Below are 251,060 nucleotides of genomic sequence, written 5' to 3'. Positions count from 1 at the left end.
CATTTTTTTTTTAGTATTTGTTTTGTTTTTTCTTGGTTGCTGGTGAGGAAACAATGAAGCTGAGGGCACCTGTTTCCTCCTGGGTCTTAATAGTCCACTCTACCAGCCAATAACACGTGTGCGAGCCCGCTGGTGCTTCCTGGAGGGGCTGCAGACTCCTGCTGAACTCTCCCACCCTCTGTCATCCCTGCTTCCTGCTCCCTGATGAGTTGTGGCTAGCTGGCCTTATTGTCCACACTCGGCGGACAAACATTGGAAGCTTGAAGGGACTTTCCAACCTTCAACCCCCTCCTCCCCTACGACATGCAGCTTTTTCCCTTCATTCATACCTTTGCAGGGTTCTCCTTCTCATATGACTTCATCTGAAGGCTGTCAGATAAGAGGATGGAACAAATCTGAGGAAGTGAATATGAAATGGGAAATATGTGAAGATTATTTCATGAAGTGAGCATTAGTGAGCACAGTTTGAACATTTCAGGAAGCTACCGCAGTTATGAGTATGATGCTGCCCTAATTTGGAGAAGCATTTCCTTCCCCGAGGAACATAAAGCGCAAACCAACTACGATCGACACCCAAGGTTTCTACTGCGTTTGGAAAGAAATTTACTCCTGCAAGCAGCAGATAGAAATCAGAATCAGAACACGTCATTAATCCCTGAGGAAATTATGTGATCACAATTGTTCCAAGACAGAAAAGTAACTAACTAAACTGAATTAAATAATACAATATAGTATAAAGTTTCAAAATCTAACCACATAGCTCTACTAGATACAAAAAGCTCTAATTGTAAATACATTTAAATATATAAAAAGTATACATTTATTCAACAAAATAAAAACTACAGCTATGACTAATTCCCAGAAATCTTGAGAAATTATAGACGTATGAGGTTGCAGGGAAAACTGATCTATCAGTGAGAGTCAGAGAGTGTTTATCATATGTTACACAACTTGTCCTGCTATTGTGAAATACAATCCTGCAAAAGGCCTGTTGAGCAAGTTTGTGACGAACCGCATATTTATTGGGAAATACATAAGCTAACAGAGACAATAAACGAAGTAGAGCTCAGAAAGTGGACACTGGAGCAAAGACCACGGGAGATTAGTAGAAACTGCAACGTTTGGGTGCTATTTCTCATTTCTGTTGTAACTCCTTAGAGATTAAGTAAAACTAAAGTCTCCTGTTTGGGTTTCTATAATGCACAGTTTTTATGACTTACACAAAACTGACAATAATTGAAGTAGCTTAAATTCTTTATTATTATCTTATTAATCTGTGAGGCTTTAAATATCTTGTACACATAGTTCAACCCCAGATATCAAATCACATGGCAGCAACTTAGTGCATTGACGCATGTAGACTTGATCAGAACGACCTGCTGAAGCTGAAACTGTGGATCAGAATGAAGAAGAAAGATGATTTAAGCTGCTTTGAATGGGGCGTGGTTTTGGTGCCAGGCAAGTTGGTATTTCAGGAACTGCGGAGCTGCTGGGATTTTCCCACAGAGAACGGTCTGAAAAAGAGAAAACAGGTTAGCAGCAGGGTTGTGGTGAAGAATGTGTGAAGATATGCAGAGTAGCTCTGAATGCACAACATTGCTGTCATATCAGCATGAACCAAAATCTCTGAGGAATGTTTCCAGCACATCCACCAACACTTTAAAATAAATTTGGGAAAGAACAAAAGTCCCCTTAAAGACATAATACGTATTTCTGTTCTGACAACTTCATAATAGTTTCTATTCTGGTTACATTAGTCTTTGAGCAATGTTTTTGAAGTGTCGCAGGAGGAAAAGCAGAGTTATAATGTTAATGATGACAACTCAGCTGTTCCAGGAAAAGGCAACAGATATAAATATATTTTGTGACACAGAATTTAAAGCCAGCATTAATCATCATAGACTGATGCATTTACACAAGAAAAGACTGATCAGGAATAATATTGGTACCAAAAACTGGATGTTTACTGGTAGAGCTGGTCAGTGACTTGAAGCCTTTTCTGAGCTCTTGATTTTTAAACTTGGCTTTACCTCCCTCTACTGTCTGCACACCTGAACACTCACAGGGCAGATACTACACTATCAAACTGGAAATATTGAATACACAAGGCACATTGTATTTTTTTTCTTTCATATTCTGCACCCTGCTCACAGGATCGTTACCTGAGGATTGCTCTACAAAGGCGCAGTCTCTACTTTTCTGTCATTTTTATGAATTTTCAAAAACCCCTAATTTATTTAATCGAGCCACAAAAATATCAAAATTATCACTCATTGTGTCAGCTGGCAGCCGCCATCAGAGGTATTTTAAAGCAAATAATATATAAATGCTCGTGATCACATTTTTAAAAAGAAACCAATAAAACAAAGTATGGGCGGTCACTCAAACAAGGTCAGAATATTTTTGGGAATCAAATAAGATTCAAATATGATCCACAGCAGGATGATTTACAATGTGTTCATGTGTCCTCGCATGACTCTGGTTACATTCAGTGTGCTGCAACCTTAAAATTAAGATAATCTATTAATTCAGATAGTTATTGAAAAACAATCATATTCTCCAACATCTGTGGGACAAAGACATTAGACTGTAAGTGAGGACATCCAATAATAACAGAAGTCGTTTTAAATGAAAAATAGGTAATAAAAATAATAAAAAACAAATTATTATTATTATATTCATAATGAGGAGTCAGTTCAAAAACAATAGACAACAATATAATTATAGTCTTACAATTATTGGGGAAAATGATTATATTTTATATGTTTGTGAGTGAAAAAGGGCGAGATGCTTTCAGTTTCTTTTTGTTGGACAGCCATCAGTGATGCTCTGTTATGATACTTCTGCTGATTTGGTTAGGACTGCACTATTTTAATATTTAAATCCAGACCTCTCCATAAAGCCTTCTCTTTGTTTGTTATTACTTCCCGATTTACTTGAACACTTCCACGACAGACATCGGCCAAGGATAGAACCACTAACCAGATGTAAGTTTAAAATTTGTAATTCATTACATTGAATGGAGTGTGCTTATTATTTGGTGACCAGTGGATTTCCCAGTATAGCTTGGTTTTAGTCAAAGTCCGAGTCGCCGTTTGCCTTTGTTATGTATTTTTTATGATTGTAGCCTTAATAAACAGCTTGCTTTTGTTAAGTTTAGTCTCCCAACGTCTGCATTTGGGTCCTCTCTTCAAAATGTGATCTGCGTCCCACAGAACAATTGTGGGATCCAACCCAACCTTTCTGTACAGAACTGCAAAATGATCACACAGCATCTCATCAATGACCTAAACAGAGCTGTCGCTTCAAATGATAATCAGACAAATTTAAAGTAGAGCATCCAGACCAGACTAGGAACCGCTTTTTGGTGACTTGTGAGGTATTTAGTAATAAATGGGTCATTTTATACATACTGTCTGGTTTTTCTTGGTTCCTGGGTAGCACTTAATACACTTCCAGGTTAAACGTTATACAGTATAGGCTCAACTGATGAGGGTTTCATTCATGATTAGATGTTGCTATTTCTTAAAAACCTTGTATTTGTTGGATAAATGTGACAAGTTAATGGCAAAAGCAACAACAGACTGATAAAAGCTTCATGAATTAACAATGTGAGACCAGCGTCACTGTACACAATTAGAGATATGAAGAACAAACACTATGATATTAAAGAGAAGCTAAAAATAATAAACTCTATGCATCATAAAATATTCTAAGTACCGAATGTGTTTCAGATCATTTACCAGCTGTTGTATTGAGGGTTTAATTTTCTTAACCTGAGTCTAAGGTAAGATTTTCTCAATTAGAGATGTGGTTTATCAGATTAATTCAACAGATCATTTTATTTGAATGTTAAAAGAACTAAAACGTGTTTTCATACAGTTCCTCGAGAAACACATCCAAACACAGTATCAAACAAAACAGTGACTTCCAGCATTTTAAGTGCAAGTTCTATATGAATGTCATTTCTCTACACACACACTAAAACGACACGTTTTACATTCAAAATGTTGTCATCTTTTTACTGTGTATTAAAGAAAATATGTTTTCATTATGTGGCAGATTAAAGATGCGGTGGAGTCTGTTTCTGCTTCTGATGGGTAAGTGGAAATTCTCCGCACTGCTTCCTCAGTTTTATTCTGCTAACATGTTTGTATTTTTCCGGTTTACATCCTGCTCTGATGTTTGCTGTTGTTATTATTTATTGCTGTAATTCTGTTTCTGTATTATCTTTGCTTTTTCATTTGATCTCCATCAATTCAATTGTTTCTTTTTGTTATGAATAATCCTTTTTATTTCAATCTCATGTCTTTGTTTACTGTGAACATTATTTTTATTGTATCCAAACACTAAAGTCTTATAGTCGCACACATTTGTCTTTCATTGACAAGGTCACTGAGCTCAGAGTCACACTTGTGTTGTAGACTGTTTATCTGTGAACCAGTGAGTTTGATTTGATAATGCAGCATTATTGCTAATATTTTACTGCTTTTAGGTCAGTGTTTCGTCTCCACCTGTTACCTGTATGAGTACCACTTTATTAGAGAAGACAAAACCTGGGAAGAAGCACAGAAATACTGCAGAGAGAATTATGCAGACCTGGCCAGCGTGTTTGACATGGCAGACATGGCGAGACTGCGTGAATCCAAAGAGTATGAAGGTAAAGCCTGGATTGGACTGTTCAGCAACCCAGGAAAAGAAAACAGGATGTGGCATTGGTCTCTGCCAGGGGTGAACTACACTGAACATGAAACCAGATGGGGAGCTTCTGAACCAGATGATCAAAAGGAAAATGAGAACTGTGTGAAGACAAGAGAAAACTGGGCAGATGTCACATGTGACCAAACTATGTGGTTCATCTGCTACGATGGTGAGAATATGTGGATAATAGTCTGATTTGATAATATAACTGAACTGAAAGAGAAATGGAGAGAAAGCATGTTTGAGGAATCATACAAATTATGTGTCTTTCTGTATTTCTTCAAATGTTTGTGGTGATGGAAATTTTGTTTTGTTTTGATGTTTTTCCTTAACAGGAAAGAAGAGAGACGGTAAATCCATCCATTTGATTAAAGAGCCCAAGAACTGGAGACAGGCTCAGAACTACTGCAGAGATCACTACACTGACCTGGCCAGTGGACTCGATCAGGTGGATGGGCAAGAATTTAAGATCCTGAATAAGTCCGAGAGCTCTCTGATGAATGTGTGGATCGGCCTGTTCAGAGACACCTGGAGGTGGTCAGATGGAAGTAATTTCTCTTTCAGGCACTGGGATATGGAGTCATTTAATGATGGACAAAACAGGAAATGTGCTGTGACTCTGTTAAACAGATCAGGAAAATGGAGCTCTGATGAATGCAACAATAAAAATCCTTTCTTCTGTTATGGTGGTGAGTTTCTACTAAGATTAATCTGATTTATTTTCCCCTGTAATAGGAGCATCACTAGACTTAGAAGATCCAAGGAATTGTCTGTAGAGCTCTGAGACAGGCTTGTGTTGAGGCACAGAAACATTTCTGCAGCACTGAAGGTCCCAATAAGCTCAGAGATCTGTAAATGGAAGAAGTTTGAAACCACCAGGACTTTCCTAGAGCTGCCACCTCGCCAGTTAGAGAGTTTGAGGTAGAAAAGCCTTAGTCAAGGAGTGATGGTCACTCTGACAGAGCTCCAGCATTGCTCTGTGGAGCGAGAATCTTCCAGAAGAACAATCATTTCTGAAGCCCTCCAACAATCAGGCCTGTTTAGTAGAGTGAGCAGACTGAAGCCACTCCTCAGTTTACCAAAATGCACCTGAAGGATGCTCAGACCATGGGAAATAAAATTCTCTGGTCTGATGAAACAAAGATTGAACTCTTAACTCTGAATGCCAAGCATCACGTCCGGAGGAAACCAGGTACCACTCATCACCGGACCAATACCATCCTTACAGTGAAGCATGGTGGTGGCAGCATCATGCTCTGGGGATGTTTATCAGCAGCAGTGACCGGGAGACAAGTCAGAGTCGAGGGAAAGATGAATGCAATGTGCAGAGACATCCTTGATGATAAGCTGCTCCAGAGTGCACCGGACATTAGATCCACATTAGGTTCATTTTATACAGGACAAGCCCCCAAGCACACGGCCAAGATAAAAACAAGTGGCTGCAGAACCACTGTGAAGGTCCTCAAGTGACCAGCAAGAGCCAAAGTTTGAACCTGATTCTCTGGAGAGATCTGAAAATGGCTGTGCACCATCCAACCTGATGGAGCTTCAGAGGTTGTGCAATGAATGGGAGAAACTGCCCTAAAATAGATATGCCAAGCTTGTAGCATCATACTCAGGAAGGCTTGAAGCTTCAAGTGTTGACAAAGATACTTCAACAAAGTGTAAATACTTACATACTGTACATGCCATATTTTTGCTTTTGATTTGCAGGAATTTCAACAATCTTTTCCCCACTTTTTCATTTTGGGGTATCATGTGCAGAACTTTGAAGTGAACAAGAAATTTAATCTATTTTGGAATAAGACTGTAACAGGACAAAATGTGGAACTGTGAATGCTTTCCAAATGCACTGTACACACTTACAATAATTAAGTATACAGCTAAAGGAAGTGAAAAACTACAATGTTTTATTGTGTACTGTCTGTATTCAAGGTAAAGTGGAACATAAGCTGCTGTTAACCAGACTTAACTGAAGTTTGATTGTTTCTGACAGATAAATTGATTCTGATCAATGAAAACAAGACCTGGGAGGAAGCCTTGGATTACTGCAGACTGCACCACACTGACCTGGTCTCCATCACTAACCCTCACCAACAGAGATGGGTGGAGAGGAGAGCCAAGAATGCCAGCAGTCCTTACATATGGGTGGGACTGCGCTACACCTGCGTGCTGGATCTGTGGTTCTGGATCAGTGACAAAGCAGTCTGCTACGAGAACTGGGCTGATAATGGAAAGATTGAGGAGTGTGGTAGGTGTGCAGCTATGGAAAGAGGAGGACGGTATCAGTGGGTCAGTCAAAGAGAACATGAGAAATATAACTTTATTTGTTCTACAGAGTAAGTTTTAAACCTCTCTGACTCACTGCAGGTTAATTACTGCAGCAGAAATAATTTGCTTTTATGATTTTTATCAAGCACTGAATGTAGAAAGATGAAAAAACAATAATAATATTGCAGTGAGTCACCCCTGTGTCTTATATTAAGAACCAAAATATGGATTAGGGGAGAAGAGACTGTATCCAACATTACAAAAGCTATATGAAAAGGGTGATTACAGTTTTTGTTTTAGGGTCTCGTGTGTGTTATTTACACAGAAAATCACAGCATGTGGTGTTAGCATATTAGCAATGAAAGCCGAGAGGAGGAACTGACATCATGTCCAGTTTCAACCAAGACGATTAACATCTATGATAAATGTTTAACCTGCTGTTTAATTTAAGTTATATCCAAGTGTGTTTGTATGATGATTAAAAGTCGCTTTTTAGAGATAAGTGGTCCTCATAGCCATGTTATAATCATTTGTTTAAAGTAAACCTCAGTCTTAACCATCTGCAGCAGTAATATTGATCCATATAACACTGATGACACTTTTACTTTTAAGGATTTTATGTATACCTTGCCAATAATAAAGTTTTATGTGTATTCAGCTGTTTTCGTTGTATTTTATTGCTTCGATTGCTAAAGGAATGGCTGTTAAAATAAATCCTCCAACATGTGTCATTGTCAGCTATTAGTAAATATTTAACTACACATGTAATACAGTTTTATTATTCTTTAACCCTGGAAGGAGTTAGTCAGTACACTGTGTTTTCATGCGTTCCAGTTTGTCTCGTTAAAGAGTGCAGGAAGAGTTTTTTCCTTGCTGAAAAGTTGCGTCACACCCCTGAAGTAAAACATAATGTTCATATAAGTTGGGTGAAGAACAAAGGAATGTTTCTGAAAGAGATAATATCATTCAGTTTAAATAATAGCTAAATAACTTCTATAACCTCTTTGCTACATTCAGCGCTTCAGAGCAATGTTTTTAATGCTTTTACTTGTCATGGGAGGAAAAGCAGAGCCAGACTGATGCATTCAAACAAGAAAAGATTGCTCAGGAATAACACTGCTGCCGAAAACAGGAATTTAAGGTCTTTACTGGCAGAGCTGGAGCTGTGCGTGAGCAAAATAAGAAACCCACCTGAAGCCTTTTCTGAGCCCTGATAAGTTTTTCACTTGGCTTTGACTCCCTCTGCTGTCTGCACATCTCAACACTCACAGGGCTCTTACTGTTTGTTTGTTTTAACCGCAAACAGAAAGAGACTTTTTTTAAAAATAAAATGACTGACAAAGTGCTGATAGCGGTGGAGTTACATTAAATAAGAGAAACAACAAACTTTATGACACCCTTGATGCTAAAAAAAACACTGTAGGACACTGTTAGATAACCTCCTCCCTTTAGATGAAACCATAATTTCAAAAAATCAGGTTGTCTTTGTCTAATATTAACATTTGGTTGATGATCTGAAACATGTAACAAATATGCACAAAACTAAGAAATCAGGAAAGGAGAAAACACTTTTTACAGCACTGTATTTCCTTCAGCAACAGTCTGAGAGAGCAGCATGCACAGCATACAGCTCCTGTGCTTATGTGAGCACATGGTTTAAAATCCAATTCACTTCACAACATGTCGTAACAAGTTGCACTGTATCTTTTCCCTTTCATATACTGCACCTTGATCCTCAGGATGTTTACCTGAGGCATTACAAATGGGCAGTCTGTATTTCTGCCATTTTTTAGATATTTTAGTCTGTTTTTCTGAATATAAAGCAAAAACACTAAAAATACGTTCTCTTTTATCCTTTCACTCTCTCATATTCCCACCTTCATTACATTTATTGTCAGTTTATTATGAACCTCTAATGGTTTTTATCCTTAATTCATTCATTTAATGAAAAAAATTACCACTCGTATGTCAGCTGACAGAGATGTTTAAGGCATAGCTCCCCTAGATAGGTTACAACCTGCTTAACAAGTACTATTAAAGAACAGGAGGAACTAATAAGAAAATGCTTGTGATCACTTTTCAAAAAATATACATATGTGAGGTCATTTTGCAGACGACTGGAGTTCGTGGGAAGTTTTCTGAGCGTATGGCTCATTTGCTCACATGTTTATCTTGTAATCATTTCAGAGAAATTTGCATTCAAAATGTAAATATGATCCACACTGGGAGGATTTATAACGTTACATGTACAGTGAAAAATGTGTTCATATGAAAATTAAGATAATCTCTTAATGATAGTTATTGAAAAACAGTCATATTCTCCAACGTGTGTGGGAAAGTTCAGAGACATAGGACTGTAAGTGACGACATCCAATAATAACAAAAGTGAATTTAAATGAAAAATAAGTAATAAAAAGCTAATTATCCACAGATTCAGGTCTTATTTTATCAGCAGTGTTTCAGTGTTTACATGCAAAAGTAAGGAAATTGTAAAGCGACATCAAGATAAAACACTCAGGTAAAGAACAAGCTCACAATACAAGTATAAATATTTCCATAATTTCAATATTTCTGCATATAAACGATCCAAACCATCATCAGCTTTTTCATTGGTAAAGTATATGATGAGAAGTCAGTTCAAAAACAAGAGACAACAACAAAATTATACAGTTTTACAATCATTGAGGAAAAAGCTATAAGCTACAACACGTAACAGAATACTGCTTTCATACGTGTAAAAAACTCCCTCGTCTTTATCTTTCTGAAAGCAGCAGCAGTATTTTAATATATAAATTCCGATCTTTGCATAATGAGCTCTCTGTGTTTGCTTTTATTTCAGTGTTTATTTGAACCCTTCGAGGAAAGAGGCCAAATTAGACAAAGGACCAAAAGACTAACCAGATGTAAGTTTGAAATCTGTAATTCATTGCATGTTTTGTGTTTGTTTATGTTTATATATATTTATATATTTTCAAAATCAATTTCTAAGATATGCAGCAGACTGGATTTAAAAGAAAAGCACCTTTAAACCGAAGAATCAGCCTTAATATAATATCAGTTATGTTAAGCAGACTCTTTCATGCATGCAGACTACCAGAGAAAACAGATCTGGCAGCTCCTGACCTCAACAATAAGACACCTCTGTATTAGTACAGCATGGAGTATTTTTACAACAGTGATAAAGCCTAATTCTATGTTTTGATGTATACATGAGTGATGTAAAACATTTAAACTCTGGCTGCCTGCTCGTGTCTGCATTTGGGTCCAGCTGAACTTCCAATCTGTACACCCAGATTATAATGATGATTATAACCAGACCATCTATGAAATGAAACATGATTTCATTATCTAATGAAATATTTATTTAATCCGGCAGATTAAAGATGCAGTGGAGTCTCTTTCTGCTGATTCTGATGGGTAAGTGGAAAATTCTGATTGAGTTTCCCTATAGAGATGATATTTCTCTACCTGGTGTGTGTTTTGTTGAATCCTACAAACTTACTGTGTTTTTTGTAATGGCTTGTCTTCTTACTTCTTCTGTCTTTTCTTTGTTTTTCCATTTGATTTTCATCTATTTGTTTTATCTGCACACATTTGTCTTTCATTGACAAGGTCACTGAGCTCAGAGTCACACTTGTGTTGTAGACTGTTTATCTGTGAACCAGTGAGTTTGATTTGATAATGCAGCATTATTGCTAATATTTTACTGCTTTTAGGTCAGTGTTTCGTCTCCACCTGTTACCTGTATGAGTACCACTTTATTAGAGAAGACAAAACCTGGGAAGAAGCACAGAAATACTGCAGAGAGAATTATGCAGACCTGGCCAGCGTGTTTGACATGGCAGACATGGCGAGACTGCGTGAATCCAAAGAGTATGAAGGTAAAGCCTGGATTGGACTGTTCAGCAACCCAGGAAAAGAAAACAGGATGTGGCATTGGTCTCTGCCAGGGGTGAACTACACTGAACATGAAACCAGATGGGGATCTTCTGAACCAGATGATCAAAAGGAAAATGAGAACTGTGTGAAGACAAGAGAAAACTGGGCAGATGTCACATGTGACCAAACTATGTGGTTCATCTGCTACGATGGTGAGAATATGTGGATAATAGTCTGATTTGATAATACAACTGAACTGAAAGAGAAATGGAGAGAAAGCATGTTTGAGGAATCATACAAATTATGTGTCTTTCTGTATTTCTTCAAAATGTTTGTGGTGATGGAAATTTTGTTTTGTTTTGATGTTTTGCTTAACAGAAAAGAAGAGAGACGGTAAATCCATCCATTTGATTGAGGAGAAGATAACCTGGACAAAGGCTCAGAAGTACTGCAGAGATCACTACACTGACCTGGCCAGTGGACTCGATCAGGTGGATGGGCAAGAATTTAAGATCCTGAATAAGTCCGAGAGCTCTCTGATGAATGTGTGGATCGGCCTGTTCAGAGACACCTGGAGGTGGTCAGATGGAAGTAATTTCTCTTTCAGGCACTGGGATATGGAGTCATTTAATGATGGACAAAACAGGAAATGTGCTGTGACTCTGTTAAACAGATCAGGAAAATGGAGCTCTGATGAATGCAACAAAAAAAAATTATTTCTTCTGTTATGGTGGTGAGTTTCTACTAAGATTAATCTGATTTATTTTCCCTGTAATAGGAGCATCATTAGAAGATCCAAGGAATTGTCTGTAGAGCTCTGAGACAGGCTTGTGTTGAGAGGCACAGAAACATTTCTGCAGCACTGAAGGTCCCAATAAGCTCAGAGATCTTAAATGGAAGAAGTTTGAAACCACCAGGACTTTCCTAGAGCTGCCACCTCGCCAGTTAGAGAGTTTGAGGTAGAAAAGCCTTAGTCAAGGAGTGATGGTCACTCTGACAGAGCTCCAGCATTGCTCTGTGGAGAGAGGAGAATCTTCCAGAAGAACAATCATTTCTGAAGCCCTCCAACAATCAGGCCTGTTTAGTAGAGTGAGCTAGTGATGGTAAATTTGATTCTTTTTGAATAAGCTGCTCCAGAGTGCACCGGACATTAGATCCACATTAGGTTCATTTTATACAGGACAAGCCCCCAAGCACACGGCCAAGATAAAAACAAGTGGCTGCAGAACCACTGTGAAGGTCCTCAAGTGACCAGCAAGAGCCAAAGTTTGAACCTGATTCTCTGGAGAAATCTGAAAATGGCTGTGCACCATCCAACCTGATGGAGCTTCAGAGGTTGTGCAATGAATGGGAGAAACTGCCCTAAAATAGATATGCCAAGCTTGTAGCATCATACTCAGGAAGGCTTGAAGCTTCAAGTGTTGACAAAGATACTTCAACAAAGTGTAAATACTTACATACTGTACATGCCATATTTTTGCTTTTGATTTGCAGGAATTTCAACAATCTTTTCCCCACTTTTTCATTTTGGGGTATCATGTGCAGAACTTTGAAGTGAACAAGAAATTTAATCTATTTTGGAATAAGACTGTAACAGGACAAAATGTGGAACTGTGAATGCTTTCCAAATGCACTGTACACACTTACAATAATTAAGTATACAGCTAAAGGAAGTGAAAAACTACAATGTTTTATTGTGTACTGTCTGTATTCAAGGTAAAGTGGAACATAAGCTGCTGTTAACCAGACTTAACTGAAGTTTGATTGTTTCTGACAGATAAATTGATTCTGATCAATGAAAACAAGACCTGGGAGGAAGCCTTGGATTACTGCAGACTGCACCACACTGACCTGGTCTCCATCACTAACCCTCACCAACAGAGATGGGTGGAGAGGAGAGCCAAGAATGCCAGCAGTCCTTACATATGGGTGGGACTGCGCTACACCTGCGTGCTGGATCTGTGGTTCTGGATCAGTGACAAAGCAGTCTGCTACGAGAACTGGGCTGATAATGGAAAGATTGAGGAGTGTGATAGGTGTGCAGCTATGGAAAGAGGAGGACGGTATCAGTGGGTCAGTCAAAGAGAACATGAGAAATATAACTTTATTTGTTCTACAGAGTAAGTTTTAAACCTCTCTGACTCACTGCAGGTTAATTACTGCAGCAGAAATAATTTGCTTTTATGATTTTTATCAAGCACTTAAGAGATTAAAGATTAAAAATATCTATGTCATAAGTATGATTGAAAATGATGATTTAAAACTTACCATGTCATAAACATTTTTTTCTGGATGTGCTCTATTATTCTAGAGAGAATATAGTGTGTTAAAAAAAAAGCTCAGTCTTAACCATCTGCAGCAGTTAAATTGATCCTTATAACAGAAGAAATACTTTTACTTTTATCATTTTATCTATAAATTTCTAATAATAAAGTATTATGTGTATTCAGGTGTTTTCATCGTGTTGTTTCTTTTGCAAAAGGAATGGTTCTCAAATAATATCCTTCAACACTCATCATTGTCAGGTAATAGTTGATATTTAACCTAAAATAAAATAAAAATTAACAGTTATTTAATCAGGAAGGAATGTGGACAGGTGAGTGACGAAGTGTTTCTCCCACTGAAAAAGCTACATGCAGATGCAGATGAACAGAATCAGCTTTTTGGATTTAAGGTCATTTATGTGAGTTTGCCTGTGAGTCAGAAATAAATCAAATCTGGTCAGTTGTAATTTTTGAACCTTGTTGTTGCTTCCCTTTAGTGTCTGTATCCTGAACACCTACAAGGCAGATAACCGTTAAACCTGTTTCACTCTACACTGTCTACATACTTTTACCGGCTCATCTGATTGGTTGATAACACACTATAGAGAATCTCTGGTCCTTAACAGCCCATGGTTTCAAGTCTAAGCCACTGGATTACCTACAGTGGGGCAAAAAAGTATTTAGTCAGCCACCGATTGTGCAAGTTCCCCCACTTAAAATGATGACAGAGGTCAGTAATTTGCACCAGAGGTACACTTCAACTGTGAGAGACAGAATGTGAAAAAAAAACTCCATGAATTCACATGGTAGGATTTGTAAAGAATTTATTCGTAAATCAGGGTGGAAAATAAGTATTTGGTCACCTCAAACAAGGAAAATCTCTGGCTCTCACAGACCTGTAACGTCTTCTGTAAGAAGCTTTTCTGTCCCCCACTCGTTACCTGTATGAATGGCACCTGTTTGAACTCATCATCTGTATAAAAGACACCTGTCCACAGCCTCAAACAGTCAGACTCCAAACTCCGCCATGGCCAAGACCAAAGAGCTTTCGAAGGACACCAGGAAAAGTATTGTAGACCTGCACCAGACTGGGAAGAGTGAATCTACAATAGGCAAGCAGCTTGGTGTGAAAAAATCAACTGTGGGAGCAATCATCAGAAAATGGAAGACATACAAGACCACTGATAATCTCCCTCGATCTGGGGCTCCACGCAAGATCTCATCCCGTGGGGTCAAAATGATCATGAGAACGGTGAGCAAAGATCCCAGAACCACACGGGGGGACCTGGTGAATGACCTGCAGAGAGCTGGGACCAAAGTAACAAAGGTCACCATCAGTAACACACTACAACGGCAGGGAATCAAATCCCGCAGTGCCAGACGTGTTCTGCTGCTGAAGCCAGTGCATGTCCAGGCCCGTCTGAAGTTTGCCAGAGAGCACATGGATGATACAGCAGAGGATTGGGAGAATGTCATGTGGTCAGATGAAACCAAAGTAGAACTTTTTGGTATAAACTCAACTCGTCGTGTTTGGAGGAAGAAGAATACTGAGTTGCATCCCAAGAACACCATACCTACTGTGAAGCATGGGGGTGGAAACATCATGCTATGGGGCTGTTTTTCTGCCAAGGGGACAGGACGACTGATCCGTGTTAAGGACAGAATGAATGGGGCTATGTATCGTGAGATTTTGAGCCAAAACCTCCTTCCATCAGTGAGAACTTTGAAGATGAAACGAGGCTGGGTCTTCCAACATGACAATGACCCAAAACACACCGCCCGGGCAACAAAGGAGTGGCTCCGTAAGAAGCATTTGAAAGTCCTGGAGTGGCCTAGCCAGTCTCCAGACCTCAACCCCATAGAAAATCTGTGGCGGGAGTTGAAAGTCCGTGTTGCTCGGCGACAGCCCCAAAACATCACTGCTCTCGAGAAGATCTGCATGGAGGAATGGGCCAAAATACCAGCTACTGTGTGTGCAAACCTGGTAAAGACCTATAGTAAACGTTTGACCTCTGTTATTGCCAACAAAGGTTATGTTACAAAGTATTGAGTTGTATTTTTGTTATTGACCAAATACTTATTTTCCACCCTGATTTACGAATAAATTCTTTACAAATCCTACCATGTGGATTCATGGATTTTTTTTTTTCACATTCTGTCTCTCACAGTTGAAGTGTACCTCTGGTGCAAATTACTGACCTCTGTCATCATTTTAGGTGGGGGAACTTGCACACTCGGTGGCTGACTAAATACTTTTTTGCCCCACTGTATTTTGTTTTGGGGTTTGTTTGTTTTTTTTGCTTCTTTCTTGAAGTTGTGCATCTTCCAGGTTCTTAAAATCTCATCATCAACAAGCAGCTCTGAAAGGATATTAATCTAGATAATGACAGGAGAATAAAATTAGTCTTTAGTGCCCTACTGGGAAGTTTATTTAACTATTGTAGGAAAAAATTTAGCTCAAAAACTTTTGGATTTTTATAAAATCTGAAGTGGTCTGAAATTCCACTTCACTTAAAAAGACACAACGCATCTTATATTTATGTAAACCTAGTGATAAGACTTGTTTTTTCAGATAAGATTCATCTTGTTTTCATGGCAGTATGCGCGTGAGGACTGCGCACGCGCACCGGTTGTAAGTTTCCTGAGTGTACTCGTGGGTGGACTACAGAGCCTTATTGTGTAATTTAACTGTTTACAAAAGTGAAACTGGAGACCGTGGACCACGAGGTGGTCCGGGGAAAAGAATGCACCGGGGGTGAGTTGTGTCGCCGTGAGCAGCGCAGTGAGGCTTTGCTCAGCTGTTTACAGTTAATCGGTCAGCCGGCTTTTTCACTCTCACTCCGCTAGAAAAGGTGAAGTTCTCACAGTGAACGCTGTCATACCTCTGCTCACGCGCACACGTTAATAATGACGTCACTTGAGACCTCTGACTTGCGCTTGAAACACATTTTCAAATAGTTTAGCTGGAAAACATGAAAAGCAGTTATTTTTGTGTCGCCTCGGACAGCCAGTGCGCACGCGCCAAATGCGTCGACGTCAAGTGCATGTGATAATGATTGGGGAGAAGGCACGTGCACAATGTCCACCGCGCGGTCGTCCACCTGTTCGAGTGTAGCCGGCAAAACATTTAGCTTTCGTTTGAAGTTTGTGTGAAATGTATCTCCGAGTCTGTGAATCAGCCTTTAAAATAACCAGTTAGTGTTAGTCACCACAGGCAACTCGGACAGACATGGACTTCTTTCTTTATAGGAAATAAACCCAGCTTCATTACAGCGAGCTGTCGGGGTTATCTGCGTTAACAGAACCCTCGTACAAGCTGCTGACAACTTTGTAGGCTGTAGGAAACGAATGGTGGACATAGCAGCTGGTCCTGTTTAAGTGTCTGCTGTCCCCCTTTTATCTAACTCTGCCGGACTGCTTCTTCTTCTGCAGGTAAAACTCAAAGTGTACATTTTGTTATGGTGAAGCAGACAAGCAGTGGGTCAAAGTTGTATTTGTTGAGAATGACATTTTACTTTTAGTTTCATGATGGCTTTAAGTCTTAAGTCTTTGAGCTCATGTGTGTTAGCAGCAAATTCCTGTGATTCCTTCTGCTGAGCAGTGAGTAACATTAGGTTATGGGTGGATTTGGTGGTTTAACTTTCTGATGCTTTGACTCATTTGTAACTTATTGCTCGGATGTTGCTCAGCCGGACAGTCTGCACTATTATTGTCTGACTCCAGTATGGTGTGTTATAATTACATGCATGCAAGGAAAAGCCATAACATACATATTTATACATAAGGTAAATATTTGTAAGGTAAGACTCCAGCACCTGTGTTACCTGGGGCAGTCAAGAGAAGGTATTTGAGGAGCACCAGCCTCAAAGAGATGAGACTGGTGGTGAGAGGCCAGCTCAGCAATATGAATGAGCTCGAATCCATTGGTACAAATTCCAGCACGATAAATCTACGAGTAAGATGGAGAGGGGATTGCAGTCAGGGATGAAACTCTGGATGAAACTCATAATCTTCTCTTTAATGTTTTTCTTTCTTAATCACATTAAATTGATGGATATACACATCAAAACCTTAAATCTAATCAACATAGACATATTTACATATTTACTCATCAACATACACCACCAAACAATTCACAATATAACATATACCCTTGCAAACATTTATGGACCCAACAATGTGGACCTATCCTTGTTTCATAGCTTTTTCTCTTTTATTAAGATAATTGTTTATAAATGACTCGACAATTACTACAATAGATGGATATCTTAATACACTTTTCACCCCTAAAATATATTCATATTCCAATAGCAACTCCAGATTCTGACATTCAACATATATAATAAACCATTATATGAACTCTTACGGACTTGATGATAGTTGGAGAATAAATAATCCCACATCTAGACAGTAAACCCCTCGTTTATAAAACCCCCCCCCCCCCCCCCCCCACCCATCAATCCAGGAACGTGATCATTGTGTGGAAGGTATTAACCCACAAAAAACACAATTTATCATTAAACAGCTTAAATACGACAGCTTCCAATATAGCAGTAAAGAAGGAGTCAGCATAAATGTGAAAATTAAACTGGAGAACCATTTCAGAATCCCCAAGACATCAACAACGTTTTCAAATCCTTCTATAATCAGTTATATAAACTAGATCCTAATCCAAACCAAAATTATATAGAACACTTCTCAAAAGAAAAGGATCGTTCTAATTTCTCCACTGAACAAGCTAATATAACAAGCTTTTATTATGACAACAAAAGAACAGGGCAGACATGTCAGTGATGGCCGATATGGGTGCTTCTGAGTTGGGGGGTGATTGGGATGTGCCCTGGGATATCAGCTCCCTACATGCCTTTTGTTGGCTTGCTCTGGGGCTGACAGTTTAAAGGGGATTCAAAAGGAAATCACAATTTAATAAAATTGCCCCTCCCCTTAATTCATGTATTTTTACTACTTATAGTAGTGTCATTACGAGGTATAATTATTATTTTATGTTATTATTATTATTATTATTATTATTATTATTATTATCATCATCATCATCATCATAGACAATATTGCATTTCAGGGCATTTTTTTTATTTGTTTATTTTTGTTATTTCTTTAGCATATATAGTTTATATAGTTTTCATGACTATGAAATTATTTCATGTACCTTTTTTTTTTAATCAACACATACTTTACTGTGCATAGTTAACGGAGTACACTGGACTCAGTTTAATAATATTTTCACACAGTTTGCTTATCTTTTTGTCTGTTGACCTGTCCTTACTGGTCTTGTTTACCTCACACAAAAAAAGGATGACTGCTCCCCAAGGTTACTTGCTTCAAAAGTGTCTCAGGTGCCTAAAGACAGACCATGATGAGGAACATAGAAGCTCAAGCTCCCGCATGAAGTGCGAAAGGGCGTAAAGGATGGCACAGAGGCTCTTATCGTGTCAGCACAAGTGTCCCTAAACACCAAATCCACAGTGGGAGAAGTCTGCCACAGCTGACAGGGCCCAAGCTGCAGACTGCCACGGTGAGAGAAACCACTAAAGCTGGTTGAGAACAGCAGGGCTCCTGTGGGACTGACAGTTCCAGGCAGACGAGCAGCTGCCGGTAAACCAACCATATAACCATAGCGGTGTGTGACAAGGAACAGAAAACCACAGTTGTGATAGCCTGGCAATCCCCAGTGGACGGCAACATCAAGAAGAAAGAGCACATAAGGCAAGGCAAGTTTATTTATATAGCACAATTCAACAACAAGGTGATTCAAAGTGCTTTACAGAGACATTAAAAAACAAAAACAAATAAAAAGCATGATTTAAAATTGATTTAAAAAAAACAGTAGTTTAGGTCTGCATCCATCACTACACCCAAAGTTCTCACCTGGTTTGTGGTTTTTAGGTGTATAGATTGAAGTTCTCTGGTGACCTGTAATCGTTTTTCTTTGGCGCCAAAGACTATTACCTCAGTTTTGTTTTTGTTTAGCTGGAGAAAATTGTGGCACAACCAGTCATTAATTTCCTCAATGCATTTACCAAGAGCCTGTACAGGGCCTTGGTCTCCTGGTGACATTGTGATATATACTTGTGTGTCATCTGCATAGCTATGATAGTTTATGTTGTTCTTTATAATCTGTATCAGTGGGAGCATCTAAATGTTAAACAGAAGGGGTCCCAAGATGGAACCTTGGGGAACTCCACATGTGATACTTGTCTGCTCAGTTACCTATTGATACAAAGTATTTCCTGTTTTCTACGTATGTTTTGAACCAGTTTAGTACAGTTCCTGAAAGACCTGCCCAGTTCTCCAGTCGTTTGAGTAATATGTTGTGGTCAACTGTATCAAATGCTGCACTGAGATCCAGTAAAACTAAGACTGACATTTTTCCACTGTCTGTATTCAGACATATGTCATTAAACACTTTGGTCAGAGAGGTTTCAGTGCTGTGGTTCTGTCTAAAACCTGACTGGAAGGCATCGTAGCAGTTGTTCTGTTTTAAGAAGTAACTGAGCTGTTGAGAAACTGCTTTTTCAATGATCTTACTTAAAAATGGGAGATTTGAGATCGGCCTGTAGTTGTTCATTTGTGTCTTGTCAAGATTGTCCTTTTTCAGTATAGGTTTGATTACAGCAGTTTTTAGTGGTTTTGGAAACACACCTGATAATAAAGAAAAGTTGACGATCTGTAACAGGTCTGACTCTAAAGTCTTTGAGACCTTTTTGAAAAAACTTGTTGGCAGGACATCTAAACAGCAAGAGGAGGAGTTCAGTAAAACAAAGGGCTGAAGAAACAGTTGGAGCAGATGTGGAAGGTAAAGTTGAAAAGGGTCCTAGTGATAATGGGAGCATTAGGAGCTGTAACCCAGAGTTGCAGCAGATTCCAGGAACAACATCTCGGCGTCAGAGCTCCATGTGGAAGAGTGCAGTCTTGGGGTGTGAAGGAGATTTTGCATATATATGTGTGAGCTGATGACTCACGTGGAAGAGGAAGTAGTTTTCAGGGAGATAAATGGCTGACAGCTGAACAGAAACCAGAAAAACGAAAGTGAAAATGTGGGAAATAACACATCATAGAAAGTCATTAACAGCATCACAATGGCTGTAGTGGCTCACAAGCTTTTCTTCATAAAGTTAAAGAGATACTGATACTTTACAGATATGTATTTACCCTTTTTAATACTCTGCAAGTTACCTTTTTATTCATTGTGTTTGACACTGCATCCATAGTGTGATGATTGTTTACAATACTTGTCACTAATCATGAATAAAAGCCTCTGTTTAACTTGTATGTAAATCTGGGTCAAAAGACTGTGCAGAATGAGTATTACCCATTTTATGACTTTTTATAGCTGTGAATGTTTAACGAGTATGACCCAGATTGAGGTCAGCTGATAAGTCAAAGTCAAACAAAACATCGTAATTTATGGTTAGAATAAATAAACAGAGCTGCTTTGTAAATCATTCATAATTTATAAAGAGATGCAACACCGTTAAACTCTGAGTTATGTTGACACACTCAGACTTGCACCATGTTCCCCTCTGGCAGTGAAATATGATTTATCATTGATCAAAACCAGTGAGCGTGTAAATATTTGATCAGAGCTGATGTATGAACACTTCAGCGGTTACTGTCACCTCTCACCTATATTTTCTTGTCAAATGAAGACCTGCAGCTGAGTCACACATGCATGGGTCAACCAGACCATTTATTGGCCTGTGGGAAGTTAATCAATTATGGCTTTTGAGAATCACAGACAGGATCTGAGACTTGTTCTGCACTCATTCATTGTTCTCCTCACCTGCATTTCAGATAACTCTCCTTTGGAAATGACCAACATAAAGTCCAAATCGCAGAGCCAGAGCGATGAGGCCGAGGGCCCGGATGGAGGCTGGGGCTGGGTGCTGGTTGTCGCCATGTTTGTCAGCTCGAGCCTCGTGTTCGGCCTGATGCGGAGCCTGGGCATCTTCTTTGTGGAGTTCGTTCAGTACTTCGAGGAGAGCGCCCAGGCCATCTCCTGGATCTCGTCCACCGGCCTGGCAGCTCAGCAGTTCTTCAGTGAGTCATTGATGTTTGTGGAAGTGTGAGTGTGCAGTTTGTAGTATTACAGGTGACAACTGTACAGTAATTATTTTTCTTTCTTAATGCATTAAAACACTTATGGTGAGACTAAAGGGTAAATACAGACTACTACAGGATGCATATGTGACCCTGTTTGGATTAAGGTCTTTCAACCTTAAATCTTCTAAAGGGGGGAAAAGGTTGATATAGTTATAAATAAATGATGTAAATGTGTTTGCTTGTTCTGCAGGTCCACTGGCCGCTGCACTGTGTAATGCTTACAATCCCAGAGTGGTGGTGATGACGGGAGGCTTTCTGGCCGGGCTCGGCCTCACACTTGCCTCGCAGTCCACCTGTCTCGTACACCTCTACCTCACGATGGGAGTAATTTCAGGTAACGTGTATTAGAGTCTTAAACCACCAGTTTTAGCCCGCTTTAGCTCCTGTTTTTTGGCACATCCAGTGAAAAGCATCGGTACACAGCTGTAGCACTTTCAACTTTAACTTACAGTTAGGGTTAGCTGGGTGTCACAATGTTACGGTAAAAATGTTAAAAATACTTAATTCAGTGCCAGCAGTCATAATTAAACTCACTTTTTAAAGAAAGATGACTTCTGCACATCGTGCAGAAACAAGATTCCGTTCAGTTCAGTTCTGCTTTATTTATACAGCACCAAGTCACAACAACGGTTATCCCAAGGTGCTTTATTTTGAATGTAAAGACCCTACAACAATACAGAGAAAACCCCAACAATTAGATGATCCCCTATGAGCAAGCACTTGGCGACAGTAGGAAGGAAAAAAAACCCTTAAAAAGGAAGAAACCTCCCACAGAACGAGGCTCAAGGAGGGACACCCATCTGCTTTGCTTTTCTGGGCGTGAGGGGAGGGAGGCGGAACAAAACCATGCTGTGGAAGAGAGCCAGAGATTAATAATAATTCACAAAAAGACAAAATACAAGTCAGAATGACTCAGACACAGGTAAATGTTCAAAATGAACACGCTGCACTGCTGAACTCATTTCAAGCCGTGTGACAAAAAGCACAAAACTGCATCTGAGACGTGACATCACAGACGAGCAGCAGGTGTATTTCAGGCGTGAGTCACTCACACAGGTGCAACTACACTCTTGTTACGCTGCAGAGTGTAGTTGTTTTCAGTTATTGCTGCTTCTATGCATGCCATGAGCTAACTGTCCCCCCTCACTACACCGTCACCAACAGATCTGCTTTAAGTTTGGTGCGTCAAGATGTTTTGTACACACACCGTGTACTGCATACATCAGTGGTATTATTTTGTACTATTTACCTTGTGCACTTTGCCAGTGTTCTTCTACTCGTGTTGTGGTGTTCACGCTCATTTGATATGATAGTGCATCCACCCAGTTTCCCGTACTCATCAGAGGAAGAGCGCAAAAAATTGATTTTTGTTTTCCAAGTCAGGTGATGGGTCAGAGAAACATTTTTATTTCACATTTACAATATGTTAAGTTGTGTCTCCCATCTGCGGAGCCTGAGGTTGTCTTACAGCTTTGTAACATTTACTGACCGAAAGTAGGATTTTCTTTTCTTTTTCTTTTTTTTTTCCAGGGTTTAAAGAGGGTTTTAACAGTTAACCGATTAACTCATAAAGTAGTGAACTGCTCGCTTGCCTCTCATGGTGTACTTTGCTCGCTTTGTGCTCCAGGTTTTGGATGGGGGATGGTCTTCACTCCCATGGTGGCCACAGTCATGGCTAATTTCACTCGCCGGCGTGCCCTGGCTCTGGGACTGGGGTTCTCCAGCATCGGCCTCTCCTCCTTCGCTTTCAACCCGCTCTTTCAGCTGCTGGTGGAGACGTACGCCTGGCGAGGGGCCCTGCTGATCCTGGGGGCTCTCAGCCTCAACATTGTACCCTGCGGGGCGCTGATCCGTCCGCAGCGGCGCTCTAAAGCACCGGCAAAGGTAGAACAGAAGGAGGAGCAAGGCAGTGGTCTGGTTTAAGTAAAAATGTCTCTCTCAGAGAGGAATATCATAATGTTCTCTGTCATAACCATCAGGACAGAAGAGTAAAGTTTCTTGCTCACTGACTTTGGAGCGATATGTAAAGATAAAGCTCAGACTTTCCTTGTTTCCTCTCCTGCAGGTGGATTCAGAGACAAAGTCATGTGCGTCCATGCTGCGGCGCATCGCCTCTTACCTGGAGCTGTCCCTGCTGACTGAGAGGCCCTATCTCACTTACACTTTGGGCGTTACTCTGTTTAACGTCGGCTACTTCGTGCCTTACTTCCACCTGGTGGCCCACAGTCGCCAAGTTGGCTTCTCAGAGTACCAAGCTGCCTTCGTTATGTCAGCTGCAGGTGCTTCGGACATTTTGGGGCGCGTAGTGTCGGGCTGGTTCTCCGACCTGGGCCACTTTCGGGTTGTTCATTTACTGACCTTGTGGACAGGCCTAGCAGGAGTGTTTATCATGCTGCTGCCAGTGAGCTCCATGTCTGGCTCCTACGCCGCTCTGATGGTGATCAGCCTGCTTTATGGCTTCTGCTCTGGGGCTTTGACCTCCGTTGTTTTTGCAGTGGTGCCCATGATTGTGGGCGTGGAGCGCACGATGGGGGCACTCGGACTGCTGCAGCTCATCGAGAGTGGTGCTGGACTTCTGGGGACTCCTTTGTCAGGTAGGTGTGCGTTAAAGCTGCTGAGATAAAGCCAGCTTATAACAAAAATGACTCCATTGTAGCTTTAGTTTGAAAAGAATCTATCTAAAGTGACCTAAATCAGCCCAAAATACAACACACTGAATGTGGTGCTGTCATAAGCTTGGATAACTGCTCTTATAAAAGGCAGACACCTTGTCTGCACACCTGCTACTTTTTAGATCACTTTGTGGCATTTTACTGTTAACCTCAAACCTGTGCAGAGAGCAAAAATCAAGTTTTGTGAAGCCGATCCGACTTTCACTTTTAAAAATCATCACTGGACGTGCGAGCTGCGTCACCTCAGTTTTTGGTTAGTGTCACCAGAATCATTCTTTCTCCACATTCAACCCAAAGCAGAAAGCTTTGACAATAAAAAATGAGCTGTCAGTAACTGATTGACCTGTTTCTGTTTTATGTTAATTTCAAAGCATGTAAAAAAGAGTTTAACACAAAAATGAACCCTTTTACAGATCAAATGTCTGATCTTAGGTTTCCTGCCACATTTTTTCCACTTTAACTGTCTGCACTGTTAGAGGTCACTGGATTCAAGGCAGAAAAATGAATGAGCTGTTCAGAAGCTCTTATTTTACCCTACAAGGCTTCTTTTTTACTAGTATTCAATGATTAAACGTGTGATTTTGCAGAGCTTTATCAGGGCTTCATATTTTTTTAAACACTGCAGTGTTTTCCTTTAATCGACATGAGGCCGATATTGTGCACTTCAGTTTATCCCTCAGTCTTTCATCATCTCATTCTCAGTTTTACGGTTTCTTACATTTCAAGTAATATCCAGGTTTTCTTTCAGGATTCCTGAAGGACGTCACAGGAAACTACATCGCCTCCTTCATGGTGGCCGGCTCCTTCCTCGTCCTCGGTATGCTGACCATGACCACCCTGCCTCGCTTTTTCTCCTGTACTGATCCACCGCCTCCTCAAAGACGTTCCCTCGATGCCAAAGAGAAAGTTTTGGATTTAGAGCTGGAGCAGATGAATAGTTCGCCCTCTGACAAAAAACACACAGTGGAGTCGAATGATCCAGCAAACCCAAAACTGTGTTAGTAGATAGAGCCTTGCACATTCTGAGCACACAATCAAATTGCATCCTGTTGCACACCTCCGTGAGCAACGATGTATTCATGTCATACCTCAGAGACTCAGTGAAAGATGAAGCTTCCTGTGAAACTCGTAGCAGCTGTAAGGGAGCGGCGAGCTCCTCCCTCTGTTACAAATACGAACCTCAGTTTAACGCTGGAGCCAGAACCTTCTGCCTTAAAGAAAACTGGACATTTTTTAAATAATTCACGTGACTGTTTTTGACATGTGACATGCAAAGTGAGGTGCTGTTGTTTTTTAATTAATCAATTTTTATTATTATTTTTTTGTTCATGTGAACATGAAACCTGAGTCTGACTTTTCTGCCGAAGACTGGCCAGGATCTTTTATATTTGCACACACATTCTTTGAATGTGGCACAGCTCGAAAATTAAGCAAATGCTTGATCATCACAGCTCAGTTGAGTAACAACTCAGTTAAACTTCAGGGACGTCGGTCCGTGCTGTCAAGAAGCATCCATGAGTCCATTTCACCTGCTTTAATACAAATGAAATCATGCTCTCATTTTCCCTCCTGACCTGCTCATGTCATTGTTGGTAGAACGAGTGTGCAACTGCAGCCAGTTCAGCTTCCACAGGTTTGCAGAGTCCCCCAGCACAGTCTGAAGGGAGATACCAGGAGACAGGCTGTTACTTGAGGAGAGCTGAAGGCGAGCACTGCCAGAGCTACAAAAATGACCTAATGTATGATAAGGACCGAAGCAAAAAGCAACACTAGAGAAAAGTCAGGAGGGAGCGAGCAGTGGTCCTTTTTTTTTTTTTTTTTTTTTTTTTTTTTTAATGGGGTTGTTTCCTCTGCAGAGCATCTGTCGTCACTTTGGTTTACGTTAGAGCAGGTGAAGGGATTCAGTGGTTTCTCCTTCCTCTGGACAAATAGATACACCTGAACTTTACCTGAATTCGTGTTAGACACCGATGGTCGAGTGCTCTCCTCATTTATTATTTTGGTGTAGATACCCTCCATAAAGTGAGTCACTTTTTTAAATTTTGCACCATCAATTCATACACTTTTACTAGCTTGGCATGACAGGACTAATGTGTGAAACGTTAGCTCTCTGACCTGATCTGCACGTGACAATGTTTTAATTCGGAGAAGCCCAGTGAATTGAGCTTAAAACCAGTGGCACACTGGTTTTGGTCGAGTTACTGACAGGTCCTGTGAAAGCTTTTTCAAGGTTATTATAGTTAATTAATACTAAACCTATGCATGGCAAAAACTTGCATCACTTCAGTCTGAGAAGCAGCCTCCACATTAAGGCTGGAGTCTAAAAATTATTCTGAAACTGATTTTGAAAAAACTAAAATAACATTTTTAAACAAGAAATTAAACAAAATAAATTTCAGCTCGTTGAATAGGATATGAAACTAATGTAAAAACGCTACAATACATGTGTTTTTTGGACTTTTTATATTCTTAACCCTGTCGTGCCAAGTGTATCACACATGAGCTGATGTATGAGTTTGTAACACTTCTATATCGTTGTCATCATCAACATTAAAAGCTTAATTAAATTGCACAGTAGATTTTTAACCTATAAGATGCAAAAAAATCCCAAATGTAGCAACTATAGTACAAATTTTGTATTTAATTAAAGCGTTTCGTAAGGTTCAATAAGCTCTCGATTTTCAAAAAAATATAAGAATTTTCTAGCGATTACTTTGTGGTTTAAGCTTTAAAGGGTTACATTTTTAAAGTTCTTCAGACATACAATATCTCACAATCATATGTGAGCCTCTGCTGGCTCAAAGATGAGGTAAACCACAGTGTCAGCTGGTCTGGGTAAAAGAATTTGTACTTTAGATGCTGACTGGTTATGATGCTTCAAATTTAAAGGCGTGTTAAACACACATACACGCTCCAAAATTAGGAGAACAAATTTAACGACTGCAGTGGCTGTTTTTCAGGTCTACGCTGATGGTGATTTACTGCTGCCTGCAAATGCCTGATTTATGGTTGTAATCTGTTGAAGCGGATGTTTGGATATAAAAACCGCAGCATGTCCTGTCCTGTTAACACTGACTTATTATGAGCTCGGCTAAATGAGCTACTCGTGGCGACTCTGAACCTCAGGAATTCCTCTTCCCACCGCTGCGTTTTGTTGCACAGCAGGAACACAAGACTGTGTTTTCCTGATGACACCGTCGCCTTTTTTCCTCGAGCACTTTGTACTTTGCTGACCGTAAACTAGAGCAGGCTTTGTAAACCAGACGTGTTTGGTTTGGAGAGCAGCTGAATGGTTGCCATGTTTGAAAGAAGAGCATGACTGGATCACTGTGACCTGCTGATCATTAGCACACTTACTTACTTTAAAGGTGTTGCAATGCAAAAAGCAGGTGGTCTGTGCTGAACAGCTTCTTCTTAGTGTTCTTCCTCAACTGTCTGTGACTCTGGAGTAAATTTACCTTGTCAGTTACCTGCAAACTGTCAGTTACCTGCAAACTGTCAGTGATTGTCTTCTTTATTATTATTTTTTAAAGCAAACGTATTTTCTTTCAGTTTATTTCAGTCTTTTCCTTATCAGACAGATCTTCACAGAGATTGTTTTCATCTAAAACGGCTGCAGGATGATGCTGCCCTCTGCTGGGCTTTTGACAGAGATACAAACCGTATTCATCTTCTTTAACCACCTAAGACCTGAACTCTTCCACAGCATGCATTTTTAATTTCTCTTTGATATTTGGGCTGATTGGGACCTGATGAATGTAAAAACAAAGAATTACCAGATTTTTTTTTTAACCTAATTTTTGTTTCTAAGAAAAATGAGAGCCGCATATGAGGATATTTGTTTAAAATTTCGATAGAACAGTAGCAGTATAATGTCCTTGTAAGTGGATATCAGGCCCTTGTAGAGCAACATTTAGTATTTTGGTCTAAATAACCCAAAATGTGATGTCCACATATGTGGACGCCAGGTCCTAGGAGGTTAAAGGGAACCTCTTATGCTTTTCTTTATTTTCTCTCATATACTGTCACAATGTTGTGCTTATATTAAAGATGGCTGCGTACTCGCTGCTAGTGCTGGGTCTGACTCCATTCTTCTCTCATTTATTCTTCTGTCCCATCACATCCCAAAGGCCCTGTACTGGATTGAGATCAGGTGAGTGTGGAGGATATTTGAGTAAATGATGCTCTGCTTGTACAAAGGGGCCCAAGAAAATATCCCCCACATTATTACACCACCGGCTTGACCATTTTTTTTTGTGGATAGATCCATGCTTTCATGCTGCTAACACCACATTCTGACCCTGCCATCTGAACAATCTGTTCAGATTGACAACTGTTTCCGATCTTTTATTGTCCAGTTTTAGTGAGTCAGCTTCCTGTTCTTACTTGACGCGAGTGATATTTGATGTGGTCTTCTGCTGCCTCTGCTTCAGTTTTGGAAATGGTTTTCTGCATACTTTGGTTTTAACACGTTTATTTGAGCTACTGTTGCATTTCTATCAGCTTAAACCAGTCTGGCCATTCTCTTCTGACCTCAAATATCAACAAGACGTTTTCCACCAGAGAACTGCTGCTCACTGGATATTTCATCATTTTTTCCAGACCATTCTCTGTAAACCCTACAGATGGTCGTGTGGGGAAATCCCAGCAGATCAGTAGTTTCTGAAATGCTCTGACCAACAACCATAACACATTCAGTCACTTCAATCCTCTTCATTCTGATGCTCAGTTTGAACTTCAGCAGGTCACCTTTACCCTGTTTTACATCCTTAAATGCACTGAGATGCTGCCATATGATTGGCTGACTAGATATTTGTGCTAATAAGCAGTTGATCAGGTATACCTACTTAAGTGGCTGGTTACTGTCTATACACACTTCAGACTGCTCTATACACTCTGTTGCAGGCATGTTTTTTTTTTCTACTCTTGGTTTAATACAGTGGTTCTTAACCTGGGTTCGATCCAACCCTAGGGGTTCGGCAGAGCCTCCGCCGTGACATGCACGGCTCATTTTGTGCACCAGTAAAAAACATGAGTGTCTTGAATTTGAAAAAAATCATATTTTATTTTTCACTAAAGAGGGGTTCAGTGACTGCACATATGAAACTGGTGGGGTTCGGTACCTCCAACAAGGTTAAGAACCCCTGGTTTAATACAATGTCAGAGAAAGCAGACATACCCAATACTGATGCTCTTAAGCACAGCAGCTCCATCTGTGAGCACCACCAGTGGAGCTACATGCTCTTGTGTTTGCCAATCAGAAGAAAGCTGGATGAAACAAAGGTGGAGATAATATGGCTCGTTTCAGAGAACGTGAGACCCAAGACAAAATTAGTAAGGATAATGAGTTTTGGAAAGTTGTGCAAAGCACCTCTAATAGGATGACGAGTTCTTTAAAATAAGAACTTATTACTGCTTCAGTTCAAAAAGTTAAAACTGAAATACACTGAAACACGAGTTTGAATTTTTCTTTTATTTGATCTGAATACAAATTGAATGTACCTCACATAATTTAGACAAAACATGAACACAAAGTCCCAAATTTAAAAATCTGCAAATACTCCAGTTCATCGCAAGACGGTAGAAATAAAATGCAACTTCTAACAACAATTTCCTACAAACATTTTTTGTTTTGTTTCATGTAATGAGTCAGTAGAAATCGCAAAACCTAAAACAACAGCCTCGTTTCGCTTACAAAAAGAAGGAAAAAAGAAATAAAAAAACTGATTTACTGGTTTTAATAAGAAAACTTTTGGCAGAGTAATGGTGCTACCCTCTGCTACAGACACCTCACGCTGGTCTCATAAAGCTGTTGCAGTGTTTCCACTTGGACACGATTGTTCTGCTCTGACGTGCTCGCACAAAGAATTCACTGTTCCGTTCGTTCCCTCTGAAGTCAACACCAGCTGAGCTGTGACCGAACACGTGGCAGGTAGCCAGCGAGAGAGAGAGAGCGAGTGCATCTGCATGCCTGAAAGATGAATCTTTTCTATATGTGCCTGAAAGTATGTGGTGCTGCACTGTGGAATGAGGAGGTGGAGAGGCAGCTGGTTAAGACTTCGGGTCAGCACTGCGGCGTTTGAGCTTCTCCGGGTTGTTCGAGGCCATGTGGGAAAAGTCTCTGAAAATGTCCTGGTAGGTTTCATCACCTGAAAAAGACCAGAGAAGACGTGAGCCTCAAAAGCTTTTGGAAATATTGAAAAGCTTAAAGAACCCACATTAATGCCGCCCTTGCTTTCTGAAAGCACCCGTACTTTAATGTGCCGCAGCCATCGTTTCATCAAAAGCTACACCGTTAATTGCACACCAACTATTTCCTGGACACGTTTAGAGCTGTAGCCCTAAAGCAAGACACATGCAACTGAACACATAAACACACGTAATGGCATGCACATGCACTTTACCTCTTAGTTTGCTGTAGGTGGCGCACACTGCACAAGCAGTTGAGACCAGCCGGACGTCTCAGAGGGCAGAAGGCAAAGGCACACGAGTGCATACAACACAGACAACAACAACAGACAAAGCACAGCACGTCAAATACTGACCAGCAGTTCTTTCAAGCAGACAAACACAACTTGTTTTTCTTGTCCTTTTTCCTTCTCTCCCCAATTCCCGCATGACTAAAAACCGGACACAGGAGACTAAAGTATAAAGTTATCAAGAAGCCCTTAAACGGACCCAGAAGACAACCACGAAGGAATGGTCTTTGCAGCTTGAAAAAGAGCCAAATGGCACAAAAAACGCGAACAAAACCCACTGTTAACCTCAAGCTCGAGGGGCTGCGGCAGAGCGCTCAGTTAAGCACAAAAGAGGTCAAATCCAACAGTGTCGAAGCTTAAACTGAGTCACCGTTCACAGAACAGCGGGAGAAAATTGTCCTTGAGAACCAAAACCCAACCCTGAATTTAGCTTACATAAACTGGAATAAGAAACACAGTCACAAATACACAAATCAGCACACTGTACAGACAGAAAATATCCTAAATACACTGAAAATTGGCCTGACCCAGGTCTACTCTATACACAGCTTCTTTAAGCTCGCTTAAAGAACGGTTTAGTATTGAAGACGCCCACATGTAGGTCTGTGTTGACATAGTGTTCGGATGCTTTGTGGGTTTCAAAGTGCAGCATGATGTGCATTTACAATTCAAAGTGCGTGTGACCACCTCATGAGAACCACCCGTCGTACCCTCTGTTCCAGCCTATCTTCTCTCACAGGATTCTTAAAAAAATCTAAGTTGAAGCTTGTTTTTTTCTTTTTCATCTATAAACTCATGCACGGTAAGGCATGCTTGATTTTAAAAATATATATGTTTTAGCCCAGTTTGTCATTTTGAATCCCCATAGCCCATCCACTTATATGGTTCTTTATAGCCTGGAGACTCTTTCTAGTATTGGCCAGCCCACCTCCAGTCCCGCCCACTCCACCCCCTGATCCCTGCCCCTCTGAATGACCTGGTTGGCCGAACGCTCCATCCATCTCCCGCATCTCCTTGTTCATTTTGGCAATCCGCAACCTGAAAGACAGAAGATCGATTAAGCGAACCCGCAGCTGCTAACGTGGCTCACGTGTTTTCTTTCGAGTCAAACACTTACAAAGTGACGATGTCTGCATTGGCGTTATCCACGGCGATAGTTATCGGGTCCTTCTGGTTCTTGTCTCGGGCGTTGTAGTCAGCCCCTCGCTTCAAAAACAGACAAACCAACCTGAGAAACGGAGAAGAGAGAGCACATGAGAGACTTTAGCCTGGAAATCTATACTATATCCAAGCATTTCCAAGGACCCGAGCATTTAAGGAACTCAAGTGAAGGGACTGGAGTTTAAACTGACTTTCCCAACCAAAGCTTCTGGAGTTTAGTGTAGTTTCTCTTCTCATTTTCTATCTCTACAGATCCACTTTCATATCCAATCAACATTAAACTCATGTCACAGTAAAAACCACAGCGTCACAGTACTCTTCTCAGGAATATCTTACAGGAAATGGACAAATCTGCATGTATGTGTTTCCAAGCCCTAAGGCGTGTGCAAGAGAACCAATAAAAAAATAAAGTTAAAACAATAAAAACAAACAGAATTATCAAACTCTAGATAATTGTCAAACAATCAGTTTCCCCTTGTAGCCTCCCTTTATGCTGGCTTTCTTTCTGATTGGCTGCCCCTCTGAGAGATGACCGCATTGGGGATGTCCACTCATGATGTTTGGAGCAGTCTGAAGCCTGAACCTCAGGGATCACACAATAGCTTTCTAATGCACAGAGTCATTAGTTCATGCTTTTGATGGAAAGCACAACAGGGACTATTAGTTCATGGGTTTATTTCTGTATTAGATTCACGTGGGTTCAATTCTTGGAACTATGAGTTCTGAACAGTTGAGAAGAAGTGTTGTCACGAATGTATCTGAATCATGTTATTTCTTGAATTTCAATGTATTATTAGAAACAAATAAAAAGATACTTAAAGGTAAGGAAACAATGAATTATACTGTATTATGTATTATAAAGTGTTACCGAAAATGCTGCAAAAATGGGAAAAAAAAGCTACAGTTTTGAGACTATTTCATCAATTATGTCCAACTAACTCGTCGCTCTTAAGAATAAACGTTTATGTTTCATTGTGACTCATTTTCCACTTTACTCACCACCGGCAGGTATTGTTGGCATAATGAGTCACACCAGCCTTGTTATTAGTTTAAATATATCATCAAGTTTGGACATTCTGAATCCTTGACCTTGTTTTTTTGGTAATATTTGACGTCTGTTAACGTCCCCTTGTTGTAGACAGTTGTTTACATCCTGGTGCTTTTGACCCTTACTCTTGATTTATGGTCGCTCTTTTTGAGTAGGTGTCTGCCTACAGAGAGAAGTATTCAACCTACGCAAACGGTTTACTCCTCCAAAAACCCAACGGCACGCAGCTTTACTGTGAGTAGGTCAAATGCTGTTTGGTGGAGAAGCTGACTAGAAAAGGGAAGGATGCAACAGTGGAGTTCACTGGGAACACGAGAAGTGCGAATTAAGATGAAAGCTAAAAAATCCAGAGTAAAGGCACAGGCGGTGGCCGCAGTGGGCACTTTTGATTGTTTTGATCGGTTTCACTTCAGCTTATTGTAAAACTTCGCTCCTCTTCGCGGATGGCTGACAGGTCAACAACAGCACATGCAACAGCGGCCCGCAGACTGATTGTACCGCATTATTTGGGCGTTAGCTCCATCCAGCAACAGACGCTGTCTGCAGGTGGATGGTAGTCTGTAGCTGCCAAGTGTCTGCGAATGGAGAACCATGACGAGGCCCTTAAACTTCACCCACAAAGGACAATAAGAGACTACAGAAAGTCACTGATACTTGACAACTTCAAAAAACTACGGACACACAAAAAAAAACTGCTGGCAGGGTGGAGTTGGAGGTAAACATCCAGGGCTAAACTTTTCTCAATTTCTAGCTAGTCTTAGTTTATGATCTTACCTCCCCATTGCTGTCTTCCAGGCCCACGGTGTTAGACTTTTTGTCTCTGTTTAACATTTACATGTAAACCATACCCCCCACTGATTGTTCCCTGCTGTCCTCTTGTTTATTATTATAAATGTTATGTTATGATTTCCCAGTGGTTCAGAGTCATCTTACCGCCTCAGGCCCCCCCTCTGGGTTGGTAATCTCACCATACTTTGGTAAACACACCCTCACAGGAAAACTGGATCTGAAGGCACGTCTTCAACACCAGACATCGAGGAAAAACGACAAAACGCACTCTTATGGTGAAGACTTGTCAGCCACCCGCCTTAAATCTACCCCGCTCTACCACCTTTTATACTCTAAATGGGACAATCATTTACAGAAGGAACATCATGTTGTGTTAAATAAGACTTGAAACCACCAACTGAGCCCATAAACCCATTAGGAAACTCTTTACTGGAATCATGAGCGGTCGAGACATTTTCTCATCGACTTCTACTCAGACTGCAACTGGTGGAGTTGCCCCCTGCTGGCAACTGGAGGGACTGCAGGTTTAAAGTCAGGTTTACGTCTTTCTACCAGTCCTCACATTTTTTACCCATGAAAGCATCCTGCTTCACTGTGTTTTCTTAGTCCAATAACCAGTGTCTGTTTTCAGATTCTGTTATCTTGGTATGAAGCTATTTTTTTTCACTGAAACAGGGCCGTGTCACAGTATCTGTGTTTGTCTTACCCCGTGTGGCCCAGGATGGTGGCGTGGTGCAGCGGTCCCCTGCCATTGCTGTCCGCCTGGTTAACGTTGGCGCCGTTTTGCAGCAGGAACTCGCAGGCTGCCAGGGCGTTCTGACCGAAACAGGAGAACGCGTGAGCTCAAACACCCTCTGAACCAATTGCACCGTGTGTCACACAGTGTGAGTAAAAGGCAGCTTAAGGATAAAAACGCCACAGTATCCTAATCGTTTAACACACATTTGCATGCAAATGTGCTTATGGCAGTTAAGAGATACTTTATTTTTAGTGGGAAGGGTATTTTGACCAGAGAAAGTAGAAACCCATTGACTACTACATGACAGTGACTATTTCGGGACCTGTTTCAAAGATAAGCCGTACCATCCCGCTTTTGTTCTCTACAAATGTTTAGCTGTACTCAAGCAAGACTGGTGTCCACAAATGGGACAACAGAGAGATTTCGTTATCACCTCCATCCATTTCCATGAGATCTAGAGGTCACAGAACTCGTAAAGATTCAAACTCTAATGATCGACTGAGCGTCCTTCTCACCACTGAGACAGCCTGTATCAGCGGCGTGCTCGACTCATCGTTCACGTTGACCCAGTTGACATCGGCTCCGTGGGCCAACGCGTCGGCCATGACGGGGAAGTTCTGCAGGGCTGCCGAGCGGTACAGCAGCGCCCCGGGGTGGAGGTGGCTGAGATCCTCCTCCTCCTCTTCCTCTTCATTATCTGAAAGATTTAACAGATGTAATGTTATGTGATTCTTCTCAAAAGCTGTACAAGCTCTTTTTTGGTGGATCTGTGTTTTGTTGAGGTCTTATCTCACCTCTGTGGAAGCCTGAATTGTTCTTCTGGACAAGGTCACTGGGGCTTAACCCTAAAGAGAGAACAACAGTCGTGATTACTGATACAGCTGACCAGGCCCTTAGCGTTATCGAAGTACGCCTTCCTGTTTGACAACAGGGGCGACTCGCTGCTTTACCTGTGACCCGAGGCAGAGTGGCTCTGTTCGGTTTGGGCTTGAGCGGCGGTCTCTGCGCGATCTGTGTGGCCGCTCGGTTTCTCCTGCCGCTGGATCGCCTCAGCGGGGGGTTCCTGCCAGTCTCAGGCAGCTTATGGATAAACTTCTTTTCAACATACTTTGATCGAATCCACGACTCCTTGTCTCCTCTGAGGATCAGAAAGTATCAGAAAATGAGAAAGAATAAGCGCGAGCGATGGAGGATACGCTTCTCTTACATCGAGGTAGAGTTAAAACAGAAGAAGGCCACGTGCAGGGCCGTGTCCATCAGTGTGTTTCTGGCTGTTCTTAAGCTCAGTTTCACTTCTCTACTTGAAGGTTTGAGACAGGAATTTAAGTTTTTTAATTTAAGTTTCTGAGGCACTGATTAAGTAATGCATTTATTTAAAATTGGGGATGTTTGTGTGCCTACTTTCTGAAGCAAAGTTAGTTTTTAGGCCTTTACAGACTCAAAGTTGACCACTGATTGGTATAATGTAACTATGCACACAACTAGCATTGTTAGAATTACAGGACAAGACACATGAGCAATAATCTTACAGAAGCAACTGTTGCCATCAGTCTGAGAAAGCTTATAAGGCCATATACAAATAATTCGAACTCCATCGTTTTACAGTGAGCAAGACGACACACAAGTGTAAGTGTAGGCTCAGATCAGACTTTCACAATCCAGAGCAACTGGGCAGCATGCTGGAACTAACACCTCATACCAACCGTGAAGCACGGTGGAGGAGGGGTGACGATTTGGGCTTATTTTGCAGCCACAGGTCATGGGAACCTCGCGGTCACTGAGTCAACTATGAACACATCTACACACCAAAGTATGCAAGTTTTTGAAGTATTCTAGAGTTAAATGGCATCTCTCTGATAGCTAAATATAAAATTGGTTCATGCAACATGACAATGATCTCAAGCACAGCACAAAATCTGCAACAGAATGAAGAAAAAAAAAGATTAAAGATGTTGCAAAGGCCCTGTCAGAGTCCAGACCTCAACCTGACTCAAAAGCTGAGGTAGGACCTTTAGAGAGCTGTGAATAAATAAATGCCCACAAACCTCAAAGAACTAAAGCAACGCTGTGAAGAAGAGTTGGTCAAAATTCCTCTATAGTGATGTGAGAGACTGATAAAGCCACACAGGAAACGATAACTTTAAGTTATTACTGAATCTACGAGCTGCTGAATCATGGGGTGTAATTAGTTTAACACGGTGAAATATTTCATGGGTTTCATTTTATAACTTAGTAAAGCCTGGATCACTCTTATTACGTCCTGATACCCAAACCTTTAGAGTTAAAAGAGGCTGTACTTCCCTTTGACCGTATCTGAAGCTTGCAGCCTCACTACAAGTTTCCGGAAAACACTTTAGTTAGAGAGTTAACCATCTGTTTCATGTACATGCTGCAGTTCCTGTCTGTCGTGACAAAACGCAGACGAGAGGAAGCAAAAGAAGAAGAAAAAAGGTCTGAGATGGGTCGTAGGCTGCTGATAAAGTTAACCATAAACTACAAAGATCTCCATGGAGAGCACCTTTTTATATTCAGCATATAAATAAACATGCTCGGTGAAGCAGTGGCGTCAGTCCACTCCCACTCAGACCTGTAGCGAGTTAGTGATCAGTCAATGTAAAAATACAGCGTGCGCAAGCAGAACTGTTAGTAATGTTAATGTGGCAGCAGAAGGAGATGAAGAGCGCGTTCCTGTTTGTTTTTCTTTCCAGCTGCATCAACACCGATGTTCCATGAACCACTTAAAGAATGACGCTTGAACAGAGAGGGGATTGCAATAGATGCATGCAATATTCTCCCATCTGGAGGAGTCGTCTGAATTGCAAACAGGCAAACGCATAAAATAAAATACCAACACGATTAATGAAAGAATTGATTTAATTCAGTTGCAGCTGATTTGTTTTGCCTTTGGTATCAACCAACTATCATTAGCTCCTGACATCTATGGTCTACTTCCTCTACTGCTAATATTTACCCAATCGTCAGTCTTGTTTTGGCAATATAATCATCGCCTAGCTGCAAACTTAGAGGAGGAACACCAGTAATTTTCTACTGCAGCTCCAGAGTTAAGAAACACAAAGTAGCTACTTTCAGCTGCTCCCTTGTCACAAGTGTTCGCCACAGCAGGGAGGTCCACATGTTTGATTCGGGCACATTCGTGTCTCGGCCTGAATCCTAATCTGGGACATTTGTTTGATAAGCTGTAAACCACTCCACTGCGCTCAAAACTGAAGCACGAAAAGGCAGAAATAACTTGATTTTGACAGAAACCTTAGACATGTCCTGCTATACGCTCACACTTTTAACACTCGGTGGCATCCCCGTCCAATCAAGCAGAAACTCAGAGGCTTGAAACTGAAGCCAAACTACCAAAAAACATGCCTGACCGCAATTGACTAAAAAAAGTAAATGGATCTCTACAAAAATCTGAGTTTTACAGCAGAGATAAATGTGTTACTTAAAACAGTCTAAAGTGCATTTCGAAGTTGATGCCAACTGTACAGGGTGATTATTTCACAATTCTCCTGTTTACACTAAATTAACTATTTGAATTGTACCTATGGGTACAGGTGCGTACCACCGATTCTGCTTCAGCTAATCTGAGCCACTGAACTGGACGTCTCAACTATGTTTGTGGTATTTGTGCCTTTAAGACCTTTTTTAAATCAATAATCTGTCAAAAGTCTGTCCAGGAGGAATGTTCTCTAGTTTTTGAATGAAATGTTAATATTTTATTTTCATGCCAGCGCTAATTTACATAAATCTGTGTCTGTGCATGCTTCTGAGATGAACCGACCTCTTGTCATAAGACAGGTGGAATAGGTACCTGTTATATATACTCTATCGATGCACTGCATTAAGCTAGTTAGCAGTAGCGGATAACTTAGCACTCTAGCACTCTTCCAAATCTGGTCACTCTGGGCTCCAAAAAAACAAGATAGCAACAGGCAATGATGCTAAAATGAAACCATTAAAGCAGGTGTTTGTAAACCTGTTTTTTGTGCCATCTTTTATATACAGTCTATGTTTCTGATGCATTTTCTCTTGCACACGTCATGAAGTCTCCCAAAGCATGATAGCCAACAAGAATAACTGTCGGACTACACAGCGCTCCTTCAGGACTACAGAGGATATTAAATATTATTTTTTAATACCTAAGGAGACTTCCTGTCACACATCTGCACGTGGAAAAACCAGCTGAATGCACGTTGGACTGGATTGATTATGCGTACCTGGGACTGGAGGGATTGGGCTTCTTGATGGTGATCTCATCAATCCGAGCTTCATAGATCCTGTTGATAACTGTGTTCCCCAACTCACACATCAACTAAAGGCAGCAGGGAAACAAGAACAAATAAACCAGATTAAGTACTAATTTCTTTCTAATTTTTTTTATTTTGTTTTGGCTTATATAAAGAAAACGGTTGCATAATCCATTGCGCAATCATAATTTTCTCTGGAACTTTTTCACAATAGGCCACAGGGAGGTGGAGCCGCTGCAGCTTTAAAATTTTAAATTACCTTAATAAGCTCGGGCTCCCAGGAGTCGAGGGTGAGGGAGCGCACTTTGGAGAAATGGACTCCAAGGCTCCTGCCAGGGAAGGAAACCATTAAAGCGCACAGTGGAAGCCAAATGTGTGTGTGTGTGTGTGTGTGTGTGTACCTGTGTATTCCTGAGCAGACAATACAAAGTGTGATGCCCAGGTTGATGGAGGCCCAGTCAGGACCCGGCTCTCCGCAGTCGCAGCACTGCCTGTTCCCCGGGATTGCCTGAACCTCCTCCAGTGCTTTGCAGCCCTCGTTGTCCTGATCCACGCCTCCTCCACCTCCTCCTCCTCCCAGGCTGCTTGTAGACACCGAGCTGCAGCGCTGTCTCTGATAACAGAGACACATGGGAATGGCGAGCATTTAACTCCCACTGGAAAGTGCACGTTGAAGATAATGTGTGTGTGTGTGGTGTATGTGTTCTCACTGGGCTGAGCGTGTCCTCTCGGCGCTCCTGAAAGGCTGAGGCGATGCTGTTTTGGACGGCGCTGATCCATGCTTGCTGCTGCCTTTCTGAGTCTGCCTGCAACAAACAGCACCTACGCACACAAAGTCACACAACAGTGACCATTTAACACTCGAGAAGCAAGAAACTAACACCTCGGCAGTCTGCAGGACGCTTTCACACACATGTGACGCTAATGCGACTTCACCACCATTACTGGAACAGACACGCGCAGGTGTGCATGAAGTGAACTCACTTTGATGGGGAAACCACTTCAAAGCAAAAACGCCTCTCATTTTCAATGCTGGGTTTGACTGTGCAAAGACGCAAGTCCTCCACCACGACTGTAGGCTGGTCCTAAAAGATGGACAAACCGTGATGGTCAGGTTGCATACGTGCAAATTCGTCTTTCGAATGTGCTCGTGACCCTAAGCGAAATTTACCTTGAATTTCTTCTGATACACCAGCTGATTCTTCTGAATTGAAAACCAGCGCCTGAGGTGGAGAAAGAGTTTAGCCTTTTAGCTGTTTTCATTCACTGCCGGGCAAGCAAACGCACGGTGGACATCGGATTTATCACAGTGAGGTTCATGAGAGGAAAAGCACACAGCAAAGTTGTACCTGCTCCAGGTCTTGAAGGCGTTGCTGGCCCTCTTGTACAGATAGCCCTCCATCACGATCCCATTAGCTGCGTCACCATTAAAGTCCATAATGGAGTCATCATAAGACATGTCCTTGAAATATTTAAGAAATTAAAATCACATTGTGTCATCTGCTTCAAGGCCTTTTTTTTTCTCCCCACAGCTTTAATTGTGTTTACAAAAAGTGATGTAATACAGAAGTAATTGGTGCGGTCCAGATCTGGCGTACCATGTGGAATGATTATTCTTTGGGTTGTCCCCCCTGTTTGCAATATCTGGGCCAAAAGTTATCAATAGCGATGCTGCATTTCATCCGAGAATGATGCAAATAAAGCAACCATGCTGTAATCGATGCCATTCAAATGTGGGCTACTTTTAGGCTGACATCCAGGCCTCACCTGACCCAGTAAGTTGCATCTTTGCTCATGTTAGATTTGTTATATTTGCACCAAAATGCTTTAGTCTCACAGTACATCAGTTTGTCGGGGCCAGAAAAAGCCCATCAGCACTGAATCCTTTCCACAAGATGCCAAAGTCCCTGGTGGGCTCCAATGAGCAGAGCGTATTTTACTGAAATACACATCTGTCTGCACAATCAGGAGCTTAGCAACCAAGCCTAGCATACAGGTACCTCCTAGTCCCCTTGAGGTTTTTATCTTTTTATCTATATTACATGTTATTATGTTGCCTAGCAACCACCTACCAACTGTCTAAAATGACTAACTTGTTGGATTTATGCATCTCTATTAAATCATTGCGTCATTTTAACTTCACAACATTAACATCTCATTTTTATTGTTGCAACTTTCATTATGCATCATATACTGTCATGTCATCGTGTTGTCTAGCAACCACCTAACAAGAGATTAAAATCACAGATGAAAACACAGCTACATCGTGTAAAAACGAACGTGACAGCACCAGAAATGCCGTCTTCGTTATTCCACTGTCTCCGTCTTGTTAAAACCTAATGCCTACATTACCCATGATGCTCCTTTCGGTTGTGAACGTTTGTAACTGCGTTACCTTTTTCTTGATTGCTGCGTGTCTTTGCTCCATGTCCCTCTTTTCTCTGGCACAGTCGAGGACAAACTGTTTGTGCTGTCAAAACACAACACGACACAGCGTTTATTAAACCTGGATTCATATTTTTACACTTTCAGCTCGCTGTCCAGCTCTACCAGGTTAAACACACACTGAAAGGACAGTGGTTCGATCACCATCCCCTCCTGTCACTGTGCTGAAATACCCTTGGGAAAGATAGTGAACCAAACACTTTATAACTGAATGTTAGAAACTGTTTATGCGTAGAAAGCGAGCAGCGAGATGCTTTAAAAGCACCAGCCTATTTACCAGTCAAACTGAGATTATTCAGAACATCAACATTTTTACGAGCCTTCAGATTTGCAACACTTTTATTCAGGTCGCTAAACTAGTACAAAACCCCCACACCAACTATTTTTCAGCATCTCTCACCGATCACTTTATCTTTTCCTTTATTTCATAAGAACATTGCAAATTTTAAAAAATAAAGCGCAAAACAGTTTGTGAGGACCGTTTAAAACTGTAAAACCTGCATAGTCTTTCCATTTAATGTTACGAAGGAGAGTTTTCTCCTTTCATTTTCATCTCCGACACATTTAGTTCTTTCAGAAACTCGGAGAGATCGGCAGCTTCGCGGTGGGTTATCACTCCTGCGCACTCTTGTGCAAACAGGAACTAGGAAGTGCTGAACTTCTGCCGTGTATCCTGCGCCAAACCAGAAAACAACATGGGTGGTCTCTCCTGCACAGAGCCTGCTTAGAGCATCACCCTCTCCCTATTTCACTCTCTCCTCTGCTCTTGCTCGTTCTCATCATTTCTTGTTCAAACAGGAAACGCTTTTCTGTGGTTTGATCCGGTCAGTGAACGTGTTCACAATTTACTTCCTGTTTGAAACTCTTTTTATTTGATCAAAAACACTTAGCAGCAATGCTGCCTCTGCTCAAGGTTGACGGTGCAGAAAAGATTTTACAGTTTCCTCTGCAAAGGAGCAGGAAGGGGCGCACGCGCACACAGACATGTGAAATATTTCCTGTTGTTGCTCACTTTTTCCTGTCACGATGAAAGTGTGATGTCACCTTGTGACTCCACTGCCCCTCCCCAAAAAGATGCCAGTTCCTAGTTGGACAGAGTTAACCCAAACAGCATTTTGGCCAAAAGCATCATACCATGACGCCCGTGGTCCACAAACACGATTGTTTCATTCAAAATGTTTTAGCAACATCTTGTGTATCCCTAAGCCAGAACAAACATTTGTAATCCATTTCCTGCCTCATAAATCATCTGCGAGGCTTTTCTGGGTGTTTCAGGTCTACGTTGTTCACCAGCTTTTGGTTGGCTTCTCTCTTTTTAGCATGCAGACAATGTACAATGCAGCAGTTTATCACCACTAACTAATCAACTCAAGCAGCAACACTTTGTCTATACATGTGGTCCGATCATGCTTACTGTGAGCGTCCCTAGAAAAAACTCATTCTAATGCAAGAAAAACACTGTGCAATAAGTTTACAGCAATTAGTCTTTGGCTCAGGATAAAGACTCAAACTGAGAAACTGCTAATGTGGCTGTGTCCACTTTTTTGTTTAAGGAAAACATTTTTCAGAGATGAAATTAACACGTTGACAGCCTAGGCCAAAAGCACTTTTTGTCTATAAAGCTTATTTCCTCCTTCAACAACTGTAGAGTAGGTTAAGATTTAATACAATACTGAAGTTATATCCTTAAAATTGTGTAACTTTACAAGACCAAACATGGTCACTTCTGGTCTAAAAAGACCAACGAGTGCATCAGGAGTGGCTGTTTCCATCTTTTACATACAGTCTATGGGGGCAGACTTTGTTACCTATTTTAAGGGTGGCTCTTTGGTGCCCTGGCAGGGCCTCTGTGTGTGTGTGAGTGTGTGTGTTGCTTGCTCTTGGCAGCTGACTCCAGTTTAGCCAGAGAGAGGAGTGCTCCAAGAGCTCAGTGCAGAGGAGGCGGTTCTGTTTGGCTCCTTTAACCCTTCTTTGGTTACTCTTTTGTTTAGTTACCAGCTTCTAGTTTTGTTGTGTTTTTAACTCATCATTTGTTGTTATTCCCTTGAACTTCTTAGAAAGAAACACACACACAGCAGGATTACAAGTAAGGTTTCTATTCTACACATTCACAAGTATGAACGCATTTTTCTCACATTGAGGATATCTTCTTCCTGTCCTACTGCTACTTATTTATGACTCATGCACAGACGGTTTCAGTCACAAAATGTCATTTTAACCGAAACAGAGATGTAACAAAACAGAAATAGTTACCTCTTCATTCAGCTTTTGTCGATACTCGTCCAGTTCTGACAGAGACTGGTGACCCTGCAGGAAGAACTGGGCTTGGGCATCCATCAGCGACAACATCTGACAGGAAGCAACACAAAGCCAGTGAGAAACGTCTGAAGATAGAGTATGCATTTAAAAATGGACACATACAGGTAAAAAAACCAACTCACTGCCAGCAGAATATCTGTCTTCTTCTTGGCCTCAATGACATTAATCTGAAAAAAAGAAAAAGCAGGAAGCAATGGTTAGAGAGACTTCCATATTTTCATGACCAAAACAGATTCTGCCCAGCCAGAAGCCACAACCACAAGACTGGACGGAAGCCCTGAGGCAGGCCTGTTATCATCCAAAGCAAAAGTATGACCACTGTGCTGCTGCTGCAGGCTGTTGTTCCAACCTAGCAGTCTGAGTTAAAGTGAAGCCTGTGTGAGCCTCTCTGCACTCATCTTTCCTCACCTCCAGCACGTAGTCCAAAGCCTCAGACCTGAAGGCCTTGCGCGCGTTGAGCAGGGCGTTACTCGCCTCGTCCACCTCGTGCTGCTTCCCGCGTGGAGCCTGAGCGTTCCTTGACAGCGACCCCTCCAGGGCTTCGCTGCTCTTTTCAAACTCTTTTCGTCTGTCCTTAAAACGACGAACATCTCTGCAGAACAGGAGACGAAGGTAAGAAGGGGGAAAAAAGTATTATGCTGTGCAAAAATCTTGAGCCATCACTTTTCTCTGTACATATTTCCTGCAAATGTTCTAGTAATTTTGTATTACAGTGCTCTTGAGCAACAGTTCTCCATGCTTTCTTAATGTCTTTCAAAAATTATTCTGGTGGCTTTTCCGCTCCTTTACAGCCCAGTCCCTGTACCTGACACTTCCTCATTCATTAAGCCCCTTGACACAAACCTATGAGTCATTCAAGCAATAAAACTGCACCTAACTCAAGGGATGAACCAGTGTTCAGACAAATTGGCAAAGAAACAACTTTAAATGGTATCTTTAGACACTTTGTTGTTAGCAGCTTGTCACAAAACAAATCATTTGTTTAATTGATTCTATCTAACGCCATTTGTAAAACACAGTGGAGACTGTCATGGTTTGGCACTGCATTCTGTTGTGTTGCATCAAAATTGATGCAATTAAGCACACAGAATATCCCATCAGATTTTTATCCACCATGCAACAACATCTGGAAAGCATCTGCTTGACAACAGCTTTATTTTTCAGCATGACAATAATCCCAGACACTTTGCCAATGCAATAAATGGACACCTGGATAGAAAAAACACACACTATGGAGCACTATCAGTCATGGATTAGCCTCCCCAGAGCCCCGACCTCAACACTACTGAAGCAGTGTGGGATCATCTAAAGGTGGAAACATCATGTCCTTCAAGAAGTCTGGAGAACTATTCATGAAGACTTCTCACAGAAATGGAAAGAAAGCTGCCTCATAGAGGGAGGTAAAGTAAGCAGTATCCACATTACCAGATCAGTTTTTATGCAAAAGCAGAAAGCAAGTTATTGGATGCTGCTAAGTCACATGCACATGATATAAAACATTTTTTAATCACCGGCAAATTTATTGTTCTTTCTTTCTTACTTTTTTACCATAGCTTTTGTGCAATACTGTTTACCACGTGACGCTATCGCAAATACCTCTCTTATCTAATCTACCAAGTTATTTCCACTAATGGGAGCAGACCACAAGACAAACTATGAGGAGAAGCAGAACGATTATGACAGGCACACATGAAGGGGAATGACTGTATCTAAGGAAAATGTACGTATGTATGAAGTGTATGCTGGTGGGAAAGAAACTCAGAAATTAAAGCCTTAGATCGAACACACAGGTGGGGCCACCGTAGCGGCTCACTCACTCTTTCACAAAGCTTTGCAGCTTCGCCCTCACTGACTTCTGCGTGGTCTCAATCACTTCCTAAAAGGAGACAAAGACAAACATATTAAATGTCAAATGTAATATGTTCAGCGGCGTGCTGCAGCCGTACTTGACCACATACTGCAGCTGATAAGCATCGGCACTGAAAAGGAGAAGTCAGAGGCCGTGAATAACAAACTCACCCCCTGTGCCTCAAAAATGACATTCAGCTTTTTGGAAAATTTCTCCAAGCAGTCCTGCAGAGCACAAATCTTAGATTAGACTCTGAAACTTATCAAGTCAATAATGCATTTTAATGTTTTCATTCATCGATTCATAACCGCCATCTTTATTTACAGCTTCCGGGCACTTTGAGAACCCAGTGTGCTCTGCTCACCGCCATCATCTTGTCCCCGGAGCATTGGTGTCCGAGCTCCCGGAGGCCATTCACGAAGCTCTTGCTGGTCTGACAGTAGGCTTTGCCAGCCTCCAGCATGGCCTGGCACTGTTTCACTAGCTGGATGACACAAATAAGCAACACAAAGATTAAATGATCTCCTGAACAATGTAACAGCAGGCAACAAACGTCAGTTTAACATAATCTGCATTCATGCTGAGTATAACCTTGTTCACAGATTTTAATTCTGGTTGTTCAGTAGCTGTACTGGAGACCTGAGAGAATAAGTATAAAACATGCCGGAAGTGTTTCAAACCTTCATTCTATCTAAAGGCCACCAGGTGGCGATAGCTGTGGTTGCAGCTGCAAAAAGACTTGTGGTCCTATAAAATTGTATGCAGAAAGCAGCTTGACGTCTGTAAATAGTTTCCTGCTAAGTGTATGAGCTCAGTCGTATATTTTGAGTCATACTGAAGAAAGAGCGGTCGACCACTTCGTGTAAGCACTATGTTTGTTTCTCTTTTAACTCCATTTTGGTCTCCACCACCATACGAGGACTATATGAGGCTCTTTTATCTGTTAAAGTTAGCTTTTTTCTTCTTCTTCTGTTGCTAGCTTATAGCTAATTTGGCTAGCTGGCTAAATAATAAACAGCAATGTTGTTTTTGTCTTATTTTTGCTGAAACAGCTTCTTGATAGTCTGCTCCTGGAAAATACGAGAGGCTGTTTCTGCCACTGGAAAAATAAATTTGCCATCTATGAGTCAAAAATTCAGGTTATTATCTAAATTTTGACTTACAGACTAAAATTTCCGAGGAAGTTGAAATTTTGAGATAGCTGCCTGAAATTTTGACTCTAGCTAACTTGAAACTCAAAATCAGCTCTTTCTGGTAAAAAATAAAAATAAAAAAGATAAAAATTTCATTGGTGGAAACAAACAGCACTGATGGAAGGACTGAGACTGAAACAGCACAAACTGCGTCATGCCAGGAAAACTTGCTTTAAAGCTATTTAGAGGCCAGGAAAGTGGAGGATCTCTATGTGTTGATGTATGCTTTTTAAATAAAAGTACGTAGTAAGTAAATACATTAATTTTTTAATTAAAGGTCAAATATAAACTGAGCTTCTGCCTTGGAAAGATAAGGCCTGTACCCAGTGTCCACCCTCACAGTCGTTTCCACTTTTTTGTTGATTAGATCTTTCCTCTGGCCTCTGTGAGGACCCTTTGAAGTTCAAAAACAAGAAATTGCATACAGATTATATTTTCTGACCCATTAAAAGCTCCATTTATCAAGCAATAAAACCCACCGCTGATCACTTCAGCGTGATCTGCTAACTTACAGCTTGAAGCTTTAGGTGGTTTTCAAGCCAATTCAGTGACTTTATGACTTTCCTCTTAAGTGCTGCTTGTGACCACAAGCGTTCAGCAAAAAGGACTTAAACCCTGTGGGAGCTCCTCTCTTCCCCAGCGTGTTCAACAGCTGACCTTTATTACATCTGCAAATATCTAATTCAATGCAATAATTTAAAAGACGTGTTCGGAGAAATCTTTAGTTTTATTAGCGTCACATTTAAACCACCAGTGACATCTGAGGAGGCACGTCGCAGTGACAAAACCTAACCTGTAATGGATGTTTGGGGGGTAAAACATTAATAATAAATCCCTGCACCAAGACATGTCAGTGACTCATTATGTAAGCACACACATCACCTGAGCGTAGATATGACTGCAGTGGCATCATAGGACACGCTGTCTGACCTTTTTGTGCAAATCTCAGTCAATTTATCTGCATTTCTCTGAGCAAAAGCACCTCTGAACACAGCGAAGACGTGAAGCTGAAACCACACGCTTCAGTCCTGAACTCAACGAACTTCTAAAATTGTTGGAAAAAAAAAAAAAAAAAAAAAGCGTAGTGGCTAATTTGCATACAAAACACACAGATTACACATCTCTCTACACTGCTACAGATCACAAATGAGCTCCATGCAGCATTAAATCCACACTTCACTTACATAATGAATACTTACAATCAGACCTTTATATAGAATATTAAGTTTGATTTGTACTCCAGCAACGTTTAACTCTAAACACCCTCCTTTTTGAGACTGTGGTATCACTCGTACAGTAGATTATCTGCTGACTTCTTCTGATCTAGTCAGATAACTGAAAAATATAGCGTGCAGTGTCTGTCAAAGAAGAAGAACTTTGTCCCAAAATCCTTTTGGGATGTGGCTCAGACCTGTCGCAGCCTGTGAAATGGCACCGGGACAGAAAAAAAAAAACATGTGCTACTTCCTTAAACCTAATCTCGTGGAAAACATCTCATGCATGCAGGGAAAGGCTTCTTTCTGTTTCACCTGCTCAACTGAAATCAGTCACATTCATGACACTTTACAGGCAAAGTGAGTGTGTTTGTTTTTTTGTTTTTGTATTTAAAAATGGTAAAATATAACATGTGGGAACCTGAGCTCGCAGAATAACTAACAACATAGTAGTAAGTCACTTTGATTTGTGCTTATTCCGTATCATCGGGGAACAGAAACGCAGCATGTGACTGACGTCTATCAGATGAATAGATCTGAAACTGTAGATTTTTACAGCGTGAGCACGCAACAGGGAATATAGGTCGGCACGGCGAAGCAGAACGAAGTGCAGTTCTCTCTGAAGCAGGACAATATGATGGGGAAGCAGCACCTGCAGGCACTTCCTGCTCGCCGTCAGGTGAAAAAAAGCTCCAACCACCAACGCCCACCGCTGACTTCGCTGCCACTGTCCATCGACATGTGATGCCTCGTCTCCGTTTGTGCGCTTGTGTGTTTGTGTGTGAAGTGGAGCGGTGACATTTCAAAAACATCTGGAAGTGTCTTACCTTCTCCAACCGTGTCTCGAGTTCACTCACGTCATTCTGGACGTCTTCGATCTCAGCTCTGGAAAAGAGAAAATTCCAGTTAAAGGTCAGGGGTCATGGATTTTTCAATATAAGGCGTGAAAACCCTTCATTTTAAAGTCATTTATCAGCTCTATCCTCTCAAAAACTGCTTTTTCTCTTTTTTGCACAATTATAAACTAGAATAAAGAATAAAACTAGAATAAAACACAAACTTTCTGATGTTTTACAGACTAAATATTTCATTTCTTTACACATTTCTGCAAACATCACTCCACCTGCCCTGTGATTGGCTGGGTTAGCCACCACCACCCCTCCCCCTCCTGCAAACCCTGATCTAAAAAAGCAGTTAAGAAAATGAATGGATGGATTCTTGCACATTTTACTGCTTAACATTAAAACATAACCACTGCAATATGATGCGCTTCTGTGGTGCAAGCTCGATACCTTCATGGACAGCTTTATTTCTCCATTTCTTATTTGCTCTGCACGCTTACAAACCAAATAATTCATGCTTAACATTTTTATTCTTGTGCTTTATTTCCACTGAGACGATGCATATGACTCGTCAGCATTTCCATGCCTTTAAAAGCAGTGGATGTCAACGTGTCACCGTCACACTGCGCAGGAACAGTCGGAATCGCACAACAGGAAAGAGTATTTTTTTGTTGTCTTAATATTGTGCAGCTAGAGCCTCATCACGCTGACAGAGTTACTCCACATATTTCACGGCCGCCACTATTTCAGGCCCCGGGCATCTTGTTTTACACTCATTTAGCTGTAATTAAGCATGAAGCGTTGGGTATTTTTAGAATCTCTGTGACCTTCGGCAGGGTTTGAAGTGCATTCCTGTGGGTTTGAATGGAGCTTAGGGGACGCTCCAGCCATCAGACGTTTATGTAGGCCCACATGACTGCAAAGAAAACCTCCAGTGTGCGTGTAATTGATTACGTTTTGTTTTCTGGGTTCAGGATGTGGACTCGAAGATCTCTGAGACAAAAGCTCCTCAGAGATCCTCTTCAGGGCTGGTCTTTTTAAGAGCCGCCTTCTTTTTCTTGTTTTTTTTGTCGTGACACTTTCTTTCGATCTCTTTCTGCCTGTCGTGTCTTCTCATACCAAAAGCTAAACCATGTGGTTTCCGCTGCCTTCCACCAACAGTACAGAGATACAGAGAGAAACAGAGAGACAGAGAAAGAAAAAAAAAAAAAAGAGGCGCGTCTGAGTGGGGAGAGGAGAGGAGGCCCGGGACAGACAGTAACTGTTTGTGTTTGTTAGTGCGGCGAGGTTTGAATCAAAGTCTGAGGTCATGTGCTCTTGAAACACGACCAAATGACATGTCAAGCCAGGAGAGAAGGGAAGAAAAGGGTTGTTTTTTTTTAAAAAAGAAAGAAAAAGGGTCTAAAGGAGAGAGGCCACTGTGGAGGAGAGTGAAGGAGCCCTTGATTAAGAAGAAGCACATCCTTTTTATCTTCTTCATGTCTCCTTGCAAGAGAGACGGAGGCTAAGAAAGCAAATTAAGACAGAGCTTAAGCTGAGTTTCCGCCGTGGTTCTCCCCACAGAAAACACGCTTCCTGTCTCCTGTTGATCACCTCAGCACATCTCGCTTCACTTCCTGTCGCCCTCCCACCCCGCTGTTACCTAGTAACCAGAAGGTACCACATTTGAGTGTCTGTCCCAAGGTGTCAGAGCACTTTATTTCCCCTCATTTGTTTTTTGGCCCTCTGTATTGTCCATCCATCTTCCCGTGTATGTGTGTGCGATTATGTGTATTTGATGACTGCAGCACCTCCTCCTCCCTCCTTCACCCTGCTCGCAGCCTGACACGAGACCTCACCACGTCTGCTGCCACAAGTCAAACTTTCCACTGCTGTGTGAGCCCCATAAATTCAAGATGGGCGAGAGAGAAAGACTGAGGTATGCCAAATCAGGCTGAGGCAGCCACTGTGACTCAGGCGAGCTGCCACAAACTGTCAAGGCACACCCAAAGTTGTGCCAAGCTCTCTCTTGAGCCACTTGCAAAAGCAACTCAGAAACACTTCCCTTTCGATTGCACCAGATGTGCTGATGTTGAAAGGAAACTGATCGCACTCCGCTTTGCTGACACGCAGCAGGGGCTGCAGTGACCCGGCCTGAATTAAGATTTCGATTCTCTGAAAAATGAGTGTGATCTCTCTGAGAGTGGAGGTGGGTTGATCTCGACAACTATCAGGAAGAGGAAGCATCAAAGCTGCAACTGAAGTTTGGAAAACCAAGCCACTAGTGATAGCACTGCTGATATTTTCCACTGGAAGGAGTTTCGTGGCGATGTTTGAATGTCCGTGGCTAGTACAGGTTTTCTGTGGTCTCGGTGAGACGTGGGAAAGCACCTCAGAGCAGCAGATCAGCCCCCCACGGCCCTGCAGGCCTGCACAATGTCCTCATAGCTTTCAGTGACTTTTGACCCGAGCAGCTCAAACTCTCTGACAGAAGAGTGAACAGCAACACCGGCAAATGCATAAATGTTTTATTAGGGAAACATGAATCAGCCTTTAATCCATAATCTCCTGCTGGAGCTGGAGCAAAGCCAGCTGTTCACTGGTGACATCAGCATGACTAACAAAGGTACAGGTGAAACTCTTACCTGAAGCGCGGGGAGTCCTTCAAACCCTCCTCAAAGTCCAGCTTCACCGTCATCCTTTGCGTTGACACCAACCCTCGTGACACTTCGTGTATTTATGTGACTCCTGGCTTTCAGCTGGAGGTGCCCGGCAGCCTGGCAAAGACAAAAACTAACTCTTTCCCCCCCCACTCGTTTTAACGCTCCACATCGGCAGCCCGGATCATTGTTCTCGCTGCTGGGTGTTTTCGCTCTCGTGTAGAACTTGTTTTCCTCTCCGGGTTTCTTTCTTTTTCGCCCGAACTGTTGCACATTCGCGTCGGAAGAGAACTTGTCAGCACTGAATGAACTGAGGGGATGTTAGTCGCGTCATTACCATCTTATGCGGCAGATTTTTTTTAAAAAGGCACAGTCCGGCGCAGAAGATGCGCAAAGCCACGGGAGGAGTTCCAGCAGAGGGCCAGAGTGTCCTTATGGATCCCAGAGGATTTCAAATAAAATCCGATGGCAGCGTGAATCAGGACTCCCCGGGGGTGCCGAGTCTAGTACTCTGCCTGTCTCTCTGCCTCTCTCTCTGTCTCAGAAGAGGTCCACCCCCCATGTCACGTCCCACTATTTCCGGGTTTGTTACTCATGGCAAACTGTGGTTTTGAAGTAGGAAGCTGCACATAATAAGAGGCATACACTGCCAAGTTGCATCATATGAAAAAAACGCCGATCTGAAGGATTTACAATGTGACACTAACGTTTAACATCCACACCGGCTACAGCAGGCCGTGTCGTGACTTTTCACCCCCCTCACTTAGTTTCTCCCTTTGTTGTTTGTGTGTTCTACTTTTCAGTTACAGTACAACAGTGAGCTTCACATGCAGTTAGACTGGGTGTGTATTCTTGTCTGACAACCTTGTCTGTTATGGTTTTTGCTGAGGTGTAAAGAAACTCCCCCATAGCCACCCACTGCCAACAGATCCACTGTGGAAGTTCATTCATGCCAAGAAAATAATGAACCTATTAATAGCAATGGAAAAGTGATTCCACGAATGGAAGAACAAGAGGTTTGACATTCTGTGTTTAAATATGTGGCGTTGTTTTGATTTTTAATGTGTCTAAATGGCTTTAATAAAACTATTTTAAAAAATGTGCGCACATTTTCTACATAAATCCAAAGTGCCTTTCTTTTTTACCCTTTGCCCACAGCCAATAGTGTGTAACTACAGGAAATATTAGGTTAGAAATGTAGTCCACTAGTTGCTATACCACAACACCGATGTAAGGCCAAAAATAAAACTGATAACGTTTTGCTAGGAATATTGTTTCACCCTAGTGACAGATCCAAATCAAACAGAGAGATTCATTATTCATAGGGAAGCAGGAGAAATATCATTATAAGAATAAGGGCACCAGGTTAGCTGCTAACCTGGTTCCCTTATTGCAGGGGTTGCTCATGTGCTGACAAACTTCAAACTACAGCAGAGTCAATGTACAAAGTTTGCAATGACAGACGAGGTGAGCGTAGTCACAGCACGTGCACTTGTCAGCAGAGATTTTACATTACAATGCACTACACATGTGCCTGAACTTCAAAGAAGTATAACAGGAATGACTACTCCGCCATCGCCAGCTATAACTGAGTATAGCCGAGTGATAAGTGGCAAATAGTTTGATTCTGTTTAAACAAGCCTAATGACAACAATGAACAGCACTCAACAAAAACGAGGCGTTAACCTTCTGGGAATGAAAAAAGAAAGAAGAACAAGAGCAAGAGGAGTGAGAAAAAAGTCAGCACATAATAACAACTGAATATAACACTAAATAATTCATGTGAAATGAACTGTGGAGGACAAAACCTTAAATAACCAAAATGTCCAAAATCAAATTCTGCTTAGGACCCAGTGATACCTCTGGCTGACTCTGCTCAGGCATACAGTACACTTGTCTCTCAGTTGTCATACAACATATGACATACAGTGCAAAACAGTGCAACCCAGAAAAGGTGGAAAAACTGTTAAGATACAAAATAAAAATTGAGATATCATTCAGAAAATGATAGAATATAAAGATTACAGCAACAAAAATCTAAATACAATGCAATTAGCATGATAAAAGTAAAAACAGAAGTTAAAATATGTGAAATGTCAGACTTCCAAGGTGAAAATTGTTAGTATTTCAGCTCAACATCATGAAATACAAAGAAAATCCGTGACTTCCTGGGTCAAAAGGAGGCAACTAAAGACTCGATTATACTCAGCTGTGGACAGTTAGACAACTAATGACTGTTCCTGTTATACTTTATGAAGTCTGCCGCCTGGTTGCAGGGACAGTTGCTACATTGTCATGTAAATTCTCCTTGGATAAGTCTGCACAATCCCAAAAATCAGGCAGGTATGTGGATGTACACAGGACCATCTGATGATGAGCTTTACCTCACTGGTACCCAAGTGGACGTTATCGGACTTGTACAATCCCTGCTTAAATAAAAAAAAAAAAACATGCAACCTACTCACTAAAGACCTCGATAGTACTTCAAAAGAATGGCTAACTCAAAAAAACACGAGTAAGTACTGTACAGCTGACTGAGGCTTTCTATGTTAGAATGATAGTAGAAAATAAAGAGTAAATCATCATCGCTTATTATCTAACACGTTCAAGTTACAATGCAAAAACATAAAAAGTATAACTTTTTACATTTTTGTCCCGGCAGAGTTGGGCTTCCATACATTTCACAAACCAGCACAACAAACTATTGGCCAACATTAAATAACCAATCTTGGCTTCGTTATCATTCCCACAAACTTGTGTAGTCAGGTTTGTAGTCAGACAGTATAAAGCCTGTGGTGGACTACTTTGCGTGGAGGTGTAATTACAGTGGCTCAGAGGACTCTTCTGTCTACCTCCATCATACCACCGTGTCGAAATGCACAAAAATACTCTATTTATCTATCCGATCCTGTGTGTGGCTCCCCCTGCTGATCAGAAACAATCATTGCAGGCTCGCCTATCTCATCAGACAACAACATAACTGTACTGATGTTTTTCTTTCTTCCTTTGCTTTCACGTCACTGTTCTTTTCCCCTTATTCCCTAAAAATCTGGGTGTCGGAAGATCACAGCAGAGTGACGCCTTCGGTGTCCAGACTGTTACTGTTTCAGTGGGAAATGATGTGATTCTCACATGTATTTTCTCAGGCGACACGGAAAGGGCGTAGTTAGGTATGCTGTTGCCAAGTTGCTTCATCAAAATAAACAGTGAAGTGATTTCAGAAGTGTACCAGCCTTAACGTTTCAAAGTAGGGCCTTCACCAAAATTCCCATGCCAAAGATGTGTATATATATATATATATATATATATATATATATATATATATATATATATATATATATATATATATATATATATATATATATATGTGTGTGTGTGTGTGTGTGTGTGTGTGTGTGTGTGTGTGTGTGTGTGTGTGTGTGTGTGTGAAACGTATAAAGACGGGGACAGAAAACCGCATGTGTTTTACACAACTGCCAACTATAAAGGATTAAATAGTAATTTTAGCTTCTCAACTTAACGTATCTAAGCCCTTAAAAACATCCTGCCCCCCTTCCAGAGCGGGCAGCAGAAGCAAAGTGCAAGTCCTGCGCCAGTAAAGGGGGGCGTGTGCGTAAATAGCGCACACTGATAGCGCGGCACAGACGGCACGTAGCGACAGACGGTCGCTTCGGAAGGAGAAATAAAACCGTTTTGTGCGAAGTAAACTTGGCGACTCGACAGGTTCTTGTTTGTCTTTGACAGGAGATCCCCTCAGCATCTCTCCAAGAGCCAAACCAGTCAGAATAAACAGGGTCACATCCGGCAGGATTTTCAAAGTAAAGCACGAAACGAGACTCCTGAAAAGAAAGCGTGCTAGGAGCACACTCTTTGTTGGAGGGCTTTATTCTATAGTGGCTATTTATAATAAAGTAAAAATGTATGTGTATATTAGTTGATAAAACACAAATAAGATATAACCAACTTAAATAAAAGGCAAAACTGCAGTCGCCACCAAGTTGTAGAAATTGTAGTAATCTTTAATTATCTATTTTTTTGCCAGGCCCTTCTCATAGCTACACAAAGCATTTAGGCCAATGTGGATAGTTCATTGCCAAGGTGTAAATACAGATGATCATATTGATGCATCACATGATTTTCTGTAATGTTCTCTAATTACAGGTCTTCATACATGGGGTGGGTCAACATTTGGCACTTTTAAGCTCTGTTAAAAACTGCAAATCTACTTTAACCCATCTCCAAGTGAGACAGAATTAGTATGATATGGGATATATCATAGTCTCAATAGTAAATCTGTACCAATTTAATCCCTGTACACTAACAGAAGCCATGATTGATATGCTGGATGTTTTATTTTCTGTTGATTCGCTGGAGAAACCATAGAAAGTAGGTCATATCCTCCTGAGATCGAGCCTATTCATTAGGTTCTCTGTAGCGGACAAAATAAGATAAACTGAAACATACTTTCCCCCCCGGTTCTCAGGAAAACATTACCATGTGTGTAAAACCATTTATAGCATATGAAAGATCTGCTCTGAGTCACTTTTTTCATATTTGACTGATTTCATAAGGAATGACCCAGCTGCTATTTTCCAAACCAATAAACAGGTGTTACCTTTAAAAGTAAGATCAGGCTTGAAAGGAAACTTTGAATATATCACACGATCCTTATGACATTTTAATGATTTTTATTTCTCAGCGTCTTTATGGCAGACTAAGAGTAATACAGCTGATTCACTGTGACCCACAGAATAACTGGAAAATACCTTGACCTACAAAACAGTTGATGAGATAACCAAGTGGTTATGCTGGAACGATTTTTTTTTAAAGAAACAGGCAACCAAAAAGTAAAAATGTCACAGTCGCTCTCGAGAGTCCCTTGTCAATCGCTTTTATTTTGAAAGGTAACCCGAGCTGCTTCCGCTATGCTGCAGGTGGGTCGCTCAGGGCTTGACGCGCCTTTAGTCCGTGCAGCCTTGCGTTTGGGGTGAAGCCGCATAAAAGCGTTTCCATAATGCGGGCGTGAGGTGCTCCTTGGAGTAAACGGAGGGGATCCGGGAGGAGGACCGCGGAGTGTTAACCGGGGAGGGGGGGAAGCCTGCGTGACAGGCGGCGACCAGAATAATTTAAAAAAAAATGTCGAACCGTAAGCACCGGGACAACCAAGAGATCTGCGCCCGCAAGGTCCGGGAGCTGGCCCAGTCTGGAGTAAACAAACACTGCTTCGAGTGCAACCAGCCCGGGGTGACTTACACCGACATCACCGTGGGCAGCTTCGTCTGCACGTCGTGCTCCGGAATGCTGTGAGTGCAAACCCCGCCGCCCCATCCGGGGGTGGGGAGGGGTGTGTGGCGGGTTTATTTACTGCACATTTAGCATCAGTGTGAGGGGCAGCCAGATACTGATAGAGTAAAAGTACCAGGCCTTAGATTACGCCGTGCACCACCCAGCCACGGACAAATGTGTATCATTTGGTTCCCCTCTCCTGACGTTAACAGGGGTTGTTGGTGCTATGCAACAGCCGAGGATGTGTGCACACATTAATTTACGCAGTGTCTACCTCTCTCTGTCTCTCTCCCTCTCTTTCTCTCGTGCGTGTCTCCCAACAGCTTGATAACCGACAGACCGCTAGCTGGTCATTTTCCAGCTCTGAGTTACGTTTCATTTCGTCATGGTGCAGGTTTGACACCACCTCTCTCTCTCTTCTCTCTCTCTTTCTCTAGGCTCCTTTTCAATGTGGGCGTGTGTGAGTGAGTGAGAGAGAGAGAGTGTGTGTGCGCCTGTGTGCTGTCACACTTTGTTTTGCATGTTCAGCCTAGTCCCGGGCACTCCTCTTCAGGAAGACGGTTTCGGCACTCAGTGTGCGTCATTGCGCAATCTTGCACATGTACAACAGTGTCCCACTTTATGTCCCCAGCATGAAGAAAATAGGAGCTTCTGGAAGACATGTGTCTCTCTCTGTCACGATTGTGTGCGTGTATGTGTGTGTGTGTGTGTGTGTATGTTGTCTTCTCCACAACAAATCTGTCCTTTGATTCACGGTCACGTGTCAGATATATTTCCTTTCCCACCTGCTCCATCCCCTTTGTGCTGTCTTTAGAGGTGAGGGCTGACTGCAAATCTTCCCATTTCTCTCCTTTATTTGACTCATCCATCTCTCCTCTGTGTCCCAGGAGAGGCCTCAACCCTCCCCACAGAGTCAAGTCCATCTCCATGACAACTTTCTCCCAACAGGAAGTAGAATTCCTCCAAAACCATGGCAATGAGGTGAGTGAAGTCCCAGCTGGGGGCCCGATGCATCGTGTTTGCTTCACTTTAGAAAACTTCGAGGAAAAAAAAAAGAAAGACGTGCAGCTGAATGTGATTTCTTCCTGTTGTTGACACTGCGGAGTCGTCCGAGGACATCAGCTACCATTTCCTTTTTTTTCCTCTTCTTTGGTCCAAATTCAAGGTTAAAACTGTCTGTTTGTGGTTCTGATATGGAATGTGAAACGCCCCTTGAGACTACCAGTCCAACCAGTCTTTGTGGCAGTGCCTTTTTTTTTTATTTTCTTGGACGAGGAGGAGGGGGGGCGAATACTAGTGCCAACCTCATACTGTGCCAAGAAACAAAAGGATGGGGCACTTTATGTCCCACAAAACCACGATCTATTTCCTTTCTGTGTGTGTGTGTTTTTTTTAAAACCAGGGTTTAAACTCTGAACAGACCCCATTTTAACCAAAAGTCAAACAAAAGCACCCTATCAAAATCTCTTCCTTTATTTACCTTTATTTAACTAGCAGGGTTTGGTGACATCAGAACCCTCTCACAACAGAGACCCAGCCAAATAAAACATCCAAATATTTATGTAAATGCAAAGAAAAACAACCGTGTCTCTTACCTAGAGCTGGGCGATAGAACGATAACGATATGTATCGCGATATAACTTTTACTCGATAGAGAAATTAAGCTATCGCGATAGACTTCGCCGCTCTTGTCCTCTTAAAATAAAAAAAAAATTAAAAAAAAGGTCAGCCAATCCAAACTAAGTAGCGCAGAGCCGAACCAATCACAGCCGCAGCGTCACGTCGCGTGACTTGTTACGTACAGCACAAGTGCCAAGCCGCACGTGTGTTTGTTTGGGAAGCAGGCAGTGGGTAATAATAATAATAATAATAATAATAATAATAGATTGGATTTATATAGCGCTTTTCAAGGCACCCAAAGCGCTTTACAATGCCACTATTCATTCACTCTCACATTCATACACTGGTGGAGGCAAGCTACGGTTGTAGCCACAGCTGCCCTGGGTAATGGAGCCAGCGTGTAATGGAGGAAATGAGTGTGCCGACTAGAAAAATCTACCGAGCGTGACCGAAGAGAAAACAGATGACGGTTCCAATGCCGGAGAGATTGTCGAACGGAAGAGCCATAGAAGTTCCGTAGTTTGAAGGTATTTCGGCTATTTCAAGTCTGACAAAAAACAGAGTAGCGTGCACTGTACATTGTGCCGAAAGCAAGTCTGGAAATACAATAAACTGGTGCATGCGTCACACTGTGCGCCACGTTATTGTTTCGGTGAAATGAATTTCTACAATACTGTTAATTCTACTCTCTGCAGTGTTTAAATGCTTACATATACACACAGTTACTGTCCCTCCACACATACGACTCGGTTCTGCTTCTATGCCCCAGCTTTGTTTACTTTTTCCCACCGAGGCTTCTAGACTTCTGATTGGCCAACATTTCTGCACGGTTAGGAATCTAGCGCCACCTGCTGCTTTGGCATGTTCATAGCAGCGTTTTCCTTCATTTCTGCCTTTATGTGTGGACGGGATTATTTTTTAAAACGAAAACGGAAAATCTCCGTTTTCAAAAATACCCGTGTACGTGTGGACGTAGCCTCAGTCTCTGACTGGAAGCGCTAATTCGTCATTCGGCTGTTGTCAGACTAAAGTAACTGTTAAAACTGTTTGAAAAGCTCAGCTATACAACAAGGAGAGATTGAGAATTTCCTTTTAGTTCTCAGTTTATTTGATACTGACAAAAGTTAGTTTTGTCTGTTCTTCTGTAAAACAAAATAAGATTTATTTTTAGAATTAATATTTTGTTTCTAAGTGGAATTGACAATTTAGTCTGTTTTTGTTTGTTCTGTTTTGAAACTTAAACGCTTTAGCGGCTGCCTTTTGTGTAGTTTGCAATATTTGCCTTTATTTATCTGAAAAAGTCTCATGTTCCTTAAGTACATCTACCCTGTTGAACTTATTATGGGAAATAAATATTTAAATAAAAACAAGCTGCTGATTATTTCACATTTTACTTGTGAGCAACGGCACATTTAAATCTTACAAATATAGTTATTTGGCTTATATCGTGATAGATATCGTTATCGCCTGAAATGAAAAAAACATATCGTGATATGAAAAAATCTCATATCGCCCAGCTCTACTCTTACCAAACGTTCTGTGTGATGTTTTTTTTTTTTTTAAATAAACTAAACAATTAATATGAGAATACTTGAAATTATATGTTTCTGGAAAGTGCTTCATATCCGTGGTGCGTCATAAGAAAATGCTGTTTTCTGCACGTCCGTCGGGACCCGCAGCTACGTTAAAAAGCGGCCGTTTGCAGGATTGTAACTGATAACAGTTGGAGCTGAGGCAGAGGATGGTACAGAGGTGAACTTGCCGTTTACTCAGTGTTTGTTTATGCCAAGAGTGTTGAACTTATTTGAGTGTTTGGGCTACAGTTAGATCCAAAAGTGGGCCGTACCTGTACAGCCTTTTTATAATAACATATAAAAAGCACTTCCCCCTTTATCTGACCTGAGTGTGTTGGAACTAAACATTCTTTTTTTTTTTTTTTAATAACTTTATGATTTTAACTTTGTGATTCAAGAGCTGGACAAATACCTTGTCCAGCTCTTGAAATCCTTTTAAATTTTTAAATGTTTCTACTCTCGTGTAACAATTCTGGGAATAGCGCATCATTAGCAGCAGTGCATTTTATTGAAATACTGGAAGTATTAATGATATCGCTCTGTTTTCTTTGTAGAAACCTGGAAAATTGACCAGTGGTGCAGATCAGCAGGCTATTTTAGGATTCATTTTATGCAGCTTAGCTATTTTTGTCAGTACTGAGTGATATCTCTTATTACTTATTATTTAACAAAGCCTGACATTATCTTCTAGAGTTTAAATGAAGGCTTCAAATCGGTTCGTCTTGGTCCAGAAAAACCTAGAAATTCGATATAAAAAGAAATAAAACCCTCACGTCATCAAAATGAAGTTTTGATATATTTTCCAACTTCCATATTAATATAATACCAATCAGTCCAGCTGGTTGAGCTACAATTACTTCAACTTAGATTATTATGGTAATTATTGTTTATTTCTGTAGTTTGAAAACTTAATTACCAAGTTAATTAAACCTCATTTTGGTGCTGAAATGTGATTGGATTGCATAAGCCCCCCCCCTCACAGCATCCACTTCAGGAGCCACTGGTTCAGGCAGCTCTCTCTGCTGAGCATATACCAGTAAGTGGTAAAGAGTTTGAGGCTATCAGCACAAGTGCTTATCAGTTTTTATTAGCTTGTTGTTGGCCGGGGTCTGTGAGTCAAGTGTAATGTGCAGAGAAGCATAGGTGTGCATCGTCCAGCTTTTCCTTTCTCATCATCCTCTGAAGAGTGATCCGGTCAGTCATGATTCGCTGCCAGTAATATTTGCTGCACTCTTGCACCGGAGATGAGTCACTGATGAGAAAATCTGTGTGTATATCTGAGAGACTCTCTGAGATTAAATGTCAAACAAAAACCAGGGATTGCTCTCATTTTCTACTCAGGGAATCGGAAACTCACTAACCCTCTTTTTGTTTTTGATGGATCAGTCCCAAGCAGCGTGGTTTTAATGTGACTTCTTGGAAATGTGTGTCTTCAGGTGGGCAGAAGGACGTGGCTGTGCGTGTTTGACCCAAAGAATGACGGCTGCTCCGACATGAAGGACTCACAGAAGTTCAAAGAGTTCCTTCAAGATAAATATGAGAAGAAAAAATGGTGAGAGCTTGGCCTCCGCCTGCATATAACCAAATTATAATATATACTGATGGAAGCAGAGAAAAGCATCTTAATTTTTATTCAGTTCATTTATTTATTTTAAATCAATTTTTATGTAGAAAATTCGGTTTAAAAAAGCCCAGCAAATGTTCAAGTTTGCATGTTAATAGTTAAAAGCCTTTAAAATAACAAAATAAAACCTTTTACAGTAAGAATGTTTATTATTTACAATATTTTTTAATTAGCACCATTATTGAGTAAATATGTTAGTCTGTTTAAAATAGAGCAGCTTAAAAACAGCAAATGTTAGCATGCTAATATTTCAAACTAAAGTAGCAAACTTGCTAATTAGCAGAGTGCTGTACTTCCTGCTGTTAAAGGGTAATATGAGTAAAAATAAAAACCCTTTCAGTATTGTACATATGTACAAATACAAATGGCTATAAAAAGAAAATGAATTAGAATGATTATTTTGAGCATGATAGCATGCTGACGTTAGCATTTAGCTCAGTTTTTATTGTGTTACAGAGCTGCTAGCATTTGGCTGTTCTGCTTGTGCAATAAACATATTTAAAAGTGTAACTGTAAAAAGAGTCATTTTGAGAGGTTAAAAGGGAACGCAAAGTAAAATGAAAACAATAGCTAATTAGGGTTGTGTTAAAGTTAGGCTTTCCATGTTTGAATAAGAGATATTTGCTCAGAAAAATTAGCTGAAGGCTAATAGCTGCTTATTTTCAAGCTTAGAGAATGCTCTCAATCTTCTTGTTTAGCAAATGAATGACCAGATGTCAAGCTTTAATTGTGTTGCTAATGAGACTGGTTAGTTACACTGCATCATTTGTGTTTCGCAGGCATTTTTCCAAAAGTAAGAACCGGAGAGATATGGAGGGTCCTTGGAGTCCAGGGGTTCAGGCTATGCCCCCTTCTCATGGTCCCTTAGCGAGCCAGGGTCTATCCCATAACATGCCTCCAAATGCCAGAGCCACGAGACCACTGGTAAGAGGCTAAAGGTGTGGTAGTTGTCTGTGAAACGGGTGGAGGTAAAGTGAGGGGAGTGAAAGTGAGAAGACGAGGGTGGTATACGTGTGTGGTTTTAAATAAATAAATAAAAAGAGGAAGGGAAAGTAGAGGAGATTTTCAAAGGGTATCGAAAAAAGGATAGAAAGTGAAGAAATGACCTGAATTCGCCGCGGCACAGAGACAAAGACTGATGGTTCGGACAGTCGGAGGGCCAGGTAGCCTCGGCTTCAAAGCCTCTGCTTATGAATTATTGAGAAAGGATGAAAGAGACTCACTTCCTCTGGCTTTGTGTCTCTCTTTCTACCCTCCATCTGCTTCTCTTCTGTCTCCTTCGATCTCTCATCCTCCAGTCTCAGTCCCAGCTGCCGTCTTGGGATCGAGCCCCCGCCATCTCTCCCGCCGACATGCGGACAGACGCGTTCACGGCTCGGCCGTCGCGCTCCCAAAGCTTTAGAGACCCCCCTCTGAAAGGTGAGAGGAAGATTTGTTTGTGGCATCGTCATGTGCTTATCTCTTCTTTTAAAATTGTTTTTAATGCATCTTTTGTTTCTTTCCTACGAAGATCCCACCCTGTGTGGGATAGAAAGACAGCGACCAGGCTCTTTGTCGTCAACACTGGGAGGTCAGAACCACGGTCCCTCATTCCCCGCCCTTCCACGGCCTTCAGGTGTGCCCTCCGCCCACTGGATGCTTTGTGCCACTGTTAGTAGTAAACTTATGAAGGCTTTCACAAGTTTACTACTAATGTGTCTCCTACCAGCTGTGTAGTAAAGTGCCACAGTGTTTGTTGTATTTGGGAAGCTAGTTCCTCCTCTTATGTGATCTTAGGAAAGATTCCTGGTTAAAAAATAGACACTGTGCTTTCTCTGTTCTATTCCTGACGCCTCTAGCAAGAACATTTGGCAGTGCATCGTTCACGGTGTAAAGATCATTGAATATTTTCGCTGATTCTCACTGATGTCGCTCTCCGCTCATCAGAGCCGGCGAGTGGCAGATTCATGCGACGCCAGTGGCACTCACTTGTTTCTCCTTATCTCCCCTCCTCTTTTCTCCTCTGTCTTCTCCCTCTCTTCTCCAACCATGTAGCCAGTAGCTCGTTCAAAAACCACTTCACTTTAGGTAAGATGCATCTCCGGCCGATGCTTTTGAGTGTGTGCGTGTGCGCTCGTGTGAATGCTGAAATCAATAAGCTCTTCCAATGCTGTATCATTCATAATAGATGGCCAATCTGCGGGGCGCGGCGGTGCTTAGCGAGCATCACATGCATGTGAGTTGGGGTTTGTTTCAGAGCGGCCTGAGGGGAGAGGCGACGCAGCACTCTGTATTCATTTAGCCAGCGAGTCGTGGCTGGCCAGTGTCACATACTGCAATTGGGGTCAATGTTTTTCTTCATCACTCAGGTTTCCCACTTCAAAGCCCAGATCTGAAGCCTAGGAGTGTCAAGGACACACACACACACACACACACACACTGTTCCCTCCCTCAGAGGAAAAAGAACAAGTTTAAAGTGGGGCTATTTTTAGGCCGGAGCTGCTGCTGCTGCCCCCGTCAGCAGAGGGCCGCTGATATTTCGCACCACGTTGGCGTTGAAGCACTTCAGAACTATGTAGGGCACAGCTGTAATCGCGCCATACACATTTAACACCCACAACAATATGCTAGGGAGTTCAGGTATGCTCTCAAAGACGGAAAAACATGCAGATACCAGCAGATAAGCTGCATCAGGTCCATTCTGCTCTGGTGTTTGTGTCTTCATGGAGACCATGTTGGATTTTAACTTCTGATCCCATGCTCATAGCTAACTGGCTGATCCAGACTCTGATATTTTGCTACAAACACTGATGTTAAACGTCATTTCCTGTCTTTGTTAACTTCTAACAATTGCATCTAAGAAGTTTCTGGCTTGCTGCTTTCCTGTGGTGTTTTTTTTTTTTTTTTAATCCCTAAACACGATGAGTGTGTGTGCTTTATTTAGTACAGTCTAAGCTAATGCTGCTATTTCTACACCTCATAGCATGAGGATCTTTACATGGCGTGAGATAATTTTCTTCTATATGTAGTGAATGGGCTGTGTTATGTGAGAGTTACTTGCGAATTATTGTATGTTATTTGAATTTGATGCTTCAGGTTCGAACAATCACATTTTAAACATCTACTTGTTAGTACATACTAATCTGCGATCTCTCTTTCAGGTCGGACAGTGTCGACCTCGGGGGCTACGGGCCCCTTCAGGGCCTTCCCCAAGTCTCTGAGCGTGGACTTTGGAGGTCTGAACCATCCCCAACCACAGCCTCTGCCTCAGTCTCTGTCCCAGCCGCAGCAGCAGCCTCAGCAACAGCAGCCTGTTGGCATAGGTCAGACGACACCGCCGGTCAGCAGCGGCAGTGCCCAGGATAGGTACGCTGCCGTGTCACAGCTGGACAGCGTCTTCTCTGAAACAACATCGGTCACAGGTACGATGTTTTTATCAGTCGAAGCTTTAATACTTTTTGTATCAGTGTAGTTCAGAGGCTTTTGCATAGTTGCATTTATTTCACAGCTTTTTGTATTTGTGTAAGGTGTGCACATAGACTGTATATAAAAGACGACGATAGCTGTTCTTGTTTTTTCTTTTTTTCTTTTTTAAATCTTAACTTTAGCTTTGCCTTGTTTTATTGCAACCACAGGTGACCATACAGAGACAGGAAGCTGGAGTGTTAAGTTCTAACATGAGACTAGCAAGCGTTTCACACACGGAGACAGGATGTGCAAATTAGTCTTAAGTGACACCAAGTAATAAATATTAGAATATGACTCACCGAAACTGTTGCACACACTTCCTGTAAGGGATGTGAGTGCAGTTGACTACACAGGAAGGTGTATTTGCATCATAAATGCTCTAAAGGGACCAAAACCACAAAGATGTTTGAGAGTTACTGTGACTATAATTAGCTAAAGACTGGCAGACAGGTAGTTGGCTAGCCTACGTCCAGGTTTTACTCAAAGTGACCTCACCCCTTGATGACGAGTAACCTTAATTTGTTTGTGGGCAGGGTATGATAAAACAAAAATTCCCACCATGTGTAATAGTGTGTGTGTGTGTGGGGGGGGGATTGGCCGTAGAAACTGAAAAGGTTTCTGTACCAAAGTTGGGGATTTTAATGGATTGAATCGGGTTTGGAGCCTCGAGTGGCCATTAGAGGAACTGCACCATCGGCTTCGTATTTTCGACTCGGTCTCTCCACTTGATTGTGGATTGAGTTTTACCAAAAAGTGCTGGTCCTCCAGGCCCCCCACTCAAAAATCTTCACTGTGCTGTCAAACACAGATTAAAAAAAAAAATTAACTCAAGAAAACGAATCCAATTTTATAAACTGAAGAACTTTCTTTTTTTCCAGTCTCATTAATCCTCTCACAACCTCTCTGACTAATCAGGAGGAGGGACTAAACTCCCTGCCTGAACAGAGAATAATTAAACCTTGCTTCAGCTTGACCTGATTACTTTTTCCCCATTGTTTCAGTAGCACTCTGGCTTCAATAAAGACCCGAGCACATCTTCCAGCACTGTGTAACAGATAGTTTGATTTGAGGGCTTCGCGTGTGCAGATTGTCGCAGTCAGCTCAGCTTGGTTGCATAACATCCTTACTCCAAATGCCAAGGCTTTTAGCAGCTGAATTATGCTCATTGTGTTTGCTCCAGATCGTGCACAGCGTGATTCAAAGGACCTTGTTGATAGGTTTTGGAATCAGCTGTGTTTGCGTTATAACTAAGCCGGCTGCTTTAATGCACAGCATTCGTGTGAGAGGCCTGCTAAGCTCTGCTGCTTTCCAGCGTCATCGCTGCCTCCCCTGCTTGGCAGAGTAGGGAGGTTATTGATTTTCTGCCTCGGCTCACTTTTGATTCATATCAAGCTGAACATGAAGATGATATTTTATTCAGGGCGTTTGTAATTCTTTTGTTCTGTGATGACTTGCATGCACGGGATCAGCAGTTTGGACTGTTTTAAAGGTTTTTGCTCACATATCAAGATCATAGCACTGCTCGAGCTCGTAAACCGGGGCTCATGTTGGGCCTGACGTTGTGTTTGGTTGTGTTGTGATGCCTGTGGAAATGCTTGTTTGCAGCTCCACCTGGCGGCCCACCGCAGTACAGCGCCATCTTCGGCAGCAGGCTCTCATCCAGCTCAACTCCTGCCAGGTAGAGGAAAAAAAGCAGCCTTGTCAAATCAGCTTTTGTTAAACATGGCAGATTTTTAACTTTTCTTCTTGTGGAGCTGTTTAAAGGTCAAATTCTGATCGATCCTCCTTCCCCCCCCCCTCTTTTCTTCTACTTCTCCCCAGCTCCCCTGGTGTCGATACCGTCTCCAGCTCCCAAAGTTTTGCAAGTAGGTGCCGAGTGCGAACTGCATCGATTGCTGCTGTTAACCTGCACTATTTACATTCAGTTCCCTCCTCTTCAAAAACAGTCCAGCACTCCAGATTAGACTGTGAAAATCAGAGCAGTGTTGCCTTGAATAGGCAGGAATGTAACCCGTTAACCCCCGGGCAGAACACTGAATTATCTCCCTGTCTCTCTCCCCCCAACCCGTGTGTCTCAGATTTCCCCAACCCATTCAGCTCCAGCTCCGCTTCCCAGCAGCCCGTCGCCCTCTCCCCCAGTAACCCCTTCAGTAACGCCTCAGGAGGTAAGCCCCATGCTCACTCTTTCTGAAACTTCCTGCTGCAACTTTTTAAGATGTTAGAGCAGCTTGAGCTGGTTAGATAACCACCGCTGTGGTGGAGGCAAAGAAATAATTACCACATGAAAAAATATATGTAGGGTTGAAACCCTTTTTACCTTCAGAGCCGCTTTAGTTCTTTGTTCTTCGATGACATCGCACAGCACATCCATGATGTGAATCTCTTGTTCCACCTGTTGAATGTGGAGGCCATTGGAGTGCGGTGAACTCATCGCTATGTTTAAGAAACCAATGTTTGAGCTTTGTGACATGATGTGTTATATGAAGATGTGTACACTGTGGTCATAAAGGGATGGACATGGTCAGCAACAACAATCAGGCTGGCTGTGGTATTTAAATGATGCTCAGTTGGTACTAAAACACTAAAAGTGTGCCAAGAAAACATCCCGCACACCATTACACCACCAGCAGCCTGAGCCATTGATACAAGGCATGCTTGATTCATGCTTTCATGTTATTTATACCAAATTCTGACTCCATCTCTGCCATCTGCAGCGGTTATCAATACTCATCAGACCAGGCAACATTTTTTCTCATCTTCTGTTATCTAATTTTAATGAGCCCACGGGAATTGTGTCTTCTGTTGCGATAGCAGTGACATGCGGTGTTGTCTTCTGCAGCTGTAGCTCATCTGCTTCAAGTTTGGAGTGGATGCTCTTCTGCATACCTCCCTTTTAACGACTGGGTAATTTGACTTATTGTTGCCTTCCTATTAGCTCGTAGCAGTCTGAGAACGGCTGCTCACTGGATAGTTCCTCTTTTTCAGATTATTCTCTGTAAACCCTACAGATGGTTGTGTGTGAAGATCGCAGTAGATCAGCAGTTTCTGAAATACTCAGGCCAACCAGTCTGCTGTCAACAACCGTGCCAAATTAGGCATGCAGACGTGTTCATCTTGAACTGTAGATATTCTCCTCGATCACATTTTTCCTGATATATTTATTTCCTCTCTCAGGCTGTCCTATGGATTTGTCAGGAGGCAGCGCACCTACACTTGTGTTCAAACTTTTGTCTTTTAGCTTGACTCTACATGACTTAAATGACATGTGAATGCCTAAACTTAAAAACAGGAAATCACAGCCTGTTATAAAACACTGATCCCTCTGCTCTGTGTATAGGTTACATATTTCAAGCATTTAGTTCCTGCTTACAGAGTCTGAATGTACCTTTTGTGCTTATTTAAAAGTTAAAAACGCTCCTGTGTTTTCCCTCTGCTCGGCCCATTAACGGGTAACATTTAGTCTCCAGATCAGCTGCGTGAGCTGGGCCTTTATTTCTTTTCCTGTAGGGCAGTGAAAACGACGCGTAGAGCTGCTACACTGAAGTGTATGTTGTGTACACACTAAACGGTTGATTACACAAGCTCGCTCACAGCTACCTGCTTTCACAGCCACTGAGGCTTCATGCTAGCAACGTTACTTTTTACTCGGGTCACTGACTTCACCCACCAAAGGCAGATATGTAAGAGGAAAGGCTCAGCGTGGAGCTGAAATCTCAGTTAAGCTTCTCTGGTGCATTAACCACAACGTGGATAAACGAATGCTCAGCGATGCTGTGATGTTTCATGATGCAAATAAACAACCTGGCGTTTGTTTCCTTTCAGCTTTAGACCCTCGCAGCTCTGGGCTTTCCATCGGCTCCACCTCAATTATTCAACAGTATCATGTATTCATGTATGCAGTTATACTCTTGACTGGTCGCAGGGCTCATTACTGCTTTATGTTTCCTGTAGGCTCTCTGTGTAAGGTACAGACACGGGGAAACAGTCTTTTACTGTCAGTCTGAGAGCAGCTGACAGATGTGTTCTGCATGGATTAATGATCTGTGTCTAATTTCGCCGCATGTGTGGGTGTTTCGCTTCTCCAGGTGACTCCAGTGCGTTTGTCACCTCGCCCACCTCCGTTTTTCCTCCGTCCGGTGCTTTCCCAGCGGCTGCTACCCAGAATGCATTTCCTCATGAGTCATCCACCAATCAGGAAGCAAATGGTGAGATTCGTTGCCTCTTATTTGTCCTCCTGTTTGATGTTTTTTTTTGTTTGTTTGTTTGTTTTCTTGGATTATAAGTCAAGTTTTTAATTATTATTAATATTTTTATTTACATAATCTTCTTTTAATAACTCAAAATAGACCAAAAATGAAAAGTCTGGTCATTATTTAGTAAAAACAAAACAAAAACATGTATTTGTTGGATTTTGTTGCTCTATTAAGGATTCGCTACTTATCTGTTTTATATTGCTAAAAACTAATATCTTCTAATAATTTAAAAGGACATTTAACAAAATATCTTATTTTTATGCATCAGTTGTGTAAATGAAAAGGTGAGACATTAAAGTTGTAGAAAATAAAATGTTTTTTCCAAATTAGGAAGACCTAACTTCATTACTGCACTGCATACTAGTCCCCCTGGGCCCCAAAAAATGTAAAAAGTTTTAAAAAGTTTTTTTTTTATACTCATCAAATCACATTGAGTCATCAGAGATTGATAATTAAAAAAATTTTAAATCACACTTTTAATCTTATCTATCTTATCTTATCTTAATCAAAAGTCATGTCAAAATGCCAAACAATCTCTTTCCTCTTTATAAAGTCAGTTAGACTCTAAGTAGCTGTAATAGTTGTGAGGTCGACCACAGTGCAGAGACCACACAGAGACGTCCTGTAGTTCCTCCTTCACCTGATCTATGACTTCTAATATTCGGTTTACCCTTGGTGGTCTTCCTGGTGCCACCCTGCCCATTTAAGCACTTCGTCTGCCCAGTTAACTGAGCTACAGATGCTCAGTCGTGCTGGGTAGGAAACGAAGAGACGCTGGGTGTACTGGGAGATGACATGGATGAGGATGAGCAGGTGGTGGGCTTAACAAGGGACGACAGAGATGGGAGGTAGAAGAAGATAAGGTGCTGTGGTAGTTGGTTTTTATGTGAATACAAACCATATTACTTTATTACCTCCTGAAGCGCGAGCATCAAGTTAAGGGCCACACTGAGAAAAGAGACCCAGACATTTACAATTATTGATGTGATTTATTTTAAGACATCTCCTCCTCACGTGCAACCAGCCCTCAAAAAGAAAAGAAGGTTATAATGCCTTCTGATCACAGTTGTATCACGCAGCCAACTCACAGCAGCTTGATCATGATATCTCCTGATAGCGCGAGAGATTCAACGAACCATGTCCTGATGTAAAAGCGAGCCGTGTTGTCGTTCTTCCACATGTGTCTGTGGGCCTGCGTCACAGGCCTGAACATGACGATCTCACAGTTTTGTAGATTTTGGATGGTGGTGTCTACCTTTACCGTACAGCACATAAAAATGAAACTTAACTGGACTTTTAGATTGAGTTTAGAAGAGACATGACTCTGTTTCCATATCTCTGCCTGTGTGTGCATTCACACATCACCATACCTGCTGAAAACATAGTAAATGCATGCACAAGCTTCTCTTTACACCAGTGCAGATCACAGATGCGGCCACGCCAAAATCTACGAATTACAGCTTGATGTTTGACACCTGTCCTTATTATATATAGGACCTTACAATATAAAGCATTGTTGTTGTGATTTGGTGCTATATAAGGCTTCAAGTGAAAATTGGGGGGGGGGGGGGGGGGGGAAGGGGGGGGAACCATACTTTGATCCATATGTTGGTTATTAAAACGAGGCCCAAATGGAAAGCTCCCACTGCAGCGGGGACTGCTCGTCTTTCCTGAGACGCGCTGTGGCGTCCACTAGCAGCAGTCCAGGAATACCAAAATGACCCACCCAGTTTAGAGCTGCAGGTTTCTGGTTTCATGCCACACCATTTTCCTGTATCATGTATATCTGTGTGTGTGTGTGTGTTTTGCAGGTTTTGCCTCCTTCCCCACGTCTGACTTTCAGTCCAAAGTCCCTCGGCCCATGTCGGTGAACCCTTTCACGGTGAGTATCCCTCCACGAAGTGCACTCTGGGGGCGCTAATTGGTAGTTCTCGCCAGTTTTCAGTGAATTGCGATGGCATACTAAGTAAGCCGGGCTGCTGTTCTCACCCTGCCTCTCTTGTCTTTGCAGGGGAATGTTTACCCCAGTCGGGGGACGTCAAAAAATCCTTTCATCTGACCCCCCGTTTCCCCACCCCTTCCCTCTCTCTCTGGGAACTGAAGGAGGAGCTGCTGCCATTTCAATGCCTCTGGAGTATTTTCACCCCCCACCCACCCCCCTCAGGGGAGGGTCGCGCATCCACGCCGCCCTCCCTCCCCTATCTGTCTTTGTTTACGTGTTTGTGGAGAGGAAAAACAGAAAAACAAACAAAAATGCGCGAATGCAGTTCACAAAATCCCTGTCTGTATGTGCAAGAGTGTCGGCCTGCTGTGTTTGTGCCACGTGACGTACGTCAAAAGGTGTTTGTGTGCCAATAGACGCCACCTCAGGGCTCTGTGGGAGTCACGACGCCTCTACGACTTTTCTTTTTTGCTGAGACGCACTCACCTATATTACACACACACATGTGTTGCTGCTGCTATTTGCTTTCATCTCCTGCTTAGAAGTGTAAAAAAAAAGGAATGAGAGATATAAAAAAAATTCCCTCGGCCCGTGAGTAAGTACGTCAGCGCTGTCTCCGGCTTTAAAACTTTTGAGTCTCGGAGAAGCCAGCTGAGACTCTGACCCTGCATCACGAGCATCCACAGATGGTTTTAACAGCCTTAACAGCCTCCTGATGCATGTGAATCGGTGTCCGAAGATAAGACGGGCTTGTCTCTGTGGGGTGTGAGCGCGGGTGCGTGTTTGCATTCGTCATTGTTGCTGTTTTTTCTTTCTTTTCTTTTTTGTTTTGTTTTTGTTGTTGTCAGGTTTCCTTGCAAAGGATGAGCTACGTTTTCCACTCTCAGGCTGCATGCGCTTAGAGGGCTAAAAAGGAGCTACTGAATGTAAAAGCAACGTCAGAGTAACTTAAATGTGTATAAAGATCTTCATCGCTTCATGTACCGGACCAAAACCTTTATTCTGCTTTTTTTCCCCCTTTGGTTGACATGAAGTTTAATTCTCTTATTTTGCCAAAAATAAAAGAAGAGATTCATGTAAGAGCGTATTTGTAACTACAAGTATTCATGTTCATAAAACCAGTTTGTTGCTTCTTAAAACAGTGTGTGGTGGTATTTTTGTGACAAGCGTGGTTCTGACACGCACATGCGGCTGTGTGGAGCATTTCAAACAGCAGGGGGCGTGAGGCATCCAGTTTTCTTCTCTGACCTCATGCGCAAGGTTACTTTTGGATGCATGTTGCATAACTACATACATACTGCATAAGCGTGCAGCACAAATATAGAAGCCCTTTAGAGCCGCTAGAATGACTACAATGGGACCCCTTTGCAATATTTATTGGAATATTAAATCCAGTGTGAATCCAAATCTACATCATGCCCACTAAGTAAGCTCTGCTACATTCCCTTTTTTTGGGGGGGTGACTGCACGCACAGGGCAGACGAGAGTGGGGAGAAATGGCGAGTGGAAATGGTCCATCTATCGAATTATATCAGCTTAATCGGGACTCAGTAGCAGGAATATAAATCACTATGTTCCCTAAGGTTTTATGAGGTACTGTGACCCTTGATTTTCTTTACAGTCATGCGACCTTCTGCAGTGTTAATCAGTATGCCCCCCCCCCTCTCTGTCCTGAATGCACAGTGCTGCAAACATGCGTCAGTGTGTTCACATTTCAGCAGAAAGGGGGATTTTTAAGGACGGACTCGTGGAAGCGCCAAGACTGAAATCCTAGCTTTGGAAGGGATGCTGCCTTCAGGTGCCGTGGGAGATATTGAGCGTTAGTTGAGTGCGCATGAAGGCGTTAACATTTTGTTTATAGGAACACACAAAAACTGAATGGAGAAACAGGAAAAAACAAAACATCACTTAATCAATTTGTAAGTCAGCTGTAACAGGGGGACCAAGGGAGGGGTGTCAAACATAAGGCCCAGGGACCATAATTGGCCCGCTAGAGACTACAGTGGGGCCCACTATACATCACTGAAAAATGTGAAGGAGGACATAGCTTTTGGACTTTAACTGTACTTTAACAAGTTTCACAGTTTTTCCCACTGATAAAGATCTCCCCCGTGACTATTTAAATTACACCAACGTAATAAATTACATGACAGAAACCTTCCTGTTTTTTTTGTTTTGTTTTGTTGTTTTATGAAGAGTCAACAGTAGTAGTAAACTGGAAAAACTTGTGTGGTTTAACAAAATCTCTCTGTTTTAAAATCGCTGGACAGAACTACTGCAACTTTTAAAATGACTTTTTGTGTCACTTTTTTTTTTTTTTGAGTAAGCGTTTGCTGTTATGGAGAAAAACTGAGATGTACTGATACTAGAACTAAGACATCTTAGGGATGAAAAGTGCAGTTAAACGTCTTTCAGTGAGTTTCACTGCTCCAAGAGTTTGACATCCCTGATCTAAAGTGTCACAAGACATTCTTAAGAAAGGGGAACTGGGAGAAAAGGCTGAGATGTGCCAAATTACACACTAAAAAACCCCTAAAAATCAGTGGCAACCAGTTTTATAGAGTAATGAACTTTGTTTTGGGTCAAATCATTGTCAGAAAGTATAGAGGAGGTTAGGACAGAGCTACAACAGTGAGTGTCTACAGCCATCTGTAAACACACTGCTGTCATGGTTTGGGTCTGTGTTTCTGAAAGCAGGGTCAGATATTGTTCGTTAGACTAAAACAGTACAAACTGTGTTTTTGCTTTGTGTACTTTATTTCCATTTATTTGTGTACATTCAAATAAGTCGTTGCACTTTTCCCTCTTTTTCTTGGCAAAAATAATAATAATTTAATACAGGGAGTGCAGAATTATTAGGCAAATGAGTATTTTGTCCACATCATCCTCTTCATGCATGTTGTCTTACTCCAAGCTGTATAGGCTCGAAAGCCTACTACCAATTAAGCATATTAGGTGATGTGCATCTCTGTAATGAGAAGGGGTGTGGTCTAATGACATCAACACCCTATATCAGGTGTGCATAATTATTAGGCAACGCCCTTTCCTTTGGCAAAATGGGTCAAAAGAAGGACTTGACAGGCTCAGAAAAGTCAAAAATAGTGAGATATCTTGCAGAGGGATGCAGCAGTCTCAAAATTGCAAAGCTTCTGAAGCGTGATCATCGAACAATCAAGCGTTTCATTCAAAATAGTCAACAGGGTCGCAAGAAGCGTGTGGAAAAACCAAGGCGCCAAATAACTGCCCATGAACTGAGAAAAGTCAAGCGTGCAGCTGCCAAGATGCCACTTGCCACCAGTTTGGCCATATTTCAGAGCTGCAACATCACTGGAGTGCCCAAAAGCACAAGGTGTGCAATACTCAGAGACATGGCCGAGGTAAGAAAGGCTGAAAGACGACCACCACTGAACAAGGCACACAAGCTGAAACGTCAAGACTGGGCCAAGAAATATCTCAAGACTGGTTTTTCTAAGGTTTTACGGACTGATGAAATGAGAGTGAGTCTTGATGGGCCAGATGGATGGGCCCGTGGCTGGATTGGTAAAGGGCAGAGAGCTCCAGTCCGACTCAGACGCCAGCAAGGTGGAGGTGGAGTACTGGTTTGGGCTGGTATCATCAAAGATGAGCTTGTGGGGCCTTTTCGGGTTGAGGATGGAGTCAAGCTCAACTCCCAGTCCTACTGCCAGTTTCTGGAAGACAACTTCTTCAAGCAGTGGTACAGGAAGAAGTCTGCATCCTTCAAGAAAAACGTGATTTCCATGCAGGACAATGCTCCATCACACGCGTCCAAGTACTCCACAGCGTGGCTGGCAAGAAAGGGTATAAAAGAAGAAAAACTAATGACATGGCCACCTTGTTCACCTGATCTGAACCCCATTGAGAACCTGTGGTCCATCATCAAATGTGAGATTTACAAGGAGGGAAAACAGTACACCTCTCTGAACAGTGTCTGGGAGGCTGTGGTTGCTGCTGCACGCAATGTTGATGGTGAACAGATCAAAACACGGACAGAATCCATGGATGGCAGGCTTTTGAGTGTCCTTGCAAAGAAAGGTGGCTATATTGGTCGCTGATTTGTTTTTGTTTTGTTTTTGAATGTCAGAAATGTATATTTGTGAATGTGGAGATGTTATACTGGTTTCACTGGTAAAAATAAATAATTGAAATGGGTATATATTTGTTTTTTGTTAAGTGGCCTAATAATTATGCACAGTAATAGTCACCTGCACACACAGATATCCCCCTAAAATAGCTCAAACTAAAAACAAACTAAAAACGACTTCCAAAAACATTCAGCTTTGATATTAATGAGTTTTTTGGGTTCATTGAGAACATGGTTGTTGGTCAATAATAAAATTATTCCTCAAAAATACAACTTGCCTAATAATTCTGCACTCCCTGTAGTGATTCGGAAATTGCACTTTTTTTTTTTTTAAACCAGCACTCAGATGGTCGGTGATTTTAGTTGAGCATGAAGTGCTGAGTGTTGTTACATCATTTTGTTCTCAATGATGACCTCTGTATTGGTAAAGATTTTCAATTTGAATGTTTCACTGTTTAATTTAAGTGTTTCCTTCATTTTTTGAGCAGCATATATAAAGAAATAGCTCCAAGTCTTAATGGCCAATGAATTGTCCATTCATAAAACAGCCTTGTTAATAAGAACAGTTGGAGAGAATTATAATATTTATTGTGCGTTACAGTTTGGTTTCCTCTGTACTTAAATGAAGCACCATTTACAAAGGACCCAGTAAGTCTGAAAGTTTGGCTGAAGCCTACTTAAGTCTTTAATTGCACAAGAATTAGCGACTGTATTATTGAAGGGAAGAATGGCCCTTCAATGGCCCCCAATCTTGATGAAACTGCAGCTGTTTTAAGAAGATTGTGCTGCTTAAGTCAAATGTCGACATGTTAGACCGGTCATGTTATCTGATCTGGAGCCAACGTCTTGTTTTTTATCTTTGTGCTGACATGGTGTGTTCTTAAAAAACAAATGTGTTTCACAAACGTGACGCAACCAAGCACAAAAACCAGGCCCCTGGGGCGGAGGAGGCCTAGATGACTTCAGTTTGTTTACACTGGGCAAAAAAACCACTTAACATAAAAGTTATAAACTGCATGTGATTGAGTGAAATAATTATTTATTCAACTGAGTAAAACCAAGTAAAACATGACGTAGGTCTTGGTGGAGAAACCCTTGTTGGTAAGCACAGCAGTAAGTCATTTCCTGATTTGCACAGAGCTCAGTATTTTGGCCCACTCGTCTTTTTACAGAAACTCTAAGTCCTTCTGGTTTTGTGGCTGACGCTTGGCAACTTGAACGTTGAGATTCCTCCACAGATTTTCTGTAGGACTGAGATGTGGCGACTGGCTTGGTTACTCTATGAACTTAATGTTCTTCTTCTTTAACTGCTCCTTTGTTCTCTTTTTTCTCATCCAACATTTTACAGCACACGGCTCTGTCCATTTGACCCTCAGTGTGGGGAAGTCGTCCTCTACCCTTAGCAGAAAAACAGCCCAGACCATAATGTTTCCACCTCCGTGCCTGAATGTTCTTTGGTTCACACTCAGCATTTTTCTTCCTCCAAACATCTCAGGTTGAGTTGATACCAAAGAGCTGACCACAGCACCTTCTCCCAGGCCTTCTCTGAATCATTTATATGTTTGTTGGCAAATTTAAGATGGGGCTGTACACATGCCTTCTTGACCATGCATTTTGAGATAAGTGTCAACCATAGAATTAATTTGTGTTATACATGTTAATAATTAGAGCTATCTATTCTATTATTATCTATTAGAACTATTTGGTTATATTTGATAACTTTGTAATATATTTTATTATTTAATTTAGGTTAGTTATTCTTCTTACTGCTTGGAGCAACTGTTACCTCACGGATTAATAAAGTATTCTGATTCTGAAGGTTCTCGCTGATGGTCTTGCAGGTCTACAGTCTTGCCCCTAATGTCCTTTGACAGCTCTTTGGTCTGTCCCGAGAGAGTCCTTAAATCGGGCTCTAGCTCACTTAGGGGGCTTGGTGGTGGTGTGTGAGAGGGGGAAGAGGTGGAGCTCTGCTATCAGAGCTGTGATGAAGTCCTTGAACGCATCGCGATCAAAAGTACCAGCAGAGCGCTGAGTGACAGTCCTGCTCCACGGTAGCTGCTCCGCGCCAGAGAAACCAGAGCAGAGCCGAGCGAGGCAGGGGTGGGGGGACACGCACAGAGACCGCGTGCAGCAGGATGGGCTCCGCGCACTGCGATGTGCAGTAATTGGGATTAAACCTACCGGACGGCGCTTGGAAACACTCACAGCAGCAGCAGTAGTAATAGTAGTAGTAGTAGTAGTGGAGAGCAGGGGGAGCTCCGCCGCATGTGCTCCTCTGTGTGCGCCTGAAAGAACTTGTTTTGCTCCGTGCGCTGGGCAAAAATCGACCCCCTCCTCCTCCAGAGAAAGAAGCGACTCGGCGGTCATAAACAAACACGGGTTCAGATTTAAGCTCCGGGACTCGCAGTTGCAGCAACCCCAAACCGACCTCTGACTCTCCTCTCACATGCCAGCGCCGGTGTGGGGGAGAGAGGCAGAGGAGAGGAGCCGGGGGATGTTTGGATCAGCTCGCTGAACTCGCACAAACACCGACGAGGAAAACAAGAAGAAGTCGCGCTGGTTTTTCACGTGGGGGTTTAAAATAAAGAGAGAGGAGGAGAGAGCTCGGGGGGTGTCATGGAGAGCCAAGCGGGCGAGCAGTACAGCCACGAGGACGTGCGGAAGAGCGGCTACCTCCGCAAGCACAAGTCCATGCACCGGCGGTACTTCGTGCTCCGCGCCGCCTCGGAGCGCGGTCCGGCCCGCCTGGAGTACTACGAGAGCGAGAAGAAATTCCGGGGCAAGGCCCCCGTCCCGAAGAAAGTGGTGGCGCTGGAGACCTGCTTCAACATTAACAAGCGGGCCGACTCCAAAAACAAGCATATGATCGTGCTGTACACCCGGGCAGAGAGCTTCGCCGTGGCCGCGGAGAACGAGGCGGACCAGGACGAGTGGTACCAGGCCATGGTGGAGCTGCAGTGCAGGAGTAAGAGAAGCACATTTGCACACAAACACGCACGCTTTCCTGCATGTACACACACACACACACACACACACACACACACACACACACACACACACACACACACACACACACACACACACACACACACACAAATATATGTGTGTGCGTATATATGTATACACACACACACACACACACACACACACACACACACACACACACTCTGGTGTGTTTGGGGCTTTGCACGAGAGGAGAAACGTGGCAATGCGTGCAGAGCAGCGCGAAAGGAGCGCACTGTGGACCGGGACGTGTTTTATTACACAGTTTAAGGATTCTTCCCAAGCCCTCACAGACTGCAGTGTCAAGACGACACAGTTGTCCTTTCATTGCTCGTTTCAGGCCGGTTGAGGTTCATGTGTCCACCTTTTAAAGCCTCTGACCGTGGTTTGCGTAAACGTGCGCCTCTGAGCCGCGCGGTGGGGTTTGTATCCTCCAGCACTTCTTACCACGCTGGTGTCAGGCTAAGAGTTTGTTCCTTGTTGTCCAGCACACTTCTTTCGGGAGGGGGAGGGTGTCAATGAGTAGGCCTCAGCTGAGTACGAGTTTGGCCTCCCTGTCCCGAGTTTACTGCTCAAACACACCCTGCCCTCTTGTTTACTCTGCTCTGCTTTTCTGCTGACACTGCTCTGTATTACATCAGGCATTGATCTCAGAGCAGGAGGAACACGTCCCCAAAAACCCGTCGGAGAGAGAAGTGCATTAGTATCCGACTGCTAAGTCATTAAACTTTGAAATCCATCTTCTGATTTGATGGGTAACGAGTGAGCAGCCCTGATGTGTCCCATCCAGCTGCAGTAGGTTTGTCCCAAATGGCCTCAAGTACCCCAGGGGGTGAAAAAAAAAAACAGTAATCCCTGTGGGTTTTTCTCAAGTCTTGTCTATCAGCTGCTGTGTAAACACAGCTGTTACAGCTACAGCGGTGACTGCTGTGTAAACACAGCTGTTACAGCTACAGCGGTGAGCACAGCAACTCCAGATCACCTGTTCAGCCTTCCTGGCTCTGAGAGAGCAGATAGGCAACCAGGGACACATGACGCAATCGTGGATGATAAGAGTTCAAGGTGCTTCTCCTTGCACAGGACCTGCTGCTGGGTAACACAAATCAGCTGATTAATGTAGGGGCTGGGGGAGAGCACAGAAATAAATGAGGACAAACTTTGTGATAGTCCACTTTTTATTTGGAGCCAGAGGAGTTTTATAATGTCAAATATCTGCAGGTGTAAGCCGCTGCTTATTACGGGGAAGGTGACTGGACGTGCACTCCTCCTGTCTAGCATCTAACATTTAATCCAATCTACAGGTGCTCGCGTGGTCACATGTACAGAAAATCCCATTTCATGGCCGTCCTCTAAGAAATCCAAAGTGTCCCGACGAGCCTCTGGCTCGAGCATCCTCACGAACAGCCTTTGAAATGACTGATCCCTCGGTGGCTGCTTGTCTCCTTCCTTTGTTTTCCCAGAGTGCTGGGTTTCTTGTGTAAAGTAAAGGCTGCGGCTGGCTGCAGAGTAAACTCCAACGCTCTTGTGGTATGTGCTGCAGCCTATACACAGTTTCTACTCTTCTAGAAAAAAAATGAGGCCACACGCGCGCGCGCGCGCGCACGTGCACACGTGCACATATGCATGCATGATCCAGGCGTTTACTGAGATGTTGCTGCATGCAACTCTGTAAGGATTCTCGGCCTGCTTTGATATGTGCACCCCATGCACAGTTTCAAATCTCGCTCGCGCCTCCATGCTCTACAGCCTCGCCTACCCACAGTGACGACCCCCCCCCCCCCCCCTCCCCCAGGCTGGGATTATTCTCCCAGCCTGGATGGAGAAAAGTTGAAGCTGAAGCTGAGCCAAAAGATGCTGCACTATCTGCCTCACTAGTTTCCACAGAACCACGCCCTCGGTGTGATACCTGTGTAGTTCCACATATCCCCTCTGCAAAGCAGCCGGCTGCAAAGGCTGGAGTTTGCAGCGTGCGTGCAGTGAAAGCACGAATAAAACCGCGGATGTCCTTGCTGTTGTACAGTTTCTGCTTCCTCTCCAGGCCTGGGAAAACTACCTAAAGCCGTCCAGGAACAGTTCAATATTGCGCACATGGCTGGTGGTAATTAAACACAAGCCAGCTGCCACGCTGGGCAGGATCCCACTTATTTATTCAGCTGATTCCAGTAAGACCCTTTCAGGCAGCGCGTACAGTATTAGGCTTCAGGGCAGCTATTTGCCCAACTATTAGGAGGCAGTCGAGTGTGTAAAGGTTTAACCTCGATGAAACGGAGCGGAGGCGCGACCTTCAGTCGCCGTGCGCCGGGCAGAACGCGGCACCTTGGGAGCTGTAGTCGGCCTCGGTAAACACTATGATAAAGTCCAAGATTCGTAGCGATCAGCACCGAACAAGAGAGACACACCATCTACAAACACACACACACGTTTAAATGTGCCAACATAAACAGAGATTAAAGCAGACTGACTGACAGTTTCTGATTTAGTCCTGATTCTGAAACGCAGAAGATCAGTCGGAAACATTCGGAGCAGGGAGGATCTGTTCCTGCCTGCAGCATCCGCAGAGAAGCAGTTTGCTTAATTTATGTTTCATATGAGACTAAATGTGTTTGATGGGCCCTTTGGCCATTTGATAGACTTCACTTTATGTCTGTGGAGGACAGAAACTGCCAATGTATCGGATCAAAAAGTGCATATTTAAAAAAAATTAAATAAACATATGATATAAATGAATTAAAAAGAAATAGCAGCATAAATAAACCCTGAAAATGAATAACAAATAAAATAATTGGATGATTATTACAAAGATAAATTAATATAAGGAGAAAATAAGTGTCACACTGTATTAACTAATGAATAATATTCATTTTGACTATTAGTTGAGTATTTAACGGCAAAATATGTCAAATCGTTTTTTTAATGACTCAATAAATGAGTCATTTAAATAATTTACTTAATCACTTTTGATCTTTTTGGTCCCCTTATTATAAGTTCTGGTTGTCTTTTATTCTGTGTTTTCTCTTATTAACCATTTATTTTTGAACTCAGTCCAAGAATTCAGCAGGTGTTTCCTACTTTCTGTAAGTCACGCTGTAGGTTTGAGGAGAACTTGTGTTTTTGAGTGAACCGTCCTTTGTGACGTCCCTCTGAGTCGGAATTAGAAGTCAAATCTCCCCGTCAGGCTGTTTTTATCTCGGAGTGTCGTTCAGCTGCCCCGGCCTCAAAGATCTGGATCTCGCCGCTGGTTCGCTGAGCCGACCGATTAAATGTTAAGCCGTGCTTAAACACTGCTCATCTCCCTAATTAGGTGGTAATTATTGTCTCGAGGGTTGGCCGACGTTTGCACAGTAGAGGCTGTGTGCCAATTGAACTTTTTTCCGTCTCTTTCTTTTCTTAAAAACCCTCAAAACAAAACACATTTTTCCTGCAGAAGTGAAGCTTAACTACAGCTCTCTGTTAGAACCTCAGCCCCGGTTGGAGCGTGCTGAGCTGCCACAGAGTATTTCTCCTGCGTAACGACTAGATGCACAGTAACCCTTTGTAACTTCTTTAACTCGGTGAGCTGCAGCCTGACCGGATCTGGTTTGTAGCGATGCTGCAGCTTGTAAAACGTCATGGATGTGAGTCAGAGTCGGCCTTGAGCAATCTGCTTTGTGTCCGCTGGCCAGCTTGGAGCTGAGCTCTCTTTGACTGACAGTAAAGCGAGGCCAGCAGCAACAGCACCCGTTTAATCAATAAGTGCCGATGTGTGGAGCGTGTGTGGCTTTAAATGCATAGGAACCTTTTATAGCAGGCCTCACTGATTAATGTTGCTCGATAGTATCCCATTAACATTGTTATATTGGGGGTCAGGAAGTTCATGGGTTGATATTCATCATGCACATGGGGGATGCTTTAGAAACAGAGGTAGTAAACAAAAACCTTAATTAGTGCCATGCTGTTCCCAGTGGCGTGTCCAGCGGGGTGGCCTGGGGGGGCACAGGCCACCCCCCCAACCAGACTGGCCACCCCAGGTGCCACCCCAAAGACAAAACAATAAAATTCAATCAAATATCAAATGTCCGATTATGTGTTCACGGTGAAGCTCAGATATCCGAGTGTACGTGAATGCAGCATCGCTTCTGCGCTATGTGCATCACGTTAGCAAAGGTAGGAGAGCCAAGCGCGAAAGACGGCACTGCAGGAAACAATTTTTCGGTGAAAGAAAATGAGGACAGAATAAATGTCCCGGTAAGTAATATTAAGTTTGTTGAGTTTAGTAAACTTCGGTGAAATTAGAATACCAAGGAAAAAATAACACTTAAAGAATTATTGCAGCCGTCGAATATTTCAGACAGTATGCTACTGAGGGGAGCTAACATAAGAGTTATGAGTTATAAGATATAATCTAAGTCGTAACATTGCTGTATGGAGCTGCAGATTTGGTTGCAGGTTAACATAGCTGGACTGGCCATCGGGCATACCGGCATATGCCCGGTGACTTATTTATTTATTTTTTTTGTAATGGCATGAACAATGAGAGGTGGTGGATTGGCCAGATGCAGGTCGATGTGTAAAAAATAACTCAGTTGTTTGGTGGTGGCTATGGCGGGGCTTCCACAGAGGCCAGCAGGTGGATGAGGGAAAGGGGAGGCAGGAGGAGAGCCCCGAAGCAGCCGCCAGTCCGAGTGTCAGGTGAACTGAACTTCAGGTAAGAAGTTATGACCTGCAGTCTATCTGGGTCAGATATAAACTAAGTTTAGGTGGAGTTTATTTTCGTTGTGCTGACTTTTTACCCTCAGTTGCAATAACTCGTACTGCGTTCTAGCCAGCTTGATGGAGTTTTTAGGTGGGTGGATGCTATGATGTTACTGATAGTGAACTTTATTTTATTCATAAGGTTAGTTAGTAGAGTTGCCAACGGCTCCTTAAAAAAATGGAATGGTCCCTCATTCAGAGAAAATATTACGCGTTTGGTATTGAGCTGAGAAGAGACGCAGTTTGTCCCGAACTTTAGCTAGAATGGAAAAAAGACAAAGCTGGAGTTATTCTGTCGTTACGCTGCACAGCTGCCTCTTCTTCTCTCATTCTCTCCCCCTGCCTCTCCTGTTGCTGCTTCAATCATGAAACTGATCAATGATCAGCTGATCGGCTTTTCTCTCTTGTTTGTTTATCGCCCACTTTGCGCCAGAAAGAGGAAACCAGTGGATGTCGCGCTAAACAACAGCAGCACGTTTAAGCTTGATCAGCTGTTGTTAGAATTTATTTAATATTAATTTCTAGTATCAGCTGATGTTTGCTGGAGCCACAGCTGTAAAGCTGCTGGTCATGATGTCGGTTTGGATATGTGGTGAGAGGGAAACATGAGGATGAAACCAGGAGATGTCCTTACTGAATCATCAGAGCTGTGATGGAGAAACAGGTTTACCTTTTAGGTGACATGAATGAGTTGAAGTTATGAGCTGTTTCTGAGAGACAAATAACACCAGGATCCTTTTCTAAGTAGCTGACAGCTGGTAACTGTGCAGCGGCGGGTCTAGCAAAGTTATGCCAGGGGGCAGGTAGGGCATTAACAGGGAAAGGGGGGCACAAAGAAATACTTTTCTTTCTTATTCTCATTTAAAATATCTAGCTTTTATTAAATAATTATCTAAATCTTACAACCAAAGTTTTTATCTGATGTAAAATGTATAGAAATCATACATATACCAACAAGACTGTGTACATCACTGTCACAACAGTGTTTGTTTTCATTCAAAGGCTTTATGGCTTTAACACCTGGTGGGTCGGTCTGTAGTCAAAATGCCCGATTTTCTGTCCCAGTCCAGCCCTGCAGGTTAATACTGGCAGTGTCACCATGCCAGCTGACTGTATTTCATCATCAGCCAGTGTTGCTCTTGATCAATATTACCAAAGTTTACCATAAGGCAGCATAGAAAGTATTTACTTGCTTTCAGGTTTTATTCAAATGTTAGTCTTTTCAGTTGTTTCTCCACTTTTTTCCTGTTTCAAAATCAAACACCAGTTTGTGAGAAGATTATCTTCTTTTTTAACAGGCAGATAAAGTTTTGCATTGGAACTGGCTAATTTGTCAATTGTTTGTTACAAATGTTCGTATTTTAATATTCAAAAATGTTTTTGCTCAAAACATATGTGCACTATATGTCAGTAAAAATACTATGCAAATATTGATGTCCTTGAATGCTGAGTAAACACTGACAAAGCACTGATTGTATCTCTTGTACTTTATCAACGCAGTATCTAAAAACTTTGCACCGTAGTGGTTAAAATCTCATTCTAATAAGAGTTAAAAGCGCATTCGGTTATTAGGTTTATAGGATTATTGAATTATGGTTAACGGTTGGTAGAATCTGCCAATTACATCTGCCACCCTTCTCCAAATCTGTGCCCCTACCTGGCCCCCCCAACAAAAATTTTCTAGACACGCCACTGGCTGTTCCTGTAGTAATGTATACATGCAGCAGCAGTGAATGGATCACAGTGAACCCGCCCTGTGCCAGTGCTTGTTATAAAAAAAATGTACAAAAAAACATACAAAAACTAAAGCAGCATTTGGGTGTGAGTCATATGACAAGCCTTTCCTTTCATTATACCTTATCTGTGTATGAGGTATAACTTTGACCACAGGCATCAACACTTGGATCGTGAATCGTGAGTAAACTCTGTTATCCCGATTCTTTTTTGGTCTTGTTACAGCTTTGAGGGCGCGCTCAGATCGAGCGGGTTCGAGATAAAGCTAGAGAAGCGCAGGAGGGATGGGAAGGACGCTGAAGCTGGAGGAAAAGAGGGAGACAAGGAGGAGGTTCATGGATGTAGTGAAGGAGGACATGCAGAGGGTTGGTGTGACAGAGGATGGTAGGGATAGAGGGAGATGGATGGAGATGAGCCACTGTGGCGACGCCTAAAACTAGCAGCGGAAAGAAGATGGTAAAAGCTTTTTATAGATTAGAATGCTTTAACCAGGCGGTTACCACCACACCTTCCTGTAGCTAATCAGCATAAGCAACACGAGCAGCACTGATAAGTCTACGATTACAAATGCAGGTTGCAGAAGCTTTTAGTCAGTGTTTTTTGACGAGCTGCTGTTACCATATTCCTCCTCCTGATGTTTTCAGAGCATTGGTCTGCGCTTTTATTTCTAAAATACAAGTTATCCACTTTGGAAATGTTAAAAAAAGACAAAAAACCCAACAACAAAACAAAGCAAACAAACAAAAATAAAACCCCAAACCCATTGTGTATTGTTAAAAATTCCTTCCGCACAGTCTCAGTCTGTGCGACACAAAGTTTAGTAACCCAGAGCCTCGCTGACCAATAAAGTCCGAGGCGGATGCCAGCTTGGTGGGTTTCTTGCAGCTTTCTTGCGTGTCCCGGAACGGCGAACCTTAAATGCGTCACCGATAATTTCAGGCAGCCATGCATGTACGTCTGTGCGCACTCCCGTCTAACCGAGACCACATGTGAAACTAGCTCCGGGCGGATGCTGGTGTTGCCCCCCAAGTGTGGGCCTAGAGAGATGGGTGGGGTGAGGAGGGTTGGGCAGGAGGGGGATTGCAGATGCTTGAAATGGATGAAGATCGAGGAAGTGGAGAGGTTAGAAAAGAGGAAAACGGGTACACATGGCAGCCAGAGATTAGACCAACTGTTTTCACTGCCGGGTGGCTCTCGTCTCTCACAAATACGTGCGGGGATAAAATGTACACAGCTGTCTCCCATCTATCTGAGCTGGTACACTGGTAAGTGAGCGTGGGTGGATCTGGGCGGCACGGTAGCTGAGATGGTGGGGGTTTTACCCTCACCAGTCTCTGTGCAGTCTTTTGTGGCCCTACAGCACAGCGTGCTAGGGCAGTGAGGTCAGAAATTTGAAATAGGACCCAATGAAAGCCAGCCAGCTAATTTCCCCTGATTTACAGGCGGCATTAGCTAACTAAGAAGTTTTAGCTGCAAATTCAAGCATTTTTTTGTAGATGGTCACTGCTTGATTGTATCTGGACTTCTGCATTTCTGCAGCCAAGTCCCCAGGATTTTGGGGGGTAACCACGACAGTGATGAGCCCGCCACTCAGTGAGGTGCTGTCAAGGGATCTAGCGGCCTTTGAGGCTAAATATGGCACCTCCTTCACCCCTTCACAACCCCCGTAGCACAAAAGGCTATAGGAAAGCAAGCTTCCCCTCAGTGCCAACAACTCGTAATTGAAATTGCAGTTGAGTAAATTAGCTTGGATTACGGCCTCTTTATGGTCAACCTGTGATCTCGAGGGAGCCAGCTCAAGCGTAGCAAATAAATCGGCGTGAATAGGCGCCAGTGTTGCCCGCGCAGGCTCCCGCTCTCCAGACTTCAGGCTTCCAGTGTGTGCTCACCGCGGACGTGGACTAAACAAGTGAATAAGGCAGTGTATGTTATCTTCACCTCAAACTGCGAATAAATATGCACGGACTCCCAGACCCGATGCATGATCTGTGAAAGTTGGGACAAGGTTGTCAGAGTGTGTGTGTGTGTGTTGCCCATATTCAACCAGCAGATTTCACGCGGATGGTTCATTACCTCCAGGTGCTTTCATGTGCATCCGGCTTAGGTCCTTAGATTATCTCCAACTCTGTGTGCGTGTTTTTCTGAGGGTTCATTATGTAGTATAGGGGCGTTGTGCTGCACGGAAGCTGACTGACTGATAAACTCTCCATGCCCCGCTTTCTTTCCGACAAACACCAAACAGCCATAAAGATACTCGAGAGGAAAGCCGAGGGGGGCGATTCATACTTTATACAGCACTGTGTAAGATCAGGCCCTGAGCTCTGTAATGCTTCATAGGTGTGAATCCACCTGCAAATCTGTAGAAATCTAGGAAAAAAAACTTTGAAAATACTTTAAGGGTTTTTATTTTTTTGAGGGTTGTCGATTAGAGTACACAGCCAGAGCGGCCTTGAGATAAAAGGTGTTTGTGTAAGTGCTGTTGAGGGCACAGCTGAGGTTTAAGGCTTTGCTTTATTCAAAACAAACAACACGCTCACACTCTCCTCGAGACATTTTAAATGGGTTCTTGAAAAGAAAAAGATACTCTTTAAGGATCGTGCTGCACTGCAATCTGAGTCACTCTCAGAGAGCAGGGGGAAAAAAAGAATTTTGAAATAAGCCTGTAATTAGATTCTTTTAGGCAAAGCAATCCCGAAATAAACTTTGAATAACGCACCTTTTTTTAAACCCCCTTTCTTAATGACACTTTTATATCTCCTTGCAATCTCCTGTAGTCCCTCATTCCATAGGTCCCCGCTGAAAAGTCCCAAAACCGTCTCTTCCTGTTGTAAATCTAAATCGAGGAAGCAAAAAGGACTTCTTGCACAGAGGTCCTCGCGCTCATTCACACACATGGAGAGAAAAGCAGCACATGAAAACAGCCGTGCATGGCCTTGAGTGAGTCATCTAATATAGGGGGAGTGCCACAAACTCGCGCGCGCGCGCGCGCACGCACACACACACGCACACGCACACGCACACGCACACACACGCACACACACACACACAGCCGTGAAGCCGCAGCTTCACTGGCTTTCAACAAAACATCTATTCTAGGTCTCTTTCAAGTCGTGAGCGATCCTCCAATTTTGGGTAAGAAGAGTGGACGGAGACGCGGCGAGACACGTCAGACCTCTCCCTCTTGTGCAATCGCATGTAAAGCTGTTTTGGGATTGGGATCTGGAAAAACAGTTTGCATAACAGAAGCTCAGTTACGTGATGTTCGCTGTGCATGCTGAGGGTCCCGGTCTACATGTGGTTGTCATTTTAGGATTGTTTTTTGTTGTTGTTGGTTTTTCTTTTCAACCAGCAGATGCTTGGGGAAACAGAATGAAGCGTCCATAGAAAACCTACTTTGGGCTGTTCCTCATTCAAATGAGGTCGCCACAGCGGGCTGCTCCACATGTTTGATTTGTCAGGTTTTTTTCCCCTTTCTTTACACCAGATGTGCAATGTGACAAAACCCCAAAGGGGTTTGTGTCTCCTCTTGGAATTGAACTAGGGAATCTGTGTAAAACATGGTCATTCTTCTGTTGGAAATTTGAACTTCGAAGGTGGAACAGACAGATTTTTACCTCAGAAAGTCGGAGAAGTCATCAGCCCCGAGATTGTGTACGTAAACATTAGTGAAACTGTAAAACTTGTAATCTGGGGATAAAAAAAAAAAAAAAAAATCAACACAGCATAGAATCACTTTGTTTTGCATGGTGATATATTGATCCGGGGACATCAAATGCAGATTTTTTTTAATTAGGTGCATATAAACGCTCTGGGGGTTCATTGTCTGTACCATCCTTCTGATATAATGTTAGCAAAGCAAGCTTACATTAAATTGGCTAAACTGAAAAACTGTCCAACAGTGGACAAACACAGCTTGACAAAGGTGCTTCCTTATTCCGAGCAAGCTAATAGCTCAGTCGCATCAGTAAAAAAAAAAAAGGATAACAACCTCCTTCATCGCCAAAAAATAAAAATTAAAAAGTGATTGTAATGAATTTTTTCACATTCTATAACCGATTGCAACTTTTGACTAAATGCTTGCCCAGACTTGCGGGTGTTTCACACTCACAACCATGGAGGCAACCTTTCTGCAGACAGTTGCCATCTTACTTGGACTGACTGCAATATCTCTCAGAGAGATTGTTAAAGGTTTGTCTGTGAAGGTTCTCAGTCATCCAGGTCATCGTAGTCAAAGGAGCTTGCAAAAAAAAGCGTCTGGACTTCTTTAAGTTGCTTGAAGAATGGTGGGGAGTCCCAGACACCATTTGACCTTATAGAACTGAAGAAGCTTCTCGGATGAGAGGTGAAACGTCTTCAAGCAACTTAAAGAACTCCAGACGCTTTTCTTTGAAAGCTCCTTTGACTGTTGAAGGTTTGCAGATAATTTCTGTCTAATTTATAAATGCAGACATATCAGCCTGAATGAGTCCATGTCAATGAGCACAACTCGAGAAGAGTTGACTCAACTTGCTGTGAGCTGAATGTATTCAGGTTATGTTCCTGTAAGTTAAATGTGAATTTCTGTATATGTAGACAGAAGCCGACATGTGAACATCGATTTCTCAAAGTTAATTGTTGCATTATCAGAAACGGGCTGCATTGAATTGCCAGTATGACCTTTTTGCAACAAAAAATAACTGGAGTGAGATAATTTTATGTCTTTAAATAAAACAAGATAATGTTTAACTTTGAAGATGTGATTTGCACTTGTAACGTTGGGTTGCGTTTAGTGGTTGAGAGGAGGCGGCAAAACACTTAGCAGGGTAGCCAAAAGAATACACACTCACGCTGGCGTTGGGAATTCCACAGTGTGTTCTTTAATATACCTTCTCTTCATCAACCATATAAGCCCGGTTGAACGGCTGCAGCTTAACAAACATAGCGCACAGTGTTCGTACAACCCATAACGTTGCAAACAAAGGTGTCTGGAGAGGTAAAACATAAAATACGTCCCTCCTCATGCACTAGCGTGTAAGCACATGTTCACACCATCACAGAGAGAGAGAGCAGAGAGACCAGTGGCACACACTGATGACACCATCAACCCTCGACTTGGGTGTCTTAAAGGGACACCACACCATAGTGGCTGTTACACACTATTAAAAAAGTGATAAATTACAATGTATATTATTGCAATACTTGTAATATCATATTGTGGGTAAAGTATTGTGATAATATTGCGTTGTTGGATCAAAACTATAGCTTAAGGCAGTGATTACCACCAATAAGCACTCTGTGGGCTCTTATACAGTTGCTAGAGGTACATGAATCAAAATCAAAAGCTAATGGATAATCAGTTGGAATTGACAGTAAAATAAGTGCACAAATCAACACTAATCCTTTGTGCAGAAAAATAGTTGGGTTAAAGAGCTTTTTTTTTTTTTTTTTTTTTTTTCAGTCATGAGGCTTCTTCTATATTTTAGCACCAGCACTGGCCATTAAACAGAAATTTGTGTATAACAGGTTGTTAAACAGAGACTCACCACTAAATGCAGCTTTTACTGAAGCTGAAGTTGTGTTTGTTCCTTCCAGCTGCTTCAGTTTGAAGCTTCTCAGGATCCACAGGTGCATCTCCACAGGAAGAGAGTTATGTGCATTAATTAAATCGTGTGGCTCAACAGCTGCGACTTGGTGAACTGATCGTAATTATCAAAATTCCTAACTTGGAGAGAAGATCGGTCAGGACTCCTTAATTAATTCTTGCTTGTGCTTATTGAAATCAAAAATATTTTGCTTTGTCTGCGTAAAATCTTGCAGTTTGCAGTATTATATCAATATGGTGCCTCTTTGACCATTAACGTTTAATATATATGTTATATATTTTATCTAAAATTCTGACTTAAAAAGTCCAAAATGATTAACTTAAGATGAAGCTAACAGCTAAAAATACATTTGGCTAAACAAATTGTTAGCTAAACATCGTGGGTAAATGGCTAAAAATTCTAGCTAGCTAAAATTGATAAATTAGAAGAACTGTGTAAATACGACTAACTGATAGTGAACTAAAAGTAAATCAGACGATAAAATGATTCTACTGAACAAATTTGAACATTGGCTTTGTTGGAACATCAGCAGATATATGTATATAATATATAGCAAACCAGTGGTTTCAATGAGATAACCCTTTTAAAAATAGAACTTTCCTTATTTCAATACGTCGTCTCCTTCAGTATGCCAGATGTGGTAGGCTAATAAGGCAGGTGCTTAAGCTCACTATAAATGCACAAAGACCATCCTGTTCCATTCAAGGGAACAGGTTCTGATGTTGAGGTCTGTTTCTTTAGCCTTGTCATTAGTTTGATTGAGTCTGTGTCATAGATGGTTATCATGCTCAGACATATCCAAACTGGCAACATAACAGAGGTATCTCAGAAATGTGGGACATGTGAAAATAAGTTTCAGGAACTTTTTAGGGTGGTTCCCTGGAGAAGAATACGAAATCCACCCTAAACATGATTCACATAATGTTGTTCCTATAATCCGTACTAGTCAACAGATGTGATGTCTTTTGTGTGTGGATATAAATGAGCTTAGATGTACAGTGGGGCAAAAAAGTATTTAGTCAGCCACCGATTGTGCAAGTTCCCCCACTTAAAATGATGACAGAGGTCAGTAATTTGCACCAGAGGTACACTTCAACTGTGAGAGACAGAATGTGAAAAAAAAATCCATGAATTCACATGGTAGGATTTGTAAAGAATTTATCCGTAAATCAGGGTGGAAAATAAGTATTTGGTCACCTCAAACATGGAAAATCTCTGGCTCCCACAGACCTGTTACGTCTTCTGTAAGACGCTTTTCTGTCCCCCACTCGTTACCTGTATGAATGGCACCTGTTTGAACTCATCATCTGTATAAAAGACACCTGTCCACAGCCTCAAACAGTCAGACTCCAAACTCCGCCATGGCCAAGACCAAAGAGCTCTCGAAGGACACCAGGAACAGGATTGTAGACCTGCACCAGACTGGGAAGAGTGAATCTACAATAGGCAAGCAGCTTGGTGTGAAAAAATCAACTGTGGGAGCAATCATCAGAAAATGGAAGACATACAAGACCACTGATAATCTCCCACGATCTGGGGCTCCACGCAAGATCTCATCCCGTGGGGTCAAAATGATCATGAGAACGGTGAGCAAAGATCCCAGAACCACACGGGGGGACCTGGTGAATGACCTGCAGAGAGCTGGGACCAAAGTAACAAAGGTCACCATCAGTAACACACTACAACGGCAGGGAATCAAATCCCGCAGTGCCAGACGTGTTCCGCTGCTGAAGCCAGTGCATGTCCAGGCCCGTCTGAAGTTTGCCAGAGAGCACATGGATGATACAGCAGAGGATTGGGAGAATGTCATGTGGTCAGATGAAACCAAAGTAGAACTTTTTGGTATAAATTCAACTCGTCGTGTTTGGAGGACGAAGAATACTGAGTTGCATCCCAAGAACACCATACCTACTGTGAAGCATGGGGGTGGAAACATCATGCTATGGGGCTGTTTTTCTGCTAAGGGGACAGGACGACTGATCCGTGTTAAGGACAGAATGAATGGGGCCATGTATCGTGAGATTTTGAGCCAAAACCTCCTTCCATCAGTGAGAACTTTGAAGATGAAACGAGGCTGGGTCTTCCAACATGACAATGATCCAAAACACACCGCCCGGGCAACAAAGGAGTGGCTCCGTAAGAAGCATTTGAAAGTCCTGGAGTGGCCTAGCCAGTCTCCAGACCTCAACCCCATAGAAAATCTGTGGTGGGAGTTGAAAGTCCGTGTTGCTCGGCGACAGCCCCAAAACATCACTGCTCTCGAGAAGATCTGCATGGAGGAATGGGCCAAAATACCAGCTACTGTGTGTGCAAACCTGGTAAAGACCTATAGTAAACGTTTGACCTCTGTTATTGCCAACAAAGGTTATGTTACAAAGTATTGAGTTGTATTTTTGTTATTGACCAAATACTTATTTGCCACCCTGATTTACGAATAAATTCTTTACAAATCCTACCATGTGAATTCATGGATTTTTTTTTCACATTCTGTCTCTCACAGTTGACGTGTACCTCTGGTGCAAATTACTGACCTCTGTCATCATTTTAGGTGGGGGAACTTGCCCAATCGGTGGCTGACTAAATACTTTTTTGCCCCACTGTAAATCTGTCATATATTCAAAGGTAGTGTCACTAGCCGCTAACAATGATTTGCAGTACAACGTAGTATTAAGGTACTTTCCTGGGATAATAGTCAGACAAATATTAGGTGGTTAGATAAGTCCCATGCCTTTGTTTGGCCCCTACTAACTTAGGATCAGATATCACTTTGGGCCGTTTTCTCTTGTGTTTTGGCTTCAGTAGGCCTCTGGTATCTGACTACAGCACACTTAACACAAAGGGTGAATGTGCTGCCTGTGCTGCTGCTTAAAGAAACTTCAATTTATTAGTTTACAAAGCCAGTTTTTATTGTCAGTTCCGCTTGAGAAAATAGCTGTTAAGGGCGTGCCGTTAGGATTCCTGCCAGTGATTTGCATTGTTTGTTTTGGAGAAGCATTTCTTATTAAGCATTTTCCAAGTCGCTTCTCTTAAGGTTTTCCACAGAGCTGTTATTTTTCCCTTTCCATATTCATCATTCTTATGTTCAGCTTCAGTTGTCAAGAGTTAAATTTTCCCACACTGGTAGTATGTGTGCCTCTGTGTGTGTGTCAGGATGCCTGTGTAGCTGATAAATGAGACCACAGGCATGGAGCCTGCAGGTACAATGATCCGGTCTCACAAGCCAGTGCGTGCCCAGTTTATACTTGGATCTGTTTTAGAAATATATGGAAAGCTCGGCCACAGCACAGCTTACATAATAAAGACAGCTTGCCCTCAACTAACAGGCATATAATAGAGATTTTATCAGTTGTTTCTTTTATTTGCAGGTGCATCAAAGTCATGTCAGTCCTTTGTTGCAACAGCTGTACTTCCCAGTGCTCTTCATAAATCCTCACTTTAATAGTTTAATCTCTTATTTTTCTCTGTTTTCATCCCAGTAACCTTTTAATCTCACTCTGTCCCCGTTCTGTCCCTCTAGGTAAGAATCCTAATGACGGCAGCGGTGCAGGAGACTATGGAGTGCCTAATCCTGGGCCAGCATTCAAAGAGGTATGGCAGGTAAAGGTATGGCCCAAAGGCCTGGGTCAGGCCAAGAACCTGGTTGGCATCTACCGCCTTTGCCTGACCGACAAGACGGTGAACTTTGTGAAGCTCAACTCTGATGCTGCCGCCGTGGTGCTGCAGCTGATGAACGTGAGACGCTGCGGCCATTCAGAAAACTTCTTCTTCGTTGAGGTGGGACGCTCTGCAGTGACAGGCCCAGGCGAGTTCTGGATGCAGGTGAGCCTGTAATCTACAGTTCTGTTCATGTTGATGGTTATTTTCATTCTCCAATCCTACTCATATCTTAAAAGCCCGCAATCAGCAGAGTGAAAGAAATGTCAAAGTTTTGTCAGAGGCTTCATGGGTTTGAAAAAGGAGATTAAACAGAGTTTCCATGACAATCTAAGATTTAAATACAGGGCACTTTGTCTTTAAGATGTTAGTGGTTTAATGTGCAGTAGTTTTTAACTTTGAATACATTATGTGAATATAAAATCAATCATATTGTGATTTCATTCCCTTTATCAGATGCTTTTTGCCTCTTGTCCTAGGTGGATGATTCAGTAGTCGCCCAAAACATGCATGAAACCTTGCTAGAGGCCATGAAGGCGTTGAGTGAGGAGTTCCGCCAGCGCAGCAAGTCTCAGTCCAACTCTGGCCCTGGAGGAGGTGCTACTGCTTCTAACCCCATCAGTGTTCCCTCACGCCGCCACCACCCAAACCCTCCTCCTAGCCAGGTTGGCTTCACCCGCCGGCCCCGAACCGAGCCCCCTGGAGGAACTAACAGTGGAGCACCCATCAACTGTGCCAATGCTTCTCCCACGCCAAGGCATAGCTTCCCGAGGTCTCGCACTGCAAGTGATGGGGGGAAAGGGGAGGATGGGATAACAGGTGCCACACCGATCCATGGGGTGAACTCCAGCCCCTCCACCAATGGCTCTTGCTCTAACACCCCAATCCTCAGATCAAAATCAGCTCGTTCAGCACCCACCACAACTGCTAAAACTCCTTTAGGGTTGATGCGCTCTATCTCGACCCCAGCTCCTTCCCCAGCTCCAAGTCTGTCCTCTAGTTCTGGTCATGGCTCAGAGTTTGGAGGCTTAACGTCTTGTGCTGGTGCTCCGGGGTCTGGAGCCTATAGTCGTATTCCCTCTCATCGAGCCTCTGTCTCCGGCTCACCCAGTGACTACGGCTCCTCAGACGAGTATGGTTCAAGTCCTGGAGATCACACGCTCCTACCTTCTCCTAGCCTCCCTGGAAGCTCTGTTGGCAGTGTCAGTAGTCAGTCCCTCAGTGAAGATGGGGCCAACTATATCCTAATGGGCCAACGTAGTAGCAGTGGTGGTGGCAACAGTAATCAAGGAAGTGGCTCCCAGCAAACACCAGGAACACCAACCTCTGGCTCTGAAACTAAAAGAGTTCTACGCCGCTCCTCCAGCCGAGAATGTGAAGCTGAACGCAGGCTGCTGAGCAAGCGGGCCTCCTTACCTCCTATGGCCCTGGAAAGGCTGGCTCCACGTCAGCGCAGAGCTGAGGAGCCAGCAGATGACGATTCGGCCGATTACGCTATCATGTCAAGAAGCACGAGCCGAGAGTCTTTTACTTCCACCTGCTCTTCTACACAGAAGGAATCTGCCATGAGTGCTGGGTCGGCAGGGGGAGGAGGCGGGTACTTGGATGTGGCAGGAGAGTTTAAAGCTGAAGGCACTGGAGGAGCAGGTGGTAGCGTAGATTTAGGCGTGGACAATGGGTACATGTCAATGCTACCTGGAGTTACTCAGCCTCCGACGTCCCTTTCCCAGTCACTGGCCGTTTTGGTCCCCGACTCAGACTCCAAACCTGCTGATGATTACATGGCCATGACTCCTAACAACAGCGTGTCGCCTCCACAGCAGATTCGACCTCCACCAAATTCTGATGGCTATATGATAATGTCCCCTAATAGCAGCTGTTCCCCTGACCAGCGTGGAGGTCTCTCCGGTGGGGCTTGGGTGGGCAGTGGCAGTGCAGACAGCAGGCCAGGCAGTGACTATATGAACATGTCTCCAATTAGTGCACGTTCTGTAAACGGCAGTCCCCCACCTCCTGAGCACTCATCACATTTGGAGACCAGTCCACAGCAACATGGTCCCAAGATGGTGTACTCTTACTATTCCCTACCCAGGTCTTATAAACATAGCCCCTCTACCGGACACTTTGATGATGGTCCTGGACGAGGAAGAAGGCCCAATGGGAGTTCTAGGAGGGGAATGGGTGGCGGTAAACCTATTAGAGGGCTTCAGGAGCAAGCAGCAGTTGGTAATGCAGTAGTTGGACGCCACCTGTCTCTCTCATCTTCCTCGTACTCCTCCAGCTCAGCCAGCAGTGAAAGTCTGGGTGAGAGCGACGAGCGAACTACTCAGGCTTTGAGTAACGTGACTGGGGGAACTCAGTCCAAGCATGGGAGTAAGCAGCAGCAGAGAAGAGGCTCTGGTGGGTTGTCCAACCAGGGTAGCTATACTAGAAGCAGACCTGTTAGCCTGTTTGTTGACGTATCCAAAGCGAACACTCTTCCTAGAGTTCGTGAGAACCCTTTGCCACCAGAACCTAAGAGCCCTGGGGAGTATGTAAGCATTGAATTCAAGGGGGAGAAGGGCAATCCGACTGGGATAGGATTAGGTCGTGGTAGGGGTCTAAGGCATGGATTATCGCTGCCTCATGGCTCCAGCAGCCAGCAGCCTCAACAGAAGCCATCTTCTTCCTTTGGAAACTTTATACCCCTTTCCCGTAGCCCATCTGCCCCGATCACTCCACCAGCTGCCTCTGAGTACGTCAACATGGACCTGGGCCCTTCTCCATTGCCCTCACCCCTCTCTCTTACCCCGCTGGTTTTCCCCTCTTTCCATACCCCTCCCACACCCCCAACGCTTGCTCATGCCCCTAAACCCTGTAATGAGGATAATACTGAACCTCATGAAGATGAGGTTGAAGTGGCAGAGGCCCTACTTAGGAAAAACAGAGAAAGCGTTCCATCAGTGACGAAATCCGAGTCTCCTACATCATGTGGAGACTACACAGAGATGGCCTTCAGTTTGAATAACAACCCTGTCCCCCGGTCATCATCTAGCGTCTCCCCAAAAGGCCCATCTCCCACCAGGGATGATACATCTGTGCTGCCACGGGGTCTAGACTTTCCCCTATCCAAAACAGGACCCAACCCAGACCAGGGAGCTAAAGTTATCCGGGCCGACCCCCAAGGACGCAGACGGCACTGCTCAGAAACCTTCCTTGCCTCAACTTCCCTCTCCACCTCTACCTCGACTTCTTCCTCAACTGCTTCCCTCTTTCCTGAACACCAGTCTGTAGCCCGCCGGCTGGGCTTTGAAAGCATGCTGTGGGGCAATGGTGTTGTGACTGAATCTCCCACTCAGTTCCCCCTTCCTGGACAGCAATCTCTTCCCACAAATGCTCAGACTTCATCTGCAGAGCAAGGCCTTAACTACATAGACTTGGATTTGGCCAACAAGGAGAGCCCCCACGTGGGACTGGATGGGCCCTCTGGCAACCAGGCCCCATCTCGCCTCTTCTCTGGACTGGGTTCTGGTTCTGGGGTGGGGGCGGCAGGTGCATCAGTCGGCAGCAGCGGGAGTGGCAGCTCCAGCCTGAACACGTACGCCAGCATTGACTTCTACAAATCAGAGGAGCTGCGGACGCACCAAAATGGAAGCAAGGAGGGAACTGGTAAGAATTGTTATTTTTTTCCCCCCTTCATGTCTTTGTCTTCATACAGACTCTGTGATCTCTATGTCACCGCTATGCTCATAGGTTTTCTATCTCTCTTTCTTTTCCTGCAATCACATGGCTCAGAATGAAAAAGAATATGCTTTCAAGATAATCCAATAGAGCACAGCCTCCCTATCCATCGATGTTTGTATTCAAACTTTACCTGGCGCCAGATTGAAATGTAGAGACTTGTTTATTTGTGTGACTGTCTGCATAATCTGCAGTAAGAGCCAAAGCTTAGCTGTTCTGACAAATCATGAATTGATTTACCTCTCTGAGCTTTGGTGTACAGAAACTCTTCACCTGATATGATTAGATAAAGTGTTAAAGGTCAGACAGACTCCTGAAATATCAGTAAATATCGAAGTTGTGGAAATTGCTATTGATCTGAGGCTTCTTGAATATTGTCCATGCATACTCAGTGCTGCTTTTCCCTATTGGGAGTTTAAAAGCAGAACTGGGATCCGTTTTTAATACGTTTATGACAAACATCAGAATCATTCTGCTCTGATTGAGCCATTGTTTGTTGAGGAGAAGAGCTGTCTGAGACATCTCGCTGCAGTCCCACTCTTAGCAAAGGAAACCATTCACAATTGCCACTGAAGCATTCTGCTTTAAGTTCAATAAAGATTAACTTTGACCCTGTTTTCTGTTGACCTGTCAAATTAAAATGCTCCATTATGACACTTGAGGAGATTGCTGTGAGAGAAAGAAATTTTGAATTATAATTCTTTTTTTTTTTATCATCTTCTTCTTTTTTTTTGCACTTCTAGAGCTCTAAAACGTATGTAGGAAAGTATGCAAAGACTTGAAAGAAGTTCCAGGTTTGTAGATTTGGCCCTGAAAGCATTGCGTGCTGTGATTTGTGCATTACTTAATCTAAGCTGAAAACTTTGAATGTTTAGTTGAGCCCACTGCAGAGTTAACAAAAATGTTTTATGATGAGTGTTTTCCTGTAATCACATGCACTTTATGTGTAGAGTTCCTGATGCATTTAAAGTCAGCATTTTTTTTTCTCTGCACATTCAATGAGGTCATCGAGGCTGGATAATGGATTTTCATTGTATTTACATTTTCTCCTCCTGTGTGGAGCAATTTTCTAGCTGTGGGGGACCACCGTGGCTAAACAATGCCTTAACTAACTCCCTTTGAGGCATTTTCCTCATAGAAAAACATTCCCTTTGAACCTCTGTCTGCACTAAATTGGCCCGTTAAGCAACGGACGCCTGCAGTTTAAGCAGATAGAGCAGCATTTAAATGGAGATGGGGGGAATTTATATGCATCAGTAAAACACTCAGTAGTCTTGCTTAAGCTTCCACAGTGGGTCTCTTGTGATGCATGCATCCTGCCAAGGATTATGAAGCCCTGTTTGCTTCCACGTGATTTGCACCATGGGCCGTGCTGGACCGAAATCCTCTCTGGGATTTTTTCATTTTTTTGTTGTTGTTTTTTGTGGTAAACGTTGGAATCAATGAAGAATTTGAGGCATTAGCAGAAATTCATCATGGGATCCTTCAATGAGCGTGGCTCAACAGTTGGGTTTCATTCCACGGATGGAAATGAACCACCGGCTTGTGTCCATACCTCACTGCGTTAGTTTTATTTGGAGACGTGAGGCCGTCTCTGTGGAAGATGCATGAGTTTTCTGTGTATTTTACATCGAGATGCTAGCATGCTACCGCAGAAGGACCATATGGGCTCTGGCTGCTGAGAACATCAGCGGTGCAGCGTTTGGGGCGGGAGGGGGGGGAATGTTACACATTGGCTGTGAATGTTGAGATGGGACCAGTCCTCACTCACACAGCTCTCAAATGCCTCTGTACAGTGTTCCTCCTCCTTTCATCCCTCCCCCTCTTTCCTCCTGCTCCAATAAATGATCCTTTTGTTCGAGTGTTTTTGCCGCGGTGGGCTGGCAGGCCCCAGCAGGACCAAAACCCCAAGACTACTGGACTCTCCTGAAACTTTTTTTCTCATGTACTCTGTAATTTGCGCCCTCCAACTTACTTTTTTTTTCTTATTTTACTCTTTATTCCTGCATTCATCTTTCCTCTGGACAGCTTGTATTCATCACATCTACTGCTTGTCCTCGCTCCTCTTCTTGCCTGATGGATTTTTGAAATTCCTTCCCTCCCTTCTGTTCACTACATGCACTATTGTTCAACAATTTTTTTTTTCTTTTGCTGAAGACGTCCTTTGTCTTTCTGCCTCCCCACTCACACTGTGTTTCAGCACAGTCCTTTAAGAGCAGGCACGTTTGGAAAACGCATCTTTAGCTGAGATGTTGTTGTTTTGCAGCAGCAATGCGAGAAAGAAACGCAGACATGGAGAGATGGTACATAACGTCCAATCTGTCGGCTTCTACACAGAAAAATACAGTTTTGAAAGGATTAATTATCTTGTCTGTGTCAATCCAGTATGTGTGTGTGTGTGTTTTAAGGAGTTCAGGTCTGCTGTAATTACAGGGCTTTTTTTCCAGCAGGCACCAGCTTGTATAGGAAGAGACTGTATATGTCTCAGGGGTGCGTTCTTTTGGCTCTGAGGGGCAAAGGCTAAAATTGAACATCCGTAGTGGGACGAGAGCCAGAAACACTCCTTTTGGACTCCAGTTATGCAATAAGTAGCGTTTAAAAATAACCCGTCACGGTTGGGGAAACGAGGAAAAGGCAGACTGAGCTACTTCAAACCCAGTTCGTCTTTTAGAATAACAACACAAAAAATGAATCAGTTGCAACAAATTTGGGTGAATTTTATGGAGACAGTTTGAGCGTCTGTGCTGCGTTTTACAGATGCTGAGCCGGTGTCGTGCTGATTTATTTATTTATTATTTTCTTTTTTGTCCCGTGTGATGGAGGAGTTTGGTGACCTTCAGCAGAACTGAGTGAAACATTAGCTTATGAAGTGGAGAGGATGTTTTTTTTCTTTTGGGGACAAATTAAATCAGTGATCGCTTGCAGCATTTTCTCCAGGAAAACCATGTGAACTAATTTTATTATCTTTTTCCTCAGAGGCCAATTATTTTATTTCTTCACCATCTGGAGGGGGATCTCTGTTCCAGTCCCAAAATAACCTGTAGCTCCTAAAATTGCTTCCCAAAATGTGCTCCATAAGGATGCCTTATAGGAATTTTCAACCAAAGATATCGGTAGTATTCAGTTAAGCCTAGATGCGATTGGTAAGTTGAGGTATACAAAGCCTGCCACGCTCTGATTTAGTCACTAGGTATTCTCCTCATCTTACCCTGAACTCTGAATGAAGTTATTGGCATGAAGTTTGACTCTTTGGAGAGGCAGCTTATTATTTTAATTCATTATTTATTTGCCACTACCTTCCTCAGTGCGTGGTAAAGTAAAACATTTGTAAAGAAAAAACTGTTAATGGTGTTATTTTGTAACTTTAAGAAAGTGTGCATACGTTAATGGACGATGATGTCAGAGACGTTTCTTAGATTCATGATAAACTGAGTTTGCTGCTATAGATTCATGGTGCACTTTCACATATATTAATATGTGTGACTGACAGTTGCAAAGACTTCATGGTTCTCAGCTGATATCCAAAAACTTATGTTAACTAATTACAGTCAGCCAAATTAATCAGCCTCATGATATATGAACTACAGGTGTACGTGTTTCTCTTTCATACCAGTGTGTTTCTCTTGTGTTGGATGCACTCTGTGGGGCGATGCTGTTGGTCATTGGCAATGTCACAATGAGGGACGATGGGGGAACTGGACTACGGAGCAAATCGCCCAACCCTAGCATGCACCTCCTTTCACAGATGATGTGCACAGTACACATTGTGGTGTTATTACAAATGGTGAAACTTAATTTTACTGCAGTATTTCCAGTGGTTTGAGAATGTATTTCTGGTGGTGGATGGTTTGGCTAAAGGATTTACAGATGTTTCCTTAATGCTTCACTAGCAGGCTTTGTGTAGCAGAAAGCATCTTGAATATTAGAACTACTCATCCAAACCACATCGTGCACACATACAGAGATTCCTTGATTTAGAGACATCGCAGAGATGAACTTCTCACCTTTAACCTGTGATTACATACTACATAATTTTGTAATGTCAGCACTTGTTTGGAAACAGCTATGTTGCAATATGCAACTTGTGATTGGGCTGATTACATTATAAATATATGCACTGAATATCTTAAAATATATCTAAAAGTGGTTTGTCTTGTGTTTTAGTTGCTGTTTTACTTTTTACCACGTTGCTGAATTTTTGTAGATCCCAGAGAATTCAATTTATGACTATTGCGCCATTATTACCAATGAATGATGGCGGAAACTAATTATCCTAAGGTGTTATCGAATTATACAAGTGTTTATTTAGCACTGCTCTTTAAGCAGCCGAATGATGCTCCGATCTATAGCAAACCTCACGTTTGTAAATTCCTCACAGTTTTCCAGAGTGCGACAGGCTCGTCTCGCTGTGCATGTAATCCAAACCAGCGCCAGGTTAGACTGACAGCACTAGTGGTGTTATGTAAAACAGACCCACGTGGCTGGGACACGACCCCCGGAGAGGGTGAAGCTCAGGGCATGGAGTGTACGTATGCATTTGTGCTCCAAGTTGTTTATCAGTTGTGATTTCTGTTTGTGCTGGAGGCAGACCGAGCTCCAGCCTGCTCCGAAGAGTTAGTCTCGGAGCGCAGTGACACACAACTCGGCTCATATTTATGCAGAGCGTAACTGCACACAGATGTGCAGCAGGACAAAACATGTGGTGGCTGAATCCAAGCATGATATGTGACTGCAATTCTTAGCAGTTCATCAGGATGGTGTTAAGAATTTGAGCGCTACCGGTGTTATTTGCTGTTAAAATGGTATGTACTGTATCTATTTAGTGTTAGAGCCTTCTGGTTCGAGGGAGACCAGCAGCAATACCATTACTTACAGCAATTTCATAATCCCAGATTTATGTACCCCTTAGCCTCCCAGATTCTCCTCTCTGGTATTCATCTGTTGTACAGTTGGCTGTACGGATGACAAACACGACTAGGTGGGAGGTGCACCCCTGCATCTTGTGATTACATAATGCATAATATGCTGGAAATTAGCTTGAATTTTGCACACTGCAAATTAAATGTTCCTTCTGTAACCCAGGTCCCACGTAGCTATGGTAAAGCTAGAGTATATAGTACAATGAGACTGGGCCTGGGTTCGTAGTGCTACTAATAATGATACCTGATACCCTCTAATTTGCTATAATAAGGACCACCACAACTGTATTTTACACAAATTAAATCCCTCACCGGGTATTTATTTAGACAAAAAGAAATGAATAAAATAAACAGTTACTCTTATAAAATGAATTGAATTAAAATAAACAAACAAAATTACTGTAAAAGTGACTACGTGGGTTTTCAATGAAAGATTTATCAAAACAAAATACCTCTTTCTTAGGTGCCAACTGTTATTTCAGTTACAACAGCTCACACCTTTAAAATGGATGAATTTCAACCTTTGATAATAACTTTGATTAACTACACACTTACTCAATTTAAACCAAATTTGTAACAGTGGGCCCACACACACACACACACGCACTTTAACCTGTCCACACTACACCTGTAGCACGGTGCTTGTTGCAGGCCTGATTCGAAGTTCGGGTGCGGTGAGGCCTAAAACTGATGGCCGCTTCACTCAAACTGAGCCATAAACAAAATACGTGCACTTTAGTTCCAGTTAGTACTCATGAGTCCAATGAGTTTGTTAGTGGGGCAATCAGAAACGGGCAGTTAGTTCACCAGTAGTGAAGACAGTCAGGGGTAAGAAAACAGTCAGGGGCGAGGAAACAGCCAGGGGTGAGAAAACAGCAGGGTCCATCCGGGCAGAAACCTCTCTCTCCTTTCAGAGCGTCCCTCGGCTTCTAAACATATTTAAACACTTGAGCTACAATACCAAATGCTATCACATAACGATTTAGCATTAGCATGCTTTGACTGAAAATCACAGAGCTAAACATACAGCATGGCATCACAGCACATAACGCGGTAAGCTGCGCTAATTAGCAAGCCGCTAGTTAGCATCACATATCACGCTATTTTATCACTATAACGAATAGTTACAGTACAAATGTCAAGGCACACAGTCTCATTTACCTCTTGCAGATCACAAATAAGTAATATCAGGACCACGGGTAGTCGACCTCAACGATACACTTAGATGCAAAATCCACACCACGTTTGCCTTACGACATCTCTCTCTTCAGACTTAGCTTCTGTGTCCGCTCCCACAGATTCACACAAACATTACCACTCGTCCCGCCCCCATAGCAGAGAAGAGTGACATTGACTGGCTCGTCAGCACAACAACCAATGACAATACAATATTGAGATAACTGACACTAGATGGGTAAATAAACTTAGGTTACACCCCAACATATTTATTGTGCACAGAAAATGAACTCTAAATCATGAAACCCTTATATTTATTGGACTCTTAACTGTAAATGAAATACATTTGTACCCAAGCATATGATTTTTAAACCTTTTATCAACTATTTATATTTTAACCATTTCTTATAACAGTAGACTTTTTCTTTTATACTGCAAGCCCGAATAATTGCAGACAGGGCTACACTTCATTAGGCTAATTCCAGAATAATGCAACTGATTTGCCCCCCGGGAGGACATCTAGAAAAAAAAAGCATTGTAGTTGCACAAGAACATCTGAGAGGTTTAGTTCTGTGGGGTTTTGTGAAATATATTATTCCTCCCACGGTTATTTAGATTTTTTCGATAACTTCTGGATTTGAGAGGTTTGTTTTGTTTTTGTTTAAGTCAAGGTTGTGTCCTCTGAAGTCCAGTGTGCATTGGTTGGGTGGTCCGTTCAGGGAGTTACTAAACTCACACCGCACATAGCAACAAGCCTCCTCTGTTTGGGTTTTGGGGGAGGGTTGAAGGTTGTGCATGCGTGTGTGTGCGTCCCGCTGCACGCGTGTTTGTCGGAGAACTCCCTCCACCTCCCCCACTGACTTCAGTCATATTATGATGTCATCTGTGTGCATCGCCATGGTCCAGTCGGGTGAATCCAAAAGCTTGAGGGGTAATTTAGGTTGATTACTAACACATATACTCCCACATAGCTTTGTGAGCACACCTACTTATTATGCAGAAATGCAGAATTCACTACACTGCGGTAATGGTTAGCGACAGTCAGCCGTGTGAGCCTGAAAGTATAAAATCTCCAGACTAGCAACAGTACCCCTTATTTCTCTTAAAAATCTGCCCCTAGGCCTTTGGTATTATTCATACATTGTTAAAAACACTGCTTACAGTACGTAACTTAAGCTGAGAGAAGACTGCAGACAAACTGGGATCAGGTTACGGAAAGCCACGCTGCGACAAATTACTGCACATGCAGTGCTGTGCATGCATAGGTGTATTCTCACCTTGGGTCATGTAGTAGTCAGTAGGTTCAACATAAGAACGAAGAATAAGAGAATCTTAAGTGAAATTAAGATGATGTTACTGATTGGGCGGGGCAGCAAATCCAGACATTTGATTCTGAATGCGTGTGGATCATGTATCCAGATGTTTGCTCCACAGTGAACACAAAGCTTACAGTTTGTATGTTGCCAGAGGCACACACACAGACCAATTTTATTAAAGGTTATTAAAGAGACTCGTTAAAAATCACGGTCTGATGAAGGATCTGAAGTTGTGTTTCTTGCTTCCAGCTGTTTGTAGAAGTCTTTCTGGTTAGTTCATTAAATATATACAACTTTATAGAGATCCCTAGAGAAGCAGGAAGCACCGATTTGATATTTAATAATAATAATAATAATGGATACTTTATTGATCCCCATGGGGAAATTACTTGTTTTTCCTCTGCATTTGACCCATTCACTCAGTGAAGCAGTGGGCAGCCCACTAAGCAGGCGCCCGGGGAGCAGTGTGTAGGGACGGTACCTTGCTCAGGGGTACCTCAGGGTAGCCGTTAAGTGGATTCGAACCGCCGACCTTCCGATCATGGGGCGACCACTTTACCTACTGAGCTATCCCATTTAGATGGGATATCGGTGGGATCTTTTTGCATTTGTATGTTTTTTTTGTTTTGTTTTGTTTTGTTTTGTCATTAAACTGATCAAATTAGTTTTCATGGCTCTTGGCTTTTGTCTCTCTCTTTAAACCAAGACTGATGTTGCCTTACACATGAAAGAGTCATTAGAGTTAATAATTCAACCTTGGTGTTGGACTGGTGTTCAGTATTGACAGATACCCCTAATTCAAGCCAGGTCAAGTCAGTGTTATTTATATAGCACTAAAGCAAAACAACAGTTACCTCAATGCGTTTAATATTATAAGTTGAAGACAGAGAAAACCCCAACAATCAGACGACCCCCTATGAGCAAGCATTTGGCAATAGTGGGAAGGAAAAACTCCCTTTTAACAAGGGGAACTAGGCTTACGGAGAGACAGCCATCTGCCATCACCAGCTGGGGTTTAAGCCAAGGTATCTGTTTCATATTGGAACCAGTAAAAGCTGGATCAGTGCATCCCGACTCAAAAAGAGCATTAACTCAACACCTATTAGGTTTAAATCCTAATCTTGTGTAAGGGGTCAGAAGCCCCAATATTGGAGTACGTTCAGTGATCAATTACGCTATCTCATCAGATTAAATCAGTATTTTACCTGATATAAAGTAGTATAAATTAAGCGGTGTTACGTAAGTAAAAAAAAAAATAGCTGCTGACTTTTGCCTTCATGGGGAGTGGTGGTTGGACTTTCCATTTTCGGTGTGTGTGTGTGTGTGCGTTGTTTCAGATGTTGCCCGCTGTCCTCCCCGTCACAAACTAATCTTCCACTGAGTGTGGTGTGAGGGAGAAGAGGAAATGGGAGGATTTGGTTCTGCAGAATGAATACAGACTAAATCTCTGGTGTATGTGTTGGACATTGTGCATGTGTGTGTCACCGTGCAGCCTCTCCGCACACATGTTGAACCTTCAGAAACCCTAAACTGAATCAGCGAGCGCAGTATTTGCAGCACAGTTCAATCACGAGGTGACTTGGACTGTAAATTCTGCTTTTGAGCAGATTGTTTTCTTATTTGTGGATTGCATACATCTCTCCTACATATCTGCTTTCATACTATTTCTGTTTGCTAAGTTTTGACAGACATCAAAAAGCCCTTTCATAAAGTGCTGTTGACTCTCAAATGCGAAAGCCTGAAACGCCGGCAAGCGTGGAGAATCAATGAGGACGGTTTTCAGGGTGTTTTTAGAGCAATGGTGATTAATCTGGGAGACTCATGAGCGATAATAAGTTAATTTACTTGGATCAAGATAAGAAAAATGGACTTTACACACTGAATACTGCCTGAATAGAGAGCAGGTGTTTGTTGCTATGGTGCTCAAGTGTAAAGAAAATTAATTAATTAATTGCTCGACTCTTTTTCACTCCCTCGTTGCCAACATATTATCACACAGCTGGTTTTGTTTTCAGTAACTCCTCTTGCCGAGGCCTTAACCAGGCTGTGGTGCACACATTCATGCCTGGATCCTGCTTGGTGCGATCTTGCTGATGGAGGTGAAAAAATGACGCGTGGGTTATAAATGAGTGTGACTTTGACAGTATAGTATCACGAGGTCAGAGCGAGAGCTGCAGACCTGAGTGGCTTCATTCTTGAGCTCATCACATGAAGCTGAAGTGGGACAGATCACCTGATGGGACACAATGTGTGTTTCCGTGTGTGTGTGTGGGACTAATTCCAGTAATTCCACACGTCCTGCCGGGCTCGTATCTCATTTCCGGCCCTTAATGTAATGGACACATCCTTCACTACGCTTCATGTATCGCTTACGTTCTCTAGTACACACACTGGCGAGTACTTTGTCAACTGATCCAACTGCAACACGACAGTAAAAGTTAAACACACTTTGATGTGAATCACGCAGTAGTAAGTAAGGTTAGCAAAGGTCGACGAGGTACTCAGAAAGTCATCTGACTGCTAAGGGCAGTATTTTGAAAACATGTCTGTCATGCGTGACCTGCAGTTTGGAGATTATCAGCCAATGCAATCGGTAGCCAGTCAGGTTGGTTATCAAGGTGCATCTGTTTTTTGTTTTTGTACAGTTTTGAATCTTAAAGGAAAGCTTTAAAGAAGTTTCCTTACTGGAAATACTGGGCAGCAAATTCACAGAGTGTTTAATAATAAACAGGTGAGGGTTAAATTTGACTTTGATCGGGGGATATTTCGCAAAATTTCAGCAGGATGGTAGCCACACCCTGAAGCATTTTTCTCTTATTTGTTTAATGTGTTAGTGCAGGATAAGCATTAGGTCTCATTGGGGCCTAAAGACTGATCGCCGAGCCCCTGGCAACCTCTGTTTTCTAGGGAAAATGTGTATTTCTCAGCGGTTTGGCTATCGCTCAGCGAATAGTAGATGAGTGTTTGGCTTCTTCCATGCAAGTTGTGCATGCGGCAACCACTGTGTGACCAATTTTACCAATCTTTTAGCAGCCACTCGCCAATCAATTCTAGGCGTACACATTTTTCTCCGATGACCAGCGGCTGCCAGGGTTTTTCAAACTTCTTTGTGTTATTGAGACCAAAGGAGTCTGTTTTTCAGGTCATGGGTTAAGGAATGGTCTCAAAAGCCCAGTCTTAGTCCAGCCCTTACACCCTCTCCCCACACACCTTCAGTCTGTTTCAGCGAGATGAGATGATGTGCGCTAAAAGGATGTGAGAAGAGCATCGTGGCAATAAAGATGCACAAAGGAGCAGCAAGCGAACTGTTGTTCAGCAACACTTTGAATAATGAAGTGTTGGCACTAGAAGTAACTTAATGAGACCTGCAGAGGTTTGAAGTGCGTGAGCATTTTCTATTCGGTTCCATTCATTATTTGTATATAGCGCCATATCACAACAGCAGTCATGTCAGGTTTAAAGAGACTCTGAATAATATGACAAAATATAAAGGTCTGCAATCCTGCGTCCTTTGGCTATATGAAATGCTAAAAATTCTAAATAAATGAATTTTAGTTCTCACAGGAGTGGCTTTTTTCATTTTCTTCACTAATGAATCTCTTTATTTCTCTCATCCACAAAATGACTCAGCTTGGGCTTAAATCATTTACTCTAGAGCCCCTTGACAGGACCTTAATTGTGCTGCTTTTTGTTCTGCGTGTGTGTTACTGGTGAGCTGCCCAGCCTTCGAATGATAATTAGGTAGTAAAACGTTGGCTAATGGCTCCGCACTCTGGTCATGTTTTGACTAACTAGTACCTTATTCACATGGATTCGGCACACAAGAACACAGAGGCAGCAGAGTGAATTGTATTGGCAGCCTGGTCAGTCAAAGAGGCGCCGCTGGACAGAGTAAGTGTGTGTGTGTGTGCGCGATTTGAGGCTTTCCACTGTTGAAGCTGTCACAGGATTTGATAGAGGAGCATATGATTGCTACACCTGCACTTGCTTGCTTTTCACTTTTCACCACTTTAGTTACATTAAAAAGTCTCAGTTTGTTTGGTTTACACACACATGCTTGAAACGACACACTTATCTCACTCAGACACACACACAGACACACACACAGACAGACGTCTCACCTCCTTATAGGAAAGGCTCAAAGCAGATCATCCAAGCCAATCACCTTTCAGGAAGCAGGGATCAGCCAAAATCTCCTCAATTAATAACCTTCAGTGACCTGACTGTGATCTACCACAAACACACGCACACGTACGCACAGACATGCGCGCACTTACACGCACACACTCTCTCTTTTGTCGGTACTGTTTTTGCTCATTCTCTTCTCGAACAAAGCCCCTCGGCCCACCATTCCTACCTCCTCCGCGCTCCAGACTTCTTTCTTCTTCTGCTCTTCCTGTCTTTTCTCTTTCTTGCAGAGCGGGCTCTTTGTTTTGCGCTCTCCTTTTATTTTCACACCAGACTTTTATTTTTCTTTCTCACAGTCGTGTTCCTCTGGGGCGTACGAGCCGTGTTTGCGTACAAGGTGCTTGAACAAATGAAATAAATCACCTATGACTGTGACCCGAGCCATCCGTCAGATATAAAACAAAGTGCGTGATTAAATTTATTTAGATCAGAGCGATGGACTCAGTTAACTTGCAGAGCATAAATCTTGTCCAACTCCGACTCTTTTTTTTCTTTTTCTTTTTTTTCTTGAAGTTGCCTTCAACTTAATGTGAGGACTGTGTTTGAATGTTGCATATTATGTGTGTGCATCATCAGAAACCTCCCTGGCTGATAAATGAAGCAAGCAGAGAAGTTCCCCAACCTATAAAGTGGCCACTTGAGGCTGGCGCCAAAAGTGCATCAATCCCCCCTCAGACGCGTCTGTTTAAAGTCTTTCACTTCGGTGGAAATCACCATGTTTATAGCCAGCTACAAAAATTAGGTCTCCCTATATTACAGTGATGGCGATTTTTGCACTATCAATTACTACTAATGCTCTGCTGGGTTCAGGAATCCTTTTAACCTTTTTTTTAATATTTATTTTTAAATGTATGTGTATATATATGTAAGTTTTATGTCCTGGTAATCACTAAAATTTGAATTTATTATTAAACTACAATATCCACTGTTGCATTGAGATATTTTAAGATGCCATTTATCCCAGATTTGGCAATTTCTTTTTTTTTTTCTTTAAAAAGAAATGTTTCAAATCCCATTTGTTTTTGTTCAATTGGAGATATTTTACGCTATCAGACATTCTGGCTAATTGCTTTTATTTTACTTTATTGCATTTAGGTAGAAACAAATCAAAATAAAGTATATCTTATCTTAACCTAGATGATGCTTCGAGATAACTACCCCCTAAAGTACTATGATGGATAGCTGCGTACATAAATTGACAAAAATGTGATTTACTGCTTTGTAAACTGTGTGGTTCAAGTAGTATCCTAGTACTGCGGGGCGATTAAAGGTTTAGTTTGTTTATTAAGATTTGAACTGGTTCATGACTGAAGTTGTAAGAAGATGCTATGTTATGGGGATTTACTCCTATCCCTCGTATCTGTCTGGTTGTTATTTCAGGCAAAATGGCACAACACCAAGCGTAGTTATCTGACCAAATAAAGCACTCCTTGTGTCTCTTCCAAGTGACTCCTTGGTTTGTTTTACGGCTTTTTGCTGCACTTTGTGCGTCCTGCACGTCTGTTGTGCTCTGCCGCATCCCAGAATGCAAAGCATGCCTGGCCCAAACTTGCAGGGCACACCTGGTAATTCGGGTTGGATCACATTTAATGGTGAACAAACCGCTCTGCAGGTGGAATCGCCAGATGTGAACGCAGTAATCGCATCTGCACCTCTGGAAGGAGGTAGAGCTATGATTACCACACCAATGGGGGGGAATTGAGACAATTTAATCGATATAAAAGCTAACGTGTGAAAACACTCAAGCGCCTCGTTCCGTCTTAATGCAGTCTAACCTTCGGTAACACGTGTGCAGTAGCTTGGCGGTTGTTCTAAGAAATCCAGAGGAGGACAAAATGTCAAATTTCTACCCAGCAGTTGTTGAGATGCATCACTCTGAAGACAGCTCTCCTTTATTGGAAAACATGTGGTTTTAAGTTACAATTTAAAAAGTGACAGGACATAAAGCTCTGGAAATTTGCCTGAAGCGGGTTTTGCTGTTTTTGATCTTATAGCGACAAATTATACATTAGTCCTGTGATGATCTGTGTGTGTCTGGCTGTGTGTGTGTGTGTGTGTGTGTGTGTGTGTGTGTGTGTGCGTGTGCATGTGTGTGTGTGTTTGCGTGTTTTCTGGGCAGTGTGCCAGTTCCGTGTATGAGCATGATCCCGGCTACAGAGCGCCAATTGTGCGCTGTGGTATGGGATGTATGCTGGGCTCGGAGCGCGTCAGGCGCTGCCTAAAAGAACGGAGCTGCCACCCACCAACCCACTGGGGTTACTGAGTGCAGAAGAGGAGGAGGAGGAGAAGGAGGGAGTGTTTCCCTCCGTTCACACACACTCATTCTTGTTTGCCCCCCTCCCTCCTAATACACTCTCCCAGGAAAGCTTCCCCTGGTGCTCTATTTGAGTTTTTGTGTGGCGTTTCGGCATTCTTCTCACTCTCTGTGTGTTTCCCTGTCTCTCTTATTTTCTCCGTCTGTCTGCTCTGCCATATAAATGTCTTTTCTCCCCTGCGCGTACACATCTCTCTTCTAGCACAGGGAATTGTGTTGATGTCAACACCTCCACAATGTATCTCCCCGTGTCGCCTCTATGATCTGTATGTGTCTGACTGTGTGTGTGTGTTTGTGTGTGTGTGTGTGTGTGTGTTTTGTTGGACTTGGGGCCGCGGCGTTGCTCAGCTGCTACTTCTCTAACTGGGTTTGTCTGTAAAGAGCTTAGTGCCGGTGGGCGCTGGAGAGCACTAAGCTGATTACCCTCTACTAACGAGCCACTTCTCACATGGAGACCATGATTGTGCTCCTGTCTGGTTGTATTACTGTTTATTTACGTCGCCGTGTGCGATTTCAGTGCATGTTTGTGTGTTTGTTGTGGGTCGAGCTGTACCGAGGCCCGGACGGATTAGGGGATGAAGGTTCAGAGGGATGAGAGGAGGTTAAAGTGCATGGCAGGTCAGCTGAAGTGCTCACGGTGAAAACGGAGAGAGTTTAGTCTCATGCAGAGAAGGTCAAGTTATTCTCAGAGGAGACCGATTTACAGTCTTTTTTTACTCCCTCACTTGCTTGGGCTTTGACTGGGATGTTTGAATTGGACCCAACTGAGCCGTTTTCCACTAAGTGACTGTTAATCTGTCTGGACAGTGCAGTTAATACAATCTCAGAGTGCCAGGCCTCTACCTTCAAATAGCACTTCGCACTACCACTTGAATTTGCTATGCGCTTGTATTGTTTGTGGTATTGTTGTGGTATTAATGGTATATTGTTCACGGTCTCTGCACAGTTGCACGATGGCTGAGTGCCACCTGCCCACGCCACATGTAAAGTTTCATTGGTCAGCAAGTCAAATGTGAACATTTGAGAACTAACCCTGAAAAATACTTGCAGTGAAGTTCTTCTGGAGTCTATAAAAGAGAGGGGAAATTTGCAGGTGTACATTAACCATGCAGTTTAAGCAGCTTTTATAGAGTTTGCTGATTCTGCAGTGATTGTGCCCGAGTGACCACTGCAGATAAAGATAATCTAAGTAGTGCCTTAAAATAAAGCAAGTTAAAAAAAACAACAACAAAAAAATCACTGTGGTTTTTCGAAATATTTTAATATTCTTTAAATTAATTTAGTTTTTACAGTTTTGCCAGGAGTGAAAAGTTTTGAAAAGTGAAACATGCCTCTAATGGCCAGTAGGGGGCAACAGCTCTGGTTGTTAATAAGGGAATCAGATTGTATAGAAATCTCTAGGAAAACATTTCTATTACGACCTCAGTAAACACCTTCCTGATTAATTTATAGTCTCAACAACTAGTTTCAAGTATTATTAAATAGAAAATTCATTGTGTAACTCATGATCCTGAGTCAAAAGAAGGGAAAGCAGGCTATGCTTTAAGGGTCGCCCGTTCTCATTGACAACTTGCTATCAGAAAGCCTCAGTCACACTTGCGTACAGACTGGTTGGCAACTGTTTGTCAACCACTGGTCACTAGGGAAATATGTCATTGTGTCCTAAAAATGTGTTGGCAAGTGGTTTCTTGAGTTTGCTGGCTCCTTTCAGGTGAAGTTGGTTGCAAAGAAGGTGCTGCACCGACTACCTCCTTGGGATTGCTTTGATGGCAAAGAAGTTGCCACGGTTACCTGTACTTCGCATTGAAGATGCCAATTTGTCTGCAACTACTTGCTAACCAACCACAGAGTGCTAATGAAAGGAAATGAAAAAATCAGAAATGGTGAACCGTCACCTTCAGAGTAAAACCTGTGGCTCGCCACTGCGGCCAACACATTTCAAAAGATAACCAGTCTCAATTTCCACTTTGTGCTGGACTTTTCACGGTTCCGAAACTACTTCTATCCAAACTACCCGTGACCGTGGCGATCTGCTAACGACCAACAACAGCAGTCCTGAACAACTGGAAGGAGGTTTTCAGTGCAGCACCGTATACCTCTTTGCAATAAATTTCAGCTAGTAACAGTGATCCAATTTCAGCAGCTACTTGCAACTGATCAGGGAATATCATCATGTCATGTCTAGTTTCAATAAACCACAATCAAAGAGCTCAAATCCTACACTGAAATTCTTTGAATCAGTTTGCATTGTCTTGGTTGCTGCTTGAGTAGATCTTGCAAACAAAATCCAAATCCTCACTTCAAAGTCATCTTGGACACAGCATATGACCTTCGTAAAATCAGCCCATAAAATCATCTGTCACAAGGTAAATTTAGATGTCTCAGAGGGAGTAAAGTTGACAGGAGAAATATGTTTCAACTACTAATAAGGGTGAGCAAAACAATAAGAGAGCACGAGGTCTTGAAACAGCTGACTTTTGCATCAAGTAAAAAGCAGAAATTTGCGTGCAGCTGGTCACAGTTCAGCGTTCGAGTGCGAGATGTTTCTAGTTTATGACGCCAAACACCGGAAACCCAGATGCAGTTGCTTCCTTTTTCCCTAAAGTTAGCAAACTGTGTTTTCTTTGAGAGGAAACTGGTATTATGCGTAATGCTGCAGTTTGTTGCATTACACAAAGAAGAGTGGGGTGGGGGGGGGGGACTCATGGGTACACTACTGAGCAATGCTTGAGCACCATAAAAACAGTAGGAGGCATCTAATTATTCATAAAACCATATAAAAAGGGAAGGAAAATATGAGTTAAAAAAGTGAAAATGTAGTTTATTGTTGATAGCTGAAGCTTCTTATACTTGCCACACAAAACCGTGAAGTGCAAACAATGAATTGAGGATCTTGGTATGAGTTAAGCCAGCCTTTCAACATCATATAGGTTGCTCAACCCTGACTGCCTATAGGGGAGCCTATAGCCTTGAATTGCGTAATCGAGTTCAACGAACTCTGTTCAGGAAACCAAGCTGCCAAAGGGCTCGGTCTCTGATGTCACCTCAGAGAAACGATATTTCCCAGTGTTAACATATGGCTGTACCCCCCAGCTGTTCCCCGTACACACACAAATGTACACTTCCTCTAACTGCGACTGTGCAGGAAGATGAAGTAAACTCCACACGCAGGCCCCTGAGCTGATCGCTTTCCCGAGATCTTTAAAGTTTTCTTTATGGTAACAGCAAGGAGGAACAAACAGTACTTCGACCTGCCTTATGTAACTCCTCGGTGCAGACCGAGCGAAGGAGCAGATTTGTTTGCTTATCGCTGCCATTATTGGCTTGAGAGCGGTCGTTAACCTTTAGAGAGCAGCCTCACCTCGACGTCACCTCGTCGTCAGCACCATAACTGGGCCTTGGTGGTAGAACTAACAGCTTCCTGTGCTTTGCAGGGTTTTTTTCCCATTAAATTGCCCAAATTACTGCTGGGAACAGAACGTGTGTGTGTGTGTTTATAGAGGCAGTTAAGCATATGGGTTCTCTGACTGTAGTTAAGTTTATTCTTTTCATTTGAAGTCAAGTTTTGCCTTGTTGTGAACCTGAACCCTCAACTCACTCAATCAAAAGCTGATTAATTAACATATGTTCAGGATGTATTAGAGGTTCTGGTTCTTTTGTCTTGTAACTTTGAAAATGTGCTTTTTTAGCATGTGGTTAAACACATCACATACTATATCTTACTGCCAGCAACCCGTTAAAAAGGAAGCTGAAGCATTGATAAACGCGTGTGCATTCCAATCATTGCATGTTGGATCGTGAAAACAAAAGTTCCTCTGAGGCCAAGGGGTACTATTACTAGAGAGTCATACATGCTTTAGTGGTATGCAGCTAAATCTAAAGCTTGAGAAGTCGACTGTGACTTGTCACAGTGGTAACTAGGCAGGTTTAGTGAACTGTCAGTTGTCAACTTAAGTAAAATAGTATTTATTTGCTTTTTATCTTAAATAATTGGTGTTAAAATATTAGTATTTTTTTTATTTTTAGAAAACGTCTCAACACCAATATAAAGCATTAAAACCATATACATTGTACAATGTAGATCCTTCTTGCCAGAGTAGCTCTGACCTTTTGGGACATTTTAAATTGGGAGTGGGAGTGGATCGTTTGGATCCCATGATTTGCAGGGTGAGGCCTCCGAGGATTCTTTCTGTCGTCACCCTGTGAGGTCAGCAGTCACTGATACCATCATCACAGCAGCTACATGGTTACGCTGAGCTCTAATTTACCCACGCACCCAGACGCTTCCTTGTTGAAGGTGTTGGTTATATGTGGAGATGATGATGTTGTACTATAGTAAGGCAGATTATATTTAGCATGAATCTAATATTAATAATATGAATTTGTATTAGTAATAATACAAATTTATTGCATTAATGGTCTTGCTTAGCAGGCTTATCTGACCATAATCAGTCCCTGAGGTCATCATCCACCAGCTGGGCAATCTGTGCTTGTTTAGGCACATCTCACTGCTGCTCAATCAGATTGTGAACTGGGAGGTTTGGTTCTGAGTCGACCCCCTGACCTCTTTCTTGTGTTCCTCAGACCATGCTTGAGTGATCGTTGCAATGTGACAGGACATGCAATGAGTTATGTGCATGCAGCAACCTGTAAGTGGGTGATGCGTGTCAAAGTGACAGTCAGTATTTGGTTCATTGGTGTATCTCTGGAGACAGTCTTGGATAGTTAAAAAGAAGGAAACTGCACGGGGATTAAAGGCCGGTATAGCCGGTATGTTGGCTGCTTTGCATGGCTTTAAGGCAGCACGCTCGTGTCTCGAGACGTGCACGATGCTCAGAAATGACACCGAAAACTGCAGCTTGCACTGTCGGATGCGACATTGGTTTCACTGCTTGGCGCCGTCCCAACAGTGGGTGAACGGCGAGCATTACAGCACCATAACACTGAATCGGCGACGGATGATGCAAATGGTGAGCTCTAGAGCTTCCATCAAAACCCAAATTATTAGTGTTGTTGGGATGAAAATGCCACGTTCGTTTGAGTTTAGCCAGCCTGAAGTCATGATGTTTACCTGGATTTGTTTTCTTGCCACTCAAGCGGCATGTGCTGTGTGCCCTTTGGTGTGCCAGATTTAAATGATGTGGAAACCGCACCCATCCGGCACAAGCTGGCACTGCATCAGTTGGTATTTGGCATTTGAGATTTCAGATCGTCTCCACACATGCTGATACCTCTCCACCGTGTTTGGATTCAAGCCTTGTAAGTGCTCCTGCCTGTGTGTGTATGTGGGTTTGAGTGGTTTGTGAAACTTGAGTGCTTTTGTCTTGAAGACTGCTTCTGTCAGTCTGATAAAGACCATCTATGGAATCTACAATTAAACTGCGCACAGACGCACACTCACACAGAGCTGTTAACACAATGTTCTTCCCCACCGCGGGCGTCACAGCACCCAACCGGAGCAGTTAAAGCCTCGATTTGGCAGCGGAGAGGAAATGAAAGGCGCTTAACTCTCCTGTTTACTCATTAGTCATACCTGGCCGAGAACAAACAAGTGCACGTGGAAAGTGATGGATGTTGAGGAGAGAGGAGCGGATGGGGGTGGGAAGGAAGGGATGTGCGCAGTGTTTACTGTTGATGTTCTTGTTGAATTTCATTTGCCATTAATGAAACTGTTTGTATTCATTACCAGTTGTCAGCCAGGAGAGCCGAAAGAAACATGACGCAAGCTTTTTCGCCCCCTTTACACGTGTGCGTCGTACATGGCTGGTCGACGATGTCTACTGATGTGTAAAGCACGCTCGTCATCAGCGATTGTGTATGCTCGTTGCGAGGCAGTTCGCTGTGAGCTGATGACGCTGATGGCTTTTCTTTTTTCCCTTTTTTGGGGCGGGGGGAGTTAGGCAGAATATGAATGTGAATCACCACCAACTGTTCAAAACAAGACAGGGACACACACACAGAGGTGGTGGTCGGCCATGCGTCATGACGCAGCTCATTCACATAACATGAGGGCTGAATATCCACGACAATCTTACTTTGTACAGGTGTGAGGGAGTGTAGCTCTAAGTCAGAGGAATGCAAACATACCTTCCATTGATTGAAAAACCTGCTTCATTGTGGCAAAAACGAGGCGTGTACTGAGGTTAGATTGTTTAACATGATCACTCGTCTTCTATTTATTCATCAAATAAGGAACTTTAAATAGAAACCGCAGACACGAGCGTTACCAACACCTCAAAGTAGCCAGTCCCCTCTGACAGCATCATTAAAATGTCAGTTATCTCGAAGTCGACATTCATATCAACCTTAGATCCTTCAGCACAGCGTCGATCCCAGAAACCCAAAGTCTGTCAGCCCAGCGGCTCGTGGTAGGGACAATTGGAAGGGAAGCGTAAATCCACTTTGGACATGGGAATTTGGGAATTGGAGAGCAGGTAATAAGAAGCTACTCCCTGCATCAGCTAGGATTAAACAATCACCGTATCCCAAAAGGTTGATTCTGTTCATCTGGATGTAGCATTTTCAGAGGGAGGATCGTTTCATCACTTATCCAAGTGACTTCTAAGTGCACAATAACTAAAACCAGCCCACTGAATGGTAGGGTGGGCTGGTTTCAGTCATTGTGCAAATGTACTGTTTATAAGATTGGGGAAACGGGCAGTCAGCTGACACTGAAGAAATCACTTGGATGAGTGACGAAACATTTCTCTCACTGAAAACGCTACGTCCAGATGAACAGAATCAACCTTTTCGGATCTACTTACCTGGATGATTGAGCATCACCGTGTCCGTTGTATGGCTGACTGGTAAGAACAGTATATTTGTTGGACTATGACTCCCAGAGTGCATCTGCCAGTGACCACTGCAAACTTTAAAAGGACTTTTCTTTTTAAGTGTTGATTTCAGTGCATGGTAAACAATGAGGAGGTGGAAGGCAGCTGGAGGTCGAGCGGGTGTTTTTTCTTGCACGTGTCTGTAATGTTGTTGTTTTTTTTTATACTTGTCTGAAGTCAAACAAAATCCCATCAATCCCCGAGGCAGTGCTCCATGTTGGTTGAATTTACATACTCAGAACAGGACATTCAAACAAGCTCTGTGAATGCAGTGCACTGTGTGGTACATTGTACAGGGAGTGCAGAATCATTAGGCAAGTTGTATTTTTGAGGAATAATTTTATTATTGACCAACAACCATGTTCTCAATGAACCCAAAAAACTCATTAATATCAAAGCTGAATGTTTTTGGAAGTCGTTTTTAGTTTGTTTTTAGTTTGAGCTATTTTAGGGGGGTATCGGTGTGTGCAGGTGACTATTACTGTGCATAATTATTAGGCAACTTAACAAAAAACAAATATATACCCATTTCAATTTTTTTTTTTTTACCAGTGAAACCAATATAACATCTCCACATTCACAAATATACATTTCTGACATTCAAAAACAAAACAAAAACAAATCAGCGACCAATACAGCCACCTTTCTTTGCAAGGACACTCAAAAGCCTGCCATCCATGGATTCTGTCCGTGTTTTGATCTGTTCACCATCAACATTGCGTGCAGCAGCAACCACAGCCTCCCAGACACTGTTCAGAGAGGTGTACTGTTTTCCCTCCTTGTAAATCTCACATTTGATGATGGACCACAGGTTCTCAATGGGGTTCAGATCAGGTGAACAAGGTGGCCATGTCATTAGTTTTTCTTCTTTTATACCCTTTCTTGCCAGCCACGCTGTGGAGTACTTGGACGCGTGTGATGGAGCATTGTCCTGCATGAAAATCATGTTTTTCTTGAAGGATGCAGACTTCTTCCTGTACCACTGCTTGAAGAAGGTGTCTTCCAGAAACTGGCAGTAGGACTGGGAGTTGAGCTTGACTCCATCCTCAACCCGAAAAGGCCCCACAAGCTCATCTTTGATGATACCAGCCCAAACCAGTACTCCACCTCCACCTTGCTGGCGTCTGAGTCGGACTGGAGCTCTCTGCCCTTTACCAATCCAGCCACGGGCCCATCCATCTGGCCCATCAAGACTCACTCTCATTTCATCAGTCCATAAAACCTTAGAAAAACCAGTCTTGAGATATTTCTTGGCCCAGTCTTGATGTTTCAGCTTGTGTGTCTTGTTCAGTGGTGGTCGTCTTTCAGCCTTTCTTACCTTGGCCATGTCTCTGAGTATTGCACACCTTGTGCTTTTGGGCACTCCAGTGATGTTGCAGCTCTGAAATATGGCCAAACTGGTGGCAAGTGGCATCTTGGCAGCTGCACGCTTGACTTTTCTCAGTTCATGGGCAGTTATTTTGCGCCTTGGTTTTTCCACACACTTCTTGCGACCCTGTTGACTATTTTGAATGAAACGCTTGATTGTTCGATGATCACGCTTCAGAAGCTTTGCAATTTTGAGACTGCTGCATCCCTCTGCAAGATATCTCACTATTTTTGACTTTTCTGAGCCTGTCAAGTCCTTCTTTTGACCCATTTTGCCAAAGGAAAGGACGTTGCCTAATAATTATGCACACCTGATATAGGGTGTTGATGTCATTAGACCACACCCCTTCTCATTACAGAGATGCACATCACCTAATATGCTTAATTGGTAGCAGGCTTTCGAGCCTATACAGCTTGGAGTAAGACAACATGCATGAAGATGATGATGTGGACAAAATACTCATTTGCCTAATAATTCTGCACTCCCTGTATATAAATTAGAGATGGACCGATCCGATATTACGTATCGGTATCGGTCCGATACTGACCTAAATTACTGGATCGGATATCGGAGAAAAATAAAAAATGTAATCCGATCCATTAAATATCACGAAAGCACCTCACAAAACTTGCAACACGCCGTAACTCACCTCAGAACGTTAGCACGTCGGAGCAGTATGCATCACATGATAGAGCGGCTGTGGCGTGCGGGACCTGTCGGTGGTCTGGATAGCATTTGGAGCTTCGCTAGCAACCCGGCATTTCATCTCCGACAAAGTTATCCCCGAGAGAAGTAAAGCAAGTGTGTAAGTCCATCTCTGAATGTTTGTAAAGCATTCCTGCGTTAAGCTTAACAAGCGATATATGGAGTGACTTCCTCCTCTTGCTGCTACTTCAATCATGAAACTGCTTAACGATCAGCTGATCGGCTTTTCTGTCGTGAGTCTCTCTTGTTTGTTTTTGGCCCACTTTGCACCAGAAAGAGGAAACCAGCGGTTGAACAGCAGCAGCACGTTTAAGCTTGATCAGCTGCTGTTAGAATTTATTTAATATTACTTTCTACTCGAGGATCTTTTTCTACGTAGCTGACGCTGGTAACTGTGCAGGGGCGGATCTAGCAAAGTTTAGCCAGGGGGGCCGATAGGGCATGAACAGGGAAAAGGGGCACAAAGACATACTTTTCTTTCTTATTCTCATTTAAAATGTCTAGCTTTTAATAAATAATTATCTGACACCCAAAGTTTTAATTTGATGTAAAATGAATAGAAGTCAATTACTGTATATAGTGACTATTAAGTCTAATATACCCTAGTAAGCTATAGTACTTTTTCCTTTGGGAAGGTACCATCTGTGCAGTCTGCAATTTTGTTGAAGAAAGATGTTGAATCTATTTAATATTTTAATATATTGAAAAAAATAATTGATTTCTGTGCATTTTTTTTTCACACTGCATCAAATTAAGGTTGATTACGTCGATTAAGCATCATGAGGTGGAGCGTGAGGGGTGGTTCCCTATTTTTTATTTATTTATTTTTGTTGTTGCTGGGAGTTGGAACCCTATTAGTTAGGCTGCTTAATATTTACGCTAAGTACTCTTTAAAATACCAGAATAGGGAGGATGGTGTAGGTTTAAGTTTATTAGATTGATCAGTATTGCTGAACTATGAAATATTTTTTTTTGCATACAGGTATAACAGAATAGCTTTAGTGTAGTTGTTGTTTTAAACTTGAGTATGAACTTATACAAAATGCAGCAAGATATTTAAAAAACAGTTTTGTTGATTAAAAAACACTATATCGGATTCATATCGGTATCGGCAGATATCCAAAGTTATGATATCGGTATCGGTATCGGACATAAAAAAGTGGTATCGTGCCATCTCTAATATAAATAGTAAAAACACAGCCGTGTCTCTTATTTTTATTCATGTAGTTTTTTATGAACTGTGTTTCTTATCCAGTTAGTGGCCATAATAATGGGCCAGGCCAGCCGCCACAGCTGCATGGCTGCCCAACTCTCCAAAACACACACAGACATATAATCACATACTCATTTCATACTCCTGCTCCAGCTCATTGCAGCTCATTGATTCAGAGCTTACTCCATCTCCTGTTATTGTGTCACTCGTATCCATGTCAACGTTTCGCTCGCTCCTCTCTAGCTTCTCTCCTTTTCTTGTTTCAACCTGCGTGCAACCGTCCAAACACGTCCAAGCATGTGAGGCGACTGGTGCAGTGGATTTGCATGTTTGATCTCAGGAAAGCGTTTTGCAAACCAAGCTGGCGTGATTGGAGTGGTCTGTAGGGACTTGTGGTTTAATTTTGAGCTGCGCACGAGTCCTGTCATTTCATTTCTGCCATCAATCAAATTTGGCAAAAACTGCCAGCGTTCGACTTGCATGAATCGACTACTTTGGTGGCCTTGCAAGCCAACAAACGAGTGCCCAAACATATTATCACCTTATAACTTCCTTTAGGGCTAATTTGTTAGCATGCGGTTGCTCATTTACACATCCAGCAGACACAGAGTGACATTCACTTCGGTCAGCTGTTGAATATTAGTCTAGTACAAGTCCTTTTAATTCTGTTTTGATCTCCAGTCCTTAGCAAGTGCAGGGAATGGCTCGGGATGAGTGTAGCTCATGCTGAGGAGGTGCTTCGAACTACACTGAACAAAAATATAAACGCAACACTTTTGTTTTTGCTCCCATTCCCCATGGGATGGACGTAGAGACCTAAAATTCATTCCAGATACACAATATAACCATCCCTCCCAAACAGTGGTCACAAATCAGTCCAAATGTGTGGTAGTGGGCACATCTGCTATATTGAGATAATCCATCCCACCTCACAGGTGTGCCACATCAGGATGCTGATCTGACATCATGAGTAGTGCACAGGTGTACCTCAGACTGCCCACAACAAAAGGCCACCCTGGAATGTGCAGTTCTTTGCGCTATTGGGGGTCTGGGGACCCAGAACCGGTCAGTATCTGGTGTGACCACCATTTGCCTCATGCAGTGCAACACATCGTCGCATGGAGTCTATCAGATTGTCAATTGTGGCCTGTGGAATGTTGGTCCACTCCACTTCAATGGCTGTGCGAGGTTGTTGGATATTCGTGGGAACTGGTACACGCTGTCGTATACGCCGGTCAAGCACATCCCGAACATGCTCAATGGGTGACATGTCCGGTGAGTATGCTGGCCATGCAAGAACTGGGACATTCTCAGCTGCCATCTGCCCTGAACAATGTGAACCATGATTCATCCGTGAAGCGCACACCTCTCCAACGTGCCAGATGCCATCGAATGTGAGCATTTGCCCACACAAGTCTGTTACGGCGACGAGCTGGAGTCAGGTCAAGACCCCGATGAGGACGACGGGCATGCAGTTGAGCGTCCCTGAGACGGTTTCTGACAGTTTGTGCAGAAATTGTTTGGTTGTGCAAACCAATTGTTCCAGCAGCTGTCTGGGTGGCTGGTCTCAGACGATCTTGGAGGTGAACCTGCTGGATGTGGAGGTCCTGGGCTGGTGTGGTTACACGAGGTCTGCGGTTGTGAGGCCGGTTGGATGTGCTGCCATATTCTCGGAAACGCCTGTGGAGACGGCTTATGGTTGAGAAATGAACATTCAATGCACGGGCGACAGATCTGGTTGACATTCCTGCTGTCAGCATGCCAATTGCACGCTCCCTCATTGCTTGTGGCATCTGTGGCATTTTGCTGTGAGACAAAACTGCACATTCCAGGGTGGCCTTTTGTTGTGGGCAGTCTGAGGTACACCTGTGCACTACTCATGATGTCAGATCAGCATCCTGATGTGGCACACCTGTGAGGTGGGATGGATTATCTCAATATAGCTGATGTGCCCACTACCACACATTTGGACTGATTTGTGACCACTGTTTGGGAGGGATGGTTATATTGTGTATCTGGAATGAATTTTAGGTCTCTACGTCCATCCCATGGGGAATGGGAGCAAAAACAAAAGTGTTGCGTTTATATTTTTGTTCAGTGTATAATGGGGAGCAGGTAGGGCAGAAGGAGAGGAGGCGTTTCCTCTTGTGGAGATGAGGCGATGGCAAGTGTCAGTAGTGGAGAGTCCAGAAGGTTCTTAGATAAATATTTGCTGTGCATGTTGGCCAAGTCTGCTGTCTACCCACACAGTGGCGTGTCTAGAAAATTTTTGTTGGGGGGGCCAGGTAGGGGCACAGATTTGGAGAAGGGTGGCAGATGTAATTGGCAGATTCTACCAACCGTTAACCATAATTCAATAATCCTATAAACCTAATAACCGAATGCGCTTTTAACTCTTATTAGAATGAGATTTTAACCACTACGGTGCAAAGTTTTTAGATACTGCGTTGATAAAGTACAAGAGATACAATCAGTGCTTTGTCAGTGCTTACTCAGCATTCAAGGACATCAATATTTGCATAGTATTTTTACTGACATATAGTGCACATATGTTTTGAGCAAAAACATTTTTGAATATTAAAATACGAACATTTGTAACAAACAATTGACAAATTAGCCAGTTCCAATGTAAAACTTTATCTGCCTGTTAAAAAAGAAGATAATCTTCTCACAAACTGGTGTTTGATTTTGAAACAGGAAAAAAGTGGAGAAACAACTGAAAAGACTAACATTTGAATAAAACCTGAAAGCAAGTAAATACTTTCTATGCTGCCTTATCGTAAACTTTGGTAATATTGATAAAGAACAACACTGGCTGACGATGAAATACAGTCAGCTGGCATGGTGACACTGCCAGTATTAACCTGCAGGGCTGGACTGGGACAGAAAATCGGGCATTTTGACTACAGACCGGCCCACCAGGTGTTAAAGCCATAAAGACTTTGAATGAAAACAAACGCTGTTGTGACAGTGATATACACAGTCTTGTTGGTATATGTATGATTTCTATACATTTTACATCAGATAAAAACTTTGGTTGTAAGATTTAGATAATTATTTAATAAAAGCTAGATATTTTAAATGAGAATAAGAAAGAAAAGTATTTCTTTGTGCCCCCCTTTCCCTGTTAATGCCCTACCTGCCCCCTGGCAAAACTTTGCTAGACCCGCCGCTGCACAGTTACCAGTTGTCAGCTACTTAGAAAAGGATCCTGGTGTTATTTGTCTCTCAGAAACAGTTCATAACTTCAACTCATTCATGTCACCTAAAAGGTAAACCTGTTTCTCCATCACCTGTTCAGCTCTGATGGTTCAGTAAGGACATCTCCTGGTTTCATCTTCATGTTTCCCTCTCACCACATATCCAAACCGACATCATGACCAGCAGCTTTACAGCTGTGGCTCCAGCAAACATCAGCTGATACTAGAAATTAATATTAAATAAATTCTAACAACAGCTGATCAAGTTTAAACGTGCTGCTGTTGTTTAGCGCAATATCTGCTGGTTTCCTCTTTCTGGCGCAAAGTGGGCGATAAACAAACAAGAGAGAAAAGCCGATCAGCTGATCATTGATCAGTTTCATGATTGAAGTAGCAACAGGAGAGGGAGGGGGAGAGAATGAGAGAAGAAGAGGCAGCTGTGCAGCGTAAACACACAGAATAAATCCAGCTTTGTCTTTTTTTCATTATAGCTAAAGTTCGGGACAAACTGCGTCTCTTCTCAGCTCAATACCAAACGCGTAATATTTTCTCTGAATGAGGGACCATTCCATTTTTTTAAGGAGCCGTTGGCAACTCTACTAACCTTATGAATAAAATAAAGTTCACTATCAGTAACATCATAGCATCCACCCACCTAAAAACTCCATCAAGCTGGCTAGAACGCAGTACGAGTTATTGCAACTGAGGGTAAAAAGTCAGCACAACGAAAATAAACTGCACCTAAACTTGGTTTATATCTGACCCAGATAGACTGCAGGTCATAACTTCTTACCTGAAGTTCAGTTCACCTGACACTCGGACTGGCGGCTGCTTCGGGTCTCTCCTCCTGCCTCCCCTTCCCTCATCCACCTGCTGGCCTCTGTGGAAGCCCCGCCATAGCCACCACCAAACAACTGAGTTATTTTTTACACATCGACCTGCATCTGGCCAATCCACCACCTCTCATTGTTCATGCCATTACAAAAAAAATAAATAAATAAGTCACCGGGCATATGCCCGGTATGCCCGATGGCCAGTCCAGCTATGTTAACCTGCAACCAAATCTGCAGCTCCATACAGCAATGTTACGACTTAGATTATATCTTATAACTCATAACTCTTATGTTAGCTGCCCTCAGTAGCATACTGTCTGAAATATTCGACGGCTGCAATAATTCTTTAAGTGTTATTTTTTTCCTTGGTATTCTAATTTCACCGAAGTTTACTAAACTCAACAAACTTAATATTACTTACCGGGACATTTATTCTGTCCTCATTTTCTTTCACCGAAAAATTGTTTCCTGCAGTGCCGTCTTTCGCGCTTGGCTCTCCTACCTTTGCTAACGTGATGCACATAGCGCAGAAGCGATGCTGCATTCACGTACACTCGGATATCTGAGCTTCACCGTGAACACATAATCGGACATTTGATATTTGATTGAATTTTATTGTTTTGTCTTTGGGGTGGCACCTGGGGTGGCCAGTCTGGTTGGGGGGGTGGCCTGTGCCCCCCCAGGCCACCCCGCTGGACACGCCACTGTACCCACAGTCTCTCTCACACACACACACACACACACACATACACACACACACACACACACACACACACACACACACACACACCTACGCTCTCACGTGCATGCCTGCACATTCGATCACACTCGTCCTCGGTGTTTGCACACGCATATATATGCAGTCACACAGAGCTGCACTTCTTTCAATAAAGCTGCACATAGTAACTTAAAACCAGCAGAGCTGTTGCTGTATGAAGCGGCAGAGGCGTCTCTATTAATAATTACACAATTCATCATCAGATTGGAGCAGAGGCCAGGAGCTGTCATGAACACACACAGACACACACGGAGGCACTGTGAAACACAGATTGGCATCAGTTTCCAAACACACGGGACACGATTTCCAAACTGAACTCCAGATTCCACACCGTCAACCCCTTTTTTTTGTCATTTTAATGATCCAAAGGTTCATGAGTTCTTCTCTGGGTCCTCTGTCACAGCAGAGCACTCCTATGAGGTGATGAAGACCTATAGAGGAACTGACCGAGATGGCACCGGGAAGTGAAGGCTTTAATTGAGAGTCATCTCAACTATAGCAAACCTTTCTTTCTTTTTTTTATTGTTTATACAATCTCTTTTTCTTTTTTTTTACAACATTTTTGCAATTAATAATAACTCAAGCCAGCTGCAATAGAAGAGTCAGTATATCTTGAGGGTGGAACATTTTGTAAATACCACACTGACATGTTGGCACCTGAGCTGATATGGCAAATTTATTAGGAAAAGGCCACTGTTTATTAAAATAAAAGCAGGCACAGCCTGCAGCAGCTAAGTGGTTACACTGATTATAAAACATTAAAGTTGCAGAATGGAAAACCAGAACAATTAGCTTCTGTACTTACTCCTGTAACAACAGGAAAGTGGGGCTACAATTTTAACACAGGCTCAACAGAACTGGACAACAGAAGATTGGAGAAACGATGCCCGGTCTGAGTCTCGATTTCTGCTGCGACATTCAGATGATGGTATCCAAATTTAGTGCAAAACAAAACTGAAAGCATGGATCCATCCTGCCTTGTATCAACGGTTCAGGCTGCTGCTGGTGTGATGGTATGGGGGATATTTTCTTGGCAAACTTTGTGTCCCTTAGTAACACCTGACCATCATTTAAGCACCACAGCCAGCCTGAGTATTGTTGCAGACTTTTACAGCTATCATGTCAATATGGACCAAAATCTCCAAAGATGTGTCCAGCACCTTGTTGAATCTTTGACATAAAGGATTAAAGACCCGAGTAAAGTGGCCGCTGAGAGTATTCGTGTTAATGCATTTCCCTATATTTCTGCTCCAGATGCACATGTGGGCTGTGGGATGAACATTAACATTATCATGTTCATGTTTGCAGCACTTTTGGTTCAACTACCAGCCTTAGTCGGCTTTACAATGAATTTCTTGATCCAGATCGGTGCTGGTGTGATGTGAAGACTAATAAAGAAGATTTCCTTCCTTTTACATCTTCTTCACTGATGTGCCAAAAAAACACTTTGGCTGAATTTTGCTGTTCTGTCACAGCGAAGCAAGAAAAGACACAAATGTCTCAGCAGCAGCTCGGCGGCTTTACTTCAAGATGGTGCAACAGCTTCTTGTGTTTCACTTCGTTTGTCCGTCCACACACAGCTGTTCGCTGGCATTCTGGGAAAGGCCTTACACGGAAGAGAGGATCCCACCTGCTCATGTTATCACTCTGTATATCACTTCACTCAGGATGCCACCGTCATGTGTGTGCATACGTGTGTGTGTGTCAATGCTCAGTGGGGCCATCGGCATTAGTAGAAAGTGGCAGAACTGGTGGAGCGGCACGACACAAAGACGGAGAGAAATCGCCGGTCTGAATCAGCAGACAGTGACTGTGTGTGCGTATGTGTGTGAGTGAGAGTGGGAGAATGAATGAGATAACGTCCACAAAAACCCTTTGGTCCCGTTGGCTTTCGCTGTGTCTGCGCTCTCCAGGGACAGGACGTCCCATGTCAGATTTCACTACGGTTGCCAGTTTCTGTTACACAGTTTAAACGCTGCATTTGGAGCAACGGCAGGAAGTTTCTGCTCAAACTGGGTTCGAGTTTCTCTGCAGTGGTTGTTTTTTCTTTCTATTTTTTTTTTTTAAAGTCACTCATTTCAACAGTTAGGAAAATCCTCGGATGCCCTGAGGGGAATCCGACGTTTGGACCTACAGTGGGATCATCTGGTTACAACACACTGATGTCTGCAGCATGAGCTGTTTGGAAAAATTAATACACTTTTTTAAAAGTTGGTCAAAGGTTAAGAAGCAACTCGCACAGGCCCGGACTGGTTTGTTGTTGCAATAAAAAGACTAATTGTGACCTTTGGTGGTTATTTCTATTTATGGGTAAACTACATGGAGGCAGCGTCTTTTTGTGTCTTCATGCACCACTCTGTGTTTAGTCAATAGTTATTATTATTCCCTGGCTCTCATCCACAGTGTGCCTTTTGTGTTGTCTCCCTCCCATCACCACCATCCAGTCTTGACTTCCCCTCCCTGATCCTGGTTCAGAGGTTTCTTCCTTTTAAAAAGGAGTTTGTCCTTCTCACTGTCGCCAAATGCATGCTCAAAGATTGTTGTTTGATCGTTGGGGTTTTCTCTGTATTATTATAGGGTCTTCATCTTACAATATAGGGGGCCTTGAGGCGACTGTTGTGATTTTGTGCTGTGTAAATGAAATTGAATTGAAATTTGTTTACTAATTAACAGCAAACAATCTCCAGAGGTCAAGATAACATGTTTAGATGCAATTTTTCTGTCCAAACCCAGCAATAATCAATGTATAATGACTTGAAATAGGCAAAAAGTGGCACAGTGGTTAGCACCATCACTTCACAGAAAGATGGGCCCAGGTTTGAATCCCCTCACCTCCCCATGATTGCTGGGATAGACTTTAGACTGTGACCCTGTGATGGATGGATGGCCTGAGAAAGAGTGTCTCAAACTTAACTGACAGAAGCGTAAGCAGATGTGTCCAGTTCTTAGTGACTGACTTGTCTTTACTGCTCTGGTGCTGAGATACAAGATGCATTTAATAAGATGGTGATGATTTGTTGTATTTTTTTTTAGCTTTTTGGCGTTGTCCATTCATTGCAGGAGTTGCTGTTATTTTCTCTCTCTTTATACTTTATTAACGTCTGGGTTTCTGCAGATCACTGAGCGTCTAGATCAGGAAGAAAGCAGCTAGTAATCAGCTTTACTTGTTGACACTGATAAGGTTTAAGCCACCCTGTGAAACAGACGCTTGTGTATTCTCACTAAAGCGTTTGGGCTGCACATAGGCAGCCACTGACTCTGTAGACCTGATTTCCTCGGGCATCTCCTTCCTTAGTTTTTGGGCTGTGAATGCTGACACGGGCTTATATGTGACTAAAAGATCAGGGAGGTCGTACACCAGAGGCTATGAAGAGCTTTAAAAGCCAGAAGTGAGATCTCAAAATTCAGAATCGTACAGGGAACGAGTTCAAGGTGTGATCTCGAGGCTGAGTGCAAAGTTCAGAAGCTCACTGTCGTTTGTTTGAGGCAGGTGTTGAAATAGCGAAGGTGTGACGTGATGAAACAGAAGATTTTTGTCCCAGTATATTTCTCAGGTGATGAGAAAGCTGTAGTGTGCAAAGGCCAGCATGTTGGCCTGGCAGCATAACAAACTACTTGTTCGGATATTGTTCAAGGATGAGCTAAAAATACTCGGATGCGAAGCGGCACATGGGACAGGACAGTGGATGTTCTTCTCCCCCTGACTCTGCAGTGCTGCTCTGTCTCTGTCCATCTCTTCCTGTCCCCACACATTCCTGTGCTGTAACACGCCCACTCAGGCTTTCCCACTGCGCTGCTGCATAATGGAAAGTCTCTGGAGCCTTATACAGGCCTGTCTCTGAACCTCACAGAATATAGGAACAAATTACCACCTTTAATAAGCATTTAGCTTTTAATACCATTTAAAGAGTGCTATAGCTTTTCGCACTCATCTCATAACCTTTTTTGTGTATATATACCTTACCCTCTCGCACACCTGGTTAAATAGCTACAGCAGCTATGCTACGAGCTGCTGGAGGCGTGATTGACGGCGGCAGAGCTACAGAAGGGGCAGGCATGAAAATGCAATAAGCGTCAACTCGTCTTTCAGCACCACGCAGTCTGCTCGCCGCTGTCAGCTGCACGGATGTAACGCATGGAAATTTACAGCTGAGCATAAAAGGAAAATGTTGTATTCAAATGAAGAGATGTCTTCAGGTGATAAAAAGCTTTGATTAAAGATGGATGGTTAGCGCCTTAATTCTCATTATTTCAAAGGTGGTTAAGCATCGCGTGGAGGTGCTCGTTCTGGAGCATACTGATTTCAAATCGTGTTTTGGTGAACACGAGATGCTGTCTTAGTCTCAGAAGAGTTTTTCCCAGGAAAACCTTCCCACTCTGTTTGTACCGAACAGCATGTGCAGAAAATGTAACGTTTTGTGCTGTAACTCAATCAGCCACAACATTAAAACCATTTAATGGGGATGTTACTTAAAACTCCTACATGAGCGTTTTTGCAGGCCATGTGCAACCGCCTCATAAACAGCAGCAACTTCCCCATTGGGATAAGCCCCCCCCCCGCTGCACTGCAAAAAATGCAGCAGAACAGCTTCACAAAAACCATAAATTTCTCAAGGAATTGCTCAGGGCACCACAGTCTCCTAGCTAGGGCCACTCCTAAAGAGAGTTTTAATGACGTGGCCTACTGGTGACCATCTTATTGTACTCACCTGACTTACTGAGTTTATGCAGACTATTAAATACGATGGGGACGGGCTTGAGATCTGATTCTGGATGTAATCAGGAGATAAAGAATTATTTTTGCCTTTCTACAAATCTCTTCAACCTATTTTCTGGTTGTTGGCAACAGCTCAAAGGATTCAGTCAAAAACTGGTGTGAGTACTCCACCAGAAATATCTGTCGACTGTTTCCTGTAGACTCCAAAACGGCTGTGCACATGTCTGTCACATGTGTGATTCAAACACTACTTTACACTAGTGTTTGAATTACTCTTTGATGTTTAACTCGGCTACTTGTTCTTTACCTGAACAGCTCTCATATATTGTGTGTCCTCATATGGGTACTTTGTATTTTGCCTTTTCGGCACCATATACCTGTACAGTGGTGACTTTATTGTCTTTTGCTGTCAAATAAACCCCATTTCAAGACATACTTTTAAAAAAGGATGACTTTCTGTTCAAAGATGATGCTTAGTTTTTATACTTATCAGGTCTAAGTGATTCCAAATATCTCAGAAAACTGAAATATACAAGAGCTCAGTTCAGATGAGGTTAAAATGTGGCTGTTTGAAACCGGTTTTAACGCCTTTGCATTTTCTCGTTTTGACTTCAAAGAAAGGAGGAGGAAATTAGTGTTCTTAGTGTACGGAGGCCCAAAAATGCCAGAATAACAAGTTATTGAACAAAACAATTAGTATTAGGATTTAAATCAAATGAAAAATTTGGGGGAAAAAATCTAGCCAATAATTTTTAATTTATTTTAAGAAATGACAAAAACTGACAGCGGAAGAAATGAGCTTTTTCCAAAGGATGGCTGGCATCTACCTTGGAGAAGGGGTGAGGAGCTCAGCCATCTGAGAGGGGTTTGGAGTAGAGGCACTGGAAACCTGGCCTGGCCAATGGTACAGTAATGTTTGGTTTGTGATTTTAATCAATTATTAGGCGGTTGCAAGGCATGTGATTAGATAAGAACCTGTAGCAGCCTAAAATATTTGGGCGTGATGAGTTTGGTTGCTCAACTCCTGATTGAACAAGGAGTTCAAGAACAGACAGAACATTTGTGTATTGTAGTAAATGTTTTTGTTTCTGTATTTCTTTCTACATTTCTACTGTAGGTATTTTTTTATTTTCCAATTCGGGCACTGTTGGTCTTCCGTATAACTCTTCCATTTGTTCTTTTCTGTGCAAAAATGACCACAGTGTGCTTGCATTGAATGTTTAAAATGGCAACTGTAGTATCTTTAGCAGTTCTTGTAAGACGAGCTGGTTGCAGCTGCCACCCACAATGAAGAAGCCATTTTCAGATTTTTTTATGTATTTATATTTTCCCACACCCACCTCTGAAGCCCCCACGAGCCAAGCATTAGATGCTCAGAGGAAGATTTTGGTTGCAGTATTACTTTTACCAAACCGTCATCCACATGCGCGCCAAATTCATGACTAACAAATAAGTACGGTGAAATCAGACGCTGTGGTCAGAGTGCAAACATTAAATCCTTATAACTGACAGACTTTCTGGCGTCGCTGGAAGAAATAAAATGAGGTGACACGGGAGCTGTCCTGTCGGTTCAGCCTGCCAGTTTTCGTCTATCCGTGTATACGCAGCTGTCTTTGACGCTGGATCCCGGCTCATGTTGCGCCGTTTCGCCTCTTAGCTGCTCGCCTTGCCTGCAGGATAGATGATTTAATGGAATCAAGTATAATAACAGTGCAGAAGGATTTCGGGAGCTCAAGTCGCTGGCTTGAAAAATTGCATCCATCGTGGAAAAACCCTCAAGAGATTCTCTCATTTGAAAAGACTTTAATGATCTCCAGAAGAATATTCTTGGCTTTTTGCAATGTGTAGGTCAAAGGTCGTGGCTTCTTGGCTACTTTTGGAGTTGCAAGGAATTTGCTGTCTTGCACAAAGAGATCGCAGCACGCTCGAGGCATTCAGTAAGAACGGATTTGTACATTTTCTGCTCTGCGACCTATGAGATGCTCACAGAAGGATGAGATGCAGTGACGAGCATTGATGCTTTCTGGTGATTTTACATTCATCTGTTCCTGTGTGAAGTTCATAGATCCATCTAGTGCACATGTGTCTTGCTCTCATGAAGACGGTGACACTGACAATGCTCTTTTTGTACAGTCTGTTTTTCAACCAGCGCCACTTTCCATTGATTGTAAACACATGATGGACTCTAGCGCGGGTCTGGCCAATTTCCTTTAGCATAAAATATGATTTAAACCAAACCAAGTGACCAGTGCACTCAGTGACTCACATCACGTTGCTGGGAGCAGCCTCCGTGTCTTGTGGGAGCCGGGGCGGCATGAAAATGACAGACTGACACAGTCGATTTACGACAGGAGAACAGGGTGGCTTTCAATTTTAGCCAGCCCTCGATTGAGACATCACATAGACCCAGACTCTCCTAATTACACACACACTTTCTGACACACAGGCGGCTAGAGAACAGTTATTGGCTAGACACTGTACTCCGGAGGCAGATAGCCTTGTCTAACCTCTTGATTTAAACAGTCTGGGAGAATAGTGAAAGAGAGCCACACACACTCACACAATCGCCACCGTGGTCATTATCCTATTGATTAGCCAACAGATGGAGAAACGATGCTAGGAAGTGGATGAGATCGATTAACACGTCCAAGGCGACGGCATGGGGCAGCCTGGGGAAAATAAGATATCTGATTAGTGTGACCAGGAGAGGAAGCACTGCACATGTAGCCGCGTATAAAAGGCTGTATGTGTAGACAGCTGTTTCACATTTTTTTTCCTGTATAATTTGCCACGTCTGTGCAGAGGAAAGGTCGTTATTAAGTGAATGTCATCTGCGCAATTACAGCATCTCCCAGAGTTTGCATGTGTGTATCCATGGCAGAGCTGCAGCACTAACAAGAACGTGTAGCGACACCCTGCTCTGGATTCTCATGCCGGATAGCTCGGTTATGTTGCTGCTTTTCGAGCTGCTCCGCTCTGATTTAGGCCGTCACGGCTTGGCTGGCTGGTGGGCACCGTCTGTGCTGAGGCACGCTAAATATAGCTCACTGCACCAGGAAGAAGACAAGCTGGGGGGAAGACAGAGAGAGGGAGGGGGTGTAAATACAGAGTACCCTCAATTGCAATTAGAGAGTCAAGCAAGGCTGGGAATTTTTTAATTTTTTTTAATTTTAAGAAAAGAGACTGGGAACTCTCTCTGAGCCTGTCCTCTTTACTAGCCTTGTGCTTTGGTTATTTTGGCACTCGGCGGCTTAAGTGCCTTCAGTGTGAGTCACCACATTTGACTGAACCAGTTTAGAGGGCACTTACTGACCTTTATGGTCGTCATAATTGTGCTTCCAGTACAAGGTGCAGGAGCTGTGGTTCGCATCTTGCATTCATTGTTTATTTACAACACACAAGACCTTTAAAGCAGTTAGCCTGTACTCGGTTGTTATCTACTCCACAATACAACAACCTGACATCTGGTTTGAAGGTCCATACACACCACGGGAAAACTGAAATCTTGAAGGAATAATTGCACATCTAACCGAGTTATATGTGTCTAATGCAATCAATGTCAGACTGCACAACATCAGTCCGGAGGCCTGTCAGACTGCGCAGTGTTGAGTCAGCCAGTGTTTTCTGATTCTTTTCATCCTGCATCCTGACTGGTTGGTCCATTTTCTCCACTGAGGTTTCAGAAAACCCTCAGAGTTTTAAGCCTTGAACCAAGCTAACCTGCTAAGAGGTGAATCGTGACCATAAAGAGATTGGATCTCCATCAAAAAATAACAAAAGAAGAAAAAGATAAGATTGTGTACATAAATACTTTTAACAATGGAGGAACTACTTATCCTTGACCTGTATCCCAGTGGAAGCTGTTCACTTAATAATAATAATAATACATTTTATTTGAGGGCGCCTTTGAAAAACCCAAGGTCACCTTACAAAAGAACAAAATTAATAAAAGAAGCAATAGTCATAAAATACAATAAGTTAAAATTGCAATGTGCAAACTTGCACATCACTTTGCATCTTAAGGCCGGTCACATACTGATAATCCAGGCTCCAGTTGCCTAGGTAACACAAGTTACCAGTTTACTTCCAGGTCACATGTCAATTATATTTTTACTCTCATTGGTAGTTACTTCAGCTACTCTCCTGTAAGTTGAGCAAAGCTCGTCTTTGTTCCCGTGTCACCGGCAGCTATGTCATTTGAAGTTGCAAAAACTCATTCAGTTTCTATCGTCTCCAGGCCACCACATCACTGCAAATTGCTAACTAAAGATCCAGCTTTAATTGTCATTTGAATGATTACTATCTTAAAACTTTATTCAGCTTAAATATTTCAGATGCAACATACAAATCTGAGGCCATGGTCCTCAGCTGGAAAAGGGTGGAGTACTCACTCCTGGTCAGGGACGAGTTCCTGCCCCAACTGGAGGAGTTTAAGCATCTTGGGGTCTTGTTCACGAGTGATGGGAAAAGGGAGCGGGAGATCAACAGACGGATTGGTTCTATGGCTGCATGATGCGGATGCTGTACCGGTCCGTCGTGGCGAAGAGCTTGTGCGTAAAAGCGAACCTCTCAATTTACCAGTCAATCTGCGTCCCTACCCTCACCTATCGTCACAAGCTTTGGGTATTGACCGAAAGAGCGAGATTGCAGGTACCGGCGGCAGAAATGGGCTTCCTTCGAAGGGTGGCTGACGTCTCCTTTAGAGATAGGTTGAGGAGTTTGGCCATCCGCGAGGGGCTCGGAGTAGAGCCGCTGCTCCGCCACACCAAAAGGAGCCAGCTGAGGTGGTTCTGGCATCTGATAAGGATGACTCCTGGGCGAGGTGTTCTGGGCATGCCCCTCCGGGAGGAGGCCCCTGGGGCAGACCCAGGACACGCCCCCCCTAACAGATCACAAACCTGGATGACATAAGACACACCCACACAATACACAGACCTGCTAGAGCTGCAGTGTTCCTGATACGTGGCGTCAGTGCTAAGCGCTGTGGTGCCATTCTTCTCGAGCCGTATACCAATTTCTTTTGCACCAGTGGTACCATTTGTAGTAGTAAATGGATAGAGGGTGCAGACTCCCCCTTGTATAAAAACAATTTTAGCTCACTTCTGCACTGCAATCATCGCTGTACACTGACTACTAAAGCTGTGACCAGGGTAACCTAACATGACACGGCACAGAGGACCCAAGACTGACAGATGGCTCTGGATGTCATGTGATTCTGCTGCTGTCTCTACTGTGGAGCAGAATTATGCAGCTAATCCTTCCAACGGCGCAAAAAAAAAGAAAAAAAAGAAAAAGAAGCCATGACTACTTTTCAGACTTGACATTTTGAATAACTGCAGCAGTGACATTTTCCCACATACCTGTGTGCTCACATTTGGGGCATGTGCTCAGGAAAATGCAACATGGGATCTAGAACTCTGTTTTCCCACGTACGGGCTTGTGCGCACACACACACTCTCACACACACAGTTGCCTGTAGCCATAGGTGTCCTCACTTTCTCCCTCCCTGCTGTTCCCTTTATCTCCTTCTTCCTGTCTGAGTCTTTCTTCCAGCCCGTTTAGCCGCACTACGTATTCAAGTTGTTCGTTTTAGGGTCAGCGTGTTTCAGAACTGATATCACACATTACATATTAACCAGATAAGGTGGAGACACTTTGTTTACATAACATTTCTTTCATCTTCTTCATATCTGAGGTGTGTTTATACGATTTGTAATCAAACCTCTCTTCTCTGGCTTTTCTTCTAGAGTGCTGATGTCGGTGAATCGTCCCTGGGGAAAACAAAGGCTCCGCCTCTTCATTTTGTGGCAACCTATCGCATCGAGAGAGCAGCTGGATCGGACACGGTCCTCAAGCACTTTGTCAGAGACTGATGGAAAACTTCTTTTCTTTTTTTTTTCCTCTTCGCTTTCATCTAGTTGGTTGTGGAAACCAACAGGGATGTGTGCCAAATGACATTCTTAAAAAGCTATTTGCTGCTCTCATTCCTTGAGTGAAACCCGTCAGAGGAGGGTACAAAAATGGAGAACAGTGTTTTCTTTTTCTTTTCTTTTTTCCTAATTGGAAGAGCTCCAATTATAAAGAATACAACGGTTGATGAAAAAGAAAAATGTGTGGAATTGTACATCTGCTCAAAAAGTGCCTCATTTTCAGATTGTAGCCATTTTCCAGAGAATTTCAGTGAAGCTTTGTGGGGTGTTTTTTGTTGTTTTTCTTTCCAAGCTTGATTTAATGTAGTTCTAAAAACAAAAGTGGGGAGCACTGGTGTGAGCTTTTACTGCATTCATGTCATAAAGTATGGAAAGTTTGAAGGTTTGCTGTGTGTGCACAGCGATCGTCAGCTTTGTGATTAGAGTTGCTCGTATGTGGCTGAAAAACATTATAGACACTATGTCTTTAGGTTTCAGTTCATATTCCTTGATGTGAGTCTTCCAAGATGGGTAAAATCAAGAAAAACATGTTGACAGTCCTAACTGGAATGTTGAAATAAAATGAAACAGGGGGGGAGATTGTACACAATAAATATGACATGAACGCAGAAATTTCACTAAGTCCTCAGAGCCACAAGCCTAGAGACCAGTCGGCAACCTCCTGGCAACTTCTGGTTGCTAGGGAAAAAGTTAGTATTCCCCAGCGAATTGTTGCTAGAGGAAATCACTGCACCAAAAACTGCACCTTCTTGTCATTGCTGTGGTTGCCAGCAGGTTGCTGCAGTCACTTGTAGTTTGCAAGGAAGATGCAGACTTGTCTGCAAACACTCACCGCTTACTCTCCCAAGCAAACCATAAACCAACACGTTTCAAAAGTTGCAACCTGTTTTGAAGGCAAACAGTTCTCCATTTCCAATTTTTTCTTACAGTTTCACAGTTGCTTGGTGAAGAGATGGAAAGTGTTAGCGGACAGCATTTCTTCTTGCAGCCTCTAGCAAGCAAAGCAATCACAATGTTTTTGATGCAGCAATAAAAACACCTTTTTGTGACCAATTTCAGAGTCGTGTAATACCCATTTTTCCTTAGAAAACGGTGGTTGCAATGGGGTTACTAACTAGTCTCCAACCATTTGAGTATGGAGCTTTTGCAATCAGTTTCACAGCAACTGCCAGCAGCCTCTAGCAATGACTCACAACTGGTTGAGGAATAAATATTTTAACCTAGCAACCAGTAGCTGCTAAATGGTTGCTAGCAAGCCACTAGGTTTGTCTGACTGAGACCTAAAGTACTAGCAATCTGCTAGCCTTCCTTTCTACTGTGAGAAATACTAGCATAGCTGCTGTTAGCGTACTGTTAAATATTATGCGTCGATTTTACTCTTCAAAATTCAAATTTTTCTGCTCCTGATATCTTCTTCACTGCATACTTTCGCTGTTCGGTGAGCCATAAGTATTGAGCGCACAGGCCTCAAACAAAAGACACTTGTAGCAGGGAGTACAGTTGCCTGCTAGCTAGTTAAAACCAGCTAGATCAGATTAACATATTAGCATTGTGCCAGGGCGTAAATTCGCCGTCCTGCTGACCACAGCTCAGGGTTAGACCCCCCCCTCCCCAAATATACTGCTAAGCAATCCCATTAGAGCTACTGGCTCCAGACACTTGTGTCTCACTTAATCCCCTTCATCTCAGGATGCTAAATAGCATACAGTGCACACAGCTGAGGACAGAGGCCCTATCAATAGCCATGCTGATGCTAGCTTTGTAGCCGTCAGCACACTGCTTTTTAGCAGCTGAGCAGGGATCAGTTCTCATTTCATCGGTATGAAAAAAACTGCAGTTTGTTCACCAAACATTTTAAGAGGTGTTTTCACTTTGCTTTGGCCCCAAGTCCTTCTTTTCTGTCTAGGCTCTTGCTTCAATCTCTGCTATGCATTAGAACTTAAGTGCCTGTCTGTCATATCTCTCTCTTAGCAACTAGCACTAATATAGATATCCTATCAGAGTATACTGACTATTTTTGTCTCTTATTGTTTTTGGGTCTCTTTTGGCTGTACAGTTCTCATGAAAAAACTTTTTCTGTTTGTGCGGTGTGGCAGCGATCTATCCGATGACTTGACTGATAGCCGTGGCTTTGAGCCCATAAGCGTTGGACCTTAATGGAGGACTAAATCGCAGCAGTGCCAAAACACAAAAAATCGCGGCTGTTCTCCTCTGGTGACCTTGAGCTCTCAAGTCTGGACACATTGCTTTGTTTTTGTTTTGGGGGGATGAAAAAATGTTAAAAAATGTAACCTTTTATGTTCTCCCTCCCCTGGTGTTTTCTTTAGCAGCGAGGGGAAAACCGTGACATATCTCACCTCGCTGTCTGCTCATTGTGAAGATTTGCGTATGCTTTAACCTTGAATTTGTGTGTGACTCTGACTGGAGGGTTTAAACAAAATACAAGTGCACGAAGAGGAAGAAAAGGCCGCCGCACAGAAACAGCAGCAAGAAGGAGAAAAATAATAAATAACTTAACGTCTAATTACACATGTATGTGTGTAGCTGCAAATTTGGACTCGCGTGTTTGCCCGCCTGCCTCGGGATGCTCGTGAACTTTTTCCCTCTGGTCACATGACTTTTAAGGTTGACAGCGTAACAATTGAGCTTTTTTGATTGGTAGGAAACTGCGGGTAATAAAGGATAGTCATTCAGAATTGAGAGGGGGGAGGAATAAGAATGAAAAACAGACTCATGAACACATGAATCTCACGTGTTTACCCACCCCAGACTCGCAGGCAAACACGCGATAATGAGTAGAAAAGCTTCTAATGGTATTTTTGGAGATGTTCTCATAATGTAACTCAGCAGTTTTCAGCCAAAACGCAAATGCTTGATGGTACTTTGGAGTTTAGAAAGAGCGCACAAACACAGTTGCTTTCAATCCTGTCGTTATTATCCTGCCATTAAGAGCCCCCCATCCCTCAAGCTCTGAGCATCTGATGATTTTATTCTTTTTTTTGTTTTATTTTTGCTTCATAATGAACGTTTTTACCTTGTCAAACTGCCCGCAGCCTGGACAACTTCGGCTGCCCGTGGCGACGTACTCGATTGTCACACCCACATATCATGAACTGAACTCCTTCTGGGAGACGCTCAGGCAGTTTTAAGGTCGGCTGTATGATTTCATTCATTGCATTGTTAGCGGATGTAGATGTGTTCATTAAATGTGCAGGAAGGTGCTGCTGCTGCTGTTCTGAATTGTATGTATTCCTCCTGTTCCCCCCGAGGGATGGTACTGAATGGGGAATATTGTGAGATTTGCAATTGATGTAGACAGTTTTACTTCTATTGCTTGAGGAAAAACAAAATCTGACTAGAAAGGATTAAAAAAAAGTCAAACAACAAAAGGACTAAAAGGACTTGTGGTTTCTTTTGTGTCTGAGACTGGCTGCTGGGTTTTTGATTGATGTAATGGGGATGATTTGGTAAAAAGAAAAGAAAGAAAAAATGACAGAAAAACAACGGAGCTACTGAGCTGCGAGCGGAAGACGCTTTAATTTACAGTCTGAAGCAAGTGTGAACATCTGCGAGAAATGCCACAGACGCAGACGGGCTCATGCGCCTCTCACACTTTGTGAGTCACACACGCTCGATGAGGCTGCGACCACAGCGCAGATGTCACGCTGTTTTGTGGAAAGGAAAATGGCCTGGTCGTTTTTCAAAGGCGTCTTAGTCACATTCGCCACTTCCATTGATAAGATCGTCGACTGGATTTTTTGGCCGCTCTCCGGTGGAGTTAATCACTCGTCTGACCGGGAATTTAACCAACACCGTGTTCGCTCAAAGGCCTCCCTCTGCCTCATTCAATGCGACCCTCTCACTCAGCACTTGGGTTTATTATTAAATAAGCTTTCCTCTGCCCGATAAATCCGTGCTCCCGTGTGGGATCTTGTATCGTCTTCGTCCACAGATGGATGAGTAACTAAACCCAGCCCAGGTGTGATTGCGGGCTGGCAGAAGGAATTAATAGAAATGAGAGCGCCCAGAGACCAGACGTGCACCTGCACACGCTCTCACTTCCCTTTATGAATAAAAATTAAGGCTAGTTTAGACAACCATAAGCCCCCAAAGATTAAAATAAGGCACTAAAACCACACCTGAGGATACTGAAACCTACACTGCTGCTTTTTTCTGACACTTTAGTTCTCTTTGGCGCTAGTTCACTTTTTGTGTAAATGCGTCTTGGAAAATACAGCTGAAAACAGAAGTGTCAGCCAACTGTGACAACTGTAGGCAAGACGAGTGAAACTCGGTGTTTGATTATGAAGAGCTAAAATTGTTTGATTACACGTCTAATATCAGAGACATGTTAATATAAGACAAAGAAGTCCCCCCCCCCCGACGCCGCCAAAACAGAAACGACCGAAAACAAACCGATCATTGACAACTTTAGTGTAGTATTAATGTGTGTGTGTTTGTCTGTGTTATTTGCAAGAAAAGCTGTAAAAGTGGGCGAGTGTGGCTCAAGAGTTGGCAGTTCGTCTTGTAATCGTCCTTGGGTAAGACACTTCACCCGTTGCCTACTGCCTCTGGTGGTCAGAGGGCCCGGTGGCGCCAGTGTCCGGCAGCCTCGCCTGTCAGTGCGCCCCAGGGTGGCTGTGGCTACAATGTAGCTTGCCATCATCAGTGTGTGAACGTGTGTGTGAATGGGTGGATGACTAAATGTAGTGTAAAGCGCTTTGGGGTCCTTAGGGACTAAGTAAAGCGCTATACGAATACAGGCCATTTAAAAATGTAAAAATACGGTTAAAAGTCCCAAATTTATGCCCTCCTTCATATTTTTTCATCCAGCATGCCGGCCTGATTCTGGCCCCCAGGCCTAACATTTGACACCCAGGGTCTACACAAGTTTACACAAGCAGGAGCCAGGATAATGAATCCATAAACAAGATGTGTCCAGTGCATACACACATATTTACAAAATGAATGGTAAGAAAGTGCGAACATGGTCAAGTGCATCCCCTATATCATTATGAAGGGGGCGTTTAGTTATGTGAAGCAGAACTTTGCATCCTCAACTGAATTTTTAATTTATTTTTGTAATTAATTCTTAAAGTTTGTACCTCAAAATTTTACTTAATAAATTTAAGTAATTCTGACTTATGGATGGAAAAAAAGAGGAAAAATCTGTGGCGTGAACTAGCTTCCATACATTTGTGCTGCAAAGTTGGGAATTTTAACAGGTAGCCGTAGGGGCATGACTAATTCTTCACACCATTTATACTCAAAAATCAGAAATCTCAACTTCTGAGTCAGCCTATTCCACCAGAACATCCCATCAAGTCAGATTTCCAAATCAGAAAGTTGAGGCACCCCCGCTAACCCTGACTTAACCATCCAAGATGGTGGAAGTGCAGGACAAAAGTGTTAAAACTGTAAAACTTGTAATCTGTGCTCCAATTGTTTGTGCATTTGTGATTTGCTAAATGTTGAGTACTGATTCGGGCTCGATCCGTGAACATGCCGTAGCCTCATTTTTGGATGCAATAAACAAGACATTGAGCTGAGCTGTATGAGTGTGGGTCAGAAAATTTTAATCTTCAAAAAGAATTGCTGTCAAGAGCATGCCAAAGCAACAGGTGGCGCTATGAACATAACTATTTAGAAATGTTGGCCCATAAAAAGCCAACTAATAACAACACGGTGTACAGTCACATCAGAAAAGCAGATAAAGGTGCACGCCTAGGATGTTTTCCTTGTCCACATTTAAATGCAGATCATCTTGACCCTGGAAGGACACTTTTAGAAGCTTCTTCTGTAGTGTGGCCTGAAAGGCCGAAACACATCAGAAATGCGACATTTACCAAAATAGTCTAGTACATTATAGTTTCAGTCATTTCTCTGGTCCTATTCAGTGCTTAGGCAAGCAATGCTCCTGATTTACTGAGTGACCTTAAACACTGTCACAAAGAATGTCCCTGTTTCTATAGAAATCCACAATCAGTGAACTAAAAATGAAGAAGCAAACCATCTTTGTGATGCACTCTGAGGCCCTCACAGCAGATAAACTCATTCAAATTAATCTCATTACAGTTAAATAAGACAAGGCGGAAATGCAGAGCATCATAAGGAGAGAATGGACACAGCGGCCATCTGGTAGTAGTGGCGACAGCCAGCGATGATGCCAGGCTCGGCTACGGTGACAGCATCCCTGGCGAAGACAAACGACTGAAAGAGAGCAGAAGACGGATGGTGGATGGGAGCCAAAGCAAGAGGACACAAAGTTCAGTCATAGGGAGGTGCGCTGGCCATGAGCCAGCGGGTGGACCTGATGTGTCTGACTGCCAATAATCTCGTTATTGTATATGTGTTCATCATACTGTATCTGTGTTGCAGTTACACAAACACACCTACATGCACAAATACATACACAGTGGCACAAATACACTCTATAACCCTGCTTGTATAAACATTAGGAATACCTGCAGAGTATCGTGTGAACAAATTCAGTTAAATAACCACAGGAGTCCCTATGTGGAACATCACATGAGCTTTATGTCTGGAGTTCCCAGCGGTGTCAGATTTTTCACAGAGTACATAAATCCTTTAAAGTGCTCGAGAAAAATGCTACGGTGAGCTTCCACAGTGATAGCAGATATGATCGACACCACAGAGGGGAAAAAAAGCTACTTAATGGTGCAATTTTTGAGTGCAAGAGTCTATTTTGAACCTCAATATGCACTATATTTATATTATTTTATATGGGTTTCCATGGCCGAGCAGCTGCATCCAAGCATTACATCACCAAGTGCAACGCAAAGTGTCGGATGCAGTGGCGTAAAGTACGCCACCACTGGACTCTACAGCAGTGGAGACGTGTTGTTTACAGTGACGAATCACGCTTCTCTATTTGGTAATCCAGCAGATTGGGGATGGACTCTTCTTGTTCCAGAATGGATGCACATCAATGCACCAAAGAAAGGACCATAATGGCATGGACCAGCAAGTTTGGTGTGGAAGACATTGACTGGCCTGCACAGAGTCCTGACCTCATCCTGACAGAACACCTTTGGTTTGAATTAGAGCAGAAACTGTGAGCCAGACCTTCTCATCCAACATCAGTATCTGACCTCACAAATGCGTTTCTGGGAGAACGATCAAAAATTTCCATAAACATTCCTCCAGGTCAACATAATATTAAACCCTATGGACTAAAAACAGGAAGCGTGAAGGGGTGAGGGACAAGCAAATACTTTTGGCAATATAGTGTATGCTCAGTTTGATTGAAGCTAGGATTTGGAAACTTCAGTTTGTTGCAGGTTAACAATTCCTTCAGTTTAAGTCCTCAAAAATGATGTAACTGCACATTAATGATCCCATGCACTAAGCATGCAAGCAAAGAGTGCTTGCATGATGTACTAGACTACAGTCTGCTTCTGTAAAATCAAGGCTGTTGTAGTTAGTGTTATAACGAATCAAGGAATGGTATGAAATCTGATGTTCAATATATGAAAGAATGCTAAAAGCTCCGTCGAGTGTGTGTGTGAAAATCATTTCCTAAAATAGTTTGATTTCCAGTCTGCTTTAAAGCATCAACACATCTGCTGAGCGCAGTAAAAACAGGTCTTAAAGCTGCAGAAAGAAAACAGATGCATAAATCTCCCGTCAGATGTACGTCTTGGGCCCTTTGATGAGGCTAAGCGATCTATTTTTATAGGTTTACATCACTAGTCTCTGGCCTTGCACATCATGTACACTTTGTACCACTAAATGCTGGCAACAATACAGGAAGTCTTCCGGTCTTTATGACTTCCTCCATGGTGCGGTCCACAGGAAGCTCGATGAATGTAGGGCATGGATGAAGCTTTTGTTCCAGAAGCACATGTGGGAACGGTGATGTGGGCACTACTCCATGCTTCAAGAGTGATTCCTCAACATTATTCACACTTATTCTATTGCAGTACTGTGCAAAAGTCTTGAGCCATCCCTCGTTTCTTTATATTCTGCTTCCAAGGAGGTAGATTTTCATGTGGTTTTTTAAAGTGCTCTCAAGCAAAACATCTGAAGGCTTTTCTGAAATCCTTTCCAATGTTGTTTTTCTTTGGACATTGGCTGCTTTTTCACTCATTTTCCATCCAATTTGCTCCAATTTCTTTTATTGAATCTGTCCAAACGTATCAGAAGGGGGGGGGGGGAGGGGGGGGAGCGCTTCCTTAAGAAATAGGAAAAAAAGAAAAACAGCATGACCTGACGCGGGACCTGAGATATTCGTCTTGCACCTCTGTTGATCTGTTCAGGCTCTCATTCTTGCAGAAAGGAAACAGAGAAACGGTGAAGGTATGCCAGATTACACAGGAACTGGACTGACAATAAGTGGCAACAGGAAGTGATGAGTCCAAGTTTGAAATTTTGGGTTCAGCCTAATTTTTCAGCACGACGGTGATCCCAAAATATCCCAGTGCACACGATGCCAATACCTGGGTAGCAAAAACACACAGTGGAAAACTATCAGTCATGGATTGGTCTGGACCTCAAGATTATTGAAGCAGTGTGGGATCAGCACGATAGAGAACAGAACAAAAGGCAGAAACATCCAAAGAAGAGCTTTGAATGTCCTTCAAGAAGCCTTTCTAACTATTCCTGAACACTACTTAAGGATATGTCAAGAAAGCTTGACTAAGAAAGGACTTTTCATGAGAGGTTAGAAACAGCTATGCTCTTTTTTCCTTATTCCCCCTTACAGTTAGCCACATTAAACCATAAATAAGCCAATAAAACCTTTGACTACAGCCAGATGCAAGATGCTTCTCTTAATCCTACAACGTTCCTGTATTTGTCTCCATGTATATATGAGCCTTAGGGCAAAGTTAATCACTGCAGACTCAGTAAAGTAAGTTTACACACAGTCATGGTATCCATGTGTGTGGGTCCATCCACTACATGACATCTGAAGCCATCTGAGCCACAAACACCACAGCCGACGCAACCATTTTCTAATGTATTTCCAGTTCCTTTTCCTCACCGCCCCCTCTTTCACATAGTGTACATAGCCAAACAAAAAGCCTTTCTCTGTCTTTCCCTCCCTCCCCTTCCTACTCCCGACACCACCCAGCTCTCACTCTCCCTCTCAGCCGACTCGTGAGAGACTGTTTGCTGTGATTATGGATTTGTCTGGGTTATAGGATGCGTATGAAATTAGCTCTGTCACTCAGGAGCTGGCTGGCTGGACTAAAAATGGGGAGGTGGAAACTGTAAAAAACAATAAGTGCCACATGGAGGGAGTGAGTGAGGGGAAACGAGGGGAAGAAGAAGAAAGGAGGAGGGAAGTAAGGAGGGGCTGCGAGGCCTCAGTGCTTTATTTTCTTTGAAAGCTCCCTGAAAACCACAGACACATGGTACAGAATTCCCCTCACAGTAGAAGTGGGAGGGAGGGCCAGCCTTTGCAAGAAAACACCACACACACACACACACACACACACACACACACACACACACACACACACACACACACACACACACACACACACACACACTGATAGAGAATATTTTAGGCGAGCATAGAAACTTGGAATTGTGTGAACTCGACACACAACACTCAGCTAACACAAAAGGCAGCACAGAAAGAGGGTGACTTTGAAGGAGCCGGCAGGCCCACGCCTTTACATGCCAGCACATGGAAACCTCATAACATCAAACATCATATCACCTTAATACCTCTCAGTCCCACTTTCCACGGGTATTGGTAGAGAGTTGGAGGGGGGGTGTTAATCCAATATACAATGTGTTTAACTTTGACTGGCAGGTCCCCTCCAAATAAAAAAAACCCTCCCACTTTCTCATGGCTTTGGGGCCTCTTCCAGGGTGTAGATGGAGGACAAGTGTAGAACTGGAATTTAAGTGGAGTACTGAGAGAAGGTGAAGGGTCAGGTGTGAATGGACTTGTGAGGAGCTGTGATCTGGGTTTAGTGTCGGCACAGCATCCCCGAAAACTGAACGCTTGATTGTCTGATCGATAAAGGAAAGGAATGGATTTAAAATGATTACTATCTGTTGCAATGATGATAGAAAATTGATCTTTGTGAATTCATTTTACTTAAAAGTCATGTAGTGGGCCAACAGCAGACCCCCAGGATGAGAAGTGCAAAGCCTCTTGACTTTATCACATTAGATAATACAGTGGATGAGCCACGCCATCTAGTGGAACATCTGTGCTCTTGCTTCAAAACCAGATCAGGTCACTCAATGTGTGCTATCCGTAAATTCAGCTAAAACTGACAAGACACAGAAGAGTAGCAACAGAGTGATAACTACATCCTTGTGATTGAAACTAACTAAATGTGTACTACATCTGCATTCCCTTTACGGTTTAATTCGAGACAAATAGGGTAAATAATGGAGCGTTTTAATGAATTACTCTGTGTAAACTTATGAGATCGGTTGATGGAGTTCAAAGAAGCCCCACTTGGGCAAAGGAGGATCAAGTTTTCCATCTCAGAGACCGGCATGCTGAAAGCGTGAATGTAAGCTCAAAAACAGGAGATGGAAAATCTGTGTCAGCACGCTGAACAGCCACTGCCTGCATGAAAATGAGGACACAAGGAATACAATCCATTTATAAAAAGCCTCAACAATGACCTTGCTCTGTTTTCCCTCTTTCTATTTGACATTATAGAACGCAAATCATTTGCCAAACGACTCAAAACCAACGCTCAAAAAGCCACATTTCACGTCTTCTCGGTCAGAGCTGGAGTAATTCAGTGAAAAGGCTGCGTTATCATACATTCCCAGCACGCTGAGTTTTCCACATCATCCAGAATTCCAGTAAAGCACTCTGCTAGTCATCACAAATTACTGGTTTAAACAATACTGAAACAAAGAACAGAAACGCAGGAGAGCTGATGCAGCATTAGGAAAATATGTTAAAGCCATTCAGTTCATTTAAATATCTAGACAGGAAATTATACATCAGTAATACCAGGAACAGACTACAGAGCTTTTCTGAACAGACTATTTTTTTCTTTATTATTTAAACTAGAGCAACATGCTTTTGGCATCATTCATAATGTGGATAATAAATATTGCAACATCAGCATACTGCAATCCAGTGGGATCTGGGTGAGTGCTAAACTCCTGCACCTCATGCACTACACCTATCAGTTTAACTGTAGGCACAAAGATGGCTTTATTAGCTTTAGTAACCAGGGAGAAATGTAATGGGTCACATGCCGTCACAATTCACAGGTTATTGGTAATGTGTGAAGTGCACAAAGAAAGTGATTAGTTTTCTTGTCTTTTCTTGGCTGACTGTATTGGACAAGCTAGTGAAAATTGCAATCCACTGAGAAGTCAGGGAGGTTCACGAACATTCATATTCAGGACAAATGAATCTCATTCAAGTCTAAATGAATGTGTTTGAGTTCCGGAGGATTATGAGTGCATGGTCAGTGGTAATCATGGCCATAAAAAGCATGAAAATATGTAATTTCACTGATCATGTTACTGATGTTAGCATAACAGTAATAGGAAGGCCAAAACCACAGCTTCCTGATGTGGGGGTCAACCAATAGGATCACTCCATCTATGATCATGAACATTTAACAGGGGTGGGCAAAACATTTTCCCAAAGAGCCACCATTAGGGCCTGATTGTAGCAATTACTATGATCAGTAACTGTTTATAATACAGAGATTAAATTCATATTGAGCAGAAGTTTAGCTTATTGGTTGGGTCATCCACAACAGTCCCCCATGTGGCCCCTTGGGAAAATTGTGCCAACCACTGCAGGATCCAAGTGGTAACATGGATAGCAATGCAATATTTCAAACTACCTCATCATTTGGTATTTCTTCATCATTTTGTGTAAAATGTATCATCATGAAGAGTCTTTTGTTAGACTTTGCTGAATGGTTTGAACTGAATGTTTTTCAGTACATCAGGAGCAAGAACTATGGTGAAGTTGTAAGTAGTGTGCATGGAGGTTATGCAGTGGAAAAAACAAAAGTTCTTGTAAAAGACAAATGTGAGCTTGATACATTACGTGATCATTATTTGCAGCTCATCCATCCTTTGCTGGAGGAGCTAAAATACTATCTAGAACATTTTAAGCCAAAAGGTATTTCTAGCTTTATACTTAAACCTGCTTTGTTAGCATTAAGTATCAAAGCTAACTGGTTTTAGGTTTAAGACTAATTGGTCAAATTGTGCTTTTGTTAGCTAAACCTGACCCATTAGCTTTTGTTCTTTGGCTAAGCGGTTCTTGTTCCTAAAGCTAACAAAGTGGGTGTGTATGGGAACATCTTACACATTAGTCTTTGAGCCTACAAGTCAGGTTTAGCCACAAAACCTACTTTGTTAGCTGGCACTGGGCTTACTTAGCCTAGGAAGAAAAGCTAATTGGTTATATTTAGAAACAAAGAATACTTTGTTAGCTTCAACTATGAAGGCTACTTAATCTTTCACGTTTCCTAGGCCTTGCTTTTTGCAACTTTAGTAAAGTCCCAGGCTTTTAAAGTATTGGAAATGCTAGCCTAATTATAAAAATTACCAGGATGCTCAATACCACCTCCTCACTACATGAAAAGGTGAGGACAGATGTTTGAAATATTCTCATGAGATCTCATAATTTCACCAAACTACAGAGACCTTTTATGTAATTAGACACTGAGGTGTTTTCAGAGGGAAGACAGTTTCTGGTTGCAATGACGGTGCATATTTCACATTTTTGAAGCTAAATTAAGGGTATTTTCTGTTATCGTCCTAATATTACATCTACTATTACAGTTACATTACTATTAAGGGTCTTTATAGTGTTTATCCTTAAAACTCTGCAGATCACTGTCCAGTTAGTCCTCTTTGTTGCTGGGTACTTATAACCTAAAACAATAAATTATAACAAAACAAACAACAAAAGTAAATTATGAGCCTTTTAATTTGTATGGTGCAGCACATACAGAGGAGCATCACAGCAGATATACAGACAAGAAACAGAACTGCTCATCTCAACGATGCTCTTTCTGCCAGCAGACAAAGATTTGCACAGCTGCTCATCACAAATCTAGCATTTAAACATCTGCACATTTTAGTCAATTGGCTCTTTATGCTCCATTTCCAAGGTGAGAAGACCGATCAGCCCGTTGCACGCATAAATCCAGTTTAAATCTTCAGCAGGCGCGAAGAATGTAAACAAAAGGAAACAGACTGTCACTGTTTAAAGCTGGTATCAGGAGCTATAAACTTCACTAACAAAAGTACCCTTGAATGTAAACACGGTTTAATCAGCCATTTATAGCTCAGCCCTTGTAATAGTATATCCATCAGCTCAGTCATGTTGTTTAGAAATGTTTGTTGGCACAAAAACACTGTCATGTGTACTTTTCCAGCTTTTATTGGAACTGTTCCAGCATTTTTATTGTTTTTTTTATCTGGGTGAGGCAGGTTCACTGACTTAAAGGAAACATTTTCAGTAGAAGTTCGTAGGTACTCCATCTCTAGCAAATCTTTTGTAAATGCCTGACTTCCTACTACACTTAATAAAACTTCAGAGCCACCGCTTTCCTCATTATCTGGAAAAAAAAATCTGTTTTTTTCCATTCATAATCGGCTTTTTCGCTTTTATCCGCCTTGTTTTTCTCTGTGCCGCTGAAATCTCCCATCTCATTATCAGTATTTTCCTCAGAGTTCTTGGTCATGTTTTTCCACTGTACTCATCATCATCATCAGAGTTTAAATTCGAACGGTTCATCGCTTTCTTTTGCTCGGTCGTAGCTGTCACGTTTGGAAAATGATCCATATCAGTTGGCCTGTCAGGAGATTCTGTTGTTTCCATGACACCACTGAACGAAGCACTTCCAAGAACATCGGTGTAAGTGACGGCTTTAACTTCGGCGGGGCGCTTGGGCAGCCTGACTATGGCCACAGTGTGATTGGTGAATGTAGAATCGCCGAGCTTTTTGCTGTTTCTGTGTCTTGCCTTCGCGTGTTTGGCTCTCACGGAGCGGCTGGTGGAGGTGTGGAGCAGGGTTGCCTTCATCTCAGCAGGTTTGCTTTGGTTGGGTGTCCTTAGCTCTGATTTTTGCTTTGATGCAAAAGTGAGGCGCCCCGCTGACCTCAAATGAGCGGAGGAGACTATGTAAGATGCTGATGCTGGATCTTGCATCGGGTGTTGCCACCATATTTTGTTGCGAGCCTGTGCTGTCGTGTTTTTTAAGGACTTGAATCTCTGGAAAGTGTAGGGTCTGCTGCTGTTTTTACCAGGTAAGACTAATACAGAATCCTCTGCTGTCTTTAAATATGGTTTAAGGTCAACACTGCTCAACTCCTTTGGAGTCCATGTTGATGTATTGCTGCTGCCTGGCTCAGTTTGATTGGAAATTTTGAAGCTTCTCGGTTCTGAGGTCTGTCGACGTCCGACTTTAATACCATCAAGATCCTGCTGGAGTCTGGCAGATTTGTCCGGTCCTTGAACTGAAGGTTTGGCTCCCTCGAGTGGTCGAGAGTCGGATCTTTTTGGAGCTTTTGTTATTTTGTAGGTTCTGAATTGTCTGTAGTTGAGGTTTCTGTCCACACCAGGGTCACTTTTAGGTGTCATTACTTGCATAAACCCTGATACAAACAGCGTGGGTGTTGTGACTGGGATTAAGGTGCTGGGTGAAGGTGAAGAATAAACTACAGGGTTTTTCTCCAACATTACCGGTGGTGTTGTAGTAATAGCAGATCCTCCTCTTTGGCCAAAACTGTACCTTTGGAGCAGAGCAGGGTAAAAATTTGACATTTTAAACTTATAATGTTTCATGTTCTCAAAGCTGTGCTGTTTGGAGTTTGGCTGTTCTTTAAAGGTGAGAGCGCGTGGCTTCTTTACAGCTTGCCACACAGGAGTTTTAAACTCTTTGAAGCCAAAGATACTTTGTGTGCCCCCTCCTGGTTTTTGGATTGGCACCAAATCTCTTGTAGTTGCATTGACTTTGCTGACTGAAAGAGGTTCCTCACTTCTGGTGGCATACCCGTGTGTGGAATAAATGTGAGGTGAAGGGGAAAAACTTGCCATATTCTTCGTTTTTACTGGAGCAAGATGGAGATCGGAAGATTGTTCTGTGATGTGAGGAGGAAGAACTAAGCTGGAGATGGGTCTTTTTAAATCTTTGTGCATCTGTTCATCATTCTGAGCCGCACTAGTATGATGATATGGCAGATTGGAAGTAATTTGCTTGGTTGTATCTTTTGTGTTATAATACCTGGATCCAAATCTGCTGGCAGCAGGTACATCAGAGGGCCTTTGATTATCTGACGTAATGAAAGCATTGCTTTGTCCACTTAAAGCCTCTCGTCCATCTCCCACAACTCTATTAACTGAGGTCTCAGGGCCCTTGAAAAGATACGCTTGCATCTTTTTGTGTCTTTGTGTCTGACCGTTGCTCATTGAGTCTCGCCCATGGGGGGAATCTGTGATGGATGATGTCAGTTTTTCTGCGCTTGGGTTTGTGTTAATAATGGGGGTGTTTGCGCCATTGCTGATTGATGTTGCGTGAGGAGCCAGATGACTTGTAGAGCTGAGAAAATTGCTTGATTGACTCCCTCTCCATGTACTCTGTGCCCCAACTGCTGGAGATTCATTTGTCTCTTTATAGTCACTGTAACGCCCCCTTGGTGTTTCCCAATAACCACTCGTCTGGGATGAAGAAAGAGAAAAAGAAAATGGGTTTCCAGGAGATTTATCTTCATCCGTCCTTGAAGAATCAGTCTTTGCAACTTGTCCTCTGCTGTAAGGTTTTGGAATATATTTCAGGTCCCAAATTTTTGAAAAACTCAAGCTTTGGTGACTGCCAGCTTTTTCTGTAGGTGGTTTTCTAATAATCATTGACTGGGAATCATGAAAATTTCCAATTAGGGCTTCTTTCTGAGTGAGCGTGGGGTCATTCCCTTTGGACCTCCATCTCTCTACGCTTTGCCCTCCGTGCTGGGGAGAGGATCTGCTAGTTAAAAAGCTGCTTGCCGGCCTCGCTCCATCTGTTCTATGGCCTCTCTGCACTTTTATTATTCTCACTCGAGACTGCCTGCTTGCTGGGCTGTTTTGACCGTCACTGTAAATACCTTGTGTAACCTGTAAAGGTTTTGATTGCTGATCAATGATTGACGGAGTCCCTCTATAATTTCCACGCGTCTTAGTTTCGTCATCAGTTCCAGTGTGAAGTCCAGTTTCTGTTGACAGCAGACCAGTAGAGGCGGGACGATGTTGCCTATACGGAGTGTAAAGTTGTCTCCAGGCGTTGTACGTCGCTCCATTGTGCTTCTGAGTTGCTGTGTAACTGGCTGAAAGTGAAAACAGATAGAAAATTATAAACTAAAATATTTTACATATCATATAGCCTGGCAATTGGATGACTGACAACTCTAGCAGGTTTAAAGCCCGTGTTATGTCTTCTTGAAAGAGGTCTGATGACCTACATGATTGCCAAAGTTTCACATAATGACGACATTGTATCTACAAGTAATCCCTTTGGAAGCTCTGGTTTCAGGCTGCTGTCGATTCTCAGTTTCAAGCTTTCCCCCCTCATTACACTGTTAAAATTTCAGGCAAACACCCAGATATTCAAGGAATTACAACTGGTACGAAACAACAAAGTTTTATTGTATGCTGATGATATCCTACCCTCTCTTTTAATGCTAGCAAGGAAAGCCATGGTGAAGTGGATTGGCAAGGATCATCACTACATTTCTATGTGGAAATCTCAGAGGTTGTGAATCTGGAAAAGCAGCATCTCATCTCTTTGACATAGTTTCTTTTTTTGCTTTCGTTTGTTTACTTATATTTAAAAATGTAATAAAAAGAACAGTGTTATGCAAACTTTTCACCCCATGTACCAAAAATGAGAGCTTCACAGGATATTAAACTGAATACATTTTATATAACCTTAGTTTTATATAGAACCAATTTGATTTAACTGACATCTTAACTACGACACTTACAGCAAGTTATTATTTTCTAGAGGAGTCTAAGTCACGGTGACCTGTTAAAATCTTTGCTCTGGAAACAGTCAAACATCCACAGGAAGAACAATCTAAACACAACAGAACTGAAACACTGAACACAACACCGCAGAATTAAAGATGGGAAGCTAAGCAGTCTTGTTACTGCAAATGTTTTTTCATAATTATTAAATGAATCATGTTTGCGCCACTATATTTAATAAATAAACATTAGCTAAATCCACCGATTCAAATTAAATTGTTTGGCGTTTATAGAGTTTGTGCCGGTGAGATCATCTGCTGCTATGCTATCATCTGCTATTCAACCCTTCTGTTTGCAAGAGGAATCAAGTCAGAAGAAAGTTAGTCTTTAGAGGGTGCTCAGCTTCAGAAAGTGGATGAACTTGGCAGTCTGCACCATGGTCCTGTGACTTGTGAGTCATGCAAAATTCTCTGGCATCTTAGATTAAAAACAGATTCCTGACTGTAACACTTGTATTTCATAATCTTCCCTTATATGATGTAAGATCACTGTTACTGAAGATGAAATGTTTATTTTCTTCCCTCACGCCAGATGGCTGCCCCCCCACCCCTGTCTGAAAACCCCAACAATCTTCTCTCTACTATTGCAGGATTTTTACTTTTGCAATTTAAAGTGACTTGAGGGGACAGTTGTTGTTGATACTTTATAAATTTAAAAAATGGAATCAAATTGATCTTATTAAAATAAGATCCTTATCTAAATGACCTGGAAACTGTTTGTGACATCCCTGATAAAAGTGCGTTCTGCCATCATTAACACCATCAGCTTTGTTGAAATAAATACTATGACTCTCCAGCTAACACATGCACAGCAAAACCCCACAACAGCCATTAGGATGAGCATGCTTGGGCTCACCTCTCGCAGAATCTGGGCACACAATAAACAGCACGATGGCTGCACAGATCGGCACAAACACAAGGACTCTGGAGAGATAAAAATTACACCCAAATGTAGATAGATAGAACTGAACTGTCGTCACAAATAATTGCTAGTGCTTTTCAGATGTTTTATCTGCATGTGCAAAAAACCCCCACAAAATACTGTGTACCGTTTACCTCAGGTGAGGAGCAAAGTTGCTGAACATGATCAGCAACTTTTTTCCAGGTTTATACGACTAGTAAAAGCTGCAGCAGCGCCGTTAGTCGGTATCTTTTACTTGAACCATGTAGGGGATCTTGCAGCTCTGCTGGTGCTTGTCAGTCTGATTGGAGGCAATACAGTTCACCTGGCCTCAGGTGACCAACTTCCTGGAGCTATGAGCAAAGGGCTATTTGTTGTTTTTCTGACTTCAGTGAATTTTATGTAAAACATTAACTTTCCTTTTTTGTCTACACTCCTCTTTCCTTTGAAAGGCCGTACATTTCCCCTTCAATTTACTTATCAGCTTTTAATTATGACAATAATAAATTCAAACTTTGTTGTTTTTTATCAAAAGGCAAATCACTAAAAATCCACAGAAAGCTTCAAACTGTGTTTTTAAAAAAATGTGTTTATTTTTTTTAAATATTAAATACTTTCATAAAAACAAATAAAAACAAACAATAAATATCAAAACAGTTGCATCTGTACATAAGTGGGGCTGAAAAGGCTGCTTTGGCATCACATTTGGCTACACAGCGGCCAAACAAGGAATCAAAACATTCACAGTGTCCACATGGCTTTATCATCATCGCCATCAAGTCCATTTTAAGATGATTCGTCACTCATACTGCATTACTCTGGGGCCATATGGGCTGCTCAAAACATGTGGCAGGACATCATGGCGAGGGCCCTCAGGTCTTCACTGGTCATACAGTCTTCTGAAAGAAAGAGAGAGCACATTAGAAAACAATGAACAACTTAATTCAATGGAAACCTCCCTAAAGTTAAAGAATGTTGTTATTGAATGGATACACATGCCAGTTCTTACAAAAGGTACCGAAGAAAGTGTGATCAAACCAAACTATAGTGTGACTAAGTTTGCATCTCTTTACAGCACTAATCATTTACTTAAAATAAAAAGTTGGCTATTATTTTCCTTTTAGTTCCTATAGCAGTTGGATTATTCATGTGAAGTTTTTTTCCTTAAGATTTCAGAATAAAATCACTAAATGGACACAAACTTGAGATTTTTAGATGATATTTTGACAGTCTGGTTTCGCTGATACATAATCGAGGATAAATCTGCCAGTGAAAGTATCATAAACCACAATCAGGGTCTCTCTTACCTTCTCTTCTCTGCTGGCCCTTGCCGTTTATCGCCTGCCAAACTTTCTTCAAAGACCGCCGGAGTCTCCCGCCTCCTGTGCCCGCGGAAGACTCGCTCTCCTCGGCTGGAGTCTCGGGAGCTGTCGCTTCCTCCTCGTCCCCTTGAACCTGATCGTCCACGTCGGGCTCGTTGAGGAGTCCCGCAGCCGTCAGCCGCTCCAGTGCGCTCTCGTCCACCCTCAGCTCGGCTCGGATCTTCCCATGATCGGAGATGGATGTGATGTGTCGGCACAGCGGGCATACGATCAACCTGCCAGCCCCCAGATGCGCATCTCCGGGTCCCAGGGGCCTGGACAGGGCCAAGAGGCAGCTCTCGCAGAAGCTGTGCTTGCACTGGAGCTCCCGGGGACACCGCCGACCCGCGTTGTAGGTCTGGTAACAAACCCCGCACTCGAGTTCCTCTGCGCACATGTCGTTTTCTGATGCTGGCGTTTCGTCCTTAAAGTTTGAATGAACCAGAAGGCGAGTCGCTCTCAGCTTTATTCAAACTGCACCGAGAGAGGCGGGGCGTGGACGTCCTGTCGGAAACCTAACCTTTCAGAACCAACTAAACACGGCCGATGAGTCACAAGCCCCACGTGATGTAACGATACTGCTGACAATGACGCCATGAGAAGTGGTTCCAAAACACACAGACACCCACACCCAGCTACAGTAACACAGTAACAAGTGTGTATCTACACAGAATATCCACATTAAACATACAGAGTTTGTTTTCATTCCTCCTTGTCTCTCACACACTCCTCTATCACTGTGCAGTACATGACAGGCAGGAGGGCAAGATACAACAAGTCAAGCTGTGTAGACATTTCTAATAGTCCCAGGAAGTTATCTTCAGAGATCAGAGAAATGTCTTTCACATATCAGACTAGGCTTTTCCTTCTTATCTAGTTGTGTATGTGTGTATATGCGTGGGTGACGTCGGCTCTTCCCTCTCCACAGTAATCCCCCAAATAAAACTCCTATCAGATAATCCAGCCCTAACTCCTTTCATGGTGATTTCCGCTGTGCCACAGTCTCGGCCAAAAATCACAAAGCCAGAACCTCTCCTGTTCTCTCCGTTTGTGTGTTTCCTGTGTGAGTTGTAGAGTCTTTTGTTCTCTCTGTTCTTTTTACGCCTTCCCACTTTTTCCCCCTGCATTGATCTTACTGTACAGGGTATAATTATGTAAAGCACCAGGTCTCTTTCTTAATACTCAAAGGAAAATGGGATCATATCCTGTGAAGTATTTCGTTTTTGTTTTTTTTAGAAAAGGGGTGTTTGGGTTTTTTGTAATGGGTATATACATGAACCACTTTTCACCTGTTTAACTACAGACACACAGAACTTATACTGAAATGTTACGACTAATGTTTCAAGTCAACAAACCTAACCAGGAGTGAAGCTCACTGATGCAAATATCCAATTAGTCAGTCACATCGCAGCAACTCGATATATGTAGGCATACGCCTGCCATGTAAACTGGAGCTGCCAGGGATCGAACCACCTGCCTTCTGAATAGTAGGCCTGGTCTACCTCCTGATCTACAACCAGACAGATATAAAGGCAAAATGGGCTCTAACTGGTTTGCTCATGCCTACTTGAGAAGTAGGGCGTGTGTCAATAATTTTAAGGGCTTTCTGAATCTTGCACAACCAACCTTTAAACACAGCATGTGTGATACAAACAAACTACGCCAACGCCAACGAACACAAGGGACAGACCTCAGGTGGGTTACATGTCGGTTTCACTTGCTGTTTACGCTTCAGTACAAGTTTACAGTTTTATTTGTCATATGCAGGAAACAGCAGCACACACTTTATTCCCGGTAAGCAAAGCTAAGTGAACAGGTACCTTCCAAGTAATATAACAATAAACTAAATAGTAGGTCAGATCACTTAGATCAACATGGGTGTGTAAAATGAGTGAAAAAACACTTTAAGATCAACAGTTTAGGAAAATCATATCGAAAAATCTTAAGTCACAAGTTAAACTGTCTACTGTGAAAATTCTCCACCTGAGCTGTTTCAGGTTTCTGAGCTGGTCAGCAGGATCTCAGTAATGCTAAAGAGAAAGGAACCAGCCGTCAATTAAAAACCAGTGATGGTCTTTGCATGGAGCCTGCATCTCACGTGTTTATATCGCTGTATTAATTACAAAGGTGTAAAAACTATACACCTTCCAAACCGATACCAAAGTTTCTCTGTATGTGAGGAAACCTCTATGATGATCAGTTTCTCCATTTGAAGAGCATGAGAGGTGGCCACTGAATGAATCAAGGAATCTGAGCATGTATGCTATGTATAAACTGCAAGGATGTTTAATAATTTCAGCCTAAGCCCTACTTTCTATTTTAAAATCCCAACATGCTGACTGTGTGGAAGCATAATAACATGATACGCAAGCGGAGTAGTGCAAGTCATGATCGAGAGACACCAATCTGTCATTTTCTGTCTTTTGTGTCCTGGTTACCTTTACATCACTGAGGGTTTAATTACTGCTCAGCGAGCCACACAGGTGCCTCACTGGGGACCAGACGGATAAAATCAGGTGAGACTGAGCGAAAACAAAAGGTTGCCAGTCAGCTGAGCTCAGACATTATAAACTCGCCTGATTAATGTGCACCGTAACGAGAACAGATCTGTACCGACATGAGAGGAACTGCGTGTGCCTGTGAAGAAGAAGGCGCCGGTGTTGTAGGTGGGAAACAAAGGTTCCTTGGATGAGTGGGAAGCGGAGCGCAGTGGGTAAGTGACTCTCTGATCTCTTTTACGTTTGTGATGATGGAGCGCTGTGTGTTACTCTGTGTACAGTCCCAGCAGGCCCGCTCGCCTAGAAAAGAGTTCACTTAAGTATGCATAGCTGTCTTCCACAGGTCGCTTTCATTCACTAAAATGCTTAGTTTGGCTCTAAAAGTCGACTTTCTGTTCTCATTGCATGAATGTGCTGATGACTTATTGAAGAAAGGCTTTCAGGTTGCCATGGACCGATTCAAAGGGGACCCGGTGTGCTAAGCAACAGTCCCCCACTGAGTGTGTGTGGCTTACCTCGTCATTGTCCCGTGCGAGACACAAATATAGAAAAGCAAAGCGCCAGTAAAGCTACACAATTCTACTGATTCCTTTCATAAATCACAGATCAAATGACATCAACAAATGTTACAGACTGTCAGTGTGTCTGACCAAAAGGTTTTACGCCTTAAAGTAAAGTATTGTGTATTTCCTTGTATCGTTTTTATGGTATATACAGTGCCGTGGGAAAGTCTTGACTGTGCCATGATTGCTTTACATTTTGATACCAAGGAGCCAGAGTTCTTGTAATTTTTAAAGTTGACTTGAGCAGTATTTCTCCACAATTTCCAAAGGTCATGTTCAGTCCAGTCCTTATACCTGACCATTTCCAGAGGAGTGGTTTTGTATTAACCTCTTAACACTCACCTGTGAACCACTCAAGTCTAAAACGTATCTAACTCGAGGGATGAACGGTTTTTGTGTCTACACATAACAGAAAACTTAAAACATAAAATGGCGTGGTTTTTGTGAGTGAGTCTCAAAGACCTATCAGCCCAAAGCTTTGCGTCCTTCAGGGACGATCTGATTTCCTCGTGTCAGCATTGTTCCCACATCATCATAATTAATGTTGTTCCAGGTTCAACATTGCAAGTGACCAATCACCTTCTTGTGACGTCATTCCTTTGCGACTTCGAAATACCCGCCTTCGAGTATTTCGAAATACAAGTGAAGAAGCGAAAAACCACATGCTGACACGAGGAAATCAGATCGTCCATATTTCAGCATGGTGTGCAGTGTGTCCTCAAAAAATCTGAGGAAACTGGGCAAAAGAAGAAGCAGCAGGTCTAAAAAAAACTATCTACAGCAGATGCTGTTCAAACCTTCTGTGTATTACAAACAACCAATTACAAGAAAGTTGCCTTAAAGAGAGAGGCACTAAAAATGGGTTGTTTTTGTCACAGGATGAACAGCGGGGCTGCACTTAAGTATAAGAAAAAAAGCATTATTTAAAATATAAATTATGCAAAGCTACTGTAGTAGAATCCAAGAATCAGAAACTGTGGAAATGAGCATAACAGTTTCCCTGAATTTGACTTCTGGCAGCAGCTTCTCATTGCAGACAACCTTATCAATCTTCACATCTAATGACAGGAAAGCAAAGCAGGGCATTTCCCAAAAAGTCTTCTTCCCATAAAGATTTTATTTGACTCTAACACAGCCACGGTGTTAAAATGCTGGGCTGCTGTGTCAATTCAACACACCTTTTGAAAAGAGTCTTTGTGTTAGAGATCCACTTAGTTGATTTAAAATTACACTTCCATGAAGTAGAAGAAAGCCGGTAAAAGCCAGCCCAACAAAAACGCTGGGTCTTACATCACCCTGAGTTCAGTATGACATCACTCAGTAAATAAATAATGACTTCTGGCTCGGTACATGCAATCTGTTTGCAACACAAACCGCTTCCCCTAAGTGCCTCCAAATACAGTAATTTTGATACCAACATTTCTTATGTTTTCTTAATTTAAAAAAAACCCAGCTGCTTTGAATGACTGAAGTGGAACAAGCCTGAGCTGGGAAAAGACGACGTGCTCTGACAAACACACACACCCACAAATGGAGAAATCTTAGAGTGACTGATTACTTCCTTTCCCGACTATTTTGTATATTTTTCTCTGACTGTGTGTGTGTGTCTGTGCTATCTAGCACGCACTCAAGGGCAAAGGTGATTGTGAGTAAGTGAGGGGGGTGGTGGATGGTGGATGTGTGAGCGGTTAAACGGATGAATGCTATGACTCATGGGCCGTGGAATCTGTTCATGAAAGTTAAAGAAACAAAGGATCTTTGGGGGAGCAGATCCTGATGTTTCTGTCTCACGGAAAGTCGACATGAAGTTTATGTTGATCATGTTTTCTCTCTACAGAGTTTAACATCTTTAGCTAAAAACTCATCCCCGACTTGCCTCTCGCCAGTTCTTCTACATCCACCCACTCCCACACCATGTCAGGGCATGTTGCCCCAGTGCCGCAGAAGGAGGATCCCGCTGCTGCTTCCGTGCCCAGCCGTGGCTCCGGTCCAGGGGAACCCATGGATGTGGAATGCCCCATCTGCTACCAGGAGTACAACTGCTACAACAAATGCCCCCGGATGTTGGAGTGTCTCCACGTTTTTTGCACTGAGTGCCTCCAGAGGATCCAGCTCTGCCCCCCTGACGCCCACAGCCCACAAGCCATTCCTTGCCCTCTCTGCCGCCATCTGACCCCACTGGAAACCGGGGATGCCCTCACCTTACCCTGCAACTCCCGCATCCTGTCCAGGCTGCCCCCCGGGGCCTTCCACCTGCCCATGACTGTGACCTCGCGGATGGCTACAGTCACCCAGAGAGTGGTGCTCTCCATGGAGGGCAACAGCAACAGGGACACCCGCTTCATCATCTTACCCACCGTCAGCCTGCGGGTGCAGCAGATGCACCCCGAAACCCCTTATGGCACAGCGCCTGGCCTGGTGGGCGAAGAGGAGATCATACAGCAGAGCAGGAAGACGCTGTTTTGTGTACAGATCCTGGCTGTCATCTTCTGGGTGCTGTTTGTGATCACTTGTGTGTTCGGGGTGGTGTTTGGGCCACATTTCCTGAACAGGAAATTTTAGAGTTACAGAAATTGTTTGCCAGTCTTTTTCTATTAACATGCTTTTTTAAGTGTACTTAGCATTCACCCTGTAATCAAATTAAGTTTTTACTTATTAGAGCTGCTCCTTTATTCAAAAGGGGTTGCTCCAGAAGACAGCTCTGCATATGGGATTTGGTAGAATTTTTTTGTGTTACAGTGGATACCAGAGGTGTGGACTCGAGTCACATGACTTGGACTCGAGTCAGACTCGAGTCATTAATTTTATGACTTTAGACTTGACTTGAAAAAATGTTCTAAGACTTGTGACTTGACTTGGACTTTTACACCAATGACTTGGGACTTGAATTGGACTTGAACCGGTTTACTTGAAAAGACTTGATATTTTACCCCAAATATAAAATTTAACATGCATATTATATAGAGATTGAAAATGTGACGTCATTCACGGGTAGAACCGCAAAGGATTATGGGAACTCGTGGCAAGCGGTACTAGCGCACGCAGGCTTTCAATTGAAATCAGTTATACAGCGATAAAAAGAAACACAAAAATGTCAAGAAGCCGTTGTATTATTAACTGCAATAGCCGGTCGCATGACAGCCACGAGAAGCTGACGGGTAAAGAGATCGGTTGTTATCGGATTACGTCGTTGAAGAGAAATTGTTCGAGCCATGTTTCCGAAGTAACAAAGACGCGACGGATGGCCTGGATTGCAGCCATTCAAAGATCAAATATAACGTCCCAGAACACTCCAGCTCACAGGTTAGTCTGCTCCAAGCATTTACACGAAGGTCAGTGTTTTTTAGTAGTTAATACGTCATTTTCATAACATAATTGGTGATATAGGTTACAAGCAAGTCTGGCGCTGAACAGAAATTGTCGCGCTATGCTCCTTTATTTATTGTGCATAAATAGTGAATTGTCCTGACACAATATTGCGTTTCGCTTCTGTTATTATGGTACATTAACAAAAACATATACTTTTATTCACAGGATAAAACAGTTGTTTTGTATCACTAATTGCCCAGTGCGATTACAGCATACAATATTGTTGTCACTGCTGCATTTCTGTGATGGGTACCAGAAATTATTTCCACTACTAATTAATTACCGTTGAGCTCAAAGGTCCTATTAATAAACGGTTAAGGAATGTGTATTTATGACGACGATTTGTGAGACTGGTAAACTTATGATACGTACGATGGTCTTTACTTTCTACACGGTGCATTTCAAGGTCCTGTACCCATCCGTCGGTAAACTGTACCTGGGCTTGTTGCAGTGACCGGAAGTTACTAAACTTCATGAGTGTATGCACTCACTCCAAGAACCGTATGATTATAAATATGCATATAAATATGCTAAGATGAGATAGCTGACTTCATCTAACTAGCAAATGTTGTCCAGGCTACGTTGGTGATACAGTTTTTTTTAATGTGTATGATATTTTTGTCATGCGATTTTAAAGCTGGTCCTACAACCGCATCCAAGAATAACATGCAGCTTATCTCAGAACTGTCGGTGAAAATTATTCTTGGAGCTAGGTTTAATTGAGCTGCATTTTAAAGAGGTGCAATTTCACAATTTGTGTATATTTTCTAAGTTCACTATTTTGTCATGTGTTGAGAAAAACACAGATTTTAAAATTACATGGTCTAATATTTACATTTAGCATAACTGCAACATTATTTTTTCTTTTTTTTTTTTAAAGACTCGAAAGGACTTGAAATTCAAAGTTTCAGACTTGTGACTTGACTCGGACTTTTACACCAGTGACTTGAGACTCGACTCTGACTTGCCTGACATTACTTGAGACTTGACTTGAGACTTGAGGATAAAGACTTGAGACTTACTTGAGACTTGCAAAACAATGACTTGGTCCCACCTCTGGTGGATACCCTTCCTGACACAACTCCAAAGGAGTTTGTGTCTCCTCCTGATCTTGAACTGGTGACCGTTCACATTCAAACTACTACACTAGAGTCCAATCCTTAAATGTGTCCTTACTGAATGCCTTAAGTACAGATTTTTAATCAGTGATAGCTTGATAAAGCGTGCCCCCTAGTGGTTAATAGGGAAACAACCAAACCCTAAGGTTTCTTTAATCGTTCTCATCATGCTTATTATGTTTGATAATATCATTTTGCAGCGGCTGACTCTGCTGCCAAAGAATAAATTAAATGAGGTCCTCAGTCCTTAAATCAGTCCTTTACTTTGTGCAGGGTGTGCACATGTTTGGAAATCAGTGAAAGTGGCCTAACTTTAATAATCTACTTGAGAACGCACATGTATTTATTTCATCAGTGTGCACTCATTTCTCTCACCTGTGATGTAAACTACAGCAAACGTAATTGAGCATACAAAAGTTTGAACTGTACCTCACACAGAAACTTCAGTACACAGTTATAACTGTTTTTCTTGGATGAACACATCTGCCCCATTATGGAGAATAACTTTCATGGTAAGTGATATGATTTCTCTGTGCTTAATATGTTGGTATTATGTTTTGTGAAGTTGTAATTATTAAAGGAAGGAAAATGAAGTATTGAAGGAGGGCATGTAGAGGGTTGGTGGGACAGAGGAGGAGATAGCTGCAAGAAGATGATTAGCAATGAATAAAAACATGAGTACACATGAGTTTCTTTTTAACCTGTGGCTAGACAAACATTGTGCTGATATTAATTATTAATTTCTAGTTTTAGGTCATTTGAAACATGAAATATGCACTGTGTTAATAAAAAGCTCACCCTAAGCACTGTATTCTTCTGTTTGACATTGCCACCCAATTAAACATGCAGTTTGTCCCATTAGTGCCTTTTGTCACCCAGTGTCCAGGTTTCAGTTCATTTCAAGGGTACCTGTGGCTCAGGTGTGGGTCAGCAACGAATCAGAGGGTCAAAAAACAGAGCAATTACCAATAAGTGATTTTAGATATTTTCCAAAAAGTTATTTTAAATTTTAAACTATTATAAATGACTTATTGGCCTATAATTCCCCCCCCCCCCCCCCCCCCCAAAAAAAAAAAAAAAGTCAAAGATGTCTCTCATGAATGATGTCATGGCATTTTGACTCAGAAAGAACATTCCTGTCACTAAAAGGCTAAAATAAGCTGCAGTCAGTTTTTGGCAGAGTTACTGTTATATAGCTTTTATTTATCCGGATGCAAAGTCTCATTGACATTAAAAATGTCATTTTCAAGATCACAATTCTATAAAGATAGTTCTTGTGGCCAAAAAGGTCTGGATTCATTATAATGTAGACACAATAACGCAGATTCATGAAGACACTTGCAAAATAGGTAATTTCTTTATTTTATATATAAAGGTACTGAAACCTTCGTTACCCTTTTGCATCCATCGCAGTGGTGTTAATGTTAGAGAAAATGGTGCTTATGGACATATAAAAGCACTTTATGAATGTGTGTGACTGGGTGAATAAAGGCTCGCAGTAAGAAAGCCTTTTGAGTGTTTAACCTGAGTAGATAGGCGCTATTTAAGCACCAGTCCATTTATCATTTACAGTCTTGAAGTTTAATGCTCCATACTATTTAACCAACTGATGGAAATAAAAGCTCATTATTAAAATGTTAGACTAAAAAACAAAAAAAGTATTAAAAGAAATATTCAGAAAAATATATGAACGTGAACAGGCTGTGAATATATAGTATAAAATACCATTAGAGACGCTTTATTTATGTATGTAAGAATACTAATACTACAAGGTCGGGGGGGGGGGGGGGGTGTCTGGTTCGGAAGGGTACGTAAAAAAAAGAAAAGAAGGGGGTACGTCTTTACGTCACACGCCGCGTTGGCTCGCAACAAGTGGTGAAAAGTTTTCAGACCCCCCCTCCCCTGTATGTTTTTGTTGGGGGAAAAGTTGTTGGGAGTTAGGTCGTGTGAATGTAGCTTCCCCGTATTTTTTTTCCCTCGCCTCTCGGTAACAGTGGGAATGCGAGTTTTTACTCCAGGGAAGTCGAGCTTCGAGCAGGGTTTTTCCTCCCTACGTCCTCCGGCTCGGACCGAAAATCTCGGTGGCCCTCATCGTTTCACCTCTGCCGTCTCGTTAGCCACCTAAGCTAGCTCCGCCGCCAGCTAACTGCCCCACAAAGTTATCGCTACCTCGTCTCACGGTGTGTGTATTTCTTTCGGAAACTTCCAGGTCGGCAGGAAAAGAAGAAGAAAAAAGAAACCGCAAACGTAGAGATGGCGGAAACCAAAATAATTTATCATATCGACGAGGAGGAGACGCCGTATTTGGTGAAGATTCCCATCGCTGCCGAAAATATCACTTTGCTGGATTTTAAACAGGTCCTGAACAAGCCAAACTACAAGTTCTTCTTCAAGTCTATGGACCAAGACTTCGGGTGAGCTCCAGTGATTTCTTTCCTTCCCCTCTCTCTGTCTCTAGTAGAAGGAGAGCTGTGAGCTTTGCATGCAAAATAAGGAGATCCATCATGCAAACGTGAATGTAGGCACAGAAATTTTGGAAAGCAGCCCCCCTTTTGTTGTGCTTGGATTTTCTGATCGGAGGAGTGACTTCCCAGAGCTAACGTGCGTACATAGTTGTGGGAGAAAATGCTGTTTGTATCTCTAAAACCACTCTATCCCATCTTGTGAGCAGTTGTGGTATATTTGTCGCTGGGGGTAACTTATGGTTCGAGGGAGGGTGAACATGCATGAAGCCAGCCTGTCTGGACCCCAGTCCCCCAAGCCCGGCCTTAATCAGAAAGTTGTAATGAGTGGTGATGAATATTCAAATACCAGAGGTAGCTGTGTCGGCTGGGACTTTTCTCAGAAAACATCATCATTACAATGGGAGGCATTCCCTGCCCCTGCTGCTTTTCTTTGCCCTAATCCTCATGCCTCCCTCCCTCCTTCAGTCCATCATCTGCTGAAATCCTCGCCTTTTCTTTCTTTCGGGTTTTGTCTCCCCTCTTTAACACTATGGCCTCCCAGCCATCCGTTCATTCCCCCAATTCCACACACACACAGACACACACAAAACCTAAACTTCCTTAGAAAGAGCCGTCTCCTCGCCTCTATCAATTCAATCTTGCTGTGTGTTTTCGCGCAGAGGAATGCATGTTTGTGGTTTATTCACACAGCGAGAGACCCTTAGGGTTTCTGTTAAATACATTGTAGTCTTGGATGAAGATTTGGTCTGGGCTATTTGCCTCTTTTACTCCGTTTGGATGGCACCAGGGAGCCTGTGCCAAGCCAGCCCTAATATCAACCCGGAGATGAGGTGGATTTTTTGGCTTTTCACTGGGCTTTGACAAAGCTGGTGGGCCACTATTAGCTGTCAACAGAAGCAACATCAATATCAGATCTGTTTAAAAATACTGTACATCTGGTCTAACCAGTGCCTGTAACCCCCCCCCCCCCCCCCCCCCCCCCCAAAAAAAAATAAAAATAAATAAATAAAGATTGGAAGTTGCAGTTTACCTAATGTAGTCGAGCTGTTTACATCATAGCGTTGAGCCTGGACAGTATATAAAAGATGGATAGTTTTGGGATGGATGGGCATGATTTTCAATTCTGAAAAGTGAAGCTAATGTGGAAGTACCTTGTAATAAACAGTAGGGGGCGACTCTTCTGGTTGTGAAAATAAGTCTGCTTGCATAGAAGTGAACAAAGTGATGTCACTCCAGAATTAGAGTGTTTAGTGGGAACGTTGTAAAAGTGAGGAAAAACAGGATTTGTTTTGCTTTTGATTAAGGTAGAGCCAGTGGTGTAGCACTAGTAATGCAGTATAGTGTTTGTTTTTCTGCACTTAAAAACAACGCTGCAGCACATTCGTGGCTGGAGCCTGGCCTGTGCTCTGCGTATGGCTTATTCAGTGAATCACAAATGCACAGAAGTTGTAGTTTTTATACTCTTTACCATTACCAGTACCATTTTGGATAGTAACCTCGGGGTTTATGGGACTGCTTCGTTTTTCTAAGTAGGAAATTCAAGTTGAGGGGTACGTTCCAGTTAAACATTCCAGCTGAGAACTCGGATATCTGGACTTTCATACAAATCTCTAACACAGCATTATGGTGGGGCTTTCTTGTGTTTGGCAACCTGCTGTTGTATGAGTGAGCTCAGATTTAAAAGTCTGAATTCTGCTTCTGCAGCAAATCTAGTAATGTAGAGCCCAAGCAAGTGCCAAACACTGTCGTCTGCATTTATACCCGTAGGAGCTGCACAGACGACGATGTGTACTTACATTTCTAGGGAGATGTGTGGCAGGTTATGGCATAGGTTTTTAGACTAGTATGAACACAATGATGGCCATGTTTGGCCTACGTATTTGAAACCCATATTTAGGATTTGGGATCCATCACCTAAGCATACCATACTATAGCATCTTTCTTTTTTTTTTATAAAACAGTTTAAAAGAACTAAAACGAACACAAAGTGGTGTACATTGGAACTAAATGATAAAAATACACAAGATTGAACTAAAAATCAATTAAATACGTCAAATAAATACAAGAAAAAGAGACTTCACCATTAAGGTGATGCTTTCAAATATCTTCCATATATATATATACTAATATAATCACTTACTGTTTATTACATGTAACATGAAGAAAACATGTTACTTGATACTCTGCTCACTGACTGTTTATTTTCTATTGAATTTCCTTTCAAAAGCACCACAAACTGACGCTACCAACATGAAGTTTGAAACTTTAACAAAAAGGAAACTTTCCAGACTTTTTGGAGGTCTGTTGTATTAGTTTTAGTCTAATGTCCCAAAGAGTGCGTGTGTGTGTGTGTGTGTGTGCAGCTGTCATGTGCACAGTAAGATAATTGGCGAGCTTTTCAATCAGCGTGTCGGTTTATTATGTTACCTTTACTAGACTTTGTAAGTTAACTGTCAGATTAAGAGCTTGTCCCTGTGTAACTGGGTAACACATGATTATGTTTAGACCCCGTGTGCTTGTGTGTGAGTACTAAATGTTAAACGTCTCAAACAAGCCACCCTCTGGAAACTCTCAAAGACTGTATGGCCTGTCTTTAAGTTAAATTGCACTGTCTGGCATCATGCTCTCTCATTTGAATATCTCCAACTGAGTTCAGATGAAAAATTTCAAACATAGCTCTGAGTCAGCTGTCCAATCAAAGCAGGGACTTTTTCTCCCCCTCTCTTCCCCCTGCTCTCTCTTAACCAGGAGAGGAGTGTGTAATAGTGTGTGTTTTCATTTGTCCTGGGTTGAGGCCAGCTGTCGAGGAGATCTGTGTGTGTGGCAGAGCAGGCCAGGGCTGGTGCTAGGAACCTGGACCTGGACAGGGGCCATTTGCTGGGTGTCTATGGGGAGAAGAAAGGGAGAGAAGGAACAGGGTGGTGTTCACTTAGAGTCACTGGATATTCTGCTGTATACATGTGCGCTGAGAAGGGATCAGGGAGCTGTTTGAGTAAGATTAATTGTTAGAACAGCAATGCCGTGTTGAGAGTGAGGAATTTAAGGGTAGCAAGGGACTTGAAGAATGGTAGTCGGCAGGGAAAAGTTTAAGTTAATCCAACAGGACTCTGCATATTTCAGAGTTGTTTATGCATTGTATTCGAGGCATTTCAGTATGTGAGTGAAATGACTTTCGACTGTGGTCTCTTGTTTGTTTGGGGGACAGAGGAATGACGACAATCTTACTCTCTGCAGACAATTTGTGCATCTGTCCATCTGCCGTCTAGGTGCAGATTTGTGCTGAAAAAGCGTAATGGATAGGAAGAAAAAATATTGTTAGCTACATCAGTAGCCACATAGACAGGGCTCTCAAAACCTGCAGCAGATCCTCAATAGTGCCCACTACAATCCGGCTGTATGCTAGCATGCACCCACAAAACCAGCTCTCAACAGCTGCTTACAAAAGCCCAGTGGAACCTGACCAAGTCTCACACACTTAAGAGGAGGTACGCTGGCATGTGAAGCTGGAAAAAGGAGACTTTTGGAGACGCTTGAACAGCCAAGTGTCCTCTATGTAGCACTTACGCCCAGCTCGGTCTCTTGGAACTACTGTAGCTGAAGCCAAATGTTTGCCTCTCTGTAAACATGGAAGTCTTAGATGGAGGAGGGGAAAACTGCCAGACGGATGTGTTGTCTTTAAAGAATTTAGACCATGTTGGCTATTAATGTTAAGTAGCTGCTGTTATCTGTAATGGCTTTGCATGCAGATTTAGTTGACCGGGTTGTGTAATTCACAAGTAGGCTCAATGTGTTTTAGCTCATTGTGGTAAAAGAAGAAATTCCACAGTGTCTGTGAAGCAGTTTTGTGATGTTTGTTGTTAGTGTGCTGATTCATGGCTCCATGACTTGGGTGGTATTTTGGAAATAAGATTAGAAGCAGGATCCCAGTGATAAGCTTGTACTTATACTGGTGTGGAGTTTACTTTTAATGGGGGCTAACTGAAGCTAAATTAGTTAAATGTTGCTTTAATATTCATTTAAACCTCTTACAATACTGCTACATTACATTTAGATCAACTTGATATACATTCAAGGAATCTGAGGGCAGGAAGGAGACTGACTGTTTTGGCTCTCCTTTGTGTACAACTAAGATATTAGCAAAATGACACCACGCCAACACTGTGGAAGTCGCATTCGCACTTTAAGAATAAGTGCAATTTTGTTAATACAATAGTCCGAAAGAACAAGAAAGGTGATGGATTTGTGCCAGAGGAAGTAACAGAGGCTCATCAGCTTTACTGTAAAGATCATCCTCCCCTAATAGCCTATTCAGTAAGGAGCCAGTATAATTCAGTTCAGGTTTAGTTATATAGTCCCAGTTCACAACAGCAGTCGCTCAAAGATACTTGCAGGGTTATTGCAGGATTAAGATGGTACATTGTTACAGAGAGAACCCCAACAATTAGATAAGCCCTGGTGTGTGACTACAAATGCTAAAAAAGCCAGTCCTAGGCAAGGTTTCCTCTACCTCTGCTGACTGAATCCAAAACATTTTTAATACAATTTCTGTGCCCTTGTTTCGTTTCATTTCATTTCAGAGATATTTTTGAGACTCTCGACTGGGTCACACTAGTTTCTTTCTTCTGCTGTCGTCACACTTCAGGGGTGTTTTTTGCCAGCCCCTAGTTTGGTAGTGTTGGTGAGATACTTGGATGTGTTATACAATCAATTCCCTATTATAATCAAAAACATGCAAATTATTTTATCCTTAAACCAAGTTTTTCTTATATAAAGGAATTTTTTGTACCTCCCAGAGAGGTTCTGTTCAACCATGAGTTGAACCCCTTCTTATCTCTATTGCCTTTACTCTTCATAGCAAGTAATCTGACTGGCCTATGTAGCCACCCACCAAAAACACAAAACAAAAGCCTTTAAACTCATTATCCTTTTTGTTTCATTAGAAAATGTTCCTCAGGTTTGGCCGAATGCGATCCTCCTCCCAGCCGTCCAGTTTTTCAGTGAAATCAGTTTTAATATGAGTGTGATCGACTGCAGCTGCATTGATGTGGCTGTAAGCTGATGATTTACCCAGATGGGTTTTGAGTTAACCCTGGCACTTTGATTTGGTGCAGCTGTGTTGTTGTCACGGGCTCATATATTTCATGTAATGTGTCGGTAATGTAAACTGTTTAATTCCCCTCCGCACTTTCACTTTTTCCATCTATGACTTAATGTCGTTTTCAGCCCTCTTTTCTCCACTGCAGTGTACCATACAGATCACACTTATCATGATGTCAGAAAACCAGAACCGTTCAAACCTACTGAACCTCCCTGTGTGTCTCTGTTCTTCAGGGTGGTGAAGGAAGAGATTTCAGACGACAGTGCCAAGTTGCCATGTTTCAACGGCAGAGTGGTGTCATGGGTAAGAGATGATAAACTTGCTGTTTATTTTCTTTTTAAAGCAGGAGTGGAAGCTATACACATTTCCCTGCTAACCTTTCTTTTTCCATCATTTCCTCTTGAGGCTTGTCTGAAAATGTCAAGACTTAACTTTAATCTCAAGAATAAGCCTACATCATGTTTAGCCAGAGGGTGTTTGCAAAAACCACCTCTTCTTTTTCCTGTGTCTTCCTTCAGACCTCCCTCAGACCAACAGTCTTGTCTAACCAGCAGCAGTAAAATGAAGTAATTAGATTTCAGATTTTTAGCCATTAACTTTGCACAATTATATGTCATCAGAGAGTTTGCACATCTGGTCCTGGCTTGCTCTTTGGTGAAACGTTTGGAAACTTGGAACAGGAAAAAAACTGAACCAGAGTAACTGTCCACCCAGGTAAAACAGGAGGGAGCAGATTCAGCAGAAGTATGGGGAAAATTGTTCTTGGAGCTTTATCAACAGTCTGAGTCACTGGTAGTTTTGCTAGACTGTTACTCTCAGACTTCAATAAATCTTTTGTCACTTGAGAATTTTCTTACACTGAGCGCCTTGAACCGACTGTTTCTTTGCATGACATTTCCCTTTTAAACATTTAAAAGAGATTTGTCAAATGAAAGCGTGCACATTTTAACCTGGAGACAGACATGATGTCCATGTTTGCAGTAAGGCTGATGCACTTTTTCCATTTTTCTGAGAGAGGGTCCCTACAAATATTTTCCATATCATAGTTATGCTTCCATTCAGCTTGAGAGGGGTCCTTTTTGTACCATTTGTTTTACCCCGTTATGTGTTTTAACACCGAGGGCAGTAGAGATAAAGCTCTTATCTGCTTTATATTCATAGGTGTTTTTGTGTTGTTTCCTCTGCTATTTGTGTAAATTGAAAGTTTACAAAATTTCCATCCATCCACCTTCTGCCTCTTATCTGGGTCCAGGTTGTGGGACAGTAGTCTAAGCTGAAATGTCTAGACTTCCCTGTCTCCCTGACGTTTATTCTAGCTCTTTCAAGGGGGACAACGCAGGCAGTTTCAGGCCTGGGTCTAATCCGGGGCCTGCTCCCACTAACACATGCCCAAAACACTTCACCAAGAAGCATCCAGGAGGCATCCTAGTCAGATGCCTGAACAATCTCAACTGGGTCCTTTTTGTGTGGAGCATTAGCAGCTGCAGTTTGAGCGCCTCCTTAACTACCAACTCCACAGTCTATCTTTAAGGCTGGGCCAAGCCACCCTTTGGAGGAAGCTCACTTCCTTCTCCTTGTATCTGCCATCTCGTAGTTTCAGTGGATACCCACAGCTTAGGGCCGTAGGTCAGAGTAGGAACGTAGATCGACTGGTAGAGCAGCGGCTTTGCTTTCAAGCTAACTCTTACTTCACCACAACAGACTGATATAGCATCACTGCTGACACCACACCAGTATACCAGTCTCATGCTCCACTCACACCTCAGTGACCCTTTAAATTACCCCACTTGGGGCATCCCACCCCTTTCCAGCTGAGAACTGTGACCTCAGACTTGGAGGTCCTTATTGTCAAAGCACAAACTAAATGCCTATTATTAAATTTACGCATTTACATCAATGTCAGCAAAAACTCAATACTATAAACAAGATGCTATATTAAACTGGCTCTCATTAAAAAGATAGTTCATTATTTTCTTTGCCAGGTAATTGTCAAATCTGGCCGGGGTGGCTGCAAGTCCTTATAAAGCTTTTATCTTAAATACGTATTTGCTAATAAACAACCTTAAAAGTTTTAAATGGTCTTAAATTCATTTTAAATGTGTCTTAAATTTTTTTTTAGTCAACTCGCAGCTAAAATGTTGACCAGCAACATTAAAATTTTCACTCTGTCTACACATTGATATCCTACAATGTGACTGCATTGTCAAGCTGAGCTATTTTGGAACAACTGGACCCCCGATTTAGAAGGCGATATTAGCAGGAAAGCATGCATCACAGTTGTTTACATGCAGCAATGCATGACTTGGCCATGTGCAAACACATAGAATAGTATTAGGCGAGAAAGTCAGGTTGAAATTCTGTAGCCGCACGGAATTTAACATATGCAAACATTTAAATGAGCATATCGAGATAGAAAAGGCGTTTTTAAGTTTGCCAAACAAATTCACAAAGGAAGCAAATGTTTCTCTGATTGTGTTAACTGATACTCGAGCCGAGCTGCACGCAGCGTGGCTTGTTAGCAGTTATAGCACAGCGAGTTGCCAGGTACAGCTTTCATACTTTCCATTTCTCTTGTAGAAGACCCAGTTGTTGTACTCCACCCTGCGGGTTGCATTTAAAAGGAGACAAAACACTGAGACTTGGCCCAGATAAGAAGGACAGGGGCTGGAGCATCTGTTAAGTGCATAAGAACTCAAAGAGAGGGAGAACAAAGCTCAGACACCAGAGGGACTGATATGCGATCTGCACAGAGAGATGGATGAAGGGATCCCAGAAGATGAGTGTTTCACAGTTACGTAGCCATTAATGGAGAGCAAAAAGCAGGGAGTGACTGGATAAAGTGGGCGAACGTCTCTGTGCACATGCTTGTGGACATTTGGTTGAGTTATTTTGACAGGAAATACAAAGCATGTTTATATGAAGTCACTGAATGCACCAAACTTCCCAAACTCTGGAGCTCATATGAAGTTTATAATAAGAAACGTTATGTGTGGGCTCTGCAGTGATGTAAGAAGGCCTGGACTCCGCTCTCTGTGTTTCTATGGTCCATGTAATTGGAAGCTATATGCCATTCATCCTAATTGTTGATGTGTGATACCTCTCTCTCCCCTTGTATGTGTGTGTGTGGACACTTTTGTTGTATAATGAAGAGAGACAGGTTAAGTGTAGGATAGCGTTTCAGTTTGCCCTTGAGACCTTCGTCTGAAAAGAGTACAGTGTTTGTATGTGAAAGTAATTGACATAGTACCCGTTTTTCCTCCCTCTGCCCTCCACCTCCTTCCTTCTCGTCCTTTCATTCCTCTTCTTTTTTTTCACCCTCTCGTCTCTCTGCCCTCTCTTACTTTGTGCCAGTTTCTCACCACTCCACATACTTGCCTACTTTTTTCCTAATACTTTCCATCCTGCTTCCCTCGACCTTTACCTCAGATTCTTTCCTCTCTTTATTATTTTTTTGTGTTGTCTCTAAATCTTTTATTTTGCTTCCTTTTATATATCAGTTGGTATCTTCAGACACTCCAGCAGCAGAGCCTCCAGTGGCAGTGGTCCCCCCTGTGGAAACAACTGCCCAGCCTTTGCCCCCTCCGCCACCCCTTCCTCCCCCACCTGCAGAGAGGACCGGGGGCATCGGGGACTCCAGACCACCATCTTTCCAGTAAGCAACACACACACACACACACACACACACACACACACACACACACACACACACACGTGAATCATGAATCATTTACTGTGTATTTAAAGTGAGGGAAATGATTATTTGATCCCCTGCTGAAGTTTGCAAGCTTGCTCACTTATCAGGAAATGAACAGTTTCAAATTTTAAGGTAGTTTAAGGTAACATCAGCGAACAATCCTGAAAAAAACACTGCATAAAAGTTTTAAACTGATTTGCATGTCACTGTCATGAAATTAGTATTTGATCAACAAGTAAAACTTAGTACTTGGTGGAGAAACTCTTGTTAGCAAGCACAGCTGTAAGATGTTTCTTGTAGTTGGTCACCAGGTTTGCACAAATCTTTAAATCCTTTCTTAGCTGCCCCATGGCAGCTCAAAACTTCAGCTTCCTCCACAGAGTTTGTATAAGTCTGAGGTTTGAAGACTGGCTAGGCCACTTCATGATTTCCTGCTTCATCTGTAGCTGCTCCTTTGTTGCCTTGGTGATTTTTTTGGTCATGCTAGAACATCCATCCATGACCCGTTTTCGGCGTTCTGGCTGAGAGAAGGAGGTTCTCGTCCGTGATTGTATATTACATGTCTTGTTCATTGACATCCTCGATGCAGTGAAGTCATCCTGTCCCCTTAGCAGAAAAACAGCCCCAATAATGGTTCCAACTCCTGAACTGCAGGGATGTGCTCAGCATTTTCCTCCTTTCAAACACAGTTGGTTGAGATGATGTCAAAGAGCTAGATTTGAATTTTACAGTGTTTATTTATCGGATAAAATAAGTTAAATGTCACTGTTATTATTGTCCGGCTGGAAACAGCGGAGGTGTCCAAATTCAGAGGCTGGGTCCACCTGAGGACCCGGCCTTCGTGGTCTAAGTGGGTCGGGTAGACCGGAAATGAGCGACCGTGAAATTGGACGGTCTAGCCTTCAGAACTACGTCACGAGCTCTCTCGGTGGAGTGAAACTCTGCCGTCTGCTCCTTGCTATCTAAAATATAACCGGACGCTGGCGTACATTTTCGACCATCTCACACTTCAGTTTAATCAGTTTTCTGTCTGACGTTTATTCAGCTGTGTGAAAACCGCCGGAGGAACCCTCCCGAGAGATTAATAAAGTTTTGTTTAATCTAATCTAATAATTTTAATCTCAGCCAAACCGATTTACTCACGAACAAATAAAACACTGAAAAAGCCAAACAATAACATGTTTAAGTTATTTAAGTGACTTATATATCATGTTTATCCTGAGTAGTGAAAGACCGCGGGGGTTTATAAACGATGTGCCGGGAGTTTGCTGTTCTCGTCAGCTCAAGTTTACACAGCTACATTCTCGCCTGAAAATATGTTGAAAGTTTATTTTGTGACCCAGAAAGAATAATTAGAGTAGTATTAAAACTAAGTAACTGCAGTAGTAGTAGCCATTGTTGGAAACTGGAATTGCCTGGGCCTATCTGGGGTATGGTTTTTAAATTTTGTTGTCCGGGTGGAAAATCGGGAGATTTTCGGCAGGGGCACTGAAATTCTGAAAGACATGCAGTTTGTGGGGATAGGTTAATTGGATAATCCAAATTGCCACTAGGTGTGAATGTGCGAGTGAATGTGAGTGTGAATGGTTGTCTGTCCTTGTGTGTTAGCCCTGCGACAGACTGGCGACCTGTCCAGGGAGTACTCCGCCTCTCGCCCTATGACAGCTGGGATTGGCTCCAGCACCCCCCGCGACCCTGAAAAGGATAAGCGGTAGCGAATGGATGGATGGATGGCACTGAAATTCGGGATTCTCACAGAAAAATCAGGAAGGGTGGCATGTATGGATGTTGTGTGCGCTGCAGGATTTCATTGCATTGTGCTCAAGTGTGTTACCAGTGTTGTTCTTAGCGACTGTGATCCCAACTGTCTTCAGGTCATTAACAAGCTGATCTCATGTAGTTTTGGGATGATCCACCACTTTTCACCCATTGTACTTGAAGACTTGCAACACACACCTGTGCTCCTCCTATAGTTTTAATTAGAAACTGTATATTTACCTGAATATCTCACACTCTCAGAGTATCAGGTTTACGCACGAATATGTGAGCTCATTTGAAACTGATCTTAGCTGGGACCGCCCTTGTTATTGACACAAGGAAAAGCTTTCAATCCCTGAGTAGACAGATCTGATTGAAGTGTTCCCTCACACAGTTTGAGTATGTTTTTGCCATATTCAAGAACTTCCAGTGTGCTTTGAAATGTTGTGAAATGTGGTCTAGTTGGTTTGGATAGTTGGGGTTACTGCAGAAAACTGTAACATCACATTAAGTTGATATGACAAATGTGTCAACAAACAGTTTCCTAGTGATTATTCTTGTTTAACACTGTTTTGGAAAGATCTGCTAATCGCAGTGAACCAACTGGTTTCTCACTTTGTTTGCTGTCAGTTCCTGGGCAGGTATTCAACGCTGGGTTTACCAGAACCTGCATTGAGACAGAGGCTACCAAAAACATTAGTTTTGAGCTGAAAAAGCAAAACGAAGAAGTGAATGAAGCTTAAAAACTGTCAAGCTAATACAAGTCTTTAGAGCAAGAATGAGATCTCATCTTACATATAGTCATTTCATTTTTTAAGACAAACAAACAAAAACATCCATGCGCGCGCACACACGTGTGTGATTAGGACAGCTTTTAAAAAAGCAAAAAACCAGTATAAATTTCAAAATAACTATTTATTATTTATTTGTATTATATTATGTCATATTGTACAGCTTGTACATACATGTACGAAGAAGGTTAAAGTGGGACTTCACAGGTGGGCAAGCTGTAAGATCAGGTGTAGCAAAAATGTGTATCAGTGTGGGCCAAAAAATCAGAAGTGGTTGCACACTGTTTTGTATTGGGATATCCAGTAGATCTTTGCATTATTGTACATAAATCATAGGTCAGCTGTGATGAACTGCTACTCTGATATTCACTGCTCTTTGTGGATCGAGCCAATTGAACTCAACAGGATATAAACAGATGATTCAATAGCTGTAGGGATGATTTCTAACACCTGGGCAGTATAAAGCTAATCAAAAAGGTAGAATTCAGTGAGTGAATCTAATCAGCGTCACCAGCTTAGATATACATCGATGTTTGCTGCCTTTCATGTAATCTAATATTGATATTGATATGACCAATCCAACATTACTGAAAACTATAGTTATAACCATAGTCCATCCTTTATCTTTATAAAAAACCAAGTATATCTGCACACTGCTTTTTCACAAGTCATTAGTAAGGAAGTAAAGAAGAAAAAGTAAATTAGTTATTTGTTTCCATAATATGTTTGGAGCTAGACCGACACCTTACTGCTCATACGTGACAATCTTCAAATGAAAGGGTCTCTGGTACCAAAGAAAAGGTTCAGTTTAACCAGCTGTTTTTATGACTGGGTGGTGTCCGGGGTACTGGATGCTGATGTATTATCAGTGTAGATATAACACCAAGCTATGAGAAACTGATTTTGGGGGAAAGTTCTTTGTTTTTTTTGTATGTTAAAAAACAATCAACCAGCCATTTAATTGTGGGTCTCATGAATCCAGTGTTAGTTGTGCTTTTAAGTTTTTATAGTGTGGACAGTGGGTCTGAATCTTAAAAGCAAACTAATTATCATTCAGTCTGATTGTGGTTGTGTTGATGTACACACAGCTTACAAAAATGAAGAAATCCATGTGAGTGGTAGAAAAAATGAAAAGCTTACTGTGTGATGTCAATAAAATTACAGTAGCTCTAATGCACAGTGACCATGCCGTGCTTTGTGTCTTCATGTGTCTTAAACTTTTTGATCATTGTAGGAAAATGTGCTAATATTGGACCAGCAAAGAGATTGTGCTGTTCTATAGCCTTCACTGCAATAAGAGACAATGTAATACATAGCAGATGTCATGTCCAAGGCCTGATTAAAGTGACACGTACCTGACCGACAACTTTAATGTAAGCAACATTAAGCACATAATGCTAAAAGTATGTATTAAAATGTTGGTTTGGTGTTTAAAAGGGAACAGTTGTACGTGTGTTCAGCTCTATATTTGTATTCTTAGACTCACAGAGTAGTCTGACAGCATCTAAGGAGCCTATACTGGGCCTTGGTCCTTCTCAGGACACTTATTTGGACAATTACCAAGTTGTTTTTAAATAGCGTGATATAAATATGTAAATGTTCTGTAAATGTGACAGAAAATAAGGAAAAGAGTGAGTAGTTCTGTTTAACTGAAGAATAGTCTAGAGTTTGACTAAAGAAATGGACTGATATCAGCTGATTCTAGTTTATTACTGATAAGGATGTCTCTTGGGAGATAATAGCAAAATGTCTGCAAAGATGGCAATGAGATCATTTAGAAAAAAGGCCTCTTTTGAAGTTTGTCCAGCAGAAACACTGACAGGCTTTTCTTTTGACTGTTCAAATGTCCTCCTGAAAATATTACAGTTCTCTAAATAGCAAATTGGCACTTATTTTCTTTATTTATTTGTATGATAATTAATAAATAATATAAATACTTGTATTATGTGTCAGATTCAGTTAAGCCCATTTTCATTCAGAGGAAGCTGTTAGAAATTAGGACGAAAAAATAAAGCATAGATATTCGTATACAGCAGCAGGCAATACTGCTTTAAAAGAACAGGTAAATTAAGGAAGGGCATGTACTTTCTAGCCTACTATAATTGCAAAAATGCATAACATAAAAAACGTATGTAGTTAGAAATGCCTTTTATGTTGTAAACACTGATTAGTGCAAATCCAGTGTTGAAATCCAGTCGTGCTCTAATTCCATCTGTAATTGTGCTTGTTTTTACAGTCCCAATGCAACAGGCAGCGTGGAGACTTTGGACGACCAGACTGAAACGGAGTCTGTAGTTTCTTTCAGGAGAGAGAGGCCTCGGCACAGAGAGAGCATGGAACAACACGGTGAGACACTCGTGCACACGAAAACAATCCTTTTAATACTGCCTCCTATCAAGATTTGGCACGTCTATATCTCCCAGACACTCAATACAAGTTGATATAATCAGAGAGTTGCTGAGGAGTGAGGAATGTTTGGGATCTATAGGGAAACCCTGACTTGCACAAACATGAAAAATCATGTTGATTATTTTCCTGTTGTCTTTGGGGACTCTCGTGCGGCATCTCAGGCCCTCGTATGAACGGCCAGAGTCGTCTGGAGCGCCACCTGGCAGGATACGAGAGCTCTAGCACGGTGATGAGCAGCGAGTTAGAAACGACCAGCTTCTGCGACTCTGAGGACGATGACACGATGAGCAGGTGAGAAAGCGATAAATGTCGTATGTATCCAGTAGGTGATGGAACAGGCTAATGCGAGAGAAGCTGTCCCTTAAATTTGTGTTGACCTCCTTAAGAACCAAGCCTGTTAAAGGTTTATGAGATATTTCTCTCTCTTGACCTTTCACCTTTTGTTGAACAGGTTCAGCAGTGCCACAGAGCAGAGCACAGCTTCGAGGCTTCTTAAGCGACATCGTCGACGGAGGAAACAGCGTCCCCCACGTCTGGAGAGGGTGTGTGCGCACGATTTACTTTGTGCAAACAGATTAAATATTTTGGTCACGTCAGTGTCTGTAGTGTAATGTTGTCATTTCCTGCTCCAGGCCTCCTCCTTCAGCAGTGTTACAGATTCCACGATGTCTCTGAACATCATCACCGTCACTCTAAACATGGGTCTGTACTCTCCTCATGCACCTCATGAACCTTTAAACTTATATCTCAGATTCATTTTTCTTACCTAATGTTCACCTCGTCTTAACATTATTGTGATTTCTCAACCGTACAGAAAAGTACAACTTCCTGGGTATCAGCATAGTGGGTCAGAGCAACGAAAGGGGGGATGGAGGCATCTACATTGGCTCCATCATGAAGGGAGGAGCTGTGGCTGCTGATGGACGCATTGAACCTGGTGACATGCTGCTGCAGGTGAGGAGGAATGATGGCTTTTTCCTATATAAATGACGATGTCTTGATTTATTTAGTTTTTTAAATTACTGCTCGGACAGCTGGTTTATCCAGGAAATACCAGTGTGGTTGTTTGGTTTTGAGATCTGCTGGGTCTCATTTCAGGAGCTTTTCTAGTGGGTGATCCAGTCCAGATCAGTGCTTGTTCACTTCAGTTGTAATTCATTCCTTGTCTACATGAACACATCTGTTTCTCTCTAAACCTAAACAAAGGAAGTATTTATGCGTATGAATGCAACTGGTTTTTATTTTATTTTTTTGTTCCGATCAAGAAGCTAGAACTGGGAAATTACTGACATTTTTCTGTTGAAAAGACTTTGATTAATCAGCTACCAAAACAGTTGGTTGTTATTCTTCATCATCAGCATCAATAAATAATTCATCTCCACTTATGAGTCTAAATAAACCTTTTTCTTATGCCTCATTATCCCCTCTCCTCCTAGGTGAATGACATCAATTTTGAAAATATGAGTAACGACGATGCAGTGCGGGTCCTGAGGGAGATTGTACACAAGCCAGGGTATGTTGTTTTTTTTTTTTCCATCTGACTTTTTAGATGATATCAAATGTTTTCAGGTTTTGTCTTGTCAACAGGTAGTAAGCTTTTGTTGTTATCAGGGATGGGTGGTATAGTCTCAAAATTATATCATGATATTTAGAGAAGCTATAATGATATTTCTGAGAATATAGGAAAAGTTTACTGAACAGCATTTTATTGATGCTTGCAGTTTTATTAAGGCAGCAGCATTTAGAAGTGTAAGTAAATAAAGGGGATTTTCCTTCTTGTCCTTCTGTGATGTTATATCTTGGGTTGGGCTTTAATCCAGCTTCTTAAAGTCCTGTTTCAGTAACTTTGATCCATCATTTGCTCTTCTTGTCTTATGATGTGTAGCTAGTGAGCGCTCCAGTGACGCTGTGTGGAGATTTGTTTAAATCGCACGTCGCTGCTAGTATCTCCTTCTTCGTAGCCTTGTGTTTTTTCCTCAAGTGGTGAAAGGTGTTCGTTCTCTCCACCTTCAGTTTTCTTGCATATTTTGCAAAGTACTGTGCTTTGGGAGGTTGTAGAAGTATCTGTCTTTTTTTGTTTTGTTTTATTAATAAATGATCATTGGAGGCTGACACACAGCTCTCACTCTCAGACATGCCCTGCCTTGTCTTGTTGCCATGTGACGTTTTTGTATCGGGTAAATCTTCACCCCAGTATTAGCGTGGACGATGTGATCTGACCGTAGTCGTGATGTTTGCGTACTCTTTTCCAGGCCCATCATCCTCACAGTGGCAAAGTGCTGGGACCCGTCTCCTCAGGGCTACTTCACTCTGCCTCGCAGTACGTACAGCTCTGCCTGAGACACAACACACGGATCCATGTTTGTGTCAGTAACTGTTTCCTAATTGTTTTCCTCACCCTGCAGATGAGCCGGTCCGACCCATTGACCCTGCAGCATGGGTCAGTCACTCCGTGGCCATGACCGGGGCTTACCCTCCCTACCCAGGCAGTTCCTCCCTCAGCACCATCACGTCCTCGTCCTCCGTCACCGAGACTGAACGTAAGCGTCTTTGCGTTCACCCTACTCTATATTTGCTCCTTTATAATATCCCCTTTAGTAATATCAGCCTTTTCATGGCTGTGTATTATTTTCATAAAACTGTCCTTCGTGTCTAGTTGTCTAGTTTCATATCCAGACTCGTGATATTCAGTCTGAATTCAGTTCATTATTCTAAAGTATCTCTTTCCCCTTCTTCAGTCTGTGTCCGTCTTTGTCTCCCACCGACACTGGCACAGGAGTCGTCTTTCACATCTGTCTTTCTGCTTTTGTCGCGGCTGTTGTGTGATAAATGACGTCTGCTGCTTTCCTGCTTTTGATCTCTTTGAAGTTCCACTCCTTGCTTTCTTGTTTTTGGCCCCGTTCTGTTTTCATCTGTCATGCTTTCTTGCATGTTTTTCCCTCCTGAGGTTTTTCCTTAACCATTCTTCATCCTTCTCCAGGTTTTGATGACTTTAACTTATCACTGCACTCTGACATGGCATCTGTCGCCAAAGCCATGGCCTCACCAGAGTCGGGTCTGGAAGTCCGGGACCGCATGTGGCTTAAAATCACCATTCCCAACGCTTTCCTAGGTAAGACAAAAAGTGGAAACGAGGCAAGAGAGACTACACTCGTTCCATGAACTTTTTGCGGCTCACAGGACTTTACAGGGCAGGCATTATGTTCACAGAATTAAAACCGTGTGACTTGTGGGAGGAAAAACCCCTCAAGTACAAACGTGAATGCCTGTTTTGAATGAAAACATGTGTTAAATTGGAATCGCATGCAGCTGAATCACAAGGGATAATTACTACGTGTTTGTCTACTTTGTGCTTTTTGAAATGAAAATTTGGTGTTATATTCAGTCTCTGATTTTATTACTTCCCCCCCTAACTTCTTAATGCACTCTAACACAGCAGCTTACAGGCACACCTCAGGCGTCAGGCAGGTTTTTTTTTCAGTCAGAGGTGTTCATTTCACCTGGCTAGTTTTTGAGCTTGTCGTTTTCCTGCTAAATTCCTCTTAAAGATATTTGATTTATAAATAATCCGCTGGTTAGATTTCCACTCGGCTACTTTAGATGTAAGCCAGAAGTAAGCCCGGCGGTGTTGATGTTTCAGTTTCTCCACATAAATACATGACTCAGTGGTCTGCATCCAGCACTGGGAACCCTTCACTTTAAAACAAACTCTCAAACAGAATGCAAGCAGTGAGGTTACAGACATGGGGAAGTTAAATATAAGGAAGTGTATTAGGAATAAAATGTGTAACCACACCCAGCCAGCTGTGTGGTGTGGTACATTTGATGGCGGTGTTGCTTTTGTTGCTCTTCACTGCAGCTGTTATGGTGCTGCATTTAAAGTTCAATGTTTTTTCTCAAACTCAATCTGCTGTTTCTCAAACTGTCTACAGGCATAACATCAGATATGAAAACATCTGTTGTTTTCATATTGATGTGGCCTCCAGAGGGAGACAAACAACATTAATGAGTTAGTGTCTTTATCTAGTTCAATCAGTGTGGTAACTACGGCTTAACACATAACCTGAATTCTAAAATCCTCCGCACATATTGACAAGTTGAACTGAAAAATTCAAATTTGTATTTACCTATTGATTATTTTACACATCAAGTAATCTATCAAGTCAATCGATTAATGGAGTAATAAGATAAGAAACGTTTTTGTCTTATTATGGATCAACTGCTCCTTCTTGTTTAATTACTGTTTAATAACGGCGCCGCCTCTTTGCTCCTCGCGGTGTGTAAACAGACTCCGGCTCCACATTAAAGTGTGCCAGCATCATCATCCCTGCAGCAGTGACCTAATGTTAAACTTTTTATTCACACTCTGCACCTAAATATGTTTCTATTGCGAGTCTGTTTTTAGTCACAAATGTGGGTGAAATGCTCCCGTTTACATGACTCGATAAATCGTCGCACTGAACCATTAATCTCAGGTCCCCCTTTTTTTGTAACAACGTTGGGTTTTACTGTTATATTTACCGGCCTGCGGCGCTCTTTTTCAAATTTTTCCTTCTGTGTTTACTGGTGATTTGAACAAAATTCCATCATGGGTGCAAATTTTAGTGACTGTTAAGCCACATGACGAACGTGACGCTTAAAACAAAAGCATTCACAGGGGATGAACATGAAACATGAACTGGGATTTATGATTATTTAAAAAACATATGTTAATAACTGAGGTATGCTCGTGCAAAGTTTTGCACGAGAGGGAAAAAGGTCCATGCAGATATATGTATGGTATGTTCATTATAATAAGAAGTTCTTTAATTATCATTTTCATTTAGTACGTTTTCTGGTTGTAGTAGGGGCTCTCACTGGGATTATGTTTAGAAAAAGAGTCATGTGTGAAACAAATCTTTTTATGTGAGCACGCACTGAGCCTAGTGTGTGTTTTTGTTTTGCTAGTTTGTTTTTAAAAGATCAGTCAAAACTCTTTATTTCATGATTGAATTTTATTACGAAAACCTGGCATCTATGGGACAAAATGTTTCTTAATGATGATTAGAATGATTTCTCTGCACCCCTCATCAGGTTCAGACGTAGTTGAGTGGTTGTTTCACCACATCGAGGGATTTCAGGACCGCCGTGAAGCCAGGAAGTACGCCAGCAACCTGCTGAAGGCCGGCTTCATTCGTCACACGGTCAATAAGATCACATTCTCTGAACAGTGCTACTATGTATTCGGAGACTTGAGCGACTGTGAGAACTGTGAGTGGCTGCAAAACCCTGACATCAAACACTGAGCAACACATCCGACTGCTGAGTTTTATCCTTAATCACATTTTGCACATGGGCACTGGTGGACGCACCGGTTGTAGAAGGGGTTAGACATTTGACGTCATAGTTATCAAAGGATTCTTTAATGTCCTGCCATCGCTAAAGTGAAATCTCAGGAAAGAAGACCAATCATTGTCCACCAGCTGCACCATATCAACGGTTCAGATGTAGTCATCTTTTTTTCGGGTTTGGTGCAAGAAAAGATCTTTTCACGTCAGATGTTGATATTTGAAGCCATTCATCATGCAAACCTAAAAATTATTCTCTGTTAGCTGTAAATCTTGAAGGAACATTTTTGCACCATTATTCACCCTCTCCCTCGTGTCTCCCACACAGATATGGCCAATCTGTCTCTGAATGACAACGACGGTTCCAGCGGCGCCTCGGACCAGGACACCCTGGCCCCCTTGCCGCTCCCTGGGGCTTCCCCGTGGCCCATGATGCACACCTTCCCCTATCAGCCATACCCAACACATCCCTTCTCCAGCCAGCCGCCTCCGTACCACGAGCTTACCAGTTACAGCTACGCCCCGGGCAGCACTGGCAGCCAGCACAGCGAAGGTAAGCGGAGAGAAATGTTCTTTTATCCAGTATTTATTTTTAGAGTGAGATGCTGTAGGTGAGGCCGCTGTGAGCAAACTCTTCCTGTTTGAAGGGCCACTCCAAAATATTACTCAAGAAGTTTAGCTTTTCATGACAGAGCTACATAGTGTGCTCTGACATTGTGTATAATATATCCTGTGGCTCTTGATGACTGTACACAGGGCTATTAATCATGGATATAATATTAGAAAATACAATAAAACAGGACATATGAGCCTATTGCTCAATTTCTAACATTTCAGGATTTTCCTTGGCTCAGATGGGTCATTTGAAGATGACAGCACATCCCTGATCCATGTCCACTAACTGCAATAAGTCTGCATTATATTATTTTCTGCCCATTTAATGAATAAAAATGTCTGAAGCTGAGTAAATGATGGGCTTTTAATAAAACATTTTACTGCTTTTGGCCTAAACCTCCTTTGTGTGAGCCAAAAGTGCCTTCATGCATGAGAACACTGCATTTCCACAAATTAAAGTACACTACCTCTTAGACTGGGATTCTGCCTCCTCCTGGTCTCAGACGACACATTTTATCTTTCACGTGTAAGATGAATGTGTTCACCACTACACCAGAGACTCAGGAGAGCGTCTGTAGCATCTGTGATTCAAAATTCGGCTATTAAAAAGTGAAAAATCAAAATGAGCAGCAATTCCTGTTGTGCAAAGGAGAGAGGATAGTTGCATATGTAGAGTTAAAGGTTGAAGACATCTGCACACAGGAGTTTGCAACCAGCCATTGCCAAAGACTAGAATGCTTCAGCCCACTCAATCGTTAATCTTCACTTTAATCAAATACAAAAGAAAATGATGCATTTTCTTGAAATCTTTGTTTAAAAGCATAAACAGCACAGTCTGGTGGCTGTACCCAGTCATATGCAAAGTGTTAGGGCCAATGGTTCCATCGCCTGCTGCTAGGACACAACTTCAATGCAAGAGTAGTAAATTTAGATCACAGTAATAAGTAATATCATAAATGAACCACCTCCTATGAACACTTTTAATTCAGTTTTTCTATAAATAAAACTGTAGACAAAGGCAGCTTAAGTTTGCTAATGTGTCTTCGTCCCATGTGTGTCCTGAGGTGCATCTTTACTGTTCTGTCTGAGCCATCACACAATCCATGCAACTAAGTTGGTCTAACCCACCTCCACCGGGGGGCAGCAGTCAGCTGTGTGGAAAATGCTAAGAAATTACACAAGAAAGACTTCACAGAAAAGTGTAAATAATTTTAGTAAAACTGGTAAATCAGCTAAGCAGTGTCATCAGAGCTCAGATTTGTTTGACTTGTTATCAAACAGTATTTTCTCTCCCGTGTTGCTGCAGGGAGCCGGAGCAGCGGCTCGACGAGAAGTGAGGGTGAGCGGCGTCGCAGCAGTAAAGGCCCTGGTAGCACTGTGGGCGGAGGGGAGAAATCCCCGTCCGGCGGTGGTGGAGAAGGTGGCGGGGCCGACTCGCGCTCCGGCAGCGGCAGCGAGTCTGAGTACTCGACGCGCAGCAGTCTGAGGCGCGGCCACGGTTCAGCCGCCCCCAGCGAGCACAGCCACGCCTCCTCCCAACGCTCGCATCATCACCGCATACCCCAACCGCCCCACATGTCCCCCTACCCGCCGGGAATCCTGCCGTACAACCCCATGATGGTGATGATGGTACCCCAGCATCCACACCCGGCCATGGCAACCGCCCACGGCCTTCAGCACACGCAGCCGATGGCGGCAGCTCCCATGCACCCCGCGTTACCTCCACCTCCTTCCTCCACTCCTGGAGGACCGCCTGGTGCTCCGCCCACTCGTGACCTGGGTTCCGTACCCCCAGAGCTCACTGCGTCACGGCAGTCGTTCCACCTGGCCATGGGAAACCCCAGCGAGTTCTTCGTGGACGTCATGTAGTTTTTTTTCTCTTCCTTGTGTTTGGTGTCCGTTCATGTGAAGTTAGTGTTCCCACTTGTGTGGACGAGGATCTGATGGTAGCTTATTGAACTCGTGTGTGCCTGTTGGAGTCGGGGCGCTTGACACTAAATTTGGTCGAACAGGGTTTTAAAGTAAGAACGACGATAGGACAAATCTCAATTGATCTATGTAGAAAGTTTAGCTTCTCTTCTTCAAATCCACTACAGAGCGCAGCCTGTTTTTATTTTTCAGGCCTTAACCCAGGAGGTTATTGTTTCCCTCCTACAGAAAACTGTACAATATTTAGCATTTGATCATTACACTCCTTCAAACACTCACTTAATATTTTATCATGGGAAGACCCTTCCAGTTCAGCCACTTGCCCTTGAGCTGCCCATCCAGAAACAACTGAGACCACAGTTTGGCACTAGAGGGCGCCAGGCACTCAGGCCAGATTCATTGGCTGCACAGGAGCAAATCAAGTGCCTTTCCATTATTATTTACGTTTTCACACTCCAGGTACAGCAAGCATCTTTTGTTTCAGCATTGTTTGACAGTGAGCCCCTCTGTATATATCTATTACTCCTGTGTATATGCAACTCTACAGACCAGCAAACTGTAATGTGAAAAGAAAGAAAGGTCCAAAAATGTCAGAAGAACTTGTTTTTAGTAATCACTGTCTAGGCCTAGTCATGAGATAACTCTTGTTGTGAGGAATGCGGGGTGGGGGTGTTTTTTTTTTGTTTTTTTTTTGTGTCAGGCTGTAGAGGCTCGATGGTACTCGTGGCACTAGACGTCCACAGCGGTACTTTTACCTACATGCAGTGTATATCCTCAGTAACTGTGATCCAAATGCCCCAGCTCTCCATGCTTATTTTTATGTTACTGACTCGCATTATTCACCCGTTCCTTTTTCTATGTGTGACTATATAAATCATGTGTAACCCAACTAACTATTAAGGTGCTAAATGAAGAGTCAACATTTCAGAAAGCTGACATTTATAGTGTCACATTGCTTGATTTCATATTGCCACCTTTGCTTGTGTATTTGAGAATAAATTTGATACATACTTATGGTTCAGAGTTGTTTATTTTAACTAGACACGTGAAGATTTGAATGAAGCTTGTGACCGTGAACTTTATCACATTGACAGACTGCAGTACAGATGCTGCAAAAACTCTAAGGTATGTGGGATTTGAATTTAGCTTAGCATCATGTTTTTAATAGATGTGATAATAGAAACAGAAATTATCATACGAGAGAACCGGTGTTGATACGGGAAAGCTTTATGGTAGAAGTCTTTAGAATTTATTTTAATAATACAGTTAGATCCAAATCAACTAACAGAAAGCAATCAAGTAGCACATTTTAGCAACAAATCAAATACAATTGTGCATTAACACATGTTAGCTGGTTACTACACGTTGACCACACACTTTTCTAGAATAATGTTCAGACCGATTTGTACTTGTGTGTGTGTGTGGGCTGGAATTACACACAAACTGCTATAACCATTTGTAAATCTTACTTTACGCTGATGGATCACATCGTACACGTTTGCCCATGCATACCGGACAGCAGGGGGCGTTCATGCGATGTTCCAACACTGTCGAAAAGTAGTAGAAGAAGAACGTCTGTTGATTGTAAAAAAAAATACAGCCGCAGGGGGGGCGTTTTAAAAACGCACTACACTACGCATGTCAGTAATGGTATGCCCCCCGTCCCCAAGAGCACCTCCGTTTCCCTCCCGGACGCTCCGCCCACGTCAAATTTTCTCCTAGTTTGAGGCAGGCTCTGCCTCTTACGTCCACAGGAGACCGCTGTTGTGCACGGTCAGTGTTGCCAACTTTTTTTTTTTCTGAAAAGCGACCAGTGACAAATCTGGCGACTTTTCCTGGTGTTATTGGAGACTTATGACGACTTTTTGACGTGAAAGCACGTATCGCTCTTACAGCAGCGGGTGCTGCCGTGGGCACCTCGCCGTTTAAAATAAATCAATGCACTAAAACACATCATTGCAAACTTAGAAATCGGATGTCCTTGGAGAGCCTTAACTCCATCTTGTACATCTCATATATAGACTGAAGCTGTCTGGTGGGGCTTCCTATGAACACCAGCTGCTTGATAAGGTTTTGCAGCTGCACATCAGCTGCATGCTAACTTCCATTAAGTCAAATGCTACAGATACTGATCCTGCCATAAAAGCTCTCAACCAAAACGAGGATGACCCACTCCTTCTGTGAGCCAGCACGGCCTGTGCGTGTGGAGGGGTGTCTGAAAAAACAAACAAACAAAAAACAATTAGCCTGCATTAGAACCAGACTAGTTCCCATCATTTTTCACATTGCCACTGTTTCTTCTAGTGTGTCTCTTTTTTTGTCCATTTCGATTGTTAATGTAGTTTGTTACAAACGTTATGGTTACATATGTTTTTCTGTTACTTTTTGTGGACCACAAGGTTTGCAACTACTTAAACACACACACACACACACACACACACACACACACACACACACACACACACACACACACACACACATATATAAAGAGTGCCTATTTCGGGTCAGTTTTGCCGGTCCCAAGCCCTGATAAAGGAGGAAGATTGGAATTGTGACATTAAAAAAGCAATAATCGCTAAAAGAAATTTAATTTGTAGTTTTAAAAATATTCTAAATGCATTAGGGGTGTTTTTTACTCACTTTGTCTCTCCCAGCGCTGGTTACAATTACATAAACACGACCAATTATGTAAATTAGGCGATGACGTCATCCGCTGAAGTCAGCTATTGGCTGTCATAAAAGTTTATGACAGCCAATAGCGATTTCCCTTACTGAGGAGTTGGCAACACTGTGGACGGTTCATTTTTACCGGACTGTTGGCAGCATCTTTGACGGAAGGGACGCGTTCTTCTTACATAGACAGGTGTGTTGCGTACGCTGATCTTTTTGGCCTTTCGTAGAAGGATATGAAGCATTTCCTCAGGCTTTTTGTGCGCGGGCTTAAGCACCGAGCCCAGCTTACAGAACAGACCGACGTTTGGTACAATTGTGTTAGCTAGACGCCGTCAACAGCTAAGCTGACTTGCATGACATCTGTCCCTGCTTCGTTATTAATACTAGTTGCGGCAAATGATTGTGTATAACGTCTTCTTCTTCTTATTTTAAAGAACAAAATAAAACCATGCTGCTTCGCAAAGTGAGCCAGTCTTCCGCCCTGTGCAGCACCGTTCTCCGGCTTCCTGCCGTGCTAACCGGGTGAGTAATCATCAGTAATTATTGCTATAGAGACTTTAGAATGAGATGTTTATGTTTTACAAACATATCGTGTCATGTCTGATCTGCAGAGGTCAGCGTCAGGCCGCGGTGGTGTTTGTTGGGCAAAACGGCCGTCTCTACGCAAGCCAGGCAGCCGAGGTGCGTTACGTTATTATATCGTATTTCATTATAATGCATTAAGTACACATTACTCTGTTTAACACGGCAGCTTCACGCTGTGGCTCCACAACATTTGATCGAGACTGTGTCCTTGTTTGGGTAATCGCAGCTTGCGGCTGATATAACTCCAGCACCCCCTCCCGCTCAAACTGGGGGAAAGTTCACTGTTCACGTGATCCAGGTATTAAAGGTGACACTGCAGTTGCTCAGGCAAGCGTTCACAATAAAAACAATAGGCCGATGATGTCATACGTGGAGTTTCGCCATGATGCTTGCACACCCGACATTACCACAATGTTTTTAACAAAAATGCATAAATTTATCAGCAGTTGTAAAGTCAGTGATCGTGTGTGTTGTTACTTTTGTTATTATAATTGTTAATAATGATATTATTTCTTTGTGTATAGTAAAACAAGTCGTAATGATAAATATGTCTAAGCAGTTTTAAAGTCTTGCAGGTCTTCCTCAGATTGACTGTGAACTTTTGGCTTAGCAAAATTGCTATGAAGTAACAAGGAAATATTTTCCACTGTTATCTGCAAATCAGAGTTTTTCCTGCTTTGAAAACAAAAGAGCTATCAACAGAAAATCACCACCACTGAGATAAAAAAATTTTTTTTAGCCTAAAATGTATTTCAAAATAAAGGTTTGGTTTATCATATTGTCAGAAGTGTCAGGAAAATGGACAGTAAGATACCCCAGAGTCATTGCCACAAATTTATCCAACCAGTCCAGTTTATCCTCCCAAGAGGTCAACTTTGATCTGGGATAAACTCTGTGTTTTTGTATTTGCTGAGAGGTCTCATATAGTGCTGGATCCATAAGCATTACATTAAAACAAATATTTCTAAAGTAGATTCTGGGGGAAAACAGGGGCTTTTCTATCCTTTGATTGTTTATCTACTACTTAATTCCTCTGGTGTAATAGAAATGGAGATGTGGAGGTCTTCATCAATAGAAAATCAGTTTGCTGAGTCTTCAGGGCTTATGTTTTAATCATTATTGATGGTGTGAACTAAGGTTGGGCAATTGGACGAATATATCGACGATAGGTTGAGGCTACCGTCATTCATTTTTACAAGGGCGATTAATTTATTTATTTGCTTATGAGTAAGTTTGCATGCCTGAATATATCGCCTATTGTCAATTACTGGACTGACGATTGTCAGCTGGAAAATTTTTACATATCGCCCAACCTTAGTGTGAACCCAGGTCCCTCTTACAGTGTTTGGTCCTTTTGACCAGCACATATAAAGTCTGGGGATGTTGTAGCTAATTCCTTATGACAATACCTATAATTATAATAATGATATTGCCTCTAGTGGTGCTGTTACACAGAGATGTTACTAGTGACTTATGGAGATCATCACTATAAAAAAAATAAGTGGCCACAAAGCTACACCAGCAGACCACCATTAAATATCTTGGCCAGACTTGGAAGTACTGGTGTTAGTGGATACGGAGGACAATGTGGAGGTGCCGGTTGTGTCCATCTGGATTTTCTTCTTATTGAAAACACTTAACCTCTGCCAATGATGCTGCTTCAAATAAAACAGTCAGAAGGTGATCTGGTACCAAGCCAGACCTGACTCCACACTGGCCCCGCATCAGTGGAACAGCTGTGTTTATTAACACGGTTATTAACTTGAAATTGGCAGTGAGTCCTGGTCAACACAGTAATTATTAGCTGGGAACAAAGTTCATACCTATTTTGTTGCTTTAATAAAATAAACATATGTAAATCCTGCTCCAAGGTCGTGCTTTTAATAAACACGAGCTCACAGGGTTTTGTCTGTATAGTTAAAAGCAGAACTTTATGACAGCCCTGTGATAAATACTTTTATTGTGAGGCGTAATAAATGTTGTCTTTATGAAATTGAAATGCAATTCACTGGAAGTTTTACTGGAATTAATTATGAATCGGGTACAAAAGGCAATTGTTGTGCTGTAGTTTACAGCAGATTTAAAAACATGAACCACATACTCAGCACTCAGCTGAGTGGCTGTACCCTTGGCTTCACCTCTCACCTAGTTGAGATCGGAGCTGGTGTCCCGATTGAAACTGGAAAAACTGTAGCCTGTGTGCTCTTAACATTTAATCACCAAACAGCACTTGACAGCAAACTGTCTCCCTCTGTGTACCTTCATCCTGTTGGCTACATGGTGGTAAACCTTCAGATGTGTTATTCCTTTTACATGAGTCAACCAGACACTGCGTATGGTTAAGCAGTGATTTTGTATGTTTTGTAAGCTTTGTTGCACAGAGAGTTTGTAGCTTCCTCACTTGTTTCCCTTTATTCATTTTAAACATAATTTATATAATTTTGTCCTCTGCTCTGTTTGTGGTTTCAGGCAGTGCTGGAGAAGCCTGCAGCAGTCGGCAGTGACGCTGCCACCAAAGTGGAAAAGAAGACAGCTGCTGCTGCTGTATGTTTACTATTTGCTTTATAAGCAAGTCTTACGTTTATAATGGCCAAAATCTGGTTAAAATCAGTCAGTCTACTTAGTTTATTTTCAAAGTAAAAGGTTTGAATCCTAGGAGCAATAGGGCACATGTTTCTTTAAGAATGGGTCCCTCTTTAAAGCTGATTTCTTTGCTGTTTAAACACAACACACAGAGGCTTTCAGTGTTCTCAATTCACCAGCAGGTGGCAGCATAAATCACAGCAATGCATGTTTGTTAGGCCCTAAGGGCTTTAAGCTTGACCTCTCCTGTAGCTCCATAGAGCCGTTTCAGTGGTGTTTGAGTTAACTTAAATGTTACTGTTTGGTTTATCTTTTCACAGGAATCCAAATCATTTGCTTTCAACATTTTCAAGGGGCAGATCACAACTTCCCAGGTTTTTCCCTTTCCCCAAGGTAAATCCATAAGACGTATTTATGTTCTTACCTGATTTTTAAAAAAAAAAAAAATTAAAGCCAGTTTTTGCTGGTTGGCTTTGTTAAACTGGAAAGCTGTTGTCAGTGTAATGGTTTGTATGTGCCGCAGTCCTCAATGAGGAGCAGGAGCAGTTCCTTCGAGAGCTCGTGGGGCCATGCAGCAAATTTTTCGAGGTAATTGTAAATCTTATTCTGACCTCACGCTCACTGCTCCTAAACACCCCCAAACCCTCCCCTCACCGATTCCCCCTCCATGTTTCTGCTCCCTGTGGACAGGAGGTAAATGATCCAGCCAAGAACGATGCCTTGGAGAAAGTGGAGGATCACACCATGGAGGGCCTGAAGGAGATGGGTGCCTTTGGTATGCAGGTGCCAGCTGACCTGGGTGGCATTGGCCTCTCAAATACTCAGGTACAGCTTGCTTGACTTAATTATGATATTGACAACATGGCAATGGTTTTAAAAAGTTTAACGGAAATTATCCATCCAACAGTACGCCCGGCTGGTCGAGATCGTTGGCAGTCATGATTTGGGGGTCGGTATTACTTTGGGTGCACACCAGTCTATTGGTTTCAAGGGAATTTTGCTTTTTGGGAATAAAGCTCAGAAGGAAAAATATCTGCCAAAACTCGCCTCAGGTAAGAATACCAGCATCAGCATCTGGATTTCGAGGTAAACTGTAGCTCTGTAGAAGATTGGAGACGTTCTGTCTGTTTATTATTGAAAGCTAAAAAAGCCAGAGTGTTGGAGGGACACACTGTGCTAGAAAAGTCTAACTTCGTGTGAAAGAAAAGCTTAGTAATTTTTGTTGTAAATTTTTGCTTTGACAATGACTCTGTGTGTGTGTGTGTGTGTGTGTTACTCCAGGCGAGCACATAGCCGCCTTCTGCCTGACTGAACCAGCCAGCGGTTCTGATGCCGCCTCTATCAAAACCGTTGCCGTCCAGTCGCCCTGCGGAAAGTATTTCACCCTCAATGGAAGCAAGATCTGGATCAGGTGAGGACTCCAAGGAAGTTCTTGGTGAATAGTTTGCTAAAAAATAGTCCGACTTGATGACAAACCTAAAATAGAAAATCGGACAAACCACAGCACAGTCTGCTGAGGAGGGTTCAACGTTCTCTCCATAGTTATTGCCTATGTTTAAGCGCTTTCGATCCCGTTCTTCTGTATATGCTTGAATGGTTTTCAAAATGTTGCTGAGCTGAGACACTTTGCACTACACACAAGTTCTGGTGGTTATAAGACTGTGTACCCTCTGAACAACCACTCGCTTTCTCTCATCAAAGCAATGCACGACCGCAGTGGTTAGTGCAGCTGACACCTGTCTCACTTTCTCTCGCTTGAGTACAACTTCCTGTTACACGAAGACTGGGGAGTACGTGCTACTGTCTGTCATTAATCGTGAGATGCTGTGTGATTGCTTAGAAGCAACAGCTGACTGGCGTCACGCATGAATAAAATATGAATAAGTAGTTTAACCGTCTTATATCTGTGTGTGAGGGAGCTTTGATTTTATTACTTGTAGCATTTTAAAAAAATTGTATTTTATTAGTGTCTAAATCAGTGTTTAGTCCTTTTAAAACTCCTGTTTTTAGAGTTGACGTATTTGAAAAGTAATCTTAAAGTAAAGCTTGACTGTTTGACAGCTGAAGCTTTTTCGTGCTTTCACCACAAGGGGGCAGAATTACACAGTGCATCCAGCGACACACAGTAATGGCCACTCCATTCTAAATAACCTTCTCTCCTCAGCAACGGAGGTTTAGCTGAGATCTTCACTGTATTCGCCAAGACGCCCATGAAGGACCCCAAAACCGGGGAGATGAAGGACAAGATCACGGCGTTCATTGTGGAGAGGAGCTTTGGAGGAGTGACACAGTGAGCGCCCCTTTTCTTAACTTAGCAGACTGTTTGCCACTAAACCCTTTATTTTTGTTGTGGATGAAACTTTTTATTTCTTCCTTCCCATCATCGTAAACCTTACTTCTGTCTCGCAGTGGCCCTCCGGAGAAGAAAATGGGCATCAAGGCTTCCAACACGGCCGAGGTCTACTTTGATAACGTGCGAGTGCCGGCCGAGTGCGTGCTGGGCGAAATCGGAGGCGGATTCAAGGTGGCAATGAACATCCTGAACAACGGCCGCTTTGGCATGGCGGCCGCCCTCTCCGGCACCATGAAGAATGTCATCGCCAAAGCTGTGAGTGAATCCCCTCCAGGCTCCTTAAGTGTAGAAAGGAAGGGAAGTGGGTGAAGCGCACCGGTGGAGCTCTTCTCTCGAAGCCTATGGCTTTTACTTATGGTTTAGTTTCTATATGTGCTGTCAGGTTTCCCACTTGCTGCATTGTTTCTTATCTGTAACCAATATTGTCTGTGTTGCAACTCATTTCGCTTTGCTTTGTTCTTCATTGTGGGTTAGTGGGAAATTCCCCTTCTCTTTGTGGCCTCTTTCTGCTTCTTGCTGCGCTTAAATGTGCTGAAGGCCTCCGTTCGGCTCTGTCTACTGAGAGGATTCAGCTTTTTTTGATTAGTAAAGTAATTAATTTTTTTTTTTAACTTAAATTACTTAAAATCAATGTTATGTTTATTAAAACAGTTTGAATTGCTACCAGTAGATGGTCATAAGATTAGAGGACCATAGACACAGTGACAACACACACTGGTTAATGGAGTCCTCTTTTGAAGCCTCGAGCTGACTGTTTTGGGTGTCTCGGCATTTAAAAACTAAATCTTTGAGCGACTGAGAAATCAAGACAATGCAGACTTATTCAGTAGCAACTTGACAGTCACATGCAGTCGTGTCCTGCTTTATTGTCTGCTTTAATATAAATACAAACATAATTGACTAAATGAACATCCTGCTGTGACTCAAAACGAACAGCTGAGAACGTAATGGCTTACTGAAAGCGTTTAATGAGGCCATAGGTCAAGGAAGATGAGGCGCAGTTTCTCATGAACGATGATAAAAGCAGAGTTGAACTATAAATATTTAATGAGACAAACGGAGAACGTAACATCACATTCGCAGGAGGATGTTGAACACATAAATCAATCAAATTGGAATAAATATTTTTTAAAAACATCGTGTGTGGAGATGCAAAGTTTCATTCAGATTGGCCGGCCTGTTAGGGAGGAGATAAGGTAAATGGAGACATACATGATCATATTTTTTTGATGGAAAAAAATTTTGTGCAGATGCTGATATAAAAAAACACAAATTTATCTGGCCAGTAGCTGATGTGGTATTATTACTATTATTAGATCTAGGTAGACTAAAGCATACAGCTGCACATAACTCTTTCACTTGTTTACAATAGGGCTGCCACAAACGATTATTTTGATAGTTGACTAGTCACCGATTTTGCGATTAGTCGACTAATCAGATCATCATCCATTGGACATAAAACTACAGCTTATTGCACCAGCAGCATCTGCTCTTATATAACTATCATTAGCTTACAGCTTTAAGTGTTTAAGGTCTGTGCTAACTAAAAATAAAGACAAGATGATAGTTTATTAAATTTAAATGAAATTTGCAGATTGTTTCAGTGAAGTTTAATAAACTCCTTGCTATCTAAAATATAACAGGACACCGGAGTATATTCTGGAGCATCTCACACTTCTGATAATCAGTTGTCTGCTTGATGTTTATTCAGCTGTGTAAAAACTATAACTTTAAACTCAGCCAAACCGATTTACTCAGGAACAAATAAAATACTAAAAAAGCCAAACAATAACATTTTTAAGTTATCTAAGTGACTTATATATGTTTAACCTGAGTAGCAAAAGACGGCGGTGGGTTTGAAAACGATTTACTGGGAGTCCGGTGTTCTCACGGGCTCTAGTGAGCCTTGCCCCCGGTTAGCTATCGAGCTAGTGGGTAACAGACGTCTCCGAAAACGTCGGCGCACTTTTGAAAATATGTGGTGTCTTGATAAACTGAGCAGATATTTGAAGTTTCCACAGCTACATTCTCGCCTGAAAATATGTTAAACGTTTATTTTGTGACCCAGAAAGAATAATAAGAGTACCGTATTTCCCGGACTACAAAGCGCACCTAAATATTAGCCGCACAAGCTAAAATCAGGGGAAAATCCTGTTTTGTACATACATTAGCCGCACCTGACCAAAAGCCGCAGGTGTTTCAATGTTGACTTATCATATGTAAGAGAATATGCACAAAGGGAATTGTCAGGAAAGAGATGGCTGTTTGGAGACATCACTTTTATTAATATTTTGAAAAACAAGTTATGGGTACATATTTGCACATGTAGTACATAACAATAACCTACAGCACACCAGAACAATAGATTCGGCCTACCTTTTAGGCTCAGGTGCAGTGACACAGCTTTAACAAGAAGAAAAGTCAGTCATTCACCACCATCTTTCTCTTCTTCCTACGCACTAAAACCACCAAAGTCCTCTTCTCCAGTGTCGGATACAAACAGGCTCAGGATGGCTTCGTCATCCACTCTTCTTCTCTCCTTCGTTGTCACTTTCAAAACCAAAGAAATCCTCATTGTCAGTGTCAGAGTCGAACACCCTCAGAAGGGCCGTGGCGGTGTCCTCCTCTCCATCATGCAGCAGTCCAGCCCTTCAAAATCCGTTGGTGATCGTGGATGTTTTCACACTTTTCCACGCTGTCAGAATCCACCGGTGGAGTTGGGCATAACTTGCTTTTTGGGCATAACTTGCAAGTTTATCGCCGCTCATCATCCACGACTCCCGCTGAACGCGTAGCGCTACTTTGAAGTTTGTTTTTCGCGCTACTTCGTACGGCACTACGTTGCCTGGCGGACGGACATGTGACTAACATACCACTCTTGAACCCCGATCCTTCCGCCAGGCAACTTAGTGCCATACAACAGCGGAACACACAAAACAAATCGTCTTACGATATGACAAAAATCACGGACAATCCATAGAAAAGCCGCACCTGACTAAAAGCCGCAGGGTTCAAAGCTTGTGCAAAAAGTAGCGGCTTATAGCCCGACATTTACGGTAATATTAAAACTAACTAGCTGCCGCCATTGTTGGAAACTGAGCTGGGCTGCGCTATAAATTCTAGTTTCTTCTTCTTCGGAGTTTAACGGCAGCTGGCATCCTTGTACATGCAGTGCTGCCATCTTCTGTTTCAGTCCGTTATTACACTCTTAAATCCTGCTACTTATTCCTGCGTCTTTTGGGATCTTACAAAGCTTCAAACGACGCGTCGACTATTAAATTAGTCGTAATCATGACTAGTCAACTAATCGTGGCAGCCCTAGTTTACAACACTTGTCTTTTAACAAGTGCAAAACTGATATGACACAACAGAAAACCACTGTTTACTGACATATCAGCACTGATAATTAGGCGACCGTGGACCTCTTCTTCAGTTGCAAATGTTTCACTACTAGAAAAATCCATTAATATTAAGCCAGTGTGCACATGTACCTCCTGAGAACATGAAGAGAAATTTACTTCAAAGTCAGTGTTACTGCGCTTATAGTAAATGAGATTCACAAATCAGTTTTGCAGCTAAATGGTCTCTACAGTAAGCATATTTTATTGCTGTGACTGAAGGGATTTCTCGCCCGGGGGGGAAAAACGTGGTTGTTTTGTTTGAGCAGTTGCGTCGGCTGGAGAGAAAACTGTGAAAAGTTCATGTGGGGGGAATTCCTGCCCCCTCAGCGTTTTTACTGAGGGAGAATCTCATGCAGAGGAGGCACAGGGAGCCAGTTCTCATGCACTTAGAGAAATGACTTGCTCACATGTTGATAAAGAGAAGTTCATTTTTTCACTGTTTAATGCCATGCAGCCATAAACTGCCTTCAGTGAGCGCTTGCGACCTAATTCAACACTAATCTTAACGTGTGAACTTTTTATTAAAGAAAGCATGGTTCTTTTCAGCTTTGTTGTTTGTTTTCACGTCTCATGGTATTTTGACACATTGCCACCAGTTTTGCACCTCACCACAATACTGATCATGCTTCTTTTTGTGGTGACCGGCAGCTCTGCCAAACTTCCTCTTCTCATACAAAAAAAACCTGCTAGATAGCAACAGCATTTCAGGGCACCAAAAAAAAAACACTTGCAAAAGCTTGTTTCCTCATATCTTGTGGCTTGAGTCAAATTCTTGACTTAAAATAATGAATTGTGGTCTTATAGCGGCCTGTGCTTTTCCACTTTTCGTCAGGTGGACCATGCAGCCAACAGAACCCAGTTTGGGAACAAGATTCACAACTACGGAGCCATCCAGGAGAAGGTGGCTCGCATGACTATGCTGCAGTACGTCGCAGAGGTCAGACAACACAACACGAATCTGTAACGCTACCTCACCTGATGCCGTGCTGAGCCGTGTGGTGCAGGTTCTGAGAAGAACCTTGCTGATTAATGGTTTGCTGTTATCTTGACATCGTGGTTGATTTCCTGTTTTACTGTCAGTCAGCATAATCTGCTTGTCAGCTCACTGGGCTTTATTTAACACAGAGAATGTGCTGAGATGCCTTTTTTTAAATGTGACGAATTCAAATTAAATTCAGTTTTGATTGTCTTTATGAGAAAGGTGTCAAACTCATGGTACCATTACTTCTGTGTGTTTTCTCAGTCCATGGCCTACATGATCAGTGGGAACATGGACAGCGGAGCAACCGACTTCCAGATCGAAGCTGCCATCAGCAAGATATTTGCCTCTGTAAGAAATTTCCACTTCAGTGTTTGTACTGCAAGCCTTTTATTTCAGCTTTTGCAGTAACCAGAAAGCCTTTAAGGATGTTTGGCTTCAATTTTTCTGGCGCTTATTTCATAATCTTCATGAGGTTCCTTTTTCTGTGGAAGACTGAAGGATGGTAAATAGAGGAAGCATATGACTCCTGACTGATGTGAGATGAAATGTGATAGTGTGTTTGGCAGTGCTAAACGTCTTTTACATGTCTGTGTTTCTTTGTGTAATTGAGACAGGAAGCAGCATGGTTTGTGACAGACGAGAGCATTCAGGTTATGGGCGGCATGGGTTTCATGAAGGTAAGTCCTCAGTCCACATCCTGTTAGTTACAAACCAGGTAACACGGGGACAAATCTATTTGACAAAATTTAAAGTTTGTGTTTTTGAAAGCTAGAGTTTAACATCCTGATGAAAGCAGGTGAAACAGTAGATAGAACAGGAATTTCTCGATACTCAGAATTTATACCTTGTGTATAGTCTCTTTTTATATAGCACCAAATCACAACAGCATTCACTTTATATTGTAAAGTAATAACACTACATTATTGGAATCAAACTTGAACAATCAACCAACCCAATAGGTCTGTGAAGGTTCTCAGTCATGGACCCCCTAACGCCTTAACACCCACTCACATCCAGGGCCATTTGACCTTGGGAAATCACATGATAGGGTGGGGCTAGGTTTCACAATGAGCTCACCTAAAACCTTGGCTGATTGTGACCTACACCCGTTTTCACAACTTGGCTTGTGTGATTAGGTAGAGGATCATTACGGGGTCCATTGTCCCTCTTGGAGTGGACACTCCCACTTAAATTTGAGACTCTCCACCATTTGACCCTAGAACTGAAGAAGGATGAGAGGTCAAACATCTTCAAGCAATTTAAAGAAGTCCAGACGCTTTTCTTTCCGAGCTGCTTAGACAACCAACCCACTATAAGCAAGCAGTTGGTAACAGTGGGAAAGAAAAACTCCCTTTTAACAGGAAGAAGGCTCCAGCAGAAGCCGGCTCAGGGAGGGGCGGCCATCTGTTGCCACTGTTGTTGCTCTGTCTCCTGACCTTCCTGTCAGTTTTTCATTATTTTATCCCAAAAGGGCAAAAATAAATATTTTTTTAAAAAACCCTAATGATGGGGCTTGATGTGGTGTCAGTGTAAGGTTTCACAGAAGACGTGATTGCTCATTAGCCTGCAGAAATGGAAGTATGTCCGTTTAAGAGTAATCGCTGTTCTTATCCCATTCACAGTTAGTGGTTACAAGTAGCTGAACAGTTCATTGTCAGGCCAACGCTGTTGGATGACTTTAGCTATTTGCTGCTGTACTAGTTCACATTGTTCACACGGATGTTCACATTGTTTACACAAACATTAGGCAGTAGGTAATGGATAATAGGCATTGATTTGGAAATAACTTGAGCTTATTATATAATATTGTACTATTCAGTGTATTTCTAATTAGGCAGCTGTAAGCATTTAAAAGAGGGATGTGGTGGCCGCAATAAAGGGAATTGAAAATATCAACATTCGGACGTTTGCCTTGTACTGCGATGCAATGTTTTTCTGCTGCTGAAAAACAACATGTTATGAAGGTGTAGATGTTAATTAATATTAACAATAATTCACTGTCCAAACCTAAAATCAATCAGGTCAAAAAAAGCTTTAATTTTCAGATTTTTAAATATTAACAGATTTTTTTTTTTGAGACAATATTTTATATTATTTCATTTTTAATCTGAAAAGTGTTACAAAGGGGATGAAATATATATGGTCTAGTACACCTCATACCCCCCTTTAGACTCACCCCTGCTTGCTTCAGTTATCGCATTAATGTACAGCTGCCGTCAGCCTTCAGTAAGTTGCATAATTCAAACGTGCTGTTTGACCAAGTGAACAGTTCATCTGCAGATTTTAATGCAGCCTTACTTCTGGGGGCTTACTGCAGATTTTTCTCTTTGTAAAACAAGCGGCGGTGGATGGAGCACCTACAAAGTTTACTTTTCTTCACGTCAGAGTTTGTTGATCAGGTGGTTTGATTAAGGACTCCAGGTTTTAATGGTGATTACAGGAACAGCACTGTTTTCTTTCGTTCAATCTGAGATCACTGTTTCGGTAATGGCTCCGCCTCTTCGCTCTTTGCGGTGTGTAAACAGACACCGGCTCCGCGTTAAAACTCTTTGACGATGAAAGCCAAGTTTTAACATGACCCCTAAAAAGTAGATGTTTCTAAAGACATTGCTTTTTTTGTGTTTGTTTGTTTTGTTTTGTGCAGCCACAAATACAAAGGCTCCTACAACATGTAGGGGAGCTGTAACCATCAGCACTGGGAATGTGTGTAGATTGTTTTTGGATGTATGCTGACTGTGGTCACGTGCGCAGTTTCCAGATAGTTGCGCTCATCTTTTGGCTTCGCTTCTGTTTGGTTTTTGTTTTATCTCAAACATGGCTGTCAGTAAACGTTGGCGAGCCTTTGACAGGTGTGACAAGCACTCAAACAAGGATGCGCCTAAAGGATCCGCATTTCCTTGTTTTATGCGCTGGAAGATAAAATCGTTTTCCCGCTCTGTTTACTGTGTGTTTCTGTCCACGAACGCTTCAGTTTTTGTTGTGATGATGATGGTGATGGTGGGCTAATGGCCTCTATCTGTTTAGAGTTTTAAACAGAAGTAATGATGTAATCGGGCAACAGATCTTTGTTCTTATCCATTAAAGATGCACAGGTGTGGCTAAGACTTCTCAGAAGCCTTTGCACTGTATAGTGGCAGGTGCTTGCCTTGCTGTTGCGGTATTGAGTCATGTAGTTGCAACAGGCGAGTCGGCATACACACACAGAAAATACTGAGACCACATTCGAGTGAAAAAAAAGATATCAAGCAAGAAGTTCACTAGAATAGACTGGAAACAACCAGCTGAAGATACGGGGGCGTGGTGGAGCTGTGTAAACAGTTTTGTGCTGCTTAAAATAAACCAGACAGTGCAGAAGAGAGAAAAAAAAAAGCTTGCTGCTTTGGTTTGATTTTTAGTTCAGTGGAAAGTGTGCTCAGTCATGGAGGACAATGTACTATGACTTTTAAAAAACAAAAAGTTTAGTTCAGCCACTGTAAACAATGATTTACACTCTGAGTACTTGTATTGTTGAGTTACGATTGGATTGGTCTGATGTAAAGCTGCTTAAAATAATTCCACTTCCTTTGTGTTACGTGCCAGTTGATAGTGGAATTAGTTGCGCAGCAGCGGGGGGGACGAATGCAGCAGGCTTTTAGCGGTTCTGCTCGCTCTGTGCGTTTTGACTCAGGGTTTCACTTCAGCAAGGAAACCAAGTCAAATGTGTGCTGGTGTACATTTTCATTTCTGTGCCACTTAAAATATGCACACTTTCCACATACAGAATTCAGAAGCGGTGCAAAAGCCTCTATTCCTCTTTAACGGTGCATTTTCATTACCTTATTTCAGGGCGTTAAATGGACGTGAGATGGGAAAGAATTAAGTGCTAACCTTGGAAAATGTACAATATTTGCATTCCTTCTGTCTTATTAGGGCTTTTAGTTACTTAGTTATTTTTATTATTACTTTTTAATAATTCAAGTATTTAGTAGATTTTGCATTTTAGAACAACAAATGCAAAAATGCATCAACCAAAAACAAGAAGCAAACAAACAAAAAAACAAAACAAAAACAGTGAGGTCTTAACATCTGTTGCATTAAGTCAGGTATACATGTAGGTGCAAAAGTTGTCCCACTGTTCAACTGCAGCTTCCGCCACATGATGTAACTTTCCCAACATCTTTTCGCAAGCAGCGTTCCCAATCATTCTTTCTTTCCACATTTTAAGCGTTGGCATATGGGAGTCCTTCCAGGGTTCCAAAATGATACGGGCACATGTTACCAGTGCAGTATTTAACACTCTAAACTGGTGTTTATTTAATTGTGGCACCTCTCCTTTGTCTCCTAGTAGACATAATTTAGGTGATCTGGGCAAATTACACCTAGTTACTTTTTATTTTTGGTGCTTTATTGAGGTGGAGCTGAAAAGCAATGGAGCCCATCATGTTCTTTATTTGTGTTTGTTTCTGCAGGACGCTGGAATAGAGAGAGTGATGAGGGATTTGAGAATTTTCAGAATCTTTGAGGGTACAAACGACATCCTGAGGCTCTTTGTGGCTCTGAATGGCTTCCAGGTAACACAGAAATTTCCTCTGTGTGTGTGTGTGTGTGTGTGTGCGCGTGTGCGTGCTTTGTGAAAGTACAGAGGAAGTGGATTCTGCTTGCTGTATAAAATGCTGAAATTCTGTGATAAGAAGCAACTTCCTCTACACATTTCACATTTGAGTTCTGTATCACATCCACGTTTTCTGCACTTCGCTTTTCCTCACTCTCTATCAGGAAGTATTCTTAACATGTTGCATATGACTACAGATTGAGCAATCCAGATAAACCCTGACTCCTCCTGACTACGTTTAGCCCTTTGCTCAGCAGCTTGCATGTGCTTCCCTGCAGAATGCTGGAAACCAGCTGAAGAGCCTGCAGAAGGCCCTGAAGAGCCCCATCAGCAACGCCGGCGTGCTCGCAGGAGAAATCACCAAGAGAGCCAAAAGGTTGGTTTAGCTTCTGCAACACTGTTTTTCCTTTCTGTATGTCTGGAAGGCAGTGGGTGTGCGATCAGGGGTCGCCCCTTGCAAAAAATAGAACGTGACCTGAAGAAGTGATACAGGCTGATGTCGACAGAGACAGCAGTTATGCCATCAGATTAATGGAAATGGAGGCATTTTTTATGCACTCTTTCTCTTTCTGAGAAAAGCAGTGATGTGAAAATGATTTTCTTACACTTGTGTACTCGCAAGTGCAAGAAAATCACGTGCTGCACACATACACACAGGAGGCAGAAAAGTGTGGCTTCCTCCTCTCTTTGTGTTAATTTGATTAAGACTTCCTTTTAACCGTTTACTTACCGCTGTCAGAGGCTGTGTGAGTGCTTTTGTAGCTCAGGCATACAGGCTCATATAACTGCGGTGCAGATCATTTATCCTCTCTACTCCGCCTGCCCAATTCTAGGAGACACTGAAAGCTGCTTGCACGTCAGGGTCTGTAGTCTTGCTTTTATAGCAACAGTAGCACACAAAGGTGTTGTGTGGTGCTGCATTGCGCTGGTTGTGCAATTAATACAATGAACGGCTAAAAACAAACAGTCGACCACTGAACGCATCATAGAGAGACTTTTAGACGCAATGATAGCATTTATAGCATAAACTTGTCATAACCTCTGTATAGAGCCTCAGCTGCAGGTTTCAGTCAGTTTGACCAGCTGTTTGGCTTATTTTTGTTCTGTATTTAATTTAAACATGGTTAACTGTGCAGCTTCCCACACACTGTATATAAAAGATGGTCTTAGCCATCGTGACTTCACCATTTGGGAATTTTGGGACTTTGTCGCTGGCTTTTCCAACCAGACATTGACAATGCATGACTGCATTTTACTCGCGAAAACTGGAGTACAAACTTCTTTGATAGGCTGTATGTCAGACAGCATATTATTATTATTATTATTATTATTATTATTATTATTATTATTATTAACTGGACAAATTAATTTTTATAGCAGATTTAAAATGACAGAGTTGACCAAAGTGTCAGCGTGCCAGCACAGGTGCTGTCACACACCTAGCTTTTTATTTTTAGCTTTCAAAAAACATCCATGTGCACTGCATCATGGGAGTCTTTGAGGGCTGGCCTTTAGACTGAGCAAGTTTTGGCTTAAATCTGGAGCCTCGAGGTTGCTTTTTGGGATCAACAGATCCATCGTAGACTCGGACGGACGGCTGAACGATGCTGTCGGTGTTGCTGAGAATGACTTTTTGTTGTGTAACGCGGTCCTCTCTTCTTTACAGGAAGGCAGGTTTGAGCACAGGTCTGACGCTGCAGGGGACGGTGCATCCTGAGCTGGCACACAGCGGAGAACTGGTGTGTTATTTTTCTTATTATTTGTATCGATCAACTGTTATTTATGAGACAAACCCATCTAAGGGGCTGGCCCAGGCTGGATGAATGGGTGCCTGGCACTTTTAAGAGGACGCTTTGTTTACTAATGGAACATTTCCTCCTGCGTTGCCTTCATTTTCTGCTTTCTGCTACAGTCTGCGTGTTTCCTAACGCTCTGCACTTTTTGTTGTTTCTGCTTTCCAGACAGTCAAAGCCATTGAGCAGTTTGGAGGAGTTATCGAGGAGCTGCTGATCAAACATGGCAAGAAGATCATCGGTGAGAGAGTGTGTGTGTGTGTGTGACTGCGGGTGTTTCAGCTCACCTGGAAGATTTGAACTTGACTATATTATGAGTTATTTCTGACAGTTTAGAAATGACATCTTTGCATTTTATTAACAATTGTTATTTTTTTCTAACTTATCTAAACTTGTGTGCTTTCATTTTTCAGATGAACAGTTTATTCTCAAGAGAGTCGCAGACTGCGCCATTGACATCTACGCCATGGTGGTCGTCCTGTCAAGGTATGCAAAAGTGCAAACAACAGATTTAAGTCTTCGTTCTTTTTTTTTTTCTTTTTTTTCCACTAACCACACCATCCTTTCTATCTGTCCCCGTTGCGCTCTTTCTGCACGCTCCCACCCACCTTCTAAACTAAGGTCTTCTTTTATTCCACAAACAAACTCCTACGCAGCCCAAACCGACCTTTCTTGTGAACGTCTTTTTTTTCTCGGCCTCTTTCTGCAGGGCGTCGCGAGCTCTGAGTGAAGGCCACACATCAGCTCAGCATGAGAAGTTGCTGTGTGAGACCTGGTGTACCGAGGTAAGATCCTCCGCAGAGCCAGACACAAACACGTGCTGCTATGTAAGGAGGATGTTCGGTGTTTTTAATGACCTGAACCGTGGCTAGCACTCTTAGGTAGTGTCACTGTGGTAAGTAGTGGGATACATGATTAAAGAGAGGAGCTAGTTTGGCCTGGCGTCATTTTACACAGCAGTGAAGACACAAGTTTTAAATATAAACCAGAAGCACTGGGAGAGCGCAAACCAAGGCGCTCACTCTCTGAGCAATATTTCCCTTTAAGGGAGTAATACTGTATTTGTATATAAACATTATAGGTATTCAATGTTAAGTAACTGGACTAAAAATAAAGCTCTATAAAACATTATTATCACTTTGACCTTCAGAGGAATCTGTTGACCTTCAAGGTGAGATCTGACAGGAAATTTTAAATCTTTATACAGGGTTATATTAACAATACACACCACATTGGTCATAATTATAGTTTCTATGTTGTAACGCTTTTTGTCAGTTTGTGACTAATAGGTCATTGAGTTGACTTTGGACACCTTGGTGGATGTAAGCCAAGGTCTAAAGGAGCATTAGCACGACCCCACGCTACACTCCTACAAAGTTTAATCAGAATTCAGTCAAATGTTTTGACCTGTCTTGTTTACAGACAGAATGGCACTGTGAATAAAAACATAAGCTCTCCTTGGCTGAGGAAATAAGTCCATACTTTACCTCTGTGGTGTTCTGATGCCATCGCGATCAGTTTGATACCATCGCTCTCCTCCTCTCTCCGTCCCCCAGGCTCACGACAGGGTCACGCACGAGATCAAGTCTCTCCACTCCAGCGAGTCCAGAAAGCTCTTCAGCAACATGCGGGCCATCTCTGCAGCAGTCGTGGAGAACGGAGGAGTGGTTGCTGCTCACCCCCTGGGTTTCTAAACGCCCTCGCTCTTTCTGCGTTTCGTCAGTCTTCTCAACATCTCGTCCTCCCGGACTTTTTTGCCATTAATCCTCTGACACACATCGGTGCCCTTTTTTAATTTATGAGATGCATTTACAGCCTCAGAAACTGGTTTTGGTTTTGGTGTCTTTTTTAATCCCACTGTTTTTTCCTGTCATTTATTTATGACATTGTGACTCAAGGCATCTAAATTTTGAGCTGCACTTTTGTTCTGTGAGAAATAAAAATGTCATGCGAGTTGGAAACGTCACAGTTCTACATTTGTCTAAAGTGTGAAGGGGGCTTTGAAATGCACCCTTTCCTTTGTATCCAAGCCTTCATGATGTAAACCCTCAGTGTTTAATCTGTTAATACATTAATTTATGCTCTTTTGGTTCTTGGTAATTAACCATAAATACAACGATATCAATGCAACTTTAAGTCAGGGAGCCAGTTAACAGGAAACTGATGTGTCTTTAAAGGACAGATTTTTACACTTGGTGTTTAAATGCAGAGAACAGCGTGATGTTTGTTCTTAACGCCTTTCTGCATGTTCAGTTTGCTCGTTGATCAACAGACACATAAATATCAAGACTGTAAAACCTTTTTGCCTTAGAAACCGGCTCGAACACACAAAGCTTTCCTAACAATACTTCACTGTGTGCTCTTTACTGTCATCAGCCACCTGGAACTGCAGTGAATGTAACATCGTCTGTGTACCATGTTTAAGTTTTCTGTCATTTATTTCTCTACCGTAGCGAACGTGTAACAAAGTGGGAGTCTGTATAGGCTGTAACTATACTGCTTTTTCCTGCCAATAAAGTTCATTTTCTCCAGACTGTCTCGCCCTCTTTGTGATTTTCAGCACGTACAGCAACACTGACTTTTAGTGGCACTTAAAAAGAAATAAAAAATCCCATCACTGCAATATTTTTACCCATCTTGCCGCCAAACGAGCTTCCTATTTCTGTTGTATTCATAACAAACTTTGCTAATTCAGTTTCACTTCTGCAGTTCGGCTCTTCAAGGGCAGGTGCCTTACAGGAAAGCCAGTATTTGCTTTTATGTCAGGAGTCGTCTGCCGGTGTGTATACAAGTGAAGTGCAAACAGATGAACCCCTTCCTGTCTTTACACAGGCATACGCACACGAGATGACAAGCGTTACTTATGTGGGTGAGAGTCTAAAGAACTTAATGCGAAAGGTGCCGATGCTGTAGAAGGCCTGCGGTTGTTGTTGCTGAGAATTCCCCAGGCATGTGTCTGTCCTCCTGGTTGAAAACCGTTTCTCAAGCTCAGCAGTAGCTGAGAAGCAAACCCAGCATCCCTGTATGATTTCCTTTTTTTTATGCGGAAACATTCGAACCAAGATCAAAACAAAATTCGATTTGGTGTTTTTAAAAAAACAAACAAGCAAAAAACACCAGTCTCACTTTAAAAATCGAATCTTCTAAAATAATAATGCACTGGTGTCGAGCATTAACCAATGAGTGTAAGGAGAATTACGTCACTCTTAGAGGTGTTACGAGATGTGGTTAGCTCAGGAAATGGGGGCTCAAACCACCAGCTTTTTTTTAAAGCTTACTTACTGGTCATATTTCTCCAATAACAGAAGAATCAAGTGTAAAGTGGTTTAGCATCTCATCACTGCAGCTTTTTTGACCGAGGCCTGTAGCTTTCTCAGTTTTTAAATCAATATATGGACATGCGTGAACCCCCCTACCCACCCTGTTGTGTTTGGCTCATCATCCACCATCATCATCACCTCATTCAGAGCAGGGGAACGTGGCTTTAGGTCCTCACTATGTGCAGAGAAATGGATTTTTAGCATCTTTTTTAACAAACGATTTCCTGTCAATCATTTAATGGCATCTTATAATGTTAGGCTGTAAGAAAGCTCTGGTTTGCTGTGCGGAGTAACAAGCAGCGGCGTTATGTCAAACGCTCAAAACAACCCACATTATCTAACCTGGTGACAATGTTTTTAAAACTAAGTGATATTTATACTTGGACAACAGATAAATTATAACCCAGCTCGCACTTGTACCAATACGGTCAGAGGTCAGGTGATCATTGTTTGCAGATTTCACTCATGTGTGACCTTGTGTGTAACAGCCGTGCTGGTCAGTGCACGAGTTTAAACAGGTGTGTAAAAACAAAAACCCGTGTGAGTGAGGGGATGAACTGGCTCCTTAAATGGAAATCGGTCTGAGATCAAATATAGTCTGTGTCTTATGTTAAAAGCACATTTTTAATGCTGAAACCCGAAGTTGTATTTTTGTTATTTAGCTCTGTATTTAATCACGTTTATAGGCAAAGCTGTCCGCCTCCTTGTCAGCCGTAGTTAGTGTACCTGGTATGTGTTCATGTAACCGGCAGACTAATTATTACACGCGCTCAGTTAGATATGACACAGACTCTAATAGTGAATAACTTTGTGTGAATTCTCTGAGGTAAGTCTTTTCCACATGTAGACTAGCTTGCACACTAATAACATGTATATTTTGGTAGCATTGTGTTTAGAGTAGGCAGGATATTGGACGACCAACAAACAGGAAATGGTCAAAGGCAGATTTGAAACCGGGCCCCAGTGAAAGACATTGTGGCCTGTGAGTCACCTACGCAAACCAGTGAACTAAATCCACGGCCACACGTCTGCCCTTCCACAGACAGACAGTGTCTGTGTCATGTTTCTCGTTTATGGGCTATGATTGCTTGCATTATCATTGCGCAGTGTCTATGGCCTCACAGTGCTGGAATTAGCGCATCAACACCATTTAACTCACATTTCTTTTTTTAATGTCAACAATATTAATAATATATAAACAACATTCATCAGACCACATATTTAAGAAACTCGCGTATTCCAGTCATTAAGATCCCAAATGTCTCCATCAGCCTGGAGGTCAGGGAGCTTAAGTCGGGACCAGCCAGGACAGGGAACGGTCCCTCCGACCACTGCGCAGCTCTGCTGTTAATCAGCATGTGGTTCACCAGGAAAAGGCAGAAAAGGTCAAAAATAGACCCAAGTATAAACATGCTGATGTTCCATCTTGCTGCTGCTGCATGACTGTAACATTCCCATATCAGGATGAAGCCTCACGGACTGATGTGATGGCGTAAAGGGCCCTTCCTAGCTGAGAACATGTTCCTGTTACAAATAAAATCCCAATGAAGACCGGCTTTTTCCCTTCAGGCGTCCTCCGCGTTGCCTTGACATGAGCTCTGGTCATGTGAGAAACTCCTGACTGCTACCGGCTGAGTTTCCTCTTGCGGGACTTCAGGGACTTGCGAGACTTCCAGGGAAATGATGGTCTGAGCCGTCATCGTTCTCTCCCTGAAGGGCAAAAAAGAGCAAAGAGAACAAATAAGCTCATTTGCCTCCTTTCTGAGGCGTCGTGGTGGCTGGCATTTCCAAATCACTGAAAAGGAAAGTCATTAATATTCACGAAGCCGCACTTTCATCTTGAAATCACACACCAACTGTCCACAGCGATCCCTCATTGAGTCACGGTGTAGTAATAGCAGTTGTAGTGATGGAGAACCTGAAGCAAATGAGCTTTGTTTTACACGTTTATCTCAAAATTAGTCACCCGTCTACAGAAAGTTCCCTTTTTGACTGTTTCTAATATGTGAACATTAATTTGCATTGTTTTACATACATGGCACACTCAGTTTTACAGAGAACTGCAGTGCATGGACATTACCAGACGATAGGGTGAATCACGCAAACACTCCTGCCGTAAACAAACTCAGTGAAATCCTGTCTCGGTTTACTGGATTTTACAGTCAGCGTCCTATTTATTGACTAAAAGGCAAAAACAATGTAAAGTATATTCTGGGATGAGCTGTGACGGGATTGCCCCCCTCGTCTTCTGGACATCTACTTTCAAATCAAACTATTGTCACATAAAATCTGACAACAACAAGTTTTTGTCTTTATGTTTTTCCCCTTTCTACTTAGTTGCTCCATGTTAAGGATTTCTACATTCATTGATTGGTAAACTGAGCTCAAAGCCGTCCAAACGCCATTTGTTCACACTGAGAAGCTGTGAGCTCAGTGAAGGTGAATTGTGCGACTGCAATAGTAATCTTTACCCATTTGCCAGTGTACCTTTACTGCTGTAAATATTATAACTAGATCACAGTCTGATTAGCGGATTAGATAGCTGTGTGACTAATTAAAGGTAAAGATCAGACTAAACCAGTGGAGGAACTTGTGTGATGATGCCTCACAGCAACAAGGTTCTGGGTTTTTAGCCTCCAGATTGGCTTTGTGTGTGCACTTGGCATGTTGTCCCAGTGGCCTATGTGGTTTCTGAGTGCTCCATCCATAGTCCAAAGACGTGCACGTTAGGTTATCCGTTGGTTCTAATTTAGCCCTACAGGTTAGAACTGTGCCCTACTGTGTCCGTGTCAACCCTGTGATGGGCCAGCGACAGCAGCAATAGGCTCGAGTCACCCACTGTGGTTAAACGGTTAAGAAAGAGGGAGGGTGAAGTAACATGAGTCATGCAACTGCTTGTTGCACAACATCTTTAAGCAATTAATATCTAACATCTGTGGTCCTGCTTTTAGATGAAGCTGACTTTGAAAAATACTGAGCACACCTTTGGTAATTTTGTGGTGACCCTTATCACTGCGTAAAGGAAAACAGAGGGGCAACTTGTTGCCAGGTGAATGTCAGAAGATCACACTGCCTGACGCAATGATCGGGATATTAAAGCAGGACTGTAGAGCATCGACCTTAAAAGATGAAGGCACGTTTGAAAGTTCAGTGGTGCACTGTGACCCAGGGAATGGTGCAGTGATCACAAGAGTTAGACATTAGACTAACAGTCTAATTACTTTGTTGGACTATTGTGGAGGTTTTGCAGGCGGTTCTGCGTTCAGGAGGTTCCGTGTGGAGTTTGCATGTTATCTCGGTGGCTGCGTGGGCTCTCTCTGGGTATTCCTACCATGTTAGCTTAACGTGCTGTAGTGTGACTGTGGGCGTGCACGGTTAGTATGTCTCTCTGTGAACCCTGCATCTAGACCTGCGGCAGCTGGGATAACGACCCTGAACTGAATGAGTGGATCCATGCACCTGTCCACTTTGTGGAGAGGGTCACTTGAAAACAACACACATTATTGAACATTATTCTATGTCTGTCCTAAAGGACATTTCTTTCTATCGCTTTTATCAAAACACTTAAATTAAATGAGGGGTTATTATTATTATTTTTTAGAACTTTTTTAGAAGCCGTTTTTATGATGGTCTTTTCCCCTTTAATTAGTCACTTGTCTGTATATCATCTATAGACGCAGACAGAAAAGTAGAAACTGATGGAATATTGCAATTTTGACCATTAAGGGGTTGTAAATACATTTAATGAATGGATGAGCCCGGACATACCTCGTTCTGTAGGGCACATGAGACCAGTTAGCACGCACAGTCCAGCCCAGGACACTCTTCAGATATCGGGAACAGCAGGGGAACCTGCGACTCAACTGCTCCAGAAGTTCCTCTTTACGCAAACCGTAAACAACTGGCGCAACGCACTGGGCCAGACTGAAGAAAGCAAAAATGACAACGGCGGACAGCTCCTTGGTCTCCCGCTGAATAAACTCCCGCTTGTAGAGAATTGAAAGCACGAAGTTCACAAAGTTGGGGAGCAGGTAGACAGCGAGCTGGGAACCGTGAAGGGCGATCGTTCTGCATCCTGCCCGATTTCTGCGATTGAGGACCCCGAGCCGCCGTCCCTCCATGAGTATCCTCACGTAGCTGTAGAGAATGATCAGCGTGCACAGCCCTATAAAGAGCACCTTCTGTAGTTCGCCTTTCTTCAGTTGCTCCCGGCCGCACTCGCCCCGATCAGGCGCACCACTGTCTTTAAAAAGCAAACTGAGGGGGATCACCAGCGCCACCATCCAGGTAAACACTCCAAGGAGCCAGGGCCAGTGGCCCTTATTGCACACAGAGCTGTAGCGCATCGGGTGGCACACGGCGCAGAAGCGGTCCAGAGCCATCGCGGTGAGCGTCAGGAGGATGTTGGACGCGCTGCTGATCAAAATGGTAATCATTGCCATGCACGCAGAGCGGGACAGCCGCGTGTCCAGGTGGATCTGGTAGTAGAACACACTGCTCATGCCCAGGTGAACCAGCGCGGACACCAGCAGGTGGAAAATGAGCACGAAGCGGGCGTGACGCCGGAGCCGCTCCTCGCGCAAGATAGTCCAGTTGATGATGAGGTTGAAGAAAAGCAGCACGGAGAAAGAAACCGTGGACACGTAAAAGCGTACGCAGGTGTAGTCGCTGACCTCCGTGGTGTTGTTCCGTGACATTATTCTTCATCGGGGTTTGGGTGGATTTACAAGATAATGACGGAGGCAGCGGTGGAGCTGATGGGGAAGACAGTTTGTCCGCCGCATGTTCCTCTCTGTCTGCTGCTCTGTCACTGCAGACCCAGACATCCGCTCTCTCCCTCTCCCTCTCTCTCTCTCTCTCTCTCTGTCATAGGCAGGCCTACTTGTGTCACGTGTCTGTATGAGGTCTTTTGGTAAACAATAAATTCTCTATAGGTGTTGCGACTTTCATCTGTAAATAAAGCCGCGGCCGGCTGAGTTGGTTGTGTCCCTGTGACGCGCCTCCAATAATCCATAATGGGTCGTACTTGTACTTTGCACATTTATTTTAAGAACAAAACAAAAACAAACATTTGCGCTTTCAATCAATTTACAAATAGCGCATGGATTAACTGGTGTGCCAAAAAATGACGGTCAACAGAAAAGTTTGCCCAAAAACCACTCACCCAACACCTGCTGCGAACACCGACATCAGGTAAATAGACTGTGACCACACCCACATACCATCACCTGAGACGCAGGTAAAGCTATACACCTGTGCCACCAAAACAAAAAGGAAAAACATAAACATTGACTTTGGCTCTTACAACAGGCTTTATCAACCATCCTCACACCGGCCTCCTTTCTAACTCCAATCCCAGCCAAACCTCGACATCCACTCTTAACACCCCCGCAGTTTGCACGTGGCCTTTGGGAGAAGTTCAAATCTAACACAATTGCTGCACATTTACACCACACGCAGTATTAATTACCAGTGATTAAGTTAAATTCTATTAGTCCTCTTTGTCTTTTGAAACGACAGAAGAATTCAGGTTTAAAACGGATCTGCAAAATTACTTTAAAAAAAGATTTTGAAACATTTTGATATTATTATTAAATATAAAATTAATATTAATTACTATTATTATTATTAAAATTAACACGCGAGTTACACAGTTGCTTTCACGTAGGGGAGACCGGGGATAGTTGTAACGTGGGTCAGTTGTAACACTTCCAATTTCTCCAATCAGGGCTAAGTTTCAAATGATGTGACTCATCCTGTGCATGCTCAATTCAGTTCTGCTATCACATGTGAAAAATCAGCACATTTTGTAATGTTAGCTAGTTCATGGCTATAGGAGTCTGGGTCAGTTGTAACAGCAACAGTCTGGGTTAGTTGTAACAATAATGCAGATGTTGCAACTTACCACACTATTACTTTAACTTATATTAAACAAGTTGGGGCAACGACATCAGCAGAGAGAGGTTCACTGGTCGCATTTGTATATGCGGTTAATGCCATTGGCAACACAATTCCTCCACTGTTTGTGTTCCCACACATACATTATGCAGACCACTGTGTCAGAGATGGACCAGTAGGAAGTACTGGTAGTGGAAATAAATCAGGATGGGGGCAAGAAACAGATTTCCTCATCTTTCTGAAGCACTTTGCAAACCACACCAAGGTAAGCCATGATAAAAAGTAATGGAATTGCGATGCTGGTGAACAACTACATTTTTTCAGCTTCATTGTTATGTTCAAAATTGGTGCAAGAGCTGTAGGTTATAATGCCCACTGAGCCAATGAGGCCAAACTCAAGGAAGACCAACCAAAATTAATGAAATATTCAGTTGCAGAAAATTCCATAATTTGTCTTTTTTGGGGGGTTGGAATATGTTCAAAAGCTAGATTTCTGCATTCTGTCACACACACACACACACACACACACACACACACACACACACACACACACACACACACACACACACACACACACACACACACACACACACACACACACAGCTACATACATGGCTCTAAGTGCATTCATGTGTTGAATAAACAAAGATTACATGTTAATATTTTGTTAGTACCCTTATTTCATTGTGTTACATTTCACCCCGGGATATGTTACAACTAACCCAGACTATGGGGTTAATTGTAACATTTCACTCTTTGTGTTTGAGACCATACCATGCAATGGGTAATTGTGCTGCAGAGAAAATAGCTGCACTATTTAATAGCAGAGACATGTAAATACTTTGCATTACATTTTGAACCCACTACCTTAAAAGAGCTCCAATTTACAGACAGAAATGTCAAAAATGTTACAACTATCCCCGGTCTCCCCTACAAAGTTTCCTCGTGTCTGAAATTGTGCAGTTTGTCATGTAAGCACTGCAACGAGGTGTCTGACAGCAGGCTGCCACCTACTGCTGGGCTCCAAGCACACTGGCTTCATCTCATCATGTCGACTGTCTTACACGGGTGCTGTAAGAGCCAAAGTCAATGTTTATGTTTTTCCTTTTTGTTTTGGTGGCACAGGTGTATAGCTTTACCTGCGTCTCAGGTGATGGTATGAGGGTGTGGTCACAGTCTATTTACCTGAGGTCGGTGTTCGCAGCAGGTGTTGGGTGAGTGGTTTGTGGGCAAACTTTTCTGTTGACCGTCATTTTTTGGCACACCAGTTAATCCATGCGCTATTTGTAAATTGATTGAAAGCGCAAATGTTTGTTTTTGTTTTGTTCTTAAAATAAATGCGCAAAGTACAAGTACGACCCATTATGGATTATTGGAGGCGCGTCGCAGGGACACAACCAACTCAGCCGGCCGCGGCTTTATTTACAGATGAAAGTCGCAACATTTAGTCAACAGAAAACCTTGTCTTTTATTGCACGCATCAAAACAATGAAGAGGATTTTTGGATATACGTTTTGGAGTCACGGAGCTGTCAGATGAGTGGACGCAGTTCTCAAATGAGTAATTGGAAACGGCACCGTCACACTGGCATGGTGGAACGCAGCGCAACAGACACTTCAGAAGCGGTAGGACACGCGGATTCACTCTGTGTATTATTGGATGTTTTGAACACAGTTTGTAAGTGTCATCGCTTGTCCATTGGGGACATTGGTTTGATCTGCGTTGTGTGCGTGCGTGTGCTTGATTTGGCAAGCTGGAGGACGCTGCTCTGGTTTTGACAGCCTGTGACGCTGCTGCGCAATGGTTTACACGGAAGAAAAGTATTGGCTGTGATCTATCTTTGAAGCTGTGGAATATAATGTTGTTTTGATGCATGTGAAAAAGTGACGATGAGTGAAATAAAAGAAGCCGAACATGAACTGGAAGAAAAAAGATCTGCAAAACTGACGGCTAAAGCGCTTGCTTTTAAAATGGAAACTTTGCAGAAAGAGCGAAAAGCTCATGTTAACAAGATTAAAGGGTTAACTCGTGATATTAAAGAATTGATGAACAAGGATGACAATGCAAAAGCTGTGCTGCTTAACTTGGAAAAACTGAATGATTTGTATAAAAATGCCAAAACTGTTCATGATGCATTCATTTTATTGATTCCTAAAGATGACCAAGATGCTCATATTGACTGGTTTGGACGCATAACAAAATGTAATGATGATTTTGTTGAAGATGTGAAACAGTGGCTTCTTGAAGCTGGAAGACCTTTTATGGAAAAAGACAATGAAGCTGAGAAAGTGCCTACTGCTGTTACTTTGGATGTGCCCGTTTCTGCTGAGACGGTTTTATCAAAGGAGACGGTTTCTTCCACAAATGATAAACATAACATCTTAACATCCCCAAAGCAGGTTAAAACAAATTCTGACATACAAGATGAAATACAGCCAGGTGACAGTGTTTCAAACGTAGGAAGCAAAAAGAGTAAAATCAGTTCTTCAAGCTCAAACTCCAGAGCATCAAGTACAACATCAGCACGAATAATGGCTGAAGCTGAAGCAGCTGCTCTGATGGTAAGGCAAAAAGTGCTTAAGGATAAACATGCCTTGGAGGAACATGAAGCACAGTTAAGGAGACAGCGGGAGCAACTGGAGCTGGAAACAAATATAGCTGCCACGGTTGCAAAAATGAAAGTACTGAAAGGCTCAAAAGGATCCAGTATTAAAAGTAAACTATCAAAAATATCAGATGGTATGGAGTCATATTTTGAAAAGGGACAGAAGGTAACTCAAGTGTTGAATACTAGTCCGGATACTCCTGTACATGAAAGGCAACATGTGCATATCTTTAGGGAGCATAATGTTGCAGACTCACAATCTCTCTTAACCACAGGCAGAGTTCCAATACAACCTCAGACTCTTTCTGAAGATCCCCTGACATATCAGTCAAACATTAGAAATTCACATGAAAATAAACATGTACCTTCTCAAATTTCTAGTCATGAAGAAGACTGTAACATCTTATCTGTCATGAGTAAGCAGAACGAACTCACTGCTTTATTAATCCAACAACATAGTCTTTCTTCATTGCCTAAAAAGGAGATCCCAGTTTTTGATGGAGATCCACTTCTGTACCAGACTTTTATTAAATCGTTTGAACACAACATTGAAAGCAGAAATAAAAACCCTGGAGATTGTCTTTATTATTTGGAACAACACACAAAGGGTCAACCAAGAGAACTTGTAAGAAGTTGCCTACACATGACTTCAGAAGCAGGATTCAGAAAGGCGAAGTGTTTATTACGGCAGCATTTTGGGAATGAACATAAACTTGCCACGGCTTACATGAGCAAAGCACTTGCTTGGTCTTCAATAAAAACAGAGGACATGAAAGCTCTTCAAGCTTACACAATATTCCTAAGAGGCTGTTGCAATGCTATGGAAGATCTCAGTTATATGCAGGAGCTTGACATGCCTGTCAACATGTTAGCTATAACAAAGAAACTTCCCTACAGGCAAAGAGATAAGTGGAGAACTGCAGTCTGTGATTTCCATGAGAAGTGTAATCGACAAGCTACATTTAAGGATCTTGTGGAGTTTTTAGAAAAACAAGTTAAGATCGCATCTGACCCAGTGTTTGGGGACATCAAGGATATCTGCACGACAAATAGAGACACAAGAAAACTTAAGTCTCAAACTCACACAAGATTCAAAGAAAGTTCTTTTGCTACCTCTGTGATGGCATCTGAAAAAGAAAATAACAAAGTTAAGGAAAAGGAAAGAATAACACAAATGAGGAGTTGCTTGTTTTGCAAAGGTGAACATACCTTAGAAAATTGTCAAGAGCTGGAAAGAAAAACGCAAAAAGACAAAATCACTTTTCTAAAAGAGAATGGAGTCTGTTTCGGATGTCTTTCTAAAGGTCACATTAGTAGAGACTGCAAAAAGCGCCTCAGGTGCAAGACGTGTGGTTTAAAGCATCCTCAAATGTTACACATCTATCAAAAGACAATGAGTAAAGAACAAGAATCAAAGGAACAAACTCAAAATCGTGCCATAGTCTCTATTCAGACCAGTGCTCTTACTGGGGCCGGTAAAGATGAATTCAAACTTTCAATCGTGCCTGTGAAAGTTAAGGCCAAGAAAGGAAATGTAACATTGTACACCTATGCATTTCTTGACCCAGGCAGCACTGCATCATTTTGTACAGTAAAGCTGATGAATAAGCTGAAAATTCATGGAAGAAGATCCAACATTCTGCTGAGAACTATGGGACAGAATAAGGTTGTTGAAACGGATATTATTGCAGATTTAGAAGTTGCTGGACTAGACGGAAATGAGTTTTGTGATCTTCCCATTCTTTATACTCAGTTCACTATCCCTGTCCATAAAGGAAACATTCCTCACCACAACGATATACTCCGGTGGCCATAAATTGACTCTGAAATTGATTTGCTAATTGGCTCGAATGTGCCAAAGGCTCTGGAACCACTGGATGTCATTAGAAGTGTTGGAGATGGACCGTATGCTGTTAAAACTGTCCTTGGCTGGACAGTGAACGGACCTTTGGGTGAGACTCAAACTGAAGTTCACAATCAGCCACAGATAAGTGTCAATAGAGTTTCAGTGGTGAAACTTGATGAGCTGTGGAATCAGCAGTTTAAAACTGATTTTCCAGAGTGTGCCAGAGATGAGAAGGAACCTTCTAAGGAAGACCAACAGTTTTTGGATAAAGTTTCCAATACTGCTAAGATACATAATGGTCATTATTATATTGGACTCCCATTGAAAGACTTAAAGGTCTGCATGCCAGATAATAAAAGTGTTGCTGAACAACGCCTTCAGAATCTGAAGAAAAGACTTATGAAGAACTCTACTTTTCTGCAGGACTATAACAGCTTTATGTCAGATATGATCTCTGAAGGTTATGCAGAAAAGGTACCAGAAGACAACTTAGAACGGACGGATGGCAGGAAATGGTATTTGCCGCACCATGGTGTTCTGCATCCGCAGAAGAAAACCCTTAGAGTGGTGTTTGACTGTGGAGCCAAGTATCAAGGAGTGTCGCTAAATAGCAAGCTCTTACAAGGTCCAGACTTGACCAGCACATTAATTGGAGTTCTGACAAGATTTCGTAAAGAACCTGTTGTCATTGCTGCAGACATTAAGGCCATGTTTCACCAGGTTAAAATACCAGAGGAGGATCGAGATATGTTAAGATTCCTTTGGTGGCCCAACGGAGATTACACTCAAGCCATGGTTGAATATAGGATGACAGTACATGTGTTTGGAGCAACTTCATCTCCCAGTTGTGCAAATTTTGCACTAAGGAAATGTGCTGAAGATCATAAACAACAGTTTAGCCTTCAAGCCGTGGATGCAATGTTGAACAACTTTTACGCCGACGATTGTCTCATCTCAGCAGCCACAGAAGAGGATGCGATCGATCTCTACCATGAACTCTGTGCCATATGCTTGAAAGGAGGCTTTCCACTGAACAAATGGATAAGTAACAGTCGTAATGTGTTGGCTGTAATACCTGAAAGTAACAGAGCAAACAAAATAAAGGATCTAGACTTGATCAGTGATGAACTTCCGGTGGAAAGAGTTTTGGGCGTTCAATGGTGTGTGGAGTCTGACGTTTTCAAGTTCAGAATCACTCTAAGAGATCGACCTTTGACAAGACGTGGCATCCTTTCTGTAGTCAGCTCTGTTTATGACCCCCTAGGAATGTTGGCACCAGTAATCTTAACTGCTAAAAAGATTCTGCAAAATCTGTGTCGAAAAAAGATTGGATGGGATGATGCATTACCTGATGCGGTTATACAGGAATGGACTATTTGGATGCAAGAGCTCTACAAGCTGGAGGAGTTCAAGGTTGATCGTTGTTTTAAAACCAACAGTTTTGGAACTGTAAAAACTGCTCAGTTGCATCATTTCGCAGATGCATCTGAGGACAGCTATGGAACAGTGACTTATTTGTTACTAAAGAATGAACGAGACCAGGCACACTGTGCATTCATTATGGGAAAGGCACGTGTTGCTCCTTTAAAACCAGTTACAATCCCTCGAATGGAGTTAACTGCTGCCACCTTAGCAAGCAGAATGGATGTAATGTGGAAAAAGGAGCTGCAGATGGAACTGAAGGACTCAGTATTTTGGACTGACAGCACCTCTGTACTGAAATATATCAACAATAAAACAACAAGGTTCCGCACTTTCGTCGCCAACAGAGTTTCTGAGATTGTCAAAGTTTCAAATCCTCAACAAAGGAGATATGTGGACACGGATAACAATCCAGCAGATTTGGCTTCTCGAGGTTTAACGGTACAATCCTTTTTGAAAAATAAACAAACTTGGCTCTCTGGACCTCCATTTCTTCTACTACCACAAGAGGAGTGGCCTCAGAATCCTGATGAAGTGAAACAACTCTCATCAAGCGATGCAGAAATTAAAACAACAGTGAATGCTGTTCAGACGTCACAAGAAATGGATCCGGTTTCTCACTTCATTCAGTATTTTTCATCCTGGACTCGGCTGAAGCATGCAGTAGCATGGATTCTGAGAGTTAAAAAACTGCTTCTGCATTACAGTAGAAGAAAACTACAGATTAAACATAATCCTGAACAAAATCTTGAACTTCAAATGAAGAAACACTGTCTGGACACCAGCAGTCTCAAAGTTGAGGAGCTGATTAGCGCTGAAATGGCTATAATCTCCTTTTGTCAAAGGAAGCGGTTTGCTGATGAAATCTCCTGTTTAACAAAAGGATCGAATGTTAAGAGAACCAGTCACATTTATAAACTTACTCCCATCCTGGAAGAAGGTGTGTTGAGAGTTGGTGGACGACTCAGTAGAACTGCAATGCCAGAAGAGAGAAAACATCCTGTTATTCTGGCCAAGGACTTCCACATTTCTAACCTAATCCTTCAACATGTCCATGAAGCGGTGGGTCATGGAGGTCGTAACCACATGTTACCTAAACTGCGTCAAAAATACTGGATTTCAGGTGTCACAGTACCTATAAGAAAAATTGTGGCTAAATGCATTGTGTGTCGGCGCGTAAATGCCCCACCAGGACAACAACAAATGGCAGACCTGCCCCTACACAGAGTAACTCCTGATGAACCACCATTCACGTATGTTGGAGTGGACTATTTCGGACCGTTTCTAGTGAAACGTGGAAGGACTACTGTAAAATGCTATGGTGTGATATTCACATGTTTAGCGTCAAGAGCCATTCATATTGAAATGGCATCATCACTGGACACAGACTCTTTTATCAATGCCCTTCGTCGCTTTATTGCCAGACGTGGTCAAGTAAAAGAACTGCGATCTGACAACGGCACCAACTTTGTGGGATCCCATCGTGAGCTGAAGGAAATGATAGCAGATTGGAATCAATGTCGTATACACAATACCCTTCTTCAAAAGGGCATTAAATGGACTTTCCATCCCCCAGCTGGCTCACATCATGGAGGTGTATGGGAAAGACTTATAAGATCTGTGAGAAAGATTCTTAATTCCACCTTAAGTGTACAAAGTCTTGATGAAGAGAGCCTCAGGACTGTTTTATGTGAAGCTGAAGCTATTTTGAATGGTCGTCCTATTACAAAGGCTTCTACAGATCCAAATGACCTTGCAGCACTTACTCCAAACCACCTGTTGCTTCTTAAGACTGCACCATCATTACCACCAGGATGTTTTCAAAAAGATGACATATATGCTCGTCGCAGATGGAAACAAGTCCAATATATGTCAGATTTATTCTGGAAAAGGTGGATTAAAGAATATCTTCCACAACTGCAACAAAGACAGAAATGGTGCAACCCAAAACGAAACTTCATGCCAGGAGACATTGTGATCATTGTTGATGATTCCGCACCACGGAATTCCTGGATAACTGGAAAAATAGAAGAGACAATCCAGGACAAAAGGGGATTTGTTCGTCATCTTCGGATCAAGACAAAGACTGGATTCCTAAACAGACCTATAAATAAAGTCTGTCTTTTGCAGGAAACAGAGACTATTTAACATATTGGACTGACTGGATAATCTTGAAGTGACCTACTCCTTTTATTTATGGGTTATTAACTTCACAGATGGTGAACCACAAGTAGTAGTACTGATGCATGTTGCACTAAAGGGCGATTGACATGTTTTATGAACAAGAAAATGACGTAAGACTTGATTATTTCGTAATTATTATTTAAAAGATAATAATTAGGGGCCGGTATTGTAAGAGCCAAAGTCAATGTTTATGTTTTTCCTTTTTGTTTTGGTGGCACAGGTGTATAGCTTTACCTGCGTCTCAGGTGATGGTATGTGGGTGTGGTCACAGTCTATTTACCTGAGGTCGGTGTTCGCAGCAGGTGTGTTGGGTGAGTGGTTTGTGGGCAAACTTTTCTGTTGACCGTCATTTTTTGGCACACCAGTTAATCCATGCGCTAGTTGTAAATTGATTGAAAGCGCAAATGTTTGTTTTTGTTTTGTTCTTAAAATAAATGCGCAAAGTACAAGTACGACTCATTATGGATTATTGGAGGCGCGTCACAGGGACACAACCAACTCAGCCGGCCGCGGCTTTATCTACGGATGAAAGTCGCAACAGGTGCTTTATACGAATTTTCCTCTTGTGAGTATAAAAGGCCCCAAAGTTCATAGGATAATTCTATCTGAGTTCTTACAGAGGTATCCCTTAAAATATGGACAATAACAAACCTGCTAAATTCCTTCCAGAATCTCTGTGTAAAAGAACAGTACCAAAAAAGATGTGTCACAGTTTCTGGATGATCCCCACAGAAAGTACAATTAGTATTTATGTCCCTTTTAAATTTTACCATGTAGAGACTGGCTGGATAACATTTATGTAGAATTTTAAATGAGACTTCTTTCACCTTATTTACAATCAAATATTTATGGGGGACCATCCAGACTGTCTTCCACTTGATATCTGGAACAAATCGGTTCCAATAAAATATTATATATGGGAGAGAGACGATATCTTCTTGGAATAAACTACGTATTCTCTTATTGCTGTTACCAAGTTCCTGTGAAAAGCAGATTTTTCCTATTGGTGACTCAGCTGGATCAAAGAGTGACTGAGGTAGATATTGAGCTGTCAGTGTTTTTATATAACATTAAAGTCCCTGAGGGCATGGCACCAAGCACCATTATGATACAGACTTATAATTTGCAGCTTCCCCCCGAAATTCTATACGCGAAAAGTTAGTGCCAGAGGCCTCGGGGCGCCTGCTTGCTGCTGAAGTTAAAGTAAACTTTATTGTCATCTCCGTTCAGTGATTCTTGAGATAAGGGACAAAACATGTCCGGCAGATAAAACCCAATTTTGTGGTTAAAAATATGCATACAAGTGTTAACCCAACTGCCTAAAAGACAAACCAAGGCAATGTTTATACAACAAAACTATGATTTTGCATTTTTTATAAATATATATTTATTTTAAATGGTACAATACATTAAAAATCCATTGTCCAGAAGCAGGTGTGATAATATTAAAATACAGAAAAAAAATTAAAAGTAATGTAAAATTAAACATCATGGCTCTCGTCACTAAGTATTTAAGTCAATACCTTATATAATATCAAAATATGCAATTGAAAATTTATTTTTAAATATTTTTTAAGTGATTAAAATCGTGTCCAGAGTTTTTGTCAACACCGTCAGATTTTTTTAAAAGTACAAAAAAATCAGGAATTATTGTGGGTAGCTTACACTCTGAGGACCCCTTTACCACTTCCTGTTTGATACACATGCCATGAGGTCACTGCTGTGATAATTCTTTTGTTTTTATTTCATGTATTGCACACCTTTCTGATAAAACTCTGTGTCACAACCATAATGCGTTAACACCAAAGTCGATGTAATCCAAGATTTAATTATTTTTTCTTGTAAAAACAGCCTCATTTAGGTAGATTGTAGAGGCCATAAGCAAATGATGAAAAACAAGATGGCTTCTGTCAGATAAACACGTGTTATGAGAGAAAGTAGGGTATTTTGTCAACACCATCAGGATTTTTGTCTGACGGTGTTGACCCTTTTTCTAATGGTGTTGACAAATGTCACAAAAGTGTGCTATTCACCATTTATATTAAGTTATTTTTTACTAATATTTCAGATATATTACCTCCTGTGTATTTTACTGATATTTCTGCTTCACAGATGTGTCAAATATTATCAAATTTGCCTTATCTTGAATCTCATTGTTTATGTATACATCATTAATCCTGTAGGAAAATGCTTAGTCCTCTGCATTTAACCCATTCACTCAGTCATGCAGTGGGCAGCTACCAATCCAGGATAGCCTCTGTTCGTTGGATTTGAGCGCCCAACCTTTCGATCATGTGATATCCACTGAGCTAGCTGTGCCCCGAGAGCTGTTCTTTAAGTGATGATGTATGAATCTTGCTTCCGGGCCCAAACTACTCTGTGTTTATTAAGCCTGTTGTGCTGTTAAAATGTTTTAATGCTTTTTATCTTGTTCTATTACATCTGAACAAGCCCCTAAAACAACATTCATCCTCCAGCTTCACTGTGTTTATGTTATGCTAACACAGCTGTGTCGCTAGCAATCACGTAGCACATCACTATATACCAGCTAGCCCAACTTCAGTAACCTGACAATAGTCACTGCTGTTTAGTTTACTGTCTCCATTTATGTTGGAAGTGGTAGCAGAGCTGGTATATCATGTTCAGGTAGAAACAAGCAATCTAACTTCTAACTCTGTTAAATTTCATATATTCTGTTTTCATGGATGCCTGGATGTTACACCTGGTAGAGCAGCCACACTGATCATTTTATTAAAGATGAAAGAATTTAGACAGTTTGTAACTCTCGGTGATGCCGCAGAGTTCCTTTGACTTTGGGATCTGCAGCGGAGTTTGGACCTGGAAATGGCTAATCAGAATCAGAATCAGAAAGGGGTTTATTGCCAAATGTTGAGCAGGTTTACAACATTAGGAAATTGCTGCGGTGCTTCAGTGCAAACATAGTGTCATAAATAGCACTTAAATAGACATGAAAAAATAAAAGTAGGGATAAGAATTAAAAGTGCTACGTGGAAAGATATGTGCATGAGCTATACATGAGATATATACATGAGAATAAGAATTAAGAGTGCTACGTAGAAAGATATATACATGAGTGCAGGTGGTGATCAGTGCCAAACATGGAATGATGCAGTGACACAGCATAGGGTCATGTGTTAGTGGTGGGAACAGTCATATGGTTATTGTTCATGTGTCCAACAGCAGAGGGGAAGAAACTGTTCTTATGGCGAGAGGTTCTGGTGCGAATGGACCGGAGCCTCCTGCCTAATAACATCAAACTTAATGGCTGGATAACATTTCTATTGCTTAATGCATAATTTTGTTGTGAATATTCATCCTTAATCTGTAAAAAAGCATAAGGTTCAGAAGAATTATAGTGATTACAAAATGGTACATTTCAGGCTATAGCAAAGGGGAACCTGTTAGTAGAGGAACAAAAGAGAAGGAACAGGGATAATCGAAAAAGAAGGAGAGAAAAAATTAACAGCCAGCCTGAGTTGAAGAAAGAGTTTCTCATAAAGGAAAGGGAAAAATGGAGAAATAGAGTGAAAGAGGGAAAATAAAGAACACCAGTGATCTGAAAGGAAGAGAAAAAAAGTCAGAAGAGAAGGTTTTGGAAACAAGCACAGAGAGACAAAAGGAGAGAAAGTCCAGCAGGGTCTAAACACACAACCACAGAGAACTTTAGGAATCAAGGAGTAGTAGGCAGCTACTTGCTGGTGAACTATTAAGATGTAGAACTTGACATGTGCAAAAACAGAATTGTTATGATGTGTCTTGTGATATTACAAAGGTTGTTAAGGTTTAATTGTCATTTTGAAAGAAATACTATCTTGTTTTCTACTAGTGTGTCACCACCGTCAGCACCTTAGTTGACAAGGTGTTTATTTTTCTAGTTGGAGAACCATATAGTTTCCTCCCTCATGATCTTCCAATAAAAATACGTAATTTTCTCAATAAATGTGTAATTTGCATGCTGCTTGATATGACTGTTTCTTATACAGATTAAATACAAGCTTCTGAAAATATGTATGACTGTAACTCTAATAATAAAAAGCCAAAACAATCTTACTTTTAAATGTGGTATAATTACTTTGAAAACATATGTGCATAAACAATAGAATAGAGAAACTGCTAATAGTCAAAATAGCTGAAACAACTTAATTTAAAATATATATTGTTGCATTTCTTTGTGTCTGACGGTGTTGACAAAAACCTTGCACTTCTCCAGCAAAAACATAAATTATTAAAAAATGTTACACCTGGGAGATTGTACCAAAACATGGAGAGACAGCCAAAACTTTGTGTAAACATTATATGTAAATATGTTTTTGAAAAATCAAAAAATATATTTTAGAAAATTAAAACCTGTTTTGTGCCTAATCTCAGGAATCACTGCGCTACATACAGTCCAGTATAGAGACGAGACGACGAGGCTCCAGTTACAGCAGTGCAAGTAAACGAACAATAAATATAAGAAGAGTAAGAAAATAAATATACACTTTATACACTTTGTGTGTGTGAATGGGTGGATGACTGGATGTGTAAAGCGCTTTGGGGTCCTTGGGGACTAGTAAAAGTGCTATACAAATACAGGCCATTCACTTTAGGGCTCGGGGTAAAGGGATCAATAACAATTTAAATGGTATAATTTCAAGTTTGATGATTTAAGTCTCACACACAACCGACACGGGAGGGGGGCTGCTGCTTCCAAATAGAGCACATTTCATTCATAATGTTGTAAATCCAAGCCCATTATGTGTTCATGATTTGAAATAAATCATAGACAAAGCATATCTGTGAACTAAGGTGTAGGTATATTAGGTTATGTTGTGGTGATCCTCTGGTTGGGGGATTTGTGTTCATACTGGAGTGCAAAATTAAAACCAATGGAAGATGGACAAGAAAAGATCAAAGCCATCAGGTGCTCAGTTTAGAAAACTGCAGATGTGTCATTGGAAAATGGCAGATCATTCTGAAACAATCAGAATCATAATCAGAATTCTTTATTAATCCCTAAGGATAGTATGTGGGTTGCAGTTGGCCCAAGAAGAAATGGTAAAAATAGTAACAGTAACAGACTAAACTGTAAACAATACATTATGTTAGAGTTTACACATTTAGGAAATAGCACTAATATATACAGGTCACTCAATTATAAATATCAAGGAATAACAGAGGTGATAATAAATATCAAGAAAATTGACAAGAATATTACAGAGTAGAAAAGAACATGTGTAAAAAGGGTGTAACATAAGGGAGTGTTCGCCTAGTGCACCAAAGAGGGATGGACAGCCCCTGGGTGGGCAGTAGTGAGGGATGAGCTGTGGATTGGTTTTGTGGGGTAGTACTGATTCCTGTGGGATAGGCTTTCACTTGTAAAGAGGCAGTGAATCAGAAAGGGTGTGAGAGACAAGACTCAGGACAAAGGATCAGCAATGACTTGGCCCCTGTGTGATGGCTGAACGGAAAGATGCGGAGAGTTGGACATCAATGCATAATTCATGTTTTGGGTTTAAAAGAAAAGTTATTCACAATAGTAAGTAGACACTGAAGGAGAAGCGGTGAACGGCCTTATTAGTTTCTGTACTTTTTTCTCTTGTTTATTCAGTTAGGGAGTTAGGGGCAGCACTTGTCTATTTTTGGTTTTTGTCTCAACCAGGGGTTAGGTAGCACTTCCCTTTTTGAAAGAAACTTGTGTTATTTGTCATTTTGGTCTTTGTTAATACTGGGGTTAACGCTTTCAATTTGGTAGCAATAAAATCACCTTAACTTGTAAACTGGCTTCTGGGTATGACTTTGGGGACCAGGGCGGGGTCACGTTCCTTTTAAACCCAGTGCAGTTCAGACCTGCGTATAATTCCTCCCGACCGGCGTATGACTCTCTCGACCGGCTTATAGTTCCTCCCGACCGGCGTATGACTCTCCCGACCGGCGTATGAGTCTCTGACCGGCATATGACTCTCCCGACCGGCATATAATTTCTCCCGACCGGCATATACTTCCTCCCGCTCGGCGTATCACTCTCCCGACCGGCGTATGAGTCTCTGACCGGCATATGACTCTCCCGACCGGGGTATAATTTCTCCCGACCGGCATATACTTCCTCCCGCTCGGCGTATGACTCTCCCGACCGGCGTATGACTCTACCGACCGGCGTATAATTCCTCCCGACATGTGTATAGTTCCTCCCGTCCGGCGTATGACTCTCCCGACCGGCGTATGACTCTACCGACCGGCGTATAATTCCTCCCGACATGTGTATAGTTCCTCCCTTCCGGCGTATGACTCTCTCGACTGGCTTATAGTTCCTTCCGACCGGCGTATGACTCTCCCGACCGGCGTATAATTCCTCCCGACATGTGTATAGTTCCTCCCGTCCGGCGTATGACTCTCTCGACTGGCTTATAGTTCCTTCCGACCGGCGTATGACTCTCCCGACCTGCGTATAGTTCCTCCCGACCGGCGCATGACTCTCCCGACCGGCGTATAATTCCTCCCGACCGGCATATACTTCCTCCCGCTCGGCGTATGACTCTCCCGACCAGCGTATGACTCTACCGACAGGCGAATAGTTCCTCCCGACCGGCGTATGACTCTCCCGACCGGCGTATAATTCCTCCCGACATGTGTATAGTTCCTCCCGTCCGGCGTATGACTCTCTCAACTGGCTTATAGTTCCTTCCGACCGGCGTATGACTCTCCCGACCGGCGTATAATTCCTCCCGACATGTGTATAGTTCCTCCCGTCCGGCGTATGACTCTCTCGACTGGCTTATAGTTCCTTCCGACCGGCGTATGACTCTCCCGACCGGCGTATAATTCCTCCCGACCGGCATATACTTCCTCCCGCTCGGCGTATCACTCTCCCGACCGGCGTATGAGTCTCTGACCGGCATATGACTCTCCCGACCGGCGTATAATTTCTCCCGACCGGCATATACTTCCTCCCGCTCGGCGTATGACTCTCCCGACCGGCGTATGACTCTACCGACCGGCGTATAATTCCTCCCGACATGTGTATAGTTCCTCCCGTCCGGCGTATGACTCTCCCGACCGGCGTATGACTCTACCGACAGGCGAATAGTTCCTCCCGACCGGCGTATGACTCTCCCGACCGGCGTATAATTCCTCCCGACATGTGTATAGTTCCTCCCGTCCGGCGTATGACTCTCTCGACTGGCTTATAGTTCCTTCCGACCGGCGTATGACTCTCCCGACCGGCGTATAATTCCTCCCGACATGTGTATAGTTCCTCCCGTCCGGCGTATGACTCTCTCGACTGGCTTATAGTTCCTTCCGACCGGCGTATGACTCTCCCGACCTGCGTATAGTTCCTCCCGACCGGCGCATGACTCTCCCGACCGGCGTATAATTCCTCCCGACCGGCATATACTTCCTCCCGCTCGGCGTATGACTCTCCCGACCAGCGTATGACTCTACCGACAGGCGAATAGTTCCTCCCGACCGGCGTATGACTCTCCCGACCGGCGTATAATTCCTCCCGACATGTGTATAGTTCCTCCCGTCCGGCGTATGACTCTCTCGACTGGCTTATAGTTCCTTCCGACCGGCGTATGACTCTCCCGACCGGCGTATAATTCCTCCCGACATGTGTATAGTTCCTCCCGTCCGGCGTATGACTCTCCCGTCCGGCGTATGACTCTACCGACAGGCGAATAGTTCCTCCCGACCGGCGTATGACTCTCCCGACCGGCGTATAATTCCTCCCGACATGTGTATAGTTCCTCCCGTCCGGCGTATGACTCTCTCAACTGGCTTATAGTTCCTTCCGACCGGTGTATGACTCTCCCGACCGGCGTATAATTCCTCCCGACATGTGTATAGTTCCTCCCGTCCGGCGTATGACTCTCTCGACTGGCTTATAGTTCCTTCCGACCGGCGTATGACTCTCCCGACCGGCGTATAATTCCTCCCGACCGGCATATACTTCCTCCCGCTCGGCGTATCACTCTCCCGACCGGCGTATGAGTCTCTGACCGGCATATGACTCTCCCGACCGGCGTATAATTTCTCCCGACCGGCATATACTTCCTCCCGCTCGGCGTATGACTCTCCCGACCGGCGTATGACTCTACCGACCGGCGTATAATTCCTCCCGACATGTGTATAGTTCCTCCCGTCCGGCGTATGACTCTCCCGACCGGCGTATGACTCTACCGACAGGCGAATAGTTCCTCCCGACCGGCGTATGACTCTCCCGACCGGCGTATAACTCTCCCGACCGGCGTATAATTCCTCCCGACATGTGTATAGTTCCTCCCGTCCGGCGTATGACTCTCCCGACCGGCGTATGACTCTACCGACAGGCGAATAGTTCCTCCCGACCGGCGTATGACTCTCCCGACCGGCGTATAACTCTCCCGACCGGCGTATAATTCCTCCCGACATGTGTATAGTTCCTCCCGTCCGGCGTATGACTCTCTCGACTGGCTTATAGTTCCTTCCGACCGGCGTATGACTCTCCCGACCGGCGTATAATTCCTCCCGACATGTGTATAGTTCCTCCCGTCCGGCGTATGACTCTCTCGACTGGCTTATAGTTCCTTCCGACCGGCGTATGACTCTCCCGACCTGCGTATAGTTCCTCCCGACCGGCGCATGACTCTCCCGACCGGCGTATAATTCCTCCCGACCGGCATATACTTCCTCCCGCTCGGCGTATGACTCTCCCGACCAGCGTATGACTCTACCGACAGGCGAATAGTTCCTCCCGACCGGCGTATGACTCTCCCGACCGGCGTATAATTCCTCCCGACATGTGTATAGTTCCTCCCGTCCGGCGTATGACTCTCTCGACTGGCTTATAGTTCCTTCCGACCGGCGTATGACTCTCCCGACCGGCGTATAATTCCTCCCGACATGTGTATAGTTCCTCCCGTCCGGCGTATGACTCTCCCGTCCGGCGTATGACTCTACCGACAGGCGAATAGTTCCTCCCGACCGGCGTATGACTCTCCCGACCGGCGTATAATTCCTCCCGACATGTGTATAGTTCCTCCCGTCCGGCGTATGACTCTCTCGACTGGCTTATAGTTCCTTCCGACCGGCGTATGACTCTCCCGACCGGCGTATAATTCCTCCCGACATGTGTATAGTTCCTCCCGTCCGGCGTATGACTCTCTCGACTGGCTTATAGTTCCTTCCGACCGGCGTATGACTCTCCCGACCGGCGTATAATTCCTCCCGACATGTGTATAGTTCCTCCCGTCCGGCGTATGACTCTCTCGACTGGCTTATAGTTCCTTCCGACCGGCGTATGACTCTCCCGACCTGCGTATAGTTCCTCCCGACCGGCGCATGACTCTCCCGACCTGCGTATAGTTCCTCCTGACCGGCGTTTGACTATCCCGACCAGCCTATAGTTCCTCCCGACCGGCGTATGACTGTCCTGACCGGCGTATAATTCCTCCCGACTGGCATATAGTTCCTCCCAACCTGCGTATAGTTCCTTCCGACCGGCGCATGACTCTCTCGACCGGCGTATAGTTCCTCCCGACCGCCGCATAGTTGCTCCCGACCGGCGTATAGTTCCTCCCGACCGGCGTATGACTCTCCCGACCGGCGTATAATTCCTCCTAACCTGCGTATAGCTCCTCCCAACCGGCGCATAGTTCCTCCTGACCGGCGTATGACTCTCCCGATTGGCATATACTTCCTCTCGACCGGTGTATGACTCTCCCAACCGGCGTATAGTTCCTCCCGAACGGCGTATGACTCTCCCGACCGGTGTATTACTCTTCCGACCGCCGTATGACTCTCCCGACCGACGTATGACTCTCCCGACCGGCGTATAGTTCCTCCCGACCGGCGTATGACTCTCCTGACCGGTGTATAGTTTCTCCCGACCGGCGTATGACTCTCCCGACCGACGTATAGTTCCTCCCTACCAGCGTATGACTCTCCCGACCTGCGTATAGTTCCTCCCAACCGGCGTATGACTCTCCCGACCGGCGTATGACTCTCCCGACCGGCGTATGACTCTCCCGACCGGCGTATGACTCTCCCGACCGGCATATGACTCTCCCGACTGGCGTATAATTTCTCCCGACCGGCATATACTTCCTCCCGCTCGGCGTATGACTCTCCCGACCGGCGTATAGTTCCTCCCAACCGGCCTGTAGTTCCTCCCGACCTGCGTATAGTTCCTCCCTACCGGCGTTTGACTCTCCCGACCGGTGTATGACTCTTCCGACCGGCATATGACTCTCCCGACTGGCGTATAATTTCTCCCGACCGGCATATACTTCCTCCCGCTCGGCGTATGACTCTCCCAACCGGCGTATAATTCCTCCCAACTGGCGTATAGTTCCTTCCGACATGTGTATAGTTCCTCCCATCCGGCGTATGACTCTCTCGACTGGCTTATAGTTCCTCCCGACCGGCGTATGACTCTCCCGACCTGCGTATGACTCTCCCGACCTGCGTATAGTTCCTCCCGACCGGAGTATGACTCTTCCGACCGGCGTATAGTTCCTCCCGACCTGCGTATAGTTCCTCCCGACCGGAGTATGACTCTTCCGACCGGCGTATAGTTCCTCCCGACTGGTGTATAGTTCCTCCCGACCGGCGTATGACTCTCCCGACCGGCATATAGTTCCTCCCAACCTGCGTATAGTTCCTCCCGACCGGGGTATGACTCTCCCGACCGGCGTATAGTTCCTCCAGACCGGCGTATGACTCTCCCGACTGGTGTATAGTTCTTCCCGACCGGCGTATGACTCTCTCGACCGGCTTATAGTTCCTCCCGACCGTCGTATGACTCTCCCGACCGGTGTATGACTCTTCCGACTGGCTTATGACTCTCCCGACTGGCGTATAGTTCCTCCCGACCGGCGTATGACTCTTCCGACCGGCGTATAGTTCCTCCCGACCGGCGTATAACTTTCCCGACCGGCGTATAATTCCTCCCGACCAGCGTATAGTTCCTCCTGACCGGCGTATAATTCCTCCCAACCAGCGTATAGTTCCTCCTGACCGGCGTATAGTTCCTCCCGACCGGCGTATGACTCTCCCGACCGGCGTATAGTTCCTCCCGACCGGCATATTAACATCCTCCGTGCTACGCAAGGTGGCAGACCTGTGCAGCCGAAGTCTCTAACCCATCTGGAAAAGGTCTACTCACCTTTTACAAGCATTACACCCTCAGAGAGACTCCTGGCAGAAGAGACTCATTGGCTTCAACCAACAATGCCTTACCCGAACCTGTGGCTGAATCGAGTCGGTGACTGGGGGAGAACAGCTCTCTTACACATGATGAGATCCATCTTGAGGCTGAGCAGCTTAGTCTTCTGCATCTGTGGGCAAATTCTCCATTCAGTCATACATAGGCTTCCACCTCTGACTCTGACCATTCAGCTTCCCTGGTTCACCGTGGCGTTACTGAGAGAAGGACAAGTTTGGACTCTGACCATTCAGCTGCCCTGGTTCACCGTGGCGTTACTGAGAGAAGGACAAGTTTGGACTCTGACCATTCAGCTTCCCTGGTTCACCGTGGCGTTACTGAGAGAAGGACAAGTTTGGACTCTGACCATTCAGCTGCCCTGGTTCGCCGTCGTGTTACAGAGAGATGGCCAGGTTCAGAGAATCGTCAATGACCTGCCTCCTGTTTGATGGCTGAACGGAAAGATGCGCAGAGTTGGACATCAATGCATCACTCATGTTTTGTGTTTAAAAGAAAAGTTATTCACAATAGTAAATAGTCCGGAGAAGCGGTGAACGGCCTTATTATTTTCTGTACTTTTCCTGTACTTTTTTCTCTTGTTTATTCAGTTAGGGAGTTAGGGGCAGAACTTGTCTTTTTTGGGTTTTTGTCTCACCCAGGGGTTAGGTAGTACTTCCCTTTTTGAAAGAAACTTGTTTTGTCTGTTATTTTGGCCTTTGTTCACCCTGGAGTTCACGCTTTCAGTTTGGTAGCAATAAAATCTCCTTAACTTGTAAACTGGCTTCTGGGTATGACTTTGGGGACCAGGGCGGGGTAACGTTCCTTTTAAACCCAGTGCAGTTTAAAAGGAAGTTGGTATATTTGCAAAAGTGTTTTGGGTTTTACCAGGACATTATTACAATGAATGCCTAACGCACACTGCATCAATAAAGATTTCGTTTGATATACAAAGCGTTGTAGTTGATTGTGTTTCTTTTTAATTTTAGTTTTGACCAGATGTGATCAGGAAGCCGGTCAACAAAGCACAATATTCAGCAGCTACAGAGTCATTTATTTCTAAAAGGAATCATCAGGTTAAATAACAGAAGAAGAAGAAGAAGCAACACAAAAGCTTGGCATCGACTCATGTTCCCAAACAAGACTTAAACTAAACGCTATCCTTTGTATGAATGTTTAAATGTTGGCAGAAATGTTGAACTTATGAGGATAAAAGATGATATGAGTGTTTCCAGTGTCCGGTCAGTCCCAAAGCAGACGTGAAAAAAGACAGGTGGAAAATATATTGTAAAAGCAGACGGTAGAGAAATATGAATGATTTTTAGACGTATGTGTTCAGGAATAATGTATTAAAAATGTTTGTGTGTGTGTGTGTGTGTGTGTGTGTGTGTGTGTGTGTATACACACTAGATGGTACACCCATTTGTTTATTTTTGATTATTTGTTTATTTTGGTTTATTTGTGTTTTTATAGGTTGTTTATTTAAATATATATATATATATATATATGTTTCAATTCCTTGGAATTGTTTGCCATTTTTGCAAACGATTCTCTTATCTTATCGATTCCCGTCGCCACGAATTACGTCACCACGTTGCGGAGCGTCATGTACCTGGCAGGAAACATGGCGGCTCAAACGCTCAAAAGTTTGGTTATACTTTACGAGAACGGATGACAACAGGGTAACTTGCAATACTTGAAAAGTAGATATTTCATTTCAGGGAGGAAACACTACGAATATGCAAAAGCATTTGCTCACAAAACACACGATAACCTTAAATGAATGTCGTGTTTTTAATTCCGCTCCGGACTCGTGAATCTCAACCCAGCAGCAGCGGTAACGTTTGCACGTCCTCTCCCGTTAATGCAGCAGGTAAATAATCAACTAACAGTGCATATTATGTTAACGCGATCTGCCTTCTTACAAAACCTGCCATTACTGTGCATTTAGGTGACCATGATGAGACAGACAGACAGAGTCTGGCTCAGATGCTGGCAGTTCTCGCTGCAGTCTACTGGTAGCGTCTCCTTTCAGGCCAGGATAGACGAATGTCACCGAGCAGTGACTAAGTTTGTGGTCAAAGGTTTGCACCCATTTGCCACAGCAGATGTGTTTAATTGTAGGCAGGGACATTACTGGATATTCTTCTGCAATTGTAATTATTGCTACAGAAGAATATTTATGTTATTATTTTACATTTACAATTTTTTTTCCTGGGGACCCTGTGACACCCCATTGAAGAGCCGTAGGCTGTGTATCTCTTAAGATCTCACTGTTGGGTTTGTAAGGCCATGTTACTCCTAAGTTTCTATCTTGTTCAAAGAGAAGATATAAAACAAAGTTCTAAGCTAATCGACCTTAGTGTTCTCCTTTTTGAAAAAAAAATCGATAAGAGAATCGATAAAGAATTGAATCGTTAAACAGAATCGAAAATGGAATCGGAATCGTGAAAATCTTATCAATACCCATCCCTACTTGCACATATTTATTACAGGTGCATTGAAGCTAAAGGGGATATTTACTGTCAATCTCTGGCTGCGATTAATCACTTTACTGGAAACTTTATTAACTAGTAACTTCATCAGTCATAACAGAAGCTAATATTTCTGTCCTATCATCGTTTAAACAGTAACAGCTTTACTACAATATAAGCTAACGTTTAAACCGTAACTTTAAGCTAGCACCATAAAGACGGTAAAACACGTAATAATATCTACAAATGCATCTTAAAGCTGTTATATTATCACTCGTTGTATTACTAACATAACCACATTAACATTATTGACACTCGCTGACTTTTAATAGTTATTCTATAAATGCTGTCCGTTCAAATGGTAACACTGCTGTAATCAACTGATTCCAGCCAGAGTGGCTTCTGGAGTCTTCCCACGCTCCTAATGATCCTCCATCTGGATGGATGATAACCACCTTCTGAACAAACTAGCAGGTGGAGATGGGCCATGCTGGCCCATTTCTATGGTACTGACGTCTGCTAATAAAGGCCAATGTATCGACTGATAACGTCCAAAGCGGGTGAATAAAGTCACCCGGTTGCTAGCTGTGCCATTACCCAGCTGCATACATCACTGCCTCCATCAATGCAATAAACGATGCAAAAGTAATAGCCTATATTTAATTTTTAGTGAGCTCTATAATATTTAATAAGTGTACCCATCCGGTGCGTAAATCAAAATTTCAGGTTAGTATCTTGAAATTTCAGCACACTATGAAACTTTCTCATAATTTCTAGATGGCCAGTTAATAAGTAAGAAATTTGAGCCTCTGTGGTGTTTATCACCTCGGAGTGTTAACAGCAAAATTGTATCACAATTGACACAAGCTTCGGTTTTCCTGTAGAGGGCAGTGCTAGGCTGAATAAAGGAGCTCTTCAATAATTTATGTTTAATGGACAGGATGATAAATCTGCCCTCTTTTTACCGTTTTTATATTCTTTGTGCTATTATGTTTAATCCAGATATACTTACTACAGCATTATATTTTATTTCTATATGCACTATCATAGTACAGTCAAAAATCCATAGTGCACACTAAAAATAATTTGTACTGGAACTACTTGAACTACTTCATAATACACCCCCAGATAGAATCAAAACACACAGCACCTTGTTCCCATTTCAGATTTTTAAAACACAAAGCTTTAAGTTGCAGGGTAAAATTGTAGGTAACTTTGCTTCAAGAGAAAGTCAGTTAGCAAACAAACACTTGGATCCCTGTACAACATCCATAATCAGCAGGAAGTGCACCAAAATAAAAGGCTCATTATGCCAAAAAGTAACTAACAAACAAAGGTTTTTGAAAAGTTATTTGCAGTGCTATAGAGTTTTCTAAAAGCCATCCTCGTGATCCAAGGGCGTATTTGGCATGGACGGAAGGGACACGTCCCCACCAATATCCAGCGATTATTGAATTGTCCCCACCAATAATTTAATCTCTTCCAGTTAAGGAAAACAAAACCGATAGCAAGAAAAAAAAAAACGATCTGTCAACGTCTCATTCACCTAGCGGTGCACAGAGCGTTAAATTACGTTCTCTACTGGAGTCCTACGTCATGTGACAAATATGGCCAATATGATTGGCTGTGCCTTTCAGAGAGCTCGGTTTAGTTTTAGCAGCGGCAAGCCCGTGCTGCGAGGACCGGTGTTCCAGATTAACTGGATTTGGTGGAACAGATGTGTGGCAGACTTGCGTTTCAGGAGCTGCTACCGACAAACCAGCAAAAAAACGCCAAATGTGTCATCTGTGACACTTGTGAGGTTATCTCAAACACACTCCGTCAGTCTTGATGCTTTTGAACAACAAAATATTTAAAAATGTCGCGAGTTTACCTGGTGATATTGTCATGCGCGACGCGATCACAAAAAAAAAAAGCAAACAATTAACACCACGCCGGTGTTGTTCACAGGACAGCAAGAGTAAACGATCGGGAGACTCTAGTCGTTCCCCTCGTACGTTTTATTACTCCGATTTCAGCGTTTTTGCTTCACAACTAAAGTGTGCAGTTTACTTTGTGCACTAACATGGACTCGAATCAACCAGCGCCACCTCTGGCCAAGTGCCACAGCCTACAGCCGGATCGACTTGTGACACACATCTGCAGCACGTTTGAATTCGTTTCATGCACAACACATTTGTACCTTTCAATTGTGTGTTTGTCCTTTCCTCTAAAACACCTCAGAGTTACATGATACTTATTACTTAATTGTTAACCCCTTATTCTATTATACCTGGCAGTAAACATTTAAGATAATTTTAATTAAACCCCAATTTCCATTAGGGTTACCATTCTATTGCTTCCAGGTTAAAAATTTGTTGCCAGTATATAACAGCACCGTTATTAATTGGTTTTGCCTCACAGGCACGTGTTTTTTAACCACATTATTCCCACTACTAGGATTTCATTATTTATAAATATAAAGTTACTAATATTTTCTTATTATAGTTTAAGCTACCCAGCAGTATATAATTAAGATCAGTTAATGATTTGAAGTGATCTACAGAAGATCTACACACAGCAGAACTTCAGATAGTCTTCATACACCAGGACTCGTGTGCTGAGCTGTGGATTCTGGCACTTTGTTGTCATGTGATGAGAGCTGAGTGCTCGCTGACACGTTCATTGCAGCATTGAAGCAGAAGATTCTCCATGAAAGGAACACTGGACCCGTATTCGTGGGATACGGGACACAGATTACAGGAAATGTGAGATACTCACTTGTTGAGGCATGCCAACCTCACTTCTGTAGAAACGTATTGTCTTTCTTCACATGCCCTGCTGACATTTAGATTTCGTTTTTCAGAATCTAAAACTTATGGAGGTATGTTTTCTTTTCTTTTTCTTTCTTTTTCTCCTCTTGCCACTGAAAATCGAAAGCGGGTGTTAAATAGGTGTAATACACAAATTTCAACTTGCATTTTTTTCTGGCTCTGCTTCACATGAAATTACATCTGAACAAAATAATAAGACCTGCGATTATCCAAAGTTTCCCATCAAGTGGAGGAGGTGCTGTCATTTGGTTTTCTCTCAAAACACTTGAAGATTATTAAGGATCTTTTTGCTCAAATAGATGTACTGTAATCCAATTATAGTTTAAACTGTGTCCAATCCTCACATACAGTATCTCTCTCACCCACATCTGTAGGATGAAGATATGCTGAACACTCCTCATTGATAAAGAGGCGTGTTAACAGCTCCTCAATCCCCTCAAACCTGAGTCTGTCTGTCGTTTGTTTCTTCTGTGTTAAGCAAAATAATGTTTGTGGGTTCCGCCATCACACACAATCCTTTCACTTTAATTTGTAGGTGTGTTTGAAAAGTTACAGAAATGTGCAGTGTGCCTGCTACGTGTCCCTGAGGCACCCCACCCTTCACACGATGGTGCTGGGTGATTTGTTGTGATATTGTTTTGTGCCAGTAAATAACTAAATTGTATCAGTTCTGAATACATCTTATTTATTTAAGACAATGCATCCTAATGAGTGAATAAGAATAGTTTTCTTTTTACTTTTTATTTTTAAACTCAAAAGATTACAACAACGGGAATCCTGTTACATGAAATAGAAAGATTTTATTGGTCAGATTAAAACCTCTATAACGCTATTTTAAAATGAGCTTACATTTTCTTATAGCTTTTATTATTACTACATTACTACATGACATGGGCCCTGAACCATGAGCTTAATCCACAGGTAACGTGCACCGTGATCAGCATCAAGTTTGAGGGCTAGTGGCGTTCCCTGATCACCACCTCACGATACATCTGGCACCAGGCACACGAATAACAGCAAAGTACATTGATGACATCATCAGTGGCAGAGCCCTACAGGATGGAGAAGAGGAAAAAGAGAGAGCTGTTCAGACAGATTTTTAATTAGTTTGGAGTATCTGCTCTGTGAATAATAATAATGGATTGGATTTATATAGTGCTTTTCAAGGCACCCAAAGCGCTTTACAATGCCACAATGCCACTATTCATTCACTCTCACATTCACTGTGAACTAGATATTTCTTCTTTGAGCTCTGCTAAGAGCTCCATGATGCTGGGCATTACATTTTACAACCAAAAGGTGAATAAGGCAGTCTTCAGTAGTAAGTAATATAAATTTGGGGATTTTTTGGGGTGTGTGTGGATGCAACTGACTAATGTGATTTTTAACTCCACCCTCTTGGTCACCCTTCAAATATGGTTATTTCTGGCTATAATGCTCAAAAGAAAAGCTTTAAAATGCAGAGTGGCCAAATACATCTCTTTTATGCAGTGCATAGTCCCGCTCCATCTCAAACCCAGCCTTACTTCGATGTTGTGGCGCTCTCTGATGGACTGTCGGAGTAAGCAGGACACCACACCACAAACATCCAGCAGTGGCATTGCGCAGCACCATCCATGCTTACTGGCTGTCTGACACTGCATACAGGGGAAACACCAAAGGCCGTAGCAACCTTGAGGGAGGAAAATGTGCAGAAATACAGCATTAGAGTATCAGTGTTTACTGTAGTTTATAATCACTATATATCAAATGTCAGCGTGAGCAAGGATTGTTTTCTAAAGAGGTCATTTGTTTTAGAACTTTCTTTGGCTTCTTTATTTTTGTTTTTCCAGGAATTTTAGTTTTCTGATGCCACCAATGAAAATAAAAAAGTTGTAGTTTGGACCTCGTTGAGTTTGATGCAGTGTTAATGCAAAGTGTTTCATGCACATTATTACATTTCTTGCTCTCATATGAAAATCTGACTGGTGCTCTGAGCGGTGTACCAAGACGAGGTACACATTCCTGTGAAAACCTTCAATAGGGTGAGAAGCAGCCAGGTGTTGTTAGTCAGATGTGCTCGATTAACTTATCATCAGTAAGACTTTGCCAAATTGCACTCTGATAGTCGTGTTTTTGTGGCCTAAATGCTGCAGTGTAGCTGCTGTGTTGCAATTCTAAAAGGCCAATTTAATGTAATGCAATGCCTGGAAATCATTCTGTTGGTCCTCAGGCAGCCAGACTCCTTTTCAGAAACCCATGCAGTCACGAAATGAGGCCATCAGAGGCCAAAAACTACTCGCTATGAGACAACAGTGGTAACCGCTCCACAGCTGTGCTGCCTATGCTTTTAAATTCCCATAGCAACAGGGAAACTTAATCTTCTGTATGTATAAGTGGACAGTTTTATAATTTAGATAAATTTAGATATTTTGTCAACATTCTTGAATTGTCTGAAACAAAGCCTGAGGACATGGTAGATTCATAAATTACTGCTGTTTGTTTGCTTTGGTTTGCTGGGAAGACTTACAGGTTTTCATATCAGAGGTGCAATCTAAGAGCTCGGTGCTCCATGCTCCAGAGCGGGGGGATAACATCCCCTGGGTGGGCTGCTGGCGGACAGCCATAACTGGAGGAAACAAGCCAGGAATGGAGACACAGAGTGAAACTTTATAGCAGTTACAAACTGGCGCTAGAATACAATAGAGATAACAGACTGGTTTAAAGCATTATTGTCTACAGTGTGGCCATTATCAGAGCGTTCTCACTCCCGAGGCGTAACATGTCGACGTTTTGTCACGTCCCGCGGCGTTCCTGAGGAACGCGAAAGGAGACCTTCGGCGTTCTTATGGTACGCGGCGGGTTATGGCTGGAATCCAGTGCAATGACGCTCCCGCGGTAGTAGACGTTCCAGCCCTGTATTCCAGCCCTAAACCTAACCTTATCCCTAGCCCTGACCATAACCTTATTCCTGACCTTAACCAGGACTTTAATGATGTTAAATAGCGTGTTTCTAAGCGATTTGAAGAAAAAGAGCGAACATGTGTAGGTTCAGTCCAGACGGTTCTCATATTTCCTCTTTTTCCGAGGTCGTCATTTAGGAACGTGGTGGGTAGCCGAAAACGTAATATGGTGACGATTTGTCACCTAGCGTAAAATGTTACGCTTTGGGAGTGAGAACGGGTTGCCATTATTACACGTGTAACAAGATGTTTTCTATTTCATGCAAATCATTACAAATACCTGGAGTGACATGTACAAATAATTTGTGTGCAGTACAAAACAGTTCAATATGCAACGAATTACATGATTTATATTTTTTTCTTCCTAATTTTGTCTTTTTTTGTGCATGTGGGTCTGGAAGGCTTTAAAATTTCCTTTAGTTCCAGCATCTCATGCATAAACTGTTTCATTACTACAGGTTATACTGAAATAGTAAAATCGATTCACATAGATTGCTGTATTTAGCTCATCAGTATAAAAAGTTTCTCTTACCTCTTCTCTGGTTCTCTGAGCTTTGAAGAGAAAATGGGAAAAAAAAGGGCTGAAACCCAGAATTTAACTCCAACTAAGGGAGGGGAGGGGACACATACACAAACACACCTCTAGCTCAGCAGTGTCACAGCCCTTTTAGTTTAACAGTTAAATTTGATGTTAAATGGATAGGCAAGGCAAGTTTATTTGTATAGCACAATTCAACAACAAGGTGATTCAAAGTGCTTTACAGAGACATTAGAAACAAAAACAAATAAAAAGCATGATTTTAAATAGATTAAAACAAGCAAACAAACAAACTAATTAACAAACAAACAAAACAGTATATAAAATCAAAACAGATAAAATCAGAACAATAGATAAAATCAGTAGTTAAATGTAAGTTTTGAAATTTAAGCTTAAAAGTGTGGATTTGGTGCTTTATTCAAATGCAGCTGAGAATAGGTGAGTCTTCAACCTGGATTTAAATAAACTGAGTGTTTCAGCTGATCTGAGGCTTTCTGGGAGTTTGTTCCAGATATAAGGAGCATAAAAGCTGAATGCAGCTTCTCCGTGTCTGGTTCTGACTCTGGGAACTGATAAAAGACCGGATCCAGATGACCTGAGGGATCTGGAAGGTTCATACTGGGTCAGGAGGTCACTGATGTATTTTGGTCCTAAACCATTCAGAGCTTTATAGACCAGCATCAGAACTTTAAAGTCTATCCTCTGACGGACAGGCAGCCAGTGTAAAGACCTCAGAGCTGGACTGATGTGGTCCATTTTTTGGTCTTAGTGAGGACTCGAGCAGCAGAGTTCTGAATGAGCTGTAGTTGTCTGACTGATTTTTTAGGTAGACCTGTAAAGATGCTGTTACAGTAATCAAGCCTACTAAAGATGAATGCATGGACTAGTTTTTCCAGGTCCTGTTGAGACATCAGATCTTTTATGCAGACCTAAACTTAGAAAAACACATTAAGACAATAACAAAGTCAGCTTACTATCACCTCAAGAATATATCAAGGATAAAAGATCTGATGTCTCAACAGGACCTGGAAAAACTAGTCCATGCATTCATCTTTAGTAGGCTTGATTACTGTAACAGCATCTTTACAGGTCTACCTAAAAAATCAGTCAGACAACTACAGCTCATTCAGAACTCTGCTGCTCGAGTCCTCACTAAGACCAAAAAAGTGGACCACATCAGTCCAGCTCTGAGGTCTTTACACTGGCTGCCTGTCCGTCAGAGGATAGACTTTAAAGTTCTGATGCTGGCCTATAAAGCTCTGAATGGTTTAGGACCAAAATACATCAGTGACCTCCTGACCCAGTATGAACCATCCAGATCCCTCAGGTCATCTGGATCCGGTCTTTTATCAGTTCCCAGAGTCAGAACCAGACACGGAGAAGCTGCATTCAGCTTTTATGCTCCTTATATCTGGAACAAACTCCCAGAAAGCCTCAGATCAGCTGAAACACTCAGTTTATTTAAATCCAGGTTGAAGACTCACCTGTTCTCAGCTGCATTTGAATAAAGCACCAAATCCACACGTTTAAGCTTAAATTTCAAAACTTACATTTAACTACTGATTTTATCTATTGTTCTGATTTTATCTGTTTTGATTTTATATACTGTTGTTTGTTTGTTTGTTTGTTTGTTAATTAGTTAGTTAGTTTATTTGCTTGTTTTATTCAATTTTAAATCATGCTTTTTATTTGTTCTTGTTTCTAATGTCTCTGTAAAGCACTTTGAATCACCTTGTTGTTGAATTGTACTATACAAATAAACTTGCCTTGCCTTGCCTTGCCTTATCCTTGAAATATTCTTGAGGTGATAGTAAGCTGACTTTGTTATTGTCTTAATGTGTTTTTCTAAGTTTAGGTCTGCATCCATCACTACACCCAAATTTCTCGCCTGGTTTTTGGTTTTTAGGTGTATAGATTGAAGTTCTCTGGTGACCTGTAATCGTTTTTCTTTGGCGCCAAAGACTATTACCTCAGTTTTGTTTTTGTTTAGCTGGAGAAAATTGTAGCACAGGCAGTCATTAATTTCCTCAATGCATTTACCAAGAGCCTGTACAGGGCCTCGGTCTCCTGGTGACATTGTGATATATATTTGTGTGTCATCTGCATAGCTGTGGTAGTTTATTTTGTTGTTCTTTATAATCTGTGCCAGTGGGAGCATGTAAATGTTAAACAGAAGGGGTCCCAAGATGGAACCTTGGGGAACTCCACATGTGATACTTGTCTGCTCGGATGTGAAGTTACCTATTGATACAAAGTATTTCCTGTTTTCTAAGTATGTTTTGAACCAGTTTAGTACAGTTCCTGAAAGACCTGCCCAGTTCTCCAGTCGTTTGAGTAATATGTTGTGGTCAACTGTATCAAATGCTGCACTGAGATCCAGTAAAACTAAGACTGACATTTTTCCACTGTCTGTATTCAGACATATGTCATTAAACACTTTGGTCAGAGCGGTTTCACTGCTGTGGTTCTGTCTAAAACCTGACTGGAAGGCATCATAGCAGTTATTCTGTGTTAAGAAGTAATTGAGCTGTTGAGAAACTGCTTTTTCAATGATCTTACTTAAAAATGGGAGATTTGAGATCGGCCTGTAGTTGTTTATTTGTGTCTTGTCAAGATTGTCCTTTTTCAGTATAGGTTTAATTACAGCAGTTTTTAGTGGTTTTGGAAACACACCTGACATTAAGGAAAAGTTGACGATCTGTAACAGGTCTGACTCCAAAGTCTTTGAGACCTTTTTGAAAAAACTTGTTGGCAGGACATCTAAACAGCAGGAGGAGGAGTTCAGTTGACCTAAGATGTCCTCCAGGTCTTTGCTGTTAATCGGGTGAAACTGTTTCATGGTGTTTAAACAGTTTTTTGGTGGACACAGTACATATTCTGGATCTGCTGTTGATGTACCAATTGCTTGTCTAATTTTTGGGATTTTTTCTGTGAAGAATTTGGCAAAGTCATTGCAGGCCATGGTCGAATGAAGTTCAGCTGCCACTGACACAGGAGGGTTTGTTAGCCTGTCAACTGTAGAAAATAAGACCCGAGCATTATGGCTGTTTTTAGTGATGATGTCAGAGAAATAGGACCTTCTTGCACTCCTCAGTTGTAAATTATAATTGTGAAGTTTCTCTTTATAGATGTCATAATGAACCTGGAGGTTTGTTTTTCTCCATCTGCGCTCAGCTTTCCTACACTGTCTTTTTTCATTTTTCACTAGTGTGGAGTTTCTCCATGGAGACTTTTTCCTTCCAGAGATAACCTTCACCTTAATGGGAGCAATAGTGTCCATTACATTTAACATGTTAGCATTGAAGCTATTGACGAGCTCATTGACTGACCCTCTGGGCAGGTCAGGTGTTAATGGGAAGACCTGGTTAAAAATTGCACTACTGTGTTCAGTTATACACCGTTTTGTGATCACTGTTGTGGATATATTTATGTGGGCTGAGATTTTACTTTCAAAGAAAACACAGTAATGATCAGATAAGCCCACATCAGACACAGTAACCTTTGAAATGCTCAGGCCCTTGGAAATCAGTAGGTCAAGAGTGTGTCCTCTATTATGTGTGGCCTCTGTTACATGCTGAGTCAGCCCAAAGTTGCCCAGAGTGTTACTCAGGTCTTTAGTCCCTTTGTCCTGAGGGTTGACCACATGGATGTTAAAATCCCCAACAATAATTACACAGTCAAAATCAACACAGATCACAGACAGCAGTTCACTGAGGTCATTAAAAAAGTCTGTGCAGTATTTGGGAGGCCTGTAAACATTAAGAAACACAACTTTGGATGGGGCCTTCAGCTGTAAAGCCACATATTCAAAAGACTGAAAACTTCCAGGAGATAGCTGCTTACATTGAAATGATTCATTAAATAAGACAGCAACCCCTCCTCCTCTCCTGCTCACCCTGGCCTCACTGATAAAACTGTAGTTAGGAGGGGTCGTCTCGATGAGAACAGCTCCACTGTTACTTTGGTCCAACCAAGTTTCAGTTAAAAACATAAAATCAAGGCTGTGCTCAGTGATTAAATCATTAATTAAAAATGTTTTCCCAGCTAAAGATCTAACGTTTAATAAAGCCAACTTAAGTGTTTTAGAGGTATTATTTGTCCCCTCGTGTTTGGGAGCAGTCTGTGGCACACAAGGTATGTTTACTATGTTTAAAGATCGTTTAGAGTGCAGCTCTCTGTGTTTTGACCAGGCCACATGTCTCCTTCTGTCACCTAAAAGTACAGAGATTTAAAACCTTCTAGTAAACAGGGTCCCAGCTTCTCCTGGGAAAAGTCACCACTGCCATAATCCTCGCAGCCCGGACCCTCCACACATCACACATCAGACTGCGGAGACAGAGCATGAAGGTGGTAAGGAGGAACTAAGGGGGGCGAGGCTGGGCAATGTGACTTCGATTGCTCTGTTGAGGATGGGGCTCGATGGCGAACCTTTGGCCGCTCTGGTGGGGGGTTTATGGGGGACAAAAAGGGATTGGGCCGGGGGGTAGATCTGAGCCCAGCATTGACCCGCTCCATCATCTCCTCAGTGAATTTCAGGTGTGGGGAGGAGGGAGAAAGGGAGGGGGAGGAGGGTGATGGGGGTGATGGCCTGTCAGGGGTTTGGGGGACTGGGGAAGATCGTGGTCCCTGGTCCTGGTCCTGGTCGTTGGTGTTGTTGAGAGAGTTGGAGGCAAATAGGGACCCCTCTTCTTGCCTCTTCTTGCCTCAGATGTCTCTCCTTTCTGAGGCTCTTCCCGGGTGGGGGCAGATGGAGCTCCTCCTCAAGGTTTCTGCTGGGCTTTGTCTGTTCTTGGAGTACTGTTTGTTCCTCTTTATGAGATAACTCCTCGTTTATCTCAGCCTTGGCACCAAGCACAGATGGATGACGTATGGAATAAAACAAGTTGGAGGTGAACAGTTTCACCCCTGACTTGTTAAAATTAAATCCATTTGCTTTAAACAGATGCCTGCGTTCCCAAAAAATATTAAAGTTGTTGATAAAATGCACTGAGTGGTCAGCACATGCTGATATAAGGCATTTATTCAGTGCAAACAACCTGCTGAATCTCTCGTCTCCTCCTCTGACGGGCGGTACAGGTCCACTGATGAATACAGCTGCATTCAGAGAGTTTACAGTATTTAGTAATCCAGTAAAGTCCCGTTTCAGAACCTCAGACTGTTGTTTGGACACATCGTTTGACCCTGTATGCAGAACAATGTTTGTCACAGTTGGATATTCATCTGCCATTTGAAGGTCAGGTTGTTGACCATATCCTTAGGAAAGCAGAGGACTTTAGTGTTCTTACCGCACATCCTTTGTACATCCTTTACGGCAGAGTCACCCACAATCAGAGTTTCAGGCAGAGCCTTTAGCTTTCCCAGTGGTCTTTTACTTTTCAACAGATTTTCAGACCTTACTTCGCTGCTTTTAGATGGATGGTTGTCCGATATAGATCCAGGGTCCTTTGATAGTGGAGCGAATCTGTTCTGCAGTTTCACATTCAGTTGATTTGGAGGTTTGTTGTTAACCTTCCTATTCACGGTTGTCCAGTCCTGTTTCCTCTCGTATACAGGGGTAGAAGAGCTTCTCTGTCTCGTAGGAAGTGAAGGCCAGTCGGTTTCAGAGATTTCAGCTCGCTGTGCTCTGCCCGTGATACGTCCTCCCCCTTCCAGGAGACATGATTTATGTCTTGGTTTTGCACCAAGACAGTCCAAGGGGGGATTATCACTTGAGGATTTATAATAATGCACAGAGTCTACTTTCTTGGTCATGTTATCTGTGCTCCTTAGCTGTGTACTAGCTTGCTCATCGCCATTGTTTTGAATCAAAGGCAAGGTTGTTTCATTTCCACACAGTCCATTTACCTCCACGTTTACTTCTAAGCGATGAATTTTTGTCTCCAGTACTACAATCTTCTGCAGGAGGCTGTGGTAGTCATCTGTGGAGAGGGAAGGCATCTTGTTGCTAGTTAGCCTAGCGGTTAGCACCTTTCCAGGCTATTGAGGCTGTTCGGTGCCCAGACGCTGTAATCAGGCTTCAGCTGTGTCTAGGCCACAGACACACAGAGCGCTGAGGATAAGGTAACTATAAAAATGTTGCTGTTTCTGTTAAGAACACTTTAGTCCTAATGATCTATAAGTGTCCAGAAGCTATCGCAGGTAAGCTCATACGGAAAAAAGGGAAAAAATCAGCATAAAAATCAATAAAAATCAATAAAAGAAGCAAAGCATTTAAGAGCAAAGAGATGAAGCGTCCACACTCACAAAAGGGGAGGAGCACTGTGAGCACTGATACTGAAACAATCAATTAAACCAGCTAGAGCCTTCAGCTGTCAGGTCTCTCTTCTGTGGAGCCAGCTCCCAGTTTGGATTCAGGAGACAGACACTCTCTACTTTTAAGATTATGCTTAAAACTTTTCCTTTTGATAAAGCTCATAGTTAGGGCTGAATCAGGTGACCCTGAATCCTTCCTCCCTGCTAAGTGTCTCGAGGCAACTGTGGATATGATTTGGCGCTATATAAATAAAACTGAATTGAGTTGAATCTGTTAAAGCAGCCCAAACATTTGAGTATAACAGGCAACCACGTATACTAGATCCTAGTTACAGACAGTTCAATGAGTTAAAAAAAAAAGTGTAACAAGGCTGCATCAGCATGCAGAGACCAGGCCCGCGTAGATGACCAGACAGGTAGCTCACACAACACTTATCATGAACACTTATAAGGAACTTCACCTCCTGTCATTTTATCCCAGCTTACAGCTTCTCGAAACCTGGGATGTCCTCCTCTGACCTTTCCCCTTCGTTTTCGATCAAAAACATAATCTATAAGAAGTTTGTATTTTTTGAAGTTTTTATTTTGGCCAAATTCAAAAAATAAATAACTATTAACAAAATGATGTTACACGTTTCTTTCATCCACAGTCCTTAAATTATCTAAAAAAAACCATCTAAACATAAAAGCCTTGTTTTTTCTGGATCTCAGAAGGTTATAAATGTGTAGTGGTTGATGAGACTGTGCAGGCAGTTTTACTGTCTGGTGTGTACGGAAGCGTAGAGCTGCCACCCAGGCAAAAGAAAAATACAAGTGTATCACGTTATAACGTGAAAGGTTTATTGTTCTAACAAGATACTTTTCATGTTTGTACAATATACTTTTCACGTTTGAACAACATAATATCACGTTATTACAATATACATAATTATCACGTTCGTACAATATATTATATTGTACGAACGTGATCCTATATTATATACAATATAATATTTATATTGTACGAACGTGATCCTATATTGTACGAACGTGATAATTATGTATATTGTAATAACGTGATATTATGTTGTTCAAACGTGAAAAGTATATTGTAC

At 42.4% G+C, this 251,060-nt stretch overlaps 9 protein-coding genes across 15 annotated transcripts; 6 read left to right on the top strand and 3 right to left on the bottom strand.

The window, feature by feature from the left end:
• Positions 1–15,751: 15,751 nt before the first annotated feature.
• Positions 15,752–25,727, top strand: slc16a13 (solute carrier family 16 member 13). Of its 5 annotated transcripts, none has more exons than XM_080886985.1 (7): positions 15,752–15,870; positions 18,428–18,844; positions 20,928–21,173; positions 21,427–21,570; positions 22,864–23,120; positions 23,302–23,830; positions 24,657–25,727. In XM_080886985.1, the coding sequence occupies exons 3-7, from the start codon at positions 20,945–20,947 to the stop codon at positions 24,908–24,910; spliced, it is 1,413 nt and encodes a 470-aa protein (XP_080743111.1). In that variant the 5' UTR covers positions 15,752–15,870; positions 18,428–18,844; positions 20,928–20,944; the 3' UTR covers positions 24,911–25,727. The 5 variants fall into 5 exon arrangements, with proteins under 5 accessions (XP_080743111.1, XP_080743113.1, XP_080743112.1 ...); XM_080886986.1 differs by lacking the exon at positions 15,752–15,870 and adding an exon at positions 15,895–16,547 and having other exon boundaries at positions 18,428–18,839; XM_080886984.1 differs by lacking the exon at positions 15,752–15,870 and adding an exon at positions 15,896–16,547.
• Positions 25,728–28,998: 3,271 nt separating this feature from the next.
• On the bottom strand, positions 28,999–51,631 carry acap1 (ArfGAP with coiled-coil, ankyrin repeat and PH domains 1). Its single transcript, XM_080896429.1, has 23 exons — positions 50,870–51,631; positions 48,231–48,288; positions 45,361–45,480; positions 45,167–45,220; positions 44,965–45,023; positions 43,556–43,739; positions 43,270–43,314; positions 43,082–43,177; positions 40,779–40,853; positions 39,733–39,845; positions 39,555–39,606; positions 39,368–39,468; positions 39,094–39,205; positions 38,785–38,996; positions 38,643–38,712; positions 38,354–38,448; positions 35,075–35,262; positions 34,919–34,969; positions 34,640–34,821; positions 34,092–34,201; positions 31,505–31,615; positions 30,313–31,425; positions 28,999–30,057 (listed from the first exon to the last, which is right to left on the bottom strand). Exons 1-22 carry the CDS (start codon positions 50,920–50,922, stop codon positions 31,224–31,226), a joined length of 2,343 nt encoding a protein of 780 aa, XP_080752555.1. The 5' UTR covers positions 50,923–51,631; the 3' UTR covers positions 28,999–30,057; positions 30,313–31,223.
• A 4,010-nt stretch (positions 51,632–55,641) lies between these two features.
• agfg2 (ArfGAP with FG repeats 2) lies at positions 55,642–71,769 on the top strand. 2 transcript variants are annotated; one of them, XM_080905524.1, is made up of 14 exons: positions 55,644–56,187; positions 57,058–57,151; positions 60,801–60,916; positions 61,768–61,912; positions 62,287–62,407; positions 62,499–62,603; positions 63,023–63,055; positions 64,129–64,389; positions 66,041–66,113; positions 66,257–66,300; positions 66,514–66,600; positions 68,521–68,640; positions 70,500–70,570; positions 70,700–71,769. In XM_080905524.1, exons 1-14 carry the CDS (start codon positions 56,021–56,023, stop codon positions 70,745–70,747), a joined length of 1,485 nt encoding a protein of 494 aa, XP_080761650.1. In that variant the 5' UTR covers positions 55,644–56,020; the 3' UTR covers positions 70,748–71,769. The 2 variants fall into 2 exon arrangements, with proteins under 2 accessions (XP_080761651.1, XP_080761650.1); XM_080905525.1 differs by lacking the exon at positions 63,023–63,055 and having other exon boundaries at positions 55,642–56,187.
• Positions 71,770–75,801: 4,032 nt separating this feature from the next.
• Positions 75,802–140,036, top strand: LOC308412028 (insulin receptor substrate 1-B). The gene is made up of 4 exons (XM_080906097.1): positions 75,802–77,697; positions 93,300–93,601; positions 93,916–97,084; positions 136,465–140,036. Exons 1-4 carry the CDS (start codon positions 77,349–77,351, stop codon positions 136,470–136,472), a joined length of 3,828 nt encoding a protein of 1,275 aa, XP_080762223.1. The 5' UTR covers positions 75,802–77,348; the 3' UTR covers positions 136,473–140,036.
• Positions 140,037–155,136: 15,100 nt separating this feature from the next.
• On the bottom strand, positions 155,137–156,404 carry LOC308388922 (RING finger protein 227). 2 transcript variants are annotated; one of them, XM_080869935.1, is made up of 2 exons: positions 155,842–156,404; positions 155,137–155,430 (listed from the first exon to the last, which is right to left on the bottom strand). In XM_080869935.1, the coding sequence occupies exons 1-2, from the start codon at positions 156,290–156,292 to the stop codon at positions 155,372–155,374; spliced, it is 510 nt and encodes a 169-aa protein (XP_080726061.1). In that variant the 5' UTR covers positions 156,293–156,404; the 3' UTR covers positions 155,137–155,371. The 2 variants fall into 2 exon arrangements, with proteins under 2 accessions (XP_080726061.1, XP_080726060.1); XM_080869934.1 differs by having other exon boundaries at positions 155,143–155,433.
• A 1,986-nt stretch (positions 156,405–158,390) lies between these two features.
• On the top strand, positions 158,391–161,573 carry LOC308403134 (E3 ubiquitin-protein ligase RNF182). The gene is made up of 2 exons (XM_080892387.1): positions 158,391–158,608; positions 160,794–161,573. The coding sequence occupies exon 2, from the start codon at positions 160,871–160,873 to the stop codon at positions 161,516–161,518; it is 648 nt and encodes a 215-aa protein (XP_080748513.1). The 5' UTR covers positions 158,391–158,608; positions 160,794–160,870; the 3' UTR covers positions 161,519–161,573.
• A 3,739-nt stretch (positions 161,574–165,312) lies between these two features.
• On the top strand, positions 165,313–188,543 carry dvl2 (dishevelled segment polarity protein 2). The gene is made up of 15 exons (XM_080905225.1): positions 165,313–165,857; positions 171,240–171,309; positions 174,504–174,658; positions 179,486–179,595; positions 179,820–179,949; positions 180,110–180,200; positions 180,291–180,360; positions 180,473–180,612; positions 181,095–181,171; positions 181,911–181,978; positions 182,064–182,198; positions 182,639–182,770; positions 184,732–184,908; positions 185,314–185,538; positions 186,907–188,543. Exons 1-15 carry the CDS (start codon positions 165,697–165,699, stop codon positions 187,467–187,469), a joined length of 2,304 nt encoding a protein of 767 aa, XP_080761351.1. The 5' UTR covers positions 165,313–165,696; the 3' UTR covers positions 187,470–188,543.
• A 1,728-nt stretch (positions 188,544–190,271) lies between these two features.
• acadvl (acyl-CoA dehydrogenase very long chain) lies at positions 190,272–209,021 on the top strand. Its single transcript, XM_080896440.1, has 21 exons — positions 190,272–190,392; positions 190,637–190,724; positions 190,814–190,883; positions 193,257–193,331; positions 193,691–193,763; positions 193,894–193,958; positions 194,061–194,195; positions 194,278–194,422; positions 194,652–194,781; positions 195,535–195,660; positions 195,780–195,978; positions 199,957–200,061; positions 200,368–200,454; positions 200,721–200,783; positions 204,555–204,656; positions 204,976–205,073; positions 206,364–206,436; positions 206,659–206,731; positions 206,904–206,976; positions 207,200–207,275; positions 208,047–209,021. The coding sequence occupies exons 2-21, from the start codon at positions 190,651–190,653 to the stop codon at positions 208,182–208,184; spliced, it is 1,980 nt and encodes a 659-aa protein (XP_080752566.1). The 5' UTR covers positions 190,272–190,392; positions 190,637–190,650; the 3' UTR covers positions 208,185–209,021.
• Positions 209,022–211,021: 2,000 nt separating this feature from the next.
• Positions 211,022–214,593, bottom strand: LOC308399710 (odorant receptor 131-2). Its single transcript, XM_080887094.1, has 2 exons — positions 213,579–214,593; positions 211,022–211,520 (listed from the first exon to the last, which is right to left on the bottom strand). Exons 1-2 carry the CDS (start codon positions 214,505–214,507, stop codon positions 211,376–211,378), a joined length of 1,074 nt encoding a protein of 357 aa, XP_080743220.1. The 5' UTR covers positions 214,508–214,593; the 3' UTR covers positions 211,022–211,375.
• Between the last annotated feature and the right edge of the window lie 36,467 nt (positions 214,594–251,060).

Source organism: Rhamphochromis sp. 'chilingali' (assembly GCF_963969265.1).
Source record: "Rhamphochromis sp. 'chilingali' genome assembly, chromosome: 1".
Taxonomy (NCBI): domain Eukaryota; kingdom Metazoa; phylum Chordata; class Actinopteri; order Cichliformes; family Cichlidae; genus Rhamphochromis; species Rhamphochromis sp. 'chilingali'.
This window is presented reverse-complemented; position numbering and strand designations above follow the sequence as displayed.

Excerpts from the sequence above, each read along its gene's own strand:
- slc16a13 (XM_080886987.1), top strand. The coding sequence starts at position 20,945 with ATGACCAACATAAAGTCCAAATCGCAGAGCCAGAGCGATGAGGCCGAG. Across the intron at positions 21,174-21,426 it reads GGCAGCTCAGCAGTTCTTCA|GTCCACTGGCCGCTGCACTG; the intron begins GTGAGTCATTGA and ends CTTGTTCTGCAG. Across the intron at positions 23,831-24,656 it reads TCTGGGGACTCCTTTGTCAG|GATTCCTGAAGGACGTCACA; the intron begins GTAGGTGTGCGT and ends GTTTTCTTTCAG.
- acadvl (XM_080896440.1), top strand. The coding sequence starts at position 190,651 with ATGCTGCTTCGCAAAGTGAGCCAGTCTTCCGCCCTGTGCAGCACCGTT. Across the intron at positions 194,196-194,277 it reads TTGGCCTCTCAAATACTCAG|TACGCCCGGCTGGTCGAGAT; the intron begins GTACAGCTTGCT and ends TCCATCCAACAG. Across the intron at positions 204,657-204,975 it reads TGGCTCTGAATGGCTTCCAG|AATGCTGGAAACCAGCTGAA; the intron begins GTAACACAGAAA and ends GCTTCCCTGCAG.
- agfg2 (XM_080905524.1), top strand. The coding sequence starts at position 56,021 with ATGTCGAACCGTAAGCACCGGGACAACCAAGAGATCTGCGCCCGCAAG. Across the intron at positions 56,188-57,057 it reads ACGTCGTGCTCCGGAATGCT|GAGAGGCCTCAACCCTCCCC; the intron begins GTGAGTGCAAAC and ends TCTGTGTCCCAG. Across the intron at positions 64,390-66,040 it reads TGAAACAACATCGGTCACAG|CTCCACCTGGCGGCCCACCG; the intron begins GTACGATGTTTT and ends GCTTGTTTGCAG.
- acap1 (XM_080896429.1), bottom strand. The coding sequence starts at position 50,922 with ATGACGGTGAAGCTGGACTTTGAGGAGGGTTTGAAGGACTCCCCGCGC. Across the intron at positions 45,481-48,230 it reads TCGAGACACGGTTGGAGAAG|CTAGTGAAACAGTGCCAGGC; the intron begins GTAAGACACTTC and ends TGTGTCATCCAG. Across the intron at positions 38,449-38,642 it reads GGGAGCCCGAGCTTATTAAG|TTGATGTGTGAGTTGGGGAA; the intron begins GTAATTTAAAAT and ends TGCTGCCTTTAG.
- dvl2 (XM_080905225.1), top strand. The coding sequence starts at position 165,697 with ATGGCGGAAACCAAAATAATTTATCATATCGACGAGGAGGAGACGCCG. Across the intron at positions 174,659-179,485 it reads TCCAGACCACCATCTTTCCA|TCCCAATGCAACAGGCAGCG; the intron begins GTAAGCAACACA and ends TTGTTTTTACAG. Across the intron at positions 182,199-182,638 it reads CTCCGTCACCGAGACTGAAC|GTTTTGATGACTTTAACTTA; the intron begins GTAAGCGTCTTT and ends ATCCTTCTCCAG.
- LOC308403134 (XM_080892387.1), top strand. The coding sequence starts at position 160,871 with ATGTCAGGGCATGTTGCCCCAGTGCCGCAGAAGGAGGATCCCGCTGCT.
- LOC308388922 (XM_080869934.1), bottom strand. The coding sequence starts at position 156,292 with ATGTGCGCAGAGGAACTCGAGTGCGGGGTTTGTTACCAGACCTACAAC. Across the intron at positions 155,434-155,841 it reads GGGCCAGCAGAGAAGAGAAG|AAGACTGTATGACCAGTGAA; the intron begins GTAAGAGAGACC and ends TCTTTCTTTCAG.
- LOC308412028 (XM_080906097.1), top strand. The coding sequence starts at position 77,349 with ATGGAGAGCCAAGCGGGCGAGCAGTACAGCCACGAGGACGTGCGGAAG. Across the intron at positions 77,698-93,299 it reads GGTGGAGCTGCAGTGCAGGA|GTAAGAATCCTAATGACGGC; the intron begins GTAAGAGAAGCA and ends CTGTCCCTCTAG. Across the intron at positions 93,602-93,915 it reads CAGGCGAGTTCTGGATGCAG|GTGGATGATTCAGTAGTCGC; the intron begins GTGAGCCTGTAA and ends CTCTTGTCCTAG.
- LOC308399710 (XM_080887094.1), bottom strand. The coding sequence starts at position 214,507 with ATGTCACGGAACAACACCACGGAGGTCAGCGACTACACCTGCGTACGC. Across the intron at positions 211,521-213,578 it reads CATGTGCCCTACAGAACGAG|GGAGAGAACGATGACGGCTC; the intron begins GTATGTCCGGGC and ends TTTGCCCTTCAG.